The 239773-nt window shown below is 40.1% G+C and overlaps 1 long non-coding RNA gene across 15 annotated transcripts; it reads right to left on the bottom strand.

The window, feature by feature from the left end:
* Nucleotides 1-34637: 34637 nt before the first annotated feature.
* LOC128425464 (uncharacterized) lies at nucleotides 34638-188976 on the bottom strand. 15 transcript variants are annotated; one of them, XR_008333138.1, is made up of 6 exons: nucleotides 188808-188974; nucleotides 186609-186783; nucleotides 175026-175093; nucleotides 174223-174266; nucleotides 165561-165601; nucleotides 147527-148020 (listed from the first exon to the last, which is right to left on the bottom strand). It is a non-coding gene; the product is annotated as an uncharacterized LOC128425464 (long non-coding RNA). The 15 variants fall into 15 exon arrangements; XR_008333139.1 differs by lacking the exons at nucleotides 147527-148020; nucleotides 165561-165601 and adding an exon at nucleotides 52578-52592 and having other exon boundaries at nucleotides 188808-188973; XR_008333143.1 differs by lacking the exons at nucleotides 147527-148020; nucleotides 174223-174266 and adding an exon at nucleotides 100763-100777 and having other exon boundaries at nucleotides 188808-188973.
* Between the last annotated feature and the right edge of the window lie 50797 nt (nucleotides 188977-239773).

Below are 239773 nucleotides of genomic sequence, written 5' to 3'. Positions count from 1 at the left end.
GCCCTGGGAGCACAATGCTATTTGCACTCCACCAAAGAATGTAGCTGAGAAAAGGTCACACAACAAATTGAAATCTTGGCCCAATATTAGATGTAGAGTGAGAGCTGAAGTGTGGAATGACTATGAGAAAACACTGAGGCAGAAGAATTGCGATGGGAAGAAAAAAAAAAGACGAAAGAAATCATGCCCAGTGTGTCTCAATGGGCATTCGGAAATCCTGGAGACGCTGGTAAGTGTCCTCTGAGTAATGGGACCGCCCTCAAATGGCACATTCCTGGAGGGAAAGATTCTCATTTTGTATGTATAACTTTGAAAAGGTCACGAGGAGATCACACAGGCATGAGAGAACGTGTGAACCATCAAGAGATGTGGGGGTCTGAAGAGAAGATCAGAAAGAGAGGAGGCAGAGCGCGCTGTTCCGATGCTCTGATATTCTCTTAACACCTCAAGAGCCTAGAGACACTGTTTATGGTGCGTGCCCGTGTGTGTGTGTGGATTTGCATGAGCGCTTGCACGTACAGTGCCTTGCATAAGTATTCACCCCCTTTGGACTTTTCTACATTTTGTCATGGTATAACCACAGATTAAAATTTATTTCATCGTGAGTTTATGTAATGGACCAACACAAAATAGTGCATCATTTGGAAGTGGGGGGAAATATTACATGGATTTCACAATTATTTACAAATAAAAATCTGAAAAGTGTTGAGTGCATATGTATTCACCCCCTTTACTGTGAAACCCCTAACAAAGATCTGGTGCGACCGATTACATTCACAAGTCACATTTGCAAGTCACATAATTAGTAAATAGGGTCCACCTGTCTGCAATTTAATCTCAGTATAAATACACCTGTTCTGTGACGGACTCAGAGTTTGTTGGAGATCATTACTGAACAAACAGCATCATGAAGACCAAGAAGCTCACCAAACAGGTCAGGGATAAAGTTGTGGAGAAATATGAAGCAGGGTTAGGTGATAAAAAAATATCCAGAGCTTTGAACATCTCTCTGAGCACCATAAAATCCATCATAAGAAAATGGAAAGAATATGGCACAACCGCAAACCTACCAAGAGGAGGCCGTCCACCCAAACTGAAGAGTCGGACAAGGAGAAAATTAATCAGAGAAGCAACCAGGAGGCCCATGGTTACTCTGGAGGAGTTGCAGAGATCCACAGCTGAGGTGGGAGAATCTGTCCACAGGACAACTATTAGTCGTCTACTCCACAAATCTGGCCTTTATGGAAGAGTGGCAAGAAGAAAGCCATTGTTGAAAGGGATCCATAAAAAATCCCGTTTGGAGTTTGCCAGAAGCCATGTGGGAGACACAGCAAACATGTGGAAGAAGGTGCTCTGGTCAGATGAGACCAAAATTGAACTTTTTGGCCTCAATGCAAAACGCTATGTGTGGCGAAAACCCAACACTGCCCATCACCCTGAGCACACCATCCCAACAGTGAAACATGGTGGTGGTAGCATCATGCTGTGGGGATGCTTCTCTTCAGCAGGTACAGGGAAACTGGTCAGAATAGAGGGAAAGATGGATGGAGCCAAATACAGGGAAATCCTTGAAGAAAATCTGATGCAGTCTGCAAAAGACTTGAGACTGGGGCGGAGGTTCATCTTCCAGCAGGACAATGACCCTAAACATACAGCCAGAGCTACAAAGGAATGGTTTGGATTAAAGAATGTTAATGTCTTAAAATGGCCCAGTCAAAGCCCAGACCTCAATCCAATAGAGAATCTATGGCAAGACTTGAAGATTGCGGTTCACAGACGGTCTCCATCCAATCTGACTGAGCTTCATCTTTTTTGCCAAGAAGAATGGACAAACCTTTCCATCTCTAGATGTGCAAAGCTGGTAGAGACATACCCCAAAAGACTTGCAGCTGTAATTGCAGCGAAAGGGGGTTCTACCAAGTATTGACACAGGGGGGTGAATACTTATGCACCCAACAGATGTCAACTTTTTTGTTCTCATTATTGTTTGTGTCACAATAAAATTTATTTTGCACCTCCAAAGTACTATGCATGTTTTGTTGATCAAACGGGAAAAAGTTTATTTAAGTCTATTTGAATTCCAGTTAGTAATGGGAAAAAGTCCAAGGGGGGTGAATACTTATGCAAGGCACTGTACATGCACACAACGGGATCTGATGAACACAGCAAAAATGTAATGTCATTTTGTGCTTTATAGTTTTCTCCCTTATAGGTAGCATTTTATAACATATGATAAATACATGAAACAAATGACATATACTGGGCGATAATTGATGAGATGCCACATTTGATCCTATAGAAGCTTCAAAACAATCTAATGTTGGAAGGGTATCTGTATTATACATTTATAGTACAATTAAAATTAATTTAATTCGTCAATCATGTAGGCAATTTTGATGCAATGTGAATTTTGAATCCTGCACATCATCAATGTTTTATCTTTATCATGACAGGCATCATCACAGAGCACTTAACATAGTGAGGTCCAGACAGTTCCCATAATAAGAAACACTTTAGGATCTGTGGAGAGAAAAAACGTCCTCATTAACCTGAAGAAAACCTCTAACCAGACTCAGTGTGGGCGGCCATCTGCCTCGATCGGTTGGGGTGAGAGGAGAGATGGGTGGATAAGAGGGGAGAGAAGAGGGGGGGGGGGGGGGGGGGCCGGGCGACACTTGTGTTACCTTCATATTTCAGCTCTGCCAGACTGGTTGTTTTGAAAATAATAAATATGACATTTATTGAATAGATAAATCCATCGTCTATAAAAGGTGTCACCTTTTATAGACTATGAGGATCAGCTCTGTTTTGTGCTGTTTCTGGTTAAATAATAAAATATATTACTATAATGCTCGGGTCCTCTCCAGCAGCAACCGACAGATGTTTTCAGTGCGAAAGCTCTGATCAATCAACTGTTAACTACCTGCTCAGCACCGAAAAGTGGGCAGACTAATTTAGCAGGTGGACTTCATAGTGGAGCATTTAGCAGCTAAAGAAGCAGATATTTCCCTCAGGACAGAGCGAAAGTTGAGGTGGACAGGTGCGACTAAATAATATCTAACTGTCCGCACAGTGGGGTAAGATGGTCGGTTTGGGACGATCACAGTAAACCAGTAGTGTTCCGGTCATCAATCTCATGCCCTGGTATTCTGGTAGAGTTGACAATTTCTGGACTGCACAGGAACCACAATGTGGTTTGCCAACAAATTATGTTACACCCTTCGAAGTGAATGAGCTTAGTATCTGTTGCAGCCCTGGAATGGGTACTTGTGTGCATGCTGGACAACTGTGATTTCTCTGTGGACCAGACATTGTGGGTACAAGTTATTACTCATGAAGCCAGCTGTTGCAGGAAAGGACCGACACACTTATTACTGTTGATGTCTATCTATGTTGGAGCGTGATCTATTCCCCAGGGACCGGGTATCAAACATAGATACATCATACAGTCGTATCTGGGGCACTGGTGATAATACATACAATTACTGTCCTGTGTGAAGACACAGAGCACAAAGATTGTATGAAACAATTAATCCACCTGTTCATGTCCGTGGTTCTAACAGCTTGGTTTAGGACTAACTGTGGGAAAGAATATGGAGACGTTAGTATAGTAACAAGAATATAAACCATAATATGATATGATAATCAACCAAAACCATAACTATTTTCCTTATGATCGACATAGAGCACACAGGATAAGTTACTTGATTAATGCGAAAGGTGTCAGGGGATCTTAATGCAGCATATGCAATACTGTTTAGAAGGACTGTTTGTGATACAACTCAGAAAACCTGGAGTATTACAAATTTTCTCTTCAGCTGTAGCTATTTTTGGGGCATTTTGCATATTGACAGGCCAGTTCAAGCGTGAAATGGGGTGAGAGTGTGGGTGAGACACAGTGAAGTGCACCGCTGCAGGAGCAGCACGAGCCTCCATATGCTCGAAGCACACACCACCAGGTAAGCTGGCATGCAGTCGATACCTTTTAATAGTTTTAGGGGCCATGTTTGGGACTGAAAGCAAAACAAATTTAATTATATATAATCCATCTATGAATAATATTAATTACAGCCTTACTAAGGCTATATATCAGCAACAAAAGTCGTTTTCACTTTAAATGTTATTTTATGTTATTGTAATTATCGGAAACTGAATGTTCACACTGGTCTTGCTGTGGATCCGATCTAGTCTGCTGGAGATTGGTTCAGACCGATCCTGGGTTCTTGCAGCTAAACATGTTTCCTGAGTTCCAACTGGGAATCCCTGGGAGAAAGGTAAGACAGGTAAGAAAGAAGTAGGGCTGGCGTCCTGATCAGAATGTCTGTCAAGTTTGGAGCTGGACGTGGTGGAGCAGGTATGTTAACCTGGCGAACAGAGGAAACTGAATTACAACAACAGATAAGACGGCAGGCAAAACATCAAGAAGTTTAGCAACACTGAGTGACTCAGCAATCAGGCAAATACTGGAGGAAGGACCGAGGCTCTTCACCACAGCTGGTAAGTACAGTGTAATTAAAAGAGCAGGGACCTGAAACTAAATCCAAAAACTAAAATACAGGGAATGGGGGTAAACGTCCACTAATCTGTATAAAACGTTCATTTGGCTTTATGGCTTTTTGGAATGTTACATTTTGAACATTGGCTGTTTTTGATCCAGATTGTTGATGATCATTTATCACAACTGATTATCAAAGTAACATTCTAAGAAGGTGGTGATATGTCACAGCTTTCCACTGCCCCCAAAATGGCTAAAATAAAATAAGAGAGTACATGGCTGCATTTACAAAGTGCTTTTTATCCAACGGGCTTAGAATCGGTCTCCCAAGCATACGCACATTCATGCAAGATGCATGCTCACGTCTACTGGGCAAGTTTCCTGTTTACCCAGCCTACTTGTCTTGAAGACTTTGAGAGAAAACCTAAGCATTACGCATGCAGAGGGAACACATGCAGCCACAGTCCACAGGCAGTGCCTCCGTCAAACATTTTAAAATGACAAATCGTCTCAGTGCTCCCGATGAAGATAAATCACAGGGGGTTGGGAGATGAAAGGGGAGATATGGTAAATGTTTGTGTATTTATATAGCGCTTTTCTAGTCTTGATGACCACTCAAAGCGCTTTACAGTACAGTTTTACATTCACCCATTCACACACACATTCATACAGTGCATCTCTTCGCAGCACTTTGTTATTCTATGGGGGGCCATTTAGAGTTCAGCATCTTGCCCAAGGACACTTCGGCATGCAGATGGGTCAGACTGGGGATCAAACTGCCGACTTTCAGGTTGGAGGACGACCACTCTACCCCTCAGGCTCAGCCGCCCATATGTCTTCTTGTGTATTTATTTGTCCATCTATATGTCAGGGATAGCAAAATCACTCTTTTCTCAACTAATAGGTGATGGTGATTATACCCAAACTGAGAAAACACTAACTTTGGGACAAGGCTTCATGTTCAGTCAAACTAAGCGTATATGAAGGTACTAGTTGACACAGGTTTAGGAGCAGGGCCACGCCTCCACCTCACTTCAATCACCTGTCAAGTCAACCAGATCGTCCAATCACGATTTATCTCAAACCCTTTCTCTCCTTTCATTCCTCTTTCTACCTCATCCCTCCCTATGCACATCCCTTTATCCTCATACCCAAATAATTTCAATCGCTCTTCCCCATCTCTTCATCCTCTACTCCCCCCTTCCTTCACCACAACCCATATGCCTTTATCCTCTCTTCCCTCATCCATTCATCTTCTCTTAACCCCTTCCATCATCACTACCCACATCCTGTCATTCTCTTACCCACAGCCCATCCTTACTATCCACATCCCTTCATCCCATTTCCCCCCTCATCCTTACCCAAATTAGTTTCCCTTGCCTCTATCATTCTTTCTTTTAGTTTGCATAACTGGGGTTGGGAACGGAACCCCCACACTGTCCTCTTCGTCTCCAGTGCGTCCTACCAAATCAGCCAAAACGTCTTCAACGCAACCGCTTCCCTTTTCAAAGCATACAGAATGTTCACAGATATTGTATGTATAATTAATTTGATTGACTTATCGTGATGTTGGGCCTGAGTGACTCACACTGGATAGTATATCTGTCATTTACATGTAAGAGTTAAACGTGCTTCAGAACACTGCACAGTGCCGCTTTGTCATGGTTTCCTGATTCTTCCGACATTGATTTTGTACGGCTCGCCAGGCAGAATGAGTTTATACCACAGTGAGCTTAGGGGCATTAGTTACAATTTGGGTGTCATCTCTGCGACGCAAGACAAACCACGAACCCTCTCGTTGTGAATACTTAACAAAAGAAGGGAATAAAAAAGATCAAGTCAAACCTTGATGGGTCAGCCATCTGATGAAAGCACGTCTCCAAGTACCTGGTTCCTTCTGTAAGCATTGACAGCATGGTGTTTGTTTTCAGTTTATACTAAAGTGGGGCTCAGTGTTTTTCCCACTATGACTAATGTGCAACTTTGCAGTCTGCACAGCATCTACAAAGGGCCGCTGAATGTTCCTCCGTTGCAGGATTTGGTCGGCTTGTCATTACAGATGTAGAGTGAATTTCAGTCACATTGCGAATTTCTGCTGGCAAATAAACCCCAGCAAATAGGAGTCAGCTTGATGAAAGCCAAGCACATCCAGCAGTGAGGTTTTGCCTTTCATGAACTGGAATCTTACTGAAACAATAAGTCTTCTTTTTTTTGTTGCCGGGATAAGCTGTGAAGTCCCGACAATCTCCAACAAGAGCGAGAATCAGGTCTCAGTATTCCAATAGCCAAATTTTGTCATAAGGACTGCTGCACATGTCAAAGATGCGTCCGTGTGGTGCTTTTCAGGAGAGATAGTGGTTTTAAATGGGCTTTTTTCACCCAGAACAAATATCGCTTTCGGCTGGTGAGTTGTGATAACTGATTTGTACCTTGTAAAAATGTGACACATCTGTAATTTGTAATTCAAAGTATTCATATCAAAAAACCCTACTTTCCTCCGAGATGCTAAGTTACTCTCCTGAAACAGTGATACATCATACAGTCATTTATATCTGGGGCCCTGCTGATTCCAACACTGCTACACAATTGCAGTAAGAGAAAAGAAAAATCTATGAAGTTTTTACGTTACCATATGGTAGTTTTCACATTGCTTCTCCTTTCTATTGATGCTTTGTAGTTAAGCGTTGACGTGTTTCAAACTTTTTATTGGCGGCTGTGGCTGAGGGGTAGAGTACTCGTTTTCCAACCTGAAGGTTGGCGGTTCGATCCCCACTCTGACCCATCTGCATGCCGAAGTGTCCTTGGGCAAGATGCTGAACCCTTAATGGCCCCCCACAGAATAACAAAGTACTGCGATTAGATGCACTGTATGAATGTGCGTGTGAATGGGTGAATGTATAACTGTACTGTAAAGCGCTTTGAGTGGTCATCAAAACTAGAAAAGTGCTATATAAATACAAAACCATAACCATTGAAATGTTGTATTTAGGAATTTAAACTTGAAATTCAAGGGAGCACCTCATACATTACTGACACTGAGATGCCAGCAGTCACAGTGCTAGCATAAATAACATTTAAAATAAACCCCAACGTTAATAAAACCAAAGCTAAAACTATGTGGCTGCTGAGCTCATCTTCTATTTTCTTTTATTCTAGTGTCCTACTTTGAATTCCTAATTGAACAGCTATTGGCTACCCTTCCATCAGAGTCTGCTGTGGAGTAATCCAGAGTCACTGCTACCCAGCACTACAGTCTATGTGGAGACAGATTTAGAGCTGGACCCTTGTTAGGCCATCTCCTCGACAGTCCTACTGTTCCTTTGTCTCCATCCTGTCTGCTCCAGCATCAGGACTTCCAGCTGTCACATGTATCCCTCTGTTCCAACAAACACCTGCTCCTGATCTCATGCTGTTGGTCTGTCCAACATTTGCTCCAGATGCCCAGTCAACTGTCCCTGCTCAGCCTCCAGGGTGGATCCACATCTGCAGTCACCTGTCTGCTCTGTCTAAAGAGAAATGTTGCTGCTGCTGCTGGGTTTCCACTGAGCTCCAGCCTTTGGCCTAGGAATACCTGCTGTTCGCCCTCAGCAGTCGTCCTGTCATTATTTATGCTTTCACCCACACCAGTTTGTCCAATTTTCCTGCTACCCCCCCAAGCCTCAGTCCCCACCCGGCTCGAAAGCCATTCCCGAGATATCCCTGGCTCTTTTCTTCACCTCCCTGTCCACTGGCCCTTGGTGATTAACAGAGTATGTAGAATTTGAATTGTTTTGTATATATCTTTTCCCTTATTTTGCCTTCATGTCAGCCATATCATCTGTACACCTTTTTATTTATGTTAAAATACTTTTAGCTTCACCAACTTGCCTTAGTTGAGTGTTTGCACTTGGGTCCTGAATTCCTTTAACCCTGTCCTTTTACTTTCCCCTTACTAGAGAGGGCAAAGACAGGATATAGAATAGCAGGATTCCTACATGTAAGCTGTTACATGTAAGCTGTGACAAAAAAATGTAATTGGGAAAAACATGGGGACTTACATCGCAGTAGTGTTGCGTCAGTGCCACAACAGCTCACAGAGGGTATAATTAACATATCAGGAATCCTTAATGTGAGATGGAAGAAAAATAAATGTCCAAACATTTCATAAAAGGCAAAACAACAGTATCCATACTGAAAAGGTACAACTGACTAATTAGTACATAAAATCCATACTGCTTCTAAATAAGATACAAGGTAATGATCAAAAGTGTTGATCTAACAATTTGATTTACACGTTTCTTTTTTGTTATTCATTCTGTCATTACATACCCAGGCACAAATCTTAAGAACTTAGTTTTAATTATGACCAGGGTACTTTCTCATGAGAATAACAAGAAAGAGTAAGCGTAAAACAATAAACAAATTAATCCATTTCAAGTAATTAACAGGCAGACATAAATCACGGTGAAATAAAACAGAAGATGAAAAGAAAAATGAGAGCACAAACTGACACAACTGACACAAAATCAGTCTGATATTCACATTCTGAGAGCTTATATATGAAAATGGTTGCATATATATATAGGGGTCAAAGTATCAGTGTTTATTATCAGTCCCTCTTCTGAGATCAATAGGTTAACATACTAATGAGAAATGTAAGGCACCACAGGCATATTATCGTCAGTGTAAATTAAATGAAAACATGCAACATGTGCAATGTTATGTGGTAAGAAAATTACGTATGAGGAGAACAAGTAACCTTTATCTGTGCAGGTGTTGCTTTGAAATAGAGTGCAATCTATTCAAGGCTTAAAAAAATCCACTATATTTTAAATTGAAATCGAACAATTCAAATGCTACCCAGTAACTTTCATTAGCTTTTTCAAATGCAGGGTGACATCCAGGCACATTTAGGTTAAAATGAAAGAGCAACAATGCACATGGCTGATACATGACGTGCACACAAACTTGTAACAGTAATGAAATGTTTGAATCTCTCTCAGTTTACTTGCCATAAGGCAGGGGTGTCCAAACTTTTCATCCCGAGGGCCACATACAGAAAAAATTCAAAGGTCTCGGCCATTCACGCCACCACGCCCCCCTGCCCTGGAGCGTCGCTCAGGGCGGGGGGCGGGGCGGCGTTCTGAGGGACAGCTGGCAGGTCAGTGGTGAATTGGGCGCCACCTATTGTCTAAACTGAGAAGTACAATACAGTGGGCCATAGTCCATTACATTACAATTCATTTACCTGACGGTTTTATCCAAAGCAATTTACAATCAGTGCATTCAAGGGTACCCGAGGGTACAAACCCAGAACAATAAGAATCAAGAAAGTACAATTTCTTCTTAAAAAAAAAAAATAGAGCAAAACTACTAAGTATTATAAGTAAGTGCCATTTAAGAGCTACTAAATTGTTAGCTATTTTTTTTTATTAAAATTTTTTTTGAGGCGGGCCAATTTAAAATGGATGGCGGGCCGCAGATGGCCCGCGGGCCTTAGTTTGGACACCCCTGCCATAAGGAATAACCAGTTGAAAAACAAAATGGATAACATTGACTGTGACTTTGAGGATGATCTTTTTCAAATCAAAAGAAATAAAACATTGATTGAAGAGGACAAAGCCTGAGTAGTTTAAAAGACCTGGGCCTTTTAAACTACTGGACCCGGAACGACATGATCTCACTGTATACCTGCTCTTAGACATGCACTGAACTCCGGTGATCCTCTGGACATTCTCAGGAGGGGTAGTATGCGTGAACGCAAATGTCCGACTGTAAGCCTCTGGACTCTCTAGCCAGCCCACGAGTAAAGGGGCAACACAGAAATTGTAGAGGACTGTTTGATGATATTTCTAACAAGCGACAGACGCAAAAATAAAACAAGTAAAAAAACTAGCCACACACATAAAAGACACCATTGAAGATGTTAAGACCGTTTTTAAGGATAAGTAGCAAACAACGGTATTGATATGTTGTAAACAAAAACACCTGCAACGCAATGTGTCTGCATGATGTGCCATTCAAAACGCCTTTTAGCGAGGCATGTCCAACTGTGTTGTTCATATGTGAATGGCAAACTCAATGTTCCAGAAATCCTCCGCAGGCCATGTCTGAAAATGTTTAGTATCCTATATCAGTGGGACCAGAGTGCTGCTTCAATTTCAATTACTTTCTTCATGTGTCTCCTGCATGTCACACTGAGAGAGTTTATTGAACTGAAGTGAATTTTACTAAAGGGGTTCTGTAATGTTCTGTAAGGTGCTATATTTTTCACCAGATGTTAATATGAGTAAAGGCTTATAAATATACATCCATATGTTAATGTGCTTTCCAGTTTTTCACATTTTCATCCTGTTTTTATCTTCTACTGGTTCAGAAATAGCTTCCAAACCATTTCACACATTCACCCTTAAATAATGGAATTACAACATATTCAACGGCTAAACCATATTCTCCATCCTGTGCATCTAAATCACCTAATTCTTCCTTTATTGCTAATAATAAATTATTGATAAACAACATAGCATGATAAATGTAATCTAATATTGAGTCAAAGATGACATTTTAAAGTATCAATGCATGACTGACACATCCCTAATTGTTTTTCTCTGCTTTATGTACAACAACGGCCTATATACAATATTTCATATCTATAGGAGATATAATTATATGAAATTAATAACTCCTTTTACAGAGAGCAAATTTTGCTCCAGCTTTGAATTAGTTTTAATTGGCATATTAATATATTTGAAGAACTGTAATGAAAAAAAATGAAAAAACTCTCGATGACAAATGGAGAAGAATGGACATCTGTATACAGATACAATATTGCATCTAAGGGCAGGACTTTTTCTTCTGGGTTCAGTATATATATATATATATATAATATTAGGAAATTGTTTTATAACACAGAAAATAAGAACCTTCTTCTTTCTGAGGGTAAGCACATCTGATGAGTAGTGCTTTAAAACTTCCAAGAACAGCTGCCTGAATCCCATTAGCAATCTGATATCAGGAAAACTAGATGATCAAAGTTTGATCCCCCAAAAAAAGGATGTTACGTTAATTAAGAAATGCCTGCATACTGTTTTATTCATTAAAGATCGACAGCAGTCAGAGTGGTGAGCTGGTTTGATCATGCAACCTCTACTGATGTCGAAGCAGCGCCTGCAATCATTGCACATACGTGGTATCACTCTGCGGCAAGTGGCGCTTCCCTCTCATGTGGAAGACGAGCATCTCCTCCTTCATGAAAATTTCAGCAACATTTGGCAGAGCGGGGCAGAGAGTGAGAGCGCTGTGCTTCATCGATTCCGTCAGAAGTGTCTGTATGCAAATTACTCTGTCAGATAATCTCCAAAGTCAACTCCTGATATTTAAGCCTCCTGACAGAATGTCACCCTTTATCGCAGACACTTTTAATACCCTGTGTTTTATACACGATGCTGCACAACAGAGGAAAGAATTGAATTGCTTCCTTTTCATTTGCTCATATTTGTGTCGTTTTATTTTCCTTTGGAAACCAATTAGACTGTGGGCTGTGTAAAATGAAGAATGACAAAGAAGCCTCTGAACTTGAACGACATGGGCCTCTGAAACCCTTTCTAGGGATCTTAGGATCTCTATTTAAAGGAATAGCTCACATACCAACACTTTTGGGGTTGCAGGGGTCAACAGTGTACCTGATTAGTGACCTATCTTCAGATGTAATAATACAACAGTAAAAAACATACTATGTCTCCATACTGCTCATGTGGTGTCATCTAAGTATCCAGAAGCCCCAACATCCATAATCGTAGACCATCCGCAAACATTATATCTGTTCATCATAAAGAGAATAGAGCTTGTCTCATTCAAAACATAATCTCTCCAAGCAATACCCAGGGTCAGGTTATAGATAAAGGGCCACATAGCAGTACACTGTATTGTCTACACTCATCGACTTTCACATCTAATTCAGATGCCACAGACAGAGAGGCACCAACACTTCAACTCTTTTCTGAATTACACAAGTAGTCAAGACTCAACCTTATTTAGGTATGCATGCTTTACTCTGTTAGCGTTTGTATATTGTTGCACCTTCTGGTCTCCTTGATGCATCAAGTCTACATTAAAATCTTCTGCATAAGACATCAGCTCCTGCCTGAGTTCTCCTTTCACCAGCTTCCAGAAAAAAACTTCCATCACACTGGCCACCTAGTGCTGTGATACCACTCAGCTTTTACACTTCCCATTTTCTGTTTTAACGTCTTCAGAATTAGAGAGAGAGAGAGAGAGAGAGTAAAGATGTTCTTTCAGTGCTCCGTTCTTCACTAAGCTAAAACAATATACATATGAAATTTCCTAACACAAAAGCAAATGTGTGCAGTGAAACTCGGTACAAAGAAACCACCAGAAGAGTCAGCCTGTCCACCCCAACCATAAATCATTGTGGCGATCAATAACTAGAAATCCCACATGGGCCTTTGCCCCGAGCATAAACAAACCAGAGACAACAATGCTACAGCATGTCTAACTGACTCATGAAATGAGCTTGTAACAGCACCCCACAACTAATGCAAGAGGAATCTGTAGAGGGGCTTTATCACAACACTGTGAGTCAGCACCTCAAACTTTTCAGTCACCTGGAAACAAAAGGACCAATTTGAATTTCAAATTTCCACTTCAGCAGCGCATACAATCCACAGTTGGTCAAATGGCAGGTTTGGCATCGAGTCTGATTGCTGGGAAAAAGATGTTTGATGTAGTTTCCAAATGAGCAGTGGAAGTCCTAAACGTGGTAAACAACCGTCTGTCAACAAGCCATCTCTACAGCCACATGTACATGCTGCTAAACCTTTGTGTTCACTTATCTTCACTTATTATCGTTCATTCTAAAACTGCAGTCCAGTCAGCCAACTACAATGGCATGGATTATTATGTCAATTCTGAATATGTACAACATTGATATTTGAAATTCATTCTCTGACCTCACTGAGCTGAGCACAGCAGGGAGTGTAATAAATTCTCTCACAGGTGACGTTGAGTCGGAGCCTGCGGGTGTGTGCTGTGGTGGAGCCGAAACTCTACGCGAGCAGCAGCAAGTGGCCGCAGAGCATTTATGTGAGCGGTGCAGCGGCATGCTTCGCAGCATAAGCATGAGCAGAGCATCAAATCCTTGAGTTTAATCAGTGTGTTGGATATTCTGAAGGCATGTTCCATCACGAGGAATATTCCACGCAAGGCTTCACCTCCTTTGGCACTGTGGCCAACTATACTGTGAACACAGCAGAGAGACAACCCTGAAATAAAGGTTAAGTTACTTTACCAGGCACATTTTTACGGTCAGTGCTTTGTGCTGTTCACATAAACATAACCTGCGTAGAACGAGGGGCAATCTGTATTTTGCAACGAAGCCTCTTGAGAGCAGATAATGTTGCTCATTTGAAATAATTTTCTCCCAATTTTGCTGTCATTTTGTACTCCTTTTCGAGAGCTGAGTTTTGGCAGTGGTCAATAAAGGATAGGCTTCATGTAGGTGTGATATTCAGCACACACTACTGAAATTGACAGGCCCGATGGCATTCAAACACAGATCACAGATCACATGTGTTCTTTGTTCATAAATATGGCGACGCCTGCGAGCTAGTTCTGGCAGGCAACTCGAGCGGCGCTGCGCCAATCAGGTGTCATACATCATGTGACATACATCATGTGACATACCTCAATCTCCACAACCATCTTAATACACACCCACCTTATCAGGTGGTCTATTTAACCAGAGAGACATTTCCCATCAACCCCTCTTGCTCGCACTGCTGCTGCAGTATTGCTACCTGTTGCTTCAGTCCCTCCACCACCCCAGCATCCACCTGTAGGCCCAGCATCCACCTGTAGGCTCCAACGGGGGGTTACAAGTATTTGCTCATCACTCCCATCATTACTGTGTAATCATATGGGGGAGTGATTAAGTTGGAGCCTAGACGCCAAACACTAAATCTGTTGTAATAAATATATTACACGATCAAACGTGAGTTGTCTGACAGAACTGCAGAAACTAGTGGATATAACTCTGCCAAGGCCCACCAGCCTCCCTGAATTCAATCAAGTCACAGTAATTTGCACACAATCAAAACAGACTCTTCATTCAAGATCCACGTGTTATTTCTTGGGAAATTGGTGAAAAATACTAGCCTGGATGCCAGACGAATTTAGCCCCGCCCACAGCATTTTTGGTCGGGCAGTTCGGTCTGGAGTCGCTCCGTTGGGAAAAAATTATGCCCGACCGGGCCAATCAGATTGTCAGGGCGGGCTTTATACGATGATTGACAGATGATCAACGGTAACGTAATCAACCTCGTCATCAAAGTGCCCTTGGGTTAAATTCGTTTTCAACAAACATGCCTGCCGCTGGCGAGCTGAGATGTGTAGATGCTGCCATTGAGTCTGTTTTAGAAGACATCGACAGCGCATTCATTTTGAAAGAGGAACACAGAACGTGGAGGCGACGCCAAAGCACCGCGCTAATCCCTATCGCCCCGGCGCTTGGCTGTTCACAACGGACACTGAAGCGACGCTGAACCGCCGGGCAGCGCTAATAATATCACCCGTTGATCCAGTAGATCGCTGCACGGCTTTGTGCCAGTCACACCGGAGGCTGAAGCACCACGCTGCGCCAAGGCTGCCTCGCGGTGCTTCAGCCTCCGATGTGACCGGCACAAAGTTTTAACATGGGAGTGGATGGGAGCCAGCTGTTATTTAAGGCTTGGCGCTGCGCTGAAGCGTCCGGTGTGAACCCGGCGTTAGTAAATAACTCACAATGCGTTGCTTAGCATACGTCACATACTACGTTGCTCTGATTGGTTGTAGGTCTATCCAATTGAGCGAAGAAGAATTTTACTTCCTGGTCAGTTGAAACACGCCCCATAATCACAGCCCAATGGAACGGTCTCAGACTCACATTCTGACTAGAATTGTGAGTCTGACAACGTCAGGCTAGAAAAATACCCAATCTCGCAATGTTAAGGGAAAGTGCTAAAGGCCACTGGATAAAATCATCGGTCTGGATCTACTCTAACATTTTATGGGTTCTTTCTTGGAACAAATTTTCCAAGTTTTGTTAAGCGTTTTTTGTGTAGTCCCACTGAAAAAAAAAAAACAGACAGACAGAGGTAGAGAAACCTTGATGGGGGTATAGTCTCAGTTTAATAAAAACTGTTGAATTGAATCACCCTTTACCAATATCAAGCTGAGAAAAATAATAAATCTCCTACTGGTGACATTAGTATAGAACATATCTTTCATTTGATATTTTGCAGCAGTCAGTATATGTTACCCTTAACATTAACCCGAATTGCACCGTAGCCCTTACCCCGAGCAGTCTCTATGGCGCTTAAGTATAACAGCTCGCACCACGCAGGGATTACAGAGAAAAAAGACTTTGAAACCAAACCCAGCCTTGGCATCCCCGCAACCTGCTAATTTAACCACCTAAACTAGCATGTCCTTTTCTCTTCCTCGACCCCCTTTTTTTCTTATGCCCTTTTCTTTGTATTGACTGTTCTTTGTCTCTAACTCTAAGTCAAGTACCTCCAAAGCACTGAATAAATTGTCAAATGCTCTCACTTTGCTCCGCCGTCCATAGTTCCAGTCGTCTGACCTTTATCTATCCTATTGTCCTCGTGCTTCACCTTTAATTTCAATAGTCCTGTTGAATATTTCTATCTCGGGAGTGGTCTTTGGTAGTTAAATACCACTTTGCCAGCAGAAAGCCCTGGCATGTGCTACATGCTTTCACGTAGATAAAGCTCCCGGAATCAAAGAGCGTCATTCTAGAGTCTAGTTTTGTGCCGAGATACCAATTTGTTCACACAATAAAGCTTCAAAAGAGCAGTTTGGAATGCAGCCAATGGACATAAATGGATTTTTTTGTCATCTGGACAATATGAGATGTTTTCTCCCCACTTTCCCTTTTTTTCCGGAAACAATTTGTATTAGAGTTGGTTTGTTCACTGAATGTGCAGTATATTTCTATCAGGCCACCTGTGACCCATAGAAACAGGTCCTCGGTAACACAATATAACAATAGCTGACTAAAGTAAAGAAAATAGAATGCCCATTGATTGTCGAACATTTCAACCAAAGCTTCTAATCCACTCACATAAAAGAGCAAACAGAGCAGAAATATGAATATAAAAGAGGCTGCAGAAAGGAACTGTATATTCTGAGCTGAGTGCTTTTCCACAGTTGGCGTTTTAAGATAAACTTGATTTTCTGTGTATGTTTCTGTGTATGTTGTACATATGTGATTCATTCATTTCTCCTCCATGAAGCCATTTGCTGAACAGCCGCTACAGGGCAGTGGAATGTGGAATTTCTCTCAGTTTTCCAGGATTTTCACGAGTCAGTTGCTTTGAAGAAGTCTTCCTTTGGCAACCTAATAAACACTGAGCATAAAGCAAGATACTTAAGGGAGCACTAGGATATGCAAGATCACATGCTGCTCCTGTTTTTACGGCCTTGCTAGTTTGCTCAGTGGGGTGCTACACACTTGCTGTTTACAGTATTAAACATGTGTTGCATTTGATTCTGAATGTTTTGATGTGACAAAATGATGAAATTATTATAGCTTGACGACTGTTATTTGGATGTCAAATATGATTGTGAGACCTGATGAGAAATTAGTTATTAATAGAGTTATTTTGTCAGCAAATGTGGTGTGTTATTATCAAGGCTGTACAATACCGTGTGTATAATAGCAGAGAAAAGCAATAAGCAGGTTCCATTCATTTAACTGTTAGCATTAGGCTAAAAAAGGTAAATTGCTCAGATCCCAACCATTGACTATATTATCTTTAAAATCCAAAAGATAATTAAAGCGGGTGAAGTTCTTTCTCTCGCTGTAGTCAAAGCCAAGAACTAAAGTTGTCAATTCAATCTATTAGAAATAGTCAAGACTGAACAGAACAATAAAGTATTATTATTACCACCTTTTTGTATCTGACCTAGCCAAATGCTCATTGAATATTTATAAAAAAACACTCTTATATTCAGAACCTATTTCACACTATACCTCCCACAGTTAAATACAACCCCAATACAATAACAGATTGCACAGCCCACAGTAGCTATTGCACAGTTCCTAATAACTATTGCACAGGTCTCAATAGTTAGTGTCGTGTAAAATGAAATCTAGGATAATGTTTTTTTTTATTTTTGTAAATTAATTAAGATAGCTAATGGCCCGAGGAAAGACACTGTCTGCTGGTCTGACGGTTTAATGACCTGTAGCGTCTGCCTGAGGGAAGTAGGTCAACCTGCTGGTGGCCAGGGTGAGAACAGCCTTTGACCATGTTTTTAGCCCGAGAAATGTATCTGGTGTTTGCAATGCCTTGGAGTGGGGGGGGATGTTGATGTGTTGCAGGCATTATGTTGTAATATAATGTAAGTATTACGAAACACCTGAGACTGTTGGGAATGTCTAGCTCTGGAGACCAAACCAAATAACTGGGCATATTGTAATTTAAGCCAAAAGGCCCGACATAAAAGTGAGAGAACCCTCTTACAATTCGTCCTGAGGGGTCCATGGATGTCTGTAGAAAACTTCATGAAAACCTGCTAGTGCTACTCCAGGAAAGGTCAGCAAATCAATAAAATCAGTTCAGGCAAATGTGGTGGAATGACAGACCAACATTCATTCACATCCCTAGAGCCATTCATCTAGCCTGACTAGCGGCTACAAAAAAAAAAAAATCAACTGTCAGAGACTCACAAAAGGTATAACCTAATTTCTACTGTATTCCAAAACTTGTTAACTTTTGTCAAGCTTTTATGCACCAACTGAAATTGTGTACAATACATCATAAATAAAACTCCATTCCATTGTCAAAGCACTAGCGGTGTCCGAGGGCAGCCCCGCATCACCAATTGTGTTACAGTGGTGATTGATCGAAGCTTTTTGTTTTGTTGACAAATAGACAGGTGTTGCAAAGCACTTTAGATTGAAATTCATTGTGCCATATTGCATTGTTATACTTGATGAAAAAATGACCCTATCTCCTCAGGTTAAGACTCTATACAACCAAACAGCAATTTCAAATACATTAGAAAAAACACAATCACTGTGTGGATCATGTTCACACAGGCAACATGTTTTTTGGAGCCAATGAAGCGTTATAAATATGAACAGCAATAGAATCACTGATAGGAGGTTTGGGTGGATATCAGGTGTACAAGGTATTCAACATATGTGGTTCCATTAAGTCAGCAGAGGCACTTAGGTGTATGGGCTGCATTTATATTTTGCATTTCGGATTTTAACGGCCACTCAATATGCTTTACACTGGGAGCCGCATTCACTAATATACCCACATCCTTACATCAGTTCTATATATAGCACTTATTTAGCACCTATCAGTGCTGGGTGTCTTCTCAAAGGATACTGTGACATGATCAAACCGCCAACCAGCCAATCAGTGGACAACCTGCTCTTATCCACAATCCGTTATAGTCGTTTGGTTTTGGAAAGATCTCTTCATTCACAGTTGTCTCACTTCTTGCCAAGTGATGCTATCTGCTTGCTTCATTCAGTGAGATAGAAGCACCCTCTCATCTCCACCTCCATCTGTGCATATTTTTATTTTAATCTGAGAAACCTGACATGTCCTCGGCAGACCTCCTGTGAATCCCAGCTGTGTGGGGGAATTTGTGTATATACTCTATCCCCTGGGAATTATATTTCTATGGTGTGACACATCATGCAAGAGGAATGTAAGCCCCCTGTGTTCTGACACTGTTCTCTGACCGTGATGCATCCAACACACAGTATCTAGAAAGGCTTTGATTGTCCAATCCATTTAATGCATTAAGGAAATTTTTGCGGTGTGTCTGTTTAAATATTGTCTTATACCACTCTGAGACCACTTTGAGACTTTAGGACCTCACAGCACATCGTGTGGTTGCCTTTACTTAAAAGATCTGCCACTACACAGAGTGAAATATATGATCTCTAATAAGGACTCTTACTGATGTTTTGTTCTACCTGTCCTGCAAAATTTTCACATTTTAAAATCTTTAACGCTATGTTGCATTACTTTTATCTTTAAAAAAAGAAAAAAAAATCGGTTTTTAGTAACCCATTTTATGAATTGTGTTGTTTTATTAGTCACATTAAGAATGAGAGCCATATCTTTTTATAGGGACTACACACTTGCTTATTCAGAGTTAGGGGATAGTATCAGTTGCCTGGAGTAAGAGCTCCAAAAGAAGGATAAGCTGCTTTTCAGCTTTGTCTCTGTACCTGCTGCCCAGGCAAGCATATTTCCTCCATAATTTCCCCATATACACCGCTGTCACGCCGCCACCACCGGTAGACATTCCTCACACGCACTCGCTTTAATGTTGGTGCCAGTCTCTTGTCTGCAGTCCCAATTAATCCCATTCAAAACTCAACATGGTCTGGCAGCCACAGAAAGGTAGCCTGCTCCTTCTCCTCACCTCGCCATATTCCACTCTTGCTGTCCCAGCTAATGTCCCAGATGGTCTCGGCTTCTGCACCGCACGAGCTCCCCTGGCCGGCCTCCATGGACACTGGCACTGTACTGGTCAGCTGGGAGGGTCCCAGGGGAGTGAGCTGGAGGAAATGAGCTCCACCACTCATGCTTCGGGCCTGGATGCTGCAACACGATGCTGCCAGATGATCCAGGCATCGGCAGCAAAGCTAGGCCCGAGAAACTTGGATGGAGCGCCACATCAAATCGAACTTGTGCATTCACGGTTGGATTTTTATTTAACAATAGTATAGATTAGAAATTCCACAAATCTTTGAAATTAACTATTTCTTAATGCTATAAGCCTCTGACATGGTCTTAAAGTGTTAGCAAATTATTTGACAATAAAACAAGAATAATATTAATGTTAATTTCCCATCAATATCCTCACCGCTTTTGTTTGTTCTGCAAGACTACAACATTGTGGACAGTGAATCACACGTTAATCATGTTGCAGAGTTTATTGTATATGTTTCATTGAACTTAACTATACTGGGAGTCCTTTTTCTCTTGATCAGAATCAGACTTGGTGAAGCCACATTTTGTTACCATGCTGAAAACTGATGGCACCAACTTCCTGATTAAAGCAGCCAACAACATCACCTGGAGGATACATTTTCTCTTTTGCATTTCGATATAGTACAGTAGGCAACTTATACCGAACATGAGTCTTGGGAATGAAAAAAGATAATGGCGTGTTTTATTTTCTGTCATTTTCCAAAATGAATCTGTTGTTGCTGATATCACCATTGAGCAACTGGACTTTTTGTTTTAAAACCATTAGAAAGTGTTACCTACCCATCAGCAACCCTTCATTGCAGAATCAGCTAGCAAACAGTGTCACTTAATATTCATATGGAAAGTTTTCAAACTTTTAGCCACCACTGCTAACATTCCACACCATAAACTGGTCATAGACAGAGTAAGATGATTCAACAAGAAGTTTAGGCCCATGATTGTAAGTTCTAAAGTCCAAAACCACATAGACACACATTGACTACTGCCTGATTAACAGTGTGGGTGCATAATTGGCAGTAATTCGTTTTTTTGGACCTATAAGAATGAAGCAATTCACAACTTAATTGTTACTGGTATGTAGATAGCAGTACAAAGCACACAATGTCCGATAATTCCCTGTACATTTGCACAAAACTGTAACCTGAGAAGCAGTTTATTAAGCCCCAGTGTTCTCTTTGTTCTGTTAAATACTACTTTTTTCCTTGGCATTTATCAAGCACTTTGACTCAGCCTGTCATTAAAATAGATGTGCCTGAGATTTTTTTTTCTAACCCAAATAGTTAGTCTTTTAGAAAAAATAATCTGCTCATTATCATATTTGCATGATTTTAAGCGCTGAACTCTAGTGACTGATTTTCCTAAGGTTCAACTTTATGAAAACATACATTTATTTACTTTTATTATATATGTCAATACATTTTTTTTTTTTGCAATCTGTAGGTGGTCTGTGAGTTCATCCTAATCGGTCCTCATGCAACATTCATTGAGTTGATGTAATGAGTGTTCATGTTTTATCTGCGAAAATGTCTGCACACGATAAGATTTTGCTTTTCACATTTGCAGTCCTGTGTTCAGGTCAGTTTTGATGTGACAAAGTCATTTAGGTAAAAAAATCATGCACTCAGTTTGCTGTTAGCAAATGGGACTAAATTTACATCCATCTGTGCTGTTCATGATACAGGTTGGACTAGTCACTGAAATTCACAGTCACACCAAAGGGGAAAAAGAAAATTGTGAACGATTAGTGTAATGGATACTTAGGAGCAAAAAATGTGGAAAGAATATAATCCATGTTAAATATGTTCCCCCTTCAGGGACACTTTTAGTAACGTAGGGTAATAGTAATAGCATCATTTCCTTTGTCTCCGTAAGGCTGGCTGCTGCCCTGCCGGGAGATTAGCTAGGCTGTTAGAGCACAGGTTTTACAAGAGCAGCAGGGGAGGAGACGGCATGGAGGAGTACCTCTGCTGGTCAGACTGTCAGTCCAGCTGCATTGCTGTAAAAATGAAATTTGGTTGTTACCCTGAGCTGACAGTGACAGATTTTGTTGTGCAGATATGTTCAACCTCTCAACCCAACAGAGAAGCACAGTGCTGCCTTCAGGTGCCTGCCAAACATCAGAATCACAAGTTGAGTGTGCAATATAAACAAGGCAAGATCAATGACATGGAGTTTTTGTTCTCACAATCCTTTAACTTTATGTTCAGACACCGGGCAAATAGCTGAGAGGTTTAGGTGGGGCTCGACACCCAAAAATAATTTAGCACATAGTAGCTGTACACGTTTTTGAATTTCAAAGCAGCTTTCAGCCTTAGACCTCCGCAAATTACGGCAAAACAAATGGAATACTTTATTTTTTAAGGTAAATGAACATTACAGTAATTAGTATTACAGATCTATTGATGATCAAATGTTCACAGATAGTGGTCTCTGGTGAAACAGTGTGCACTCTGTACAGATAAAAACATGAACATTATCCAGCCGGAAATCACGTTTACTCAAAGACATATTTGTCTGCAATAACGTTTTGTACAGAACTTATTTGGTGACGTGGTTTAGCTCGGGAGATGTCATCCTATGCCCTACATGTGGCCTTGATAAATATAACACAGTTATATCAGCAGGAGTGAAGAGAGATGCTGTGGGAGATGGAGAATGTTTCAATTAAAATTGAGGCATGAACACACATTGCTAAACATATTTTTCTCATGCCTGTGGATGTTGATGGTAAGCCGGTGACGCACTACTCTCCCGAAGCAATTCCACTGAATTGTCACATAACTGTACACAAGTGCACACATTTCATTAGCAGCGTGGCCCCCTCAGAACACTTTCTCTGTATCGTAATTGTTGTGGGATTTGGTATGGCAGGGGCAAAGAAGCGCTAAAAAATGAAATTGATGTTCAAACAAGGGAGCAGCTGTCAGGAACAGCTACCTGGGGGGGGGGCATTTCACAGAGGAAGCTCGAGGAGAGCAAGACATCTATTGATGAATGTCTCACTTCATTAAGCCCGACTTGGTCCTCTGCATTAGTTAGGTTTCACTAGACCAACTAGCAACTCATCCAGTCAAGATTAGAGACTTAAGGGTCGTTGGATGTCGTGCATGTGTGTGCATGTTGGGGCCGGCTGAGCAGAGCAGTGCAGCAGGCACACTTCAAACGAGCGCGGTGCCACATGTCATCACATATCGTGCAATGATTACAGGCGTCTAAAAGCCTTATTAGGAAAGTCAGGGAATGCAGTCTGCTAGTGGAATGCTGATCACATCAATTTGTGTAATCAGACAAAATTTACTTCAATGACGGAGCTTTACTTCTGCTGCCTTTCTCAAAATTAGCCCCCTTAAATACATCAGCTCGACTCAGTGGAGTGAAGTAGGCAGGAACAAGAATAAATTGTAATTCCAAGAAGATATTCAGTAAACTAAACTAAGCCAGTAAACTAATACAAGTGGACGTAGTCAATTCCATAAGAAAAAATAAATTAAAATCTTCATTTGTCCCTTCAGGGGCAGTGTGAGGCAAATGTAAAAATAAATAGTAATCCAATTCCATATCGCATGCAGGCAATTTAAGGATGTAGAAAAATATTTATAGTTGTGCAAATGGTCGCAATGGTGGATCCAGTGTGGCGGATTCTACATCGTGCGGGCTGATCGTAGTGGTGATGGCGGATCCTGTGTCGGATTGGCATCATATAATGGTGGTGGACTACGCCTGATGATGGATCCTAATAAGCGGCAGTGGACAATGACTGTGGACTATAGTGGCATCTGATCTGGATGGTGGATCATGATCCTGCTGGTTGCTGGCCATAGACTATGATTGCAGCAGGACTGCTTGACATATAGTATTGAAGTTATCCTTCAAATTGTTTACCCCCATCAATGCTGCTAAAAACTTTAATCTTGATCACATGTGGCTCTCTCTGAGGTTTTTAGTAGTTTTTCCTTACTCTTGCTGAGGGTTAAGGGCAGAGGATGTCACACCATGTTAAAGCCCTATGAGCAGGGGCGGTTCTGGCTAATTGGAGGCCCTGGGCAAAGAACAATTTTGAGGCCCCCCCCCCCAAAAAAAAAATCTATTTTGACTATGTGTGTGTGTATGTGTGTGAGAGAGAGAGAGAAAGAGAAAGAGAGAGAAAGTGATTAAATAAGTGTGTGAGAAAGGGAGACATGTGAGTGAGTGAGTTAGTGTTTGTGTCATACTAACCCAGGGGTAGTCAACCTTTACTATCGAAAGAGACATTTTGCCCCCTCTTCCCCCAAATTAAATCTGCCTGGAGCCAAACAAATATTTGATAACACAGGTTATAAAGTTATATATATAGTTATACAATATATATAAAAACTATAGTTTGTTGCATTTATTAAATTATAGAACGACAATAAAAAAACTGTTTAACTGCTATTTTAACCTGTTACAAAAAAGGAGAACATAAGAGAAGAGGAGAACATAATACATGTGTAGGCCTACTTTGAATTAAATGAAACACAGAACTCTGCTTTTTTTGCTCATCTCCAGCTTGGTACTTTTCAGCAGATGCTGTGTGCTCGCTCTGGAAATGTCTTTCAACATGACATTTCTTATTGCTTGCTAATTCCTCGCCACATATCAAGCATACAGGTGTATGACAATGTATGGTGAATTGTCATACACCTGCATCGTTGCATCGTTGGCAGTGAAAGCAAATTAATCTGTCCACGCAGAATTAAACTCTCTATTTACCTCATCTTCCATCCAGTCTGCATCTGAGAGCTCTGGGCTGTCCTTGACTTTCTTTTCACAAAACTCTTGAATCTCTGCTCTCAGGTCCCATACTGTTTTAAGCACTTTGTCCAGACTGAGCCATCTGACAGCTGTGTGGGAGCCTATGTCCCCATGTTCAGTCTCATGCTCCTCCAAAAGTGCAACAAACTGTCTGTGATTCAGCTCCTGCCCTGATAAAGTTAACTAATTTAGTTACAACATCAGTAACATGATTCATTTTTAGCACTGACTTACACAACACCTCCTGATGTATAATACACAGGGTTCATACACATTTTTAACCCATGGATTTCCATGACTTTTCCATGACTTTCCATATCTTTAAACCAACTTTCCATGACCAAACATTTTGTGAGATCTCAGTGTATACATGCAAAAGAGACTAAATTTAGTATTTAAGATAACAATGAGAATTTCAAAGCATACAGTAAACCTTGAATTACACAAATGAGTGAGACAATAGTTTGATTGACGTCTGTTGTAACACATGGCATGTACTTTTCCATTTGTAGCCAAGCATGGTTAAATCTACACTTCCCTGGCGTAGTGCATTATCTCACCTGCTTCCCCACCGAACATTTCAATTAGTATGAGATAGTATGCCTACTTATATTTTGAGCGTATTTCTTTTAAAAGCATTTGAATTAATTAAAACTCAGCGTAAATGAACGACATGAAAATATGAATATAACAAATCTCCATGACTTCTCCAAAACTTTTGGGATTTTTTTCAAGCACTTTTCCAGGACTGGAAAATAAACATTTAACAATTCCATGACTTTTCCAGGTTTTTCATGACCGATGTCCTCGATCCTTCTCGTTACGTTTCGTCCGTAAGAGTCTCTCCGTGCATTGTCTCGTAGTGGCGGTTCAAATTGCAATCCTTAAAAACAGCGATCTTTTCTCCACAAACTAAGCACACGGCTTTCCCATTGACTTCAGTAAATAAATACTTAGCAGTCCATGTCTCGTTAAAAACTCTATCTTTCTTCTCTTAACGTGGGCTGACACTTTTGCGGACTTTAGTAACTCAAATCTCTTCTTAACTCCGTTCGCCAACACATCATCCGCTCGCGGCATTCAGGATGTACGTCAGGTAAATGTTAAAAAAAGGCACCTTCAAAATAAAAGAAATGTTGTTGTATTCTCTGCATGAATTTCACTTATTTACATGTGATTCCTAATATTCCGTTGACCTCACGCGGGCCGGTCACAGACAGCCAAAGGGCCGGATGCGGCCCGGGGGCCGTACAATGCCCAGGTCTGCTGTACAGTGTTGTGCGGGCGAGTGTGTGCGTGTGTGTCCCCAGACATCACACACAAACAGGCCCCGGGGCTCCGCCCTCTCACATTTGCTCAGAGACACAGAGTGAGATCAGAGCTCGTTCCTGTTAAGCAGCCGGTCAGTGACAAACAAGACACAGTGTTCAAAAACCAAGTTGAAAAGAAAGTACGATGAAGCCTGTCTTGCTATTGGGTTCATATTGAATGAAGGAGGACATGAGGAGTGATTTATTTGAAAAATAAAGAAAAAAATCATAAATACGACGAGGCCCCCTGGTGGCCGAGGCCCTGGGCAACTGCCCGACTTGCCCAATGGGACGCGCCGCGCCTGCCTATGAGACAAATTGTGATTTGTAAATATTGGCTATACAAATAAAATTTGATTGATGATTGAAATGTATTTATGAATTCTTGTGACCTTACCTTTTACCTTGGCTGTTTTAAAGTAGCACACCCTTTAGAGTATTACTAAATTCAAGGTTAGTAATTTGAGTAAATATGGCGACGCCTGCGAGCTAGTTCTGGCAGGCAACTCGAGCTGCGCTGCGCCAATCACGTGACATACATCATGTGACATACATCATGTGATATACCTCAATCTCCACAACCATCTATAATACACACCCACCTTATCAGGTGGTCTATTTAACCAGAGAGACATTTCCCATCAACCCCTCTTGCTCGCACTGCTGCTGCAGTATGGCTACCTGTTGCTACAGTCCCTCCACCACCCCAGCATCCACCTGTAGGCCCAGCATCCACCTGTAGGCTCCAACGGGGGGTTACAAGTATTTGCTCATCACTCCCATCATTCCTGTGTAATCATATGGGGGAGTGATTAAGTTGGAGCCTAGACGCCAAACACTAAATCTGTTGTAATAAATATATTACATGATCAAACGTGAGTTGTCTGACAGAAATTGCTTATTTGTTTAGATGTTTTCTCTCCTGCACAAGTTACTTACACTAATGCTAAACCATACACGATATATAACATTGTGCAGGGATGGGAAATATTCATGATACATGTATTAATTTTTTTTATGATAAATACTAAATTGCATTTTCTAATTTGTATATGATAGGTTTGATGGAAATACTGTAGAATCATGTTTTCATATTTCTGTGGATTAAAAATACTGTAATATACTTTCAGCGAGACGTCAATGTGATGACGTCATGATAATGAAAATCAATACATGCAGCCTGTGATTGGAGGTCTCTTCAATAATTTGCCCGGGCTTGTTGAGATCAGAACATTGACACTCAGAAAATTGATGATCCAGCACGAAGCGGGACCCAAAGGAGAGGAAGCACAAGGTGAGAGATGGATTTTTAACAGTTCCTGTGAGGTTTTGGTGTTTCTTTACGTGTCCTGTAGCTAAACCATATGTATTGATATATATTATTGGAGTGTTCTAGGTAAACTATAAGTAACACCCCACAGTTAATGTTAGATTGCTACTTTCAACTTATGTTGAGTTTTCGTCGGTTGTGCATGAACAAAAAAAAAAGAAAACTATAAAGCCTTGCAGAGTTATTGTACAACAATACTTTATTAATGCTATTATGGTTTAACTTAGTAGATATACACATGCGCTGTGCCATGTTGTATCATTATCAACAATGTGCTGCAAAGTCCTGTACATCAGGTTGATATCTCAACGTCCACTTAGATTTGTCAGAGCTCACAACTTGTAACTGCATGTAACTTAGTGGGGGCTGTTTTATAACTCTATTGCGTGGGCAAGTGAATGATTGAATAATTGTTTCCTTAGAAACGAGTTGCCATGGATAAAAGTGTGATCAGCTGATGAATGACGTGTTTGCCATTGTCGTCAGTGTTGCTTGTGCGAGGTAAAATCCTTCATCACTGTAGGTCAGACTATTTGAACTATCTGTTGACTGGTTTCATGTCAGATTAATGACATGCCTCATCCGTGTCCTGCTGAAAAAATACCTCAAATTGGCTGATACATATATTTATTTATTGCTCACAATGTGATTTCATGCTCCATTGGAAAAGTAATTTTTTTAACATTTTTGTAATACAAAAGCATTAAATTATTTTGATACACTTACAACAGGGGTGTCCAAACTTTTTATCCCGAGGGCCACATATTGAAAAAAATACGGAGGTCCGGGCCACTCAAGGTGCCACGCCCCCCTGCCCTGGATCGGACTGTTGACAGTTGGGGGGGGGGGGGCGTGGCTGCGTTCTGAGGGACAGCTGCAATACAGTGGGCCATAGTCCATCACATTACCTTTCATTTAGCTGACGCTTTTATCCAAAGCAACATACAATAAGTGCATTCATGAGTACAAACCCAGAACAACTAGAATCAAGAAAGTATAATATATTCAAAAATTAGAGCTAAACTACAAAGTGCTATAAGTTAGTGCCAATAAAGTACTATTAAATTGTTAGTTTGAAAATAAAAAAATTATAATTTTTTTTTTTTAAATTTTTTTTTTGAGGCAGGCCAATTTAAAATGGATGGCGGGCCGCAGATGGCCCGCGGGCCGTAGTTTGGACACCCCTGACTTACAATATGACGTTATCTGGTGTTATATTAAAAAATACATTTGGATGTATCGCTGACTCTGTACTTCCCTAGTGTGATAAAAACTCAGACATCTCCACGACAACTGAAAAAGCTCCATCAAGCAGGATTCTGTTGAAATTAAAACCTGATGGTATTAGCTCATAAAACACATGGTATTCCTCAAGACTCAGTATGATACCGTTCTTTCAGTTTTACTGAAAACAAAAGAGATATAGTGAAAGCTGAGGTGAAAACACATTAAAATCAAAACCTGTTGAGAAAAAATAAAATAAAACAACACACAGATCAAAACATGCACATGCTTTCGAATATGTGTCCATTTTCAGTTCGTCATTAAACCGTTTATAAGAATTGCTGGACAGATTCAGCACCATTGAAAACTGCTCAGTGTGCTGTGCTGGTCCATGTGGTTTGAGTGAGACATAGTGACAATTTTTTTTCCTGTTTATCCAAATATATGTTATTCCAATGAAAATAGGCTTCAGGAAAAATGCAAATTTGCAAATTTGGTATAGCGGTAACAAAAAGCGTCTGGAGCATCTGGAAAATGGGAGATTGAGATGTACTGGGTGTGTTAGCAGCAGGCATTGACTTAATTGACATTGTTTTATACCTCCCTTATCCTTCCCTTTAAGGAGAGTACGCACAATGCAACAGTGAAGTGTCATTTTGAGTGAATCCCAGAAAGAGAGAAAGAGAGAGAGAGTGGGGCTCTCACAAGGTAAATATGTAAACTATTCTCATTCCAAGTAAATATTTAAGGATAAACCCCCTTAAAGGAACATATAAAAGGGAGCAGCTCCACAGAGAGTGGGTCCTCTCTAAGGAGGCCTCCGTGTTTTTAAAGTCGTCCAACAGGACAAACTAAACACCTTTTGAGTTTTCATGACAACTGAAGTTTGCCACAGGTTCTCTTTCATGTTTGGGTTGTGAGGTGAGGGGTATTCAGATGCATCAGGACACTTCAACACTCAATTATACCTAATGAAACAAAAGTGGAGCCCTATGTTTTTATTTACTGTTGTTGTACCTTTTACTTAAAGCACTCTGGTCGACCAAGTTGTTTTAAATGTGCTGTAAAAACAAAGTTGACATTGACATTAACTATTAATTGTAAACACTTCCACAACAGTGTGGCCTCAATCAGAGGGATTGCAGTCCGTGTGTGTCCAACTAAAGGAGATGAAACGTTTCACTTAATCATTTGATTTAAGTGAAACGTTTCATCTCTCATCCGAGAGGCTTCTTCACTTCAATTTTCCAGGTCTTGTTAGTAAAGAACAGATTCATATCATGTGGCCACGGGTTCGATATCACGTTCCCACAAATGAATAACATATTTTATATGAAAATATGATATAGTTATTATGTTTTTCCCCAAATGTCACCACTTGGGCTCCATAAGCCTGGAGGTACGTATATGAGAACCTCTTCAAGTCTCCACTTCATCCATCATTCAGTCATCTTGTGCATTTGGAGCCAGAGTCTGCACAGTTGTGATCAAAGTATTGAGGTGCTGCTGATACACATAGTCAGATTTCAGATCATAATGACTCACCCTGTTTTTATAAAATCAAATTACCAATAAACATTTTACACAGTTTACGATCTATACTACAGCATTTGGTTGTTGTCCCACATTTATATATAGTGTATTCTTTGTCCATTCTGGGATTTTTCTAAAGTATCGGACACACAACTTGAAGGTGATAATACGCTAATTAAAACATATTTATTAATTTTATATTCCATTTCTGCCTATAAATCCCCTTTAATCCAAACTTTGAAAGCTCATTTTAGTCAGAAATTACCAGAACAGAGCTTAGCGTAACGTATGTGGCCACCGTCTAGTATCAAACACAGCTCTCATCAATTCATTTCCCACCCTGCCACTTCCCTCCTCCTCCCTCTCTTGTCCGCCCTCCATCCTCCATGACTGGCTGTCTGTTAGGTCTGACTTATGACTCCAGCTTAACTCTTGGCCACTGTAAATGTCCTGCTGATAGTTTTGCTGTAATATCGCAATTTGTCTTGCCAGGCACGACGGGCCCTTTTTGCAAGACAAGTGACTTTTGAGGAGACAATGTGAAGAAGGCCCAGAGGAGCGTGGGTGCCAGGCTCGTGAAAGATGACAGGCGGCGTGTCTCTTTCATCCAGACCAACAGCACGGCTCGCCTTGCTGAGCTGAACAGCAGGTACAGGCGCAGTGGCACTTCACCTAAATTAATAGTTGACCCGCTAGCCACGTCGCAGGGTGAAGAGTTATGGCCGGAGTGCCGCAGCAGGACAGGCAGCAAACCTGGCTAACAATGGGGCGGTAGGATGTTTGATGAGGGGACTCAAAGCAGAGGCCAGGAGGTTAAGATGGATGGATTAGCTTCGTTATCAGAAAGGCCACGGAGGCGTTGCACCAGCCGTCCTCACTGGCTTATCATCACATCCAACCAGCTAAATCCAATTCCCGCTCTTCTCTGGATCCCTCGTCTTCATCAGTGGTGTTTCTAAATTCGTACGAGCTGACTGAGGTGTCACATTTCCGGATTTGGGAGCTTACCGATCCGGCTTTGATACTTGCACACTATATTTGACCAGTTTCATTTAACTCCTGGATGCACAGCTCCTTGCAAAGTGCATTTCTCTGTATGTGGATTAAAAAAAGAAAAATCCCATTTTAGGTTTATAAACATTTCTTTCCATTGTAAGTTTGTACAAATATTTATTGAAACCCTACACAGCAACGATTGAATGTTATGAAGTGTAAGCCAAATGAGTGCAAGACACTTTATCTGAGAATCACGTGCTTAATCAAAATCCATCACTTTAATTTCCAGTCCATTCCGGCTTCACATCAAGCAGCCATGTTCAAACTACATTTGAAGGAATACAAAATCAGAGGGACATCTTCAATGGCACACAGGGGCTGATCCAGGGCTGGGCAAGGCAGGCACCCAAAGCTGACATCTGATTGGCCCCTGAAACACTCCTGTCCCGTCAGTAGTCTTTATTTAATTTTATTCCCAAGCTTTTTTGAGGAACAAAGTGTGCTTCAACAATTATAATAACAAATATAATACTTAATGTGTATTTTGAAAAAGGGAATGACTTGAATGTGCACCAGAATGAATCAGAAATTGTGCAAGTATGTTGGACATATAATTGGCCCCCTCTGTGAAAAGTATGGCCCCCTGAAAAATCCTCGAGCCACTGACAGCACATTAATGTTTACTGTATATAAAGAAAGAACATTATATTAAAAACTATTTACAGAATACTCAGTCGTATCACACTGCTTCATGATGCTCTGCATAGAAAATTCATCTCTGACTTCAGATGCGATGTGGTTATTTACATTCATCCATTTATATTTTTCCAACCTTAACCAAAAGTATTTTCTTAGCAGCTGGTATCGATCACGACTTGTTACCACTGACATTTAGTAAGATCGTACAATTAATTTTATTCATTTAGAATGTCGGTTCTAGGAGAGACGTTGGAATTAAATTGAAAGGAATATTTTTGAACTAAACATTTTGAAGGCAAACTAGCCCAGTCACAAACATATGCATCTGATGGGTTACTTATATAAAAGGTACATTATCTCCTGGGAACATATTTAAGAGTAAGTATTTGTAGAGAATTTGTATTAATATTTTCCGACCTGCACATAAGATTTTCCATTTTTCATTAGTAAGTCTCAATCTTTCTAAATTCTGCCTCTTTTCTTCTCGGTTCTCAGTATATCAGAGAGGTTTTCACACATTTATTCCAATTGATTTGCTCTCAAAAGAGCTTTTAAAAGCATATTTGGGATTTTCGATAGACCCAAAAAGAACAATGTAGAAGGTCTCAAATCCCTCAGAGGATAATTAATTATGAAGAGGTTTTTCTTTTTTCTTTTTTTCGAGCCAGGTTAGCCATGCGAGCATGAAATCGATATGACGTGTAAATCAAAAATAAATTAGGTTTTCTTTTGTTCTCTGCAAACAATCATTTCAAATTAATTACAGAGTGGACTCCATGCTTTAAAGTAATGGTCCAGCTCAGATTCAGGGCTGCTTTACATAATGCATACAGCGCAGGCTGGATTTAAAACAATTTACTTCTGGGGTTAACCAGGCTAATGACATATTCATTTTCTGCAAAGGGGAAGCTATAGAGTGCATAGGAATTAAATGAGCTATTCATTGTCCGCTGGCTCCCACAGACCACTCTGAGCACAGTCTCCGTACAATGAGGGCTGCAAGGGCTGAGATTTCCATGATAATGGGATTGATCCCTCATCTTTGAAACTGCAGAGTGAAGCTCTAATTAATAGCCGGTGTTTTTTTTTTAAAAAGGACGTGAAGTAATAATCACAAATACGTGACGTAGAGGCTTCAACCTTTCAAAAAATTTGCGAGAGCCCTGGAAACTGTGCACAGAATTCATATTTTATATTCTGATCCTCAAGTGGGAATTCAGTCTTCTGTTAACCTCTTGCTGAGGAGGGCACAGTCAGTACACTGGATCACTGACAGGGAAGCTCCTCTGGAGCTGGTGAGGGTTCAGTGCACTGACAACCCAGGGCTGTCAGTCATTGGTTTCTGAGGCCATGTTGTAAAGCTGGGATGGATCGCTGCCATCTTACTCAGCCACTGGAACCAATTCAAATGTGGTCATTCCTTTCTAAGACACTTAATTTTCATATTTTGAGAATATTACACAAAGGAGTTCTTAGTTTAATATTCTCAAAATATGAAAATTACCATTTGATCTTAAAAAAACATTTGAATGAGAATGTGCAGCCTGTGAATTTTCCTTTTTTCAAGAGAGCTGGAAGGCTACAGTACAGGACTCATTTTGTACTTTCTTTCTGCCTCAAATAAGAAATATAATTATCAAGATAGAGTTATGAAATTTAAAAGCAGAAATCAAGCGATCACAATTAATCACATGCATGACTGATCAGAGCCAAGGGCTTTAGAATAAAATAAATAAATAAGATGATTTTTTTTCCCTTTAAAAGTATGTAAATATAAAATTGGCAATAATCTATATTTATAATGTCACATATTCATATGAATAACATGAAAGGCAAATGGCTGATTTAGGAATAAAACTAAACTGCTGCTGGCACATAAGTAGGCACCATCATCATATAATGTGGATGGGGACATTTATTTACAGCTGCATTTTAGTTTTTGTTGTTGATGACAACACAAAGGTTTATAAACTAATAAAATGGCAAATACTACTAATAACTTGGGATTTTAACAAGAAGTGCACTCGATTGAGAGCATACCCCCAAGGTCCAATATTCCCCTTAAATTCAATAAAGCTGCCAAAAATTGCCCATATTCATAGAAACCAGTCCCATTAATAATCCAGATTTTTTTTTCCCATTAAGATCCATGAAATGTTCTCTGATATCTCAGTGAAAATGTCAACAAAATACAAGTTAAAAACTACCCGCAATGTTACAGAACGTGTTAAAAAAATCTACCCACTGATCCGGGTCCACACAAAAATGTAAAGGCTTCCTACAAGATTTGTGGTAATCTGCTCAGTCGTTTTTTTGTGTAATCTCACTGACAAACAAACATACGAACCAGCCAATAAAACAAACGGCCATCGGGTGAAAACATAACCACCTCGGTTGTCTGTGCCTCTGGGGCTGCAAACACCTGCGATATATATTTTTAACTGTGTCAAGAGAAACCTTGAACTCTTAAATAATATATCTTATATAATTAGTGTAGTGCTTATGAGCTGCAGGAAGTTTGATAAATACATTTTGTATTATTTACTATTACTATTATTTTCAATGTAAATTCAACCTTTCTATTTAACAGTTTGATAAATACATAACGGGCCATGATCCCAATCACACACATGCATTTTCTTGGCGTGTTAGGCATTATGCTGTAAGGCAATGCACCTACGACTGGCAAGCAAAGGTACATAGAGATTGGATCACGTTTCTGCCAGGCAAACATTACAATGAGTAATCTGGAGGTTGTTGCATGGGTGTGTCTTTTATTCTGACTTTTGAGGAAAACGTGTAGAAACAGGATTTTCAGGAGACAGGTTTGCTCTCTGACCTCCCCCAAAGAGCTGAATCCTACAAATGGAACAACGTGCTCATTTCCAGTTCCAGTCTCTCTTTGAAGGCCTTCATGGTGTGGCAGTTAGGTGCAAACCTAAAAAAAAGGGACAGAAATAGCTGTGTAAAGAATGAAAGGAGAGAGCAGAGGTGTACACCCAACATTTTTCACCCATTTCACACCCAGCCAATGACTGCATGAATTTGGTGAGAATGTTGTGTTCAAGTCATTAAAGCTAGTGGTAGTAGCCCTCACATTGCCAATATTATAATATTGTGCGTGTTTGGAATTTAATCATATTGACCCCTTCAGAGACAGGGCTGATAAACACATTGGAATGCAAAGGTCGTGTCCAAAATCCCCCAAACCTGTTGGATTTCATTGGAAAGAAATACCATCTAATTCTAAAACTGCATAATGTAAATTGTTTCCACAGCCCAAGGCGATTCTGAATGGAATATGTCTTTCTGCCACAGTGGTGGCAGCTTTATTCAGTGACTTGCTCAAGGACACTCTAGCAGAGCTCTCTTTTACACAAGAGATTGTGTAACTGTGGTTGATAGACAGCATCTTCACTTAGTCCAGCTTGTTGCCTCACAGCAGTCCAGCCTTGAGCTCCACATTTGTTTAAGTCATTCCTACTAATGAGGACCACAGGCATTGGAGGTTGGAAGATGGACGGATGAAAGAAATAGGTGAGGAAGGAGTTGAGACCAAGACAGATTTCATATTCCGCTGCCTAAAATGAATCATCAAGCCTCTGCCTTCCTTTTCTTTCCAACTTTTATTATTCAAAGTTCAAAATTGTTAGAGGGGATATGTGTTAATGCCACCAACACGGCATCAGAGAAGGAATGCGGTGAGCGCTATATATACACAGCTTCAAGCCAATGTTTAGTTTTTTCCTGGAAAGTTTATCTTTCCACTCCCATGCCTCTCTTTGATTCCTGTTGCCACGTCCAATTTTGACTGTCAAGAACGACTGCAGAGGCGGCATAATCACTGTGGGCTCCGTGCTATGCGATCTGACACAGGAACTGTCCAAGACGTTTACCCTCACCAGTGTGGCCCACACACAGAAACACATTGAACACTGCAGAAATATAAACAGTGCACAGTGGTGATGATGACAAAGTGGATGTTTCAAGACACGAGTCCATATAAGTTCAATTCATTTCTGTTAGATTTTATTTGTATCGCACCAAATCACAATTGGCAGTATCTGCACCATCTGCTAAGTTACTGTACATAGCATAATACTGTACATAATTATAAAGTTACCACAACAAGCATAAAACATATATAATTATGTTATTGATAGCAGCACCAGTTGATAATAATAATAATAATAATAATAATAATAATAATAATTTGAGTAGTGAAGTGTCAGATCTAGAACCTGCAACTCTGGATTCAGAGAAACCTGCAGAATATAAGTGAGTTTAACATTCATCTGTAAATCAAAAACAGACTCAGTGTCTAAAGAGCATGTGGTCTCTAGAAAACACTTGTTGATTCAAGTGCATCATGTCTGTATGAAACCCAGATTAGATTTTGCAGACTGTATGCACCTCTGTCCGATGCACTCAACTGATTGCAGCCCAGCGAGGTCTCCAAAGCTATGGGCAATTGGCCTTAGTTTGCCCAAAGGATAATGCATCTAAAGCATGTGAAGCAAAGATCTCACTATCAAATTATATTGGTCTATACAAAGGCTGATATATCGTATTCCTCTCTGCAATGGAGTTCCACTGTTGTCCAAAAGCTATTAAAAACACATCAATGTGCCACACTGCTGCATTAAATTTAATATTTCTCCATTACCATGAACACAATCAATGTAATTTATTAATTTATTTTCAATTAAACTAATTTGTGAGCTGTTTTTTTTATGTCTTGAGTAGGAACCAATGACTGGTCAAAGTCTGAATCTGTTGAGGTGGATCTGTTGGACTTGTAATGTATTGCATTGCTTGTAATTGTAATTACTTCTTCATATAACCCATATTTAAAATCGTTTTAATCCTGCACTTCATTGTGAATGGTTTTCACTGCTCCTTGCACAATCTCTACTCATTTCAGCTCCCACTGGCTATTAATTAACATTTTCTAATGTGACTTTCTGTCAGTGACTCATTACTACGGTGAATGGTACAACTCTCCTTCTGCAAATGAGAAATGCATAATTTCCGACGAGGAACTCAGTAATTGTTAAGGTGTTGTTCTTTAATTTCTGTTTTCCTATCTGCTTTTTAAATGAATTAAAACACAGTATACCTCTTTTATCTTTATTTGTTTTTGCCATGTGATTTAGTTTCCTGACCACCGATTAAAAGTGCTTTTTTGGGGTGCAGCTCTCAACATCAAGGATGTAAGACTGCCAGCTTTAAAAGTGAGGAGAAGCTGCTGGTTCTAGATCAGGTGCTTTTGCTCCATTACTGATGGGTATGTATGTTCCCTAAGTGTGACATAGCTGCTGTGGCGGCACAATGCACACAGGCCTGGAGCAGTGGGAGACTGGCAGGCCTGAAGATCCAAAGAGGTAAAACGGAAAAAATTCGGCATACGCAGCAAATGCCAAAAATGGCCGCACCATCTAAAAGTTTAGAGGATGTACACCAACAGCGGTCTCTGCTTGTGAAAGTCCTGTGTCCCCCTCGTCCCTCCCAACCCTCCTCCTTCTAACTGCATCTCCTTGCTTCCTCTGTCGCCACCATCATTATGACTAGAAGTCGCCTAACAGTAAAATGGAACTATTATCACAATAAGCAGCCATTTTTAACAGGCTTGTTATAGTTCCACTAGTTCACATTTCCCTGACCTTGGATTTAGCTCTGCTTATTCTCTGTGTTCTTTGTATGTTTTAATAGTTAAAATTCTAGTCGGTATGTAAAGATTTGCTAGTTAGTGAGTGAGATTGCTACCATGGTAAGTGATGCATTGACCTCAAAGCAGTCAGCGTTATTAGAGCTGGAAGACGCAGGTCAACTTTTGTTTTGTATTGATGGATGTGGAGGCGGCGTCGGCCCACAGGTTACACAGGTGAAGGGCTCCTTCTTATTACAGGGCTAATGGGAGAGAGAGCTGCGAAAAATACATCAATCGTTATCCACCATCCAGCCGCCAAGGTTACTGCAGTGCCAGATTAACCAGCCTCTCTTCCTTCTGTGGCTGATTCCTGGTAATTCTTTCAATTTCATTATTTTATGTGATTTTGTTTCTCTTTTTTAAATTGTATTTTTCTTCCCATTACTTTTTAATTTCCAAAGCTTTTAAACCCTATTAATCACACTGTCTGTGGAAAAAACCTTAATTTCCTAATTTTACATCTCTCTTGTATCTCTTGGATATATAGTTGTAACTGCATTTCATGAATCAATATCGTTGATGTGATTAAAAGATTGAGATGAATAAATTGGAAGGATATAATGAACTTTGATCTCCTGCATGACGATCCATCCATAAAGCCAATTGCATTACTAAACACTGGCATCGGACATACATTTTGAAATAAAGATGAATCCGATGTGGATGCAATTTCTTGGTATACTGGGTTTGGTTTCCGGGGCAAATCCAACTGGGAGGAGACCCCAGACAAACTCAGGACCTGTTGAAAGGATTACATATTCAATTTGGCCTGAACATACACTGGGGTATCCCTTTCTGCAACTGAAATACGCAGCTAGAGAGTAGCAAGCATGGTTTCCCTTCCTTTTAACTCCTTTAGACTTGGATAAGTAGAATAAAAGGGATACACATATTTTTTTTTTTTGTATTTTTTTTTTTTTTGTTGGTGTTAGGAAGTAATGAGGAAATTACTTCTAAAGGTATATTAATCTTAACTCTTAAAAGTCTTCACCTGAATATGGGTTGAATCAAGAGGTAGTTACTTCTTCATGTGCTCTCCCTCGTTGTTGTACAATTCCAGTATTTGTTTCCTAATGCGAGCGCAAGATAAAAGCTGTCCTTTACCTCTATGGAGCCTCGATTGATTCTATGACACTACCAGTAAAATGAGAAATGTCTGTGGGAGATTATCAATGCCAAGGATCTCAGAGGAGGCCAAGGAAACATCAGTGCTCAAGTCTTTTAACTGTGAGAAAAGGAACAGGCTTCGGTCTGTCAACATTATTCCCTTCAAACCCTGACAGTTGTTGCATGGTAATTTATCAGAGACTGGCTTAATCAAAGTAATATATTCTGCATATATTTTTAAACTCAATTAAACTTTCTATTCAGTCAGCACGTGTCTACGCTACATCCCCTCTGAGTCAACTTACGAAATATCTTGTTGTGCCCTGCTCCTCATTTACACCCTCTAATGTGTGGAGAGGAGTTGGTGACATTACGTAAGTGATATGTCTGGCCCAACTGTTTTTCTGTAATTCACGGTGAATCAGATTTTGTAGATAATCTTCAGACTCACCAGAGAATCAGGAGCGTTTCTCTATACATTCACAGCTTAGATCTAAATAAAAAAAAAGTTTTAAACAGTTTTCATTTTATTGGAAATAAAGGTGGCAGATGACTACCAGATGGCAGCAATAAGACTGTATTCGTAATTTATTAAACATGTTGTTAATGTCGTCATTTTTCTCCTTAGGAATTTTCACAAGTGGTTTTATCCAAAACACATCCTCATCTTTGGAAGGATGATGAGAGGCTTGTTAAGACCGTACCCACCTCGTATTCTTGCTTTGTCCTTCATTGTTTTTCAATGTCTTCTGCCATATAAATTACCTGATCTGCTATTTTGGTTACAAATTGACACTAAGGTGTAACTTAACTATGTTTGGCTCCTTCATATTTTTTTAGGTTTCAGCTTAGCTGTTGTCACTCTCACCGCTGCCGCTTGTCATCGTCGGAGCTGCCCTCATGCTCTTCTCAGCTTGTTATTTGTGTCTCTCGCTGACATCGTCCCTCTGTCCTCACAGTCAGTGACCCTGGGACTGATCAGCGGCAAGTGATACTGATGCACGTCGTCAGTCATTGCCGTCACTCCACGACAGAGCACCATAACGCAAAAGGATATCTCATTTGGCAAATGTGAACCATAAATAAGCCGAGAAGAACTTTGTCTTTTGCCAGAGTGCTTGATATATTCTGTATCAGAGCCATTCTAATCAGTCAGTGGGTGACAATGTCAGCCTCACAGGATGTTGCCTGGTTGAGCCTTGGAAGGTGCAGAAGTAACAGCTGGCACCCTGGTTGTGTGTGTTAATTAGCAGCCACAGAGGTTTATGGTCAATCAGAAAAAATAAAACCAGGGGTAACTCCTGTGAAAATAACCAGAACAAGGTTTACAGCCCCCCATGTCATTCCCTCTCAGTGCGACTAAATCATCTTCAATAGACTGCGTAAAAAAAAAGCAGCAAACTACCACCATGTGAAGAGTTGAACTGATTTGCACCATTCCACTCAAATCATGGCAGACATTGCCCATCAGCTGACCAGAAGACAAAATAGCCCTTAATGTTATCAAGGGCAGCCTGAACGGCCTGAAGTCATTTGGACATTCATGACATTCATTGCAGGGTGAATTTTGAAAATGCAAACTCATTGAATTGATGGCACTGTGTAAAATCGGTGATGGCAGAGGATGTATTTCTAGGCCCTAAATTGGACTGTAATGAGCTCAGCACTGCTGGAGGCCACATAAAGAAAGGATGTGCCGTCTTTGATTTTCTTTGATTTGTGATGGCATTAGGGGAAGTCACTCTATTCAGTTCAGTTCAATCCAATACTATCTGTATTAAGCCAAATCACACCATACATTATCTTTATAGCATCGCCGATAAAAAAGGACGGAAGAGATACAAATTGTCAATAAAAGCTAACTTGTATGAGGGATATGCTGACTGTAGCCATGCATGTGATGACACTGAATAGTATTTTCAAGTTTCAAAATCATTGATGTTTTCAGAAGATGTTGGCGCTGGGGAAGCAATGTGTTCCAGCTGTTTTAGATGAAATGTTCCTGATACTGAATCAGTGATCATCAGGAGGATCTTGACTGGAAACAGGCGGCCTCACCAGTGGAGTGTATGCAGCTGGTGTGGCTCACCATCCAAAGGTAGAAACGGACAAAGACTGTTCAGACAAAGACTGTTTAATGACCAATGGGAGGGGCCCATCTAAAATGGCATTTAGTTGGAGCAGCTGAGATGACTCCGGCCATATAGGGGGCCTTGCCACCTTGTCAACTGTGAGGAAAAGCCCTGTCTGGCTGTGGTTTGAATCCAGTTGTTTGCAGCCAGTGCAGCAGCGAAATCTAAACAGGAGATGGTTGTAATGGTGACTGCAGGTACAAGAGGGTCAAGGATCTATTCCACACATGTTCTGGATCAGGCAGAGACACCATAGTCAGGGCACGACTTAGACAACCTTAGAGGAGGTTGTTGTCTTGGCACATGATAGTTTAGTCCAAATTAGGATACCTGGGCATCTACAAATAATTTTGCCGACAACTACTATGATCAGAGAAGAATTAAATGGTGTAAAACTGTTAAAAATAAATAAAAAATAAAGATCCAAATAAAAAACACTAGGGTTGTTACTGTAGTATCTATTTTATAACAGCTCATCTGTATTTAACAACAACAGCTGTAGCCCTTCATCAGTGTTCATGTTGAATGTGATCAGCCTGTTTAAAAGGATGTTGGCAAAGGTCACAACCAAGTGCATAATTTGTGGAGTTATAGTTGACCACTGTGCAGTGAATTGCAGATGTGTGCGAGCTGATAAACTGTAAAACATGTCTGAAACATGTCAAGATCGGACCGTCTGTAAGTTGTCTCCACACTTCCAGCCATGTTGATGTGTCAAAGAAAGCCCCCGGATTAGGGCATGAACCCCTACCTGCTGTATAATTTACAGTCATTTTTTATCTGCTGCTGTGGGTCAATATTCATGATGAACACATGCCAGATCTTTCCCAAAGCATTCTACCATTGCAGTCGTATGCACATTTTGTAAATATAACACACAAAATACTACAGAACAGTAACATCAATATTACAAGATACCATCAAAGGATCCTGTGGTGCTACTTAGCTGTCAAACATAATCCACCTATTTTATTAATGGGCTTATAGTAGTGTTTACCAACTGCATGAAAATGTATTTGTAGGAAACACTAGAACAAAAAAAACAATTCCCTGGTTGCACTGTGTACGGTCAGGTATTTGATATCAAGGGCCATGATTAAAGGGACAAGAGTAGAAAATATGATCAAGACATTTTCGCTTTGTCTGGGCACTCTCCAAAACTATTTTAGGATTAGAGGCTTTTTGTTTCCATGGGCCCATGGGCATGTGCCAGGGAGGCCGGCCTTCAATTATCCATTCACTCTTCCACTTTGAGAGATACGGCTCCAATAACCACTGGCAACCACTGCTCCCTCCACTTTCCACATCCTCTCTAGCACACATCCACATCTGTCGTTCAGCCCTTAGTATTTTTTTAACTTTCATGTTCCTTCTTCTTGATGGAGCACAACTGCCTTCGTCTGCTGTGTGTTGACCACCATGATATCCAATTGTTCAGCCATCTCCAGTTTATTGGTCTTGATTTTAGCTTGGTCCTTCTCAAGGACCTTTGGGATTAGGTGTTTTCCATTTTGACACTGTAACTTCCAGCCCATACTCTAGACTAAGCCGTACCTGCGTGCATCTAACACACTAGTGGTATATATATATATAAATAAGCTGGATTGTCTCAGGGGCATCCTCGCACAGCCTGCACCTGCGGTCCTGTCAGGTCTACCCGGCCTACCTAACACCTGGCAAGGCTTGTCATCTCCTATTTAAATTTAAAGGCAAAAACACTCCTCCTCAATGAATCTACCTTGAATATTGAGAATATGTGAAATGAGGATCCTAAATGATAAATATGTTCCGCTCGGGTAGACCAGAGGTTCATTTGTTAGCGGTCATTTAATTCTGTCATAGAAAAATTTGACAAATAATACATTGACTTTACTTTAAGTGGTATTCATTCATTTGGAAGGCAAGTTTAATGTATCCACATTTAGCACAACTGTAATGCACTCACTTACTGATGACACAGAAGACTATGGTACATAAGTGTGTACCTTTTAGCCACAGCTTATGGCAGAGCTGACATCCTGCAAAACACATACATACTGAACACACAAATCATCTTCAACAGTACAACCTTATCAGTGCAAACTGTGCAAGGAATAAACTCAGACATTTTGCTTTACATGCAAAGCTGGTACAAATGTCCCGTTGACAGTGCCTTCCTGCTGTGGCTGTGAAAGCCCATCACTTCTTCCACAGCTGCCACGGCAGCATGACACATCTCCTCTCCACTCCAATGTAACTGCTAAGAGCAACATGGAGGGTTTTAGAACTTATTTACATGGACAATCTGTTGTCTCTGGGTTGTCCTGATAAGACTCACAATGCACTTCTGTCCGACCATAAACAGGCCCAAAGACATACTACACTACTCACTGAAAAACATGCTGCATGCACATGCTGGCTGAGTCCTATGCTAAATTTTTGAAGTGTATAAGTCAAAGGTGAATTGGCTTTAAAATGCTGCAGTATAACCACTAGAAGTCCACAATGCTGTATAGACACATTATTAAATCAGTATATTTACTCTACATAGAGACTAAATAAAAGATACAATTTAAGTGTAGCATAAATAAGAAGACATAGTTTAAAAACGTGGACTTCATTTTACATTTACTCATAAATCAATCAGGAGTTAATCAAGTTCTATAAGCAGTTGTATGTATATTCACATATCATATAGAAATGGACAAATAAACCAAACAAAGAATAAGCAGCCTTCAGTTGTCATAAAACTGAAAAGGTGTTTAGTTTGTCCACTTTGAATTCCTGTAAAAAACATAGCAGACTCCATAGAGAGGACCCTCTCCCGATGTAAATATACAATATTTAAACATAAAGGGCCCATTTCAGGGGAAGAAAACAAGCAATAGTAACATTTTGATGAAACTCACTAGTGAAAACAACAGTAGGAATATTTGATATTCAATTACTGCAAATAGATCACTTTCACCGAAATGTTACAGAGTGAACCTTAAAAGCTAATGACTAAAAGACAATAATAAGCAGATAATCAAAACCGGAGGGATTCTGCTGGGGTTGAACAAAAAGCAACAACAATTGTAATACAACTCAGATGTGGGACAACATCATATTTTTTCTTGTAATGCAAGTCTCAAGTCCAGAGCTAAACTGGCAAAAAGTCAAAGTCCTAAACCGAGTGACTTCACCATTCAGCGGAATTAGCTACCAACATCTATTCCCAGCTACCTCTTTAAATGGTCTGCTGCTGTTGTAGCCTGGATTAGACCTCAATTAAACACAATCAAGATGATTTAATCCACTAATTCAATTAAAGACAAGGAGCCAAACAGCCAGTAATCCACTCCTCTAAGCCAGTGTCTGGAACTGGGTCCCTGCTCTTTAATGAGTGGTGCAAGCAGTATAGACCATGACAAAACAGGAATCATAGGGAGGACTGGAAAACTGCACCGGTATAGTATAATGGTGTTACATGTAGAAAGCACAGTTGATTCCTCCTTGTCATTCCTAGCGAAAGACAAATCTTCTCACATCAAACCTCTGCTCTGCTACCATCTTTACTTACACAGACAACTATCAGCGTGGCACCAAGGACTCAAATGCACGACTCGAGACGCAGGGAACAGATCAAAAAAGGTTTTAATTAACCCAAAGGTTCGGTACATGGGGAGTCAGTCACACAAGCAGCGGTATCCAAGACACTACGCAGAAACAGGTCCAATAACACAAAGAAGCAGGTCATTCACAAAGACAAAGGGGTGGAAGGCTGGTGGCCTGCACTAGTCAGAGGGGAGCAACACAAACTGGCAACAGACAGAAGAAACACTGAGACTAAATACTCTAGGGGACATAATGGGACACAGGTGGAACACATGAGGGCGAAGCTGGTAATCGAAGAGTAACTGTGACCTTAAACGAGACAGAATGTGAGTATACAAGATAAAAAGGAAGGGAAATACTGAATATAACTGTCTGGGACAAAAACATGAAAACGAGGAAACAAAAAAGTACAACACCAATCTATTCATTATTGACTTAAGGCATAAACCATACTCTAAAACTCACGTGCTCATTCATGATGATCCCATAGCAGCCGGCTGCTCCATTTCTGAAGGTCAAACTCACAAACGGCCAGAGGACGGTCAACCCATCGGTATATTTTGCATTCAGTGTGTGATGATGGGGGACTGATTAAAGGTCCCTTTTTGTAGCAAGGTAGATTTTGGTGTCTGATTTGATAACAAAGCCTTAAAATGAGCCACACTTCCTTAACATTGTGATGTCGAAGCTCTGAGCTGTGCCTCTGGTGCAGACTGCCCAGGCTGCTTGTCCAGGATTTGGTTGAGTGTTTTTCTTAGAATCTGCTCTATTTTAATAGTATCTCTATCGTTTTAGCTTTGAATGCTTTAAATATCATGCTGCTTTCTAACTTGCCGTTTTAGGTTCCCCATTTTATCCATCCTGTTGCTTTGTGAGTTACATTTGGACTGAAACCCCGACAACTGTTAAAGCTGCATGAGTGGAGTGAAAACTTGCTTACTCACACTTAATGGATGATATCCACTGTCTGGAGTCAGAGCTTTAAAGGAAAGATAAGCCCCTTCACAGCTTTGTCTCTGCGTAGCTGCTGCACAGTCAAAGCATATTTCCCCTGTAATTTCTTCATATACACAGGCGTCGCATTACCTCCACTAGACATTCTGCCCATGTACTCACCTTATCATTGCTTCCGCTCTCTTATCTGCACTCCCACTCAATCCCTTTCTGTCTAGCAGCGACAGAAACCCAAATTGCTCCTTCTCCATCTTTTGGTGATCTACTCACCATATTCATGATCACCCATACTGATGTCTTTGATGGTCTAGGATTCTGTATAGTAATCTGGAAGCAGTGGGTTCCTGTATACTGGGACCATGCACTGCCAGATGATCAATAGGTTTGCAGTGGAACCATGGTCCAAAGCTCCAGTGTTTAGCTCCACACCAAATCCAGCCAGAGCATACAGCCAGAATTTGACATCAGTTTAGTCCGTCTTGGCTCTGACTGACCATTTATTTTTACTTGTGAGTTTTACCAATCGATATTAGTAGGCTACAATCCATTACCCGTGATTTGCCGGGCCATGCTTCACTCAAAGCAGTCAGCCATCTTCATCAAACTGTTCTTGTAAAGCTCCAGAGGGAGTACTGAGAGCGGAGTTGTAAAACCACAGTTGGATGCTGTTTGATATTTGAAACCACAAAACCTTTACATCATTGTACTTCATACTTCTTCATATCTTTACCTCATTTATCTCAAATCGCAGAAGGATTTATGTATGCGTTTCTTTGTGGATGGACTGTCCTTGTCGTATCCTTGTTATTTCCGGCCTTTTATCACACCATGTGTTCTGCTTTGTAGCACATTTCTACATGTCAACTGGAAATTTGTCTAATTAAAAGCAAAATTTGTTATTTTTACTTGTCTTTGACTTTGTTTTTCCAAATAGTGATATCAATAGTCTCTTCCAAAGTATAATTTTTTTTAAAAGATAAAGGGTCACTATGTTCCCAAACCATGTACCAAGAAAAAAAACAAAAAAACAATTTTGTCAAAATAAAGCCCTCAATGTCATGAAGTGTAAATGGTTTGCACTCACCAGCATTGCTTTGGCTCCTCACTTTCCCGAAGGTGCTTCAGTGAAAAACAGCGGCTGGTGTTGCATCAGTATGCTCAACGCGGGAACTGCATCATTTAAACACTGACCATAAATGCTGTCTGGCAGGAGAGAGTTGTTAGTGATGAATACAGACTGGAGAGGAGGAAATGACACCGCAGTCTCTCTGTAAAGCCGTCCATTAGCTGTCTCAAGAGGAGAAAGAAAGCAGGCAAGTGTGTCTGTGCACAGAGATCCTGTCTGTCTTTGTTTAAAATTAAGAAGAATTTCCAAGCTCTTTCTTCTTTCAATTTTGTTTGTAAGTTGTACATCCATTTTAGAATTCTTGAAAACTTGAAGTGGCAGTTTCTCATTTTAACTTGATTTCAGCACTTAATCAGGATATAATTATTAGAGAACAAAAAAAAAATCGACAAAGTGTTATTAAAATTGTATCTGTTGACACTCTCTTTTGAGACACAATATCAACATTTTGAAAACTGGACAAATTTGCCCCATAGACGTATTATAATTCTTCACACAGGTTTAATTTCACTTCACATCAAATGGTTAATCATGCATTCAAAGTGTGATAAACATTCTGGCCAGCTGTATGTGACACTGAATATTCAAAACAAATTTATATTTTTTCCAGATAGGTTTATATACAGATTAGCTGAACACGACTGTGCTTTCAGGGGTAGCAGGCACACAGCGCAGGAGACACGCTGCTGGCACACACTCCCTGCCATCCTCCTCCTCCTTCACCTCGGATGACACTTCTCCACCACCTGCATTCATCATCAACTGTGAATGATGTATGAGTTTATCAGGATCCACATTAGCTGATGCAAAACATCAGCTTCTCTTCCTGGGGTCACATCAAAACATGACGCAAATGATAAAACTATTCTGAACGATACTGCCACATGAAATAATTCAGAAAGGTATAATTTAGAACATGATAAAACACATCGTTATACTGGCATTGGATCACCTTTTTTTTTTAAAGTGTATTTTGTAGTCTGCTTTAGCAGTCTGAAATGGGGGCTCAATGTACGACAGCAGCAGAGCTGCCAACTCTCACGCTACCGCCGTGTGACACACGCTTTTGCATGTTTTCACACGCACTCACGCCACACATCCAATTTCTCACGCCAAAAAAAAACTGGATCTTTGAAGGGAAGCGCATGACTAAATCTATTTTAACTTGTTGACGAGACGAGACGAAAATGTTGGTGGTTGACTAAGTCACGATAATTTTTTAAAACATCATCGTATCAGGCCGTCATGAAGTACCAGGAGCGGGCGAGTGTGTGTGTGTGTGTGTGCCCCAGATAGCGCACCGGTCCCGAGGCTCCGCCCCCCGCCCCGCGCACTCGCTCAGAGACACAAGACCAGAGCTCCTTCACGTGAAGGAGCTGGTCACTGACTCACCGGCTGCTCAGTGGAAACAGTGAAAACACAGAGTTTCTCTGGTCTCAGCTGATCAGAGCTCAGCGTCTTGATCAGAGCAGAAGCTGCAGTTGGTTTCTACCGAGCTGCAGTTTCTGTGTCCGCCTCCAGCCTGACCTGCTCTCACTTTTCGTTTAAATATTTCGCCAACTAAAATATATATTTTTAAGCTATTAGGCTGCAGCTATATGTTTTTATTTATTTAAAAATAGGGTACTTCTTATTTCATACATTTTCCACAAATACGGGGAGGACTCAAATAACCCTACAAAGGTCTGTGTTTAATTTATTTCAAAGTAGGCCGACACTTGCCTGTGTATTTTCTTCTCTTCATAAGCGTTTGGTTTTTCCTTTGTTGTAACAGGTAAAAATATCAATCAAATGTCAACAGTTTTCTTTATTGTTGTTCGATAATTTCATAAATGCAACAAACCATAGTTTAGTATAGTATAACTTTATATAAAACTTTATTAGCTTTGTTATCAAATATGTTTTGCGGCTCCAGACAAATTTTATTTTGGGGAAGAGGGTCCATTGTGTTGCTTAAAAAGGCTACTGTTTAAGCACTTTATTTGTTGCACTTTTTTGTCTGATGGAAAGTGTGGTGGGAGGCGAACATAAATCATTAACTGCTCTTAAGAATACAATTATTTAAAATATAGGTTAGGTTTCAGTTCAGAATTAGTTGAAAACCATTGTAATCAAAATGTCAATCAACCTACCTTGGTCAAATCTTAAACAAAGGTCTATTAATTAGGCTATATTGTGGTCATTGAGGCACAACAATAGTTTTCTGGTTGAATGTTCAGCTCAAGGCTAGAAGGCCCTACAAGTCATGATCAGAGGAACATGAATCAGAAGAAGAAGAAGTTCAGGTATTGCACATCTTTAGCATACCACCCAAAAATCCACTAGAATGCAGGAAACAACATCTACTTAAACCAACATTTCCTGGGGGTGGACCTTCAGCTATGTCTTTGCGTCACAGAATGTAACCAATGTTGTCCATCTCCAGTCGGCCGCTCCTATCAACGACTTCGGGCCCCAAAGGCCACCAGAATGCAGCGAACAACATGGATACAACGCCAAATTCCAACAATTCCCTGATATTTGAGCCACCAACGTGTGTGGCTGTGTGCGCGGCAAAATGTTGGTCACCCCCGACAAAATCTCACTCCAAGGTTTTTTGAAAAGTTGGCAGCTCTGCAGCAGTGACCTGCAGTAATTGAGTCACGGTAAGTAAACACCGGCTGTGAACTTGGTGAGGACATGTCGGACTCAGTCCGCAGAGCCCTGAGGCCAATCCCCTGCTGTTGCACCAAGAGCTGCTCACCTGTTCATTTAAAGTTCGGTGAAGCTCAACTCACAGTTGTACTCAAAACGCTGAACTGAAAATTTATTCGATAATTATAACATATTTACCACTGTGCACCTTTGTCATGATCAACAATAAACATAGTGTGTATCCAAATTGCACCAAATTTGCCAAAGCAGTTCCTTTGGCCTTTAGTTAGAAGTAGATGGGACTTTTTAAGATAGACAAATTACCTAAATCAAGACAATTAGAGATCGGTCACGTTATAGTTACATATAACAAATGAGTGATGCTGTCAGCTACTTCTTCAATTTCAGAATTTGACATTCAACCTTAGTCAGCATAACATTAGCAATTAGAGCTGCTGTCCTGAGCCTGCTCCTCACTGTCTTAGAGCAAGTGTGTCAAGCATGGTGTTGACATGTATATTCCTCTCCTATCTTTACAAAAAGCAAATCTCTATGGCACCAAGAGGCTTTGGTTCCACATACATTGAAAGAAAAGGTTGAAACGAGGACTAGGCTTTTAGTCTTTGATATTTTAAAACATTGCCAGTAACCCTTGAGAAGTAGACAACAGCCTGCTAGCATGTTATTGGTTGTGCATTGTTGAATATCTATATACAAGGTCATTGTTTGCTTAAGTAGGTGGAATTTTTATTTGATAAGATGGAACATATTAATAGGGCCAAGAGAGCATCCTTGTGGAGTCCCAGAATGCTTCCTCTGTGTTCTACTGGATATCAGGATCAATCTATGATGAATAACATCATACATAACTGAAGTGTAATGGCCCTGCTCCCACAGTAGTCTTTTTATCAATTTCTTTCAGGCAATCATCTGTCATTTGTGTAAGTGCTATGCATGTTGTGTGACCTTCCCTTTGGTTTGCTGGTAGTCACCCATCATATTCGCAACAGAGCAACAGCCTTGTGTTTGATCAAACTCATTTGTTCCAAGAGTAAGCACAGTTAACCAACATATTGGTTTCTCGTTACAAGCCAAAAAAGGCAGCGCAAGTTTTCTTGATAGGCGAAATGAACTTCAGTGTGTTTATGAGAAACCCAGATATTTGGTTTGGCATTCCTTTGCTTTATCATATCCCTGCCATTCACCCAAACAACCTCCTACTGACTCTGCTATCATTAGTAAATCAAGCACTTCATTCAGGTTTGTTTGTTTGCTGCATAGTTAGAGGTGATACAGTAAATTGTTCTTACACTATCAAGCAAATCTCTCTCCTAAATGTGTTTTAAGGCATTTCCATTATTCCTGCTTTGTTTTAGCCCACCGAGCCAGCCTCCTTACCACAGAGAGGAAGACATTTTTTAACTCTGTTCTAATGGAGGAGTCTCAACTGTATGTTTTGTTTAATCGCATTGTCCAAAATCAGACAAATGGAACAAAACACTTCATCAGAGCCGCTTAGTGTTCCAGAAAATTCTGCATGCAAACCTGTCTCCCCGAAGAAAAGAAAAACAAGAACAATCTGTTTTATTCAAGGGAGCCAGTGAATTTCCTCCTATGAAATAGCAGTCTATATGCATTTTCATTTGTATATAAGTTATCATGCATAATAGTTATCTCTATTTATGTTTGTGCTCTGTGGGGATGAGCGTTATTTTTTTTGCATGTGTGCAAAATAACTCATGGCCTCATGGAGAGATTTTCACTAAACTTGCAGTATCAACAGATGATTATCTATCGGAGCTGATCAGTGAAAGGTCAAGGTAAATCTAACATGGTCATAAAATATAATTAATTTGGGTATCTCCCAAATAATAGAGTTAGAGAGACATTTTTGACCAGAAAATTCTTTCCCATCACATGATGCCATAAGATAAGTTGATGATGTCACAATTAAATCAGAAAATAATAATACCAGCATAGATCCAAAATGCATTTTCACCAGTATTGTAAAATAGATTTTGGAATCTTTGGTAATATCAAACCCTGGTATACATTTTTTACTTGGAAATTACATCACTGGTTTGTAGATTGCCACCTGGTTGTGTATGTACAGTGTATTTAGGATAGTGTAGATAGTAGTGTCAAATTGACAAGATCAATGGAGTTTAAGTACGAACAGTTGTTCTTTTGTTATGATTTTGCCCTGAGAAGTTTTACTGAAAGAGTCATTTCAACCAAGTGAACCGTGCCAGGAGCTGTGTTTGTATCCGTGCATCTACACATCTGTGCTGCACAGGATGTTGGACCTTGTTAGTCTGTCAAGGTGATTTGAGGTCCTTACGGCAAAGAGCGCAAAAAGTAAAGGTCAGACATGGCCTGGGGGCAAATGCGCAGTCATCTACTAAGGCTTCAAGTGGTCTATGGGCTTGACTCTGAGAAGAATTCCCCTATGGAATCTGACAGAAGATGCACTGCCCATATCAAATACTTCAGCTGACGTTCAGCCAAGGCATCCCAGCAGACAGCTCACTCCACAGAGCAGCTGCATCACACGTTCTCTCACTGCTTAGTGAAGAGGGTTAATTCTTAAGTCCTGTGTCCTCATGGCTTTCACAACAATGGCAATTTATCAGGGGAGTCCTCTTTGTTCGGAGCTAAAATTACCATGGAGCCCCCAGTGTGCACACTCAACAACACATCGCCAGCACTAGGCTGGAAAGTTGAGAACTCATTGTTAACTTCCTCTATTGCTGACTGACTGAAACAAAAAGTTCTCCTGGAAATGTGTATGATTATACAATAACAGCGGAAAAGTACAACTTGTTTTGCTATAAATTAAAAAAAAAATGTACATAATATTCACATTATAATTAGTAAATACCATGTTTGAATATTACCCCCACGGCCTCCATTTACAGATATTACACATATTGGCTCCCACAAACTACATTTTTACACCTGTGTTGAACTCTAGTACATTCAAATACCTGAAAATAGTATGGTACATTGTTGGCATTCATTTAAGTAGCCAGCAAAAAGGCAGTTCTTGGGCATATAAACAGTGTAAGTAAAGCCCTTACTAAACCTGGTGGGAATATCACTTGGGAGGGTTTCACCAAATTATATCCGAAGGTCAAGAAAAACTCAATCAACAAGATATTTCCACAAATCATAGAGACAAGCTACAGCCTCTGCTGATTAGAAAATGATTCACCATCATATCACATGATAATAGATTTCATGAAGAAGTCATATCAACACAAGAAGCTAAGAAGTATTGAGACTTAATACAATAAATGTATTAATTATGTATATTAAATTATTTACAAAAAAAGTCATTATATCAGATAACACTGATTCACCTTCTTGCAGTGTTTCAGAAAGTGAAGAGTCCTCCTCTGCCAGGCTTCACAGACCAGTCAGGAAGACAAGTGGTCAGGGAGAAGCAGCATTGCACTGTGACACCCATCTGCAAAGTCATTACATTCTCAGATTAAAACCTATTACTAATACTGATTGCTAAAGCCCAATGAGGCATAAAATGCAGTTTTTTTGCGATCAAGGGTGAAAGAGTGATGGAATGTGGAGGCAGAGTGGCGAGGTTGTTTCCATCGGGCTGCACTGAGACAGGCAGCAATGGCTGACTGATGTTGTTTTCCTATCTTGTGCTTAACCCATTTATGGATGTACACACAGGCCTACATAGGGCAGTATATACAGCATGAATTATGCAGGAGTATCCCATTAACATCACACCACCTTGTACTGATAAGGAGTATAGAATTTAATGAATGTATGAGTACCTGCTTCTAATGGATCACCCCTTACAAACACACACACACACACACACACAAACAGGTTCATTTGTTTTCTGGCCTGAATTCCGAAGTGACGACTGGTCATTAGACAAATGAATGCAATTATGTGTGAATAAGTGGGGGCTTATACGGGCCAAAGAATCTTCAATGTGGAAAGAGACCATGCTGGTGTCTAATTATGACATCGGCACAAACACTGAAACAGTGGCACTACATGCATTCAGTACATGTGCATAATGTCAAAAGTTTCATGAGTACAGTCACTAAATATCGGACATACATGCTTAGACTGTTATACACAATATGTCCTAAAATTGAACAGTTAACCTAATTAAACATTTTGTGAATTCAGTTTCTTTCCAATATATTGGGGGTATGTCTGGTTAGAGTCTAATAACTCTGTCAATAAATCCCATGTTCTGACCAAATCCGACAATGAATCATACGAACTAAGTAATGTGTGTCAAGCTGATTTCTAAATATCATTATGATCCCAGAACGCTTTCATCACCTCTGTATCAAAATGGGTTTACTGTATTCAACCACTTGGACCTAAACAATGTCAGATAGAATTTACATGAGACCTTGTTTTAAGACAGTCCTCTGCCTAATGTTAATAGCTTGAATTTATATAGCGTCTTTCAAGAGAGCCAAAGACACAAGTCGGTCGGGGAAAAAGAGAATAGAAAGTAATTCGCACACAAAACAGGACATAAACAAAGTTTTTTGAAGCTGTCCAGAGGTGCAGCATTGCCTAAGACAGCTATGAATAATTTTGCTGCTGTTGATTTCTTATTTTATTCTCATTAATAGAATACATATATTGTGCTAGTATCTGACTCGGGTTTAAAATGGTTTCGGATGTATCTGTCCAGCAGAGATTATAATGTCCCCCATGGTGACCACTTGTTAACTATCTCTTGCATAACAAATGGTGTCCCTCAAGGCTCCATTCTGGTACCACTCCCTAAGCTGCCACAATTTCATAAGCCATCACCCAATGAAATTAGTCCCAATGTGGAACTGCAAAACATCTTGGAATGCTTTACTGAACTTTGTCACGTCAGTAACTCACTGACTTACTTTTTTATCACCTTAGAAATGTTGCTTGAGTGTAAACATGTCCCTATCAGGCAGATACTGGGAGACATGTGCATGTTTTATAACTAGCAGACTTAATAACTGTAGGACTCTTGTTCCTGGTCTATCCAAGCAAGCTATAAATAAGCTACAGATAATTCATTCACAGCAGCATGTGTACTAACCAAGATGGGAAAGAGAGCACTTCTCACCTTTCCTGTTGCCTTTAAGCGTTAGAATGAATTTCTAATCATTCAATGGACTTGCCCCTGAACACTTGTCTGCCATGTTTTTAATGTAGACTTCCTCTAGATCACTCAGGTCCTGACACTGGCCTTTTAGCCATTCCCAGGACGAGAGCGTTGAAATATGAGGGGCAAGCTTTAGTGTCTGTGGTCTTTGCCTCCACAGCTTGCCACTGGAACGGGGCCATCAAAATCCTCAAGTACCTTTAAAGTAGTTTGTTTTAGCTGAGCAGTCTCATTTTAGTTTCATTTTAATCTTGCCTCTTCATCATTTCCCTATAGCTAATGTTTATTGTATAATGTTTATTGTACATTGGATTACCTTGATTTCAACTTTGCTCTCCCATCAGATTGATTTATCTTTTTCCGTTGCTTCATAGAGCTCTATTGCTGTCGAAACACTATTAAAAGCGTATCTCTAAGCCACACTGACGTAATGGGGAAGACATTCTTTTGTCATTGTAATGAAACACACTAGTTTAAACTTCACACAACTTCACACGGGTAACTTTAGGAACTCATGCCACGTTAAGAGCTCTCCACCTATAGTCTTTCTCAAAAAGTGTTAACAGATAATGACAGAAGAACAGCGGTTTTGAATATCGCCTTGGTTCAAGCTGTTGGATAGAACTACTCTTGGCCTGATGTGATGTCACTTGGTTCATCACTGGTTTGTTCGGAGGCTTGAGACTGAAACTTAGCAGACGTCTGTTGTCATTTGCTGTGGCTGCGCTACATTCATAATTTAATGTGACATACTGAACTGTTGGTAATTGAGTTGCACTCTGGGTGATAAATATGCAAGGTTTTCTAGAGTTCCTTATTTAAACACATTTCCAGGCTTTGACTTTTTCTTATAAATATTTTGTTTATTTGTTCATATGCATACATTTTTTTTGTGGGAAAATTTAAATTATTGGTTCTAACCATATGTTAAAATTTGAGTTACATCAACAAAATGTCACTTTTTCAGTATCAAACTATTACATGAAGACATGATTCAGCTCAAATTTACAGCATCACATCTTTTGAATTGCATGAAACTTTTCCCATAAAGAGCAAATAGCTTTACAATTCCAAAACATAAATATCCTTTTTTCATTACTGCATTTTCGACAGAGAGGGAGAATAGCTTGATAAAATGTATTGAGTGTCACTGGAGTGGGAGACTATTTATACTCAAATGTAGACCAAATTTTTAATCATGGAGGAGAGTTCAATTTATTGCACAGTCATATACAATCTTCGTCAGTAACACAAAATCTAGGATGTGCTCCTGGTAAATTTTTTTGGGGAAAAACATTATTAGAATCGTCAGAACGAATGTTTTGTGAGAGTGAAATTTGGACTGAAAGAGCAGAACTCATATGTAAAATGTGGTAGTAAATACAGCAGGACTTCCCAGCAAAATACTTTAATTTCTATGGCCTAACTTGGTCTCTAGGCAACATCAGTTTGTAGATATCGAGCCCATCTTATAAGAACGAAGAGAGGACACATGTTGAGTTACAGGCGGGAGTGAAAAAAGGTCAAACGAAACATGGGCAGCTACATACAGCTGACCCAAATCTGACCCCTTGATGATGCTGATGTTGCAAAGATCAGGAAACTTTTATTTATTTATTATTTGTATCAGGAAACTGGCTTGGGTGTCCGGGGCTATAGCCCCAAATCATTTACTGTCGCCACTTTCACTGGTACATTACTTCGCATCTGAACACCAAGACATAGAACAGGACATCATCAATAAATAACTATATCGAACCCTTTACAATAGAGAGCTAGAAAGTGAATATCCGGTGTGATTATCGGTTTGTGTGTGAAGAGGGGCAGAGGCAAGCACACACACACACCCACACAGAAAATAAATTATTCCCGCAGATTATAATACAAGTGTTTTAACATCTTTGTTGCAGAAGAAGCAACAACACGCCTATCTAGGAACATAAATATGATTTAAGCAGGTTTTTATAATGATCAGTTCTAAAGCCCAATCCCATTTCACCCCTTCTCCCTAACTCTCAGCCCTTCCCCTCAGTTTTGTGCATTTACGTGAAGGGTTGCTGTGTCCAGATCCTTGTTGGGATGGAGGGGAAGGGCCAAGCTTTTGGGCTGTACAGCCCTCAAAAGGGAAATTGTTCAGACCCACATTCAGACGAGGGCTAGGAGAATTTTCCAGAAAGGCTTGCGAATCACCGGTAAGCTGGGAGAGAGACCCACAAGTTAATGATTTAAGCATTATTATTATGAAAATAATTATAATATCTGAGTTTAATTATGGTTTCAACGTATTATCTATTATAATGGTTTTGGATTGTGTAGCAGCAACTGTGGCTCTAACATGATAATCGCGTATTTTCACATAATACCCCCCCTATTTGAAGACACACGGTGCACTTGATTGCACCTGCATATCGCATCAATGTTACTGAACTTAACCGCTCCACGAATAAAAAGCATCCTGCCTGGGTTCCATATAGACCCCTGCTAGCAGCCTGTGTGCTTTTGATTCATACGTGAAATAATACCGAGCATCCGAGCTTTTCAATTTCAAACTTCATTGATTCACCTACATTAGCATAGATGTTATTAGGATAATATAGGTTTGTCTCTTTAGGACCTGCAAGCAATAGCATTGGTTTATTTAAGATTTCCACAATGTTATTACAATGACATCGACGACTACTGATGATGTAGCATCTTCTTGAAGGGCTGTTTTACTGTCAAGTGGACGGCCCTGATATGTATCACCGTCCCCATTCTTCTAACCGTGCACGTATGGGTTCAGACATGCAGACATTCGAGAGGAAAATATATTCCAGTTCAAACTGAACATAGACATGTGAGTCGTGCCCATTTAAGGCCCCGTCTTCTTCATTATGCACATTTAAAGTCGAGGTGGGTCACAATTAGTCAACGTGGCTGTCGCGTTCCAGAGGCTTAGCCAAACAATTACGGAAATAGAATTAATTGGCCTAGCCTGCTTAAAATGGAGATGGACCAAGTCTGTTTATGTGGTTTGCATTAATCTATCTAATGTGGAGTAATGGAAATTGTATCACTAATAGACATAAATGCAGACACATTTCCTATTGTTCATGCCTTCAAGATTATAAACATTAAAAACTGCTCAAGTTATTGAATAATATCATTTTTGGTCATTCCTTTTTTCGTACTATTCAAAATACACTAAAAGCTGCAGAATATGCATTTTATTGTGAATTATCATCCTATTTTAGCATTTGGCAACAAATCCATAGCCATGAAAACTGAGGCCATTATTTCAAGCAGCCTCTCCACCCTTGGATATTTTCAAATCGACCAGAATTTGGATATTGTCCAGTGCTCAGTTCAGCAATTGCTCTGTTCGCTAGACTACAAATCTGTATCACACAGGCCGCATCACAAACTGGGGATGTAGAGGTTGAAAATCTTGGGCATTTACCAAACTGTGTGGTCTGACAAATGATGCGATTATGGTGCATTATGGGAATTGAGCAACCCAGAATTGCTGGCTCCTAGCAATTCTCCTAAACCCTAACCCTAACCCTAACCCTTTTTTTTTATATGATTCTTTCAAGTATCACTGCTTTATAAAGGTGCAAAATTAAAAGTTGCACATCGTTGTCTGTGTCTGCCACACAGTCTCATCATCTTTGTGGACCAGTTAGACCTTTTTTTTACATTACATTACATTAGAAAAATCTGTTTTGCCGTTGTATCCAACAATTTCTCACCACTGCCCTCTCAATAATAATAATTATACCAAACAGGATGTGTTGGCCAGTGTCACCAATAAGCAAGATACAGGGAGGAGGGGACTTTCCATCACCGAATCTCAGGTTAGATCAGAGGACACCCCTATTATGGAGAGGCTTTTGGGCACACGTCTGCCAGCCCGAGTGAATAAGTCTTCCAACTGAATCACGCAAGCCGCTGTTGCAGTCACGGGCGAAGGAGCTCTTTGCTTACTCTCTTCCTGAGGGGCTGTTTGTGGCATAGTTTATCAACTTAAAGGGGACATATTATGCCCATTTTACCACAGTTGATATGGGTCCTTGGGGTCTTAATGAAATGTCTGTAACATATTTTGGTCAAAATACCACAAGGATAATTTAAACAGCACCTTTTTACCCTGTCTAAAACAGCCCTCCTCAGATTGACCTGTTTTCAGTGCCCCGCCCCCCTCACCCCCGGTGAGCCTGGCTGCGAGAGCCCCAGCTCCCCAGCGCATCCCAGCAGTGGGAGCAGTGGGAGCCTGAGCTGGCACAGCAGCAGCATCCTTCCACAGTGTTGAGTCAACGTTTAGAGGTGTCCCAGGGGTCCCTTGTTTATGCGGCCACTTAAATGTCTGACAGTAGCAGCAGCGAGCTAACGCTAGCCGGTCTCCAACGGCCCGATTAGCTCGTGAGCTAGGGGCTCCCCTAGCCGGGGGGAGCCTCTAGGGCCAGTGGAGCCCGGCTAGCTTTAGCTCGCGAGCTAACCGGGTCGGTGGAGCCCGGCTAGCATTAGCTCGCGAGCTCGTCCAAGGCCATGTAGCCGGACTCCCTACCTGGGCATGGTGTGACTATGACGTTTATTTCGGTCGTAATCCCATTCGACACACTCTAGCGTATCGTTTCTGACATAGAGGATCAACAACAAATCGCGGGACTTATTTTTTTCCAGAGTTTTTGGGACGGTAGACATGCCAGATACCCAAATTAATGTGTAGAAGCACTACAAAAGTGGAATTTTCATAATATGTCCCCTTTAAATTTCTCAAAGAGTGAGATGAAATCCCCGCATTCTTGACTGAAGCAACTGAAGCCCAAAGAAAATAGGTAGATCGCCCTAAATCGCAAGTTTAGAGCATCTTTCTTTTCTGTGCATAACCGAACACATTCCAAGTCATATTTTATTCTAGGTTTTACACACAATAGGAAACTTGTGGTGAAAATGAAGTGTGACAACAATACTGTAATTAGGCACCAGATGTGAAAAACATCTGCCCTTTTTCTGAGTGATAATACCCTTAGCACACTGAGAGGGGGATAGTTTTCTATCAAATTAATAGGCTGAAAATACATCCGCTGATAAACAAGTGGTGTTTTCCTGCCTTATTAGTAGTATCTATAATGGTATACCACGTATAGCAGGCTGCCTTATTATGGAGGGATCATTGCAGAATGTGCCACTGTTTTGGATGCGATTGTATTTGTTTGTGTAATGAAGCCATCTGCTTTCCATTCTCTCTGTACAATTCCATTAATTAGTGCCACAGTTGATATTAGAAACACAATATTGAGAGATAGCAGGGAGGGGAAGTCTGCAGAGATGACGAGATGACAGAGGGTGGAGAGGAGGGTGGAGAGGGGGTGTAGAAGTAGAGCGGGGGGGGGGGGGAGGGGGGAATGGGGAAAAGAAAGAAAAAGAAAAGAAAAAGAAAAGAAAAAGAAAATGAGCATGGCCGGGAGTGATTGCAAATGCAGATGGTTATGAAGCTGAGGCAGATGGCGTGTCAGATTGATTATTGTCACCAGCGCTGCATGATAGATACAAGGCGAACGCTGAGCTCTCCCCTCATTTCAGATGACACAGAGTGATAGAGACGTGTCAGCTCGCAGGGTTAATCTCAACGTCATCCAGGCTGTTCCGAACCATTTAGGCCCATCCATGTGTGCCAGCCCATTCATTCCTGACAACCGATTACACCTGTAAATAAATAAGGCCTTGTGCTTGTGATTATGAAGCGGGCAGGTGGGCTTTTGCTTCAGTGGATGTGTCCGCCACGGCGCCTCAGTGATATCTCCTCACAGCAGAGGGGAGCATTCTCTCCGGCCCCATCATTTCATACGGGTGGCATTTCAGCTGACCCATCTGAGAACAAAAGCAGCTTATGGCTGCGTCTCAGCCTCCGGCGTGAAATATCAAGAGCCAAATGACATGTGACAATATGTTGGATGTAAGCTGGGCTGTATATGCTCTGATATGAGCCTGCTTTCCACTGTGACGTCTTTGTGTTTCATGGGGAGCGCAGCGCACTCGAATCAGAAGCTGTTCACATTTCTCTCACATGAAGGGACCAGAAATCACAGGGATGATGGGATCATTCAATGCTATCGACAGTGATGCATTTTGGGTTCATGGCTCCATTGGTGAATTCTACTATAAATAATATATTATAAATACTTTAAACATTGATACACCTCTCCATTCTGCAAAAAAAAGCGGTACAGCACTTCTGTCTGTACCGCTTATACTTTAAGGGAGCTGCAGCTGACATTTGGTGAGAAGCCTGGACGGGATGGCAGCCCAACAAGGCCAACATACAAAGAAAAACAACCATTCACTCCTAGATACACACCTACAGTCATTTTGGAGTCTTAACCCAAGAAGGAGTACAAGGAAAATCAATGCATACATGGGGAGACCATACAAACTCCACACGGATAAGCTTCGGCCAAACGCAGATTGGAATCATCTTGCTGTGAGGAGACAGTGCAAACCACCCATCAGTATTAAAATGTATAATTTCATCAAATTAAAATTGATTTAGTTCAATTAAAAGTTGGGTCTCCAATAATTGCTTCGGGCTTGTTTGACAAAAACAAATGAAGGCTGAAAAAAAGAAATTATGAAAGAAGAATTACAGGCCCAGGGTCAAAATAAGGCTGAATAAACTCCCGGTGCCTTTTCACTGTTTAAATTAAATACATTCAATAATATAATCAATATTTTCAAAACGTTGTTGGTCTGGATGACTCATCAAGTATTACTGTCCCGTTAAGTCACTGTTTGTATGTATCCACTTTGCTTTGCTGAGCAGTAATCGCATCCCACTGTTGCAAGTTTCATAATAAAGCCCTGTTGAAAGGTGTTGCAGGGTTTCCACTGAAATGATTTTAACTTGAAATGGGCACTGGAACATTGAGTTTGTACGGACAGTGTAACACAGTGGCTTATGGATACAATTTCAAAGTAAAAGCCCTCAACATATTATCATTTCACTGTTTTCTTTTTTTTTATACTTTAGTTTTTATTGAGTTTTTAGCACATCTCAACTACACATAGTAAGATCAACTTGCAGATGTTAATTCAGTGCAGATAAAACAAACATACAGTAATGAACAAACAATTACAACAAAAACAAACAAAAACGGAGCCTGTGGGAAAACTTGGTGTAGATAAAAAGATGAAATACATACCTATGTAAAGATTAAGCGCAGCTCAAGTAGCTGCCTTACACTTGAATGCAAACAGACTGTGAGCCAGTGTCCTTATAGTTCGTCTAAGTAAAGTATCCACTTCTGCCATCTCTTAGCATACAAATCTAACCTCAAACGTATCACACAAGTCAGTCGTTCCATTGTCCTTATTTCCTGAATGACATCAAACCATTGTTGCTGTTTAGGTGAATCAGGTTTATACCAGCTTCTAGTTATGGTTTTCCTTGCTGCTGTAAGGAGTACTTTTACCAAGTATCTGTCCCTCTGTAGAGTAACCAGTGAAATGTGACCAAAGTACAAGACAGTGCATGACAAAGGAATCTTATATCCAAGCACATTAATAAAGATTAAATGTACATCTTTCCAAAATGACTTCAGTTTTTCACAACTCCAAAAAATATGCGTGTGGTGTGCTTCTAAGCAGCCACACTGTCTCCAACATGGTTGGGGTGTTGAAGATGCTTTACTGCTGATTTTAGGTGTAATAAAAAACCGCACCAAATTTTAACAGTTGAAAACCCTCAGTTGTTGTGAACTTGTGGAAGTATGTTGAGTTTCACACATATCGTACCATACATCTGATGAAATGTCTACATTTAATTCTTTTTCTCACCTTAATTTTAGATACAATGTTGAGTTGCCCTTACATTCCATAATACTGTCATAAAACATGGAGATTACTTTTACACTTTTACTATTTGGTTTATATGCATTGATCATATTCTTTATAACTGGGTTTATTTCGTGAGAAATTTCCATCTTCAATTCTTTATTATAATAATCTCTAAATTGTATATACCTAAATAAGTCCCGATTATGAAGAGAAAATGTTTCTTTTAGTTTTTGGAAAGTCTGTAATTCTTTGTTTTTTTCCATCAGTGTACACACTGCCTTAATACCTTTTACTCCCCATTGCTTAAATATGGCATCATTTCACTGTTTTCACTCTAAATTCAAAATAACTGTTTCCGCAGACTAATTTAACTTAACCATGGCAGTTCACCACCTCAGATTGTCACCAAGACAATAACAGGGCAATCTGAGGTATAATTTCAAAGTAAAAGCCCTTGGCAATATCATATTTTCACAGTTTTGGTTGTGGCAACAGAGAAGGAGATTCTTCTGGCACAAAGATGATGACACTGAAAAGTTGGCAGAGGGTAGTGAGCTGCTGCGCCGCCTACTTGTTTACTAGTGTGGTAACCCTTACAGTGTGCATCAACAAATGGAGGTCGGGTGCTTTGCTTGAAAGGGGTGGCCTGGAAAAGAGTCAAATTGCAGCATGAACTATTGTCCCAGTCGGCAACTGCCTCTCACTATCCGAGGGAATATTGTGAAACTGATATACATATTTTTGAACTGTATTGCTTCTGGTTTTCATAAAGCATTTGGAAATGCATGAAAAGTATGTTACAATATTTCCAGAGATGTATTTTGGAGGCCAGGCAAGTTGATTTAGAGGACTTTAAGCCCCAAACAGTTTGTTCCAGTGGGATGCGGAGGAGGAAAGAGGTAGACACAAAAGAAAATGTGTGCAAATGCTTTTCTGGGTTATATTCAGTCATGCATCAAATCAACATATTTTCAAAGTGCATTTAGCTAGATGCATTTTGGACCAAAACATACACAAATTCCAAACATCTGCACTTGGACTTTGCCATTTCAGATGTTCTTGAACATTACAGCTAACCTTAAACACTAACATGGATTTGCTTGTGTCTCCGAGGCAAACAAGGGGGTGGGGGGTTTTGAATATGAATGAATCCTGTTACCTTGTGCACAATGAATACCAGGTACTATTTGGCACTATAGAGAATGATTGGTTCTCTGTCTTTATAAATGTACCCGGACATCCAGGTCAGACTGAATGTGCACATAATTGCATCAGTTGCTTTGGTTCAAATTAATACAAAATCAATCACATCTGTAAGTTTGTTAATAACCAGTTGGACCTGTTCTTTTTTGTCTTTTTAATTTTTTTACTGCTACAGTATATTTGATGCTGAACGAAATATAAACAAACCTTTTTAAAAACTTTCCCAACAATGTATAAAGCACAGACCTGGAATGAAAAGCTCTCAGTTCTTCTTTGTCTCTGGTTGATCAGTGAGTCTGCAGCCAGCTCTCACAACCATTCCCCAAACACCAGAGAAAACAAACACTACCTTTAGATTTGCTCTTTTCTTCTCATGTAAAAGTTCTTCACGATAAATTCGAGTCCCTTATTAACTGAGGCTGCTGGTTGGGCGGTGCCATGTGTCCGTCCTCCCTCAGCTCCTCAGTCTCTGAAGCAGAGGCTGTAATCATAGCAGCAACAGACTGCAGCGCTGTGTCCCCAGAGACACTAACTGGCCTCTCTATCATCAACAGCATGCAGTTGTTGGTTTTCTTTTATTTAACCCATTACTGTGAGCGTGTTTGTTTCTGTGTTTCTGCACAAAGACAAGTTAGTCCCTGTGGCACTGGGCTAGAAAGTCCAGGAGTGTGCATGGAGGGAGAGCTACAGTATATCTACCAAGCTATCATGCTAATTAATACAGCATGGGATGTTGAGGGCCAATATTGTTTGAAATTTAATAAAAAAACTTGTATAAAGCCTAAATGTCTGTACTTATACTCACATTATTGACTTGTATGATACCTTACTTCGGGGAATATTTATTTAGTAACATTACTATTCTTGAAGGTAACCAAGATCCAGGGTTGGATTTGAATTAAAATTACAAAAATTTACTGTAAACTGATACTGCCATTATCAGGGTGTTGGTGGGCAGCACTCAATCTCTGCCTTGGGTCCCACACAGGTTAATCCAGTCATGGATCAAGGGATACATTATAGCTTATTTTTTTTTAAAGAGTATATATGAGACAAGATATCTGTTGGCAGCTTTCAGTATTTACGGTTCTCATGTATTCATTTTTTAATGAATTACAGATGAGGATAACAGCATTTGGCAAGCATGTTAATTGGAGCTGCCTATATTCCGTCTGCAAGAAGCAACGAGTCTAATAAAAGGCCAGATTATGACAAATGAGGTTGTTTCATTTACACCGATTATATATCCAAAAAATAGCTACGATACAAAACATACACACCACCTCCACAATGGTAAAAGGATGATTATATACATCTTGGATTTTTCTGCATACCATACCATGGATGGTTTAATGTCATACTTTTTCACCTTGGCAGCAGCTGAATGTTGACTTTGCCCCCCCATTAAAGAAACGTCCCAGTCGAGCTCAGGCACTAAACAGCTCCCTTAACACAAATTATGTTATCCGATCTGCTAACGATGCTTCCGATGTTCCCATCCCTTTATAGCGACTGTTAGCTTAGTGCAAGGATCCTCATGTGTATACTTTCCTAATGTAAGTTATTCACCCAATGGCAACACATCTTTGGTTGGAACTGCACATATTAGTCACAATACATGATTTGAAATAGTGAAGCCACCTTTGACATGATCATGAAAGAAAAACAAATGAGGTTATTTCAACTATAATAATGCTCTATGTAGATAAAAACAAATAAAGGCATTTGGCTTGTAGTTTACATAAACTAATTTTAATTATGTATGTTTACGTGTTACTCGTTTGGCTATGAATGCAATTATTTGTAATATATTGCCATGTAACATAAAATGGTATATAAAATGAAATATTTTTCTAGCCTTGACAATATACTTTTAGATTTAAGGACAGGTTCTCTAATATTCCAGTCTGTATTAAAACAATAGTCTTTGGCCTTAATATACTAAAAGCAGCAGGTGTACCAGAAAGCAGTTGACATGGTTAAGGTGAATGGTCAGGGACAGAAGAAACAGTTTGACTTTCACATGAACCTCCAGTATTGTGTCAAAATGTCCATCCATCCATCCAAAACTTTAGAATAAAATCCGATGCATCAAACGTCTGTCTTCATGTTGCTATATTTAGTCACAGAGAGTGAATTTTACATGAAAAACTGTGGAACTTCTGAAGGTATCCATGTGATTTGTCTAACTTACTGGTTGCCTGACTTTGGAATATATTTCCATACAAAACTCATTTGAAGTGCAAGAGACCTGCATGTCCAAAAGAACTGGAGGACAAATTGCCGCAAGTAAAAAAACGTAATATTCATTATTATTTAACTAGAGATTGTGGTAGCAACATTTACACCCCTTTTATCAGTGAAGGGGGAGAGAAGAAAGAGCTTCTGCCTATCTAACAATTCACCGCATTTTCTGCCTTTTTCTTTGATGGTTGACACTTTGCTCCCTGCTGGAGAACAAGCATCAATCAAAGCCTGCAACACAATGTCAAATATTACCATTTGCTTTACCCTTTTCTCGCCAGATCATATCAGCAATGACAAAAACAACAGAGAACAGATAGGACTGTGAACACAGCAGCCTCTTCCTATTGAAATAAGTGAGTTCTATTGACTAAATTCTTCACGTCCCCTTAAACCTTAAAACACTGCAGTTATTAATGTTGTATTTCACATGTTTTTACATAATAAGGATGTCTGTTTGTTTGTTTAATACATTTTAGGATCCAGCTGAAGGTCAAACAGGGAACATTAACATGGCAACAATGTTTCAGCAAGAACAAATACTTGCCCTGAGGCCGTGAACGTGAAGCCGAAGTTCACAGGGCTTCCATCATCCATCAATAGCATCTGAATGAATCTCGCTTTCAAGAGACTTTCGGCTGTCATTAGTGTCAAGCTGCAGTCGTTTCCCTGTCAGCTCTCCCTGCAGGGGACGTTTTTGTAGTAGTTTTCCGCTGCACTGTCTGGGGGCCACGCTCACAATGGCAACATGGGTCTCCGTAAACAACACTCGTCACTCTTGTCAGCGCTTTGCTTTTCATGTCTGCTTCAGCAGGTTGGGAGGTCTGTGTGACACTGTTCGGTCCCTGGAGGAGGGAGGGAACTTGCCGAGGAGATTTTTGACCCAATTGTAATTTGCTCAGCATCATCTATCCAGCGGATCGTGATTCAATGTCTGCAGAACAGGGAGTGAGAGTCTCTTCTCCTATGCAGTGTTTCCAGTGCTGCTGCCGAGCTGAGAACATAACAACAAACACAGAGTAGGCCAGCTGTGATAATTACGACTTATTGTACAATATATAAATATGAACTTGATCATTTCTGATGGTGACCTCGATAAATTGCGCATTGTGTTTATTTCATTAACACACACATGCCCGGGCCGGCCCCGCCCACACTCACTCCCACAGAGCGACACACACACAGTGAAGCAGCCGGAGGTGAAGCGAAAACATTTTGTGTTTCAGCTGGATGAGGAGATCACATTAACGTGGGTCGAGTTATGGGTGACAGGGACATCCATGCCGGAGGTTGCGCTGGACACTCTCCAAAATAAAAAGGAACGTTAACATTTGCACGATCACTTTTCTATCGCACATTTACACGTCACGTCAACGTCACATTAATGATATCATGTCACCCTGTGTGTCAGTTAACCTTGTCAGAATGGACATCCTGTTTCCAGTGTGTGAGCAGTGAGCAGAGAAGCTGAGGTCTCACACACTCAGAAGGAGAGGGAGACTGGGGAGGCTGGAATCTAGCAAATAGTGTTCCTAAAACTTTGTACAGCACTAATGGAATAAGTCAGTTGCGCTGCGAAATGCTACCACATAAACCATACTAGTAATTAATAATACTATCAATGGATAGTTTCACCGACATAAAACCAGTAGCTGAAGCAGATAGGAGCTTCCCCAAGCTTAAGCTCATGAAGTCCTCCCTGAGGTCCACCGTGTCACAGGAACACCTTAGTGGCCTTTCTGTCATTAGTATTAACTATATAGGTGCCGGGTAGAATGATGTGATTGATGACTTTGCATCAAGAAAGGTCAGGATTTAGCAGCTATGGTCAGCAATGGTGTGCTGTTCGATTTGATAGACGAGGAGGATTTGTGCAACCCGGCTGGGTGGGGGCTATGAGACGAGTGCGAACCCATATGACCCATACGCGGGAGGAAGTACGAAAAGGGGAGTTTCAGTAACATATTTCTTTGAACAGACTGATTGAAAAATTCCTCGGAGTGACTGTTTTCATACTTTCAGGGTCTATACTGATTCCCTTCAAGTAATTTACCGAAAGGTAAAGATATTTCCCTTTATGCACAGTAAACAACTCTTTTGTTCTTTATTTTTGTACTGACAAAAAAAGAAAAATCAGGTCATTCTCAGATACAATTATCTAATGACAGAAGCCATCATGTGCTGTGCTCTACACTTAAATAACACCACACAAATTAGATAAATAATAACAAATAAGTTACGTTCTTTAACATTGTATTGTCGGGCGTTTTTCATCATTTTCATTGACTTCTCAAAGAATAATTCATAAATCTTGATGAAAAACATCACGCATGTTATGAGGCTGATATTCACGAGTGTTTGCAATGTAGTTCGGATTCAAATATAAAATCTGGATCTAGTGACTTCAAATGTGGTTTCAAACAGCCTTCCAGTTATTAAATGACATTGTAACAACAGAATAAAGTGAGCTTTATCAATGTGAGTATTTATTTTCTAAAATCAAATGGCCACATGATTTAGGGCCGATTTGAAAATGTGTGACACCAAACTCAACACTGTTTGGGAAGATAAAGTTAAAATGAGCATCAGTGCGCACTTTCTTTTGCTTTTGCTTCTTTATGCAAGGCTTTCCAAGCATATGCAACTGCAGGATATTAGACAGAACATCTGTTCCCTTGCATCTATGAATCCTAACATCTGGGTTCATGTTCTGTAGGTGAATCGGATCATGTCACTCCTAATAACTGATACCACAGTGCACATGGAAGAGGGCTGACACCTGCACTGTCAGGCCTCTCTGCGCTTGCATGCGATGCAGGGCCCAACAGATGCAAGGAGTCTTGGTATTCTCTGAGTTAACTTAGATTATGTCTAATCAGCCAAAAGATGAGAAGACACATGCTGATGTATAAGGGGTGCGAACTGGGTGAAGCAACAGGTTGCCTTGGTCACATGCAGCCCTGATACAATCTGTTCTTTGAGTTCTCTGTAGTTGTTTCCTTAACGTTTCTCTCATTTTCTAAAAATGTTGTTTACTTTACCTCACAGCTAAAAAATGTCTATACCATGATGCTGTATTGTTGGTGTATTGTTGCACCTCTCAGGCAGCCATTAGTTTCCATTCATTTCTGTAAAATATGTGGGTCAATTGGCAAACTCTTGAAACTTCCTGGGGTTGTGTAATCCATCACAATGAGGTAATGAAATATGAAAATCAATGTAGAAATCAATGAGCAAACTCTTGAAACTTGGCTTACACAGCTCAAGTAAGTGTTATTAGTTTGGCCAATTGATTTTTTCAGTAGACAGAAAAAGGAGCAGTAGCACAAATACATGCAGTGCTCACATAAAGGTACGGCCTGTATAATCAGGCTGCATTCAAGACTGGTTTTGGTAAAGGGACAGCACATTATTATAGTCTTTTAAAAACCAAAATGTATACTTTTAAGAGTAAAGCATATGTCTGTTCCTACATATTCTAACTGGCAGCTAGTGAGCTAAACATTGTTGTTCAAGTTTCTCACAGTCTGGTAAAAGTGAACTAGTGTTACCTCAGCTACTTCTAATAAAAGAATGTGTAAGCATTCCCGGCATTGTTCTAAAGCCAAAGTTTGTAAGATGAGTAATAATGAATGATGTTATCCTGACCTTTAAAATGGCAACTATAAGTCAGAGTATAAAACCACTCCTTGACCTATAACTTGTCTCCTAATGTGTTTGGACAGTCCTTTTGATCGCACTAGTGTAATATCCCTTTCCTGCTAATTCATTAACACAATACCCAATAAATTTTCTATATATGTTATATCAACCAATATTTTATCACTGAGATAAGAAACAAGAGTATCCACAGAGCTTGGCTCAATTGATGCAACAGAGACAAACACTTATGTAAGATGGCTATTTGGCCTCCTGCTGACTAAAAGGCTGCCCAGAAGGGCCCACAATACTTAATTTTACCAGCTCAATTCTTGGGACGTGTTTGGTCCCCGACAAGAGAGCGGAGCTCCCCAAGAGTCAAACAAATCCAGCTGAAATCAAAACATTAACATTTCTAAGAATCCAAAATGATATTAATAAAGTCTAATTAAATTCAAACGTATTCCCATTTTGAATATGCGGGTGCATCTCTGCCATGGTCATTGCGCTCGACTTGATATGCTGTCAATGTTGCCTGTAACGTGATTCACCAGGACATGGTGCAGGTGTGCTGCTTCATGTGATGTTTTGTGCACCAATGCATAATTACTGTGTCTGGATTCAGTGTCAGATCAGCGATTTTCTAAAGAGCAGCTGTTGTCCACCTGTATTCCGTTCAGCAGCCTTTCTAAAATGTAATCTGGATGCAAATAACTAATGAAACAATAAAAAGTCTAGATTTGTATGATATTATCTAAAACAAGGGTTAGGTACCAAAATCCTACGTGGCCAGTACCTATTAGAACAAATATTTTGTGTTTAGAGCTATGTACTGAAATTGCTGTCCTTCTTACAGGAAACAATCAAACATGTAACTAGTTGCAATGATCAATCAAACAAATTGTATTTGTTTGGCTCATATTTACAAGTTACAATTTGTCTCATAGGGCCTAACAAGGTGCACTTAACCCTCAACAAGAGAATAGAATAACTACAACAGTAGCAGGAGGAAGTGGGCTAGTCCACCATCTTTATACACAGTCTATGGCTGAAACACAAAATATGGAGCTATATCTGAGTCTGACTTTGTTTGATACTATTGGTGGTATGGCTTTTATTTCTGTTTAATGATTATTCCGTAGCAAAATTTGAGGTTTGGGGTTTGGAGAACCCAATCTGAAGAACCCATGAGTTTAGTGTGTTCAGATGCCGGTGATTTCCCTCACATGGTGAGAGGTTGTCATAGCCAAGATCTGTTGATGGTGGCCCTAACTCATCTCGCACTCTCACCATGGAGACTGCAATGACAGGGACCATCTCGCCGCAGGCTTTTAGGAGATTGAGATGGTAAATCTGCATTGCATCACCCCATCAGATACATGATAAGTGACCAGGAGCCGCCTGTGTCACTTGGCCTGTAATATACAGCTGAAAGCAGGAAGCAATAAAAACACTTTACCTACCAGTAAAAATGGCCTCAGCAGGGGGGGTTTCTCCTGCTGGTGCTCTGGCGCTCTCTGTGAATGATTTTCCTTACATGTCCAGATTTTCATTGTCCTCCCTCTCTCAGTGATTATACCCTTATATACCACACAAAGGGTTGTCACACTATAAATGATGAAGAATCCAGGCATTTAACCTAATTACTACTTTATTATGCTCTTGTAGATAATTAGGAGATCACTGGTTTAATGGTTGCATTAAGGCACCATCAATCAGTTAATCAGGGGTGTTACAGAAGTCCAAGCGGAGCTGATACATGAGCGGAACTCTTTTTTTCTCCTGCTTTTTTTGAAGTGTCAGCTGTATAAATGATTTGGTCAGAATATGATGCAAAGCTGGAGTAATACTTTTACTGCAGTGTTACATAGAGACTGTATTCCACAGTGATCTCAAGTTCACTCAAGTTCATACCAGCTGTATTCCGTATAGCATGACTGGAAAAGGGAACGGGGATGTTTACATGGATCGGGGTTTGACGGACAGATTCTGTGGGCTACTGCCTCGGTTCATATTGCCCCAGATGACCTGCAGTACCACTCAAGCTGCGAGGCCAATACTAAATCAGTCATGTATGTCCTTTATGGACACGGTTGCGATTATAGTGGCTGTGTTGTGATCGCTGAGGCTCAGCAGTCCAGTTAACTTGAAACTGTAACTCTCCTTAAGGACTCAACCATGACCTAGATTGAAATTATTTTAGGTCCATCCCTGTGTTACAATATGTGCGAACATGACCATATATTGTTTGTATTGCTTTGGGATGCCATGGTGAGGAAGATTCCCCACCAGGAAATAATAACCTTGTAACAAGCGGTGTTACTGATTACAGCAGACATTTTACAATACAAAACAGGTCAGTACCAGAGTGACACACACACACACAGGTTTAGAGACTACAACGGACATTTTACTGGACAAGATGTGTATCTGTAAAGCGGCAACTTTGTTCTTTAGAGTTACACTTCTATTGTCAAGTTCCCTTTTCACATGAGGGTCAAATTTGAAATCTTTTTAATTTTGACTTAAGCACCAAGTCCTCCACCATGTCAACACACTTCTCGTTACATGATGAACAAAAGGTCTTTGAAAAGTGAAGTAGACAATGAGTGAAATGGAATGTTCTCTGCATGTATCAGTGTGTGCCTGTGTAACACGGACTACAGTGGAAACCTTAGTACTACCCGTATTTGTACGTCACATGATTGTGAAAACAAATGTACCTCCAGGCAGAATAAAAACTACAAAGTATCTATCTTCATCTGCGTTTGTAGATGCAGTTGAAAGCTTGTTAGTGGTCCCTCAGTAAAGATATGTTCTATTCCCAGACCAAACATAATTTTCACACTGTAGACCAGTTAGTTATACATTATGCACTACTATCCCATTTCTACTGTCATTAACCTTATCCTTAGTATATATTACAATATGTGTATACTATTTATTGTAACAGAACGATCAAATTGTGATAAAAGATGAAACATAAGTTATGTCCATGTGAGTGTATGTTGGTTGTATAGTTTTCTTTTTTGCTGTGGGGTAAAAATAAAGCCATGGCTAAAGACAAGCAAAAGGGTGCAGACACTGACGGGAAAGAAAGATAAATCTACAATGGTACATTTTGTGTTTTTTAACCTTGACTGGTTGTTTGTTGAGACCTGGGAAACTTCACTGAGCTTGTTACAATGTTACTGTAATAAACATCGTTGACTTTTGCATGTTTGCCCCTGATATGCTTTCATGATTTAACGCCCACATCAGTTACATAGTGTACACATGTAGTTTAAATTGCATTCACAAGAGGATGTAGAAAGGACAGTTCAAAGCAACAAAAGGGAAACATATCTTATAGTTTTGACAACAACAAGAGGTAGTGGCAATATTTTTCATAGAGTAGCCTTAGTCAGATGGCTGAGATACCAGGAAGAAGACACAGAAAAACTAAGTAATCATGGAATAGACCTTGATAAAATGAAGACCAGCTGTTTGCAGCACCTGCTTTTGAAGTTTTTTTAAGAGAGAAAAAGGGGTCAACTCTATAACTCACTTACTATAACCAGAACCAGTCAACATCAGTCGTCTGGACACCTGACCAGAGAGCACCACAGTGGTGAGAGGAGGACTCAGTGGACCAAGATCAAGGAGGACACTGACATCTGATGCCAGGACAGAGGCAGCAGTTACCAAGTCGATGCACCAGCTCTATCTGCTGATGTGAAAACCAAACAAATCTCAGTGAACCTTTTCTTCAACCCAACACAAAGTGAAGCAAAAAGCCTGTTTATTGTCTTAATATGCGCCACGCCTGTGAACGTGACACTGTCCCATTTATCTGAGCTTTTACAACCTATTAGCATGTCATGAGTTCACCTCGTGATGAATATTAGAGTAGTCGTAAGGGATAATGAGTTCCCAGATGGATGGAGACCTATCAATGCTTGTCACATCCAATCCCACATCCATGTAAAGCGGGTGGTTAAGCCATCTCAGAAACCCAGGGGGTGTCCATGGTAACAGAGCCTGATGCCCCTTCTACCTCAAAGAGGAAAATGGCTTCGCATCCATATAATGTCAATAAATTATGCATGAAGTCTAGTGTTCAGACAGCGTGTGATGTTGTCTCAGTCTGACAAGACACTGACAATCAACTTAACAATCTCCTCTGCTGTTTTATGTGGATATGTATGACACAGCTGGGTCAGGGTGAGTTCATCTCTAGACAGGTGATGGGCGGTAATAACAAGGGGAGTATTGGTGCCGTGTGTGGCAGCTGATTGCAATCCTCCTGTACTGATATGTGTCATGACCAAACACACAGTTTTAGCGTTTTTTTCCTCACATCTCACGTCCTGAATGCCGACGCCATGATTATTTCACCTCATTGTTTTCAGGCTCTCCGGTTCTGTGGGATCCTAAAGACAAAGCACCTACATTTTGTAGCTCATTTGATGACTCTCACAGTCTGTAAAATGGCCTCAATCGCAGTGTTTCGGTGGCAATTTCACGGCCTGTTGATCCGCTTTTGGGTCAATTTCACCACAGTGATTGTACACATTCTCTAATCTGCTAATGCCCATTGTCAGAGTTTAAAGACAGTTAGGAAGCAAATATATAGACAATTCTCATTGTAATTATTCTACTTTAATTTATCACTCTGGACCACACACAGGGACACACATATTCACACACACACACACAGTAGATTTTTTTTGCCTCCAGATGGCCAGATGGCGCCACTGGTATTAGAAAAAAACAAGCACGAGAAGAAAGGTGCATAAATATGAACAAAGGCTAGCTGTCAGCCTCCTAATGAGGTTAGTGAGTAATGGGCTGCAACACAGCTGTTTGTCACTCTTTGACATGAAGCATGTGGACAACTTCATCTAATCCAACTGTATCTATTAGGTCCTGCAGCGCCAAACTGCTGGTGATCCATTGGAAATATAATGGTTTCTGAGCGGTCTATTGATTTATTGATTGGTCTAATGTTATGGCTTCACAGAAGATGCGGAGCTATATCACGACACTAATGTCAATGAGGTCGCTGCAGCCTCTCTAATTTGACCAGAAGGAAAAGTAAAAGATATACAAGATCTCAGCATGCAGATTTTTGTCTGTGGTATTTATCAATCTAACAATTCCAATAAGAACTACTGCCCAGATCATGAAAATACATAAATATACTGTATATTTAAACTAATGCAGAGATTAATAGTCCCCATAGCATGATTTATAATAATTTTGGTGACCCCTTCACCTTTAGTTAACCTGGTTCCTTCACTCTTTTTGGTCAACTTTATCTGTAACAATATAACTAAAACTCGCAAGTAGATCATCATGAAATCCCCCCTTGGCCTCCAGAGGATTATTCTTTGTACTGAATAGTGACAATATGCGTTCATTTTGGTCATCCTACAATAAATTGCCAATCCTCTAGGTCACACACAAGCCAAGATCTAAGCTTTGTGCTGAAGTCCTTTTGTCTGACCCGAAGCACTGATTCCTACTGGACCTACAGGAGCATCTCCTGATATAAAGCCCCCATGGAAGCATTCAAACTTAAGGCCAATTTATGCTTCTCCGTTTTGACCAACACGGACAGATAGGACCGCCTTCCTTGCCGTGGAACGCCCTCTCCGGGCTCCTCGGAGAGCTTTTCGTGCAGCTCTGATTTTTCTAACTACATGTTGGCATGGCGGAGAGCCTACAGATAGCCATTGGCTGTGATTGGTCCGCTAACGCAGTATTTCGGAACAACGTCATTTCCGGACCTCAAACTTCCTGTTTCATTTCCTATATCACAACAAACCCAAACACAACTACGATTCTACGATTAATGTGACAAGTGTGTTAAGCCAGCAGAGTTGTCCGGCTGACGGTGGCTGGTTAGAGCCCTGACAGCATGTGTGTACGATCACATACGGTTTTAACGAACTTTCATAACCGCGCTAGCGTCCCAGCCACCATGCTAACTGCGGTGGTAACTGTGAAAAAACATGCTGTCACGACTTTAATTCCACAGCTATAATTAGACGAGTGTGTGTGGAAGCTGGGGGGGAAGCTAGCTGCCTCCATGTAGCTTCAAGCTGTTGAATTAGCAACGCAGTTCGGAAACAAGACCGGGGAACCGCTGCGCTAAGAAACGATAACATAAGCATTATGACCCGCTGGGTGTCACTTTATTTTATTTAGTTGCCATTGCACACTGTGTGTGTGAAAAGCCAGGAGCAGGTAAAAAATGAACGTGGACTTCTTCTTGGAACTCATGAGGTAGGCTTCTCTAAGCTCGTCTTCCGTTGTGCCACCTACTGCTCTGGCACCCAATTGTTTTCAGCAACGGAGAACTATAAATCAAAAAGTGTCCGTCCGATCCGTCCATAACGGACTCAGAGAAGCATACATTGGCCCTTAGCCTCCGTTGTTAAGGCTACAAGAATACATTTGTTAGTTTGGGAAATAATCTTGGTTAGAGTGCTTGCTTTCTTAAAGGACTGCTGTCATAGCTAGAGCAAATCACAACAATGACATAAGTAACAATAACAGATATTTATATCAAATAGAAAACTACCAGGAATCTCCTGGGTCAAATAATTTTGACCCATCTACCTCAACCTCTTCCTCCTCCCAAAGCAGATTTTGTTGCTCCTCATTGTATAACATTTAACTCTCTCTCTTCAATTATAATTACTATCAATAAAATAAAACAGTTTGTAGTATTCTTTGTGGTCCAGAGTACCTTCTTTTTCATAACTACAACCAATCCAACATGCAGTTGCTAGGGTTTTTATCATCACAAGTAAAGGTCACCTCGTCAACCTTATCCTTACCTCTGATCACTGGCTACTAATTATTTCAGAGTCAAATTTAAAGCTCCCCTCAAAGAGTCACAACTCGTGTATTTTTTTTTTGTCTCAGTTATGTTTTTGGAGGCATTAGACCTTTTGTAGGGGTCTCTGAAGGAAAATTGCTCCTGGTGTTGCCTGGGTTGTTATCTGTGCCTATGCACCTAACAGTCGTTAAGAGTATCCAGCCCTCTTAAGGGCCACTACCTGAGGACTCCATAGTTCTTCTGGGGAATTGTAACACTCATGTAGCCAATGGTGGAGAAACCTAGGGGAGTGATTTTAAGGAACAGCCTGCCTGATCTGAGCCAGTGGTGATTTATTGTTCGACTTCTGTGTTAGGCATGGTTTGGATAGAACCCTTTCGGCCTCAGATCGCTAATCGACTTTGTGACAGTTATTTGAACAGGGAACAGCTGGCTCAGGCCCTTGCCTCTGAGGTCAACTTCCTGAAAAAATATGACATGTATCCCGGCCCTGTTCGAAATTTATATTGTTGTTTCATAGGTTCATGGTCACTCCAGTAAAATAAACCAGAGTTACGACTTTGTAACGGTGACAGAAGTCCGGAAGGCCCCATAGCCATGTGTGCTTGTTTAGAAAGTGGCAGATGCATTAGCCAATCACATATTGATTTATAGTGAGGAGGACCATTAATCAGTGGTCTTGGCCACCCAATACGCTTAAGGCCACTGCTATCTCAGTGTGTGGTTTAAGCCACCTAGCAGATAAGCGACTTTAGTTCGTCCGTCAGACAACACGGGTGGCTAAGTGATAGGATTTGGGAAAGTAAGGTAGGGAGGAAATTAGCTCAGAAATTAAACTGGCACGTTTATTGATATAATGGAAATTCCTCTCTTAACCTGATGAAAAAATATCTAGATTTTACAAGAAGATATATAGCTTTGATGCAAGACAGTTTTGGCAGATTAATTGTTTAAAGAATTGGGGTAAGAGGATGAAGATGTCTGGTGGTACTGCGGTGGACTTCATATGATTATATTCCCAATTTGCAATACTTTAATGGAAAACCCTTTTGATTTCTTGATTTCTTGACCCTCAAGCACTAAAAAGATATTAATAATTGAGGAATCAACAGATGTTAAGACTCAGGCCCTAAAGGCAGCAATTCACCTCCGTTTCACTCTCTTGTTAGTTTATGATGCATGTAAATCTAAATATGTTATAATTTTGTAAGGATGTTTTCGGTAAAACTCTAGAGTGAATCAAACTAAGACAAAGTAAACTTCAGTACTTTACGTGTCCTATAACATATGATTAGTGTTATTTGTCAAGTGAGCGCGGGTTAGCGGGGGAATGAGGAGGGAGGACATACGGCAGGGTTATACGACACTGCACAAGGTTACGGGCCGCCACCGCAAAATAAACATAGCAGAAACCCTGGCTACCTAATACTTGTCAATGTACACTTCTGAAAGACAGTTTGATGACAATTGTAAGTGACAAATATTTGTTTAAATTAGTGATGCACCGATTTATCGGCCGAACATCGGTAGTGGCCGATATTGGCCTCGTTTACTGATATCGGCTTATCGGTAATAAACCTGACTTTCACCGATATCATTGGCCGATGTTCATATTTGTGGTAAAACCGCTGGGCACGTGCCGCAGCTGGGGGAGCAGTCGCTCCGTCGCCCTCCTCTCCGCGCCGCCGGAGGCTCAGTGTACGGCACCGGGAGGTCCTCATCCGGTGGGGCCTCACGGCGTCACTGGTGCGGGGGCTTTCTTTCTCTTGGGCCGCGGGGCGGTGTCCATCGCCGGCGCGGAAGGTGGGCCTTTGGAGGGGACTGGGTACGCGGTCAGCGGCGGCCACTCTGGACACGTGTCGGGCCCTTCACGCGGATCACCTCAGCTACGGCGACCGCTGGGGGAACCCTCTGTTCGCGCTGGGGGGGGGCACCCTGCGGTGCGCCTGCGCCTAACAGCTGACTGAGAACTGGTGCGGACCAGGGGAATCCGACTGTTTAATTAAAAGAAGCATCGCGAAGGGCCACGGTGGGTGTTGACGCGATGTGATTTCTGCCCGACACTCAAAACAGGTCAAACTGAGGAGGGCTTGTTAAGTTATCTTGACTCACGCAGTGTAACTTGGCGTAAAAAGTATGAGCGTAGCGTCTGTTTAAGTATTTTATTCTCATGTGCACCGGCTCTATTCATCCATCTCATGCACAGGTAACAAGGGAATTGACAACATACGTCATACACACAGAAGCCGTAACACATCTAATAAACGGGCAATACTGCTACCGTAAATCAATGAAAGAGCGTTCTCTATAATGATACTTTAACAGGGCTGTTTTAGACAGGGTAAAAAGGTGCTATTTTAAATTATCCTTGTGGTATTTTGACCAAAATATGTTAGTCATTTCATTAAGATCCCAAGGAACCATTTCAACTTGCGGTAAAATGGGTTTAAAATGTCTCTGTTAAATAAAGTTTAGTTAAATCAAAGATTGTTTCATAAATCTGATTCAATTTGTGCTCATTAAAAGATAAGAGTGATGAAGGGCTGAACATTTTTTAAATAGTGCTTTTTAAATAATGATTTAATTATTTTTCTGGCACAAAAGGGTGAATGAATAACAACAAAAAGAAAATAAACAAATATCGGTATCGGCCAGATTGTTATTTTAAATATCGGTATCGGTATCGGCCAAGAATTTCCATATCGGTGCATCCCTAGTTTTACTATATTTTTGCAGAGACCCCTAGAATTAAGCTATCAAGGCTTTCAGGGGGTCTCAAGTGTCGCTCAAGGGACCCTGAGACACCCCCTGTATTTCGCACCCAGATAATAATGTTGCTGTTAGAAACACTCCAGACTGTGGGGGTTACTGGTAGGAGTTTTGACCACCATTGACATAACATACCAGCCACCATGCAGACAGTCATTTTTTTTAATGTCAAAAGTAAATCCATGTTGACTGATATCTTTATGCATCAATTATTACAACATAAAGTTAGCAGATTAACTCCACTTTTTGATCGTCTGGGCCCAGAGCACATTGAAGGCTATAATTCCTGGATTAAAGCAAAAAGAGAAAGACGTTTGCTGTTTCGTCAATAAATCAATCTTCAATTAAACAGCACTTCATGATCGATTGATTAATGTGAGATAATGGGGAAGGCTTACTGCTGCATGTAAAATGACAAATGTCGGGCTCGGAGGGGCACTGCGGTTATCATGGACTAATCATAATGGACTAATCCATTAACAAGCATTCAGCAGCAGGGGTTCATTAACCGAGGTAGACGTGTACAGGCTCAACTTGTATCTCTCCGCTCAAGTCTCTTCAGAGAGACATATTACTCTGTTGTGCTGCAGGACTGTGCCAGCAGAAAATCTGGGCGTTTCTTCATCCGCTCAATGATGTGTGTTTATGTACATGTGCATGTAGTATACTCAAATGGCAAGTTTTGAAAGAATTACCAGATGGCAGTGTTCTTAGGGGGAGATTGCCAAGGTTAATGATAATGAAGAATTAACAGGATTGATGTGTAATTAGACTGATGGATGGAGTGACTGGGAGCGCACATTTGTGATTGAATGTATGTACCCACACACACACATGCACACACACACATAGACACACGAGCCATAGCCAGCTTCATCATGGAACAAAATTCCCTCAGGTCTATTATACTCAGTTCATCTTCAAACATGCAACGTGGGTTTAATGTGATGGAGGACACAGTTTAAATGCCATACCGTCCTCATGCGAGATAGGTTCTCACATGAGCTTGTCGTGTCACACATGAATCATGTGTCTCACCTCTGCGTGAGGACCTTGTGTAGATCACATACACTTTCCAATTGGACCACTGACTCTGAGATGCGCTCATTTCATATCCTCGAAATCCTTATCCACAAGGTTAAAATTTATCGAATAAATCGATTTTGGAAAAAAACTTAAAATCCAAATGACTTACTGTTGGAGCTCGACAGGCTTGCTGGTGTAATGCAGTAGTGTGAGGCCCAGGTGGAGACTTTTTTTTTTCCTTTTCTCCTTTTTTTCCACACAGCCATCTCCAAACAAGAGGCTTTACCCCTCCGTCTTTATCCCCCTCTAATCTCCTCTGTGCCTTCACCCCTAAATGAAGCAATCTGTACTTGGATAAGGGTCTACCCTGGATAGTGTAATTGGCTCCCCTCTGACTGAACCTGAAATTTCCTATTGGAAAGAATGAGCCACATACCACAATCGGCCACATTCATGCTTTGCCCTGGGTTCTCCATCAGCAGATTGTATATCTATTGTGTTTAGGAATATGTTGGTTTCTTTTTTATTCTTGTTAGAACCCATCTGCTGTTCATGATTTATATTATATTATTTAAATACATGGTTCCTACTCCAATCTACTTGCAGCAACAAATTACATTGGCTTATCTTCTCTCTATGTGATTTATTTGTGGTCTAATCAACATGAATAAAGAACATGTTCAGTGTTTATGCCAGAATTTTGTATTTCTATGACATTTGCTTTAAGGCTTATTTATGTCGCCCAAGGCGACATCAATAATTTAAATATTAATGTGCTGAGTTTAAAACTAAAATGTCTGTCGGAAGAGAAACACTTCATTCATAACATACAATGGGATCCAGTGAATTACATTGACTTATTTATATAATCATATATATATATATAATAAAAAAAATTGTCATTAGGTCAACACAACCTTTTGATCATTCTTTGGTTCCAGAATTACAGTAAAGAACTTCAGTAATCATAATCCTCCAGATATCAAGTACTGAAATTGTCACTGAATGAGACCACACTGGCAATACTGCCCTCGGATCGTGACACCAGCAAAAAGAGCAACACAATCTCAAATGATCAAGCAATCTGCCCAAATTATGTGTAATTATAAGCAAACCAAGAATGCTGTAAATATTAGTTAGCATGCTATAAAACATAGCACTCAATAACATGAAATAAGCTACATGCTAGGTCTACCTAAAACTTAACCTAAACATTTAATACCTCATAATAATGTTGTACTATACAAAATGACTAAAGGTCATATAAAACAACCTGCTCATGGCACGAGAATTCGAGTGATCAGTCAAAACTATTAAATACATTATCTGGAATAATGAATGTGCTCAGGTCATAGGAGTCTTTTCAGTTAAGTAAGGTGGTGGGTGCATGTCAGTGTGTGAGCGAGACAGACCTCAAGAGATATTTTGCCTTGCCAGAGGCATGTTCTCATTTGAGTTTCCTTATAGTTGGTACTTAAAAAGGTTGTAAATAATAATGCTCTTGCATTATAATTGTATACTTTATTACTCTGTATTATCCGTAACAGTAGGAACATTAATAACTCTTTCAAATCCAAAAACCATAGAGCCATGTCTTCAGGCTAATGTTTAATTTACACGTAAATCTGAAGCTGCTCCACAGAAAATGAATAACTCCATTAATTAAACAGACCCGAATGTTTCCATTTTTTACCTGAATGCTTTTTGTTGTACAGGTACCCTTTCAATTCAGAGAGTGTCCCTGTACACCCTGAGGACACTAAACCCAGTTACAGAGCCTTGAGCTCTTACAGTCGCATTTACAAGAGAATTAAGTCTCACACTGAGCTGTTATTAAGATGAGACATCTGCTGTATGCATGGAGGAATTTGGGAATGGATTTTCTGCCGTGAGTCCTTCACGTTCCAAGCTGAAATCTCACTCCATTGTTTGCATGGAAAACAGTAGTTTTGGTCTTGAATACATTTTTATAGCATGGTCATGCCTTCTATGACTGTATTAATTTGATGAGTGGTTGCTGAGAAAATTAAAAAATACAGAGATTCCTCCACTATGTTTTCTAAACCATAGACTTTACTGGATATTACCATCGTAGCCCTGTTTTCTTTTGAATTGAGACACAAAACTTTAATGATGCACTGACCAAGTTGGTCCGTGGCACAGAATGAATCCTCGAATACCATCTTGGAATAAAGCCTGAGAATGATCCAGCCATATGTCCTTGTCTCTCGGCCATGTTGGAAGGAACCTTTGAAATTGGACAAGTCGCGCTAGTATGACACAATCCGTCTTTAAATGTATCCTCTGTAGGTCGCGGGCCTTGAACTGGGACACAGCTCGTGTGTTCAGACAGATACAGGAGGATATTTCAAACTGGAGCATAAATGTTTACTCTTGACCTGAGACTGGGATGGACATATACGGACACGATGACCCACTGGAAAGTTTCAATGCTTTCATCTTACAACAGAAGGAGGTGAAGTACATGCTTAACCCATTGGTCATTTCTGCCATGCATTCACCAGATGTCTACTTGATGTTTTTATCAATATTTTTGCAATGATATGGTGCAAATGCTGTTGGGAACTGTAAACTCTCTACTTGATGACTATTTTCTCCTACTGCACATGAGAATTTGACTTCATATATTGTATTATTCGTGTGTATAAATATATATATATATATATATATATATATATATTAAGATTAAGATTAAGATGCATTTATTAGTCCCAAACACATGCACAGACATGCAAAGGCACACTCATGCAGGTAGGGAAAGTTAATCTCTACCTGTAAAGTGTAGAGATAGGACAGCAAATATCAGTCTGTTCAATACAATCTACATAACGGATACAACTAATTGCTCGATGCACATGTGAATTAACTAAGTAGCAATTAATGTTGTATATGTTTATACATTAGCATCCACAGTGCAGAACACAGCTATTTATGTAAAACTGTAGTATTAAAATACATTTATGAGGTGAATTCAAGATTTGTAAAAAAAACTGCTGGACCGAAAAATGCAGAAGCCAGGTAGAAGAACAAAAAATGGTCCTTACATAAAACAAACTAAAATAGCCAAGTCCAAAAATCCACAAAACACTGGTATCAAAAGAAAAACTCACATGTAAGGGATATGAGGGTGAATGACAACAGAAGGGTGAAAGGCAACGATGGTGAACGAGGACAAACTGACAAAGGGCACAGAGACTTATATTCGCAGGGGAGGCAGGGATGATTGAAATCAAGTGAAACACACGAGGAACTGGTGCAGATGATCACAGGGGCGGGAAACAGGACAAAGACAGGAAGTTAAGTCAGAATCACGTGAGGAGCGAAACTTAAAAATAAAACACACACTCAGAAAGAAACAGCTGAACAAAAACACGCAAAATGTCCACAAAGAAAAGTGTCTAACAAAAACAATAACTAAGAGTCCAAAGTCTAGAGTCATGACACATAACTAAAAGTAGAGCAAATTGAACAGGTTAGTGATGAACCATGGGTTTAGCCAGATTATTTTAAACTATAACCTAAACGGCACTGGATTTTGCAAGCAAATACTGAGACATATATTTAGGACTTCAAAAATCTTGGAAAAATGTATATCTGCCGATCTCAGTACTCTGTCTCATGTGCAGAAAGACCACTGTGCAGTCACTCAGGGCGTCGAAGCGGCTGCTGCCACTTAAACATGCTCCTCACACTGTAAACACATGGTGAAACTTTTTACCAAACAGAAATTCACATTTATTTGTTCAGAATGTAGTGAATTGAAACAACTTTTTACAAAAACAGAAATGTCATAGTTTACCTTAAAAAAAAAAAAAATCAAGGTTTGATGGCTATGGATCAGACACAGACAATAAACTACTTTAACAGTATCTATCTATAGGTATGGAGCAACTCTTTATTTTTTGTATTAAAAAACAGAGCATATCTACCCATATATCGACACATACTGAAGGGTTCAACGTGACATGTGTCTATATTTACCAGTCTACCAATATCTTTTTAGTTGATAACAGACCACATCACCTCCCACTGGACACACAAACTAGTATTTGCGAAGAAGATTCATGGTTTTCTCCCAAACTGTCAGTCTTAAATGGTGCAGGGCTACAGAATCCGGAGTTGTCAGTTGTTTGTTCAGAGAGTTACTCATACATCACCAGTGTCCTTTTCTAGTAACTAAGCCTGTGGTTTAACAGCTGTTCCATGGCCTGCCTCCAGAAAGTGCCATGTGATCCTCTGAAATCCCCTTTGAACGGGGGCTTTGCTGAAGAAATAAAAAAGCGAGCACATCACTGATTACATACAGTAAGGCTGCTTTTGGATTCAGTTCTTTGAGGTAGTAGAGCACTTTGTTGGGATTAGTCCAGATTGCGGATGGTTAATGATGCACTGATGAATTAATAGGCGATGGATACCCCCCCTGAGTCAGATCTTTATTGAGAGAGGCCAGTTGATGGAGTTCAACAAAGTGGACTCCTTGGATCTCACACCCATATTTCTTCAAAAAATGCTGTACCCATCTTCAACCTTTGTTCATTATTCAAACCATCAGATTTACTCTCCTGTTTTTTTCTTCTAAGAAGGCTCTGACTCTGTAAAGTGCTAACCCACTCTCTCATTGCGTCTCTTGAGTCATTGCAGACCCAGCTTTCACCACTCCGAGTTCACTCATGATGTCTCTCTATGCACCCAGTTTGTTTATTCATCTTAATGAACGACGTTAATGTGCATGGAAACGGCAAAACAATAAAAATAAAAGCCTAAGCATTAAAGCTAGTAGTGCCAAGTAAACAAATTATGCTGAATTATCTTTGTGCGAGATTTGCAGTATGTATGTTTAGGCTACCTTTGGGTAAATTAACTCTACAACTCATTAAGACACACGACAAATCCCTGCATTATGCCAACCTCAACTTGGACCCTGGATTGTTGTTAAGATTATCACACAAGTGATTTTCCAATATTTTTCCCTAATGTCAGGTGGACATTTTATCTAGGATACACAGTGGGGTCCTAAAGGGCTCCATTTTAACGATCGTCTATGCAAATGGCAGGAAGCATAGGGCGCCAATGCATTTGGTTTGTGTCCAAATCTACTTTTGCTCATTTTACTGTGGGAGATAAGGTTGTATAGCGCCAGGTGGTCATGGGTATGATTTGGACATAACAAGCAATAAAGCTGTAAAAGAGAAGACTTTTGTTCCTCAATAGAACATTACACTGCCTCAAGTTAATGCACACCAATTTGACTATCCTATATTTTCTGTAAACTAAATCATCTGGATTGCATTCCACAAAGGCGTCATCATTTCCCTTACATCGAACACAGTGATGACTGTTGTGATAATGATATTTCGTCACAGCTATCGGTAAATGCTTGGGGTAAACATTACATCTCCATAAAAAATAAATCACGAAAATACAAATTGTCCTAATTACTTTCATTATTTAAGGAAATGGCAGCCAATACGTGTATTAGATTGTTTTCCAGCCATGTGCTCCTCTGTTGTTGTGGTATCAAGGATACAAATCCTGGAAAAACTGGCTGAATTTACATTTTGTGCAGTGTAACAAAATGACAGTGACCCCAAGGGATAAGAACGTTTTTTTTATGAAAAATAATACATTATACATTTAATTAAAAGATGCACTGTGTGTATTTGAATATATTACATTAATTCAAAATTAGGGTGTTAAGTGAACAAATTGTGGCCCAGGGATGATGAAAACAAGGACACAGTGATATCATATTAGAAATATTTAAATGTAATTGAAATAATGACTGAGGTATTATGTAAACTTCCCATATTTATCCTCTGTCAAGCAAGTGTAATAAAGTCATTGTTTTCATTCTCTTTTTTTTCAGAGCTTGGAATCCTTTCTTTAACAGGGACACAAAATGACAAAACCTTATTTCACAAAGAGTGAAATAAGTAATAATAATAATATTGTGTTAAGTCAGTGAAAGGGGCCGGGAACATATTGGAGGTAAATAAGAGTCCCCCTCTCTTTTATATGGAATCAATATCCATTTGACTGTAAATCAAATTTTGAACAAGAATCCCGGAATTATAAGAGCCGGATCAATTATTGCTCCGAAATACAAACTACACAGTAGGTCTTACCTTTAATGCTTAACACCAAGTCAGTCAGGACTACTAATAATTAAGTTGGAGTCTTTGTGTGTACAGAGAGTTGAAACTGCTTCATAAGCTCATGACACATGGACAGTGCAAAGAAGCAACAAAAAGGTATTAACCATGTTATCAGTCCTAGTATCCAAGGTTCCTCCTTGAATTCTTTCACTGGAGGTTCTCCAGGCACGTCCCACTGGTGGGAGCCCCCAGGACAGCTAAAGAGATTACATATCTAATCTGGTCTGGGAATAACTGGGATCCCCTAGGAGGAGCTTGGAATCGCAGAGGGGCTTCTGGACCACAATGCTTTACTTCACGCTACAGCGACCAGACTCCAGATAAGTGAAGGGTGGCCAAAGCTATCATTAATGTCACATTGAGAGTAAAGAACACACGAACACACACACACACACACACACACACACACACACACACACACACACACACACACACACACTATATACAGAAGTGCCTGATTACTTAATATTGGCCATCGCTCATGTTATTCTCTTATCCTTCATTGTGCTTTAAACTGTAAGACCTAGTTGTTTTTACGAATGTGACTTTGGGTGTTTTCAGTGTTGCTGTCAGATTAACATATCCATTTGTTCTAAATATTACAAAACTGATCAAGCCATGGCACTGAGAGCTGCCTGCGGCTGTTTAGAAACATCGTGATTAGTTAGATAGAAAAGGAAAGGAAATTTACATTTGGAAATGAGATGACAAACATTGCAGCTAAAGACATTTTACAGATCATTCACTCTAATTCTGAGCACAGTGTATGCAGTAATACATCTCAGTCGTCAGTTTTGGTAAGTTAATACTATTTTAATCAAATGGCTCATTACAGCTCCATGGGACACAGAGTAGTGGGTGTGGAAAATGGGCTCTGTGCTCCGTAATGGAAATCAACAACCCTCAGTGTCGAGGGACGGACAACACAAGCAAGTGCACCGACATGTGCAAGATTCTGAAAACAGGGATTTCTTCTTTTACACTTGCTTCCAGAAAAAAAGGCTACATTTTATTTTCATCTGGGCAAATATAGTAATCATTCTGCATTCTTTAGTTGTATTTATTTCTCATAAAGGGAGGGCGATTTTGCCCAAGTGACATTCGTACTCCAATTGGCCAGTTAAGGATTGAACACCAGAAATCCATTCTCGATAGAGCTCTGAGTTTTACGCAAGTCATTTTACGCAAGTACCAACAAGTTGATTACTAACAGCAATAATATAATTATTCATAAAGTGCATACTAATAAGTGTGAGCAATGAATCTCCTACAAGGTAGACAATGGCCAAAAGATCAACATTAACCAATCTATCAAATAACATGTTACTGTCTTAAAATATACATTTTATCATTATATTTCACAAATAATTGTCTGCGTCCGTGATCTACCCCAAAAGTGCATGGGTTCTTCCCTAACCAATACTGTGTCCTTCTACCAAGTTTCATTTTAATCCATCCAGAAATGTTTCCATAATCTTGCTAACAAACAAACACAGATTGAAACATAACCTCCTTGGCTGAGGTAACCATGTACAATACGACCGCAGTCATACCACAGGTACATTCATATTTAGCAGATGGAGCAGCTGCTGACTCGTCAAGGTGGCATTAATAACTAGAGCTGTGGCCTAATTTAAGGGCCTCGTCCTTCAACGGCTGCATTTGAAAACCGATTGTGTCCCAGCGGAACAACTAGGCTGTCTCATTTTGAAAGCTCATTCCAATGTGGCCGACAAATACAGTGCCTTGCATAAGTATTCACCCCCCTTGGACTTTTTCCCATTATGTACTGTTACTAACTGGAATTCAAATAGACTTAAATAAACGTTTTCCCGTTTGATCAACAAAACATGCATAGTACTTTGGAGGTGCAAAATACATTTTATTGTGACACAAACAATAATGAGAACAAAAAAGTTGACATCTGTTGGGTGCATAAGTATTCACCCCCCTGTGTCAATACTTGGTAGAACCCCCTTTCGCTGCAATTACAGCTGCAAGTCTTTTGGGGTATGTCTCTACCAGCTTTGCACATCTAGAGATGGAAAGGTTTGTCCATTCTTCTTGGCAAAAAAGATGAAGCTCAGTCAGATTGGATGGAGACCGTCTGTGAACCGCAATCGTCAAGTCTTGCCATAGATTCTCTATTGGATTGAGGTCTGGGCTTTGACTGGGCCATTTTAAGACATTAACATTCTTTAATCCAAACCATTCCTTTGTAGCTCTGGCTGTATGTTTAGGGTCATTGTCCTGCTGGAAGATGAACCTCCGCCTCAGTCTCAAGTCTTTTGCAGACTGCATCAGATTTTCTTCAAGGATTTCCCTGTATTTGGCTCCATCCATCTTTCCCTCTATTCTGACCAGTTTCCCTGTACCTGCTGAAGAGAAGCATCCCCACAGCATGATGCTACCACCACCATGTTTCACTGTTGGGATGGTGTGCTCAGGGTGATGGGCAGTGTTGGGTTTTCGCCACACATAGCGTTTTGCATTGAGGCCAAAAAGTTCAATTTTGGTCTCATCTGACCAGAGCACCTTCTTCCACATGTTTGCTGTGTCTCCCACATGGCTTCTGGCAAACTCCAAACGGGATTTTTTATGGATCCCTTTCAACAATGGCTTTCTTCTTGCCACTCTTCCATAAAGGCCAGATTTGTGGAGTAGACGACTAATAGTTGTCCTGTGGACAGATTCTCCCACCTCAGCTGTGGATCTCTGCAACTCCTCCAGAGTAACCATGGGCCTCCTGGTTGCTTCTCTGATTCATTTTCTCCTTGTCCGACTCTTCAGTTTGGGTGGACGGCCTCCTCTTGGTAGGTTTGCGGTTGTGCCATATTCTTTCCATTTTCTTATGATGGATTTTATGGTGCTCAGAGAGATGTTCAAAGCTCTGGATATTATTTTATAACCTAACCCTGCTTCATATTTCTCCACAACTTTATCCCTGACCTGTTTGGTGAGCTCCTTGGTCTTCATGATGCTGTTTGTTCAGTAATGATCTCCAACAAACTCTGAGTCTGTCACAGAACAGGTGTATTTATACTGAGATTAAATTGCAGACAGGTGGACCCTATTTACTAATTATGTGACTTGCAAATGTGACTTGTGAATGCAATTGGTCGCACCAGATCTTTGTTAGGGGTTTCACAGTAAAGGGGGTGAATACATATGCACTCAACACTTTTCAGATTTTTATTTGTAAATAATTGTGAAATCCATGTAATATTTCCCCCCACTTCCAAATGATGCACTATTTTGTGTTGGTCCATTACATAAACTCATGATGAAATAAATTTTAATCTGTGGTTATACCATGACAAAATGTAGAAAAGTCCAAAGGGGGTGAATACTTATGCAAGGCACTGTATATCCTTCCATTGCCAAGCAACAACGGATCAAGCGGATGGATCCTTCTCTATCCCATGATTCATAGCAAATCGGCGACAAAGTTAAATGAGCTATAGGGTGGCTGCGCTGCAATAAGTGCATTGGGACACAGCTTAGATTCCACGTTCACATAAACAGGCTCTGGCCACACCAACATGCGGAGTACGGTCTTGTGGTGGGGGATGTCACAACTATTTACAGAAAGGTATATTGATAATCTAATCTAGTTAATCTAAATGTATTTCTTTTTTAGCACTTAAAAAAAAAAAGGGTTAGGGTAACCTGTAATTCAGCTTGGAGCATATTTGCATATTATAAGATGGCTAAATTAATTACAGTTTTAATTATTCAGCATCATATCTGCAATGTGATATTTCGACATTATATAGTAAAGCTCAACATCATGAGACACATGTCCTTCAGATTTAGAGCAGTGGAAGGTCCCTGCTGAGATCAGGCCTATGAAGTTACTATAAGTTTTTACAGGCAGTCATTTTACATGGAGGTGTCATAGACCTTGCGGAATAAACGTCAATAAAGTTGAACAGACAGTTCACTTTTGAGATTCATATAATAGCAGTGGCTTGGGGCTAGCTTATCTACTGAGCCTGCAAAGGCCTTCAAAAGACAGAAATGTTAATGCCAGGTGATCCACCATCATTTCAGAGGGTTAGGAGTCGGCCAACAACTGAGGAGGAGAATAATTCTAACTCTAAGATCTCTCTGATCAATGGCATATGGTTCTATTTTTTCTCTTTTAGGTGGTTAAGCTGTGTAAGAAGTCTATCAATGTGCTGCAACTAAAAGTTCGGCACATTTAATCTAGATACTTTCATTTGAATTCAGACCTTTTTTGAACAACTGTGGGAAGGATCATCTTATGACACAGTATGTAGTGTTTTTACAGCTTTCTGACGATTTAATAGTCGTGGTTTTAGGTCTGTATGCTTTTGAGATACTATTCTGTGGGCTTGACCCCCACTGTAGATACAAGAGTGCTGAAATTGGCCAGACTGTGTGGTCTACAACTTATTGGGGAAGCTCACTCTAGTAATTTTCAATTTCCTTTATTATTCAGCTTGGTAAATAATTTCTCAGTGCAGGGGTGAAAACGAAGATGTTTTTTTTTTAGCCCTGTCTTATACACATGAGAATGATAGTGGTAGTTAGATATTTTCTCTTAGCGTGATAAACAAACCATGTGAAAGGTGAGATTTCACATTGTGCAGACTTATGCACATATTTTCTTCTATTGCATTCATTGTCTCCCAGGCACCCCTCTCCCTAGCCACGCTTTCCAACTCTTTCTGGGAGATGGCGATGCATTCTCGGGCCAGATGTGATATATAATCCCTCCAGTGAGTTCTGGGTCTACCTTGGGATCTCTTCCCAGTGGGGGGTGCCTGATAAACCCCCAAAGGAAGACCCCAACGGGGCATCCTAACTAGAAGCTAGAGCCTTCTCACCTGTCCTCTTTTGACATTAAGGAGAAGTGGTTCAACTCAAAGCTCCTTCCAGCTGTCTGATCCCCTCACCCTATCTCTAAGGCTGAGCCCAGACACCCGACGGAGAAAACTAATTTCCTCAGCTCGGTCATTACCCAGAGCTTGTGACCACAGGTGAGGGTTAGAACGCAAACAGACTGGTATCAGAAAAGCTTTGCCTCGCCGCTCAGCTTCTCTTCTCTTCACCACAATCGTCCATTAAAATGCCAACAACACAAACGGCAGCAAATATTCAAAATATTTGTGAGAGACATGGATGGAGAGAGACTGCTCATGTATCAGAGTCAGAATTTTGTGCTGAACCGCTGAGGAGCATCAGTGTATCAAAATGTAATTTCTGAAAGTAATTTGACACTTTGCTGTGGTTGCTGTCCCCATCACCTCCTGAATACCAGTGATACACCCACCGTGTTAACCAGCGACACAATGTTGCCATCTTTCTAAATCGACAGCGTGCCCTGTGTCATCTGTATTGCCACTGTCTCTGTCTGTCTATTCTTAGTGCACACGCAAGGAGACATAAAAGCTCCAGCATGCTTGAAACATAATGATGGTGACTATTGATAGCGGGTGGAAGGTTGTAACTGGAATGCAAGCTAAATCTTTAGAGAGTGATGAATGGCTTTGTCATGGAAGAGCAGCATACTCCAGCAGGGTCTAAAGGGAGGGAGTGGGCAAAGAACCTCGCTCAGAAAAACAAGGTTCAAGCATTTTAAATGTCTTCACGTCTCAGACCATAAACACATCTCTTTCCTAATGCTAACAAAACATGACTGAGATGGCAACAAATCTGGAGGCTGGATTTGTTCTTCTAAAAATAAAAAATTTAAATTATGTGTGATAGACTGTATATTAGGATGAATTATCTTTTTCATTCCACTATCCAGAAATTTACTCAAAATATATATGGGATATGTATGCTGCCATCTTGCACATTTGGAGTCTGCAGTAGCGATCGGGGGACAGAGCATCAGCTCAGAGATCCTGGCAGTTTCCACGCTCAACAAATTTCGAGTCCTTCTCACATGTTAATGAAGATGTTTCCCCTTATATATACAATTAAATCGCCATAATAACTGGAAAGAATAACTTTTTGTCCACGTCCTATCCACTAACATGGAGGAGACAGCATTTATGACCTATACTGCAGCCAGACAGTATGGGAGCTTTGGCTTTACTTTTGGGGAGCTGTCATATCCCCCACCTTTATAAAGTTCAATACCTTATTTCTTTTCATCCAATGTAGACACTTTTGTAGGCAATTGGAAAAATAACAGTATAATAGTATAATTAACAATTTGACACATTATGTCTCCTTCATTTGATCAGTTCAACAAGTGTAAACATTACATTTCACTATTTTTCACTTGGTTATGTTTTGATGAATTACTGCCTTGAAATAGCTAGCAAGCAAAAATTTGTTAGCAAAAAATCCCATCTCTCAAAATGTTGAGCCAGTCTAGTGAGGAATTTCAGCTCTTCGACATATACAGTTTGAATCAGTGCTTGGCAGCTTGCAGTTTGTTGTGCTTTGAACATGAATCTGACACGCAAATTGTCTTTGAGACTCGACTCTATTTTCATACAGCTGCATGCATTCTACCTTGAATTCGTAATGGGCTAGGAGAAAAAAATCCTGCTCAGAAGTAGTGGCAGAACGCATCATTTGTAGACACTGTTGAAGGACTGAAGCTGCTGTTGCTGATGTGCTGTTTCCGTCCGTTTCATCTATGTAGACGTCTTATCTGGGCTGCGCTCTTATCAGTTGCTGAAATTTAAAAAAAATAAAATAACGTAAAGCTCTGAGATCCCCCTGTCTGGATCACAGCTGAGCTGCATGCTGACAAGGAAAATAACAGGGCACTTTTTTTAGCTTGCTACTATATTTCCTGATGAAATTTTGTTTGCGATTTTTATTAAATGCTGCATCTCTTCCAACTGCATTGAAAAAAATGTGTTTGAGTTGAATTTGATGATGTAAACTTGAAGGTAGTAAGTATCAATGTGCTGGCAGCTTTTTAACAATAAACTCATGTGAAGTGAAATATGTCCATGTTCACACCTTCATCTGTTGGAAGCGGCGTCTGCTGACTTTAACCCATCATGTGTACTTCCACTGTGCATGTGTTCGATTGCCACCGCACTAATTATGATGGTGCTTGAGAATGTAACATGTACGTCAGCAGCCAGTACCACGTATTTTAATAGTTCTATTTCAAGATTGTGTCATGAATCCATTCGAAAATATTCAGCCAGCCAACCCTGAACCTTGCAAAAACACATCTATCTGTGCCTGAAGACATTGATGAATCAAGGAGCACTGTCTGTCACGTGCTTGGTCATTTGCGGAGAGACAGCAGCTCAGGAATGACCTCCATGGTTTTTGTAAGCCCTTCATCAATGTGAGCCAGGAATCATTTTCAAAAGAAAAAAAATTCGCATGACACTCCTGCAGTCTCTCCAGCGAGCCATATTTCAGGTTTTGTATATCCAGGAGCATCACAACAGCTGAAACTGAATCACTTGACGGTTTCACTGAGTAGAAATATATTGTCTCATCTTCTGTTTACAAGCCCGGTCCCACGCGGGCCTGTAAAAACCACACCGCAGCTAGTACGGGTCAAAGTCAGCAATTTTGTAAGTAAAATAAAGGTCGAGAATCTGTCAGGTTTTCTGCCAACCTGCAGCTTTCCTGTTGGTCTCTGCTCCCACGTCATAAAGCAAAAAGTTTACTCTGCTCAACTAGTAAGGCTGAGCACTGATATTATACGGTGCTGTATATCACAATGTCTGAGATGTGTAGAAGCATCACAGTGCAAAGTGGCAGATATTACAGCATGTCTACCACTTGTAATTTACATGACACGTGCCCTCAATTCGTGCACTCCTGAAGGTTAGGCCAGGCATTCATTTAGGCAAATCAATATCCTTTTATTTGGTATAGTGCTCTTAAATGCCCACTGTTGCCGTGTGAGGAAAATATCAATGAGTCTCTTCCAATAATGTATCAAAGTGCTTCAGTTTGATCCCTGGAAATATCTGTCAGGAGGAAACATTTCACTACACAAGCGTGACAAATAGATGTGTCAAGAGAATGCAACACCAAGGCGGGCTTTTAATATAATTATTAACTTTGACTTGCCCTCATTTTTCAAACTGCTAGTACTGGGAGACAGAGTCAGTGGCAGTTTTCTTTGACTTTTTCCAATACCTTGTATGGACTGTCAGATTTTTTTTTATTTGAGTAAAATGGCATCTTTTGGGCTTAGAAAGTACAGCTCAACCTTTCAGAATTTTAAAATGGCCCTGACCTTATCTGCTACAGTCAAGCGGCCCTAGTTTATCAGGAATATTCTATGTCCATACATTTGTATGACTGCTGACTCCTTGTTTAGCAAGTAGAAGTGTTCAAATGAGCTGGTATGATTTTATTTTACTAAAGAAAAAAATGGGATTCCTCGGTAAAGTCTGAAGACCAATGGTGACAGGGCCTTTGCTATCAGAATGCAAACCCTGTGGAATAGTTTAACTGAGGAAATATCACTTGTAACATCAGTGTCTGTTTTTCAATAATCACTGGAAAACTTTATTTTAACAAACTTTGTTTTGAGATTGTACTTTTGTTTCATTTTATTGTTTCTTTTATCCCTTTATTTTGCCAGCACAAATTATTTTGTATTTTATTTAAGATTTTTACAACAATCAATTTAAACTTAATTTGCAGGTTGTCTATTAAGATTTATTTTTTCTTTTTGTAAAGCAACACTGTTTTGAAAGGTGCCAAATTAATCAAGTTATTGTTATTAGGAGCATTGTTCTATAAGATGAGCAGTGACCTATATGGTAAGATAAACTTCTCCCCCCAACAGTATTGCCCTATCATAGCTTTGCAGTCCGCTTTAGGGCAAACCACATATAAAAGGACCAGTGCTACTGCTTGGCCCTGCAACTAATTTGGACCAGTCACATCTATTGACAGTGAACCAGCAGCTATTTACATAGTAAAGTATTACTCTTTGTGCTCTATATTCTTAAGCCATGGTGTTATGATCTTAGTATAACCGTCCCAAAGCAGTTAGAAAAAATACACTAAATCTGTATATCTATCAGGTAATTTTTTATAATTAATATTTTCTGAAAATGTTTTCTCCCAGTAACCTCAATAATCCTCTAGCAAAGCTGTTTTTGCAAGTAACATGAGCAAAAGTTTGTTTACCTAAAGTACACATTCCTTCCTTAAAGATACTGGATTATATATTTAGTGTAAAACAACCGATAACTCCTTGAAATATTCTTACACTAATAAATTCTATTTGCTGATGTATTTTGGCATTAATGTTGTAATGTACCTTTTTCTACCATCTGCCTTAGCGACCTGAAGCTCCAGGAGAGATTCCTTCCATTTCCCAGAGTGACTTGTAAAACTCTCAAGAATCCTCCCTGACTAGTAAGAACCAGCTGCATATGGAGTGAGAGGCGATTCCAAGAGTGACAGTAATAGTAAGAGAGGGAGAGTTTCCAGTAAAATAAAATTCAGGGAGAAAAAAACCTTTCAGCTGCAGTGCAGTCAAATCCGTTGGGGCTTCTGTCATAGCAGAAATTGGTATGTCGGCCTCCTTTTCCAACGGATATTTCTCCTGTGTGACGGCTCCAGACAGAAGCTTTACGTCTTTCATTCTGAGGCCGACACCAACCCTGATGTTAAATTCATGTTTCACACAAATGAAAAAAGTGTTGCCTAGCAAAGGATATATCTTTATTGGAAATATATGAAACAGGGGTGGAAAGTGGACATATGTACACTAGAATAATATCCTGCTTATAAAACCATTTGTAAATGTATCTGACTAGAAGAGGAAGGACAAAAGGTCCGGCGACCGTTTCGCTTAGTAAAAGCTAATGTTAAACTCGGCTCCCCCCCAGCTGTTAACATAAAAGCATAAGAGCCTTAAAAGAACATGTCTTTTTTTATGTTTAACCATTCTGTATATATGCTTCTGAACAAGCAAGTAGCTTGTCATGTTAGTATCACGTTGTTCGATAATGCCTTATATTATGGGATCCAAAGGGCTAATCTATGCAGCTGTTAAATATATTCGCTTCTTTCCGGGAACAAAGACTTCCACAGATAGAAAGACCACTGGGAGGAAGCACGTGAACCTGGAGAAGAACCTCCCACATTACTGTTGTCCTTGTCTCTCAACAATGACGAAAAGGAGGAATGGAGAAACCCCAATAAGTCCAAGTCTTTGCCTTGCTTTTTAACCTCTGGAGAGATTTCTCATCTGTTCAGATTCACTCTTCATAGACTATGTATGGAATGGCTCCACAGTGCCTCTGAAGTCAAAGGCCAGCAGTGTGAATTAAATGTCTTGTCCTTTATGGACCGTTGGGTACACAAATAAAGCAAATACACTGCCAAACTACCTAATCCACCTACAAAAGAAGGAAACTTCCCCCCCATAGTATAAAGTTCGAATGTGGTCACAGCAGTATAACAACTTAAAGGAATGCAATGGCAGCACATTTTACCATCACAATTTAAACATGCCAACATGCTGACAGTCTGAGAAAGTGGTCTCAGACGTTTACCCCACGGTAATTAATAATGTATGCCATCATGCAAACATAGCTCCACTGGCACCTGTGTGTGGGTGGCTGTGTCAGGGCCTGTGTCATCTCCTTCCTGTTAAGCAGCCCTGGCTGTCTATTATTCACTGACATGCTGCACAGCGTTTCCACCTGAGATGCTATGAAAGGATCGTGGCTGATTTTGAAGTAACACACAAATACTTCAACACGCCCACAAATCGTGTTGAGCTATAGATACAAGCACACATATCCAAGTTGCTAAGTGACAGAAATGGCATGTGATGAAAAGATGTGTATTGTTGGAGTGGGACAGGCCAGGAGTCGGTCAGCTCTCTAAACAGGCAAGTTGTGTTGACCTGTTACTGCTGATGGGCGAGTGAAGAGGTTAAGGAGCAATAACGGATGTTTTGCTGATATGGCTTTCGTTGTATTGGGGGGGAAGGTGTGTCCATAGGGAAAACTTATGTTCCTGTGCCTAGGAACAGCATATTGCACTTTTGAAAACCTGTTATCTCTATTTCTCATTGTTTTTGTAATGTTTTATCTAATCCAGGTGTCATGCAATTCTTACACTGCACAGATGCTATAGGAAGGAATGGCTAGCCGTCCAGTTCCCAGGACACCTCGAGCAGGATTTCTAAAGTTGATGTGGTGTGGTTCATTCAAAACACTACATCATATTTGTTTGCCCTTGAAGACAGTCATTGTGGCAAATAAAGCGATCATAGAATTTTAAATTGTTGCTGTGACCATGGATTTCAGAGAAATATGGCAGAACAGATTTTGTTTCACCCAGGACATAAAAGGACAAAGTAGAATGGTAACAGAAGGAACAAGAAGGGCAATTCCAGCATTCCTATGAATTAGGAGCTTGAGAGGGAAGGAGCCCTACCCCCAGAGCCCAGACTCTGGTGAGGGTGATTAGAAATGCAGCACGAACACGGGACGTCTGATGGACGGTTGAAGGTAGATGACCCGGTATCCAGAGTTGAGGTGGTGCAGGGGAGGAAGTCGCCGATCAATGATCGCGGTACTGACCTGACAGCTGAATGACAGGAGGGGGAGAGAACATTTTAAACTTTGACAGCGTACAGGTGATTGGCTCAAGGTGAGCGTGTCAGGTTGTGATTGAATGAAATGAGGTAATGGGCTGGTGGAGCCTAGAGTTAGCGCTAACTGTGCATGTAACGCGAGACGCATGCGCACAACGACCTGCTTCTTAGCTTCAGGTAGTTCATGTCCAAATCCACTTGCCAAGAATATACTGTAGTATCAGAGAGCTTATTGTTGGTCAATCACACAACTGCGTTACACTGCCAGTGCGCCAACAATACGCTAAACCATACCTAATTTTAATTCCAACCTGCCTATGGGTGCTGAAATTGGTGCATTTGCTATTTAAACAACGTGGGCGCTGAACAGAAACATGAAAACTACATCGGTCTGATATTTGCACCCATTATACACTCGCCGCTACAGCTGTAAGATCGGGCCCTTAGGGTGTATTGATTGATTCACAACATTAAATAATGACTTGGGTAACACTTGTGAAAATATTCCACTTTAAAAAATACATTTTTGGATGATATTAACTCGTAAAGATGAAAAGGCAGCGAAATAACCTCGGATTCTTCCCCTTGATGGTTTATTTATTTGCATTGCATTCACAAAGAAACATTACGAAGTTGGTAAGTTAAACTTTTACTTCACTGATTGTGCCGCCTCCACAATACCTGGTAGAAATGAGGCTGCGTTCTCATAGCCTGGTCTATTAGACGGTGCTGACCTCTGCCTGCACTGCAGCTTCTCCTCAGAGTGGATGTTTTGAATGTTGCCTCATTTGCTCAACACAAGAATGAAAACACAAAGTACTTATGACCACTTACTGTATATTGCTGAGGGCCATGCTAATTACAACCCAATAAAACTGTGGTATTATCCAATACTACTTAGCTGATGATGGCTACTGTGTATGAAACTACTCAAAATAAATGAGTTATATAGTCATAGCATTCAACTTATAACCTTCAAGGAGCTGTGGTCACACAAGCTGTGAAATGAGCCACAATTTAATCATGCACATGCAAACATGCTTGGAAGAAGAGGTGCATGTATATGATCCCACGAATATGGGATGATCTACAAATGAAAAATGAGGATAACAAATGTGCACAGTGATTAATGTTCTAATTTACATACAAATATCAAGAATTGTTAACACATGAAATAATTCTACAAAAGCACCACAAACGTAAGACATTTAATGTACAGATGTTTGACTTCAACTTCACAGATCAGATTCTCTTCAGAAAAAGCTTCCTGTTTGTAATTAATGCATTTGTGACATAAATCTTTCCATTTAAATACATGATTGTTAAATGTTTGATCGCCCAATACAGGCTACATACATTCATGACACTCAAACATGGAGTTTTGAGACTTCAGCTCCACACAGATCAACAAACATATGATGCATTTAAGTGCTAGTGGAAACTGGGACATCTGACCTTTGTGGTGGTGAATTCATGTCAAATTTCAAAGTGGGAAGTGAATAGAAAGAACATTGAACATGTTGATTAATACTCAATATATTTAATTCCATTGTTGGTAAATGTATGTTTAAATAAGCTACAGGGAGGTAGTGGACCTCAATGGGAAAAACACCCAGTCCAGGTGAAAGGGTTTAATAAATGGTAAAATAAAGGACTGTTCTAAGCGATTAGTTTTATACTTCAGATCAATATGTGGATCATAACCAGTTAAACTGATGTTTTGTATTAGATAATGCATGCTATGTTTTGGTGAATTAGGGCGTCTTGTCTGATGGTCTAATGGAGGTAATCCTGTTTCCTCCTCCTTTTTCTTCTGTATCACTGCAGCACTGTTACCATACTCAAGAAACACTTCTGATTTAAAACACACAAAACCATAATATAAAACAAAGCTAAACCTTCAATTGGGCAAACAACTGCAGCTTTTGTTTCTATTCTCTTATTGCGGATTTAAACCAGCTTTTTACATGGATGGTGATTTTTTTTCTAACCTTAACCCTCCCACACTGAGCTGTGCTGCTTATGGTGGTGCTGGTGAGATACATTCATTTATATATATTTCACAGGAATCAAAGAACAATAGTGTTTATTGAAATGCAAACTGCAGAACTGAATCACATATCAATGAATTCATATGTGATTAGTTGCTAAGATTATCAACATTCAACATAGTTGAAATAATCTGTGTTGCTGAAACTACAAGGTGACTTCACCCCAGTCGCCACACAAAAACAGACCTGGATGGAATATTGATTTCCGTTGTAGTAAGTTGTGCTACAAAAGTAAATTATTATTATTATCATTATGATAAATTATATGTAAAGCTGTCAATAATTTGTTATTAAAAGGGGGGGAAAAGCAATACATTTAAATTAGTAGCAAAAGAAGTCTCTTTTGTGGGCCGTGGCATTAGAGAGGGAGTGAGAATCCATGTTTTCTAATCACAAAGGATTATCACACCAGCCAGTTTTCAATAATCATTAAACATGATTTGACACTGTGCTTTAGCTGATGACTTTATTGACTCAAATTGTGTCCCTGCTCTCTGCTGCGGTGCATTAGTCCTTTAGGTGAGCACTAATACAGAGGAGAGGCATAGGGAGAACAAGCATCCCCAGTGCTTACAAAGTACCCGTACAATGTTAAACCATGGCATTCAGCCGGTCGAAAACAAAATAAGTACTCAGACAGTTGTTGTTCCTCTGCTGTTAACGAATGCAGGTCTTCTCTGGAGGCAAGTTTAAAGCCAGTCAAGCCAAAACCACACAATCAGAAATGTTGATATGTGATATACATTTTATTATTATTAAATGCCAAATTATTCTGCTTTAACAGAAAAACTCTCTCATTACGGTATCATGTCTTTATCTTGTTAATTGCATTCCACTAAATCTGTAAAAATAGTTGTTAAATTAGAAACGCTTACATGAAAGAGCCATGGCATGATATGAACAAGTGCTATCGGGACTCCTTGTGTGCTAACATGAGATTATTGTGTCTGTATCTGGCGTCAGATTAGACTCGCTCCGACTCCCAGCGTGTCAGATACCAGACCACAGACGTTATCTGCAGGATAATGGACATCCTCTGCCCTCCCGTCAGCCCTCTTGACAGAATGAGCAAAGAGCCAAATGACTTGACATTTCGAACAAGGGTCCACATCCAGTTTTCTGCAGTTCTCTCTCTCATCTGTATCAAGGCCAAGAAAACCACCCTCTGTCTATCAGGAGACCAATCGTGGTTGAGCTGACACACTGACCACGGACCTCTGTGGAGACATAGACTTTGTTTCAATGCATGTAGCCTAATTAAAGAGCAACACAAAGGGAACTCGACCAAACTCTGTTCATGGGACAACTACTGCATATAATAAAAATCCTTTGTGTCTTCAGGGAAAACTTTACAGTCTGTGATGTTATAGTTTCTGGCATTGTTCGTTTTTTGCCTCCCTGATGCCTAAATGGTGACTGAACCAAAAAAGAAAACCCCCCCAAAAAAAAACACACAAAACAACGCCGATTATAACTGCTATTCCATTGCTGAGACCAATTGAAAGTTGAAATGTTCTGTTAACAGTATACGTAAAGTATACCTCAATTAAATTTACAAAATATAAATACCTGCAAAACCTTCAATGAATGTCCATAAAAAAAAGAAACAATAAAACCTAACCTAAGTACAATCATTTAACACTGAATTAAACCCACCTTCCTACTGATATGCTGTACATGGGGCCATTTAAGACATATCCCATGTGTCGCTAGTTGCTTCATGAAGTCGGTCGTGTTCTATCCTTTATAAAGGATTTTTTTCAAACATTTGCTGCGTGTACAGAGGTCAGAACCCTGCAGCATTAAACACATCCGCACTTTAGTGTTACAGTTTGAAGGAGGAGATGGACCCAGGATGCAGAGGTTATAACAAAAAGGGGATTTAATATACAAAAACGTCTTTAACAAGACAAAAACAAAACAAGAGCACTAACAAAAGTAACACTGGCGACAAGGCGCACTGAGAACAAGGAAGGAGGAAGCAGGAGAAGCTGGACGAAACAGCAGGAACAAACAAACCATCTCTCACGACGTGTAGAGAAAACAACGAGTACAACCCGACACCAGACAAAGGGAAACAGAGGCTTAAATACACAGCAGGAAGGCCGGGGCAATTACACCAGGTGAAACACATGAGGATTGGAGATCACAATCAAGGACAGGAAGTGAAACACCGAGAAGCTGAAACAAGACAGTGAGAGCAAGGCTACAAAATAAAACAGGAAATAGAAAACACACAGACTGCAATTAACAAACTAAAATGACAGGACACCACATTTAGACCGTTTAGATGGAGGCATGATGTCATGTCAACTACAGTTTGGGGTAGCTACTAGCTTACTGTAGGCTAATGTTACATGCTGCCGGAGCCATGCGTAATTGTAGCCAGATATATGCATTGACAATTATGTTGCCGACAGTGTAGGAACCCAACCCCAGTGATCATGTCACTTCAGTGACGTCGTTTGAGCTAAATTCATTAGTCCCCCAAAAAAATTGATAATTCAGAGAAGGACTCTGAGACAGGGCTGCCGAATTGTGGAAACACACACATAAATCTCTGATTGGATCTTCAGCTCTAATGCATTCATATGTTATTCACTTCTCAACTTAGAGCCAACCAGACTTTAGCTTTCCAAGGAACACGATCAAGTCTTTGAAAAAAAGAGTGTTGACATCACGCGCATACATCCCCTGACCCGGTGTTCCCTGTGCTGTGATACTGTTTATGAACTAAATGTAACATAAATAAATGCGTGTGATGTATGCTTTACTGTTGGGTAATAAGCCGTGCCTTCCTGCTGATCTTGTAGCTCACCGCAGTGGGTGTTTAGAAGCATGTGGGATATCTCTGGCTGCACCTTGAGCTGAAGGGCAAAAAAAGATCATCCCACATTCAAATCCTGCAGGTAACACAGCAGTGTCAATAAAAAAGATTAAAGCACAAGTTTTTACCCACAGACATGGACATACAGAGGGGGGGGGGGCACCATGTAGAGGAAGCCCACGCATGTAATGTACATACATGCTAAAGTCTGCAACACACACACACGCCAGCGTTTCAAAGGCAGCAAACAAACATTTAGCCTCGGGCTGTTTTTCAGTTTCTCAGCGAGAAGCCATGCAACTGCCTTTTTTTCTTTGAAGAGCATATTTTCTTAACTCTCCTTCTTCCAGGAACACGCAAACCGGAGGATTCTGTCAAAATCGTAATCACTTAATTGAAAAAAACTTAGTGGTATAGTTGTGATCGCAGCTTCTGAAGGGACTAAATTCAACATGCTTGCACCACATGCCCCCAGGGAGAAGGAGAGAATGGCTCACAGAACTGTACGATACAGGAGTGTTACATCCCAGGCAGAATGTCGGGTTTAACTGGTCAATGTAAGCTGGGGTGTAGGCGTGACAGAGATTTTATATGTTTTTTTGCTGTCTTTACATTTCTAAATGAAATAAAAGGTTGTGCATGTTTTTTTGTTGAAGCACCCATAATCCCCCATTCATAGAGATGACACGACGGCAAAAGTGCCCCCTCACATCATCGTATACCCCTCAGTGTATTGTACTGAGGGAAGACATTTAATTCATCTAAATGTCGATAGATCTCAAGTTATGAATAATATTAACTGTAAGTAGAAAAATATCAATAAAGAAGACATCCCATGGAGACTCAGAAGACAAATCATTGTCGCTAATGACAACCTTAGTATAATCTATGCATTAAAGCTGATCCATCCATCAAATTGAAACTTCAGGTTCAGTTTATTAGTCTTCATTAGTATGACTCAGGCCTCAGCCAAGGAGCTGTTGCACATGTTCATATAGTGAAAAACTATATTGAAACAGAGTTTACCTCATGGAGAGGTCTGAGGTTATTCTATATATTATCTTCATCAACTATATATTATCTTCATGATGAATCTTTTAAAACAAAACTATAGCCGGACCCAATTGTTTGTTATACAATCTATTAAAGTCATTTAAAAAAACATTGTATTAACGCTGGGAACCTTCCAGTGATCCTTCCACATGTGTGTCTGTGGTGAGTATCAGCAGAGGGTTTATGTTTATGGGTGGGAATTAAGATGTTTGAGATTTAAGCTTTTCGTTTGAGATAATTTTCCAATTGATATTATTCAACCTGATATGTTTATGAGTCTTTTTTCAAAGCTGGTGTCAGTTTTTAAAACTTTGATTTGAGTGCAACTTCTGCTTAAGTTGAGAGTTTAATAATGTGAATTGCAGGAACAGCGATTATATCAAGTTAAAGCTTCTCAATCGCCCCCTGGTGGCTTGCTGCAATATAGGTAATATACCCCACCTCCTCCATGTTAGCAGTTGGGACTTGTATCAAAGTAAAAGAAAGCTATAGTTCACATCAAACATCTGTTATTTAAGGAAGTTCTAATGACACTGATGTATCTTCTCGTGCTCATTTTCAAAAGATCTCTTGGTGTGTCTTGGTTGACACGTCGACAGTTGTGTTAAACAAAAATACACAAATTCATTACATTAGAGTGTGGAAAAAATAACCATATCATCACATGCAAGTTATGCTTTCAAGCAGCAACCTCTAGGGGTACCAGTCCAGAAAAAACAGCCAAATGTGGCCACATTAAAAGCAGATCTGTATTTATTTTACGTAGACAAAGCGTGGAAAATAATGAAAGAATATGAAGATAATAACTTTAAATCTTATTGTTCAGATGGCACTTTTACTTACAATACAACACATTATGTGAGTTGTTGTTTTATTCTACTGTGAAAAATAGTTGTTCTGTTTTGGATTAAAGTTTATCTTGTTGCTTGCTTTTTACTGTTAATGTGTGTTTATTTGTATTTAATCTGCATTGTTTTCCTACTCAGTCTAAGAAAACCTTGTGAGAAATCAAAGGTTTGATTTTTTTTTTTTAATAAGCCTAGATTTAAATCCCTTTGTTGAAATCGACACAGCTAGAAAATTAAAAAGTTAAACTATGAGACCTATTTTGGATTTGATATGATAAAGTATTTGTCCAAACTTTTTTATCATCAAAATTTTACCAATTTTAATCTCAGTTCAACTATATTAACTTTTTATTAAATTCACTTGCATCTGTTTCTAGAAGTACATTCAGTGCCGCTCAGTTCATTTCATTTATATTAATATTCAAAACATATTTTCCCTGATAGAGTAACTACCCAGTTCTGAAACCATCTCTACATCCCTGGTCTGTAATTATTGTGCATATTATCATTTGAGATGCTGAATATGTTTTGTGGGGTTTGTTTTTATGATGTTTTTTATTCTTAAAAGTGCAACCACACACACACACACACACACACAACCACACTGGATGTGATTTAAAAAAGTTCATGAATGTGCAGTACTGGTACGGCAGGAGGCTTTGTAGCCAAATTGGATGTATGAGAAACCCACTCCCAATTTGCTTGTCATCACTCCTCATTGTTCCTCAGAATATATTGCTGCGGTTTGTGTTGGATAAAAACTGCAGCTTTTTATAATAAATCAATTAAACGTGGAGGAGGACAAAGCAGATGTGCATTCATTTCAGCTCATTTAAAAGTTCTTTCAGAGGAATCGTTTCCTTTTCTTGTTGGTTTGTGTTGCTTTCCAAATGGCAGTGAAGCAGAACTTAAATGTGCCTTCATCTGAGATAATTCTCTGTGCTGTCTAATGCCACCAAATCCAACACAGCATTACTATTTCTCTGAAATTTAAAAAAAAGGGGGGATTCATCTCATCCAGGTGAAACTACAAATTGTAATTTTTACAATACTGACTTTGTATATTTGTAAACATTATTGATACAAGCTGCATGTCTGATGCATTCAATCAAACATTATTTACATAGCACCTTTCATGCAGGTTAATGCAGTTCACAGTGCTTCACAAATGAAAACAATAGCAAAAAAGGGCTGGGCAAGTTTCACACCAGTGAATTTCGACAACAAATATGACTATTTCTTTTATATTGAAATTTGCTCCTGAGTGAACGTTTTGCTTTTAAATTGTTCTTGATGGGCAGAGAATAACAAACACTTGATAATTATGTCTTAGACCCCCTCACCGCTTGCACTTGCATAATAATCATATCGATCTGTACTAAACTTTTGTAATATTGCTATTGATGAAAATGGTATTGCAATAATTACGGACATTCCTGCGTAACATAGCTTTAGTGTTTACCAGAGATTTCCAAACTGATGGAAGGCAGAACAATTATTCTGTGTTTAAAACGATTCAAATACATAATTGTAAAAGATTGTGCAATGGTGAAGAAAATTATGTAACTAAAAGGAGATTCTCAGTTTCATGTATCTGCGGGCTGACAATAATACTGTTAGATTATTATATGAAATATCTAAGTATTTTTTGTTTTCCTGAAAACTTGAATCAACCTAAAAGATGACCCTGATCATTATTAACAAAAGCATTATTATCAATTATTAAAATTTTTCTGTTTGTTTTGTTTCTAGGTCGTTTCAACTGTTTGGAATTTGGGTTTGTTGTGACTTGTGTCCTTCAGTAACGTCTCTACCTTAATGACAAGGTGAAGCACTTTCCTGAGGTGTTCAATGTTCAAGAAGAAATCCACATCAACTCCAGGTGTTGCTATTAGAAACTGAAACCTTCATGCAACTAAGAAAATGTCAATCTCACTTTTCAGTCACAAAAGTCACTTTTCCAAGTAAAAACAAAAGTGTTAAATGAAAATGAAGTAAAAGCTCTGTAAAGTCAGCTCAATGTAAAGCATTGCAGCAACAAAACGAATACTTTCACTTTGAACTCAAATTGCCAAACAGGAAGTGAGAGATGATATAAAGAGTGCATTGCAAAAACTGTCTATAGTGACAACAGATGAATATTAACCTTTAAATGCATTCTTTACATTTAGGCTACAGTATTTTGTCAATTTACTAATAAGCACTGTCCCTTTATGATAAATAAATAAAAGCAGTAATAAACAATAATGAATAAATGATTGATATAAGATTGTTTCAAACATGTCTTAATAACATGCTGTTGGATTTCAAATTCATTAATGTCAATAGGATTTTGAATGAGGTTTTCTTACCTCTGACACAGTTACAGTCCCACCTAAGTTCTGTCTGCAGGTACTCTACTGATCTAGGACAGTTTAGACTCAACTTGTATTTCGAAAGGCTGACATTACATGGGTTGTCGGTCGTTGTCAAACAGTAGTGAGTATTGTATTGATCACGTCATTTTTAATCAACACTGACACTGCACGTGCTGTGGCTAGGATCAAAATATGTTAAGAGTGGACCGCGGTTACCATCTTATTCTTCTCTATCACTTTTTTCTGATTGATTCTCATAGATGAGGCTTGGCAGTGTAAGTATGAAAATGAATAACATATTGTAAGTCCCGTGTGAAAAGCCTTTTGGTCAAATATCTCACCAAAAGTGCAGTGATTGTGGGACTTAATTCAGATTGTTGAAATTTTTTCTCTGGGTCTTTGAGATGAGTCGACTGGATCCCCTGGACCAATTCCAAAAATTTTATGAAAGTATGTTTCATTTACACACCCAATTAAAAAAAAAATGGGGTCCAGGTTGAAAGATACTTGAATCACTCCCCTTAAAATCGCAAGGCATGAACTGTCGATTATCAGATGAACACAAGCCAACTGTCACATGAGGTCGGCTGCTGCAAAGCTGAATTCAACCAAATACTCAATAAATATGCACAAAAATGTATCTACCGTGTCTGGATACCCCTGCGATCAAAGAAAAGTCTGTTTCCATTCTTCCTCACCAGTTCTCATTTACACAACCAACCACAGCAGAGCTATCTTACACCATCGTATCAACAGTGTGACATGGCATACAGTCACCAGTCTGATGTGTACAACACCCAAACCACAAGTTTTTTCCACCAGAGATTATGCAGTATTTACAGACACTGCAGCCACACTTCCACCCTTTGGTTTATGTATTCCTGCACTGTGTGTTGTTGAGAGTGAGATAGGGCGCCAAGCAGAGATGACTCATGTGTGTCCTGACAATGTCTGTGGCTCCTCCTCTGCAGGAGCAGCCACAGCGATGGCAGTCTATAAACCCTCATGGACAGAATTAATAGGACGCATGTTGCCCAGGCAGTATGTTTTGCTTGGTTTTCGGAAAGGAGCAAAGCAAGTCTCTCTGAATAGCTTCGTCGCGAGGTGGTTTTCTGTAAACATATGATTTACTGATCTCCTCATTAAGCTGGCTACTTTTTTTTTTTCTTTCCCTTTTTAACACGGCACCCGTTGTGTCTGCTTCGAGGCGAAAGGCGAATAAGCAGATGGAGGGAAGGAGAGAGAGCGAGTCTGTAGAAGAGACCCGTGCCACACTGAGCGGACGAGATCTGCAATTCAAATAAGAAAGCAAATGGTTGTAAATAATTAAAGAGGAAAACACTCAGAGTGGCCCACGTTGAATGAAAGTTCTCCACTAAGCACTACGGTGTTTGTTAGAGGGGGATGCTTTGAAATAATAAAATTCCATCCCAGGGAGAAGAAGGACAGAGGAATAGATAAGCAGAGAGCATTTCAAAAGTAATGCCAAGCCACGGCTTTGGTCATTAGCATTTGCTAATATATACAGATTGGAGGAAAACCGTGTCTGGCATGAAGCCCAAGAGAGACATCCTTTTCTCCTCCACATCCATCTAATCCTCTACCCTGTCTGCCTCCTTTCCTTCCTCCTGTGTTGCACTCTTTTATATATATACTTTTTCCTCTCACACTCTCAACCCTCCTTCCTCTGCTTTCCAATTCCTTTCCTTTGCTCAACTCTGCAGGAGAGCTTAATGAAAAAACATCTGTTTCCCTCTGGGAAGTCCTCCTGAGCAACATGACAGATTCTACCCCACTGCTTAGGAAGTGAATACAAGTGGAGGCAGACAGAGACACAGGTGTCCACAGTGTAGCGCTGCATGTGTATGTGAGTCCACCAGAGCTCGTGGGTGTTTTGCTACATCAAAAGATTCCGTTTTTGTTTTTGTTTTTAATGCTGAATTTGAGAGATTCTGTAAAAGTGCTGGATGTTTCAACCTGAAATGAACTAGCTGCAGTGATAACTTAAGTACACGCATTTACAGGATTTGGACCAAAACATCTCAAATACAAAATTAATTAATTTTGACTCTACGTGTGAGGCTGCGAGATTATTTCTTTCAACACATTCTATTCATGTTCTTTTTTTCAGACACAGAACTGAGATATATTTTAAAGCTCCACTTGTGAACGTTACTGTTAATATTCCATGAGCAGTAAATAAAATGATTGCATGCAATATGAATGTTGAGGCTCTTGGTGCTTTATTACCCAACCGTGCATTTCACCAGATCTCGACTGAGATTTTCTTCTTTTGTCTTAAAGCAATTTTCAGTTTGTGGTTTGGGTTTAACAGCTTTCCTGACTGGCTTCACTGGCACAATCTTTTTGTGAATCTTGTTACCACCGCAGCAGGAAGCTGTTTCAGTGAAGAAGCTCTGATGAACCCCTTGTGCACAAACTGCTCAGTACTAAACAACAGACAACAACAGATTACAATAAAGGTGCTGAGGATTATTATTAATAATAATTAACAAATTGTTTTTATGGCCTGTTGTGTTGCCAGTTCATGGCCACGAATAAGTCCCTCTTATCACTCAGTGTATTTAAGTAGTTACAGCTAATAAAGAAAAAACTTCCACTGCCATCCAAAATCCAGTGAAATTAAACATAACCCATATGTTTGCACTTTGTACCCATCGCACCCTTAGAATAGTTTTCAATAAAAAGTGTGGCTTTATGAGTTTTGAGTATTTAAAAAAAAAAAAAAGAATTCTAGATAATTTTATGACTGTGCTGGTGTTTTTTTTATCAATATCTTACAATATACGGATGGACTAGTATATAGGCTCTGTAGCATCGTGTTAATGGCAGTTTTTGATTTAATCTTTGTCCAGGAACTTTGGCTACTCGAATATCAGGAAGGGCTGTGGGTAAAGAAAAAAAAGGAAAAAGAAAAGCCTAACATATATTACAGGTATAACTCCAACAAACAGGTAGAAGCTAGGTGGCAAGATGAATTTTTTCCAAAAGACAAAGAATGAGAAAAATATTAAGTTGACGTTGAGTTGAAAAGCACCAATCAGGTCATCGGGACACACCCACTGGTGAGATGCTGCGTCGGATGACAGCAACAGTGGAAAACCAGTGACAAGGACGTCATGTTACTAACCTGTTCATTAAAATCATAACATTTTTATTTCAAGAAACAACTCAATAAAAGGCAACATCATACATTGACAAAAGTCAAAGACTCAAAACAGTTTGTTAGAGCAAATGGTTTGCTGTTCTTTCGTGAGAATTCAGAGAGGTCCATCACTTTCAGCTCATTGACTTCACATACTCATTATCCACAGTCATATAACATTACTTATTAGCATACACAATTCCTCACAACATGCCACTGCTTGTTATGACATGACAATGCTGTGTGTAGATTTACCCCCCCCCCCCCGTTTCACTGACACAGACACTGCTGTTCACTGACAGCAACGTTGTACCACTCATTCTAAACATAATAAACTAGCTGTCAGTGGGACGATTACGTAGGCAACTTACACAGTTCAATAAGTAAGTATTGAAAACTCAAAATTGAAGGAGGTAAAAGTAACATCTGTGATTTTTTATCCAAACTGCCTTCTGCAGTGCAGCTGTACTGTATATGATATACACTGGCAGTAATCTTGGGTTGCAGTTTTTGTGGCTGCATCCATAATACCAGTGGCTTGTTAATTTACGATAATTACTTAAAAATATGAACATGATATAAAATGTATGAATATATAAGTAATTACAGCAACTGCACTGGATGTGGGCAGGGTATATAGGATGGCATATCCTCCCTTGACATATAATGACCCTTAATATTTTTACAGGGACACATTCAGTACCTCTGGCAACTAAAAAGACTGACATGGCAGCAAGAGAAAGATAAAATATAAACTTTGTGAAGCTCTGGTATACATAACATCAAAGTACACTGTTAGTATATGTTTTTTTTCATACTTCGGCAGGCTTTCACCCAAAATCTGTGCATCTTAACATTCAGAACCCATTTTATACAGTTGAAAAAACAGTTTGTCAACTTAGAGTAAAATGAAAGTTGGAGTGTGATTTAATGAGATTTTACTCCAAGCCTCAGGGCAGCTAACCTGTAAGTGTTGAAAGGGTGTGTGGACCTTTAATATCATCGGTGTGGTGCAAATGGGAGAAATGCTGAAAAGAGTCACACAGGCATACAGTTTAAACAATTGGAGAGTCAGCAGTAGGCTCAAAGCAGATGGATTATGGTATGCAGGTCCTTATTTTAGTATTCATACCAGCTGGAGAGCTGCACAGCTAACTGTAGCAAACACAAATATTTTTGACAGAACATACTCTTTCAGGCAACATAATGTGGATCAAGTGTTTGGCTAAATTTATGCAGAAAATATTCATTTTTTTCAGTTTAACTATGTTGGTCACATCCCAAGTCCCATGCATATCCTTTGCTTTGTCACAGTTAATTATTTAGAAATTCAGAATGTAATGTGAGCTGACAGGAAAGAGAGAGACATTTTAATTCATTGTGGCAGATGAGCACCTGACCGCTCACCAAAATCAGACAGCTGCTTTTTTTCCCTACGATAAAATGAAACCAAGAGCTCTTCTCTTTGTTTGATGTCAAGGAAAGCTTAAATGTCAACTGCAACAGGAAGGTGGGAAGATATAGATTTAATCATATCATGTGTATGTATGTGTTTTCCTCATTCACAAAGCGAGTAAGAGCAATACTGAGAGTCGTTAAAAAGGGCTGTAATTTCTCTGAGAAATAATATTTTTTTCTGAAATGTTGAATGACAGTCACATTGTTGCACTGCGTACAGATCATAAGAAATTGGTCATGGTAGGAGTTTCAAACATGTAGGTTTGACACTTGTTATGGAAGTTTTCTGGAGGCTGTTGAAAAGAAAACTCAGGCAGCAGCTGATGTCTCATGCAGAGGATTTTAATATAGACTTGAACCATCAAGGAGACCAGAAGGTGGAACGATATACAAACGCCAATAGAGAAACATGAGCAATTTTAAGTCTGAAGATGTCTCCCACAGCATCCCCATATAACTTCCTCTATTTGCGTCACCCATTCTAACAGCACATCAATGAATGGCTAGAATTGCTGTCACTCTCCATGTTACATGTAGGGGTTCACATCTTATTGGTAGTTAAGCCTAAAGTATGCATTCCTAATTCACATTGCGTCCTTACATCTTGCCAATGGTGAAATACGCAAAAGAGTTGAAGTCGGTGAGAGTTGAAGTTGGTGCCTCTCTATCTGGCTCATCTGAATAAGATATATAAGTCCCTCAGTGTAAGCCCAAGCTCAAGTGTAGACCCTAAGCTTGGGCCTTAATCTATAACATGACCTTTGGTACTGCTTAGAGAGAGAAGGGAGTATGTGTGGAATTAGACAGGCAATATTCTCCTGTACATATATATATATATAAAGTGGCACATGCAGTAATGTTTGAGGATGTTCAAAAATTCCTAAACAACACTTGAGTTCAACTTGTGTGATTGGCTTTGAAAAATTGGTAAAGGTAAAGATTATAGTTTTGGTTGGATTGAAGAAGTCCACATCTCATGTCGTCATTGATTTTTGTTTAGCCAGGCATTATGTGGTCCAGTGACTCCAGTGCTCCACTGAAGTGTCCGCCAGTGGCATTATATAACAGGTATTTTTGGCATGTGGCGACAATCTCCAAAACTATTGTGGTAACAACTTCATATTTTACTCTGGATATAGTAAATCAGCCATAACTTTGGTTATCCTTGGATTTTACATATAGTGCCATGACCTATACCTGTAAACTGCACTGTACTGTGCTTTGGGCTAATGACCCAAAATCATGCACATGGGACATCTAGTAAAGATATTTTTTGGATTGATGCTTGATTAAGAAATTATTACATCACACATCTTAAAAAAAAAGAACTCATTAGTTCTATTGATCAAACATTATTAAAATGCGATGTCATTCATGGCGAACATTAGACAAAATATACAATAATATAATATCAAGCAACATGTTAGCCTTGCCATTGAAGACCACACCACAATTGACAAATCATGCTGGACTATCGGCATTATATGAGTCTGCACGATCAGGGGAATGGATTAGTGAGAACGAGGTCCAGCCTGTACGCTCACATTAGTTGTGCGCAGATTGCAGTCATGAAAAAAATTACATTTCTGATTAATAGCGAATGGGTTTCGGTGGGTGAAATAGGCCAATTTAAATGAGTCATGAGGACAATTTGTTTTCTTTTCAGGAGAAACAAGCCTGCACATTCCCACGGCTGCAGCACCTTGCAAAGAGAATCGTGTGCATTCAAGTTCAGCAGGGCGTATCATTTAGGAGACGCCTAATATCACAGTGGATGCTATTTTATTTTTGGAACTTTCCTGTGGGGGCAGGTCTCCCAGCTGGAGAAATTGATTATTTCAAGTGGGTGATGGCTGGATGAGTCATGTTTACCTGCGGATTATGATCATGTCAAAGCCGAAACAAGCATCTGTAGCGCATGTAACCAATTGGTGAGTCAGTCTCAGCTGTCTCTCATATTTTACCTTGTTTTTCAATTTGCATATTATTTTTAATGTATTAGTTACTCTGACTTTTTAGATCAGTCCACGTCCCATCTTTTTAAATGGAAGATGAATGTTTTATGACCTATTCCACAGCATACCACAAGGGGGCGATGGAGACACCTTAACTTGGGGAGCCGCCATGTAATCATTTAGGATTGGCCTATTGCTTAATATTATCTATGGTTGTTCCTACCTCACACGCCTATCTTCATCTATTGCCTGACTGTGAATGTGTTCATAATTGTGTATTTGTCAGTTTATCCTCCTGTTTATGCTCCTGTTCGTTTAAGCATTGTTTTGGGGCAATTTCCCTGAGTTTATTCTATTTGCCTGCCTGAACTTCAGTTTTTCCAACTGTCTGCCAGCAACTGTCCACCCTGCATGTGTCAGGGATGCTACCAGCAACTGTAATGAGTAATCTGTAGTTTCCCATATTATCACTGAACAATATCTAAATATATATATCAATACAATCTGTCACTGAATCAAAGATCATTCAATGCAAAATGTGGATACGTGCATTATCTTTAGGCCAAAACCTTAATCCCATGGTGTGACCTTGACTTTTGAGGGAGTGAAAAACCAACTTGCAAGTTATAGCTGGAACAGAAAAACAGGCACTAATGATAATATGCCCGCCCACTAGTGAGTAGCATTACTGAAGGTTAAATATTCTACACACCTACCCACATCCCCAACTGAACGGGAAAGTATTTGGTTTAGTGACGAACATTGGACTTATTTACAAATTATGCCTTGTGGAATCATTCATTCTGTGGTGTTGTAGGATGCTAACATCATCATGATTCTGTGTGTGTGTTCCATACAGCCTGTGAAGCTCCCTGCAATCAGGTCTAAAGGATCCCTAAAAATGCATGCTTTTTAATAATCCCTATTAGTTGAACTGAAGAGAATTTCAAGTAAGTTTTATATTTCTTTTCTCTGGTTTAAAGATCTGACAGTTCTTGATGTTTCACAACTCCCCATCCACTGATGTAATATCATGAATGGGCCGTGCATAATGCTCTGGAATCAATCTACGTCGAGTGCATGTTTTTCAGGGAATGCACATAGATCTCCAAGCCTGTTGAAAAGGTTCCTGTTGCAGGTAATCAATACAAAACCATGTTTGCTCCAACTCATGTCTGAGCTCTTACAATGGTGCAGGATCGTTCTTTGTCTCTGGGAGAGGCATTGTGCATGATTCGCTGACTAAGCTCCGTCTGTAAAAAAGTAACATGAAAGGAAACCAATGAAATGTAAGCTCTGGGAAACTTTATGTAAACTAGCACCTTGCTTTGTTGGATATGAATTGATTCGTTGATAAACAACAGGCTACGGAGAATAATCCAGTCCGTGTGTTAATGCCCTGTATGGTCAAAGGGAAACTTGCAACTGTAGGACTTTTTAAATAGCTTGGATCATAACCAAAGAGTGTGTTTACACAAGCTAATGTTTGCATTGACCTCTGTTTGTTGAGTAAGAAATCATACTTGTAGTAAGTAATACATGGATTAAACCTGTGTGCTCCTCTTTGTCAAAAACCGATGCCCTACAGCTGTGTTCCACTGTTACCTACAATCAAGAACAATGGTGGGATTCTGAGCAGAATGTTTTCAAATCTGCATTTTCTTTTCCAAACTTCCAAAAAGTGCTTCACTCACTCTCTGTTGTATGATAAGTCAGAGAAATGAGTTTGCTCTTGGTGAGGACCTGGCCTTCTGCAATATCTATAAAAAAAAAAACATACAACAGTATGAAAATGTACTTCCTTATTGCTAGCCCCAAGTGTTTAAAACCACTTTTTTTTCCCAAACGTTTCGCATAGATAAGGTTTTTCACCCATCGTGGTTGGACAAGTGTGAATTGATGGGTAAACTACCCAGCAATATATTTAACCCCAACATTACCATCTGCAACATTGAAGCAATAGGCATGTTAATTCAATAATCTTAATAATCGAATGATACAGCTTCTATAAAATTAGTATTCTCTTCAACGGCTGCAGGAAAAAGAGAACAGTGAAGCCAAACCAGTAAATGTATGTGCCATAAAATCCCCAACTGTTTGCTTATGGGCTGGAGTTGATGGTAACTGTCTCTGGGTTGGCAACTTGGAGGGACACCTTTCACATTATACATTTATTTGATCTTTAATCAAATAAAATGAATGCATATGATATCCTAACTGAAAAATACTGACAAATACAATGTATTTATGATTGTAAAGGGTGAGAGAAGAAGAAATAGTTTGAGGCAAGTGTGAGTGTGTTGAAAACAAGCAACTTCCAGGTGCTTCCGAGAGCTGGTCCGATGTGGACAACAAGAATGACTCTGTACAGATACACAGAGCGAGAAGAGACAGGGCCAAAATGTGCAAAATCCCCAATTTAGTCAGGAAAGACCAAACAGTCACTATTGTTAGCAAGAAAATGGATTTTCAGTTGACTCCATCTTTCCTTCTCAGCCTTTCCAATACAAATACTGTAACACTATCCAAACTCAGAAAAAGCAAATACATCTTTGAATGTGTTACTGCTTGGGTAAATTTCATCGTACCAGACACTCATTTTATAAATAATAAGTTCACATACAGAGCAGATTAACTTTAGCTGGATGCCGTTTCTTCATAATTCCACTTCAACCACCTTCTCTTTGTTACGCTTCCCTCACCGGCCTCCATCTTCCTTACGCAGCACTTTGTTTGTTGTCTCCCTTCTTTACATTCTATCTGAAAATGGCATTACAGGAAGGACATGGAAAACTAATGAGACTATCAATTTCTGTTTTTTTTCTTTCTTGCCGCAATGCAGAGAAATGGTGTGATTATGGGGGGGTAGAGGAGGGAGGGGATCAAGGAGTTGGGAAGGCAGGAGGCTGAGGATGGGGAGGGGGCAGTGCGTCCGGCAGGGACCCGGACGGCGCTGGTAATGATGCTGTAATTATATTTGGCATGAGAAGGTGGCTGAGAGGCTACCGTTAATGTAGCATTAGGTTAACCTCATCAGGCTTTCACATGGCCTGACAGTTTCATTAAAGCGCACCCGTCTCCCTCTTCCAGCAATCCAACGTATTTATAAAATAAATCTTTAAGCCTCTACCATACACCCCGCCCTATCACAACATTTTTTCCCCGAGTGCTTCCTCTTATTCAGATTGTCTATAAGCATCTAAGTCTGAACATCGGTCGTAGCTAATCGATGAGGAAGGCAAAACAGCTTTATTTCTGTCTCCGCCTATCTCCCTCATTAGTGTTTAGATCGCTTCTAATTTCAGTCTCTTATCTATCAGTGTAATGGTTGGACTGCCATTGATTTTTGTCTCTTTATGTATTGCGCACCGGGGGCTTTCGCAGAAATGTGATGGGCAAACTTCGGCCCCTGGGAATTCTGTGCAGGGCCTAGTTTGTTCATTGGAAACTGGTATCACTGATGTATCAAAAATGGTTCTCCATGCCACTGACGACATGAGGGAGTCTAGGTTTCAGGGGATGTGAGCAAAGTATTTACCACATACTATCTTACAGTGGACCTGAGGAAGAAGAACAATCTTAGAGCGATTCAAGAAGAGGAGGAGGAGGCAATCAGCTCCAGCTCAGCCGTCCTCTCCCCCCTCTCCCTCTGTGGACATACATCAGACTCCCTTTGAGCACTTGCATCGATCAAGTACTTCACCCTCCCCCTAACTTAGGCTTCTTTGGAGCGATGGAAGAAGTGAGAATGCAGCACCACAATTTGGCACTTAAAAATGAACCAACCAGAAAGGTGTAAGATCTTCAGAAAAAGTACCCACCCCACAGATGCGAGAGAGTTAGCTTTGTTCCATCAAATTACTTTAAGTCCTGCGAGTGATGGGGCAGGGGAAACTTCTAACAACAACAGCACCAAAGCAAATGTGCAGATGTCAGCATGTAAAGCCCTATGAGACAAATTGTGATTTGTGAATATGGGCTATAGAAATAAAATTTGATTGATTGATTGATTAAAGTTGCAACAGAAGTACATAAAACGCTAAGATTTCAGTGTGAATACTACTGAATAATTTAAGTTGTACTACTTGTATAACTTAGTACAAGTTGGGGTTGTCCTTCGGGATGTCTACCCTCATCAAATGCTGCTAGAGACTTTGATTATTGATGATATTCTCCTACACGTGGCATCTATTGCACTTCTGTCCGTCCTGGGAGAGGGATCCCTCACATGTGGCTCTCTCTGAGGTTTCTACATATTTTTACCCTGTTAAAAGGGTTTTTAGTAGTTTTTCCTTACTCTTGCTGAGGGTTAAGGACAGAGGATGTCACACCCTGTTAAAGCCCTATGAGATGAATTGTAATTTGTGAATATGGGCTATACAAATAAAATTTGATTGATTGATTGATAACTTAAATTAGTTTCTGTCAAAATCATCCTCTCTATTCCACTGCCTACATAAGCAAGCAGTGTGATGTTGATTGACAAATTACAAAAACAGAGCTAGGACCAACTTTCTTTCTTTAAACTACCCAAAGTTACTTCATCGAAAGGTCTTTGTGAGCCCATCCCACCTGGAGTTGTCAAAGCCATTGCGCGATGTTCCTCAGACTATATCTGCGAAGAGCTGTTCCCAACTAAACCATCCTGTCAACTTGTCCCCTACTGCCTGCTACCACCCCCTGGCCACAATTTTAAAAAACTACAATGGCACTAAGTAGAGTACATACCGCTGGGAAGACTGAACAGTCCCATAATTTTTCTGAGGGTTATATCGCTGCATTATTTCTTCAGAAATTCAGAAAAAATGTAAGAAATAGTCCTTTATGTTATGTTAAAGAGAGTCGGAAATAATTTATGGTTCCTCCCCATTATTTGAACCGGCTCCAAAATTGTATGGGTTCTTTATGACCCATACATCAGCTCTGTAGTTTTTCATAATCCTGCTTAAATTCGAACGGACAAACAGCAATGAAAACATACCTCAGGTTATGAGATATTTTGTATATTTCACTCACTAAATGATTCTTATGGCTTTAAAGGAGTGGTATAATGCTGCCAGGGAATTTTGTGTGTTTCCACATGTGGCCGCAATTATAGCAAATTTTTGCTTGGAACTCTTCCTGAATAAACTGAAGTATGCCAAATTAGCCGTGGATGTCCGGAAAACTATCACTGTGATACTGAAGGAATCTTAAAGCAAGTTCTGGCGAGTTGTAAGAAGCATCTTATTCCTTTGATTTCTACAAGATTTACCAACATTTATTTTCAAAGGATAGCAGCAATAATGATGTCCCTGGAAAGTTTGTGTAACTTTGAATCTAAAAATACATGTATCACTGTGTTCAGATCCGACTGAGTTGTAACTCTGACAGGAGAGTGTGATTTTAAAAACATAACATGGCGATGTGACAATAGATTTGACAATCTCAGCTCCTCAGCTGTTTTCCACATTAGGACTTTTGTTGCTGGTTGAAAGGTTGTATGGACAGCTGGGTGGAGAGTCTCTGTATCAGAAAAACTATTTGGTCCAGAGCTTAAACTAGACAAGGGGTTTCAATGCGAGTATTCATAGTCACTGGAGTCAAGAGAGATACTTGTACCATGGATTTCTGCTTCATAACCCTAATGCTTATGGGCACTCCTTGTTCAGCTGATACCCGTGTCACCTCCCAGCCAGACCTGACGTTTACTCTGTGTCATTTCCTACTTCCTCACCCAAGTTCCTGTATCTTCTTCAGTGTACTTTGAAAGAAGGCATCAATATTTAGAACCTGCATTGAATTGACCTTATGCGACTGGGACCTTTATTTATTTGGTCCAATTCCAAGTGGAACTTCACACCTAGGTTTTGGTCTCTTTTCATGGAAATAAAAAATGGCTTTAAAACACAGTGCTGCGAGGCAAATTTAAGAGTTTCCTGCCACGCACACACGATATGCCAATTAGTTTGCTAAAGCCGGATTATCTAGGTTGTCTAGCTATGAGCAACGACTCCAGTAGCAGCACACACACCTGCAACAGAAATTTGATTTGAAGTAGAGGGCTTATTGTCCCTGGAGTTTCCTGACAGCCAAGACCACAATCTATTTGAACCACTGGTAGATCTGAGGAGTGGTGTGCTTCCAAGCGGTTTGAATCGCTGGCACAGGCGGAGAGATATCAGGCTGTCTATGTATGTACAGTATGTGATGTTTAATTCATCAGTCACGGTGTTATATAAGCACATAATGACATCATACATACATACAGAACCATGATTATAAACATAGACTGTATAAAAAGATGGATGTATTGTATATTTGTCTGAGCAGCAATGATCATCGAATGGAGACAGGTTATGAAGTCCCATTTATAAGCGCTCTTGACAAATTGAAAACCGGTCTCAGCTTTCAATCATGACAATTCAACATGTTTTTAAAGCACCAATGTCTAAATAAAACTTATCGCAATCATGAACATTTAAACATAGCTCAGTGTGATAAGAACTAGCTTTAATCTAAGAGGGCCTCCTTGGAAAGAAATGACGTTGTGTACTTATGTCCCCTCTGCTAACATAGATGAGGAGGGGTTTACAACTTATACTGCAGCCAGCCACCAGGGGGATCAAGATGTTTTGGTGTATGTAATATATACTTAGCTTTAGTTAATCTGAGTTAGAGTACATGAGGCTTTTTTCTATAATTAGTCACGATACACCTGTGTCCCGATTTTGGTGAAAATCGGTTATGTCGGTCCAGGTGGCGCTGTTGAGCCATTTTGCCACGCCCATTACCAAATACTCCAGAATATGTACATTTTCACCACTTTCGAATTTACTGCAAACTTTATAAACTTTTTGAGCACGTTGAAGCCCTCAAAAAGCCAATTCATTCGTCGGGAGAAAAATAATAATAATAATAATAATCATTACAATTTCAATAGGGCCTCTCAGTATTCGGTGCTTGGGCCCTAATAATAATAATAAGAATAATGGCTACAATTTCAATAGGGCCTCCCACCGTTTCGGTGCTCGGGCCCTAATAATCCTTACAATTTCAATAGGGCCTCACCCTGTCAGTGCTCGGGCCCTAAATAAGGCTATGACGGTTGAACATCAATAAAAGCCTTTGAAAACATCAGTTAGCTTCACCATTGTCTGGCCGGGGTTCTTTACACCCAGTGTTACTGGAACGTTGTCCAGTTTGAGGAGTTGGTGCACTTTGTTGTTGCTGAAATCCATAATGTCAGTACTCCAGTAAAGGAAACAGAAGAAGCGAATGAAATACATTTATTCTCAGGCATGTTGTGTGCTGATGTGAAGGGAATATTGATAATGGCTCTAGAACTGTCAGTGATCTTGTTGGCCAAACCTTTGCTCTGACAATAAATAGAATACCTAAGTAAATGTTTCACAGCACCGTTTTTTATCTGATATAGCAAACCACTTCCTGACATACATGTATGGCTGCATACAAACTACCAAATTACCGGGAATCTCTCTTTTCTTTGAGACCAATACACATTTCTGTATCACAGACAAAGTTTCAGTCGTCCTCAAGAAAGCCAATCCACCTGAGACTGAAGAGGTGCTCCAGCTTCCTATCCGGTTCATCCTCAACCTATCCGCTGCCTTTGATATTGTCAGCCAGCAGATGCTCCTCATCATCCATGCTGACCCGGGAAGATCTCTCAGGGATTACCTCCCACCTGTCATACCGCACTTATCAGATATAATTGAGGGGAGTTCTCCTCGGCGTGCCGTCTATACTGTGTTCCCCCTCTCCTCTCTTTAATCCCCAACACTCGGCCCTGTGTTGAACTCCCTGAGTTCCTCTACGAGACAATTTTTAATCAGTGTTGACGAGAGCCTGGTCAGTGTTGACGAGAGTATGGCTGCCTCTGCCAAGACAACTGAGGATGTTGGTGATAATAGAAAACAGATTGTGATTTGATCCAGCAGGTTCTCTCTGTACTCCTCCATGTAATCAGCCACAACCTCAGCAGTGACTCAGAGCTGCTGCTTCTTCATAAGTATTCCAAACACATGTTTTTCTTTAATTTTGTACTTTTTAACATTTGTTTACAAAAACATATATTTTTTTTAGAATGCCCTTTCTTTTTTACAGGGTGCTAAAGTACAGAGCAGCTTAGTCATCGGTTTGGTGTGAAAACAAATGTTAGATATTTTCTGCTGTACTTATTGGTAGGTGCACTGCAGCATGACACTTAACAGAGCTGAAATACCAAGGTAACTGTGGAGAAAAGGTCCCTCATCTCTGTTTATATCAGACAAACCAACATGACAACCTGTGCTGCACATCCTTATTTTACCCTAGGTGCCAGTATCATCTAGTTTGTTGTAAACACAATCTATAACAGTGTTACAATAACGAGAAACTCATTTGAAACCACTTTAATCTATGATAATTGATCATTTTAAATCTACCCAAGAATCCCTTAAGAATAATATGCAAATTAAATGAGTGTAACAATGTTTTCAGCATTGTTTAAAGGAGGTTTACTGGTGTTGTGATTGAGATGAAAACTATTTTAGACTTGTTAGCGACTTGTTACATTTTGGGATATTTCATTCCTTTGTAAATGTAAGTCATCATAAACTCAGAAAACAGTCATGCATAGTTAAAAAAAAAAGCTAAGCTAAACATTGCTGGTCTAATGCTTTTCATTTATGGGTGAATAAAATAACTTTTATCGTTTTTGAAAACTTGTATATTTCCATCAACCTGCCTCCTACTTATGTTTGAGATGCAATTTTGGGATTATTAGCAGTAGATGATTTATGTCAAGTTTATTGGGATATATCTGAGCCATGTATTTTCATTTATTTACAAATACCCTACATCTGAAAAGGTCAATCTGTAGATCTCATCAAAGGGATCAAATATTTTTGATGGAGGGGAACAGCCATATGTCCCCTTTTATACGTGGTGCTGTTGTGTGTTAGGACTGTGAACTATTGCAATGTCATTCCTTCATTCATACACTAAGAATGTTAACCCAATAAAACAGTATCATTGTTAAATTATTTATGCTAAGCACAATGAATGTGATGACTAGTATAGTCTAGACTAGTCTCGGGTTGTCTCAGGGACAAGAGAACCGACAACTGAGCCTCAACTGAACTTTTCACTGGAGCAGAGTCACACAGGTGGACCCCTCACACTTGGGATGGGAGGGGCCGTATAGCTTGTATTTATTGAAAATGCTTTTTATCAAGGGTATTTTTCCACCTACACTTTTTGGCCTGTTCCAGTTTACCCCCACGCTGAGACTTGTTTGGGCAGGAGTGAACACAGTGATCGCACTTGAGTGTGGACATAAATAACTGCTCTGAGACCCAAATAAACTGTGGAGAGGTTTGTTTGTGGCCAGGCGTACTCTGCAACATTGAGTTAAACTGCTGCTGCAGCAAGGTGTGTGCTCTGCTTTCAGGGATGAGTCAGAGCTCTTAGCTAGAGCAGTGGTCCCCAACCTCCGGGCCATTTGGTACCGGGCCGGAAAGAAAGAATAAACAACTCACATTATTTCCGTTTTATTTATTATCTTATTCTGAACGGCGTTTTATTTTGAAAAATGACCGGATCCTCTCTGTTATGACTCATTATTTACGCATTTCAAGACGCTTGTCTCGGTCACGTGACTTTTTTTTTCGGACCCATTTGTCAACAAACCAGGTGAATCCAGCCTGTCTGTGCAAGAAGAAGATCAGCTGCTGGAGATCGCAAATGACGGCGGCCTTAAAAGTATTTTCAAGAAAATAACTCTGTTGCCATTTCGACATCATATCTGTGTGGCATCATATCTGTGCGGCAACCAAAACAAAATTACGGTGTAGACTGGACATCAGCAACACACTTCGGGTGCATGCACTTTATATTTGTGATTTATTCATTGCTACTCACTGTTGTGTTGTTGGTGCCATGTTACGAGGACGCTACTAATAAAGTTGCATAAGAATACACATCAGTTTCACATTTATTATTATTATATATAGAAAATACCCCAGTTTTTATGCTAGGCGTATATCATTTTATTTTGTCGTATTTATCTGCCACATACGGACTAGTGACATCATTGGAATTTTTTTTAATTAACTAATTAATTTTTAATTTTAAATAACAAAAAAAAACTCTCCAAAGCGCACGGAGGCACTGCGTGTGCGTAATGGAGCTTTGGTATCAGTCCGTCTCCGTCTTGCTGGTAACCTACCACACAATAATTAATTTGAGGCCGCGTATTAACAATTCGTTAATTTCGTTAAATTAAAAAATAATCTTCCGATGTCACCAGAGGACGTACCAGGGGGCCTCCGTAGTGATGCTCCGTAGCCACACCTTAAAGGCCGGTCTGTGAAAATATTGTCTGACATCCAACCGGTCCGTATCGCAAAAAAGGTTGGGGACCGCTGGGCTAGAGAGCGGAACCTGGTCTCCCGACACGTCGGCCAAACCAGCACACTTCACGATTCACAAATCGTGAAGTGATGAATTAGGATGTTGCTTACAGTCAGATTGATACAAAATAAAGTGATCGAGATAGAGTAGGGCTTTTTACCAATGCTGCTCATTTTTCCAAGATCTTACCACTGATCTACATGATGACATCATGGTCCAAGTAGTGATAAATTATTTGTATTGATGCCATTTGTTACCATGTGCTCACATTAATAGTTATATCTTCAGTACCTAAGCGATCAAGCGTATTGGGATTGCGTTCTGTTATGCATAGATTAATAAAACAATCAGGGATCAATAATACAACACATGTTTTGTTACATCAGAGACGATACACAGACAGATGTGATTCAATTGATGTTGTAAAAACAGCGTGTTGTCCCAATGTGCCTGGCTGATGCATAATTTCAATAAGAAAGTTTTGCATTGACTTGTGCAGATGCTAATCAGTAAAGAGAAAAATACATCCAGTGACTATTATGAATTTGATCTAAACATCTGGCAGACAGAAGGTAAAGAAGATTGATGAAAATAAGCTAAAATAACAACAATCTGCAGCTTCAGCTTAAAAGGCACTGCTATACATCTCTGCCCTGTCAGAATATTGCTAGTATCACTTGTGTGCTTAAGTAATGTATGTGATTTAAACAAACCAAGAGTTCATGTGCTGCTCTGGGTCTCAATTCAGGGATTTATTCCCAAGACACTGCAGTCTTGTTTGTCGAAACCATCTCATCTAACACCTCACACCGCTCTTTCAATTTCTGCACTGTGTGCACTGTAGTATATTGCAAAAGCAAGCAGCTCTTTTCAAGGAACAGCCCCATCCCTTCCTCCAGCCTCCCTCCTTATTTGTGCATAGCCGTAGGGGTAAAAGAAGCTGGTTTTGAGGGATTATTTGATTGTGTTTGCATTAAAAATCCAAGAAGATGATGAATTGTCATTTTTATTTTACAGGCGTGTCTTGTTTTCTGTCCTGTATTATAGTTGAATCAAATATCAAAAGATTTCATCCAGGGTGCACTCGGCAAAGTGTGTATATATGCAAAGCGAAAACACATTTCGTGCGGCTCCCTTTTTCTGAAGTGGAACAAGAAGAAATTGTGTATCTGTGTGCAGCACGCAAATGTCCAAGTATGAAGTCCGCAGAAAGGATCCTGTGTGAGCGCATGGTAGGGGATCCCCCCCCCCCCCCCGGATTCACTGTGAGAGAGTGGGTGGGTTGATTATGCCACATATGCAAACATACAAACAAACAAAAATTATATATATCTCCGGTTAAAAAAGCGGCGTCCTACACAAAGAAGACACAGACAAAGATGTCAAGAGAGTTTTTGGTGATAAGAACTGGCACCGGTGTCTGTGTGTTATAAAGAAAATCACGTGATCTCTGCAGCAGAATTAATACGTCACTTCCTGTCTCTCCTTGTCTGAGCTGGCTGCAGCACCTTTCACCTAAATTATGTGGAGGATTCGTTGTGAATGCTTTTGTGCCCAAAAAAACTCCTGCTCCGTTGTGCATGTTCTAAAGTAAAGTCTGCACCTGATTCTCCTTCGTCAGTAGGTCATGTCTGAAAATGGCTTTAGTGAGGGACTTGTAGAGCAGCCTGATCCACTGTTACCTAAAGTGGTGCCTCACTGTCTGTATTAAAGCAGCAGTGCACAGGATGGGCAAGACATTTAATAAATAATGGGGGAAAAAGTTATGGAAGTTGACTATCGCTACACACAGATTCTCATCATATGATTCATGCCAAAGGGGAATATGTCTCTTGCATCTTAACACAAAGGAAAACCTTATCTCATTATAACAGTGTGTTTCCTCTGCATGGCATCATATTGCTTGGTAACAAGGCCCACAATCAGCTAACATGAGCGATAACGGCTTCCCTCAAATGAGAGCTCATTGTCAAGGCCTGTTGGTCGGCTTCAGTAACAGCGAGCTGGGTCTTCATAACAGCTGCTAACTTGCTAATTAAACACTATTGGTTTGGTCACTAATACAACTGCCTCAGTAGAGAGTACAGTGCACCTTGGGCTGAGGGGTAGAGTGGTCATCCTCTAACCTGAAGGTCGGCAGTTCAATCCCCAGTCTGACCCATCTGCATGCCAAAGTGTCCTTGGGCAAGATGCTGAACCCTGAATGCCCCTCCATAGAATAACAAAGTGCTGCGAATAGATGCACTGTATGAATGAGTGTGTGAATGGGTGGATGTAAAACTGTTGTGTAAAGCGCTTTGAGTGGTCATCAAGACTAGAAAAGCGCTATATAAATACAAAACCATTTACCATTTACCTTGCAGTATAGAATAAGTACTTTCCTAGCAAAGCCGAAAATGGCGGTAAAATAAAGTTCTAAAGGTTATACCGGGTTAGCACAGCTGGCTTCCCCCCTGCTGCTTGAAGTGCCTTTGTGACTGCTAGCGGTTTCCTGTTAATCCGGTTTTATCTCCTGCTTCCTCCGAGAGGTCTTTGATTGTCTTTGTATGTAAACACCAGACATCATTCGTTTGCTCAGTGTAGCAAATGCACTCACATCTAAGCGGGAACATCACAGCTGCAGGAAAAGAATTAGTCCTGAAGGGGGGATGAATATTTGTGGGTTGCCTAGAATGCATCACACCACAAGCGCAACTGTCTCCTGTGTTCTGCTCAGAGGCGTCCTAAGATGCATCCGAACTCAGAAAATGCAGTTTTCCAAACTTAAACAATCCCTGTCCAGACGAGCCAAGCCAACACCCCCAGAAAATCTATATCACAGGACCACTGGGCATGTGTATACTGGAGTAAACAGGATGAAACAACACATTTATATACTGTACAATAAGAGAAAGTACAGAAAGCATAACAGGCCCCCTTTATAAGTATTCCTCTCTCTTTCAACTTTTAAAACTTTCTCATCCATTTTCCTTTTTATATGTTACTTTGCTTTTATTGCCTGTTAGCATTGCTTGTGGATGGAATTGTCTTCTAACCCATTCCTGGCAAGATCTCCAGCATCAGCCATTAATAAGTCTGCAACTCACAAAGAAGAGTAACCTGGCGCCCCCAATTGAGCTGCTCCACAGTTAACTTCTCTCCCCAAATTAAATCCCTGTGTCAGTTTGGTCACTGTTAGAAAATCTCCACTGAGGAGGACAAATTGAGTCTGAAAAGTGGAATCCAGCAGCGGTTCCTAAATACCAGCGGGTGAGGCAGCTCCTCCTCCAAATAAAAAACACCATCAACCCATATTCAATCATTTCTGTACCTCATCCCATTGGTATCCTTTGGTATAAAGCAATCACCCAGCTGCCAGGCTATGGCAGAGCACTTACATCACCTTTCAGGATTATGGGGTATTGAAGTCCACATTTTTCAAACAGGGCTCCTTTGCAGCCATTTGAAGCTGTGGGGGTGAAACATTAAGCTGTGCAGCGTCTTGCTAAATAACACAGGCTGTTGAAGCTGCAGAAGTGCAACAGTAATCTAATTCGAAGGCAATATTAAGTATATAAGTGTTTCATGTTCAATAAACGAGAAATGAATATCCAGGGTTCAAAAGGTGAGTGTGATACGGAGCACACGGACAACAGGACACTATCGCCTGCAGAATCTCTCCTGCTAGATTATTTGGACAGGCTCTGCACTTTCAGAGTCGCGGGTGAAACATGAGTGTTTGCCAATGTGGACTCCACATATAGGCGGTTTCTATTTTGGGAGTAATGGCTGCTGAATTTAGGAGAGGCCTGGCTCCCTCTAATCTCCTTGACTTCTAGACAGGCAATCAGGGACACAGAGATGTGTTATCAGGGGGCCACCTTGATGGTGTGCCCTGATACATTGTTACATACTCAATGGATTTCAGAGACATCCCCACGCTCAAAGAGACCACAATCTCAAAAAGGCTACTTCACACAAAACCATCAGTAGAATCAGTCATATAAAAGCAGATTGATACACGTGAGGATTTAAGTCAAAATATCAAAAAGAAGTGAGAGACATTAAGCTCTGGGTGAGTCAAACGTTTTTTGCACATAATAACGATTGATTTCAATCTTTGATTTCAATTTCTAAATTCCTTTTAGGATATTGATATTTTACCACTTAAAATACCATCTATTACATCTGTTGTACTGGAGACCACCTGCCACTGCTGTGTTTAGACAGCTTTTCACATGAACGTTGTGTGATTTGTGTGTATACATGGAACAACAATAATAACTCAACCACAAAAATTCCCAATTATACCATACATTTACAGTACAAGCAGAAGGACGGCCCGATAATTAAATATCTTCCATCACATATCAGTTAAAGCGTAATGTAATGTGAAGGACTGCTCTGAAATGTTTATAACTAATTTAGATGCTTTCAACTGCTTTTAACCATGATGACTCGATAATTGCTGGATGGCTGTTTAATCATTTGGGCCCTGACTGAAATCTCATTGGTCCTGGTTTTAACATCCGTGCTGGGAGATCCAATCTCAAGTGGACAGGTCTGAGCACAGCGGGTCACGCCTTGTATTAAAATACATCCTGAATGCATCTCCTGAGAGAACCAATAATCAGATCGCACGTAGCTCTATATGCAAATACACCCATACATCATTTCTGTTCACAAAGACCAAATTATGTTGTTTTTAACTGGTCTGTGTCTACAGGGCTCTACTGTCACTGTGTGTGTGTGAGAGTGTTTGTCAGTGTGAGAGGGAGAGAAAGAGAGTGAAGCCAGGAGGGGCTGAGTGAATCAATGCTCTTCATTTTACAATTAAATAAAATGTTACCCACTTGGAAAAAAAAAAAAAGCTACAGAACATCAATATGTGGTGGTCAGTGGTAATATTGTGTCAGAGGTCACAAATAAATCAATGGATGTGAAACTCTGAGAAGTGGAATTTTTTTTTTTGGGGTTGTTATGAAACTGCGGTGGGTCACCTGAGCAGGTGGTCCCTCGACATGGCCTAGGACACTGAAAAGGAACTGTGGCCACATCCCTCCCTTCAGGATCCTGAATGTGTCTTGGTGTTTTCACACCTGTACTTAAAGCTGTCTACATGTGATTGGATCGCTTATATGTTAGGGACGTAGGTCTGTTGTTAGTGTGACAGCTCATGTTTGAAATCTTAATAGGAGTTTGGCATCTAGGCTCCAACTTTATCACTTCCCCAGATGAGATAACATTCAAATAATGGGGAGTTATCTTTAACCTCCCTGTGGGAGCCTTCAGGTGGATGCTGGGGTGGTGCAGGGCCTGAATTGACAGAGAGTGATACTGACGCAGGGCAGCGAGGCTTTGGAGAATATTCGCAGTTTAAATAGGCTGCCAGTTGGGACGGTGTGTATGATAGAGGACTGTGAAGAGTGACACATGTGACATGACTAGAGCAGCGCGGCTCAAGTTGGGGACCTGAACTAGCTCGCAAGCTTGGCTCTATAAGTGACAGTAGCCCTAATGTAACAACAGATAGAATTAGGGGATGTGTTGCACTCTATAGCAAAGCTACTGTATATTTCGAAGCTGTATAATGCAGGACACAGTTGTCTAAAGGACCAGCGCAAGCACTTGAGTGACTTTACACATCCACTTGATGTCAATTAATGCCAGATCCAATTTTTGAATTTGAGTAAAGGAGCAGAAGAAGCTGCAACGCTCCTTATACAATAGAAGTAGCAGCCTAATAAATCTAAGTAAATGATGAACCAAAGCCGTTTTTTGCAAGGATTTTATCACAAAGTAATAAACTACCAGCTCTAACTGCGTAAGCAAATGCCGAGCCAGGAAGTTACTGAGTGGTAGATTCCGATTCAGATATTAAAACCCTGTAATATCTATTACCTCTACATAAGTTATCCATACAGGTTTAGGCAGCATAGTGGGATTTTGTCCTCTGTTGCATCACATCCTGAATTATGACTCCTGTCTAGAGAAACTCTAAGGACCAATGTTAAGCCCAAGGATAATACTGGTGTCAACGTAATTTAACTATAGTCCTGAGTGAAACTTTTTGCCCTAGGAAATGATGCGATGTTTCACTCAAGGTAAAAACTCAGTGCTTGCTCATGAATGCACAGAACATTTTTCCTAATCAGACCTCCACATGTCTCACCTCCCTGTTTTTTCTCTCCCTAAGGGAACTTAATAAAGGTGATCACTCTAAACCAATGGTCCATTTGGATGTGATGTGAGCAATTCTAATAAAATGCAGTGGTTGTCCTCGGGCACATTTATAAAACAAAGAAGGTGGTTGATAGTAGTGCGTCCTTTCTCTACTTTGAAAATAAAGCTCTGGAGGTCGTTGTAAGGCAATTTGGTGCTTCCAGTTTAAGAAATATCAGCAAAAAATCTCAGTGAACTATAGACACTCAGTGGACAAAATATAAAAAACGCACTCCAATATAATGCAGTCCAGTAGACCCACACCTACTCTGAGCCTCCAAATACTTAAATAAATGACAGTCTTCATAAAAGTACCATCCATAGCAGAGCTGTCTAACAGACGGATGTGTTCATCACTTGAAATTCACATTTTGGCAAACAGACATCCTGCAGCCTGGTGTGTGTTTTCCCACTGACTCTACAATGTCATGTTTGTCCAACATGTTCCCTTCTTCCCCCCAGTGGATTCAAGCTACTCCTTTAAACCTAGTGGTCTCTCCCTCTCCGGCAATGGAAATGAAACGATAAGGTTGCTTTATGTTAAGCACATGCTGCAGCATACTGGGGCATAGGGTTTACTTTAAGTGAACAAATTTCCTCAACGAGGTTTCCAGAAGTAACTCCCAATAACCAAATATTAGACTGGTTGTTCCTAAAATATTATAAAACTGTGTGCTGCTGTGGTTTAATTTATACAATAGTATAATGTCACTTCACAAAGAAACAAGATGAATAATACCTTGGAAATTTGTCAAATGTGGAAAATTTGTTCATTTGTGGTTGAGTATTTGGACAAGCTTCAATTGCAGGTAGTTAAATAATGATACAGCACGTGGTACTAAAAAGATAAATAGCAAAATGATTATTATTTGATTTTGATTATCTTATGGTCTTGCTCAAGAGTGAGATGATATTGACGTGAAGCTCTCTGTTTTTATACTCTATTTAAAATTACAACTCTGATCTTCTTAACCCCTTGTGGACGAATGTCGGGAATTTGCCTCAAACCCCAGTCCGATCTTAATGCCGCCAAGGTGACAATTGTGCCTGATGGTGCAAATACTACACATACCAACGAAGGTATTAGACGCACTCTGCTGCCATCTAGTGGTCGGAGTGGAAAACACATACTAGCTCCTTGGGACTGTGCAGCAAAGTTATTTTGAGGTATTAAGCTGTATTTGAAATACTGTGATGATGGAACAGCAATGATTGTACAGAAACATATGTTATTATTCAATTTCAGGCAAAAGCAGCATCAATCTACATACCAGATACTGGAAAATTTGTTAAATTAAGGTTATGCCCCATTATGCCTAATGTTGCTAATTTGCCTCATACCTAAATGTATTATCTAGTGTTTATTCTATATTGAAATTAACAATCTCCAATTAATTAAGCATCTGTATGACAGCCAAAAACACATATAATAAATTGTTTATATAATTGGAAATTAATTCAGGCATTAAGGGGATAAAGCGATGAGCTTTTCTTTGTGGCTATAAAAACAAAATTGTTCAGATACAGGGTACAGGGTTTTTGAAGAGATTAGAGTATCTCTTTCAAATGCTTTGAGGATACTTACTTGAGGAATTATTCTGAGCCAACCAACTGGGAAGAGACCATGGGCCGGACCCGAAGGGGTCAACCTCAAACTTAGGGGGATGTTTAAGACCATATATTCTGAGAAAGAAATGCATTAGGTTTGTCCGATCCATCTGTTCACAATGATTTGTGGATGTCTCCCTAAATGACAAATAAATAGACTTATGTGTGAAGATTTATACGTAATAAATCCAATGATGTCATTAGTTTTTTATATACAACTTGACGACAAAACACTAGTAATCAACTAAATGTATCTTAGCTGAAAGGGCTTGGATTAGGCCCTTGTTGCTGTACACATGGGAGGGATCTAAATATGGATTCGCTTGTTCATAAAAACATCTTGTGCCTGGGGGATTACACAACTATTATGAATCAGTGTTAAAACACTAAAAACATCAAATATCAAGTTAGGGACTGCAGAAAGTAACTTCTTCAAGCACAATGAAGAAGTAACTTATAGTGTCATACAAAAGTTAGATGCGATTGAATGAGATGAAAGGTACATCACACACCAACAAGCAAACTGTAGAAATAGTTTGCGTCATTAATATAAAACGCAACAAACAGAAATAGCATGGCATAACATTTTAAAACATAATTTAAAGGTCAATTCACACCCCCTGCTAGAATCAACAATGGAGACAACCACCCTAAACTGTCATAACATTTTGCGACAACTCAAACTGCAACAACTATGATTGGTCCACTTATTAGCATGTTTAATAAATCCTCAGGGGCCAGACAGCCATCAGAATGTCATCTTCCTGCATTGTTTAATCACATCTTGTGCTTTGGAAATAGTTTTGTAAGAGCTTCTTATGCACCACGCAATTTCTATTTGTGCTGAATATTGATCTCCTAACCAGCTTACCCATGAGCTCTGGCTGTTGTCAGTGTCTCCCTGCTTAGAGCTTGATGGGTCCCCAGGAAAGTTCAACTGCTTCTCCAGGTGGCCAGCACCAAAACAACATTCTATTATGTCCTTATATAACCCATTCATATGAGGACCTTCATTGTGAAGGGTTTAACTATAATCCATGCAGGTAAAACTGAGCTGCCGGTGGAACTGATGATGTATCTGTGCTGTAGACAAAGCTTCTTGTAAATGAGTTCTGTGTCTTACATCTTTGTGGTGTCTGTCATGTTGAATGTAGGTCTGGCTGAACCTCGCAGTTTAGCTCCATGGTTGTTTGTGACTGTCAGTTTCAGCAGTGCTGTGGTCTGACTATTTGTTAAATAAAACATACAGCTCAGGAGGGAACTCGTTAGTGGCAGCTTTACAGACACATGCACGTGCACACACACACACGCACACACACAGGTTTGTGCTGCTATCCTTATCAGGACTTTCCATTGACTTCCATTCTTTGTGGACAACCTTACACAAAACCGTATCCCTAACCTTAACCAGGACCTCAGAAATGACAATCTGGCTCATCAGACCGGGCTTTTGTCCCCATTAGGTCTATTGGTGCTGACAACATCAGTGTTTATGCTGGAGAAGGTACAAAAGAGGCAACACAAACAAGCACAACTCAAACAGGAACTCACACAAAGCACGTCATCCTCAGATATGACGAGCGGCTTGTGTCGATATGAAACCAGACCAAACTTCACTGCATCCATTTTGTGAGTTGAACCAGATTCTCATGTCTCCACATGGGAATTTAGAGGCAGCTGACAGTGACATGTTTAACCAAACACACCACTGGCCGCAATGTACTCTCCTGAAATGAGGAAATTCAATGATAAATGATTGATACATTGGATCATGGTTGTTTAGTTTATAGCTTCATATATTTTCAATGTGGTCATTAGTTGGAGAGCACTGCTCAGCAACAGATTGTGGGCTTGTCATTGAAGTTAAAACCACATCTTCCAGAATGTTGGACGGTGGACAGGGGTAGATGGTGTAAGTTATCATTTCTGTTTAAATGGGCATGGTCAAAGAAAGGAGCGTTTCAAATGTTGTTCTACGGGCTACAACAAAGTTAGTCTCATTTCCAGCTACCATACAACACAGGAATATATTTAAGGTAAAAGTTTTCCTTTGTTTTCATAATGTTTGCAGCATTTCAGATTTTTATTCTGGATCCTATAAAAACATAACATTTTAGGTGAAGACTTGATCCAAACCAAGGATAGGTAGACATTATAAGAGGATAATTAGTTTTATATGGTGTGTTGGATGATCCATGGCTCTGGAAAATAGATGCAGCCTTTCACAATGACCCAGATAAAACCTTATGGATCAGTAAAATATATGCCTACATGCACCGACAGTGGGACCTTTATATGCTCACACACAAGAGGAGAATAAACGCAGACTAATGGATGCATCTCTGTACTCAGTGGGATATTGGGTTCAGAGAAACGGCCGAGGAGTGTTTTTGCAGCAAACCATATTCACTGTAGTGTATCTGGATCTCAGAGGGGGTGACCAGGTTCATCTGCTGGGCTTCCAGACGTACTCGATAGTATAAACATATGTTGTTGATACATCAATGTAATAGTCTGTAACTTAAAAAAAAATTTTTTACAGAAAAAAAGAAATTGTATCCCAAAGTTTAATATTGTTACAGAATGACTATTATATGAGTCGTGTTGGCTGACTTAAGAGTAGTTGTGGTTTTTGTTATATTTAATGATTCCAGTAGAAACCATACAGTGTATGGTGGAAGACCACAAGGAAAATCCAGTTCGATTGACAAAGTTCTTGTCACATTTGGGCGGCTGTGGCTCAGGGGTAAGAGCGGTCATCCTCCTACCAAAAGGATGGCGGATCGATTCCAGTCTTTCTGCATGCCAAAGTGTCCCTGGGTGAATTCTTATGAATGTGTGTATGAAAGTGTACTTTAAGTGGTCATCAAGACTAGAAAAGTGGTGTATAAATACATTTGGAAACTCCAGTCAGTACTTTGCTGACCTGGGGAAGAAAAAAAACATCTCATTGGAATCAGAGACCGTGAGAGGACAACAGCTCAAAGACTTAATTACAACTCACACACCAAAACACACTGCAAGTCAGCAGCTCCAGACTTTACCGCAAAGCCAACACTGCCACGCTGCCTCTGTTCAGCTGATATGCGAAGTGAAACAACTCCAGAGACAAAGTAAGTTTTTCATAAGCAGGGGACACTTCTCAGTGTTAAACTCATTATCTGGTCAACTCTGGTTTTATTCAAATTGTCATCCTTTGTCTAGAACTTCAATGTATAATCATTTTATAGAGAGGGGAAGATTTCTCAATCAACCCATTCCGACATTACTTGAAGTGACATTTGTGTCTGCAAGTTACAATTGTTTGCCCGACATGAGTCTCTGTGGATTTAATGCAGCTGCTGGTTAGGATTCTTCACTTTAGAATGGAGACATTGTATTTAAAAGAAATGCAGGAATTTTATTAAAATTTCAAATTAGTGATTTGTTTGTAGTGATGCTTTGGTTCATGAGCATTTCATCTTGACACATGCATTCAAGGTTTTGAGTGAGTTATGGTCATATTATTTTTATATGTGAAGATTATATTTGATGTTTTAAGATGGATAATGAACTGATGGAGGGTAATATACAGGATTTTATGAAAGTAATGGAATAGTTAAAGTTTCTTCATGAATAAAAAGTTGTTAAACAGTAACCTTTAAAAGCAGACATGTAATATCCATTGAAACACCTGTTTTCTGAATATCTTTACCTGTTATATGTATTAGTGTCGATGGGGCACTTGAACAGATGGAAGATTCTACCTATCAACAAAGGCAACACTACTCTGCTGAGAACAGCAGGTGGAATAAGGAAAATAAAAGGGTGCAGGAGGAGACTGAATCCTTACAGGCAACTTTGTCAAAGCCCAGAAACGCATCGGACAATCAATGAAGACTACAGAAGTTGTACAGATAGGGTTGGAGATAGAGTGCAAGTGTATGAACAAGAGCTTAAGAGCAAAGAGAAAAGAGAAAAGAGAAAAGCAGTAATATAATCATATTATTATCTCCAAATCCAGCTGACCAAGACCAAGAGGGTCAAAGAGGAGTTGATAAGTGTGAGATGAAGGTAGAGCACATTGTCCTGGAAAAGGAGTTATTATTTTGTTATTATTGCCGGTTTCAAAACTGAGACTATGGCACTGGTCAATAAAAGTGTGGAGCTCCTGGCCCAGCTGAAGGCCATCAGAGATCCTCAAGAGTGACAAAGGTCAATGCTATGGAGGAGCGTCTCAGAGCTGAGTCGACAAATGAGGAGGCCTGCTCTTGAGAAAGTTCAAAAGTGGCCTCACCAGGCAGAAGGAGCTGCTCAGTAAAGAGAGCAGCATGAAAATCCTGATCCTGCAAAACATTAAGATTATAATGTACCTCACATCAGCTCAGTCTGATTTGAACAATACCTTGTTGGATTGAGAAAAAAAAATCATGTCTTTTCTTTCTTTACAGGAACTCGCAGTGATGTCTGGCAAAGACATAGCAAGGAAGGAGAGATGGGGAAAGGGACACATGAAAATAAAGAATCTCCATTCCCACAAAAATAACTAATATTGCAGGTTGCAGGTAAAGCAAGGAATGTAGTGCCCCCTCCTAAGGTTTGTCTTTTGTGGAGGATATCAGTGTGGTAGATCTCGGATTACCTTTGATATTAAAAAGTGAACTTGGGCTTGAAAAGGTTGGTGACCTCCACTTTAAATGTTCTTTCATACGGGGACTGCTGGGCCTTGGCGGAGGTATGTGCTCTACTGAAAGGATTCTGGAAATGATAAAGGCTCAAGGCTCATAATAAAGTCAACCAGTTTCAAGGTTCAGACAGAAAGTAAAATAATTAACAAGTATATGCTAAGCAGAAAGATAATAGTACATTTTAATAACTGACATCAGACTTTTACTTGACCTTTAAAATTATTCAGTTCCCCCCTAATAAACTCCTGAGGAATTTTTAAGCTCCCTGGATGTCAATCAATTTTTCGAAAGACAATTTTGCAATTTGTATTTGGACGCATTTGAAATGCATAGAACAACAGGAGTCCACTGTTGGCTGTTAAATATTGACGCAAGTTCCCTCTTGGATAGAATTGACCAAATCTTCTCACACACACACACACACACACACACACACACACACACACACACACACACACACACACACACACACACACACACACACACACACACACACACACACACACACAGCCTCCTCTGTCAGACATATTTATGAACACATACACTTTCACACCAGATTAGTGACCTGGGAAATGTCGAGCTGGCCATTAGCATGAAAAGTGGGGCTGGGAGCTGAATAACTCTCGGCCTGGGGTCAAAGTTACAAGTTTATCCATGTGTCATGTCATCTGCCATGGCGAACACAGAATGTGAACACACTTGCAGGGCTTAATAAGTAAACAAGGAGCTACCCTGTGCGAGGCTTGGTCTGCTTATTCTATGTTTCTCTATTAGCTTGGGACATTAAAATGATTCAATTAAACTTGAACACAACACCACTGTGAATCTGATCCAAGTTTTCATCCAAACACTCGTTGGCTTAAATATCTCTTGGAAGGCATATGGAATGTATTCTTAATAATTCTTGCATAATTGTTGAGACCTGCTCATTTGTTATCAGTAGGGATGCACCGATATGGAAATTCTTGGCCGATACCGATATTTAAAATAACAATCTGGCCGATAGCCGATACCGATACCGATATTCACCCTTTTGTGCCAGAAAAATAATTAAATCATTATTTAGAAAGCACTACTTAAAAAAAATTCAGCCCTTCATCACTCTTATCTTTTAATGAGCACAGATTGAATCAGATTTATGAAACAATCTTTGATTTAACTAAACTTTATTTAACAGAGACATATTATGCCCATTTTACCGCAAGTTGAAATGGTTCCTTGGGATCTTAATGAAATGTCTGTAACATATTTTGGTCAAAATACCACAAGGGTAATTTAAAACAGTACCTTTTTACCCTGTCTAAAACAGCCCTGTTAAAGTATCATTATAGGGAACGCTCTTCTCATTGATTTACGGTAGCAGTATTGCCCGTTTATTAGATGTGTTACGGCTTCTGTGTGTATGACATATGTTGTCAATTCCCTTGTTACCTGTGCATGAGACGGATGAATAGAGCCGGTGCACATGAGAATAAAATACTTAAACAGACGCTACGCTCATACTTTTTACGCCAAGTTACACTGCGTGAGTCAAGATAACTTAACAAGCCCTCCTCAGTTTTACCTGTTTTTAGTGTCGGGCAGAAATCACATCGCGTCAACACCCACCGTGGCCCTTCGCGATGCTTGTTTTAATTAAACAGTCGGATTCCCCTGGTCCGCACCAGTTCTCAGTCAGCTGCTAGGCGCCAGCCGAGGGTGCCCCCCCCGCGCGAACAGAGGGTTCCCCCAGCGGTCGCCGTAGCTGAGGTGATCCGCGAGAAGGGCCCGACACGCGTCCAGAGTGGAGCGACTGCTCCCCCAGCCGCGGCACGTGCCCAGCGGTTTTACCACAAATATGAACATTGGCCAATGATATCGATGAAAGTCAAGTTTATTACCGTTAAGCCGATATCAGTAAACGAGGCGAATATCGGCCGATACCGATGTTAGGCCGATAAATCGGTGCATCCCTAGTTATCAGTGAATTTATGGAGAGCTCAGACTCCCATTGGCTACAGAGTCTCGTTTTTTGCCATCTGTCTAACATGCATCTAATGGAACATATACTACATTGTGTGTGTGTGTGTGTGTGTGTGTGTGTGTGTGTGTGTGTGTGTGTGTGTGTGTGTGTGTTGGGCTCTGAGCAAAACATGAACTACACCTCCGATAGCTTCAGGTTCAAGTCAGGTTTTGAACAAGACACTACCACCTAATTCTGGAGGGGCATGACATCTATACAATTACAATCTAGGCTACAAGTTAGTTCTTGCAGCTCGCCCAAACTGGAACGTCGGGATATGTGGTACTCTGTGTTCTTCGGCCATAAGCTCACAGAATAACAGTGTGAATGATTATTGTGTGGCGTGCCTGAATGCAAATGAAAAACTATTGCCACGTGTTCTTGACAATATAAGACCTGTATTTGTCATTACAGAGTATGAAGCATGCTGGGAAGGCTGTCTGAAACCTAGCCAGAGAGGTTCATCAATGTCATCTCACAAACTGACTAAAACATGTTGGCATTTAGAAAACCAACAAACTTATTTTCAGGTCTACCTTGTCTCACACACTGAGTCAGACACTATTATAAACATATGACTAAACATGCATACAACTCCCGGAGGTGTATTAGGACAATAGCTCTAGTCGTAAGACGATATAGCCCTGTGAGTTTCACTTGATTTATCTTACAGAGATGGAGGGTATAAAGAAACAGCATCATGTTTTTTGTCAGCTTTGCATTGGTGTGATGACATTTTAAACAATATCGGCATAAAGTTTTTTTTTTAAAAGGAGAAAACGCTAGAGCAATATTATTAAATGAAGGTGTCACATGTTCTCCTTACCTTTAGGGGAAGGTAACTGCCTCTGCTAAGGTCCCTCCACATTCAACTCACAAACAAAGAAACTCCTCATTTATTGGCAGAAAGCCTGCATTTCAAACCAAGGCAAAGGGTATGAAAGACAAACCTATCATTCTATGAGTTCTTCTGCTCAAAACTACAGCGCCTAAACTACAACTAAACGAAAAACATGTTAATTCTGGGGTATTGTTTCAACTTGGCCAACTCTGTGGAACAGGACCCGCTCCCTCTGAATATATGAAGGACCTGTTCTGAGGTAAAGAAAGGTACGGTGGCCCTGAAAGCTCAACGAACGGCAACTTAAGAAAACACATGCAAGTTGACAAAACACCAGCAAAGTGAAAAAACATCTTCATCAATTTCACAACACAACACAACACATTACAGCAACGCGCTGCAAACAGAGAAAAGCGCTGCAAATACCGGAACGAGCTGCAAAAAGCCAAACGCGCAGCAAGAAGAGGCCACAACACAACGGAAGTGTTTCCAGGGGACAGCTAAAAGTGATTGACACTGCTGCCACAAAAACGTCCAATACACCATAGAAATTCGGTTCCACACAGGGTTCGCCCACCCGCGGCTCTTCGGCCCCTCTGCAGTGGCTGTACAGTACAATGTTGTGCATATGTGTAGCGAGTGCTCCGGTCCCGGGAACAGACTATAGGACCCGGGTCCCGGGGCTCCGACCCCGCCCACTCGCTCTTTTGATAGTAAAGGTTTTGTACCCCTGCACACTATGGACAATATATTGCCTCACAAACAGGGGCTTGCTTGTTAGCGCTGTTTATTCAGCTTAACAGGAGAAGACGACATGTCTCTAGATCGGACCATCTTCCGTGATCAGATGGGTCTCTCCGAGTGAGTGGGCGGGGTCGGAGCGCCGGGGGACACACGCACACACACACACACACACACACACACACACACACACAGACACACACACACACACTCGCCCGCTCCTGGTATGTCATGATGGCCTGATACGAAGATGATTTAAAAAATGTACGTGACGTTCACTCACGTTCATCGTTACGTTCACGTTAATAATATGAAAACTGATTCGTTAAGTTCAGCATTCGCGAAACATATGCACAAAACTGCACTGTACAGCCACTACAGAGGGGCCGCGGGTGGCCGAACCCTGTGTGGAACCGAATTTCTATGGTGTATTGTACGTTTTTGTGGCAGCAGTGTCCATCACTTTTAGCTGTCCCCTGGAAACACTTCCGTTGTGTTGTGGCCTCGTCTTGCTGCGCGTTTGGCTTTTTGCAGCACGTTCCGGTATTTGCTGCGCGTTTCTCTATTTGCAGCTCGGTCCGGTATTTGCAGACCTTTTCTCTTTTTGCAGCGCGTTGCTGTGTGTGTTGTGTTGTGAAATTGATGAAGATGTTTTTTTACTTTGCTGGTGTTTTGTCAACTTGCATGTGTTTTCTTAAGTTGCCGTTCGTTGAGCTTTCAGGGCCACCGTAGAAAGGACAACAATCGCTATTTTCAGGTGATAACACCAATGAAAACAAATGAATAGATTCCGTCAACAGAAACAATGGGGTGCTTTTCCCTTGAAACGTGTACAGGAAGTTTTTCAGATATTTCACAAATTCACATTGAACGTGTGGTTAAAGTAAATATTCTCTGTCTATTTAGCCATGAACCGTGTAAACCGCCGACAAAATTGAAGAGCAGGACAGCTCAAATACCAATAATGTCTTTCTACACCTTACTTCTGTTTTTTTTTCCTCACTTAAATGGTAAATGGTAAATATGGAGGACCATACATGACTTAAGTAAAAATAAATAAATAAATAAATGTATAAATAAATACAGAAATAAATGAATAAATAAATAAATAAAAAAGGAAATAAATAAATTAATACAGAAATAAATAAATAAATATGTTAATACCAAAAGAAATGTCAAAATAAATGTCTTAAATATATTTGCACATTTATTTATTGCCTGATACATTATCTTTTCATTTGCAGTGTACTTATGCTAATGAGAAAGGCGGGCCTAACGGCAGTCTCATGCAGGATTGGTCACAGGAGTGTAATGATCCAGCCCTACTGCCTCTCAATGCTGACTGGTGTCCAGTAGCTGTTTGCAGCGTTGAGCCAGTTCACACTTAAAATGAACTAGTTCAAGTTCAGAGGGTTAGTTAAGGTTATTTTTTATTGGGATGATTTAGGTGTCAGTAGTCCTGACTGTGGGCGTCACGTGTTCTACTGAGCACAAGGAGCGAGCCGAGAGGAGAAGGAGGAAACAGAAACTCCAGCTCGGTACAAACCACCTGCAGCTTCTGCTCTGATCATGAAGCCGCTGATCTCTGAGCAGATGTGACCAGAGAAACTCTGTGTTTCCACTGTTCTACAAAGTCACTGACCGGCTGTTTCACGGTGAAGAGCTCAAGTCTCAGTCACTGCCCGTGTCTCTGAGCGAGTATGTGGCGGAGCGCAGGGGCTGTGTGTGTGTAGCTCAGTTGACCAATCCTGCTCGAGACTGAGGTTAGGCCCGCCTTTCTCATTAGCATAAGGACACTGAAAATGAAAATGAAATATATCACGGAATAAATAAAAGTTGGAATAAATGTGGAAATAAATAAATAAATGTGGAAATAAGTTTAAGACATTGATTCATTTAATTCTGCATTTATTTCCACATTTATTTATTTATTTCCACATTTATTTATTTATTTCCACATTTATTCCAACTTTTATTTTTCGATTTCAGTGTCCTTATGCTAATGAGAAAGGCGGGCCTAACCTCAGTCTCGAGCAGGATTGGTCAACGAGCTACACACACACAGCCCCTGCGCTCCGCCACATACTCGCTCAGAGACAAGGGCAGTGAGACATGAGCTTTTCACCGTGAAACAGCCGGTCAGTGACTTTGTAGAACAGTGGAAACACAGAGCTTCTCTGGTCACATCTGCTCAGAGATCAGCGGCTTCATGATCAGAGCAGAAGCTGCAGGTGGTTTGTACCGAGCTGGAGTTTCTGTTTCCTCCTTCTCCTCTCGGCTCGCTCCTTGTGCTCAGTACAACACCAGACGTGACGCTCACAGTCAGGACTACTGACAGCTAAATCATCCCAATAAAAAATAACCTTAACTAACCCTCTGAACTTGAACTAGTTCATTTTAAGTGTGAACTGGCTCAACCTGCAAACAGCTACTGGACACCAGCATTGAGAGGCAGAAGTAGTAGGGCTGGATCATTACACTCTTGTGACCAATCCCGCATGAGACTGCGTTTAGGCCCGCCTTTCTCATTAGCATAAGGACACTGCAAATGAAAAGGAAATGTATCAGGGAATAAATAAATGTGCAAATATATTTAAGACATTTATTTTGACATTTCTTTTCGTATTAACATATTTATTTATTTATTTCTGTATTAATTAATTTATTTCCTTTTTTATTTATTTATTTATTTATTTCTGTATTTATTTATACATTTATTTATTTATTTATTTTTACTTATGTCATGTATGGTCCTCCATAGGTAAATGGTTTTGTATTTATATAGCGCTTTTCTAGTCTTGATGACCACTCAAAGCGCTTTACAGTACAGTTTTACATTCACGCATTCACACACACATTCATAAGGTGCATCTATTTGCAGCCCTTAATTATTCTATGGGGGGCCAATCAGGGTTCAGCATCTTGCCCATGGACACTTCGGCATGCAGATGGGTCAGACTGGGGATCAAACTGCCGACCTTCAGGTTAGAGAACGACCACTCTACCCCTCAGCCACAGCCACACTTTAAGGGCATTTCAGTTGACAGTAGCGGGAAGTGTTCTGTCCCTTTTGACAAATTAGTTACGACATCATTTGAAAGGATTCCGTCTTCAGGACTCCACACGGATAAAACTGTGCCACACAACTGGCCAAGTTCCACGAAAATCCTGAATGTCCCGGACTTTAGTAGCCGTAGCAGGAGGACGTTTGAGTAGTTCATAATCCTGCCAACACACAAATCCAAGATGAGGCCGGCGCTGCTTAGGTAGGAGGCATTGCGTAGCAATACAACCCGGCTTTGTGTGTGATGGGAAAAATATACACACGCCTGCAACACACACACACATTTCACTTTGGGCCAGCCTAGCCCTGTGGACTTTTTTGGCATCATGCTATTAGTCTTATTTACTTTTAATGTGACAGAGACAGAGAACACCACACAGCAGCCTTTTATTACAAAGCCTTGAGAAAGTGGGGGTCATGCATCACTCTCCCTCTCTTTTTCCCTCCTCTCTGTCTATCTCCTCCATTGTTTCTCTCTCTATCCATCTATCAATTTGGCTCCGTTCAGTGCCGTGAGGATACATTGTCTTAAGTTCACACATGCACAGAGCAGCTTCCTCTCTGTAACCCTCCCCTCTTATTTGTCTCCATTTTCCCCCATAATGCACTTAAAGGTGGCATCTCCAAGTCAACAAATGCAATGGATTAACTTGGAAAGTGTTATGGGCAAGGTGGGGTTGTTTACTGTTCAGTGCGGTGATGGCTGGAGGAGAAACAACCCCATGATGGAGTTGGAGGGACTGACTTTGCAGAGCAGACTGACAGAGACATGCAGATACTTTGCCAGGAGGTGAAGTGATGCAGAGGACAATCTACTGTACACATGAAATGCAGCCTAGGAGGTCAAAAGGCCATCGCGCGTAGCTAACTTCTCCTCCCTATCACCACCACTATACTTCCACCGGACACTACACTATGTATCCTTGACTTATATTATTCATCATCCTCTCTTGGCTGAATTATGTATCAACACATTTCCAGTTAAAATGGGAGGAAATTGATGATCCTAAGCTTTCAAACACTGGATTATGGAGCCAGCAGAGCCCGGGGCTGTTGAGGAATGGTTAGTCAAAGTCGTTCAAATCTTTCTATTTCCCTGAAGGCCTGAGATGAAGTGCGTGACATTTTGCTTTTGCTCACGTAAATTTATCTTAAGTTATCGGTAAAAATCTGTCTATCAGTAGAACCCCAAGAGAACAGTCAAAAGTAAAAAAAATATCGCATACACTTTTCTTAAAGAAAAACTACCGACTGTTTCTTTAACTCATTTTTTCTAATGCTGCAGTTTGTGTTTTGACTGTATATTTCACAGTTTTTAATGAAGTATAACATATCAAATTAAACAGTGCTCACAACTAGAGGAAAGTACAAAGGGAAACACTTTCTGTCAAGTGTGTTTGCACTTAAAAAATATCCAGTTAAAGCATCTGAGCAACTGAAATACTGAAGTGGCAGTCTAAGTAGAGATGCTGAAAGGGGCTGAAGATTCAGTCCAGGTTGAAGTGATGAAAGGAGACGAAGATTCGAGAGATTGAGTAGTATCACCATTTGAACCATTGATTGCTGTATAAGCACTGAAACCATTTGAATCGTTATAATGTACAAGTTATTCATGGTAATTAATTTAAAGTACCTACAATCATTTGCTCAAGAATTGTACCGAAGTATATTTTATTACCGTATGTAATTGTATTATATTTGCACCACTCATAAAATGTATAAAAAGATGAACAACGTGTTTCCGATTCTTCCCACTGTTCACATCACACCTCACCCAGCTGTCAATTATGACATTTAGCTATATTTCAAATCCCTCAAACTATGCTATAATTAAAGCCAAACTAACTGGAACAAAAATCAGTGTGTTGTCAATTACCTAAAATACCGGTCGATATCAAACGGGTTCAAATGAAAGGTATTCATTGCAGGCCAATAGCATTTGAAGAGAGCTTCTCAGATCCACTTTTAGCGTCTTTGAGACCGCAACTCGTTACAAAGTGTCGTAAAAAATGTATACTTTAGTTCCCCCTGGGGAATGTTTAGGCTTGGTTAGGGCTGTGAGAAGATGTTTTATTAGGGATGAGGACTTGAGTCGAGCGTTAGGAAATAAATGACAGGAAAAGTATAACAAATGTGTGCGTGTGAGAGGCTCATTTGTATGGGTGTTAGGAGGTGAACCTGCAGAGCCTGCTGCGTGTCCTTGAAAACTGCATCTAAATGATCCTTTTCACGTTCAAGCAAACACTTCTTCACATACACTTGCGTCTTCAGGTGACAAGAACGACCACACACACACACGCACAGAGACACCAGCACCCTGCACCTCCCTTAAGGCTTGTTATCAATACTGACAGAAATATCTTTCCTTCCAATAATTTTTCATGGATAGATAAACCACTCTCTATTTAAAGGTCTTGTTAGACGGTGAGTGTCCAGGTGATAACGTGTCATCTCTAGACGTTGTCTAACAGAGGCAGTCTGTTTTATGATCAGGGGTCATTCACGTTGTCCACGTGTGGCTGCCACACCAGAGAATGGTGCCGCGCATGTTAAGCAGCAGAACGTTTGCTTCCACAGATTATGGTGTTTACTAGCAGGACTGGGCACCAGCGACGCTTCCAAACTGGGATTCAAGGACAACTGCCAGTGGATATGATTTGTTTTGCATCCCTGCTGAGACTGGAAGAACTGCCACAGCTGAAACCTGCGCCAGGGTGTTGTATCATGCTGTTCTCGTTTTCATTTTTTACATGAAAACTTTAACAACTCGAAAATCTGACAGTGTTCTTTCTCATTGTTAAATTCCAAGGGTACGGAAAGTGTCCTTCAGGAGGATTAAACTTGTACACTTGAAGAAAAATGAAACTTTTCATGCAGGATCCAGTGAATGGGATATGTTGTGAAATACAGAGGAAGGACACAACATGAATACATTTTTTTCTAAAACAATCCTTAGCAGCAGCTAATTAAATTAATTGTTTGTTTGTGGTGTTTCCTTGTACTACCAGTTGAAAGTCGAAAACATCACTATTTTACCAGTTTTATTTTAGATTTTTTATCCAAGCAATGTATTGGATCACATTAGACAGGCATAAGATATGTGAGTTTCAAACAAATGTATAACAAAAATTGTAATACTTCATGGATAAGAAAGCTGGTTAGCCTTCTGCTTTGTTGCGCAAAGTGATTTTGATGCAAACAGTGCAATAAATGGAATGAAGTTTATGAGCTAGTTCAGGCGGACAACTCGAGCTGCGCTACTCCAAACATGTCACGTGCTTTACACTCCACAATCCTCTATAATATACGCCGTCCCAATTGGCAGCCTATGTAAGCTTTAGAAAACTTCCCACTACTTCTTTTGCTTGCCCCCCGCTGCTTCGGCTCCCACAGAGGGTTATTCATATTTGCTCATCACTCCCATTATATCTATATAATCATATATAGGGAGTTGAAGTCGGAGCCTAGATGCCAAACACTAAATATATCCTGCTGGAATAAACACTTCAAACGTGACTGAACTGTGCATAACTTACTAACCCTCTGCTAATACTGCACGCAGTGAGATGATAATGCAGAACATTAGAGAACAGAACAAGACGGGGGCTTCATATGTTAAAGAGGAGCACAGCCTCCACACTCACAGACAGTGCTAGTTTGGGATGACATTGCCATTGTAGAAAAAACACCACTAGTGTGCTTGGTTCCTGAATTTGTGGGAATATTCAACTTTACTTTGGATTTAAGATGCCACAATTCCATGTTTTATCTTAATTTTGTTTCTTTATGTTCTTTTATTACAGAGTATAGTGACTGAGTTTTCAGTCTTTGTGAAATCGAGTTGTTCTAAAACTTTTGACTAGGGGGACTGACGAGCATAGCTAGACATATAGATAAGACATATAGTGGATTGTGTAGTCAAGAGTGGAGATACTTTTTTTAAGTCATAATAGTTTACCTATTCATTTTTCTTCTGGTTTATAGTGAAATCCTTCTCAAATGTTCCAACTCTTAAACAAGAATGAATCTCCTCCTTGGGCCAAGACCTGATGTTCCACTTATATAAAATCAGTTGATAAGTTATTGAGTCATTCCATTAACAATCATAAAGGGAGAGGGACTGGACCTTGGCACATGTAAAAACCAGGAGGGAAAGAGAACTGAATATCTGTGCTGCTCCATCACTGATTCTGTACACAACTACAAGTAGCAGTCGTGCTGTTAAAATACTAAAAATATTCACCTCAAAACCTACTCAATTGTATTATTTCCATTTTAACTGCTTGATTTTTAATATTGACGCATTATGAATAGAGGACATTCAGTAGATGCATGTAGAAAAGGCTTTCAACTTAATACTCTTAATAATAAATAAAATAGTATGAATAACTGAAACTAATGGAAGTTGTCTTCTATACACAAATTTAAAAGTGTAGGAAATGTCTGTTAAAACAAACAGGTTCTGAACCTGCGCACTGCAAACAAACATCCAGGCCAGGACTGAATGGGAGGGTCAAAACTCCTGGACAGGTCAGCGTTATCTTGAACAGCGTTCACTCCCAGTCAACAGAGTCTATGTGGCTTTGTTTCAATATAAAGAATAAACCAGGACGGCAAAAAGTCTCACGTTAGCCGCAAATCCAGTGTTCAACTCTGTAAAATTACTGTTTATATCAACGGAGTCTGGCAGCTTTTCAACATGTTTCTAGTCAAACCAAAAAAACTATACTTTTGAACATTTGGTATATCTCTGAATGTTTTTGGACAATTATAACAAACAACCTTTTCAATCAGACAGTTTAATTATAATAAGCGCTGCTTGAAATGCATACATACATTTTTTCAAAGGTTAAAAACCCACTTCAAGTTTGGAAATTGATCAGAATTGTTTATTTCAGTAAATAAATATTTGGTTGGATAATTAGGCTTTTGAATGCTCAACTATTCATTTTTTTTCTTATTTTCATTTGCAGACCTATAAAACACTGTAATAGTCAATACTGTTTTCTGCTAAACTCTACTGTTTAGAATATGACTACAATATTCATTTCTTTCTGTCTCCGTCTCTGTAGGTGGCATGCATGGATGGATGGCACCCAAGCATTGATCATGGATCAATGCTTGGGTGCTGTACCGCAGCTGCCGGAAAGACAAACTCCCCAGCAGGGACTTCATGCTTCAGCTCGCCCAGGAGCTGTGCACCAAGTAGGTGGGAACAGCAGAGTTACCATGCGTGGATGTGTGGCCCTCACTGATCATGATGAAGAGAGGAGTGACCTGCATGATGGAGGCACAATGCAAAAAAAACGTGGTTAATTAACCAAAAGTGTATCAAAACCTAAGTGTATAACCTCTAACTGACTTAATCTTGTTGTTTCGTATATTTTGAGCCGGGGGCCCCGGTACACTTTACACGTAACAAAATAATCGTTCATGGATCGTCATCGAGGTCAAAGTTGGAAATAATAGTGATTTTAAGTCATATTGCCCAGCCCCATCCATACATGGCATGCCCACAAGTCCATGTGCTGTTTGTGCAGCATGCTTAACCAAAGTGAAGTTCTTGAACGGGATAAAGGGAATTAAGTTAGCATTTAATTTTGTAAACAATGATTAATACGTTTGATTTAGTTCTGAAAAGAGTAAACCCAATAAATAATGCAACTCCATTTTGTCTGTTGTCTAGTTTTAGGTATATGGTGAGCCTTGGAGGTTACGGTGTTAAAAGTAGTGAAGTAGATTACACAGTTTGCATATATAATACATATATATATATAAAACCCAGAAATATTGAATTGTATTCACAGTAATCATATATGAGTAATGTTCACTGAGTAATGTTCTTTTCATAAATGGCCAACAAATACTGACTGTACTGAGAATAAATCTAAAAAGCTCCAAGCCCCCAGCACATCTGTTCTTCAGTCTGTGGGGTCGGAGTCAAGGACAATCATTACGAGAGCTGGTATAAGAAGTGGCAGAGTCAAGTATCAAATTAAGTTTCGGCAGGTCTGCGGAACCATAATTTGACGTGTCACAGTAGAAGCACAGGTGTATATAATGACATCACTGGAACTAGAGCTGATCCATCCTTGATGTTATTAGTACCATCTGTGCTTCTCCTACAATGATTTGTTCGAAATGTCTGCCGTTAAAAAAAAAGCCTGCGAAGATACAGCCAAAGCATCTTCCCACATGAAAGTTCGGAGCATGGATTGGACCAAAAGGTTATTTTCCTTATTTCATTGTTTAGATTTCAGATATGACCGATACCACCTCTTTTGGTCCATTGGTCCAGACCCTGGTCTGAGACATTTCACGGCTCCATCAGTTTTCTTTCATTCCGCCTGACAAACAAAAGCAGAGTTCTTGAGCCCCTAAAACCTTTGGACTTTATTTTGATACAGAGTTAAAAGGTTCACGTTTTTAATTTTAAAATTCAATGACGCAGCATGAAAGCATGCAGAATGGTGTTGCTGACCCATTCTAAATCCGGAGGGATTGTTTTGGTGAATACCAGTAAGCTGTCAGAGATGACAGGGTGCAAGAATTCTCTGTATTTGACAAAAAACAATCACATTTACAGGGTTCTAGTCAGTGTTAGACTTCCTCAACCAAGCTGCTGACTGAAAATGTGAAGATTTGCTAAATTTCTTTACAAAGTACTTGATATCACCTGTAATTTACTGTGAGTATTTCCTCTGACAACTCTATGATTGATGATTCTGTGACTCATCATTCATCCTGAACCTCATCATATTATTTCTTCTATGAAAACCACCTGTTCTCTTGAAATCATTCCAAATAAACTGTTAAAGACATTATTGGCTCTGTCGCCCTCAGCCTCCTCTTTATTATTAATGAATCCCCTGAAACCAGCCACATTCCCTAATCTTTCAAAGATGCAGCTGTCCAGCCACTTTTAACACCTTTATAATTACAAACCAGGCTCACCCCCGTTCTTTCTACCCTGAAAACCTTGGAATCCTTGAACACCTGGCCTTTGCCAAATTTTCTGTAAATTCCAATCTGGTACTATAGCACCATATTGGTGCCACTATCAGCTGATGGTCGTGAGTCCTCATCATCAATCTGATACCTTTTTTTTCCAACAATAAGTTATTGCATTACTACGTGATATAAGGTAAATGGTTTTGTATTTATATAGCGCTTTTCTAGTCTTGATGACCACTCAAAGCGCTTTACAGTACAGTTTTACATTGACCCATTCACACAAACATTCATACAGTGCATCTATTCGCAGCACTTTTTTATTCTATGGGGGGCCATTCAGGGTTCAGCATCTCGCCCAAGGACACTTCGACATGCAGATGGGTCAGACTGGGGATCGAACTGCCGACCTTCAGGTTGGAGGACGACCACTCTACCCCTCAGCCACAGCCGCCCTTTATAACATGATACTGAGGAAAAACAATTCTTGTGTGCCAGCAATAAGCCTCCATATATTTCAGAGCCAGTCACAGTGCTGAACCTGCATTATTGAGAATAAAGATGTCAAGAGTACAGTTTGTAAATGTATTTGAAAGTAGATTATTGTATCTTTTGTAGTTCAAGCATGACCGTGAAGCATTTTTAATTTCATCTGAAACAAGTCCTTCTTGTCAGAGCCGGTATCTAACAACTACTCTACATCATACACCACAACAAACTTTAGCCACTGGGTGATGACTTGTCTCATCAAACACTTGTCTTTCCTGCACAAGCAGTACACTCCAGGTCATGTACACATAGAACTTTATGGAACAACGGTGAATGGTCTTAGGTTTATCTTCAAAAAGCCTCCTCCCTTGTGTGGGAGGAACAGAATGGCCATGAGCAACTAAACAAAACCTTAAATTAACTCATTGTTGTAGAGGATGACACTTTTCATTAGGTTTTTTGTGTGGCTCTAGAGAATTGTTGTCCACTCCATAAAACGATTCAGTGAAATTCGCAGTTTTGCTCGGGAGTAAACTTGTCTTTCAGTAACTGGGATTGCAGGTTTAGTATTTTGTGTGTTGCTTAAATAGGTTTTAAAGGCCCTGTGGTGAGCTGGCGATTTATACAACTCTCAATAGGGTTGGCAGGTGCACAAAAAAACAGAATGATGATGCAGAGATGTGTGACAATGTGTTTTCAGTCAAAATATCCTTTCTTTGGTATAGCAATAATACACTTTTCTATAGTTATACAGATCTTTTCTAGTCTTGTTGACCACCCAAGGTGCTTACAGTAACGTTTTGGCATTCACCCATTCACACACACATTCATACAGGGCAATTATGTGCAGCACTTTATCACACATCAGTCACACACTGCTGGTAGGGGCCTCAGGGGCAATTTGGGGTTAACTATCTTGCGGAATGAATGAGACGCGGGATCGAACTGCTGACATACTGGTTCATTGACGACCAGCTTCATTCTGAGCCATAGGCGCCCCTTATGTTACGTTATGTTAAGGCCCTCAGAGCACTTAAAGCTAAGGTCGGTAAACTTCGAAAAGCTAGCAAGACCATGCTACACTTTGAAAATATACAACTGATTCATCCCAGACCCTCTCGCCGCACCTGAACGTGCACCAACGACTGCTAAAAGCCAACTCTTCCATGACTCACTAACTTCTGGCTCTTGTCTCTGCTTCAGTGGTGAATGCCTCTCCAGGTGAAGACTCACGTCATGTGCAGTGAGGGCATGGGCAAATGTGCGCATGCAGGCAGGTCCGTTAGTGACAGACAGGTACGCCAGCGAATGTGTGTGAAATGTGAAAGTAGTTTCTCGTGTTTATTAAAGACCTGTTAGTTCACAGATGCCGGTTTGTTTTCTTTTCCTACAACAGGTGGCTATTGGGACGTGAAGAAGAATTTAAATAAATAAGTTGAAACAAAAAGTGTTTCAGAAACATTTACCTTTAAGATGAGGGAAAGATCGTGGTCAAACTTGAATTAAAAAAGTAAAGAGTAAACCACTTGATGTGTTTTTTACAGTGTAGATGTAAACCCTGATCGGCTGTGGTGACTATGTAGCCATTTATTATTGTGGTGCTTCAATCATTAAAAAAAGAAATTAAAAAACCTCCCTCTGAACAATATTGCAGTCACTAAATACTTTACCTATAAAAAAAAAATGTTGGGAAGTTTAGTTGAATGGAAACAAACATTTTTCGTGATAAGGGTTTTTGTAGGCACATCACTCCTTTGTGCACAGGAGTCACAATGTGCTGCTGTGCTCTGTAGATGCAACAACAGCAACCACCAGAATCATAAAGCTTCAGCCTTTGGTCCTTTCTCCTCAATAATACACATTTGCTGCAGGCTGCTTTAAATAAATAAATGAAAATAAGCAGGGCTGCTCTCTCAGCAAGTGCCTTTCTTACCCAAGGACTATGATGACCCTATGTCTTGGAAAAGATGTATGCAAATATAAAATAACATGTAGCATTTTTTTAATTAAATGATATCTTCTTGAAGCAATACACCACATCAATACGTTCTGCTTTCTCAACAGCACAGCAATAATGCTTGGTGAGGAAACTGCTGAAAGGACTCGAGGCTGCAGAGGCATCAATACAGACAATGGTAAAGAAAAAAGTAATCATCAAGAAATAAATACTAATGTTTTATTAAAACAAAAGCAGTTTTTAGTGCCAATTTAAACAAACTATTTGGCTGTTTTACAAATTAGGTTTAGCAATTTAAACCAGTGTTAAACTCTGGTCTCTGGTGCCTGAGTAACTCAACAAGCAATCATCAACCCCTCCCCAATGACTTCTAACGTCCTCCCAAATACTGTCTTGCAGCAGTGTATAACGAATACACTAAACCTAAAGATATCTAATCAAATAGATTTAGACAGAAGATGTGCCATGGAACCAGTAGAGCTATTATTTAAAGGTAGATTAGATGAATCAATCAGTTTGACAATATTTTACTGAGCGTGTATTCTCCTAAAAACCTGCAGAAACAATGGTTCAGAGAAACGTCCCTGCACAATTTTATATTTAATTTGGAGAATTTTGTGATGTCATGGAGGAAATAAAGATTAGCCCATAGAAGAATATAGAATGAGATGTCCTTTTGTCAAACATTCAATCGGAACATTGTGATTGAGAGAATAAATGTGATTTTTATCAAAAAGAGGCAAACAGGGGGACAAAAGGGGCTGTCCAAATTCACCACTCAGCCGTCCCACTTGGACCTACCCCTTTGTTTTGTGCGTGGGCGGAAGTGTTAAGTTGTTCCAGTTTTCTATGTGATGTAGGGGTAGTCACCAAAGCAAATCAACAAGTTATCACTGCGGCTAAAATGCTCATAAATCTATGACCCCCCCCCCCTTTCCAACAGGTATTGGGACAACCTTCCTACAACAAGTGAAAGCACAAAATAGAGGGAAAGGGCTACCGGCTAGGGAGAAGGGGTGAAATGGGATTGAGCCTTAGTCTCAGAAGTGCATTATTACATAGACATCCCAGTCTGTATCTGTGTTACGGCTCCAGGATGTTAGCTTGCTACGTCTAGGGGGGAAGTAGGGGAACCATAACACATGTTACTGTTAGGCTGACTCGGAGAACAACAAAACAGGGCACAACAGCAAACTGGATAAGTAAGTGTGTTTTATTTAGCCAGCGATCCGCCAAGGGGAATAGGGAACTATAAGCGGAGCCAAAGCAAAGAAAACAAGATAAAGTGACAACTAACTAGTGCACACATACAACCTAGCTAATACATACAGAGGGTGGCCCCGCTCCTAACCTGATGTGATAACAGAGGATGGTCTACGTGATGGCAGTGTAAACCCAAGGGTGTCTTACCTATTCACCTAAACCCCGGTGGCATCTCACAAACAAAAGGCAACAGCCCCACACAGCCCACACACAGGCAGACAATGGCCTTCCTCAATGGAGACAAAACAGGTGCAAGTTATCAAGGCCTGACGACACTGATTGGCCAACAGACAGCTCCCAGATTGGACAGGGGGTTGGACGATGGTGGAGGAACAGCCAATGGTGTGAGACCTACAGAGAATGAGAGGGGAGACACAGGAAAACAACCACACACGTAACAATCTGCCACAGAATACCTAAAGACGATTCAACAGGTTGCATGTGGGACAGACGTCACCATAGCTCATATCAATCACATGGTCAAAGTTCAAATCCAGCGACACCATTAAAGCCACGAACCAAATTCAATTTGAAAATTGTCCTGCAAGAAATCCTCTGTGACTTGAACACAATAAAAGATAGATTAAGACACTCAAACCTCATGGAGCCCTAAATCTAATAACTGCTTACTATCCACACACAAGGTAAGGAGAAACTCAGCATAGATGCAAAGCTACACCTCAATAAGGAGAAGATTCTGATGCTGTAACGTTGGGGTTGCTCCCCTTTAGCAACTGATTATTAATAATAATAAAATAATGTTTTCACTGGTGATTAAAAACACGTGATCTCAGTCCATAGACGAGTGGTTCTTCATCATGCACCCATCGTCCGCTGTGTACCATCTCACAATGGTTATTATCCCCTGAGACTCAAACATCAGTTCACTATTAATGATCTGTTTCCATCTCGATGTGGCTCATTAGGCTCAATCTGTCCCGGCGCAGAGTAAACTGTCGTCTGATGTGGCCGGCCCTGCAGCATGCAGCTCAGGGATATGACAACCAGTCCGGTCTGACTGCTGTGCTCCTCTTATCTCTGCTGCGGCTGCTGTCATCATGAGAGGGTGGTGGTGGGGGGAGGCTTAGAGTCTGTAGAGGCTGGGACAAACTCCCTGGCGAGGCAGTCAGAGAAAGTGGGCTCCAAAAAGTTGGACAGTAACTTAATTAGTGATTTATTAAATTATGGTCCAAGGCAATTGATATTCTGCCCTGCAGCTAATGCAATCATATTTTGCATTTAATTCCCCCCCCACCCCCCTCCCCACCAGCTTGAGTTTTGCTTGCTTCAATTATTTTTCAGAGGCCAGCCATCTCCTCCTGTCTTTGGTGGTAATGAAGCTCGACTAGGTTTTCTTGTAGTGCTGTTTTATTCCGATGTTTTCTGTCTTGTCCAATTATTTGCTGTCATTTTGCCTGCCAAAACTTTCTGGAAATCTTCAACTTATTCGACTCGTTCATTATGTCCGACTCGTTCACATGACAGCTTTGATAAACAATTTGCCTCATTCAGGTGCATGAGCACACACCCACACAAGTACACACATACATTAAACTAGAAGCAAAGCATCAGCAACAGAACTTCTCCCCTACACGCAAAGTAGATCAAATCAAAGCTCACTTGTCGGCAACACTGCAGTGCTGCTCAAAATAAAATCACTGAAATCACTTAACCCGTTAGACCTGATTGATGTAATTCACATTCAAAATCAACAACCCTGTCTCCTAGAAATTACGTTTGAATCATACATTACAAATTTATTCCGGGAAATGTGTGTTGAACGGTAAACAGACTGTATTTAAAAGGATATTTGCTCGTCTCATTGAGCTTATTTGGCAAGTAAAAAATCAGGCACTTTCACAAAATCTGTGAGGCGCTTTATATATGCCCGCACACTGAGGCTTTGCTCTGTGTCACTCTCTCTCCCTCTTATACACTTAAATCTGTTCTGTCAAATAAAGGCAAAATCCCTTAAATACATCTTAAAAATATAAATGAGTCAATGAGATGAAGCTGGAGAAGTATTGAAATCATTAAAGTTAAAAGGTTATTTACATTCACAGAGCGTGAATGAAAAGTAATGACATTTGTTGACGTTCTTTATAAATGGTTGCCATCTAATTTCACACTTGTCATATTCATAAAGTAACAACTAACTCACTCGTATTTTTAGGCTGAAATATCGTTTTTCGTTTCAACCTACACACCTAGAAGAAAAGAATGTATTAGGTTATTGATAGATGATATCATAATCATGATGTCATCATGAATCTGGATGGTTTTCAGTTACCTTAACCATGATGTCCTGGCTGTGCACGCCACCAGTTGCGTGCAGCAAATTAACTACTTACGGAGGTGTTTAAATACGTGCCTCAAAAAACTCTTAAACACAAACACACACTTCCCATCACACTGATGGACAATACATGTCCTACGACGTGTGCCCACTTCTCTGCTCACATTCCATCTTGCTTACGTAAAGCAAACATTGAGAAAACACATCTAAAGGTTCAAGATGTTTACAGGAGTTCGCAAACGTCTCTCGTGATCCTTATTTACCGGTACTTCAGAAGTGCAAACATTGACATGAAATCCAACACTTGTGTACAACTAATATATCCTCTGCAGATATGCGTTCTTCATATCAAAATAAACCCTGCGATCTCCTGGCAAGGATTTTAATTATTGGCCTAAAATGGAGCACTTTTCTATCGATGACCTTCAGTCATGTAAGCTCCCTATCTGTCTAAATCACTCAGCAGCGTGACAATGGGGATAATTTAACAAGGTTCCGTAAATTACTCTGCAGGGCAATAACTCCTGCCTGGAGAGTCACCACTCAATCAGTTTCAATCTGGCAGCTCTGCGGCTTCAAGTGTTCTGTTTTTCTGACTCACGTGTAGCACAGACTTGATGCCTCCGAATCAATCTAATGCAATGATGATTTACTTAGTGCCCCCCCGTTCTGATACTTAATGTGAGGCAGGAGCTGTATTTGCATCAGCACCACAATGCAGCTCTGCCTAGCGTAAATTCAGGCAGGTGTAGAAATCAAACTCCGCTACATCAAGTAATGTTCAACAGGTGAGTATGTAGATTCTGTGGAGGAACGGGTGCGGAGGCAGATTGGTGGGAGGAGACCGAACCAGTGGTAGCACCCACCCAGCAGCTCACACTACAGGGAGGAAACACAGGGAGGGGACAAGGCTTGACACCGAGCTGTTAAAAAACTGAAAGCATCTCACCCTCCAACCTAATTGTCAATAACAATTCTTCAGGTCTCAATTCTGCCTTCATGCCATTGTGATCAGGACAAACTGTAGATAAATGTTTAAATGCTTTTTATTAAAACGATGGTGCTTTTAACATCCTGTTGTGATACGCACGTGTTGCCACTATGGCAGAAGGTCATTATAGGCAGTCTTGTGGAATAACTCTGATGGAGACCACATAGGTTTAAATACATGTTTAAAATGCCATTATTACGACAAACGTGTCTTCGAACATTTTCAATTGATGCAAACACCAGGCAGCAGCTGCCACATTTCAATACGGCGAGGTTTACATACAACCTGCTGCTGATTTGGCAACACCTCTGACACAACCACCAAAATGCAGAAGACATACCTCAAAGCTAATCAACACCATTGCACACAGTTTTAAGCAAAGATGACATTCTGCACGGAAACTGTCACAAAACAGTTCAAAATTGTTTGATTCCAGTCATTTGAGCAATTTGTTGGGTTGATTGATTACCTGATGTGGCCCTGCTTTGTGGAGATTTATAGTGTTACGTTAGCCTGACCTTGTCAGACTCACAATTCTAGTCAGAATATGAGTCTGAGACGCTCCATTGGGCTGTGATTATGGGGCGTGTTTCAACTGACCAGGAAGTAAAATTCTTCTTCGCTCAATTGGATAGACCTGCAACCAATCAGAGCAACGTAGTATGTGACGTATGCTAAGCAACGCATTGTGAGTTATTTACTAACGCCGGGTTCACACCGGACGCTTCAGCGCAGCGCCAAGCCTTAAATAACAGCTGGCTCCCATCCACTCCCATGTTAAAACTTTGTGCCGGTCACAGCGGAGGCTGAAGCACCGCGAGGCAGCCTTGGCGCAGCGCGGTGCTTCAGCCTCCGGTGTGACTGGCACAAAGCCGTGCAGCGATCTATTGGATCAACGGGTGATATTATTAGCACTGCCCGGCGGTTCAGCGTCGCTTCAGTGTCCGGTGTGAACAGCCAAGCGCCGGGGCGATAGGGATTAGCGCGGTGCTTTGGCGTCGCCTCCACGTTCTGTGTTCCTCTTTCAAAATGAATGCGCTGTCGATGTCTTCTAAAACAGACTCAATGGCAGCATCTACACATCTCAGCTCGCCAGCGGCAGGCATGTTTGTTGAAAACGAATTCAACCCAAGGGCACTTTGATGACGTGGTTGATTACGTTACCGTTGATCATCTGTCAATCATCGTATAAAGCCCGCCCTGACAATCTGATTGGCCCGGTCGGGCATAATTTTTCCTCAACGGAGCGACTCCAGACCGAACTGCCCGACCAAAAATGTTGTGGGCGGGGCTAAGTTCGTCTGGCATCCAGGCTAGTGCTACGTACCTATACACATACATTTACAAATACATATTGAATGAAGCAAAAAAAAACTTTCACAGAAGAGAGGTAATTGCTCCAAGGACAGATGTGAAGCTATTGGTGAGTTTAGAAGAAACTCTGCAGAGGTCCTTCATTTTGTCTTACAATGGATCTACAAACCTACACAAAATGGTAAAAAGCCTTTTCACAGAGAAAGGAATGCACGGTTACATCCCATATTGCACGCAGCGGCAATAATACCTTTGTCAGCCTGACATTTGAAATCTGTGGCAGATGGCAAAAACAAAAAGATAAACAGCCCAAGTGCAGAGTCAAATATGAGTCGGAGCAGTTTTTGTGTCCGCTGGAGATAAAAAAACATTTCTAGCTGACAACTTTGTTACCGTTTCAAGTAACATCACTGTCGCTTTTTTATAATCTTATAATCTTATCACCTTTAACTGAATTAAGGATTTTAGTCATCAGAAGTCTGGATCTCAAGTTATCAGAGAAACAAACGGAGCAAACAGCCCCTCAACACGTCCTATGTCTGCCTGGGAGCCTCCGATTTTTAATGGGAAACTGATTTATTCAGTGTTTTTACCAGTTTTAATTATCAGGGCCATTCATTTCAGAGAGGTGGAGACCTCTGCAGATAATTCAGCTCCTGATAAAAACCTCCTGAACAATGAACACTGAAAATATCGTTACAAAAAAATTAAATAGAAATTAGTTGTTTAACAATGGAAGCAATGCTTATAATCCAATGAAAAGTTACATACAACTTGTTGGGAAAATATTAGCAAAATACAACTCAAGCTATTACATGATATTAACAACTTTAGCTCATGATATGGAGCAGCACCAGCACATCAGTCCCCAACCCCCCCACCCCCTCCCCAGCTGGCTATTACTATCACCCAGCTGGACACTGTATACTATTATGAAAAATACTGGAAATAATGAAGCGTAACAACCATACGACAACATTCTGCTGCTTAAATGCAACATTATTAACGTAAAAAGTTGTTAAATTCACCATCTGCTTTCTACCCAGTCTTTCCACAGCAAAGGTTTTGAGCAACTCACTCCAAGAGTTCTGAGCCTTTGACCAACACATGGATGTATCATTAAGGCCTGGTCACAACACACCAGCGTTTAAAATGAGAAAAGTTGTAGCAGAGTCAGTTCTCTTTGGTGGAATCACCAAAGGGGAAGCTACCGTAATTTAAATAAGTGTAACCAAAATGTCCAGAGAGACAGACAAACAGAGAGAGAGAGAGATTGAGAGCAACAACGCAAAACATTAAGTCAGCGATCTTTAATGTCATGAGAAGTTTATATAATTAAGAGTGGACACAACTTCAAGTGCCCCGCCAGAGTGAGGCTTTCTGCTGGGAAATCTAACGACCTCATGCAATAAGCACTTTATTCAGATACTCAATTAATCAATAACATTTTATTTGTATTGACCATTTTCACAAATCACAATTTGTTTCATAGGGCGTAAAACATCCTGGCAAGAGAAAGATAAAACTAAAATAAAAAAACGTTTTAGCAGGGTAAAAATGTCAGAAACCTTAGTAGGAGTCACATGTGAGGGATCCCTCTCCGGTGGACAGAATTGTAATAGGTGCTGACACGTCAAAAAATTACAACATCGATGAGAAGAGACAGTGTTTCAAATAAATGGAGAGGTTCATCAATGTTTAAAGAATATATCCCCAAAAAGTCTGGCAGAGATGAAGGGAGCAGTAATGAGAATTTTAATTAGAGTTGTGTTATATTTTAACACTCTAGTTGTAATCGTAATCTATCAGCTGCCACATCAGCTGCCACCACGATCCATTACATGAGTTTGTCACAGTGGGAACATTTCCACACATTGACATTCCTAGTTACCAACATGCTTTACTCCTCTGTGCAAATAGGTCTCATTATTGTTGTTGTTGTTAATTTACTTCATCCCACATATAAGATCCTGCTGCCCAAAAGACGTGTCGCATGTGGACCAGGAACTATAACCAATAAATCATTGAGAATAATCCAATTTCAAAAAGAGCATTTTTATTTTGACCAGCGCTGATTTTCTAGCATTTACGGTCCTGGTTAGTGGCCCGGGAGCCTTACAGAACTGTTGCATGCATTTTAAATGATCTCACGTGAAAAGATAAGAAGGTGTTATCATGTCGTTAAGATGTGTTGAACCGAAAGGAGAAAAAGGGAAACTAAACTGAGTTAATTTAATTATTTTTCTTCTAAGACTGATAATCCCTCTACTTGAATGACAAAACTGACAGTAAACATTGTTAAAATATTATTGCATCATACTTTTTTGGACTAAACAGATTACAGGTAATATTTGAATATATGTTGCACTGAATCATAATGCTAGTTAGACATGTTGATGTTCTGGAGGAAATTGTCTCTATTTAGACTTTTAACGGTTAAACCCTTGCATGGAAAGACAGACTAGTATATTATTGGTTTGGTCTTTTCATTGGATTTGTTGACAGTGAGGGAAAGGCTCATCTTTTAAAATGCAAAATACAACAACTTGCAGCCCTTGTATTTCTGACCTTAGAGCAGCACAACGGAAGACATTTTACATTTTGCCTTTATTAAAACATACAGGCACACACAAAATTATTTTCTTATTATCTCACAAAACCTCTGATTATTTTGCAACTCCACTGGACAATCACGCATGTAGAAAATGCCAAATATAATGTTTGTACTTTAGGGTGAGGATTTATGAGTTTTTTGCTTTTTTTATTATAAACTGATGTATTTTGGCATTTTCTGTTGTTGTAAAGGTCAAACTGCATCTACCCATTTTCATTGTAACTGAAGGTATTCCATAGCTCCAGGACAGCCTGTAGCAGAGGAGCTTTACTTTAGCTTCTGGTCTAGAACATGAACTGAAACTATTGCATTGGCCTTAGGCTGCTTCATACCGCCAGGCTTTCAACCCACTAATGATTCATGCTACTTTCACAGTTATGGATGGAAGAGGAAATTGCCTTGGTGTACGTCCACATTCATATTCTATTATGTTATAATTTTAACGAGATGAGCTATAGACCTTAGGGCCAGTGGCTAATCAGGTCGATGATTAACCGCAAATCGCCCTGCAACCATCCTGCAATGTGTCATCATTCACGTTTCACTGAGTTCACGAGCCAGAGTCAGGACATGTCTGTTGGAACTAAGCACTCTTTATTCTCACTGTCTGATCACAAATGGATGTTTCAGCACTTCACAGAGACTAATGATCCAAAATGGACTGAATTACACCTGAGAGGATCACGTAACAAATGCAATATCCCCAAACTAGAATTATAACAATTTTTTTTAACTTGGATGTTATTTTCATTCCTTCGAGTAACAACAACATACAACCATTAGGTTCATCACAGAGATGTGACTATCCTACTAGAGGCTACAGTGCAATAAAGCAAACACCATCAAACCATTTTTAGGCACCATGTCAAATCCAATTACCTGAACTAATTCATCCAAAACAAGTTCTTTGTCTCATATTTATAACATCTTATAATATCTAATCCACTTTATTGCAAAACCTCTTATATGAGATAAAATACTGAGTCAGAAGGTTGTTGTAGGTGCAGCTGATAGAAATAAAATGAACACCTGTAATAGACAGGGCTTTCTACAATGAACTTGTTTTCAATTCAGAGAACATGATTTAGAATGCAGTGGTTTATATTGGGAACTCATTAGCCCTCAGTGATGCTGGGATGTAAAAGGATTAATAGTAAAAAAAACATGAGCTGGTTTGGAAAACAAATCATTTAAATTGAAAATAATTATTACACATGGAACCAAATGTAAGATCACTACACACCTACAATTCTTATGTTAGTTTTAATCGATCGGAAAAGTGTGAAACCCCCTCAGAAAAGTCTGACTCGAAAGATGACAGACCTTTCTCAATTACACGGACACCAGGTTCCAAGTCCATCCATCCATCAGTCCTTGGAGGGTCACAGGGGGAGCTGGTGCCTGTCCTGGCTAATTGTTGGGGAGAGCTACTACCTGGACAGGAGGACACCCAGTGTATCACAGGGCAATAATACAGAATCAAGAAACCATTCACCCTCACCTTCGCACCTATGGTCAAGGGACAGACAGGGAGAAGCTGGAAACTCCAGGTTCTCAAAATCTGTAGAAATGATTAATTACTATATATGAATCCAACACAATCTTACGTGTCTTGCCATTCTTTTACCAATTAAATTGGCTTCTGTATCACTATAATCTTGTATCTGTGTATTACGCTCATTGTTTTGCAAGCCATAGCATAATTGATAATTGCATGTTCATAAACCAATAAATAGAATTGATTAAGAAGAAGCAAACCAGAAAGTCTGAGTGAATTTTTTTTCCCCCTGGTGTCAGATAAGAGCATCGAATACAGAGATACACAGATATAATCCATGGTAGACTTACATCTGATCTCAGTCAATCCTTACACAAGTGCTGTCTTCTTATCAGACTTTCTCTGTCTGCACCTTGTTTAACCTCTTAAAATCTCAAACAAAAACATCAATACATTGTGTAAGAACCGGCAACTAAATCACATCTGGTTTGTTTGCTGTATTTTGTTTTGCTTTTTTTAATAATCGCTAAAATGATCTCCTTATATCCTTCATAATTTCTACAGAGTAGAATTAATGTGCCAAAAAACATCAATTTTAACATATTTCATTATTTTTCCTGCAATGTCTGCTTTAATATCGGTTAAAGACTTGATAATGGTTTGAAAAAGTTTGTCTCCTCATTATGACACTGAAGAAGTCAACAGTGAACTTTGGTGAACTCCAGTCAGAGGCAACAAGCTATGGCCATAAATCTTCCTTCAAGACTAACTTCAAGGTCTCAGGCCCTGCTGAGACCTGGTATTAACATGCATCCAGTGATCTGATGACAAGGTGACAGCTTGACAAGTAGAATTAGAATATCTTGGATTCGGTTACTTCCACACTCTATATGCAAATAAAAACATAGGTCATTTGTTGTCTCGTCAGTGTGTCTATTTGGTTGAGTTTGAGTGAGTGTTAAACAGAGAGAGAACTTAAAATGTTGTGTCAGAGGTCACAAATGAATCAGTGTTTATGAAATACTGTGAAGTGTGGAAATTATTTTGGCTCATTGTGAAACTGTAGCAGGTCAGAAGATGTCAGCTGAGTAGGTGGTCCTCAATATGAAACATTTGTGTTCACACAGATATGAATATGGCCACTTGCATCCCAGACAACCTCTAAATGTCTTATGAAGCTACAACAATAAAACAACTTATTCATTTGAGCTTTTTTAGGACCGTATCAGAAGTACTCTCACTCCATACTGACATGTACACTGGACATGCACAGGAACAGGAAGCAGTTACAAACATTTCTCATTCACAGCTGAATGTCAGGTTTTGTCTGATACATCCAAGCAGTGTCCAATCAAATATTTATATATCTATATATGACAGCTCTGTAAGGTACTGTGTCTGTCTTTTAAGGATGGTAGTGGAACGGTAGGTCATTGGCTTAGTTTAGCATAGATACTTTCACATAGTAAATGTTACAACAGCATGAACCAGTGACCCAACCAATCCAAAAAGTGACCCTGTAGTCATAACAAAAAAATTCCAGATGTCTCTTGGGTGTAGGCCATTGGTGACGTTCGCCAGCGAGAGACAACTGGCGTTGCTGGGAGCAAATTTTGATGGAACTACTCCTTGTTGAGTTAATCCACACCGCAGCATTATCCAAATCCATGTAACTAAACCCTGAGTGCTGAGCCTCCTCTAAAGCCCGGCCATAATATGCTCAGTCTGAAAAAAAAAATGGCCTTGCACAGAGCAAGCTACATAAACAGCACACAGCCACGTACACACAGAACAAACTGGAGTTCACCCGTTTCTGCCACCAGATTTCGGAGACTTTTCACTTCTCATTTAGTCCCAGCAGCTCGAATATTGCCTCTGTTAGCACCTGCGCACCGCCTTTCCCTTTTAATATCTCAGAATGGCCAGATCACCCTCTCAAAGTGACCCTTCTCGCTGCTGTTTTTCCTTTCCCTCCACCGATCACATTGATGAGAATTAGATGCCACTCCTCCCGCCGAGCCTGTCTCCTCTTTAATTGGCGTTTGATATTCTGCGGTTGTCATTTCAAGAGGGAGAACAAGGGGTTGCCATTCATCGTGGCTCCTGTAAAAGGAGGGGGGGGAGTGTCATTCAGTCTGATGGCTCTGTAATGTGTTTTGGGTTGCGGACACTCCTGGGCTGTCTGTCAGTTAGCTGAGCCCTCCATCTTTTACTTTATTCAGGGGACAGAGATTTCATTTAGCCACCCCATCCATCAGTGAAATGCTGTCCTCTTAAACCTTTCACTTTATAAGCTGACTGGTTTTTCCTGGCCATCCAAACGTATGAGTGGAACATTTTCTGAAATGTCCTCACCCGCAACACATTCCTGCCTGCGCTGCTTTGATATTAGATCACAAATATACTTAAAGTAAAGTTTATATGTTCAAGAGCAGGTGAAGGTCCTTATTTTAAAAAAAAAGGAAGCCATAGGGGAAGGAGGGCATATAGTTGGTAAACGAGCAGGCGAAATTAGCCTGTGTGTTGTTTTTACTGCTGCACACAGTTTTTCATGACACAAGACGGTCATTTGGAAACCGCAGTGTGAATTCAAATAAACCGTGAGTTAATGTTTCATCATCTCCGCTCTCCAAAGCCGAGATTGATGTTCGCCACTATTCAAGGCAGACTGTTAAATGGCCGTTTGAGCTATCAAGCTATTTTAGTTTGGAGTAAGCTTCCACGCAGCCACAGATATGTATTATATATCTGTATTATTTGAACAAACATTGAGCAACGTCATCCCCATAATAAATGTTTTACCTGATCTTCTGCACTTGGTCTTATTGAATAGATGTAGCCCTTAGTGCTTACTTCAAGGTCTTCTGCTGTACCGAAGCTTTAGTGTCCCTCAATTCTAAGTGGCTCTGAATAAAGCGTCTGGCAAGTGAGTAGAGGTAATTGTTATTTATTGTCCTCCTCTTTAGCTTCAAGGACTTGCAGGGAAATGCAGTTGTACATCACATGCAAATAAATTACGAAAAAGGTCAGATATCACCGAAAGCTTCAAATATGCAAAAAAGGTAGGAGCCTCCTCGAGCGTCTCCGGTGGTACCATCTCATCCTCATTGGTTGTTTCTAGCTGCACGGTGTCAAAGACCGAGAGTTACTATAATTTAAGGATCACTACCTATTGATCTTGTTACCATGCCGACCATTATCTTCTGATCGCAACTTAATTATCTCATTATCTCACGGTGACAATACTTGCCTGAGATAGTGGCTCACTTGACATTGTCTGGAGTTCAGTCACAGACCCAGTCACACCACCATGTAAACCTTACCTAAAGAAAGCTGAATTTGTTCTGAACAAAACCTCAACTATATCATTTTTGCATCATAAAACGTTTTATATGTATTATTAATATTAAACGATGACTCGTAAGCGTTGAGCAAGGCACTTACCAACTATGCCGCCAATCGGGACGTCAAATCAGCAAACCCATCTGTGAACGGAGGGCATGGACAAAGGAGGTATTCTGTCATTTCACTTGGAGGACTTGTCGTATAATGTACCTGCGTTCATATAATTGGATGTTATTGGTCAGCCAACAACCCCACAGCTGTTGAATGAGCCAGTGATGATAAACCATGAAACCGCTAATGGAAATCAGGAACAACAATGTCAAAGCTCTGCCTCTTCACTAGCCAGCGGTCATTCAGCAAGCAGCGGCAGCCTGATGAGTGAGGACGTCACTACAGACTAACGAGAGCGCAGACAGTCCACACAGACACCAGTACTTGGACACCTGCCCTTGATAAGAATCAGTGCAAAAAGCAAACACTGGGGATCTGTTTCTGCCCCAGCATTTATGATTGCCAACTATAATGAGGATCACAGAGTCTAAGCATGAATTTTACCCTGATTTCATGTTCTATTAATATTTCTGCGTTAAGTTGTAGAGATAAGCTTTGAATTTAAGAGTTTAGACTCTCCAGTTTCCCACCTATTATCTTCCGAGACAGTGTATGACTCACAGCCTCTGACTCTGTATAATTGATCAATTCTTGTGTCCATCTACTTATGTGTGAAACTAACAAAAGCAACATTGGCTTTCATTCGGTCGACACAGACTGAAGTGCTGCTACAGTCTGGTGCTTTTGATTCTTTTGATAAAGGGGAATAATAGGGATCCATTTGAGGACGGTTGTGTGTATTTATTTTTTCAAAAAACTGTATCACAGTAACGCTGCACTCTGGATTTATCGGACAATTTTGAAGAAGTGAAGTGCCGCTTCTGTTAACGTGAAATTGAACGTTCACAAAATTGAACATTAGCAGCCTAAAGGTTTATTTTATTAGGAAAAAAAATTGACAAGCTTAAATTTTGTCTGCAGACATCCCATGGAGCTTGATGTGAGGCTGCTTGTCATTCACTTTGGTGTAAGTCCCTTGAACATCCAGTAAAAGTATCACAACATTTTAATATAGTAATATGCTTTTTGTATTTTTTTATGAAAATTTTCTAAACTTTTCAGGACTCATTTCAAGCACCAAAACAATCAAAAGATTGAAAGAGGTTGAAACTATTTAAAAAACTGAAGCTTTGGGCCAAATCATCTAATTGCGTTAAGTGCTCTATAGAGTGCCTCAGTATGAATAGTTCTGAGATTGATACTTTTTATTATTTTGATGAGATAGAGGATGAACTGGCCATAACCATGCTCTATCCCTGACCATGCTCTTGTTGTAATTTGAGATATTATAGATATAATTAAAAAAATGTCTATAGATCTTGTTTTTCAGCAGTCATTTGGTATAATGTCTCAAAAACAGTTGCGGTGCATTGTTTGCGCTAATCTAGGGTTGCACCTTGAGGATATCATTTGTTGTCTTGAGAAAATGAGATAATTATGCTATCAGCAATTTGTTGTTATGTTCAGTAAACAAGCTCATTAAAATCATACCGTGAGCCTGACTTCTTTTTTTTTTCACAACCACAGCTTTTGCTCAAAGCAGATTAAAATTTGAGCATATTTTCATAGATTTTTTAATAGCAGCCTTCACAGTGGAGCAGTAGTCAAGCCGTCTCCGGCAGCTGAGATCAGTCAATCACACATAGTCTGTTTGATAGGGGTGCATGTCGCTCCCTGGCCAGGTATGGCTACAGACAGAATAGAAATCACATGGGGGGGCCATTGGGAACATTGTTTCATTGGCACAATGTTCCTGTCAGCAGTCAGCACAGTAAAAGAGCCCAACGGGACCTGTCAGTGTCTGTCAGAAAGTGCACACAGAAAAGAAGCCAATGCCTCACTCAGTTTAGCAAAGAAATTGGAGAGCTACACACATTTGCACCATTAAACTCAACTGACTGCACCTTTCTCCAGGCCCGTGCACACACAAACCAATGCACTCTCTCGCACTAACAATATTCAGCCGAGTGTTACCACAGCCTAACATGGGAAGCTGCCATGCAGTTTGTATTCTGCTGCTTGAGAATAGTGCCTGAAAATACTTGTAGTTTTAGCGTCATTACACTCCAATTTGCAATAGAATTGATTTTGAAATGATTTCAAATGACTGCAAGGCATTACAGAGCAAGTCCCAGAGGACCTCGCTGAGCCTTTAAAACAATACTGTCCCAATTCCTGCAATTATTAGAACACTCTCACGAGTCAGTTGATATTGGTTGATTGTACATTTAACAGTTCGCAATGAACTTCAATACTCAGTGCCAGTATACACATTTTCCCCCATACTAGGTTGGGTTGTTGAGTTCCTGACACAGACACATGACATGATGTTTGCTATTATTTTAACCATAACCATGACTATTATAATTAGATTTTTGGCCATTCAAATAATTAATAATAATAATCCAATAATTTAAGAAATCAAGGAAAATGTGGTAATTTTGCATTACTAAGGAATTTGAAAGAGGAATTTTTGATCAGCAACAAAACTGATTGGGTTTTTCCCAAAATGTTTACTTCACTGTGAAGAGAAAAGAAACACTTGGGGGGGGGGCTTGCCTTCAATGGGCTTGCCTTCAATGGAGCTGCCTTTGACAGATGCAACTTCTTTGGGCATCAATCTCTCTTTGAATATGGAGCAGGGGCTCTTGTAGATGAGTTATATTAACAAGGCTCACAACAATGATTTATCCATGGTTGTGCAAAATAATTTACTACCCCCAATGGCTTGATAAGGCAGTGTTGTGCCTCCTCTTTGAATATTTTGAAGACTTTAAGGGTTGCTAAGCCAGGTGACACACTCGTTGAGGAACCACTTCACTGCAATGGCTCATTCTTCCTCCTTACACGTACACAGAGTCAGTCATATCCCCCATCCTCTCCATCTATCCCCTGCACCAAGGTAGACATGACTGCCCAAAGGAAAGACAAATATTACATAAAAATGTTAATAACAATAAATAGAAACAATAAAAGCACACAAAAAAAGAGCGACAGAAATACAAATTACTGTAAATAGAAGAAAAAAATTGTCCATAGTTTACGGTATTCATTGTCCATAGCAGCTAAGGGTAATTTTTTTAACAAAAATAATTGTAATAAAAGTTTATATCAGACTTAACAAAAACAGCTTTAAATTTGGAGGAAATTGATTTATTCAAACCAAAGTATGCATTTCTTTGTAAAATATGTAATCATAAGAAATATTCTGCATTCTTCTCAACTAAATGAAAACCAGGCATTACCTTAAATAAATGTGAACAGGGGTTTGAGTAAATTTATATCTTCAAAACTGATTTGGTGGAATTTAAACTCCAAAACACTTTGACAGGTCACATTGCCAAAATACTTGCTTTTCAAAAGTCAAAAGTTTTGCATCTAGCGCAAGTAAATTATCTTTGGAACTGTCTGCACCTTTAAATGACTAAGATACAAATTTATGAATTAATGTATCGATGAAGTGAACATCATAGTTTTGTGACCGGACAATGCTTAACCAAATGTTGTCATCCAAGACCATCTCTAATTCTCTTTCCCAAATATTTAATAAGGCTCCTTCTGATGAATAGAAATCTACATGACATTTGTTTGTATGAGCATGTTTTATAATCAGGCATTTTCAACTCCAGAAAAAAGGTGGACCACACAGTTTTAATGTAACCACATGGCCAAACTGAGCTATCGTGAAGAAGGGCCTGGGTAAGACCGATGTGACCGTGAAGCTGGGGGTCAGTGTGGCTTTGCTCCAGACGTGTGGAGAAGGGAAAACCATCGTCGCAGCCCTGCCCTGATCTGGGCTTTATGGCAGAGTAGCCAGACGGAAGCTTCTCCTCACAGAAATATACATGAAAGCCTGCTTAGAGTTGGCAAGAGGCATCTAAAGGAGTCTCAGACTGTGAGTAACAAGATTCTCTGGTGCGATGAAAGCAAGTTTGAACTATTTGGCCTCAATTCTACACATCATGTCGTGAGGAAACCAGACACGACACTTTGAGTTGGTTGTCCAGGCTGCTCCTTTTTTAGTTCTGGTATGCCTCATTGTGTGGCTTTCAAAATCCTGTGGAGTCGGTTTCATTTACCACCGGTTGACTCGAATGAATGGAGAAGATGAATAGAGAAATAGGACAGACCTGACAGAAACACAAACTGTCACAGTTAATGGTCTGAGTACATCAATAAAGTGATATCGCAGTGTTTCCTTGAAACAAATGTGCTGTATCAATGTCTGCATAGCAGGGATAGACAATGTTTAAGCCCAGGATCAATTGATTTTCAGAGCCATTAAGCAGGCAAATAATTTCATATGAGTTTTATTAAAGCACATTGTAGAGTAATGACTCTTCTGCAGCCACAAACATTCCACTTGCACCACACCATTGGTCAGAAACAGGCGGCCTCCTAACCAGAACTGGCCTGCCAGTGATAACCTTGAACTGATGCAAAATCTTTTACATGCCAGCAACATGTAGAGAACTATTTCATCTGTTGCAATATTGCCAACAGTGCAAACTTTGCAAACTTTTTGTTGCAATGCTTTTATCCAAGCTGAATTGCAGAGCATTCGTGGAATGTTTGCTTTGCATACATTGGATGAAGTGAGAATTTAATTTGTTCTCTATTAAAATGTCCAATATTTTTTTTACCATATTATGGACACAAACATTTTTCCTGTTTGGTTTTACAAATCCTGCCAATACCCTTCCTTTGCATTGAGCTTGATATCATGTTCCACCAAACACAGAGCATAAAGAAGGGAGCTGCTGGTGACTAGCTCCATGTGGGTGAAGGAGGTATTACCAATCATGCACTCGGTAGGCTCGTAAATCACACCAATGCCACACAAATCAAAATTAACCCGGGAAAGAAAGAGCATCAAACTGTCAAAGAGGCAGTCAACATATCAAAATTATAAGGTATTTGTCATAAAAATCTATATCACTGGATATGAAAACTGGAAGCTGAAATATTCCTACTACCTGACATGAAAGATGTGTTCATTAAAGGGGGAGATGGTGTTTTTAGGACACAATTTAAACTGCATAACCAAATACATCGGTGAGGCAGCCACCCTGTCAATCTATCACACGTGTACATTTGGTATTTGTCTTCTCGGTTTACGAGCAGGAAGTCTGTCATCTATGAAAGATGCATTCATCTTTCCATTATTTCAGAAAACATCTGTCTGGCTACTTATAAATCCTTCATGTCTTCAATCCATACCTTATTGGGCAGCAGGTATCCCGGCATGTTCATGCAGTGTTTATCAAACAGTGCCTAAACCAACATGTACACAAATATATCTCACCATTTTAATAACTGTGGAGAAGGATTAAGATATTAACCAAATGTCTAAATTTGTTAGACGACTGCATGTGTGGCTGTGGAGGAGAAAAGGTTGAAGATCATGCATGGCAGCTTTTCTCGAAGAAAAGATATATGTATGACTATGTTGAGCTTCAGTCAGGACTGCGAGGCCGACCTTCCCTGTGAACTCAAACCGACTATTAGAATCTCTAAGTACTTCCTCCGCCTTTGTCTGTACGCCTCGGTCTCCAAACTCCACATCCCTCCGTCAGATCAGCATGATGGAATGGTGGGCTGCCAAGCCACGGGCATTTAACAACATCTGAATAGCTGCCAGGCATTTCATATGAGATTTTCCGACAGCAGAAGAAAAGGCCTGCGATTTGTCAGATTGGGGAGCGCCGGATGCTGCCAGTCTCCTCACCAGTCTGTCTATTAAACCCTCGGCAGGAGGGATTCCTGAACCCCACTGCTGACTTCCAACCAAGACGCACATACAGCCAGATACTGCAGTGCTAATTCTCCTTTCAGCAGTTTCGCCAGCTGAATGTGTTTCCTTTAGGCTGTCACTGTGAACAGCTCTGTCTCACATACGCCTGTGATGGCTCAACATCAGTTCAAACTCTCTCCTCCTCTCAATCTGAACATCATTGTCTGGCCTTCATGTCAAGGCTAAACTGTCCTAGCTCCCTGTGGCAGCAGTCACGTTGCTCCTTAGATGATTTCTTTAAAAGGTAAATGACTCGGGTTGGTAACACATGAAGGCTACTTATTATAATGCAAAAAATAAAAGATATATACCCACATCTTCATCTTAACCTTCTGACTTGCAGAAGAGGAAAAAACACAAGATAAAATCTCCTGATGAGGTGAAAATACTGAGGGATATCTCAGAGTCCAGCAGGAATATGGTAAAGTTGCTATGGTAATACATTTCCTGCAGGTGAATCCAAACTGGATTGTGTTCCAGACTGAAGCAAATATAAAAAGCAAAGCAGCCAAACTGGGCTAAACGGGAGGAACCTGTCTCATCTCAATGAAAGGCATTCCTCTCTTTAGTGTTTTTCATTATTTTGATTGTGACGGACTAAGGGCATTTAAGTTCTGGTGATATTTTTCTTCTTGCCAACACTTACATTCCATATGCTCCATTGTCTCCATGACTTCAGAGGACATTACATTGACTCACATTGATTTCCTGGAGACTTACACTAACACTGACTGTAGTAACTCCTGGACTGACCCTAACACTAAAGTAAACATAACCTTAAAACATTTCTTCCCCATAAAATGTATATAAATGGATTTGCTTTTTGTTCCCATAAGGAAGACGTCTCCATAATTTGACTATGTAAACAGATGTATGGTGACTAATACCTGGACCACATACACACAGAGATGCACAAAAACTGTAATTTACAGGATTTGGACTTAATCCAACACATGTGAGCTTTTAAAACAAATAAAAAAGGAAGAACCAATGGTGAGAGTGAGAGAGAATAGAGTTAGGGAAGATAAATTCAGAAAGTGTTGAGAGATGGATTAACACATTGTTATTAGACTTTGAATCTTCTGACAATAAAAATAAAATAAACTATTTATATAAATATTGTCATTTGGAGGTTTTCTTTAGATTGAATTCTAAAGATATATATTCTGATCCTATATCTTTCAATCTTTTGTTTCTGTTTCTCATCTCCGCTGTTCTTGCAGCACCTCCACTGGCATAGCTGAAGTCACTCCGGAATCAGTGAGATCACACTTAAAATCTTTAATACATTTTCTATGGTGCTCTTTTCTGTGTCCTGGATCATCTTGTTTGTTGGAGATTGTTTTCAGTTGACTGTTGTATGTTGGCTTATTCCCTCTTCAGTTCTGTGAAGAGCTTTTTGTGTTTTTCGTGTGGAATTTACGTTCGTTAGTAAAAGACCCTAACCCTAACCCTAACCCTTGAACGCATCCTGATGGTCACTTGTTTTCTCCCGGTTTATTTTTAACTGTTTGTCCCTCATCCCCTAGACCTCTTAGGGACGTAACATAGCCTGCCCACGTTGCTGAGAAGCAGCCAGATCCTCTGACCTATAGCTGTGACACTAACTCTGCGTTTTTTTCAGGATGCTGAGCCACACCTGTCCCCGTCACCTCTCCCTGTTCACACATCGTCTTTGCCTCTCGCCTCCACACCTGCACAGCCCCTTCAACTCGCCTCACAGTCTGAAAACCTCTGAGCCACTCTGATCCTCGTTCATCAGTCCGTGCAGGTTCTGCGTTACGTTCTTCCACTGCCGACGCCAACTTCTCACCTCTTCTGTTGTTGGTTCCATTCCAAGCAGAGACAGAAACTGTTTTACTTTTGTTATTAAAGCCATACATCACTTTGAATTTTGTTTTCAACAGTCAATATTAGTGAAGTTAAAAAGTCAATACAAATATTTTTAGGTCTGATGTTTTAAATCTCCTGAGGATGAGGTGTACCGCCTGTCACTGTGAAAACTAAAGCAAAAATGTCTGTGGTTCGGCAGACCATCTGTCGGTGTATTTTGTTATATAAACCATGGCACAATAAAGCTGGAGAAAGAAGAGAAACTTCATGAGTTAGTGAATCCACTTTATCTCACATAAACTATAAATCTTAGTCCATTCCATCTGGACACCACACTAATTTGAGTTCACTTTACCTGATTTCTTTGTATTTTGAACTTCTTTAGCACTTTTTTGAAGTGTTTTTACCTCACATGGATCCTATGTCTGCATTATATACACGTTTTTAATTAAAAACTATACCAACCCAAGGCACATGTGTTATTAAGGCTTTATAATAACTTATATTATAATTAGTTCAGGGTTAAAAAATATAGTTACACTATTTATATAAAACAATATAGCATGAAAATGTAAGAAATGAAACATGATTTAATCATTTTATATAACTCAAAGGTTGAAAGCTTCTTTCAAAAGACAAATAAAATGATTGCCTGTGGTCTTAACTGTATAATGACATAAGTGAAAGCTCCACATATGCTATGAAGCAAAAATAAAAATGCACTTGAGTGTTTTAATAAAGATCATATAAAGGCACTTAAGGACAGTGAGTAGGTGTGTGAGTCAGCAGACACGTGGGACCCAAGCTAATGACATTAAGAAGATGGGAGCTGTATGTAGCACTGCTTAGATAATTGGTGCAAACTAACAGATGAAAACCGCCAAAGCTGAAGTGAGGATGTGGTTGGTCAGCCTAAATGCTTTACTTGAACAAATAATGATTAGTGATTGATTCCTGGCTGAAATAATGCACTAAAGGGGAAAATGCAGAAGATCCAATCGACCCAGTATCCCCCTGAATTACCTTCATATCAGCGGACTCAGGACCTCAGCAGGGATGAGTGTGCCCTGAAGTGGGACAGAAATGGTACGGAGCTGGTAAAATGCAGCCGTAGCCGCAGGAATAAGTAAAAATCCACAGCCAGAGCAGCTGCAGCAGCGCTCATAGCCACTGGCTGTTTACTGTCAGAGCCTGGCCTTTTGAAATGAGGAATGAGCAATAAATGCATCATGTAAAGTGACACATCATCTCCCCCTTCCTGCAGAATCTGCAACGTTTGTAACGGGACTGGACCGAAACACTAACTGTTCCTCTGGGCTCATAAATGAGATGGATGGATGTACATTTTAAAGTGTTTTTTCATCACATTTGCGAAATATTAGAAATGTTTCTAATGAGATTCCTAGTGATTCTTGCCACTTAATATAGTTTATTATGCTGAGGCTCTTTAAACCAATGCAATATCATTGCATTTATTTCAGGATTTATTCAAATGCAATATGAACATTCAATTTATCTGAAACTTATTTAGTTTGCATTTCGTGGTTGCTGATAAATCCATATGGGAGTTGATGTTTTACATTTTAACTGCACTAAATTTGAGGAGCACTGTTAATCTCATTGTATCCTGCATAATTACAATAAAGCTTTCTGTATATTAAATATATATGAGCTATGTGATTTTGAATTTTCAGGGTGACGCCATCTCAGCGAGAACCACTTATCTTTAGCAGTGGTCATTTTTTTCAATCTCAGTTATTTATTCCGTACATTTTGTTCTCAAGCAGGCTTTTCTTTTGAATTACATCAATTCACCATTTACCTACCATGTTTCTTGCCCTCACTCGGTCCTGATGACGATTTAACTGAAGAGAATTGTTATAAAGATCCCACCCTGTGAAATAGAAAGCATTTTATTAAGGAAACAGTGTTCCCATTTGGCCAGTGTTTATTAGCTAAGCAAGCAGCAAAGGTCATCTTTCATCAGACTTTAATGTTTTGCTTACGACAACACTTTGTTGTAAGCAAAGCATCAAAATATAATGAATTGATATCTTGTTTTCTGTCTTTAAATTGTCGGGTTCAGATAAATGTTTAAACAAGGTTGTTAATGCATGAAGACCATTGTCACTGGAAAAGTGGTCACTGTGTTGTTTCGGCCCACAATGTATACTGTACATATAGGAATAAAGCTGTCACAATATCTTATGTTGAATTAAATGATTATTGTGGTCAACATAAATCGTATTCACAATATATAATTTCAATATTAACGATAATAATAATAATAAATAATAATAAAACAATTTTTGCTAAGGAATTATTTTCAACATACAAACACTAACAGTTGGGATATTAATACTTATACCCTCTAGGGTTCTGCAGACAGATGAGGATATCATCATCAAAAGTGGTCGCAGCAATCACACTTACATTTCCCCATTAATGTAAAACACAGGCACACACAGCACTCAAACTGTACCCTGTAGGTGACCCGCTGATACAGACACAGATCAGAGGAAGTCATCAACAGAACATATCAGTTTCTGCTCACTTTTGGTTTGTTGAGGATACAAATAAAACTTTCAGTCGCAACTCCATGCAGGAGAAGGAGTGATGCGAGCTATAAACAGCTGTTTCCCATTCTCACAGGGAAGCAGAGAGAGAGAGATATGAGTAAGAAGTAAGCATTAATAATGAAACTAATACCTAATCTGTTGGAGTCTGAACAAGTTAGTTACTGCATCAGGACAGAAAAGGAAATTATTCTTCAGTTGCTGGATTTATTTTGGCCATTGATGAGGGCAGCACAGTGTCGCCTCACAGCTAGAGGGTGATCTCGGTTCAAAACCCAGTGTGCCTCCGATCTTCCTGTGTGGAGTTTGCATGGTCTTTGGGTTTACTCCAGCTTCCTCCCACAATCCAAAGACATGCAGTTGGAGTTAGCTTCATTGGAGACTCTAAATTGACCTTGGGTGTGAATGCGAGTGTGAATGGTTGTCTCTGCAATATACAGTACGCTGGCGACATGTCAAAGGTGTAACTCTCTTGCTCAATGTCAGCTTGGATTGGCTCCAGCCAACCCTGGAACCCTTAAGAGGATAAGCGTTATAGATAATGGATGGATTGACTTGTTATTATGTTCTAAATATAATCATCAAAATATTGCACCACCCCTCATATGAAACAAGCATTGTGATAAAATCCTCACATTCACTGCAAAATATTTGGACATTCCTTCTGTATTGTTCCATCCCTTCCTCATATACAGTGCCTTGCATAAGTACTCACCCCCTTTGGACTTTTCTACATTTTGTCATGGTATAACCACAGATTAACATGTATTTCATCGTGAGTTTATGTAATGGACCAACACAAAATAGTGCATCATTTGGAAGTGGGGGGAAATATTACATGGATTTCACAATTATTTACAAATAAAAATCTGAAAAGTGTTGAGTGCATATGTATTCACCCCCTTTACTGTGAAACCCCTAACAAAGATCTGGTGCGACCAATTGCATTCACAAGTCACATTTGCAAGTCACATAATTAGTAAATAGGGTCCACCTGTCTGCAATTTAATCTCAGTATAAATACACCTGTTCTGTGACGGACTCAGAGTTTGTTGGAGATCATTACTGAACAAACAGCATCATGAAGACCAAGGAGCTCACCAAACAGGTCAGGGATAAAGTTGTGGAGAAATATAAAGCAGGGTTAGGTTATAAAAAAATATCCAGAGCTTTGAACATCTCTCTGAGCACCATAAAATCCATCATAAGAAAATGGAAAGAATATGGCACAACCGCAAACCTACCAAGAGGAGGCCGTCCAGCCAAACTGAAGAGTCGGACAAGGAGAAAATTAATCAGAGAAGCAACCAGGAGGCCCATGGTTACTCTGGAGGAGTTGCAGAGATCCACAGCTGAGGTGGGAGAATCTGTCCACAGGACAACTATTAGTCGTCTACTCCACAAATCTGGCCTTTATGGAAGAGTGGCAAGAAGAAAGCCATTGTTGAAAGGGATCCTTAAAAAATCCCGTTTGGAGTTTGCCAGAAGCCATGTGGGAGACACAGCAAACATGTGGAAGAAGGTGCTCTGGTCAGATGAGACCAAAATTGAACTTTTTGGCCTCAATGCAAAACGCTATGTGTGGCAAAAACCCAACACTGCCCATCACCCTGAGCACACCATCCCAACAGTGAAACATGGTGGTGGTAGCATCATGCTGTGGGGATGCTTCTCTTCAGCAGGTACAGGGAAACTGGTCAGAATAGAGGGAAAGATGAATGGAGCCAAATACAGGGAAATCCTTGAAGAAAATCTGATGCAGTCTGCAAAAGACTTGAGACTGGGGCGGAGGTTCATCTTCCAGCAGGACAATGACCCTAAACATACAGCCAGAGCTACAAAGGAATGGTTTGGATTAAAGAATGTTAATGTCTTAAAATGGCCCAGTCAAAGCCCAGACCTCAATCCAATAGAGAATCTATGGCAAGACTTGAAGATTGCGGTTCACAGACGGTCTCCATCCAATCTGACTGAGCTTCATCTTTTTTGCCAAGAAGAATGGACAAACCTTTCCATCTCTAGATGTGCAAAGCTGGTAGAGACATACCCCAAAAGACTTGCAGCTGTAATTGCAGCGAAAGGGGGTTCTACCAAGTATTGACACAGGGGGGTGAATACTTATGCACCCAACAGATGTCAACTTTTTTGTTCTCATTATTGTTTGTGTCACAATAAAATTTATTTTGCACCTCCAAAGTACTATGCATGTTTTGTTGATCAAACGGGAAAAAGTTTATTTAAGTCTATTTGAATTCCAGTTAGTAACAGTACATAATGGGAAAAAGTCCAAGGGGGGTGAATACTTATGCAAGGCACTGTATCTCCTGAGCTGCAAGCAAGGAACATACTGAGCATTGTGATCAATGTCACAGAAGCTGATGCAATAGTAGTGGTGTTCTTTTACAAATCTATTTTAAGGGAGAATGGCCTTGTATTGACACTTCTCTAATCTTAAGTGCCTGAACACAACCATTAAAACCTTTTATAGTGCTGTCGTTAATATACCAGTGGATACAGTAGATCTTGTGAGAAAATAAGTGTTTTGTATGGGAACCCCATCATCACATCAACAGAAATTTTAAACCGGTTGTATTTATGTTTCCCACAATTACTGTTAGAAATGAGTTGTATATTAACATAATTTCTAGGAAATAGTACATTTTGATATTCTATTGCTTGGTATGCCACTCCCACTGTCTTTGCCTTCCGGTGTGCAAAAGCTGGCCCATGTGCTCACCTGCTCTCTCTTTCAACTGCTGACCTTCACTTAGCATCACCTTTTGCTTCTGCACACACACAACACCTCCGCAGCACACACTCCGCTCATCCATGGCTAAACTGGCTGATTTCCACACACTTTGTTTATTTGTTTCCCCTTGGGGCGTAATAAATGGCCTCATGTCGACTCCCTTCTTGCCACAATCCCTTAGCCAGTCTGTGACATAGTACCAATGGATTTCCATCAGACAGCCACAAGAAGCAATTCATTTCAATGCTATGAAAATAAACTTGCAAATTTAACAATCTTTAAACTGACACTCTTGTTTATATATTTTTTTTAATTGTTAATTCAGACTAAAGAGCAGTTTGAAAACTTTCAGAGCCGGATGTGTTGTGTTGAGATTTCTACCTATCAATATATGTTTTACCTGTATCCTATGAATAATATCAGCTGCATAGTCAATATAATCAATAATGCACAATACAAAGTATAAACTGTCACTGTAACCTGTGTAACTGAAACAGGGCCGGCCCTAGCACATTTGGCGCTCTAGGCAAGCTTCACTCCTGGCGCCCCCCCAAAAATAAGGAAAACTTATTATAAAATTATTTCTTTCTTCGTCGAAGTTGCTCGGACACTGCTAGCATGTTCTGACAACACCAGGGAGGTACGTACCTAGATTTTTGCCTCATTTTACCCTAATGTTAGAATCATTTTTTTAATATCAAAATATTGGTTGGAGATATATGTTATGAGTCCCAAAATTGATACCACAGACACAAAGTGTATCTGTAGAATACAGCATGAATGCAGCAGCAATAACGACACGGAGCCTTCAGTTCCTCATCCAGACTGCATATTATTCAAATTAAACACAATTTCAAGTACAAGCATTTCTCTGAGTGTAACTGCATTTTAAAGTGCATTAAACATACATTCAATTATTATGGTGTCTATTTCCTCCAAACATCTTAATATACATTATCACTCATAAAGAAATATAAACATTTACAATATAGACCTATTGAACATAAGCTTATAACTGGTCTTTATAAGGCACAATAACAATACATGACTTAATTACAGAGTCTGTGTGTGTCAGAGCTGAACTACACACTGTTAAGTAAACAATATACTATCGCGACTCGCCTAAAAGACGACGTGCAGGTAAAATAATCACCTATACAGGCGAATGTAGCCCCGCCCACCTAGTGGCTAGTGTCTCCCCTCACTTCCCAGCGGAGTTTCTAAGTTTTACCAGTTTAAGTAGATAATCAAAACAACATCAACACGTCTCAATGACACCCGTGGTGATCAAGCGAAGCTTTAGGAGCTAACGTAGGTGACTCTCACCCACTACTAGCCTGTAGAATACAGGATGAATGCAGCAGCAATAAAGACACGGAGCATTCAGTTCCTCATCCAGACTGCATCTGACAGTACGGGGTGCAACTGCTCCCGTGCCAAACGTTCCTCTTGAGTGCTGCTGTCATTCACTGATTTCTCTAATGAAACTACTTAAATTACTTTAAAAGTAATTAAATACAATATTTTGGGCCATACCACATATAGAAAAACTCAACAGAAAAAAACTCTGCCCAGCAAAAGAAAAATATATATTTTGTTTTATTTTATTTTTAATTTTTTTGCTCGCCTAAGACCGGCCCTGAACTGAAACAACATGTTTATGACAGTTGGTTCCTCAAATAAACTGTGAGCCAGAGAGGTGTTAACAGGAAATTGATACCCAGACAATACTTTGAATTAGCTTATGCTGTTTGTTTCTTAGAATTATGTCTAGACCGTTGACTCAGGCGCAGGGTCAGGCACAGGGCACAACCACAGAAAGAGCAACGAAACAGGAACCAGACATAGTAACCGACTGGTAACCATGCACATGAACATGTGACAATCTGATAAGTAAAGTACAGTTTGAGGTGAATGTGAGGTGAATAATCTGCATAGCTGCCCTTTGAGGAAGCAGCATACATTAGACCAATAACTGAGTCTCCTCAAAAAAGGACCTCCTCTGTGTCTCATTATATATACTGTGGACTTCGGAAGAAACGGGGCTTCTTCTCGACATGATCCAGAGAACCTGGTGACGTGTCCGGCAGAACCCCTGAGACCCAGTAAGTATTGTTCTTATACAATAAACTTGTTACTGTGAGACTTTTGAACATTGAACTTGTCTAATCATTGTCTTTCCCTCTTGAACCTCGAATCCACGAACACAACGCTGTCCGGTCGAGGACCGGGCTCGACAGTTGATAACTGCGTTTACACCGGCAATATTTCGGACAAAATGAAAAACCTTTTGTTGGTCATTATGTTCCTATACGTACCAATTTGTATGGTCCAAGGGAAAGAGCTTTTAAACATTTGGACTAAAAAAAACACAAAAAAAGGTGACCTCTAAAATATTACAACCAATCAGAGCATCGTAGTATGTGACGTATGTTAAGCGACGCATTGTGAGTTATTTACTAACGCCGGGTTCACACCGGACGCTGAAGCGACGCCAAAGCGATGCTTAAGCGCAGCACCAAGCCTTAAATAACAGCTGGCTCCCATCCACTCCTTTGTGCTGGTCACACCAGAGGCTGAAGCGCTGCGCTGCGCCAAGGCTGCCTCGCGCTGTGCAGCGATCGTTTCGGCGTCGAGTCTATTTTTTGCGCTTGACGCGAGCGTATCACGCCAGGAAACACACTGAAAAATGATTTTAAACGATATTGATGACATATTTTATATGATATAAATGATCAAATATGCATCCCATACTTTGAATTCCCCTTCTGTTGTCCTGGAGTTTTAATTTGACCAATGACATTGTTAAATGTCCCCCTCTGCCCTTCCACTACAGCCACACAAGCAGTGATAAAGATAAAAAGAGAGAGAGGGGGGGGGCTACGTATTCTCCACATAGGCTTGAGTGGAGAATACGTAATTTACCGTCGACACCCGACATTTAACGGAGCAAACAGCGGAGAAATTCTTCAACATGGGTGACATTAAATTAATAATTTAAGTGGAGAAGTACATTGAGTTGTATGATCCTCGGAACATGTTGTATAAAGACAACACCAAAAAAGACAAATGTTGGGACGCTGTTGCTTAATGTTGGAGCAACAAGTAAGTATATGCTTGAATACTACTGGATCAATGTGTGATATTATTAGCGCTGCCCGGCGGTTCAGCGTCGCTTCAGTGTCCGGTGCGAACAGCCAAGCGCCGGCGCGATAGGGATTAGCGCGGCGCGGCGCTTTGGCGTCGCCTCCGCGTTCTCTGTTCCTCTTTCAAAATGAATGCGCTGTCGATGTCTTCTAAAACAGACTCAATGGCAGCATCTACACATCTCAGCTCTCCAACGGCAGGCATGTTTGTTGAAAACAAATTCAACCCAAGCGCACTTTGATGACGTGGTTGATTACGTTACTGTTGAGCATCTGTCCATCATCAAATAAAGCCCACCCTGACAATCTGATTGGTCCGAACAGTTTCTGTTCGGACCTAACAATCCAGGAAAACCAATTGAGGAAGTCAACCTGCTCAAGACCGGACAGAGGATTCTTGAAGATGAGCTGAAGAAGAAGGACAAGCTTCTTCAAACCATCCCCTACCTTAACTGCCTGGCCACACTCACGGTCAAAGAAAAGAAGGTCAACAAGAGACAGTTAAAGATGCAGGCTGCAAAGCTGCGGAAGGAGACGACTGACTGAGGGAGTGAGCAGCAGGAAGGTGGAGGTCGTTGAAAAAGAAAACAAGACTCTGAAGAAGCAAGTTGACGATCTAAAAGGTGAACAGAAAAATCTCCAGGAGGAGGTCAAACGTAAGGAGGAGCTGGTGAAAAAGGAAATCAGGAAACGACAAGCCAGGTCGTACCTAGACTGCCTGCACAAGCTCAGTGACTTGGAGAACGAGCTGGAGAACGTCGAGAGGATTTATGGACAGAAAGTTCGAGCAGCTTGAGGCGGTGAAGGTGGAGGACTAAGATGAACTCCTGAACCAGGAGACGGATCAACCTCCAAAGATGACAGGAATGATAGGACGTTTGCCCTGAAACCACTCACCCTTTTTCCTTCACACCTTCTTACCCCACCCGCAACCTACTCCTCCCCTCCTCCCCCTGCCCACCTTCCACTCCCACCCCTCTCTCTCCCACCCCTCACCCCTTAACTTATCCCCAAAACAAACCCCTTGATGACAATCTCCAACCAATAATGTATATAAAAATAAATGGGAATTGAAAATAGTGTAAAAAATGATATAAAAGCTGGACTAAGCCTGTCGTAGTCCAGCTTAGTCCAACCGATGGCATAAATCTTTCTCTTCGCAAACATTTGTATTCCTTGCGCCAAAAAATCTGTAATCTTCGAGGCGACAAAGACTTTCATTCCAAAAAAAATTTCTAAATATAAATACAATTTCAAAAAATGTTAGGACTGCAAAGCCCGAGCACATGGATTTTGAAGTGTTGCATCGTTTTGCCTGAAAAAAATAAATAATGACTGAGGAAATATTGACACTTAGAGCTGTTCAGGCTTGGACTCTGATCATGAGACATAAGTTTGGTGGTGATAGGACAAGGCACAGTGGAGTTATATATATATTAGAGCTGTGAAAAATAACGCGTTAACGCGTTATGATTAAATTACAGGATTAATTCGTTTTTTTTTTTTAACGCATTTAACGCATGCGCAGAAGGACCTTCCAATTCCGCCGCCTCTGCACTAGTTGCCGCTCTAATGCAGTCAGACGGCAGCTGCCATTCAAACAACATGGATAATTCTGATGAACCTGAGGACCTTCTGGACGGGAAGATCGTGTTCCAAAAAAACAAAGATCGAACATTCAGTAAAACCAAGGTGATATGCACACTCTGCGAGAAGTTATCGTTTCGACGTAGCAATACCCGCCTAACCACCGCAACGCGAAGCATGTGTTGGTCGGCGAGGGGCGTTCAAGTGGAATGCGCCAAACCAGACTCACTCGCAGGACACATTGTGCAAAAGAAGTGGTCAGCTTTACTGTCAGAGAATTTGAACAAGTTAGTTTGCCTCACCAACTGGCTAAAGACCGAGTAGCTAAGAGGGCCTTTAGAGGCATTAGATTGTATCATGGTGTGGTTAATGGTTGTGTGACAAAATATAAAAAATGTCAACCATCCTATGGCTAAGAAGCTCAAATAATTTCTGTTTGATTTAAAAAAAAAAAGTTTTATTCAACCACACAATGGCTAAGGAGCCCGAATATTGTTTAGGATGAAGATTATATTAATGTTCCATATGGAAAAGCAATGATAACTGCTGAAGAACTGCTGAGTTGCAGCACAAAAGAAAAGTTAAATGTCATAAATCTTGTTTTCACAAAAATATTCCGAGAAAATCAGTAATGTGATTAATCATGATTAATCCATAGAAACCTGTGATTAATTTGATTAAAAATTGTAATCATTTCACAGCCCTAATATATATATATATCAAAGTAAAAATGTCAAAAATACTTTTTGTTTGTCTGGTCATGATACACCTGTGTATCGATTTTTGTGAAGATCGGTCAATGTGAACACAATCCAGGGGTCTCAGGGGGAACCATTGAGACATTTTGTGACGCCCATTGAAAATTCCTCCAGAATATGTACATTTTCACCACTCTCTAACTTTCTGCAAATTTTGTTAAGAATTTGAGCATGTTAAAGCCCTCAAAAAGCCAATTAATTTTCCTGAATAATAATAATAATAATAATTACAATTTCAATAGGGTCTCACCTGACATTTGATTAGTGCTAGGGCCCTAATGAATGCATACATGAACTTGAATAACACACTCAAGAAACATGTTCATGACTACTGTGAGCATGGTCTTCAAGCATCTACAAACTAATTGTTCTTGACTAAACTTTTCTTGGATATCGTGGGTGCAAATATTCCCTCTCCCTTTTTTTATTGATCCCAGCCTGCATTTCACTGTCTACGAAGTGAGGGGAGCAGAGTGCTAGGAACTTATGCTGAAACTGCCAATATTATACAATGATGTCTTCGGTCATTGTGGTTGTCATGCGCGTCTGCTTTTTGGTTTGGCACGACTGAAAAAAGAGACAAACACACACACACACACACACAGTATATATAGGCTACCCTTCAACAGCTCAGTGGAGCTGAATTGCCATGGCAACGTAGGGCTCAAGAGATTTCCAAGTAGCAGCGCTATGGCAGGAATTCAAAGAGGCGACGTCTATAAATGCAAATATCTTGGGGCGAGAGACGATCAGAAGCTAAATGGGGTTAGCCAAGGTTCCAGCAAAACTCAAGACAAAAGAGTAACTATTTGATTTAAAGACCAAACACAGCATGTTACATTATACATGAATTTAGTTAAGTCTTTAAAGTAAAGAAAAGTGAACACTCTGCGAGGTAATTACACTTTGAGTTTGCCCATTGTTTGGAACAAAATGATGTCACACATGATAAATACTTGTTTTTGCAGTCCATTGTTAAGGGAAATGATCTGTTACACAAAGCTTGATCGCTTTCCACAACACTGGTTTTGTCCTGCAGGTAAAGCAGTTGAGTCATCTCCACAGCTTAGCAGTGGAGGATCGAGCTGGGTCTGCTAATTGGAGGCCAGCTACTCACACATCCACAGTGCCGTCCACTAACATGTTGCCATAGCCCACAGTCACATGTTTTTTCAGCTTTGGAATGTTGCGTGATCATTCCAATACCAAGACTGGGTTTAATCATCATCAGGTCCCTATAAAAGTAGTGATCTTATCAAAGTGTCACCACAAACTGGAAACCAGAAAAAAGGGGGGAAATAAAGTGAATATTAATGGGAGAAGAGAAAACACCAGTTTAAAAAGGTTACACTATAATTTCCTGAATCTGTGGCTTAACGGAGCTTTATCATATTTGTTCAATTATCACTTGATAATGTACTGAGAAAAAAAAACAATTTGACATAAAAGAACACTAGGGTAAAAAAGTGATTACCAAAGAAATTACTATTTATTCTGAGGAGACAAGTCTGCGTTCCTAACTTCCTGGCAATCCCTCCTGTAGTTAAGGGACATTTTTTGATAAAGCAACATTATGGTTTTATAGGCTTGTATTGAGCTCGATCATATTGTGTCAACCTACTGAAGCAGTTCTCGCCAACACACATTAATTGGTGGATTTGTGCAGCAAAACCTATTGTCAAGATATCAGAAGGACCGCTTGACATCCTAAAGATTGTCACTCACAATAAATTAGCTTGTCTTAATTCTTATTTCTGCACATTGTCAATAACACATTCTTAATAAATTAGTAATTGTTTGGTATAACTGTTTAGAGCTTTGAAAAACATATTTTACATATTGAAATATAATCCATAAAATGCAACACTAGAAATGGATGATATATTGGTACGATCTGTTCAAAGAGCCAAATTTTTTTTTCATTTTCACCAAACACTGTTTCACATTTAACAGCTCAATTCTATGAGGATAGTATTGCTCAATTCGAGTGTGATGTTGGATTGAATTTTTCTGCATGGAGTGTAATTATTGATCTTTCACTCTGGTGCACCACTTCCACAATGATCATGCTTTTGTTCAATTTGGTGACAGTACTTCCATTAAGATCACTTCCCTGTCCTTGAACCATTTCCAAGCACCTGAACACGCTCACAATTAACTTTGTAAAACCTGGTTGCCATTCAGTGTAATCAAAGTAATGCATAATCTACAAAATAAGTGGGGTGATTATTCATCTTTAAACCTTCAAAACCTAAGTTATTTTGTCAGTAAACCTGCAATTTAACCTGCATTTTACTTAATACTTTTAATTTTCTTCTTAATAATACATATGTTACATTCACTGAAGTTTATTCACCAAAGTTTATAAAAAGCTTGGTCTGAATAGTTCTCTTGTAATCAAAAATATTGACTCTAAGGCTGTTCTGTAAATAGTTTTCTAACAAACAATAAATATAGCAACTTCTGATCAACCCGTATCCAGGTCAGACTTAAAATATCAACTTCCGGTTTAAGTCCCGCCCCTTCCGAGTACAGATACAGATAATTTGGTTGGTTGAACAGATACAGATAATGGTGTACTCGCTCGTCCTACCTGTAGAAAAGTAGTCTACAGCAGCAGGTGCACCTTCCATGACGTAACCTTAACATCGCAGCTGGTCTCTGATCTTTAGTCCCATTCATAAAGAGGTAAACTGCTTGCACTCTTCTGGAGTCCGCATGTTCTCCCTGTGTCTGCATGGGTTTTCTTTGGGTAGTGTCGATTCCTCCTACAATCAAAACGCATACCGGTTTAGTTACTTGGAGACTGTAGGTGTGAATGCGAGTGTGAAGTTGTAGGGCTCTGTATGCTGACCCTGGCAACCTGTCCAAGGTGCATGACCATCAAAAGATAAGCAGTATAGCAGTAAAGCTAGACTAATTGATTTATCTATATTAGCAATGAGTCAAATGGAAACATGCGATACCAATGCAGTCACGTGGCATATGCAAAGATGATTATGATCTGAACTACTTGTGGTTCACTTCAGGCTTTTAAATGTCCTAATCACGTCAACAGCTGCACCAAGTGTGGTTGAACATACAATCTGTGCAGTTACAAGCCAGGCTTAAGTAATTTCTGTTTGCATATCTAGTTTAGAACTTCTGCCAGTCTAACCATCCACCTGTCCTGCTGTCCAACCTGCCTGGCTTGATACCCCAGTTTATATGGTCTCAGTTATTTAAGCTTAGTCAAATCAAACTCAGCCTCCAAAACCAGACCTCCCAGGAAAAACGGTTTAAAAATGTTGTTACAATCAAACTTCAACTTAATTTTCTGTTTCCAATGAAATTTCCAATTTCTCGCTGTTGTCTCCCTCTCCTGTCTGACACTAAAAAGGCAACCTACCCTTGGCAAATTATTCGTAAACAGTCAATCTGACAATTTTCTCAGTAATTGGTTGAAACGGAGTGAAACTTAATGAACGCTAATGTTCTTCCATGTCTGTTGGATGTGTAAAAGTACATTTTGGGTTGATTTTCAGTTCCATAAAAATTATCAAATCCAATCAAAACTTAAAAAAAACTGCCCTGTGTTTTAAGTGAACACCTCAATAAACTGGCCCATTGCCAAACTTAATTGCGACCCTCTGCTCTCAAACGTGAGGAAAACCAATGCTAAGTGATTACTTTAATGTTTATTCATTCATAATTATTCATCTTTCCAAGTGGAGCATTCAGTGAGGCCCAAGGGCCATTAATCCTAATCTTTTTAAAGGATTACAGTAGCTGGCATATTGACAGGCAACTGAATCAACACACATAACACTGTAGAAGCATCACATAAACTCAAACACTCACACACAATTGTGTTTTTAAAGTCTATGTCGTGATTTTTCAATTGTGTTCTAGAGGTGAAAAGTCAGACTTTCAGAAGGCAAATCCCTTGAACTCATTATGTGCAGAGATACAGCAGACTCTGTTTTTCAGAGAAGAGGAGAAGTGTTGCTGAGAATAGCAGAAGACTTTGATCCTGAAACGAAATTCAAGATCATTTAATTCCAATTGAATTAATCGTGTTTAGCTCAGCTTTTCATTCAATGCAGAATGGATAACCTCTTAAGTCTAACTTTGTACAATTAGTGGTAAAGTTCAAACCTGATAAAAGTGAGGTCTGGAGGGAATTTTCACTGGCAGCTCAGTGTATTGCTGTAGGACACTTCAGTAGGATGCTTGGTCACACACTTGACACAATTCTAAATTGACTTTCAGCAGTTTCTGGAAAAGTGTTTTATATCCATATCACTATAAAACCTACAGTATGAGTCATATACATGATGCATAGCATGGTGTACATTAAGAGTTAACAGCACAATTATATTTTAATTTTAAACAACACATACAGAGATCGCAAACATTTAGATAACATTTTACTAGTGTTTTAGTTGCAGAATCACTGCTGATAATAAATAAATTAGAATAGATTCAACTTTATTGTCATTGCCAGGTATAAGTACTTATAAAACGAATTGCAGTTTAGCATCTAACCAGAAGTGCAAAAAAAGGCAGTAAAAGTGCAGAGTATTGTGCATAGTGGAATATGTAAATATATAAGAAGTACAGTAAGAAATATAAATGGAATATGAACAGTATTAAGAGGTATGGTATGATATAAGAACGATGAATACACTATGAGGAAGATAAATATATATAAATATGAATATACTATAGGTGGGCTAATACAGTAGTAAAACAAATAACAGTATACCCTAACCCTAAAATAAATTAGTTGAGACTAGGAAAATCTCTTTACCTGCATGGCTCCAGCAGTGTTTCCAACTTTGCTAGCCTGTCATATTCAGCTGAGGTTAGCGTAGCTAAGTTGTGCTTCTCTCAGGCCAGTTTTGCTTTCAGTGGGATATGCTTTATCATCTAAAGTGTTGAAATCCAACATGTGGGTGTATCCTGGGTGAGTGACTCCTCGGTTTGTCCACAAAGAGGCTTGCTGAACTTTCAGCTCTGCTGTGTTTACAGAACTGTGTTTGAGATATCAGACTATTTTACGCCACTTCGCTTAAGCACCGTCAAACCCGCTGTCATGGCATCATGACCGTCTGCTGTATAATGTTTGCTGCACAAGGTGGCGAGGGCATGCTTTGGCGAAATGCAATCATATTAAACACAATATAGTACATATCAGACAGTAACTTAGTGGGGTAAAAAACATTTTTAAAAAGACTTGGGCTTCGGTGGAAAGACAAAAGGTTAAAAGCCTTAGTTTTAATACAATTAAATGTGGGGCTTTGCATTATAGAAGACTTCAACTCCCAGGTCTCTGACCCCTGTGAACTTAGGAACTTTTATTTCTACACATTTTTTTGTTTTCATTTTTTGAAATAAAATAAAAATAAATATTTCTTGATTAGTCCATCATAGCAGCATTAAGGTGTGGCTTGGGAGCTCACTACGGAGGCCCTCTGGTACGGCCTCTGGTGACAGCGGTAGATTTTTTATTTATTTAACGAAAGTAAGTTGTTCGTTCTTTCTGTGCAGCCGGTACCAAATGACCCACGGCCCGGGGGTTGGGGACCACTGCTTTATAGGGTAACTACACAAATGGTACACAGAAAGCCATGTTTACTCATCATGACATTACAAAGGCCCAGGAGGGTGCTTTATAAAGTCTGGGGTGATCTTTGCTTGGTCTTGGAGAAGATTTTGTAGTGGAAATGTATCTTGAGATGTGAAATAAAGAGTTTCTCAGACTGCAGTTGTCTTTGAGTTTTAATTATTAGCTCTGCAGAGGGCTACACAGACAGCAACGAGGCTTCAACGAGTAGTGAAAAAGGAAGGTTTTTATACAATGTGATAAACAGAAAACGAGACAGAAAGCTGTCTGCTGTCTGGCATCACTTGCTAAAGAAAGAGGAATCAAACCCAGCAACCAGTTGCACAGATAAAGGTCAACAGGAGGTGAAATTACCAAGTAACGGCATGAAAGTTGATCACCAGAGAACAGGCTACAACAGGAATGCAGCATGACATGAGGTAATGATCGACATGCAGATACTGGAACATATGGATGACGTATAATACTCCTTTATTATTGTAAATGAGCTTGCCTCACAGCCTTTGATTCAGGGGGGGCTTTATTGAGCAATCTACATCAGTAGGAGACCAAAATTTGCAGTCATATGCCTTCATTCAGTCGAACAGAGGAGGTCAGATCAAAAGTCTAAAAATAAGGACTCAACCTTGTTTAATTTGGTAGAATCAGGAGGGAGAGTAAATGCTGCATTAAAAAAGTTGTGACTTATGTAGAAGATCGAGCAATTTGGTTTATCCTCTAAAGTTTTTGTATGGGTTAATCATCACACCTTTGTTATGACAGTGTCAGGGGTGATGTCTAAATTGGTTTCGGGACAAATGGGTTTTTATCTGAGGGTGAAACACCAAGCAGACAGAATTTTGACAATTACTTAATACAGTTAAAAGCCTGATATGGAATCCCACTTTGTGCCAAAGAGATGCCACTGAGGGAGATAAATGGGAACAATTTTGAAGGCTTCTATAATATGTGCTCCAGATAGCGATGCACCCTGACCTGTAAGTTTGACTTGATTGCATTATACACTGCAGCATAATGAAGGGAAACGTGGATGGAAGGAATAAGACTGTTGATGCTAGTAACAGGGCCGAGGCGAGGAGCTATTTCCCAGTAGCATGGACTGGCATAAAATACTGGAAAAGGAGTGGAGTCAGAGAGGTCTGTTATATAACCTTAACTTTAATTATGTTCTAGGTAACCCGAAGCAATCTCCATCTTTATCTCGGGTTCGGAACCCGAAGTAATCTCCATTTTTATTTCTGAAGGTTTGCCACACAATTTATTTAAACTCAGTATATTCGTCCCTCTACTGAATGAATTTTGACAATTTTATGTCGCTAGCAAGTAACTAGATGTTTTGAGCCTGCAATACATCACTTTATTATTCTTTAATGGCTCCTTTAAAGTTTCATGCCAGAAACACTGAAATGCTTTGTGCGATCAAATCTGATGACATTGAATATCAAAAAAAAAACTACATCAAACATTACCCCATCAAAATAGCTTCATTGCCTCTACTGCTATTTTATCCAGCTTTCTAGCAGAATATACAGCCTCAATACTCATCCGGTGAAACTCAAGATCAAGCAAACTAAAGCCATTGTTTGAATCTAATTTGTGCTGTATATGTTTATAAAAATAAACTTGAACAATAAATAAAGATACCAAAGCTCGGTTTAAATAGGCCTCATTTCCTAACATGTGCGCAGAAATGTTCTTACATGGGCGCACCAGCTGATTTTGTTCTCACCACCATGCATATCGGAATCATTCTAAATTGACAGCTGTGTGTCTGCTCTCTGCAATTTGCATACTGCCACGCCTCTATTTCTCCATATAAGGACATCTGTTTGTCATGAAGAGAGTGGTGTGCTGAACAGAGAAGTTATAAAGGTAAAAAACACAAGAATTTCACAACAGCAGAAATTGAAGGAATCGGAGAAGGAAGACACAAAAGAAACACTTTTCTGTAGGGTGTCCTCCGGAGTGACGATGTTTAAAAAAAGGTTAACCTGGACTGCAATAACTGAGGCACTGAATGCAGTGTCTGCACAGAGCTGAGCACTACAGCTGTGGACATTTCTTTCAGATGCTTCGCGGAGAGGACGGGGACTAAATAATTATAACACGGCTGCTTCAGAATCAGCACAGAGGTACATTAAAGGTCGGGTCGTCCTCTGGAATCCTCTGAGCTCAGGACACGAACAGACAAACGTTTACTTTGTGTTTGTTGGATTCGCTTTAGAGTTTGAGAAACATGTTTAAACCTGCAACACAACACGAGACGTAACGTGTCGCACAGTCATGACATCAGGTTTAAAGTGACCAGAAAGATGCAGAGTCATGATCCCACATCGTTGTTGGGACATGGCTTTTGTGCAAACCACAGGCCTCCTTTCAGTCAAACTTGAAACAAGCAAGCCGCATGTGCTGGAGTGGACTCAGTCTCCCAGAGTGGCACATGTTCCCTTTGTCTTTAGACAGTCAAGGAACTCCGTCTCCCAGGATGTAACAGGATGCTGCATTTCCTGTGGGCTGGGCAATGTCACACAAAGGTGTCAAGAACCACCAGGGTCAACCCCTATTGGTCACTCTGGTCCAAGACCCGTGAGGTCACCGGGGCCAATATAAGGAGAGGTCTCCCCAAAATCTCTCTTTTCTCTCATCCCTCCAAGGACGGAAGGCTGCTACAGCCTCTCTCTCCTACATCGCCAAGGGGGGGGGGGCCTGGCTGATCCAGCTTCCTTCTCTATCCAGCCCACAACCGGAGGTCAGAGGTGCAGCTCCCAGCTCACCCCTCTCAAGGAAATCTCCTCGCCCTTCAAGCTCTACAAAACTCCTCGTAGCGACGCGATGTCCTGCAGGAGAACTTCAACCAGCATCTGAGCACACGGCTCGACAGAATTGCGTATGCAGAACTCTACGATCACAAACCCAGGAGACGTCACAGAACTGCAACTGGACTGCAACTTCTTTTCCCCTTTCCCTCGGACTGGTAACATAATCTGGGCTTAATAATTATACTACGCTAAGCAAGACTGTTTATTTGATCGGTATGTGTTTATAAGTTTGATATGTGTTGTGATATTGTGGCATCAAGTTATTTGAAAGTAATTGTTAGTTAGGCCCTTCACAGGCCTCCTTTGTAGGTCTCTCTGACTCTTGCATTGACTGATTAACATCTACACAGACACACGCATAGTCTCCACCTAGTTAAACCTACCCCCGTAAAGCAACCTCAGAAGAAGGGGGGGGGGGGGGGGGGGGGGGGGCTCTTATCTTAGGGGATAAACTACCATTTTGAAAGCATTCTAGAAATGTGTGAAATTTGGTCAGCCATTTTGGGAGGCCCCTAATTTACATTCACACACACACTCATATTTAGTCAGTTAGTCATTAGTTAGTTTGATTGTTTAGTAATTTGTGTTTTTATACTTTATTATGTTCATAATAAATGTTCTTCTTTCACAGTAGTTCATTAATATTGCATAAGTGAATTTTGCCAACAGTAACACTGTTAAGAACTCCATAGCCTTCCCTGTTCATTATATAATCTTTAATGGTAAAATATTGAGATTTCTAATTGAACTAGATCTAAATGAGACTGATCTTAATCAATAAATTGGCTATCTTTTCCCTTCTATGAAGGGTGGTGCCCCGCGAGAACTTTAACCAATTAAAGTTATGATTTAATATTAGTATTTTAAATATTAATGTTTTATATTTTATTCTGATAACCAAATTTATTGAGTGCATAAAGGCACACCATTCTATGGTAACACTTTTTAAGCACTATTGCACAACATCGTCGATTAATAACTAAATACATGTGATCATCGGTTTGTGTGAAGAGGGTTAGAGACGAACACACACGCACATGTAAATTCATAGTTTTTTTATAAATTTGGTCAATTCCTTATTTAATAAAATTATTCCTGTTCATCTACTATTTTTATTCAATTAAATTGAGTTTTATTATACTATAAATTTAGTCAAAAGGATGTGTGTTTACATGTTCTAGGACAGCTGGGCCGTCATTATTTGTGCGTACGCACGGTCCACATCATACTCTGCGAACAAATTTAGGTTAGAACATATTGATGAATCACAGATTTGTGCGTCAAACGTGCGTAGGCACGGTTTAAGAACAGTCTGCCCATTGCGCTTCTATTTTGGTTTTCTGAATAGTCCTAATGCTTTTATTTAAAAGACAACTTTCCATTCTTTTATTTGTGAAAAATTATTATTTCCACTAATGTTTATTCAGTTCCTGGAAAAGAACATTGGTGAATGTGAATTGTACCAATAAAATACACATAAAGAAGGATGGTAATATGTATCCGAGAGCTGCACTCTGCTATAGGAGTGACCCTTCATATGCCTTTAACTACACATTTACCCCGTATCTGAGCCAGCACTAGATGACATTTAATGAGAACAGGCCGTGCTTTCAATAAATGTACCCCTGAATAACTAGTTGTGTACGCGTCTTTTGTTTTTCCTACATCAAATTGTGGTCTGATATTTGTTTACACAAATAAAGGACATGTATTGTGCCATGTCCATATTTGCTCAGACAGAGGAAAGCAGATACCCACATTAAATCAGAGGCACTGCACATTTTTTACTCATCTTGCTGAAGCAGAAGCAATTTGTCATACTTCGCAAGAGATGGTTCTCAGTTCGTGCTTCAAACAGAGACAATGAGAAGTCTGACCTGGGTCTTACTACTTTACAGAACCATTTTTATGAAGCATTGAGTTCAAAGGTACAATCGCTTCACCAACAGAGGTTTCGCTAATATGTGACAGAACAATCTATTCAGCAAAGATTTTTAAATTTATAGAAGTCTTGATTCTGACCTTTCAAACTCTATACCTACGTTCCTTGAGCTCATGAGAGAAAATAGAGCTAGTGACGTATTTTTGAAGCCTCACCTTGTATTCCACAGCAGTGCTGTGAGTCATCCTTCTTTGTTCATGGCTGTGAAAAGGAGTCTAATGGAGCATGTAAAGAGAGAAGTGTTTATAGGGCAGCTTTGGAAAGAGGCAAGAAACAGCCAATTAACCACAGGAAGGAAACATTGGTTTCTGTGTTCCTTAAGGCACATTGAGGGAGACAAGGAACACGGGGAAAAAATGCAAACAATACAGCAGGTCAAACATTTGAACAAGACCAAAACAGTACTACCTTTAAATCACTCGTACTGTGTTGATCACCACACATGTAACATGATTTTACACTAGTGAAAGTAGCAAGGTTTCCTCCCAGCAAGAAGATTGCTGTTATGGTTCAAACCTGCCACATGGAGTATTTGGTGCTCTGGCTTCCTGCTGTAACCCAAAGACATGAAGTGTTGGTTAAGTGCCACTCCGCAATAAATTGCCAATAGCCATGTCTTCAAGCATGAATGGTTTCTGACTCTATGTGTCAGCCACCTCCACAGCCTTGGTGGCACACAATATAACTTGTGTGTGCTACCAAGGTGAAACATCTCTTTGCTTCCAATGGGAAAGAAAACTGCAATTACTGAGAACAAAAGCATTACGTTTTTTTTCTCGATTGTATGTATTTGAACCACGAACCTTGTAATTAATCGACAAACTGTCTTTGTCAAAATGGTCCCTCGTTTAAAAAAAATGGAGTGAATGGCAAAAGAAACTGTACTCTAAAGAGCTTTAATTGGTCATCAAAATTAGAAAAGTGCTATATAAATACAAAACATTTGCCATTTATTATAGTAAAATGGTAAAATGTATCTTTCATGTCTGTGTCTGTCTAAGATGAGTGGTGTCATCTGATACTCAGAGCAAGGTGAAACGCAAGGCATTACAAGATTCAGAGAACACAGTTGTCATTTTCCTGTCCAGCACCCAAGTAATCTAAACAGCAAATGCACTTGTGCCCACCCATGGGCATAATGGTCTTAAAATGAGGTGGGGTTAGGCACATTGCCCGCACAATGCTATCTTGGTCAATGGCACAGCCCTTTTCTTATATTTTACATTCCCAAGATTATAGAAATATCTATTACCGAGATAGTAAGAACATGGACTGGAAGGTGGTACTCTCATTGGTCAATCCCAAGTTGCACCCAAAACAAACACATTAATAAATAAGAGACCGAGTACAACCCTTTTGAACCATGTGCCAAGGGCAGCTGCCTTGCCTCTGCTGCAAAAATGCTACCCCCGAGTTTCTATAGTCAAAGATCTGCAATTACACATCTAATTGATTTTACACTCGTATGTATACAGTCAAGTTTGAATTGCATTAACTCAAGGAAATAATTTGTCTACGCGCTTCTGATGATCGTTTTCTTTCCTGTGTTAAAGCTTAAAAGCCATTATTGCATCATTTTGCAATGATCCTGCAGCATCATCTACAACTAACTAACCCCGACTGATATGCATCAGTGATCTGAATAGTACAACCAGACAGTACATCCTTACTGCTAAGAATGACAAAGTACCATTCCTGTCGATGATGGGCTGTGCTATAGAGTAGCTTTTACAACTGTACTGGGTGTGTACCTCGTCCTACCCAGCACCACTATAACCTGCCATTCTCTAAACAAAGAAAATAAATATGCTCTGGACCTAATTTCACATCTTAACGCATGCAAGTGAAGCACAATGTCCATCTATCCAAATAGTGTTGAGGTGAGAAACCACATTCAGCATCTTCATGAAATACATGAAAAAAATGATGTTCTGCCAAGATGACTTCCCATGGACTCATAATTGAAATAAATGTCCACCTTGCAGTGCTCATTTTACATCATCATTAACAAACACTTTCTTAGTTCAACCCATTTGCCAGAGAGACACATTGAACAATAAGCATGAGACTGAGGATTCCATGTATTGGAGTTGTCCATGGAGTTTGCAGTGGACTTGCCAGCTAGCTTATCAGCTACTACATAAGAGTTAAGGTCACATGCCATAAACTGTCTTGTGTCAAAGTCAAAATCTAATTCTATAAAATGGAATTATTGTTTAAACATAATGTCAGAGCAGATGTTATTCTGTTATTTAACCTGGCGAGGATTTTCTGACCCATTCCCCTGCCTACCTAGCTTTTCAATGTGTGTCACTTTGCCATCTGTGCTGTCTGACTGAAGTCCCTGATCTGGTAGCTTAAACCCCTGGACGGAAAACAAAAGATATCCTGTTAGATCCTTCTGGCACTGAGCCCTCAGTAAGGCCTGGGCCAATGATTTTTGTTTCTAAAATGTGATTGGTTAATTCACCTGCCACTTTCCAAACAAATATGCAGTTTGTGAAGCTCCAGGTCTTCAGAACAACCAGTGACTGACCAGTTAATCTTCTTTGTCTAGACCAGTGGTCACCAACCCTTCGAACGTGATCGACTGGTTGATCTCTAAAACCTTCACTGTCGATCCCTGGATCAGAGCTGGACTCACTGGCTGCGGTCACGCCACAGACCAGCTTTGTGGCAGTTGTCTGTTGTTCACACGCACTGTGTCAACTACTGGTGGCAGAGTTGCTGGTTTATCATGTGCATTTCCTTTTATAAAAGTCGGATCAAAGTACTAAACTAAAACCAGGACACTACAGCATGAAGATGAGCTTCTTCCGGTCAGTCGATAACAAATGAATGGATTCAGATAGTGAAATGCCTGAGTCCTTTTACTTTGAAACAAATTTGGGAAGTTTTTGAAAATGTACATTTGTGACAAATCCGATTGATACACATTGTGGTTCACAGCAGAATAAACAGAGAACATGCACTTTCACCTGAGTTTGAATGCTTATCTTTGTAATTGATGTCCCAAACGTGGTAACAAATTGTTACAATACTTTCAAAATAACAGCACTGTGACATTGCTGTTAAACAAATCCATTTGTTTTAAAAAAACAGTATTATATTGAAATATTTGCAGGAGCGGTTCATGAGTACACAGGACTACTTTATACAAGGAAATAGTCATTTATGGCCATATTCAAGGCAAAGCCTGTGTAAAAGACATTTTGCTGCAGTAGCAGCTCCTCTGCAAAACGTATTGTTGAACTGAGAAGCTAAATACTGTGCCTTAAACAGATGTTGTAAATATGAGTTGATATTAATGTCAATATTGTATATCGAATTTAAAGTTGCATAACTGCATTCCTTTGTTTATATTTATGCTTGTACATTGAGCCTTTAAAAGGAATTGCAAAAATAACTATTTTGCCTTACATTTAAAATTAAAAAGCGACCTTGGGCTTGAAATGATTGGTGTTCACTGGTCTAGACAAAGGAGAAAAGTTACAACTAATGCTACCATTTGAAGAAAATCATTGTGAAATTACAATCAGAAGATGATGAATTTTAAACCAAAGAGGTCAAATATAACAAAAAAAAAAGTTTTTGATGTGCCGGGTGTGATTGCAGCCACTTTGGGCATCAGACTTTAGTTGTGTTCCCAATTTCCGACTGCAGGTAAGTTCCACAGCTGATTTTTGCTATAACCTCTGCCTTTGCTGTCATGCCAAACGGCAGATCCACTCGTTCTTGGAAAGTTTGGGAAGGGAAAGAGCATGAGGGTTTTAGAGCCCAGCTGTCCGCCAGATGAAGCTTCCTGAGAGTGCTGTGAGCAGAGAGAATCCTGGGTCTGTCAACAGAGTAAATAACATGTTGTCTTTTTTCTGTCAAAGTTTTGCCTCCTTGGCGCTATACAGTGTGTGTACAAGCAGGGTGCAGTGCCAAACTAAGCTTGGCTAATTTGTGATTCTAGACTGGGGATAATGGAGGAAGCAGAATTCATCACAGTTAACACATGGCTAACAGGGAATGTTTTCCAAGACTTGGAGATGAATCAAATATTTTTGTGTTTCTACATCATCTTAACCGTTATCAAGAACTGTTTCTATTTGTGAGAGTGTTGGGAATAGTTGCTAAAGTTTAGAATTTACTATTATTTTTTCATTTGGCTTTTCGGATGATCTGATTTCATTGAAGATGCATATCACACTTATCAAGATCAATATGAAATGAATTCTGCTAAGATCTGACAAATGCTGCTTCCCCGGCCTTTTCAGGGCAGTGCTTACAACAAAGTTTGTGACTGGAGCAAGTTTTGGTCCAAGTTGCTTTTGCTATCTTCAGAACTTCAGTAACTATCTTCAACTCAAAAAGTTTGTTGTTAAGTGGGCACCATGCAGAACAAAGCCCAACCTCGATTAGCTAAGGTTCCCAGTGGGTGCGCTTTTAAGGCAAAAGCTTGACATTCGTTTCGAGTCCTCATTCCTTTCCCGAATTTATTACAAGCCAGTGAGATCACAGAACATGTTACACAACCGAATGATTTTCCTTTTATCTGATGATAAAGGGCACAATGTACGGGAGAGATGAACATTCGCATTAAAGAAACAGCAATACGTTTTGCCTGCAGTAACAGGCTGTCATTAAAAATATAGAGGTCAAAATCTGCTCTGATGTCTGTTTCAGCTTCTGCAGTTAATATACTTGTTTAAATTTATGAGGATGGCATTTGAAAATTCAAGTCAAGCAGGATAATCACCTCCAAATGCCTTGGGTTTTGTTACATATACTGTCATATTCAATTCTTCTATTTGTGGCATAGACTAATCATTTTTGAGTTGTAATACAAGGAAAGAGTCAATTCAACTGACATCTTACAGCAACCAGAAGGGAGATTTTCTATAATTTAATTATGTGATAAACCAATCAGATGGATTTTATATGTAGAGGTGTCTGAGTCAGGGAAAAGAGATCTCAGACTTTTGGACCACAATCTATCTACGTAGAAGGATGCAATCTAAGTAGAAATAAAATCCATTCTCTTATAGTGATGTATCCAAAAACCTTAATTAGCTTAAATGTTTGATAAAAAATGTGTTGCATCAGGAAACTCGGTTCTATCAATATGAAGAACCCTTTTAATTTGAGGATGTTTGCAGTCTAATTCCAAGGTTAAACATAATGTTTTCAGTCCAACTACAAGTATAGAATAGATTAAATATTATTAAAGTGTTCAGCACGAGGCTTGATAAACAAGCTACCTATTTGGAAACACTGGACAGCTGTGGCACCTCGGGCGAGTTGTGTCACAGACCTGGCTCAAAATGTCAATGTTAGAACCAAAACCTCCACTTGTACAAAATGCATCGTAATTCTAAGCTTCATGGTCCAAAGAGAAAGATGATGAGGAATTCTGGAATTCCATTTTTATTGTTCAGATAGTCAATATCAATATAGCGCTTCTTTCGTCTTGATTACCAGTCAAAGCAGTCTACAGTACAGTTTTTGTTGACATACAGATTCGGAAAGCACATCTCTGGATAGGGAGAAATCTATTCTAATCTATGAGATCTTCATCCCATAGCCTGTTTCTACGAGAACCACACAGCTTGCAGGGGCAATTTCGGTACGCAGAATGGGGAAGACTGGGATCTGCTTTACCCCTTAGCCACAGCCACCCCCTTTACCGATTAAAGCACAGCATCCTTGACAGAGTCTACTTCCAGCTCAACATGCATGCTCACATTTGAACTTAATGTTGATTGAGAATCTCCAATTACCATAAGTTGAATTGCAGTCTGTACTGTGGGAGGAAGTATTCAGAAAAAAAACAGAAAGCCACAGGGGGATCATACAAACTCCACACATGTTTAAACATAGAACATCCCCGTTTTCTTAACTTGAAATGTGAAACAAATTAATATTACTTTAACTTGAATCATGTCATGATTCAAGTTAAAGTGAAAAAAAGAAGGCTTAGTGATTTCAGTCCTAATCTGTCTCCCAGTTAAGAATGTACTAGATAAATCTCTTTTCAAGGCCCATAAATGAATATATATATACTGTAAAATATCTCCTTTGGATGATGCAAGGATATTGTAAATAGTTGTTCCCCAAGAAAGCGGACAACCTAGCAAACATTTCACTTATTCTGTACACACTGCATGTCCGACCATATGTGCTTGTTCAAAGGGATATTTGCAAAAGAGTGGTGTATTCACACAGGCTCCTTTTAAAGCTTTCTGGGGACAGTCACCTTGACTTGTGTAAAACTGTGGTCAGATCTTTTATGCAGGATGTTACAACAATATTACTGCTCAGCTGTTACTCAAGCCAAGCGTGATAATCTTGTTAACCACACTGACCTCACGGCTGAGGTCCCTCCCAGGACTTTAGAACATGTTAATTCTTAGGCCATTACCACCTTACCCGGGCAGAATATGCCCTTCTCTGGGATATATGCTCTATTGATTTAACTGCCACAGTGACACGAGGAAGCCCTTCTGCTCCTTTTAACATGTTAGCGTTTTCCTCAGTGTGCTGCCATCATGACCAACCACTTTGTACACATTGCACTTTCTTTACGTTAATGAAATCGATATGCTATAACTTAATACAACATATTATAATTGAAGGATGCCTAAAAGTATGCTTGGGTTATCAAAACAAGTTCGATAAGACAACATGTAGGGAACAAAGGTAATTGCAAATGATGGTGGAATATACAGGCGCCTTCACTACCTGGATAAGATGTTTATTTCTATATTTTAAAACACAGGGAGGAGCTGGCTCATTAGCTTTTCAAGGAACAGGCACTCAAAACAGGTCAATCTGAGGAGGGCTGTTTTAGACAGGGTAAAAAGGGTTTTAGGTTTTAGCTGTTTTAAATGATCCTTGTGGTATTTTGACCAAAATATGTTACAGACATTTCATTAAGACCCCAAGGAACCAGATCAACTTTAAATTTCAACTGCTCGAGACCCAACAGTCACCTGAACCAGGAGAACTGCGGGAGACTAAATACTGCACACAGCGTTAGGACTGTAATCGGTCAGAGTTGACGTGACTGGTGGATTAATGTGCTCAAAGGCCCTGAGGCTACGCTGTGTCTGCAGCCCCACCTTACACATCATGTCATCATGCTTTGGAAAAAGAAGTGTGCTAGGCATATTACACAGCCCACACACACTCGCGGCACACTGACACACACACAGTGTAGATAGCCTTCACTTTGAACAGCAGTCCTACAGAAAAACCAAGTGTCACAAATTCACCTTCCTATTAATATTTTCAGTTTGTCTGTTAAGTTTTGTTTACTAATTCTATTCTCTTTCCAGGACTCTGCCCCTCCCCTCCTGCTCTGCACCTTCCTCATTCCTCTGATCCCTTCACCGGCTCCACCCACAGACGCACCTGTCTTCACTTCCCTCATTAGTCTCCCCTCTATATCTGCATGCCTGGTCCCCTTGTCCTCTGCCAGATCGTTTAGTGTGTTCGTGCCTATCTTTCCAGCGTTACTTTCCTGATTCCCTGACTGCCTGATCTCCTTCGTGACCTGCCTGCCTTTGCCTTGGACTCCTCTTCTGCCTGCCCCTTGTCGGTTTTGTTTGCTTTGGACTGATTTCCTGGCTCCTGACCCCTGCTCTGTCTTCACTGGATTATCTCTGGCCTGCTCCCTCTTGGATTTGTTTTGCATCGGACTGACTGCCTGGTATCTGACCCCTGCTTCGTTAAATAAACCAAGAACCTTGCTAATTCCTACTCTGCCTCATTGTCGTAGCTTTTGGGTTCACGCCTGCCATTCCGCCAGCCGTGACACCAAGTGTATCCACAGCTTTAAGCTTTCTAAAGCCTGAAACATGCTTCTGCGTTTTTACGGGCCCGTAAGCACAAGAGCCCTTCCGGGTCCCTTACGTGCTTATGTATCCCTTCTTACGTGCTGACGGGCGTCGCCCCACTTTTCTAAAATTTACGGCAAAGCTCCGCAAGCTCACTCAGCCCGCAAGGCTGTGATTGGTCTGCTCTACATCCCTTCTGGAGCTGCATTTCCGGGTTCATGCCCCATAATACAGGCAGAAACAACGGGAGATTTAGAAGAATGAATATGGACCAAATAGAAGAACGTTTGGCAGAAGAGATCCGAAAGTATGTCCACTTGTATAACCCGTCACTGACTGGCGTATTTGTCCGCCTGAAAAAGGCTACAAGGAGCCGCAGTAGCTATGTAAATAAACAATCGATGAAGAAGAAAGAAGGCGTCTCTCAGGTCGTCTTCGACAAAAAGCATTACTCCGCCTAGTGTTCTGGCGCGGAATTGCTTTGTAGGACACGCAACGGTTGGGGAAGCATGAATGACAACGAGTCTTGCGCCACAGCGGCGTGAAAAGACGCAGACGCAGTCGCAGAAGCATGTTTCAGGCTTTAGTCAACAGGTACAGCATCTGTACCAGTAGAGTATACCCTGTTTACAGGGGCTAAATCTCAGCATCCTTACAGACAAAAATCGAACTGCTGTGCAATACCCACGTAATACAAAGCCATAAAAATACAATAATCACATAATAACAGCAGCACAGCTAGGAATGGATATTCCTACCTCTAATTGTTTTTCTTCCTTGTTTTTTTCTGACAAAGAAGTTATTAATGAGGCTGGCAATATACAATAAGCACAAAATGTATCTTTCAATGCACATCAGAGGCAGGTGTTTCCGTGTGTTTAAGCCTATTGTGGATGTCAGTCTATTTTGGATTAGTCCCAGGTTTAAAAAGGACACTCCTTGCAGCCGTTGGTTACAGTGAGGGTCGAGGTGGTCAAAGAGCTATATCAACATTTGGAAATACCAACTATACTTTCCTCTTAAAAGTGTCATGAGTGATCTTGCTGATGTATCCTCAAATTCTTTAATATAATCCGATGATGGACAAATTTTCCCAACACATTCTTCCAGATCACCTCCATATATTTCCTCTGGAGGTCAACTGTTTCTGTATGAAGATATTTTAAAGAGATTGATGGAATATTATTCAAAAATGTCGACTGGATGTTGCCTGTTCCCATCTCGGCCCGATCGCATTCTGAGACATGTCAAATCTTCTCATTAATTGGCCACATAACCCTGGTTTGAGTTGATCTGATTTGATAGCATTGCATTAATCCATGCATTTGTCTTGGCTAGCCTGCCACTACATTTACTTTACCTGTTGCATTTGCTTACACCGCGCCGCTGCCGTAAGCTGGCGATCCACCTTCAGTTGATCTTCGTTTTGCCGACAACATGAACATTGAGCAGCAGCCAGGGAATTTGTGGATTTTGATCTGTAGATATCGGTCACGCTTGTCTTTCAGCCACTGTACATTTCGGATTTCTGATCTGCTCTCATACTTTCTTGCCATGTTGCAGCTATGCAGTCCAGTAGCATTAAGTGTCATATTATTTGAAATAATAATTGACTTTATAAACATGGCCACACGATGTTGCCAGGTACTGTGTGTCCCAATCTTTTGTCATGGGCAGATGGGTTCCAGTCTTTTAATTCTAAAGTTATATTAAATAATACAAAAAAGAGAAGGCAATCCAGGCCCCTATGCTGCAGGCTAGGCGATCCTCTGCATGAATCCACACCAGAGCCTGACCACCTGAGCTCCGACAGTCAGGAGGAACAGGGCGTTGAGGTAATTAGGTTGTTTTAGGTTTAGAACTATCACTTGAAGTTGATGGTCTTTGGTTCTGTTAAGTAAGGTCACTCGATGAATAAGTATGACTTTATGCTGTTCAGCCAATTCGGGAACAAAAACACATTTTAAATCTTTAATATGAAAAATCTACACACACACACACACACACACTCACACTCTCAGTCAGTCAGTCAGTTCAGAACTTTGTAAAACTCTTAAAATAAAAAAAGAATCTAAAAGTTAAAATTCTAAAATGTTCACAGACACCACCAATGTGTCGGGTTAGATTTGGGGGAAATGATGCAGACATCTAGATATTAATATTTCCATTTGATCTAATGGCGCAGCTATAAAAAAAACAACGTTATCTTAGGTTAGACATTTTTCACTCACTAAGCTGAACAGTTCAAACAAGATGTTGAATACTCTACACTGCTTCTGATATTATCATACATTATAGATTTTTAATTGCAAACTTGTTTAAAAGCTAAATATAAATAGACTTGAGCTTTAATAAGCTTTAATGATAGCCTGGATGCCAGACGAACTTAGCCCCGCCCACAACATTTGAGGTCGGGAAGTTCGGTCTGGAGTCGCTCCGTTGGGGAGAAATTATACCCGGTTCGAAATCGACCGGACCAATCAGAATGTCAGGGCGGGCTTTATACGATGATGGACAGATGATCAACGGTAACGTAATCAACTACTTCATCAAGGAGCGCTTGGGTTGACTTTAAAAAAAAAAAAAAAAACTCCAACGACCGGCAGAGAGAGGGAGAGAGAGAGAGAGAGAGAGAGAGAGTAGCCAGACGTTAGAGAGTAGTCAGACACTCAATGCGTGAAGTAAAAAAAAAAAAAAAAAAAATCTCCGACAGGCAGAGACGCAACGCGAGCTGCTTTCTACCAGCACCACGTCTGAACGAACCCACGTTTAACAGAACTCTACTGGTTAATAAGTAAGTACAAACTGAAATAAAAACAAACTTCAAGCTGAAGAAACCCTAAACGTTAACGGAAAAGACCCGCGAACCTGAGTGACTGAGAGACAGAGAGCTGTTCTGTGAGTGAGTGAGCAGAGCGGTGTGTGAAGGGGAGGATTTTCATTCAGTCCGAGCACAGATATTGACTCGTATTACTCGTATAATACTCGTGCTCGGCAAAAGTGCTTTATCCGTACTGGATACTCGTTTCAGCCGAGTATCTGGCTCATCTCTAGTAATTTGTATGATTACTGTACCCAAAGAAGGATCAAATCACATTTAAGTGAAAATTGTGATCATAATTATTTTTTCTTTCATTTTAAAAGACATTTACTGTATGTGCCTGTTTTCTGCAGCAGGGAGTGTAAATCTTAAATTCTACTCAAAGGTTACATATTTACATATCCATGGTTCTTATGCTTGTGTGGGGTTGATACAGAAAACATCTGGGGGTTCACATTTCAAGTACGTACATGGGTTTCCAGGCTGAAATGTTAAGTCTCATGGTTGGTATCTCTGATCTGCACTTGACGGAGATAAACTCTAATTTCAAAGTGACAGGGTGTGTTCATGCCTTCATGGCAGTCTGTCTTCATATCACGGCATGTTAGCTAAAACACTCCTGGAGCTGATGCAAATGAGGCACTTTGTTTTACGGACACTTTAACCACACATTACTGGTCTGTGTGGGATTTGTTTCCAAACGCAGCTTCACAAAGTTTACTTGTTGCGAGTTCACTGTGGGTCCCCCGCTTGCCATTAATTATAATCCTGTCAGCACCACTCCATATGTGAGGAGCAAGGGGTTGCTGCTGTCGCCACGCGCCTCGACAGTATATACAGGCTGAGCTGGCACGGTACAACTGTGGGAAGTGTGGGCTGGATACACTCCCCTTCACTGGCAGGCAACGGCTGCATTATGCAAATGTACCAACCAGAGGAAAAGACAGAGGAAGGAGAGAAAAGAAGTGGACGAAAAAAGGAGCGAAGTAGAGAGTGCAAAGAGGAAAGAGTGAAAGTGAACAAGGGAAGTCACAAGGTCTTTGAGTGTGTGTGTGTTTGTTTTTTTTGTGTGTGGGGGCGGGTGTTGACATCTCAAGCATTTAAATGCCCCCGCTCGCTCCTCTCCACTCGTCATTTAAATTGGGTCAGACAAGTGTTGGGAGCTTTGCTTCAAATGTGTTTGCAAAGACACTGAAACCTTCTCCAAGAGACGTGCAGCAGCAAGAGGAAGACACATTTTGCAGCCAATATGTCGGGTAGGCAGTCTCTGTATTGGACAAGTTTAAATCTATGGTCTGGTCACTCTTATACGATAGCTCAGCTTTCCCTTTTCACATTTGTTTTGACCCCTGACCGGATATTCCACAGCCGCTGATGAAGCTGTGCTGCAGAAGTGAATAGGCTTAAAATGAAATAATGGTACCATCAGGCACAGTGACTCACGGATTGCTACTCTTAAGCGCCTCTGTGAAATGCCTTTTATATTCCAGCTCTTCCTTCACTGGGATTAAAGTATGGGAGCATTTTACAGCACTATCTAACGTATGCTTAATGGTATGGCATACAGGAAAGGAGAACGCTAAGTGAGCAAGGTCTGAGAAATGTGTCAGGGCAGACTGTAAGGCAAATGAAAACGCTGGAGTGGTAAGCACATTCTCCGTGCTGTATTCCCTCATACATGATAAAATATGTCCTTTGTGTTATCTCACCTGGAAAACACTGTTCTCTACTATTGCAAATTGCTAAATAATTTCTTATATCACTATTGATTGATTGATTGTCCACAAACCGTTTAGGTGCGAGTTTGTTCACATTCACTTTTATTGACCTTGAAAACTGGAGTCTGAAAAAAAAAAATAATGTAAATAGCTAAATATGAAATAATACATTAAATCAATGCAGGGCTCTGAAGTGCCTCTCATTTTCCTCCCCACAGTTTCCCTCAGCAGACGAGCTTGACGAACAGAAGGCTAAAAGCCACGTAAATAAGTCAGTAAGTGGGCCTTGATTATCCCACTTTTAACTTTTGAGTGGTTTCCACACTAGTATACAGTATATGCCAGTGTAACATTTTACTTCACGTGGTAAGAAATATAATCAATAAACTATTTTAAGAAACAGAAAATTATCTCAGATTCCAGTCTCCAAAGTCAAATTAACTAATCTGTCTCCAATTCATTATATTTGTATATATTTGTTTGCATCACAAAGCTGTGATGGTCGTATCTACAACCACATATTGCAATGTGGTAAAATCCATCCCATCTCACCACACTACCACACGCACACAAAGTCAAGATACATACACTCTCACATCGTCTCAGTGTTTGTTACTTTGCAGATACTTAAATTAGATAAAACACAACCACAGTTATGCCTGCGCCTGGGGAGACCTGATCTCTGTGTTTCTAAATGAGATGTGCACATTGGGCTGACACTGTTTTGTCACCATGTGGTGTATTCATTTGTGTTTGTCATTGACTTACCTTTTCTGCTGTTTACCTACTTCCTGGTTTGGTCCAAAGAGGAGGCTGAAGGTGGAGCCTGCTTAATTATAGAGGCCTAATAAATGGACAGACCAAGAGCTTTGTCAGCAAGGGGGTTATGTTTTTTCAGCTGGGGTTTTATTTATTTTCCACATTGTTTCCCTCTTTCATATCTATAAACTGCGATCCAGATGTATATATGGACGGATGTGGCACAGGGGTTAGAGCAGGTCTAGTTCTAACTAGAGGGTTGCCTGTACAATCCCAGTCTCCCCCCTTCCACGTCCCAAAGTATGCCGTGTAAGATACTGGACCTCAAATTGGCAGCGGTCAGTGATGTATGATAAAGAAAGTGCTGAACAAAGATGTACTGTGTGAATGGGTGAATGCAAAACTGTTCTGTGAAATGCTTCAAATGGTCTAGAAAGTGCTATACATGCATAATGTTAACCATATGTCTCCTTCTTGTCTTATCCTATTTGACTAATTTGTTGATTTAACGATTTATGATCATAATTTGCTTGTTTTTTCATTTCTTTATTTTTCTAGCATCAATATCAAAAACACATTCATTGTTTAGGTAAACTTACTAAGCAATAAATATATATTATTTGAAATGTAACAACATTTAACGAAAAAATCCACACATATTCTAAATCTAATCAATTTTCTACACACTGCACATTTTAGGAAACTGTTCAACATTAATCTTCAGATTTAATATTTTCATACAGTTTTTGTCCATATATATATAAATACATATATACATATATATATATATATTTGTGTACTGTAAGACATAAACACTTGGGTAACAGCTTCATAGCATATGGAATTCTCCATAATGTCGACACGTGAATGTTTTCATCTTCAAATTAAACACCAGTAGACCATATTACTAATACTGCTCGAATTATCTAAATAGAATGAAGATCTATGAGTAGCGTCTCTAACAGAGGTGACCGTGTTTTCTTTCAGTGCATTTCCAATTTAAAATTAGACTCTGGATTTAATTTGAACCGGATCAGTGGATCTGCAGCGTCAGTCTGCAGGGACGAGGAACTCTTCTGGAGCTCCATTTGTGATTTAAACACATTATTCAGCTGTTGTTTATACATTAAAATCTGAGCTAACAGGTTTTTTTTTTTTTTATCGGATCTTTGCGCCACATGTCTTATCAGTTTGCATTTCATTGCATCTCTTGGTACACCTGAAAACCTGCACTGTGCCTTCTTTGTTTACCATCATCGCAGGTTTGGTGCTGTCTGAGTTGATGGATGTGTCCTGCAGGAGTTCCATTCTCGCTAACAGCCAACACATCGACAAACGCCACTGCATCTTAAAACAAGGACAGCTTGATTGATTCATTTCCGTGCTGTTGCCTTCATTTGTAATTACTGTTATATTTTTATGTCGTTACCACAACCGGCTTCCCCACAGGCTGATGGATATTACATCTATATCCACTCTTGCACTGGCCTTAATTAGGTCTCTGTAATGCAAATTCACTGAGTTTATTAAAGGCTGAGTTTCCACATAGCGATTAAGGGCTGCAGCCACTGTCTGTCCATATTATGAGTTTAGGAATATGAGTTAAAGTACATCTGCGTGTAGAACTATTTATCTTTCACTGACTTTGTCCTCAAAAATCTGTACCATTGTATCACATTTTGAAAAATTATATTTGATTGTCCCAGAACAAATAACAAGTAAACCCGGTCATTTTAATAGGGTTACGAGTTACGAGGCCAAGCCATCATTGGCGATGATCACTGTGATATCAGGTTATACCCAACAAATGAGACCATGCTACCTTATAATTTAAATAAAACAACAATAGCAGTGCCCCCCCCTCCAGCTGAGGGGTAGAGTGGTTGTCCTCCAACCTGAAGGTCGGCAGTTCGATCCCCAGTCTGACCCATATGCATGCCGAAGTCTCCTTGGGCAAGATGCTGAACCCCGAATGGCCCCCCATAGAATAACAAAGTGCTGCGAATAGATGCACTGTATGAATGTGTGTGAATGGGTGAATGTAAAACTGTACTGTAAAGCGCTTTGAGTGGTCATCAAGACTAGAAAAGCGCTATATAAATACAAAGCCATTTACCATCTCAAAGTCTCTTTCAAATGTAGAAGAGAAATGTGTCCTACCAAGCAAAGAATGACCCAATTGATGGATCAATCGACACCAACCTACCTCAGCAGTCATTGCCTGTGAGTGTCAAATAAAAAAAATAATATAACAAATAAAGTATGGCAGAAAATAGACAAAACACAGTCAGTAGCCTGCGAAGGTCACTTATACTGTGTCCTCTGAAGAATGCGCCTTGTGAATTTGGTCCCTGCTAATCTAATGGGAAGGATGATGCTCAAAGTGAGAAACCCACGGGGAATGATCCCCAACTCTGCGGTTCCTCTCAGCTCTATGTCTTGGACCAGTCTTCTTGGTGGAGAGTATAAGAGTTGGACTGTTCCGTTACATGTGACAACATATCAGTGTTGTGCTTACTGCTCACCCCGACATTGGCAGCAGCAATTGCAACTATTAAATCCATCCAGGCTCCAACTAGAACTAGGTTGGCAATATTGCATCTTTACTTAAGCAGAACCAAAATCACAAGTGCTGTTTTTCAAAAAGCCTTATATATATCATTACTCCGTGCGTTACAGCTCCATTAATGTCCATAAACTGCTAAAAACACATCACTGAGCCAGATTGCAGTGGATGATATGGTCTTTCATCACCATGAAGACCCACACTAAGCCCCACACACGCACGCACACACGATCCTGCAGTGGCCTAATGGCTCATTTGAAGATTGCGGCTCTTTCTTTTATAACCAACGTCCAACCTATGTCTGTTTTCTCTTGATATGTCTGCAATTATCCAAAAGAAGCATAATGTTACAAAAGAAGAATTTCTAAAAAGCCTGAAAAGAAGAAGGACAAGCACTTCCATGCTCACATAAGCCGCCTCACTCACGCTACACCATCACCTTGTTGGCTAGAAACTGACATATATATAAAATCATATTCATATTTACCTATCTAACCTGGAACTTCCACCAACCCTTTGTTGATACCATTAGCTTACAACTAAAAAAGATAAATTCAGTTTGAAAAAAATACTTTTCATCTAGAATGAGGCATCAAAATGAAAATGTGTGCAGGAGGCCTCTAGCAGCATTAAAATGGTAGTAATAGTAACAGTAGTTGGTGAATCACCCATTTAATCATTTACTCACTTTTGCGAACTGAATATGGACAGAATATGGCCTACTATGAATCTTTGAAGTGAGAAATCGCTCTGATTGTAGAGCTCATGCTCTTGATCCCTTCTGGGTATACTAAAATTATTCTAGCTATTTTGAAAATGTAAAAACCTGTCTTATTGCCCCTTTGAACTTTGTCTTCTTTAATCTGTTGGGTTTGTGTTGTTGCCACTTCTCTTATCCTCTTAACCCCCCCACCCCCCACCCCCTTCTCCCTTGTCCATTTCTGCCATCTATAGTATTCCTGTGGCCCGTCCACCTCATTTCCACTGGGTCCATGCCTTAGGAAGACGAATGAGCTGTGTCTGATGTACAATCCTGCAGGTGAGAAGGCAGCCAAGAAAACTCTGACTTTGCTGAGTGAGCATCTTACAGATTGTAGGCCCCAGAACAGAGAATGCCCGGCCTCACACCGCTATCTTAAGGGTTTGGAAGGGGGTGGAAATTATCACTCTTAAATCTGCCATGGGCCTAAAGACTGATGTTCACCGTTCTGTCATCTATTCTACTCGAACTGTTAGCGCAGACAAGGTCAATCAGGCTTGTCAGACCCCCCCTCCTGGCTCTGGATTGCTCTCCAGGACACTTCAGGATCCCAGAGTGGCTGGATGAGGCTGTGTGCCCCTGAATACATCAGGCTCTCCACTTAACCCTGAATACATCAGGCTCTCCACTGAACCTGGGACTGCACAGCATTTGTCTTCCTGCGTTTTTGCGTGTCCCGGTGATAGGGGAAAACTTTTGTCTCTGTTCATGCTGAAGAGTGTAATTGTCAGGCCGCTAATTCCTGCTCTTAGACAAACACTTGCTCTGCCTGGCAGACTCTTAAGAGGCCCTGCTGTGTTCAGTTTGACCTTCAACTTTCAAGTCAATGTCTCCCTGACTTCCTTTCCTTCCTCTTTAAGGATAATTACAGACCTCAATCTAACTTGGGTATTGAATCGCTTACTCATTCCATTTATTTGAGGATCAAATGTGCAAAGAATTAAAAGCATTTTGTCAAGCACCGAGCCACTGAGTCGATATTTGGCCTCAGCACTCTGGAGGAGATGATGTTGTTGGACAGCCAATGGATTTGGACAGCCAGTCAGGCAGTTTGGGCTATCAGAGCATGAATGTGCTCAGATGGCAATAAATCCCACCATATCCTGTTGCCCTCTGTCAATTATGAGCCATAATCCCTTTCTTTTCTGAGAGTCAAATGGCCTCTCGGCACAGCTCACTCACTGGAGTGGCGAGCTCAGGCACTGTTTTCCACTGCAAAGATAATTAATGAGGAATAGCAATTACCATTATTACCACTGAACACAGGTACTGTCCAAGGGCCTGGCAGGGAAACTTTTTCACAAAATGTCAATGATAGACACAAATTCTTCTACAATTTCAAATCTCATTTTCAAAAACACATTAAGTCAGTATGCAGTGGGAAGTTAAAAAGATGTCGACATACGTGGTGAAACATTTTTAATGGTTTGGATAGGGCCCGTCGGTTCAGAAAAAGGCAGACCTTAATATACATACATAAATTTTGTTCATTTTGTTTTGTGACAAATATTTTGGGATATATCTATCATGTTTTAAAATGGAAATTTCGCAAAGCACAATGCCAAATCCTTATAGAACATTTTTACCAGTTTGGTGTGAAAGAATTCGATTGGCGTTCCTTAACCAAATAAAAACAACTTTACACTATGGTTGTTAACATACTTTTGAACATTCTAACAAGCTGGATCTATGTGGAAATGTTGGCTGGTCCAGACTTTGGTCCTGACTAGGATATCTCAACTGGCAAGGGTCATTATCTCAAACATTATTTAACTTTTACAGAACTTTAAGCAGCGTCCACACATGGTGACTAATTCTCTTGGGCTCCGTGTCTGAGCCATGAGGAGGTTTTCATGTAGACTCTGATTGCTTAGTCCCACACCAATGTATTGAAACACAACTGAAAAGTGGATATTACCTATTTACAGAGCTTCCTGTGTCAGAGGAGCTGCCGCTGTAACAAATACACAATACACAACAAAATATGAAACAATTTCCTCGTTGAATATCAGAGATAAACGCTGTTTTTTAAAGACTTCTAGGTCTTTTTGTCTGATCACATATACAGTGCCTTGCATAAGTATTCACCCCCTTTGGACTTTTCTACATTTTGTCATGGTATAACCACAGATTAAAATTTATTTCATTGTGAGTTTATGTAATGGACCAACACAAAATAGTGCATCATTTGGAAGTGGGGGGAAATATTACATGGATTTCACAATTATTTACAAATAAAAATCTGAAAAGTGTTGAGTGCATATGTATTCACCCCCTTTACTGTGAAACCCCTAACAAAGATTTGGTGCGACCAATTGCATTCACAAGTCACATTTGCAAGTCACATAATTAGTAAATAGGGTCCACCTGTCTGCAATTTAATCTCAGTATAAATACACCTGTTCTGTGACGGACTCAGAGTTTGTTGGAGATCATTACTGAACAAACAGCATCATGAAGACCAAGGAGCTCACCAAACAGGTCAGGGATAAAGTTGTGGAGAAATATGAAGCAGGGTTAGGTTATAAAAAAATATCCAGAGCTTTGAACATCTCTCTGAGCACCATCAAATCCATCATAAGAAAATGGAATGAATATGGCACAACCGCAAACCTACCAAGAGGAGGCCTTCCACCCAAACTGAAGAGTCGGACAAGGAGAAAATTAATCAGAGAAGCAACCAGGAGGCCCATGGTTACTCTGGAGGAGTTGCAGAGATCCACAGCTGAGGTGGGAGAATCTGTCCACAGGACAACTATTAGTCGTCTACTCCACAAATCTGGCCTTTATGGAAGAGTGGCAAGAAGAAAGCCATTGTTGAAAGGGATCCATAAAAAATCCCGTTTGGAGTTTGCCAGAAGCCATGTGGGAGACACAGCAAACATGTGGAAGAAGGTGCTCTGGTCAGATCAGACCAAAATGGAACTTTTTGGCCTCAATGCAAAACGCTATGTGTGGCGAAAACCCAACACTGCCCATCACCCTGAGCACACCATCCCAACAGTGAAACATGGTGGTGGTAGCATCATGCTGTGGGGATGCTTCTTTTCAGCAGGTACAGGGAAACTGGTCAGAATAGAGGGAAAGATGGATGGAGCCAAATACAGGGAAATCCTTGAAGAAAATCTGATGCAGTCTGCAAAAGACTTGAGACTGGGGCGGAGGTTCATCTTCCAGCAGGACAATGACCCTAAACATACAGCCAGAGCTACAAAGGAATGGTTTGGATTAAAGAATGTTAATGTCTTAAAATGGCCCAGTCAAAGCCCAGACCTCAATCCAATAGAGAATCTATGGCAAGACTTGAAGATTGCGGTTCACAGACGGTCTCCATCCAATCTGACTGAGCTTCATCTTTTTTGCCAAGAAGAATGGACAAACCTTTCCATCTCTAGATGTGCAAAGCTGGTAGAGACATACCCCAAAAGACTTGCAGCTGTAATTGCAGCGAAAGGGGGTTCTACCAAGTATTGACACAGGGGGGTGAATACTTATGCACCCAACAGATGTCAACTTTTTTGTTCTCATTATTGTTTGTGTCACAATAAAATTTATTTTGCACCTCCAAAGTACTATGCATGTTTTGTTGATCAAACGGGAAAAAGTTTATTTAAGTCTATTTGAATTCCAGTTAGTAACAGTACATAATGGGAAAAAGTCCAAGGGGGGTGAATACTTATGCAAGGCACTGTAGGTGAGCCACATTCTATTAGCAGCCATTAGACGGCATTATTTTGGTTTATATTCATGATGATAAAGCAAAGGGCTCATGCAGTATACAAACCTAGGAACTCTTGCACCCGAAGCAAGAGTCATACCCTTAGATCAGGGGTGTCCCAGCTACAGCCCGCGGGCCATCTGCGGCCCGCCATCCATTTTAAATTGGTCCGCCCTAAAAAAAATTAAAAAATAATTTAGTAGCACTTAAATGGCACTTAGTTATAGCATTTTGTAGTTTTGCTCTATTTTTGAAGAAATTGTACTTTCTTGATTCTTGTTGGTCTGGGTTTGTACCCTCGGGTATCCTTGAATGCACTGATTGTAAATCGCTTTGGATAAAAGCATCAGCTAAATGAATTGTAATGTAATGGACTATGGCCCACTGTATTGTACTTCTCAGTTTAGACAGTAAGTGGCGCCCAACTCACCCCTGACCTGCCAACTGTCCCTCAGAACGCCGCCACGCCCCCCCGCCCTGAGCGACGTGATTGAGGCGCACTGTCTGAGATTTGAGCCTGGATCTTTGTACACACAAAGCCAGAATTGTGCACGTACACCAATGAACCAATTATACAATACAATAACAATCTCAAAACCTTTTTATGTATAGTGTTTCTGTTTGTGATGAGTATTGATGCCAATTCATTGTGACAGATGAAACGCACCACTGACTAATCTTACTGTAAGGGAAATGTGACAATAAACATACAATTTAATATGTTTTTAGATGTTATTAATCACTTTATATCGAAATACATTTGTCCTTGGATGCCAATCTTTTGATTAAAAAAAGCACCAAACAATTCAAGTCAATTAGAATCGAGCAGCCGCTGCATCAGAAAGTTGCTGTGTCCCTGAAAAATAGCTAGCTACCTCCTGCTAAAGGCAAAAATGTAAAAAAATCAAATAAAGAAAAAGAGCATCACACAACCAGCCTGAAGATCACTCAGCTGTTAAACTTCCACAACCACGGAATATCACCTTGGCATCTAAAAGTCAGAGGCATGAAAACTCTTCTTCCATTTGCCACCACATACCTCTGCGAGTCTGGCTTTTCTACATCGAAGGTCCTGAAAACTAAGCCCAGAGAATGTCTGCAAGAGGAGAATGACATTCGTTTGGCACTGACAGCCATAAAACCTAGGATAGATATATTGTGTAGGAGCCACCAAACCCACCCCTCCCACTATCGAGGGACCAAGTATACACACAGAGACAAGCAAACAGGGAGGCCCCCGCTAGAGGCTTATGCTATATTGGGGTCCTTGGCATGGACAAGTTTGGGAACCCCTGACATAGAGTATCTGTGTCACACGACTCCATGGAGATTGACCAGTCTCTCGACTTAGTCATAGCCTTCATTCATGATACTGTGATCCCCTTAAATTAAACAGTTTAGTCTGATCAAAGCATTGGGAGACAGCTGAAAAGACAGGTTTTTTTTTTTACGTATAATATGTTTCAATTCTCATGTTCAAATTTTTACATAATGAGTTCCATCTTACATACAATCAGTATGTTGTTTGGTTGATATTGTTTTTCCAACTTCAAATAATGAACACATGGCAATGCATCTGTTGTCTGATTATCCTTAAAGGCCTCTTGGCTCTGCTAGCCTTAGCTTGAAGGTCAAAAAGACACAACAGGGGAAAGATAATTGCAGAGCTGACTTTGGAGATTCACTTAAATCATGTCTATCCCTGATGATCCAATACAATCTGGAACGCAGCATATTCCTCTTATTTATGTGGATTACACCCTTGAGCAATTATGAGTATGGAGGAAGAGGAACGAGGCCAGTGGATGAGCAGCAGGGAGAGAGGAGAGTTCATGAAGAGAAAACCCAGAGGAAAGAATGATCTATGTGAGCAGCTCTTTATTGTGAATTCATTTAAAACACAAGCCAAATACCACTGACACAACATGAGCCTTGAAAAAATTTGCTTCAATAATTCATGCAAACGCCTGTGACCATGATTTATTTGCTGTTCTCCACTCTGCCTAAATTAGCCATAAAGAGTGATATAACATTTGCAGGCGCTGCACAAATGATATGTAGGTTGTATGTTTTGTCATAACTGATGCAATTTATCTTGTACAACTAAATGAGTCAGGCCTGACTTGAGAGGGCCTGTATCTTTCTTTCTGCAGGGAACTAATTTCTTAAAGTAGTTCCCAGCGTGTGCTCATGTCATAAAATATGGGCCAATTCAGTGTTTCACTTTTACAGCTATGTGAGAGCCAAACAATATTTATCCCTATCATGTTTACACTGTGAGGCTTCTGGACTTCTCTGCTAACACGCTGGACTCTTTATGCTTATAATTTTCTATAATTCAGATCAACTCTGACCACAGTCATTAACTTTTAATTAATTTTAAGCAGTTAGTAATTTGTCTGCCTACATACACTTTGCTGCAATATACAGTCTTGGTTTTCCCATAATTACCTCTTCGGATCAAGAGATCCCTAAGACACTGATTTGATAAGTATGGTCTGGAATTGTACACTCTTGATGTAGTTGATAAAGGCATCACTCAAGAAACAAATCACCCATATACATGTATATATTACACTGGGCTTCATTCATGAATGTTCATACAATAGACTGTATATAAAATTAGATGACATGGTAACTCATCAAAAAAGGTTTTTGATCACTAGTTGCTGGTTGCATTGTGGGTCATAAACACTAACTCCTCCATGTTAGTGTTTGTGACATGCGCCAAACTGGATAGTTTTTTTTTTAATGGCTTCTGTCATTTATGGCAGTTTATCAGACTGATGTATGTTGATGTGTTTAAATTGGATTGTTGGATGCTATTATAACTGGGTCAAACAGCATGATTGACAGCTGGGACTGACTTGCAATTGGTGAAGCGTATGTATGGGAGGGACCTCGATACCACTTCACCGAATCGCTATGGCACAGACTTTGACTCTGAAGGCACAAAATGGCTGCATTTGTATCCAGGACATTTTATACAGTCTTACAGTTCAAACCCCCATATTTTATCTTAACTGGTGCATGAGTTGAATCAAAACTTTAGTCAGATTGCATTTTTCAATGTGAAAACAAAATTTGGGAAGGAAAACACACTCATGCACAGCTTCGGAAAATTAGTTGACAGAAATATTTCATCAGAATGAGTGTTTCTGACACCATGTTTCCAAACGCATTTGTTCTCTTATACCAAAAAATCTGCCTGGTAATGAGATAAACAGTTGAAACACTTGAATAATGATGTTCTCACACAAGTTACTCTTTCAGTAGCTTAACACAACACACTATGCCTAACTGTCCATGTGGCAAGGCTTGTGGTGGTCAATCTGAATGTAAAACTAGAATGGCACTTAGTAAAGTGCATACTGACGCCAAGGCCTTATTTAAAATGTACAAACTAAAATATATAATGCCATTAAATGTATCTGTTTTGCATTAAGATCCATATATTACTCAGTGGGTAAATTGTTAGAAATGTTCAAAAAACCCATTGTGAATAAATTCCTGTATCCACCACCTGATCTGGATCTGCACTATAATTCTATATCTATATAAGATTCTATAAATCTTTCCCGACCCATACCACATCCTTCCATTCAGTTTCATGGAAATAAATGTATGTAATAGTGCTAAGAAACAAACCAACAAACCAAAGGACAAGGGTGAAAACATAACCACCTAACAGCGATACACACAAGCCATGTGGCCACATTAAACCACAGTAAAACCAGGTGGATTAGGGACTGTCTTGAAGAATCAGAGTCACATGACAAGACAGAGACATGACTCGTGTGCACAACAGTGATGCTTCTTCATTTTGTTCAGCTGGTGCACATCTCTTCACCCCAATACTTCACTAAGTGGCCACTGCCTTAGTTACACCTGCCTGCTAAAGCAAAGAGACTGCTCCTCCAAACATCCCATTATGTGGCTATAGCTCAGTACACCCAGCATGCAAACACAGCAAAGAGGTTCAGTTGCTGTTGACTAAATCTCAAAATGAGCCAAGCGTCTCGTTTACATGACTCTGAATGAGGTGTTATTGCTGGTGCCAGGCAAACAGCTTCAAGTCCTAGGTTTTCTTTCACTAGAGTGGCAACAGTTAACAGTCAGATAAACAAACATTACAAAAAGCAGCTAGCAGCAGTCCATAGGGCTGAAAGACTTGGTCACCAAGCAGTCAGAGGAGACTTGTTAAAATTGACAGGAAGGACATGTAGTATCCAGGGCAGAAGTTATTTAGGCTGGGGGGGAAATAGAACCTCTGCATTAACATTATTTTGAGTTTTTCTCGGAACTGCAGCCCTCTTTTAAGTGTTTCTCCAACCCATTTTCAGAGTTTCCAATGTGTCACTGTTTGCCCAGTGCATCAGTTTGTTTTCCAGGTTTGAAAGCTTGTATATCGTGAAAAGGTTCTTAAACATGTAACGTTTTTAAAGGTCAAATCCGTGTTTATAAACTTGTGAAAGGTACAACTGTTCTCCTATTGCAGAATTTAGATTACATTACACACTTTTCAGACCATATACTTCTGAAGCTTGCAAGTCACTGATGGTCTGATCCTAAAGGCAGGGGCATATTTACATTGCAAGGGCCAATGATTGTTAAAACAACTAAACAACTAAAACACATTTGGGTTTGTGCTTTGTGTATTTTGTGCTGTGAATGGATGGACATGAATAAGCAAGTTAAATCTAATTAACCATTTTTTGCCAAGCCATGAAAATGTCGAGGTTTTTTGGAGTGCCTTTCACTTATGAATAACACAGCAGGATATTGTCATCAGACGCATTCACAGCAACAGAAAAGTGTCTGATGATTTCAGGCAAGCGGTGGCACAGTGTGCAGGAGCCAGGATGTAACATATACATTCTGCTGCAGGGTTCATGTTTTTTTGTTTAAACCATATCAACAACCAAATATACATTTTAGAAATACATAAATGAAAGATGGTATAAAAGCTGTGCTACCATATATGTGACAGAAGCAGGAGTCTGTTTCTGTCACATATAGAGAAGCACACGCCTATCAGGTCTAAGGTCCTTTTGGAGCCACACTTTGGATGACTCTGCAGACAGGCAGGGCTGAAATGTAGTGGATACAAGCTTGATTCAGAGTTATATAGCATATAGCACCATATAAAGTTGAGAACATATGACTGGTGACTGTGTTATGCTTCAACATAAAATCCCAGCGCGCACGAGACCAGACAAAGCCAGAAACCTGACTGGGCGACACTGGTTTCATCCTGAGGTGTGTAAACCCCTCTCAGAGATTAACTGATTGTTCTTCCCTCTTCTTCTTCCCACTGGCTCTCCAGAGCAGCAGAGTTCCTCCAATACACCCTTCACAGTGGAGCCCATATAATGGCCCAGGGCCTGTTCTCCATGCTCTCACCAAAAGCATACACCGGACACATGTAAAGTGTATCGGGTGTAGGCATGTAGATATATATATACAAAGGTACAAACATATATACATGTTGTAAGGTTCAACAAAAGCTTTCAGTTGCACAAATGAATGGCTCAATAATTAAGGCAGATGTGAAGGAATTGTTGACAATCCTCACACATTATATCTGTTAACCATTAGGAGAATAGAGCTTGTCTCAATCAACACATTCTCCTTTCTCTCCAAGCAATACCCAAGGTCAGGTTATAGACAAAGGGCCACACAGCAGTGCATTGTATTGTGTACACTCATGGACTTTTATATCTAATTCAGATGCCTCAGACAGAGAGGCACCAACACTTCAACTCTTTTCTATATTCCACCAGTAGCAATACGTAAGGACACAACATTGTTTAGGAATGCATTCTTTACACGAAACTATCAAATAGGAATGCAAACATCTTTACGTAAGAGAGGGTAACAGCAGTTCTGGATGCCTTTCATGGATGTGTTGCTAGAATGTGTGACACAGGGTGAGGGAGATATACTGGGATGCTGGGGGAGACATATTGAAGGACTCACGTTACTCTGTTTGCGTTCCTATATTGTTTCACCTTCTGGTCTCCTTGATGCATCAAGTCTACATAACGACTTGTATTCAGTTTATTCATGTGTGCATTTATTTAAAAAGGGACAAAGGTCATATAGAAATTATCAATGTAATATATGCCAGAATGAGTGTGGAGTCTGGGATCACTGGGTATTTGTTAAAGAGTAAACCTGTAAGAAGAAAAGAAGACTGAAAGATATGGCGGTCAGCTTTAAACAATAGAGCCAGAAAATGAAGAAAGGAGATTATTAAAGTTAATAAAAATATCATTCAGAGTAGAGATGAGCCGGATACTCGGCTGAAACGAGTATCCGGTACGGATAAAGCACTTTTGCCGAGCACGAGTATTATACGAGTAATACGAGTCAATATCTGTGCTCGGACTGAATGAAAATCCTCACACAGCGTCACAGCGCTCCTCCCCTTCACACACCGCTCTGCTCACTCACTCAAAGAACAGCTCTCTGTCTCTCAGTCACTCAGGTTCGCGGGTCTTTTCCATTAACGTTTAGGGTTTCTTCAGCTTGAAGTTTGTTTTTATTTCAGTTTGTACTTACTTATTAACCAGTAGAGTTCTGTTAAACGTGGGTTCGTTCAGACGTGGTGCTGGTAGAAAGCGACTCGCGTTGCGTCTCTGCCTGTCGGAGATTTTTTTTTTTTTTTTTTTTAAACAGTTTTTTTTTTTTTACTTTAACGGTTTAAACTTTTTTTAAACCGTCAGTTGGCTCTAACCAGTTTTATTTTACTTCACGCACTGAGTGTCTGACAAGTTCTAGGTAGTAGTGGTATAAAAAATATTACAAATTAAGCTACACACACACACACACACTCCCCCTCTCTCTCTCTGTCTCTCTCTTACTCACTTACACACACACACACACATACACACACACACACACCTGGTGTGGAAATAAATTAAAAAAAATTCAAAGTTAAAAAAGAAAGTTATGTTTAGTATGAAAACACTTGTTATTACATTTCACTTCATAATTGCAACAGCATGTGTTGTATTCATTGTTACAAAACTTGTTCTGTAAATAGTTCGTTTGCTATTGTGATCAAAATCATTGATCTGAAGCTCAATGCAGATGCTGTCCTGTAATAGTTTTCTAATCAGCAATAAATATAACAATTTCTGATCAACCCATATCAATTGCATGCTTAAAATAACATACTGGTTAAAGCCCCGCCCGTTTCAAGACAACCCGGCCTACTTCCGGGTTAAATCCAGCCCACATCCGGGTTAAATCACACCCACTTCCGGGTTAGGCCCCGCCCACTCCGAGTACGGATACGGATACAGATAATTGATATGGTTAACAGATATAGATACAGATACAGATAATGCTGTACTCGCTCATCCCTAATTCAGAGGTACTTTGTCCGGTATTATTTAAAACATGTATCAGAGTTTCGTAATGTAAGAAATACAAAACGTTTAAATGACAGATGGTTCTTCTTACAGTAAAGTGGAACAAATAAGACCCCTCTGCTGCAAATGAAAAATGAAACATACATTATATTCAAATTATATAATAACAGTTAAGTACAAATAGTGCAGGTACATGAGGGCAGCCCGGGTCACCTTTTATGTGTCAGCTCTCTCATAAGCTTCGCCTTCATTATCATAGTTTTTTTGACCATATACCCTTTTCTACATATCTTGTTAAATTAAGGCTATCTATCTATTATAGTGTATGTGGATAGCAACATAACTACAGGGATCATATGGGTTTTATAGACTAATATCTTGTAGAAACCCATAACAGACTAACAAGTTATGTTCTATGTATGATTCTATTGAGGAGTGTTTCCTTATCTCCTGCAAGCCTTGCTTTAAACTCGTTTTTGCAGGCTTATCATTGATCACACAGGTCTATGTAAAAAGTGGTTCATGCTGAGACTGAAGTTTCTAAAGCGTGGGTTGTGCCAGGTAGAGATAAATATGGACCCTTATTTGAATATAAGAAGCAAGCAAATGCAAATTCTTAAGTTGCCCTTAATGAGAAGACGGTAAGGTCTGACTCACTTGGGAGAGCATTGCAAGACAAAATTCTTGATGATTTCTGGAAAGATAGAGTAATGAATAATGGTTATACATCTTTACCATTAAAAATTGGCTTTGATGAAATTTCTCAGTTGTTGATATATTGCTATGATTCTTTCAACTGTGATAAAAGCAATGACTTTAAAGTGTGCAATGAAGATGAGGATGTGAATACGTAGCCAAAAGTCCAGCATTGGTTTCCAGTGAGAACATGGGGTCTCATTCAAAAAGAGTGCTTAGGATTCATACTAAAAGTTTACGTACGTACAAAAGCCGGACATGGCGTAAGCGAAAGATAATTCTGATTTTTAAAACCGTGGGCACGCACACCTGATCACAATGTTTGCTTTATAAATCACAGTCCACCTGGAAACGTTCGTATGTGGATCTGCCTCCAAATCCGCCCTCCACACGCCCACTTTCAACCATATATGGTCAATGCAAAGCACGGCATGAATATCAAATTATTAGTGATGTGTCGTTCGTGAACGATTCGTTCATTTTGAAGGAATCCTTACAAGGACTCGGGAGTAACGAGTCCTCCCAAAGAGAGATTCGTTCATTTTCTCGTGGCCGCGCATCGGGACTGTTGCATAGGCTGATGCAGGTCACGTGAAAAAGGATCCAAAGACTCGTATCCGGCAGATGAACAAATCATTGATCCGAAGACTCTGTTGGCAGATGAAAGAAACATTGATCTGAAGACACAGTCGGGAGGTGAACGATTTGTTCATCTGCCGGGTACGAGTCTTTGGATCATTTTCCACGTGACGCTAACTTTCGCGTGACTAGGTTTAGTAAGATGCGAATGATATTCGTTCACAAGTAATAATTACAGGTTTCGTTATTTAAACTTTTTTGTACTTTACTTACAGTTCAGTGCAGCGTAATTGTTTGGCGTGATAATTAATGCTAGTGTGATAATAAATTACCATTTCAAATCATCCAAACTGTCATGATACATTGTTTTAATGCAGGAATTTCATGCAGGAATTTCCTCCATCTTGCCCAAGGACACTTCGGCATGCAGATGGGTCAGACTGGGGATCGAACCACCGATCTTCAGGTTGGAGTACGATCACTCTACCCATCAGCCACAGCCGCCCTTTTATGAGAACGATTTTATGGGACAGCAGTGATGTCACTAATAAAGAAAATACACTGACACTCTGCCGCTGCTGTGGATAACACAATGTGCGAGATCAGAAATCGCTGAACCCTCGATTCCTCCTCGTCCTTCCATTCATATGCACACATCACGCAGATCCCCGCACGGTGCACCACTGTCACGGCAGTATTTATTTATTTAGAGCATCGGACCGATTCCCTCACATCAGTTGATCCTTGCCTCCACTCTGGGATATTATTTGGAAAGTTTCTTCATTTGTTGTAAGTGATCTCCTGTGTGCCTGATGATGCACAGTCACGTTCACTGCAGTGATTTTATGATACACGCACAGTGTTATAAGATGTTATTCAAACCTATTAATGACTCGGCTCCGTAACTCGGCTGTTAAATCGAATCTGAACGTAATTTGCTTTAAGGTGTTTTATATATTTTTTTAATTGAAAGGCTCGTGTGGAGCAGATATGTCGCGCGGGAAAAAGCTAAGCTGTGTGTTTTAATGTAAATGATGAATTGGATCAATAATCTGCTTCAGTTCGACACCTCACGTCTGCCTCGCCACTTTCCTGTCTCCAAAACGTTTGTACGCATGGGTCACAGTTTGCGTAGAGATACGCAGATTTTCCAATCATACTTTCCAATTTTCCAACAATAAACATTCATAAGCCCCTTACAACATGAGACTGGAAAACACATACACAGCAGCTTCCAAAAATTACACAGATCATATTAACACTAAAAGGAAAGAAATAACAGACCTATTATGGACTACTATTACTAAATAACAGATCAAATAGTACTAATTCACTGACACAGACAATGTAGAATCACAGAAAACAAGGTGAGTATCATGTAATGATAAGTGTTAAAAGGCAAACCGCCTACCTGAAAAATGTCCAACACAGGAACAATATCCTGCTCTTACCTCGAAAGTAAAAACTATATATTGTTTAACATGCATGATTGTGTGGATATATAATCACTGCTAGTGCATATCAGATGTTTACTCTTTGTTTCTGTTCTGTTATTTCATATGTGCCTTAATTTTGGGTGACTAGTGGTGGCACAATGCAGGCACAATGCATCGCATGGTCCAATGTGAGTCAAGCTCGCTCTACAAACAGAGCGAGAGTGCGAATTTTTTTTTAGCTACTCTGTTTGCACCAAAACTGCTCTCAAATTCCCAAACGGAGGTTCCCAGACATGATTTATAGATATCTTAGATGGTGAAGACGTTTCCTTCGCAGTCATGTCACTCTCAAATCTCTCAGACCTGTGCTTATATCCGCCACGAGAAATCGAGGAATTGTTTGAGAATTGCGGGTTTGGTGAGTTTTATTTGGTTTCTGTTGAGTTGACGGGGAGGCTAAACTAATGCTAGGTGCGCACGTGCTGTATTATACGGTGGCCCTGAAAGCTCAACGAACGGTAACTTAAGAAAACACATGCAAGTTGACAAAACACCTGCAAAAAGAGAAAAGCGCTGCAAATACCGGAACGAGCTGCAAATAGAGAAACGCGCAGCAAATACCGTAACACGTTGCAAAAAGCCAAACGCGCAGCAAGAAGCCAAACGCGCAGCAAGAAGCCAAACGCGCAGCAAGAAGAGGCCACAACACAACGGAAGTGTTTCCAGGGGACAGCTAAAAGTGATGGACACTGCTGCCACAAAAACGTCCAATACACCATAGAAATTCGGTTCCACACAGGGTTCGGCCACCCGCGGCTCTTCGGCCCCTCTGCAGTGGCTGTACAGTACAATGTTGTGCATATGTTTAGCGAACGCTGAACTTAACGAATCAGTTTTCATATTATTAACGTGAACGTAACGATGAACGTGAGTGAACGTCACGTACATTTTTTAAATCATCACCGTATCAGGCCATCATGAAATACCAGGAGCGGGCGAGTGTGTGTGTGTGTGTGTGTAGCGAGTGCTCCGGTCCCGGGCATAGACTGTATAAAGGTCCCGGGTCCCGGGGCTCCGACCCCGCCCACTCGCTCTTTTGATAGTAAAGGTTTTGTACCCCTGCACACTATGGACAATATATTGCCTCACAAACAGGGGCTTGCTTGTTAGCGCTGTTTATTCAGTTTAACAGGAGAAGACGACATGTCTCTAGATCGGATCATCTTCCGTGATCAGAGCTCACTGTGGCTCTCTCCGAGTGAGTGGGCGGGGTCGGAGCGCCGGGGGACACACGTACACACACACATACTCGTTTTTGTCACGCTGGTCCGTTCTGTCTTTGTAACATTGTGGGGTCCACCATTTCCAATGGTTCTACAGCATTGTAAGAAATGATGGAAAATAATAAAAAAATCCCAAACAGAGCTATCACGTTGAATTTACAAAATTCTAAACTTTTGTCTCCACGCTAGGTTTTTGGTCAATTGTGGGGCCCAGTTTCTAGCGTTCCACTCTTGTGAGGTCCAGTTTCACACACATACATATCTCTAGTTTTTCTATCTTAGCGGGGTTCTCAGCGTTAGTGGAGGATAAACTCAGTTTAAGTACACTAATACTATTTTTGGAAGATAATATTCCTATGATTTAACTGATGCAAACCATTTAAGGATAAAATCACAACAGCAGGTACAATCAACTGCATCAGCTTTTTACTTTCCTGTGTACAATTCATACATTCTGCATCTTGTCTCTTTTCCTTCGATATCAACCAATTCACATCCCTGGTTAGCTCAGTGGCGTGGTAGTCAAATAATGACCTCTTCCTCAACATATCTGTAACGATGGAGACTTTTAATCAAGAAACACTGTACAAAACCATGTCTTGTGGGAAAAAAGCTGCTCTCACAAACAGCATTCTTTTTAAACTTAGGATATAGACCTAGACCAACCCATTATGGCAGGTACATTTATCATAAGAAAATATCAAATACATGCTTTGTAAAAAACGTCTTTTGGTGAGAAAAATGCCATCAGAAACAGCTTTTCTTTTTTTACACTTAAGAGTATAAACCCAGACCAACCCATTATGGCAGGTAAAGTTAACATAAGAAAATATTAAATACAAACATTATACAAAACAAAGTTTTGTGTAGAAAAACAAGCTGCACTAATTTTTTTTTTAACTTAGGGTATGAACACAGACCAACCCATAAAGGCAAGTACATTCAACATAACCCACACTAAAATATTAAATATACACTCAACAACAAAAAATAACCAGTGTGTAGGAACCCGAGGAGTGAGTTTGCAAATTGCCTCAAACAACATTGAATTTCATTACATTTTTCTTTTCATCGCAGTGATCCTATTTTTAATGAAATACTTGACTGATTTCCAGTCCCGATTTGAAAGCGAAATAGGTTCTGCGTTAATGCAGCGCTGGCATTCACTCTTCCCAGGAACCTGGTTGAGGACAATGTGTCTTCTCAAATGCCTTTGAACAGCAGAGCACTCATCTGCTGTCCAGCTCCTTTTGGCCATCTGTTTACCTAAGTAAGCATGAAAACAAAACATTAAAGGTTTAAGAACTTTAAATCTTAGGAACAAAAACACATTGATTGATCACAAAGGTCATCAGTCCCAAATAAATTGAATATATTGTTCACTAACAAAACTATCATTCCTGTGCTGGTTCTCAAAACTTAACTGAATAGTCTAATTATATATAAGCATAACTGGGTATGTATTACAGTATTAAATTAGAATTAGAATTGAGCATTTCTCAGTAAAAAGACCTTGATATTCCTGCCATAAAGACCTTTTGTAAAAGATAGTTAATTTACAATAGAACAATGTCTTGACATTCTGGCTGCTTTGGAGTATAGGAACACTACCTGTAGACCATCAGTGTTAATATGTTGTAAATGAAACCTGATACTTTCTCTTTTACTTTTTATATTGCTAAGCCCACCTCTCGTGTCTGCTAACTTCCTCCTTTTTGGGGCAGACATAGTGGATTGACATTTCTGAGGGTCATAAACCTCATCCTCATCCCCCTCTTCTGACACACTCGCATCTATGAACAGAAAATAGTCACAATACCCAAAATTTGGGTCATGAATTTCTATAGGATACTTTTTGATCCTTTTCATTAAAATAGAGAGCCAATCTGTCTGAGCCAGTGGCACCAAACTTAGGTAGTTAAAAAAATGGGTTAGAAAAATGATGGTGATAAATTTGACATAGCAGAGGATTTAATTAGTTTGTGAGTATACCAGTAGTGTACAGTCTAATCCTGGCTCTCATCATCACCATGAAATGTCAGACTTACAATGTAATTTATTTTCATTATTTCCATGCTTAATTGTAGAAATTGTAGTTTATCTATAAAATGTTTACTTGTTGTTTGTATTCATGCATGTAGGTGGGTTTTTGACAATGGATAAGTAACCTTCCCTTTATAGCATGAGGCTATATTTTATTTAGATTATTGTTAAGATCAAGATCATAACTTGGTAACTTTATTAACATAGCGTGTTATTATAGATAAACATGTGACAGCTGATACAGTGAGAACAAAAATGCATGTCACAAGGGAGGTACTGTAGGTTTGCCTGCATTCAATTAAAGCAAAGCATTGCACACAGGAAATGTTTAAACACTGTCGCTGTTTAGTGGTGCTCTTCTTGCAGATCTAAACACGCATATCTGTGTTACACTGCTAAGCTCACCTCTCTTGTCTGCTGACTTCCTCCTTTTTGGGGCAGACATGGTGGAGGTACATTCCTGAGGGTCATCGACCTCCTCCTCATACCCCTCTTCTGGCAGACTGGCATCTTTGTAAAGATTTTAAGATTTTAAAGAACAATAGCAGTTAAGAGAAATTTCATACGCTTTCCATAGTTCTAAAATATCAAACGCCTCCTCTCCAGTCAGAGCCAGATTGTCACTTACACCTGGAGAAGATGTTGCACACTTCTTGATTGCAATAGACACTGAGTCCAAAATTACACAACTTTCATTTAAAACTATAAGATTTTATTAATGAAACATTTTAGGATCGTTTTGTTATTTCTTAAACTTTTCAACAATACGGTGTCTGGCTAAGTGCTGATTGCATATGCTTGAGCCACAAAAACGCGCTCCCTGTTATCTAATCTCAATTCTTGATTCCATTTGTAAGTTCCATCCTTAACCAAGGCTCCCCTATTTAGAAAACCTAAGTATCCTTAAGTAATATACTTAGCCGTTACTCTGTGAGTCAAGCCATCTGCTAAATGTAATGTGGTCCAAATACACCTTTGAATCTTTGCTGAGACAGTTCAAAGCTCTGATTACAGTCAGGGCATAACAATTATATTAGCATTGCCATGGAGGTTAGAGGGCAGTTAACTGTTTTGTCATCTGTGGATTGTCATTAATCCCGATTGACAGGGAGTACCTGACATATTTGTACGGTTGAAACTTGATAAGGACAAACCTATTAAGCGTTCCATTGACACATTCTAGTCAGCACTGACCGGCATTGAAGAGCATACAAAATAGAGACTGGCTTGAAAAATGCACATGCAATGGTCATTCATAAACATATCCAATGACAGATCATTCATAATAAATGAAATATCAGTCATAAGAACATACCCTCCATTAGGGCTGGGCGATATGGAAAAAAATGTTATCACGATATGTTTTTCCATATTGATCGATCTCGATTCTTATCACGATCCTGAAGCTTGAAGAAACAAGAGATTCACTGAAATTTACAATAAAGTTTATTAACATTAAAAAAAAATGAATATGCCTTCCAATAATGAGCACATAAACAAGTAAACATGTGGGTCAGCGTCAGACCCTCTGACACATTCAAGTGCTAAACTGTGAGCTCGTACCTGGGGTCTAACACTTTGATCAGTTTCCTGAAGCCGTCCCTCTCCACTGTGCTCAGGGGCATCATATCTTTAGCTAAGCAATAAGTATTAGCGCTCGTTATATTTTTGCCCCGCTTCGATTGTTTTTAATATGGGGCAATGGCAGCAAAACACGACTGGATGGACTGTTGTTTTGCTAACAGAACAGAATCGCTCCCGTTAGCGATGCTAACGGGAGACGTAGTGGTCTTGCCTGTCTCTTTGTTTGGTGTCGTGCAAACTTGAGCCCGCAGAGTCAAACTCTTTGTGTAATCACTGGGATGGTGCCGTCTCAGGTGATTGAAAAGGTTTGTGGTGTTTCCCGTCCTGGCTGGTACCGACCGCCGGCATATTTTGCAGACCGGCTTCGTCTGCTCCTCGTGATTTTTGCCGTATCCAAACCACGTACACACACCCCGACGTCGCGTTACCCTTTTTTTCAACAATGTCTTCGGTTTCGGGTGATGTAGTGATGTCGCTTTCACATTCGGCATTATTTTCGTTGTCCCCGACTTCAGTTTCCCTCCTTTTTTCTCCTTTTTCCAACTTCGTTCTCTCTTTTTCTCTCTCTCGCAACTGCAGCTACTTTCACGATGGGAAGTGGGCGTGTCGTGTCCTACCTGCAGCCGGCAGACTCCGACACTGTTGTTGCGCTTACTTTTGCCACGTGAGATCGAATACATGTCACAAGGAGATAATCGAAATCGATCAACATTTTATCGCGATCCCGAATCGAGATCGAAAAATCGCCCAGCCCTACCCTCCATGTCCTCCTGTAAGTCGCCATCCATGTCAACAGCCTCTAGAATGTTAAGTGAAAGAAAAGGAATTACGTGGAAGTCAAAAGTATACTTTAGTACATTACATTACATGTCATATAGCTGACGATTTTATCCAAAGTGACTTACAATAAGTGAGGGTATAAACCCAGAACGACAAGAATCAAGAAAGTACAATTTCTTCAAAAAAAGCCAAACTACAAACTGCGATAAGTAAGTGACATTTAAGTGCTACTAGTGCTACTTGCAGTGAGGGAGCAACAAGCCAATTGGCAGATTCAGAGCGGAGTGAACGGGCTGGGGTGTAACGTTTGACCTGGATGTAGACTGGACCCGATCCGTTCGAAGCACGGTACTTAAGTACTAATGTTTTGAAACTGATGCAGGCAGCCACCGGTAACCATGACGGGAGCGGAGTAGCGGAATAGTGGAATAGTGTACTACATAAACAGTTGAACTGAGCTTCACTAAATTTGCAGTTGAATAACTATAACCACAACACAATTGCCCTTCACCAGTATGTTAATTAAAGTGATAGTTCACCCAAAGAGGAAAATTCATTTATCATCTACTCACCACTATGCAGATGGAAGGGTGAGTGAAGTAAAGAGTCCAAATAACTCTTTTGGTCTTACTAATGCACCTGCTGTTTTTCCGGCATTGATTAATGATGTTCTGCGTGACATGCTGAACAGATTTGTTTTTGTTTAGCTTGAAGTCATTTAAATTTTTTCCTGCATACTTCAAGAACATGTCCAGCATGTAAAATTAGTTTTACAAAGACTGTTAGAGAACAGACTCTATGCTAAGGCAGAAAAGTGTGAATTTCATGTCTCCTTGGTCAGCCACAGGAGCAGTTTATAAGCATTTTATAAAAACAATAATTCAGTTTTCTGTTTTAAATCATGGTCCCCAGTTAGTTCAATTGTACCGGATTAGGCTACAACTCTGTTCCCAAACACCAAAGATGTTTTGTGGACTCAAACACTTCAATCTCCGCCATCTACATGGTGGTGAGTATATAATGAACTGCAATTCAATCGTCATTTTCTAACCCCAAAAAACTCTTCTCCATCTTTTCCAACCTCCTGGAACCCCCCAGTCCCCCTCCTCCTTCCTCCCTTCTACCAAGCCACTTTGTCAACTACTTTACAAAAAAGATAGATGACATACGCTCTTCATTTTCGGATCCTCCTTCTATAACCACAATTCCATCAACTTCATCTTCATCACCTTTGCTTTCCTCTTTCACCCCCCTGTCTCCCAATCAAGTTCTGACCTTGGTAACCTCCGCCCGCCCGACCACCTGCCCCCTTGACCCCATCCCTTCTCACATTCTCCAGTCTATTGCCCCTGACCTTCTTCCTTTTCTTACCCATCTTATCAACACTTCCCTGTCAACTGGCTGTTTCCCTAATTCTCTGAAGGAGGCAAGAATAAATCCTCTCCTGAAGAAACCCACCCTTGACCCGTCTGAAGTAAATAACTACAGACCTGTCTCTCTTCTTCCCTTTGTTTCCAAAACTGTTGAGCGCGCTATCTTTAATCAACTCCCCTCCTATCTTAACCACAATAATCTTCTTGACCCTCACCAGTCTGGTTTCAAGGCAGGTCACTCAACTGAGACTGCCCTCCTTGCTGTCTCTGAGCAGCTTCCCACTGCTAGAGCAGCCTCTCTCTCCTCATCCTTCTAGACCTCTATGCTGCATTTGACACAGTGAACCACCAGATCCTTATTTCCTCCCTTCAGGACCTGGGTGTGTCAGGCTCTGCTCTCTCCCTGCTCTCTTCCTACCTCAATGAACGCACTCATAGGATAACTTGGAGAGGATCTGTGTCTGAACCTTGTCCTCTCACTACTGGGGTCCCTCAGGGTTCAGTCCTTGGTCCTCTCCTCTTCTCCTTGTACACCAACTCTCTCGGCTCTGTCATTCACTCACATAGCTTTTCCTACCATAGCTATGCTGATGACACCCAACTAATTTTGTCTTTTCCCCGATCTGAAACACAGGCAGCAGCACGAATGTCTGCCTGTCTGACTGACATCTCTCAGTGGATGTCTGCACACCATCTAAAGATTAACCTTGACAAGACTGAAATACTTTTCCTTCCAGGGAAAGACTCTCCCATCCACGACCTGACTATTAACTTTGACAACCCTGTGTTAACCCCCACTCAGACTGCTAGGAACCTGGGTGTGACACTCGATAGCCAACTCTCCCTTACTGCCAACATTAATGCAACAACACGGTCCTGTAGATTCATGCTGTACAACATCAGGAGAATACGCCCCCTTCTCACTCAGAAGGCAGTGCAGGTTCTGGTCCAGGTTCTGGTCCAGGCTCTGGTCATCTCACGACTAGATTACTGTAACTCCCTCCTGGCAGGTCTACCTGCTACTGCCATCCGACCTTTGCAGCTCATCCAGAATGCAGCAGCTAGACTGGTTTTTAACCAACCGAAATTCACTCACACTACTCCGCTCCTCCGCTCCCTTCACTGGTTACCAGTGGCCACTCGCATCCGGTTCAAAACACTAGTACTTGCGTACCATGCTGTGAACGGATCAGGTCCAGTCTACATCCAGGACATGGTCAAACATTACACCCCAGCTCGTTCACTCCGCTCTGCTTCAGCTAATCGGCTCGTTGCTCCCTCACTGCAAGCTAAACACTTATCAAAATCACGACTGTTTGCAGTCCTGGCTCCTAGATGGTGGAATGAGCTCCCCATCGACATCCGGACATCTGAAAGTATACACATCTTTCGCCGAAAACGAAAAACACACCTCTTCCGACTTTACCTTGAATGAATGAAAAAAAACACTAACAACTCTTTGAAACTAACCCTTTTAGTAGCACTTAAATGGCACTTACTTATAGCACTTTGTAGTTTTGTTTTATTTTGAAGAAATTATACTTTCTTGATTCTTGTTGTTCTGGGTCTGTACCCTCAGGGTTGATGCATTTATTGTAAGTCGCTTTGGATAAAAGCGTCAGCTAAATGAAATGTAATGTAATGTAATGTAATGATTTAAATTTTTGGTAAACTATACCATTAAGAACATATACTTTCATTCTTAAAGAGTTGTAATTACATTATCTCAAAATAAATATGTAGTACCATTAACATCAATGTGAATTTCATCCAGACTCTTCCCTTTGTATTCTCCTAGCCGTCCCTGTTCCAATGCAAGGAGCACTTTGCTGATCTTAGCTAGCTGGAGGGTTGCCTCTAGAAGGCGGTAGTGCTTTCTGTGGACATCGATATTATGCCCAAGGAAATCTGCCAACTGGTCAAGTTCGGTATTCTTCAGATTCAGAACGGTCGAGAGGGTTGCAATGTGTTTCCTGAGTTTTGTTGAAGTTAGAGCTTTGGGATTTTTTACATTACATTCCTGCACAAACTGCCTTATGCAGTCAGAACCCCTGATGTAATGGACAGAGTGTGGCAATGCAAACAAAAATCCATTTTCCTTCAGCACCCCACATTCTTCTCTCTTCTCAATCAGAGCATCGAGTGATTCCTTCATGAGTGGGGTGAGGAGGACAGGAACTTTCCTTCCTCTCTTTCCGACTATAGTTATGCGGACAAAATGTTTGCAAAGCTTCTGCTCAAGTGCAGTTAGGGCCAAGTTAACATCAGCAGGCGTGTCTGACATGTCTCTTGATAAGAATGCAGACAAGGGCATTCTGGACACTTCTCCCTCTCTCCGGCGGTTGAAAAGGATAATTTGCGCCAGGGTCACTTTAGCGAGGTCTTTCCACTTTGAGGTTGAACCCTCTTCTTTCAGGACATTCAGGTATAGTTGCTGTTTCTCAGACAAATAGGAATGAAGAATTTTGACATCCTCTGTGAATGGAAGAAGTTGAGGAGAATTCCAATTAGATTGGTCAAGTTGAGTTAGCGCTTGGCTTGCTATGTCAAATTTCCAACTTTCTAAGTATAGCTGTCCGAATTGCTCAGCATCTTGGATCATTTGTTTATCCTTCTTCTTCATTCCTTCAGACTTGATGTACATTGCCAGAGAATGCAAGCTGTGTCCAACTTTGCGAGCGAGAGACGGACGTTGATATTTCCCTGTTTCCTCACTAAATCCTGACAGGCACCTTGCAGCAGTGACAACATGACAGTACATATCAGGTTTAATGAGTTCTTTGATGGTGTTCACAGGTGTAACTTCTTTTGCTGCCAGTACCAATCTGCCAAGCTCTCTCAGTTTTTGGCGTAAATATTGGTGCTGGCTAGTCACCTTTTCATTCTTCTTAAATAGTCTGTAGCCATATTCAAGAATGCAATGGTCTTGTTTGATTGCAATGCAATTTTGTCTGGATTCATGTCACTTAAGAATTTCCAATATGCATCACTGAAACCAAATGGAGCAGATTCAGCAAAAGCACACAATGCTTGGACTCTTGTTTTACCTGATGTAGATGTCCTATCTTTTGGGTTAAATTTGCACACCTGAAAATGTCGCCACATCACTCTTCTTGTGAACAACCCAAAGCAGTGCACACAATGCATAAATTCTTGTCCGTCCTTTTTCTCCTTTGGTTGTTTGCATGGGATGAGTTTGCCTTTCTTGTTATCCAAACAGTCAACATTGTGTTCAAAGTTACCTTTGTTTCGGATATAGTCTAATTGTAGTCGCCTTTCAAGTGAATTTTTTTTAAAAGAAAACGCTTTTGCAACTTCAACCTTATCGCTGTGCTTACGCAACAAGTGTCTTGACATTTTCTGAACTATTTGGTCACAATACAAGCAGTGATGTTTCTTATTATATATTCTTGAACCATCAAGCTTCTTAATAACTGGATTGACATAAACAGATGCCTCTTCCTCATCATCTCTGCTAGCGGAAAATCTTTGTTCGGAGTCATAGCTTTTTTCGAAGCTTCTGTTCTCACTGCACTCGATTTGGCTCTTTCTGGAAGACTTTCCCTGGCTCTGACTTGAAGACTTGAAGCTGTTCTGACTGGAAGACTTTCCCTGGCTCTGACTTGAAGACTTGAAGCTGTTCTGACTGGAAGACTTTCCCTGGCTCTGACTTGAAGACTTGCATCTGCTCAAGCTGCAGTCACTGTCTGTGCTTTCCTCAGAGGAATTTGGAATAAACTCCTCTTCGCTATCTACACTTGAGTCGTCTGATCCAACCGGACTCATTTGAATCTTGAGAAAGAGAGGAAAAAACACTTGATAACATCTCATCTGCACTTTCTATCTATAACTTAATGTACAAATTACAAATAAACTGTAAACTAAGGGATGAAAGACATTCAAAACTATTTGATTGTGTCAAATGTAGAGTAAAGCATGAAAAGGCACACCAGCCACAAATCCACCAAAATATTTTGGGGAAATAGTATCTGAATAAATTAATATGCTAACTACTTTAAAAGGTAACAATCTTAAAAATCAACACAAGGCTCACTAACAAGACAACTGAATGCATAGTTGATTGTCCATATGCGGATATATCTGAGATCTAGTTAATGAACATGATGTTGAGTTTGGATGGCGCCACGCTTTAAATGACAACATGAAGGAATTAAAAAAAGCTTACAGGTTGCTGAGGTGGGTGTTCGTCCGTAATAGAATCATCAGAATCACTGTCAGGATAGTCAACAAGGACAAACTCCTTGAATGCACAAACCTAAATACAGGTAAACACAAAAAATCCATACCAATTAGGAACCGATAGTAATCATGCTATGTAGAGGAATTCATAATATATAAAAGTGAAGACCCCATTTCTAAAATAACATACATATACCTAAAGCAAAGTGAATGGCACAGCGGATCACATTCAAAATACCCTTTTAAAACATAAAAGACTTAATATTATGCCTGTAATAACTTGGTTTAGATAATGAGAGGTGTTGCCTAACTGGTGTAAAATCTCTTAAAGTGAGATCCAAACAGGAGGGCCCCATTAGAGCATCACTGGACACATTTATGAGGGTGTGTGTATGAGTGAAATCTCTAAAGGTGGGATCCAAACAGGAGGGCCCCATTAGACCATCACTAAAAACATTAATGAATGTGTTTGTGGGAGATGAATTGGGCCCCATAAGGAAAAGACTAGAGGTGTGTATGTTCGTTTTAGTGAGGTTCACTGGTCATAAACTATGTTCCTTCAATCAGAAGTCTACCACATCAACCAATATGTAACCCTGAATGAAAAGCTGTATCAGAAAAGCTATATCAAGTCCATAATGTCTTCGTAGATGAACTAGGCAGTGTAGAGGTCAACATAAACAGTTTTTGATGACAGCGTCGTCATAGCTCTTTTACCTGTGAGTTTGCACTGTCTGTATAAGACACTCCAGGAGAGCTCGGATCAGCTTGTATTATCTGGGTCTCTTCTACTGCCACAGCAGGAGGCTGCCAGTTGGTCATCTGCAATTCAGATAAAAAAAAGCACATAATGAATGGATGCGGGTGAGGTTTGTGAAGGTATTGACAAGTTACAAAAGTCAGCTCTGTCATAAACGTTTCTAAATCAGGATATAACTAAAGCTAAGTGTGTGTCACAGACGTTTCTGAAGTACTGTCTTGACAACATATAAGAGAACGCAATGAATCACATTCAAAATACCCTTTTTAAACATATGACAGTTCAGAGGGTGTAATATTATGCCTGTAATAACTTGGTTTAGATAATGAGAGGTGTTGCCTAACTGATGTAAAATCTCTTAAAGTGAGATCCAAACAGGAGGGCTTCATTAGAGCATCACTGGACACATTTATGAGGGTGTGTGTATGAGTGAAATCTCTAAAGGTGGGATCCAAACTTGAGGGCCCCATTAGACCATCACTAAAAACATTAATGAATGTGTTTGTGGGAGATGAATTGGGCCCCATAAGGAAAAGACTAGAGGTGTGTATGTTCGTTTTAGTGAGGTTCACTGGTCATAAACTATGTTCCTTCAATCAGAAGTCTACCACATCAACCAATATGTAACCCTGAATGAAAAGCTGTATCAGAAAAGCTATATCAAGTCCATAATGTCTTCGTAGATGAACTAGGCAGTGTAGAGGTCAACATAAACAGTTTTTGATGACAGCGTCGTCATAGCTCTTTTACCTGTGAGTTTGCACTGTCTGTATAAGACACTCCAGGAGAGCTCGGATCAGCTTGTATTATCTGGGTCTCTTCTACTGCCACAGCAGGAGGCTGCCAGTTGGTCATCTGCAATTCAGATAAAAAAAAGCACATAATGAATGGATGCGGGTGAGGTTTGTGAAGGTATTGACAAGTTACAAAAGTCAGCTCTGTCATAAACGTTTCTAAATCAGCATATAACTAAAGCTAAGTGTGTGTCACAGACGTTTCTGAAGTACTGTCTTGACAACATATAAGAGAACGCAATGAATCACATTCAAAATACCCTTTTTAAACATATGACAGTTCAGAGGGTGTAATATTATGCCTGTAATAACTTGGTTTAGATAATGAGAGGTGTTGCCTAACTGATGTAAAATCTCTTAAAGTGAGATCCAAACAGGAGGGCTTCATTAGAGCATCACTGGACACATTTATGAGGGTGTGTGTATGAGTGAAATCTCTAAAGGTGGGATCCAAACTTGAGGGCCCCATTAGACCATCACTAAAAACATTAATGAATGTGTTTGTGGGAGATGAATTGGGCCCCATAAGGAAAAGACTAGAGGTGTATATGTTCGTTTTAGTGAGGTTCACTGGTCATAAACTATGTTCCTTCAATCAGAAGTCTACCACATCAACCAATATGTAACCCTGAATGAAAAGCTGTATCAGAAAAGCTATATCAACTCCATAATGTCTTCGTAGATGAACAAGGCAGTGTAGAGGTCAACATAAACAGTTTTTGATGACAGCGTCGTCATAGCTCTTTTACCTGTGAGTTTGCATTGTCTGTATAAGACGCTCCATGAGAGCTCGGATCAGCTTGTATTATCTGGGTCTCTTCTACTGCCACAGCAGGAGGCTGCCAGTTGGTCATCTGCAATTCACATAAAAAACAAGAAGTCATCATTATTTCTGAGAGATCACATAATTATCTTTGAAAACACTGATCATAATCAATTCTATAAATGGAGGAATACAAACATTTAGAAATTAAAAATATGATTTACTGACCTTTTCACGCCATGGCCATTTTGAGTTACCATAGTTGTAGTTTATTTCCGTTCCTGCCTCAATAAACTTAACAGCAAATAGGCATAAACGTGGCTTGTCATGTACAATAACCTTTTTTATGGTGCAGTTTGGAGATTTGTGGTTGTCATTAACCAATCTTCCAAGGGATCCGTCTTCTTTGGAAGCATCAATACTAAAAAGTAAGAAAACTACCCATTACACTCTGTAGGGCTACATGATTATAATCAAAATGGGTTTATGACAATTATCAGTTGGATTTAGGGTCAAAATAATTCGATCGCACTTTAACATTTAAATAAACAAAGCATAATTTCCGCTCTCATTCACAGGATATCTACAAGAGGCAAAAACATGAATGAAATTGATGCAAAATACTCTGAGCACTGAATTAACTTTCTTGTTTTGCATCAGTTCGCTACCTTACAATGATGACAGCCTTCACAGTGTTGCGGTTATGGAATTTTGAGTTGATGTTGGAGCAGCGGGGGGATGATTTGTTTTAAGGGACTAGTATAAATATCATGTTTATACAATTGTGGAAGACTAAAATAATGATCACAATTAATATTTGATTCCTCCAACTTTGTCCTAATTAAATACAAAATATTATTAAATTTACACAATTTTAGTTGTATTGTAAGAGCCACTCAAAATAAACACCAAATCTAGCTGTATATCATATGATAGAGAGGCCTGGTCCAGGTTAATCCTTTTTAATTTCATTAGCCAGACATATCAAGTCTAATCACTGATAGCTTAAGTAAAAAGATAGAATGGAATTTACCACTGTGATCCACCTAGAACATGTGATTAAACATGTTCTCGCTTTCCTTCTTTCATCAAATATTCAATCCTTTGTTTCAGGTCTTCATTTGACTTTCCTTAATCTCTCCAAAACACATTTTTACATGCTTACCACCAGATTCGGTTCTGCCACAGAAATTCGAAGAGAAATGTACTCTGTTTCTCAGAGTAGTGCCTTGACCGGCAGTCTTCCACTGACAGGAGCTCACCCCGGTACTCCAAGACAAAAGCACCTGGTTCGATGGGCTGGGTAGCGAACACTCCTCTTCCTACGAGGACACACAATTTAATAAACATTTACCAAAAAGTAACATTTAGGGATCTTAAGCTTCCACCATTTGCAAATTATATGTGGTGTTACCAAAAAATAAAATAAGGATATGACTTTTAAATAAGTTGGAGATAGTATGTCATCATTCTCAAACAACAAGGATATTTATTTATAATGCACATGCACACAAGCAATAAATCACTGAAAACAATGTGGTGCAATTTAATCTA

This window comes from Pleuronectes platessa, chromosome 20, assembly GCF_947347685.1.
Source record: "Pleuronectes platessa chromosome 20, fPlePla1.1, whole genome shotgun sequence".
NCBI classification, from domain to species: Eukaryota; Metazoa; Chordata; class Actinopteri; order Pleuronectiformes; family Pleuronectidae; genus Pleuronectes; species Pleuronectes platessa.
This window is presented reverse-complemented; position numbering and strand designations above follow the sequence as displayed.